This window comes from Sarcophilus harrisii, chromosome 2 (assembly GCF_902635505.1).
Source record: "Sarcophilus harrisii chromosome 2, mSarHar1.11, whole genome shotgun sequence".
In the NCBI taxonomy this organism is placed as follows: Eukaryota; Metazoa; Chordata; class Mammalia; order Dasyuromorphia; family Dasyuridae; genus Sarcophilus; species Sarcophilus harrisii.
This window is the reverse complement of record NC_045427.1, coordinates 490118778-490407135: the sequence shown is the minus strand read 5'-3', so window position 1 is coordinate 490407135 and position 288358 is coordinate 490118778. Positions and strand designations below refer to the sequence as shown.

The window sequence follows — 288358 nt, the reverse complement described above, 5'->3', positions numbered from 1 at the left end:
GAAGAAGAAGGAGAAGAAGGAGAAGAAAAGAAGAAGAAGAAGGAGGAGGAGGAGGAAGAGGAGGAGGAGGAGGAGGAGGAGGAGGAGGAGGAGGAGGAGGAGGAGGAGGAGGAGAAGGAGAAGGAGAAGGAGAAGGAGAAGGAGAAGGAGAAGAAGGAGGAGGAGGAGAAGAGAAAAAAGAAAAGAAGAAGGAAGAGGAAGAGGAAGAAGAAGGAGGAGGAGGACGAGGAGGAGGAAGAGGAAAAGGAGGAGGAGGAGGAGGAAGAAGAGGAGGCGGTGGCAGCTTTTGGAATAAATCTTTAGTCCAGGGGTTGTGGTTAGGGTGAAAATAGCCCGTGAATTCGCTTTGTGCCACATGCTTTACTATATATCTTTATTTAGAAGGTCTATTTAAATGGATCTATGATAATATCAGTTTCAGAATTCCTTTAGTGACGCAGACAGAGCACAAGCCATATCCATCTTGGATGACTTTTGTCTATGTTATCCCAAAAGTTGATAATAGGGGGCTCACTCATTATGCTAGAGTTGTCTCACCTATGTGAGACATAGTGATGTTGTTCACATAGTGAAGTTTTTGTTGTTCATCTATCCAGTCATGACTGACACTGTGACCTCATGGAGTTTTCTTGGCAAAGATACTGAAATGCTTTGCTATTTTCTTATTCAATGTGCTCCCATTTTGCAAGTGAGGAACTGGCAAATTGGGATTAAGTGATTTGCCCAGGATTATACCGTTAGTTAAGTATCTAAGACCAGTTTTGAATATAGACCTTCTTGACTTCCCAGCCTGGCATCCACTGTACCACCTATTTGCCCCAGGTCAATCAGGGAGTAAGTGGTCCAAATTAGCTAATTATATAGAATTGATGATATAGAAGTGATGATAATGATGGGCATTTCAGGCCAGGCAGGATGGGAGTGGAAAGGGGATGTGTGTTTAAAAGGAAAGATTAAAAGGAATAAAAGGAACTCGGCAAACAAGAGCCCCGCCTGTTTACCAAAAACATCACCTCTAGCATTTACCAGTATTAAAGGCACTGCCTGCTCTGTGAGTTGTGACTTTAAGGGCTGCGGTATCCTGACTGTGCAAAGGTAGCATAATCACTTGTCTCTTAATTTTGTCTGTTCCAATACAAAGGTGTGGTCATGAACTAAATATAAGTCGACCTGAAGGCAAATACATGACAGCAGACTAGCTACTAACTGGCTTCCATTTATCTTAAGATCAGAGCTAGAATTCAAAGCTATAAGATCTTGGGCTTTAGGGTCAAAGTCCTTCACCCCCACATGCAGAACACAGCATCAAATACTGAGAATTTAGACCAAGTTGTTGCCTCCATGACAAATGGTTCCTAACACTTCTAATAAGTGTTATTAATGTAATAAGCAATTTGACACAGTTGTTGCAAAACCTCAATATTTTCTTTAAAAAAAAATAATCAATTGGTACTTAATTTCCATACAATAACTGTCTTATTAAATCTAAATTTAATGTGTATTTGGAAATCTTAATTTAAAGTGTTACTGCATTCACCATCTGCTCTCCTCTTTCAGTACAAATGTGGTAAGAGCATAATTCAGAGTTGTATCATAAAACTAAAATATAAGGGATTAAAATGCAGAACTCTGCTATTCTGTCAGTGTTTGCTGTCTAGGCTGCTCTGCTCCATTCCCAGGTCATTATAACTCTGGGATCTATCTATCTCTTGGGTTTTGCAATGGGGAAGGCTAGCCGGGCTTTTGAAGTTTTGGTTAATGTCAGACAGAAGTACCAACAAGATAAAATAGAAATGTCTCGATTCTGGCCTTATTGTTCCTCTCCTGAAATTTCTTTGGTGCATCTCTATTGCTTACTGATTAATGTTGAAACCCCTTTGTCTAACATTCAAGACCCTCAAAAATCTGGGCCCTTCCAACCTTTCTAGCCTATTTCATATTACCCCACTCTAAAAAATTCTATATAATTAGCTAATTTGGACCACTTACTCCCTGATTGACCTGGGGCAAATAGGTGGTACAGTGGATGCCAGGCTGGGAAGTCAAGAAGGTCTATATTCAAAACTGGTCTTAGATACTTAACTAACGGTATAATCCTGGGCAAATCACTTAATCCCAATTTGCCAGTTCCTCACTTGCAAAATGGGAGCACATTGAATAAGAAAATAGCAAAGCATTTCAGTATCTTTGCCAAGAAAACTCCATGAGGTCACAGTGTCAGTCATGACTGGATAGATGAACAACAAAAACTTCCTTCTCCTGCACACACGCTATCCTCTTCTACTTCCATGCCTTTGGTCAGATTATTCTGCCTAGAATGTCCTAACTCTCCTCTTTCATCTTTAAAATTCATAACCATCATTCAAAACCTATGATACCTTCTATAATTCTCTCCATAATATAGATTTAGAAATTTAAGGGTCATCTAATCTTAGCCCCTCATTTTACAGACAAAAAACAAAACAAAAACAAAAACAAAAAAAAACCTGAGAATCAGAGAAGGATAAGGGATTCATTCAATATTAGATGCATACCTAATTACAGATCAAATTGAAATTAAAACTCAATTCTCTTGATTCCTATCCCAAAGCACATTCCTGTGGATATGTAAGGGAGTTTAGAGATGTGAACTAAGGAACATGGGGGAGCTCAAGATGGATAATATTGATTTTCCCAGTAACATAGGTTTTTTTTCCTCCTTTAATAAATTCCAAACTTAACCAACATCAAACAAAATTAACATTTCTATATACATAGAACAGGCATGAATTATACATGGAAATGTGAATTTATTATTGCTTTTCTTTTTTTAAAAAAAAAAAAGGATTTAATAAATTCACCATGTAACTTTCAAAACTATCTTGTTTATCTGTGATTTCTTTTGACCTTCTTTCTGTTCTCTTTGCATTCCATTTTATTGGGGAAAATCCTATTCTAACTCATCCTCTTTCTCATATTTCCTTGTACCAATTGAAAGAAAAAATAAGACCACTGTAACAAATAGGCTTAGTCAAGTAAACCAAACTCCTACATTTGCCACATCCAAAAATCTGTCTCTCATTGTTTATCCTGAGTCTATCACCTTCCTATTAGGAGATGGATAATGTGCTTCATACTGTAGAAGAGTTTGTTAACAACAGATTAAGAACTGGGAAAACATTTTTACATCCAAAGGTTCTGATAAAGTCCTCATTTCTAAAATAAAATATATAGAGTTTATTCAAATTTATAAAAATTCAAGTCATTTTCCAGTTGATAAATGGTCAAAGGATATGAATAGACAATTTTCAGATGAAGAAATTGAAACTATTTCTAGTCATATGAAAAGATGCTCCAAATCACTATTGATCAGAAAAATGCAAATTAAGACAACTCTGAAATACCATACACACCTCTCAGATTGGCTAAGATGACAGGAAAAGATAATGACAAATGTTGGAGGGGATGTAGGAAAACTGGGACACTGATAACAGATCCAACAGTTCCGGAGAGCAATTTGGAATTATGCCCAAAGAGTTATCAAACCTTGCACACCCTTTGACCCAGCAGTGTCACTACTGGGCTTATATCACAAAGAGATCTTAAAGAAGGGAAAGAGACCCACATGTGCAAAAATGTTTGTGGCAGCTTTTTTTGTATTGGCAAAGAACCGGAAACTGAGTGGATGGCCATCAGCTGGAGAATGGCTGAATAAATTGTGGTATATGAATGTTATGGAATATTATTGTTCTGTAAGAAATGACCAGCAGGATGATTTCAGAAAGGCCTGGAGAGACTTACACAAACTAATGCTGAGTGAAATGAGCAGGGCCAGGAGATCATTATATACTTCAACAACAAGACTATAAGATGATCAATTCTGATGGATGTGGCCCTGTTCAACAATGAGAGGATCCAAACCACTTCCAATTGTTCAGTGAGAGCCATTTATACCCAGGGAGAGGACCATGGAAACTGAATGTGATGCACAATATAGCATTTTCACTCTTTCTGTTGTTGTTTTCTTGCATTTTGTTTTCTTTCCCAGTTTTTTTTCTTCATTCTTGATCCAATTATTCTTGTGCAATAACTGTATACATATATTAGACTTAACATATATTTTAACATATTTAACATGTATTAGACTACTTGCCCTCTAGGGGAGGTGGTGGTGAAGAAAGGGGATAATTTGGAACAGAAGGGTTTGTAAGGGTCAATGTTGAAAAATTACCCATGAATATGTTTTGTAAGTAAAAAGCTTTAATTTTAAAAAATAGTCTTTCCTTCAATAGAGCAAAAAGCTGATTTAAAGACTCTTCTCCAGCAAGGAGTATCCCATCCATGTCAAAACTATTTCAATTACCAAGATTATTTAAAAGATATAGCAACACAAATAGACATTTATATCAACAAGGGTTCAGAAGTAGGTGACATTTGAACCTCATTCTCATCTGAACTGATTAAAAGAAGGAAGAATACAAACACACACACACACACACACATACACACACACACGAATTGGGTACAGAAATACATTTCACTCAATATGGAAATAGGAGGAAAAGAATAAAGAGGCAAAGTAAAGTATTAGCGAGAAGGTAGATTAAAGTAGAGAATTAGTCGTAAGCAAAATGAACTCTAAGAATATACAAAAATAATTATAGCTCTTTTTGAGGTGGCAAATAATTGAAATCTGAGGGATGCTCATAAATTGGAGGATGGATAAACAAGCTATTGGAGACAAATGTGATACAATACTGTTGTGTTGAACTCTTATCATTGTAATGACTAACCAGGATTCCAGAGGTCTAATGAGGAAATACACCACTCATTTTCTGATAAAGAAGTGAAAGACTCAGAATGCAAAATGAGATAAATTTATCTGGACATTACCAATGCCAAAATTTTCATGTTCTTAATTGAGGGTTGGATGGGGTACGAGGGTAAAATATAGCAACAGAGAGTATCTTCATGAATGAATGATCATAAATACCAACTGATACATAAATAGGGAGATAAATGTTTACCAAAGTTATTTACTACCATCATGGAAGGAATCCAGTTCAAAATGCAAAAAAGAATTTCCTATAGATGATGAGATCCTGCAAATGCATGTTTATGGATGGCACTGTATGATGCTTATGTCAACTGTGGGAAATAATAAGGCATTCAAAATAAGAACCATAATCGCTCAAAAGAACTGGGATTTTCTATCCACACAGGGGAAAAAAAAGTGGATCAATAAATCAATTATTTATTAAGTGCTTATAATGCTCCAGCCTTTTGGGAAGAAAAAAGAAAAGCAAAATCAGTCCCTGACCTCAAAGAACTTATATTCTAATGGAGGAAATTTGTACATATGTGTGTGCGTGTGTGTGTGTGTGTGAAATAGCTACAAGCTACCTTTAGAGGGGAAAACACTAGCAACTAGAGGAAAAAATAAAAAGAAGACCAGGAAAAGTCTCCTAAAGAAGGTTTCTGAGACTTGAAGGAAGCCAGAAATTCTAAGAAGTCGTATTGAAGAGGGAAAGCATTCCAGACATTGTGAATCATGCAAAAACATGGAGACAGGAAATGGAACATCTTATGTGAGAAATGACAAGTAGACAGTATATTGTGACCATAGAGTGTGAGATGGGGAATAATGGGTAAGAAGACTGAGAAGACAGGAGATGGGCAGATTGTGAAGAGATTTAAATGCCAAACCGAAAAGTTTATACTTGATCCTGAAAGAATGATCAGAGAATGTATAGAGAATGGATTAGATAAGAGAGAGACCTGAGTCAAAGAGACCCATTAGAAGACTATAATATCCATATTCAGAGAAAGAACTGATGGAGTCTGGATGCAGATTGAAGCATACCATTTTCACTTTTTTTGTTTTTTTTTTTCCTTTTGTTCTATTTCTTCTTTTATAACATGACTAATATGGAAATATGTTTTACATGAATAAATATATATAACATATCAAATTGCTTTACTGTCTTAGGGAGGAAAGAGGAAGATAAATTTGAAATTCAAAATTTTATTTAAAAAATGTCAAAAATTGTCTTTAGATGTAATTAGGAAAAAATAAAATACTATTTTAAAAAGACCATTAAAATAGTTTAGATGAAAACTGATGATGACATGAATCTCAATGGTAGCTGTGAGAGTGGAAAGAAAGGCGAAGGAAAATTCAAGCAAGAGGAGTTTAGAAAGAAATGACAAGACTTAGTGTGTATCTAATTTATATTTTAATATATTTAACATTTACTGGTCATCCTGCCATTTGGGGGAGGGGGTGAGGGGTAAGAGGTGAAAAATTGGAACAAGAGGTTTGGCAATTGTTAATGCTGTTAATAATTACCCATACATATAACCTGTAAATAAAAGGCTATTAAATAAAAATTAAAAAAAGAAATGACAAGACTTGCCAATTGATTGGATATGTGAGGTGATTAAGTAGAGTGAGTGAGAATAAGATCTTTAAAAAAAAAAAACACCCAGATTGTAAAACTGGGTGATGAGAAAATGGTGGTATCCTCAAAAATAATAGGATGGTAGGCTCTGGGGGGAGTGCAACATGAAGTTGTATCCCCAGCTTACAAAATTCATTCATTATTATATATGTATATACATATGCATACACAAACACACATTTTTCAACAGATTCTTTAAATGACAATGAATTTGTCTCATAGTTGAGTAGAAAGAAAGTAGGTAGGATTGCCTTTGGGAAATGATCCCAATTTTCTCCCTAAAACAAATGCCATCTCTTTAAAGTCAATTAAAATGCAACTAGGTAATATAGAAATCTGGGCAAGTCACTTTATCTGTTTGCCTGAGTTTCTACATCTGAAAAATGGGCATAATAACGGTATCTACCTCTGAAGGTTTTTGTGAGAATAAAATGAAAACATATAAAGTACTTTGCAACAGCTAAAAAAATTATACAAATGCTAGCTATAGAGTAGGAATAACAACTCACATTTCTATAGCACTTAAAGGATTACAAAGTGCTTTCCTTGAAACAACTCTGACATAAATAGTGCAGATATTATCATTTTACTGATGAGGAAAATGAGGCTCAAAGAGTTTAAATGACCTTCCAGAAATCACACAGAAAGGGATGAAAATCTCCTTTCCATTGTAAAAAATTAGCTTTTTTTCTTTTTAAAACAATTTATTTTATTTTTAATTTGTAGAATAAAACAAGCATTTTCATAACATAGTATAATTTAAAAAGATGATTATGCATAAAACTGCAAATTTACAACATATAACTTGCTATTCCTTTTAAATATACAACCAAGTTATTATGTAAATTTCTTTTTTCCCCTTCCTTGTTGCTCTAGAAATGGCTACCATTAAGCCCAAATATAGATTAAAATAGATATAGGCACATATATAGGAATATATATGTATATGAAAATGATTCTTTACATCTATTTATCAATTCTTTCTCCAGATGCAGATGCCATCTTTCTTCATATGTCATTTATAGTTAATTTGACTATTTATAATAGTCAAAATGACTTATTCATTCAAAATCATTCCTAAAACAATATTGTTGTTACCATATATAATGTTCTTTTGGTTCCACTCATTTCGTTCTTCATTATTCCATGCAAGTCTTTCCATGTTTTTGTAAGATCATTGAGCTCATCATTTCTTATAGTACAGTAGTATTCTATCACAATCATATGCCACAACTTGCTCAGCCATTCAGAAAATTAGCTTTTAAAGTAATCTCACCTGATTTAATCATCAAGCAATGAGTTCATTTTCTGTCTCTATGATGTGGTGCACAGACATTTCCCTCCTGTTTTTCTGGCTCTTCACTGGATGATACATAGACAAAAGTTAATGAACATAGCAATTTCAGTAATACTCTCTCATTCTGGTTTCTCCTTTAAAAAAGGAGTATGGGTTCTGCCAGAAGCCTTATTATACAAAAGAAAAACTTTCCAAAAATCTTCATCAAGAAAACATTACTGTGTCTTCTTTTTCTTTATTTGCTTTGCTTTTCTGCTCTGTCTAGTAATTGGTGGGTAAACTTTTGCTAAAACTTGAAACTAACAAATGTCGTTTTTATGACTCTAGATTTATGTGTGTGATCTAGTCATACATTACTATTTCATGCCGAGGGCTTGATGAAAAATTGGAGTCACCTTCAGTACATTTATTACAACATTAAAACTCTTGACATAAGACGACTTTTACATCTCAGATATCTTCATCAAAGAGACAGAGTCAATTAGTCCATACCCCAAATCTTATTTTTCTGCCTGATAATCCAATTGTTCCACTATTGGTTAAGGTAAAAATAATCTTTGGTTAGTAATGCTTAGCCACCAATCACTGTTTACTCAAAGCACCTCAAATAGTCGGTAGTTTTCTGGGACCTGCCATAACTCAATACTGTATATAGTATTGTGTACAGTTATAGCCAATATATGTATATTATATACTGTATACAGAAAAAAAAAGTCTAAAAAACTGTTTTGCCATGAATAGCAGGAGATATAGAGTAATTAGTCAATAATCAATAACAAGGGGATACTATATGTAAAATCATAGGACTGATTATTTAACTATCATAACTCCCATTAGACATCTGAATGAGTTTAGTCCTTTTTAAAATTCCATCCTTGTGGGGCAGTTAGGTGATATAAATGGATAGAGTCCCAGCCCGGGAATCAGGAGGACATGAGTTCAAATCCAGCCTCAGACATTTGACACTAGCTGCAGCACTCTGGGTAAGTCACTTAACCCCAATTATCTTGCAAAAATAATATAGCCCCCTTGGAAGGTTGTATATTCAACTCCAAAGAAATTGTTATTACTAAGAATGTGCCTAAGATTCCATCTTAGGGGATGGAACATGAAGATGTTTTCTAGGATATCCACAATGGAGATACTTCTTTATCCCCTGAAAATGAATTCATTTTCTGGGGAAAAAATCAAAGTATTTAGTCAGATTTGGTGAATAAGGTGAGGAGATCACATCATTCGGATCAAAATGGATATATAATAATGAAATCATGAGACAATTCTTTGACTAATCCATAACCTGGCTCTGAAAACTGTTCTCTAAGAAGCCTCAAGCATCACCTGGCCACTATGAGTCCAACTGAAATAAGCAAATGGTCTTCCTGAGGGGACAACTTTGAAAGAGAGAGCAAGGGTGATATAAGTGGGAGCAAAACAACTGGATTTGGAATCAGAAGACTTGGGTGAAAATCCCAATTCTTACATTTAATGCTTTGGTTAATGCTTGCTCAAGTCACATTCTCTTTAGATTCTCTCAAGTCACATTATTGAATAAGGGGAATCAAAGTTATTATAAAGCCCTTTTCAACTCAAAAATCCTATGGGCCAATTAGAGTAATAGTTATTTAAATAAATATAGTATTCAACAATTTATAGTAGGGAATAGGGAAAGAGCAATGAATTTAAAAGTCAGAGGTCTTCACTTTGAGTTCTGGCTACCTGTGTGATGTTATGCAAGTCCTTTCCCCTTTCTGAACCTTAATTTCCCTCATCTATAAAATGAGGGGGATAGAACTGGTTGATTTCTAATGTTTCTTTTAGTTCTAAATTCTATGTCTATAAAGAAATATATATATATATATATACATATATAATATTTTATTATCTCATAGTCACACTTGTTATTTATTAAACATATATTCTATGAAAGGTCCTGAGAATGGGAAAGATGCATAAAAATGCAAGATATAGTCTCAGGCTTGAAGAATTTCCTACTCTAGCTGAGGAAGTGATCTGTTTACATGAGAATAATAATAGTACAATCATTATGCCTTGTCCAAGGCAGCTTGGAGGGAAGGGAAATCGGGGTACTCAAGGAAAGTCAGGAAAGATTTTATGTTTAATGGACAATCAAACCTTGAATGTAGGCTTTGAGAAAGAAAGAGTTAGGAAGCCTTGGCTTCCTAGGAGGGAAGCTGCCATAGGAGGGAGCTGATATAACACAGAAAAACTCAAGGGAAAGATGGCAGCTCCCAGGCACCATGTGGCCATTATTGAGACTTGGATCATAAGCAAACTTAGGAGAACTGATAAAGGTGAAAAAAAAAATTAAGAAAAATAGATGAAGGGGAATTTACTAAAATATAGATGCAGCTTTAACAACTAATTAGGGAGTATGTTTCAGGTAAACAGAACTAGGCATAGTAATGGGTTGGGTAGAGAAATTCCAGAGATTAGAGTCTTCAAAAACTCCCAGAAAGATGAAGGAAGCATCTGAAATATATAGCTCACCATATTAGCTCTTGATTTTTTTACTCCAGTGATGGTCTCTCTTAATTACTTCCCATAAATGGTTGAGGTCACAAAGAAACTAAATTCTTTAACTGTAAACTTAATTGTTCATACTGGATCAGGGACAAGAACCTATCATTTCCTTGGTATAGTGAACACCCAAGCGAGGAAGTTTCTTTTACCCAATTCAGTTTGACACCTCTACACTTAAGAGTTCCTTGGCCTAGAACACCAAGAGGACCAGGGCCACAGAGCCAGTAGGTACCAGAGGTAGGCTTTGAATGGTTCCAGGCTATGTCTGGAGGCTTTCTACTATGTCACAAAGGCTCATTAAACAAGCTGGACTGTGCTCTATGCAATCTATTTTCCTAAACACAGATCTGCTCAGCTACTTTGTATCCCCCATCCTTAAAACCATGATATAATCCCTCCAAATCCCCTCCTTGGCATCCTTCTACCACTCCCTCACAGCAGCCATCCCATAAATTGCCCTTAATTTTTGTCCTTGTTCTTTATGCATGCAGACTGTTCTACAATTTTGCCTGGGTCAGGCTAAGATAGCTTGATGAAGGTTGTGCAGCTTGTGGCCACTTCAAGGTAGTGTGGGGCAAATGAAAAAAAGCCCTCCCTAGATTTGATCTCAGAAATTGTTCAGTTGTGTCTGACCCTAGTTGTGGTTTTCCAAAGATACTGGACGGTTTGTCATTTCTTCTCCTGGCTCATTTTTACAGATGAGGAAACTGAGGCAAAGAGGATTAAGTGACATATCTGAGGCTATATTTGAACTCAGGTCTTTCTAACTCCAGGACCAGTATTCTATCTACTGGGCTACCTAACTGCCCAATATGTCAGAAGACTGGGATTCAAATCCAGGTTCTACTATTTATTATTTGTACAACTTTCCACAAGTCATTTAACTGCTCTGGGACTGAATTTCTTTATATGTAAAAGTAGAAGGTTGAACTAGACACTCTCTAAAACTCCTTCCAGCACTAAATATATTACCCTTGTACAAAGGCCATGACTTAATTGGGCTAGTTTACTTTTCATTACTCTTGACTGGCACTGATCCTTTCCACAAGAACAGATGTATCCTGCTCACCTAAACATTCCCACAATTTCCTACACTAAACATATGTTGTATTTAGTACAATGCAACATAAACATTAATGAGCCACAATGGAGAAGAGACATTGGCTTGACATGAAATATAGAGTAAAAGTTTAAGGTGCAGCAATATCACATGTTAGCTAAAAACACATTCCTTATAACCAGTGGTTTGATGCATAATTGAGTTCCCTTAAGCAAATCCCACAAGTCTTATATTAATAATTACACAGAAACTAAGTCTCCTTGCATCCTTTCCCATCAAGCATTATAGCACAAATATTAGCTCAATGCACAACACAACCTTTAGAATAAGTACTATCCCCTCCAAAGGGACTAAACTTTTGCAATAGTCTTCTGATTGGTTTCTCTGCCTTGGTTATCAAAGTGATTTTCCTAAGCTCATTGTGCCACCCTTATATTTAATAAACATTCAGCATCAGATCAGAAATCCTCTGTTCAGTGTTTAAAGCCATTCTTAACTGGGTTCCTTGTTATCTTTTCAGTCTTCTTGCATCTTATTCCTTCCATCTCCCCAAGGACTCTGTGATTTAGAAAGTCACTGCTTTCCTTGTGGTCATTACACAAGAAACTTCATCTCCTGAGTCCAGGAATTTTTACCATCTGTCCCCCATCCCTAGATCTGCTCATCTCCACTTCTTGACTTCCCTGACTTCTTTCTGTTATCAATTAAACCCCTATTTTCTACAATAAGCCTTTCCTTCCCTCCCCACCCCCAATACTAGTGCCTTCCCTCTGTTGCTTATCTTCAGTTTATCTTGTCTATATATTCTATTTGCCCCTAACTGTCTTCATGTTATCCCTCCCATTTGACTGTGAGCTTCTGGAGAACAGGGACTGTTTTCTGCTGTTGTATCTTCAGTACTTATTACAGTGTCTGCCACATAGTAGGTGATTAGCAAATGCTTGTTCGTTTAAGTCCAAAGTAGACTAGTTATATTCCACAAGGGGGAGGAATCTTAGGGGTCAGAGAGGAGAAGGCCTTCTTCCTCCGGGGGCTCATGGACAGACACAAATCTGAAATGGCCAGGACAGAGCCAAGAGTGACTACATGGGAGCCCTCACCCAAAGACTGAGATGTAAGTCTGGGAGAGTTTGAGGCTCCTCTTAGACCCAGCACTGCCAGTCTAAACTTACCTCAGACCAGAAGCCTAAGCATCTTTGTTTAGCCTTGAGACTGTCTATTTAGTAAAAACTTCCATTTACTCACAGGTCATTCTTTGCCTGATGGTATTCTGTATGTCAGAGATTCTTAGGCAAATTCCCTTCCTAAATCTTGAAACTTTTTGTGGGATTGACAGAGCCTTACTCAGGAAAAGGAGGAGGATCAAGGTACCACCAGAACCTGGGATCAAAAGATGGAATAAGGGGATTAAGGAGGTAGATAGTGCCAGCTGTAAACTCTGTTTCCCTGCCATCTTGGCTTCTTCCCACTCCCCTCCAGGAGGCCAAACGTACAGCAGCGATTTTCTAGCCTATTCCTCAGTCTTCATTTGCCTTTGAAATAGCTTGTTCATCAGGGCACCGTGCCTGACGCATGTTTATTTTGAGACTCCTTTCCCTCCAAAGTCGGTATTTCCTCTTAAAAGTTTAACATATTTTGCAGGAGTTGGTTTTAAATCTGAACCACAATTCGCTGCTCCTTCCACTCAAGGTAATTTACTTCTCTCTAATCAAATTGATTTCCATTCAAATGAATTCTCATGTCCGTCTCCATTCCAGGAATGGTATTTTAAGCATAGGCAGGGCTGGCTACAGATGTATAATCAAACACTGAGATGCACAGGGTATTGTGGGGGCTCTGTGGCCAATCGAATAGAAGTTAAATTACCCAAGCTTTTAGGCCTAATAATTTATGTATTCCCACTTCTATGTGGGTCTCCGGCAAAACTGATCACATCAGCCTCTGAATTTATCTGTCATTTAAATTTAAGACTCTTCTACTGCTTTAGTATCAGATCAGAGTGATCTAATTTCTTTCACAACCTGCAGTTACTATGAATCTGGCTTAGTTGCTGCTGGCCTGGACAAAGAGCAAATTCAGAGTAAATGCTATTATCTTTTCCAGTCTTCCCTTGGTTGTAAAAGCTTTTAAGCAGGAGAAGATAACCTCTTGGGATTATTGGATTTGGAACCTGAAGATACTTTAGAGATTGTTTGATTTACTCCTTCATTTTTGCAGTTGAGAAAACTGAGGTCTCCAAACATTAACGACTAGACCAACATCACACACCTAGGCAATGATAGAATGTAAACTCTGTCTCCAGCTACAGGGGTCTTTCTATTTTGCCTCTCCTTTTTGTAGAATATTTTAGATGTTTTCTTTTCTTCTATCACACTCTATTTGCATTATATTTATTTGTGTACCTTTGAATGGCCCTTTTAACAAACTAAATTCATTGAGATAAGGACTACATAATTTTTCATCTTTATATCTCTGACATTTAACATATTGACATATTTTGCACACATTTGGTACTTAATAAATATTAACTGAATTAGTGAAATTAAAATTAGTGAAATCCTCTCTTGGTCATTTCGACTAATTAGATGATTATCTTTGAATCTGGCTTAGATTTCCATACCCCAGCTTTGCACAATATCCTAAAGCAAGACTTCCCTTCAGAGAAGTAACTCATGTGCCATTCTTTGAGTATACCCAAGGTTCCTGCCTTAAGTTCATGGGATAGGAGTAGTGTAGATTGGCTGTACTGGGTTATCCATACTTTTACTCAGTTCTCCTTGTTACCAATAGCACTTCTAAGGTATTTGGTAAAGGTAGGGGGCTCAGTCTATGGCCAGGGTTGTTGGATTCATTTAACCTAGTCATTCCATGGATGTTCAGGCACTTCAGTCATATCCAACTTTCCATGACTCCATTTTGGGTTTTTTTCACTGAAATAGTGGTTTGCTCTTTTGTTCTCCATCTCTTTTTACAGATGCAGAAACTGAGGCAAACAGGTTAAAGTGACTTACCCAGGGTCAGTGAGTATCTGAGACCTACTTTGAACTCAGAAGCCCAATCTATAGAGAATAGCAGAGTGGGGAGGTGCTAAACTATGATGGTTTCATTATCATTGGAGCCTAATTATCAAACTAATTAGCCAATCAACATTTCAAGTCTCAGCTGAGAATTCTGTTTTGTTTCAGGAGGAGACCTAAAGAAAAAGGTCTAGACTACTGGATTATGAACCTAAGGACCTGGGTTCAAATCTCATCTCTGCCACTTACTGTGTGATCTCATAAGTCATGATGTCTCCAGGCCACAGTTTCCTCATATGTAAAACGAGAGGGGTGGATTAGATGTCTTTTGAGGTACCTTCCAGCTCTAAAACTATGTTCAATTATCTAGAAAGCCAAGGACTTTAGGCTATTATTGCATGGCCCTCTTGCTAATGGTTTCAGTCTGAATTATGAAGTTCAATGAAGGAGAAGGAACAAACAAAAGATCCCAACCTTAATATGAGAAAGCAGTTGGATGCCATATTCCATTCACAATATAAGGTGCACATGATGATCAAGAGCTCAGATTGTACTGGGTACCCCTCCAGCAAAGGGGTAGATATTCACTACAAAATAGAGTAGATCATATGCTTTTCCCATGTATCCTCCCTCCCTCACTAGGAGGCTTGAGTACAATACCTGTGGACTCCACTTCTGGAATTTCAGAGATACTTGTCATTATGGTAACAAAAGAAAACTACAGAAACAGTAGCATCTTTCTGTTACAGAGTTTCCTATGCCATTCTGCTAGACACTTTATCTGCTTTCTAGCTACCCAATGGGATATAACTAATATTCTGGTAATTGTTTTCAATTGTTTGGGGAAGGGGAGGATATGCATGGATGACAAAATTTTCAATTTAGCCTTTGTTGTTACATTTTCTTCGTCACTTCCTTAAGCCTGGGGTCTAAACTTGATTGTCTAGAATCTAGACTTTATTCTTTAGATTCTAGATAATCAGCAAAACAATAAATCAAATCTTAATTTATAGTATTTGCCAGTTCCTGGGGTATAAATACTCACAATGAAAATTTAACAATTGGTGTTTTAGCATATCCCTAGATATAAATAAGAATTATTATCCCAATTTTATAAATGGCATGATTGAGTGAATTGCTTGTAGGATCCTTTAGTGGATGGCGGAGTCAGGTCTTGAACCCAAGTCCATTAAGTCTTTTTTTTTTTTTTTTTTTTAATTTATTTATTTATTTATTTTTTTAATTTAATAGCCTTTTATTTACAGGATATATACATGGGTAACTTTACAGCATTAACAATTGCCAAACCTCTTGTTCCAATTTTTCACCTCTTACCCCCCCACCCCCTCCCCTAAATGGCAGGATGACCAGTAGATGTTAAATATATTAAAATATAACTTAGATACATAATAAGTATACATGACCAAAACAAGTCCATTAAGTCTTAAACTCATTGCTATTGTACTTCTTGACAAGCTGCCATTTCCTCACATAGCTCCTGAAATTCCTCTCTTCTGGGAAGACTTCTTGGATTGATGAAAGGAAAGAGAACAACTCTCATAGTCCCCAGTCTGAATAGTCTTAAAACATCTACAGCTTCTCCTACCAGCCTCTCTTCCTCTCTTACAAATGTTATGCTTGCTATCTTTAGCCCAGAACTGTGGAGAGACCTGTTAAAGATAGATGTGAAAAGATCTCTATCTATTGGAAATAAGAGATTTCTAATGTCCCTTCCAGATCAAAATCCTATTATCCTAAGCAAAGATAGGGGTAGAAATAGGAAAACAAAATAATGATAATACAAATATTACAAGACTAGTTTATTAGAGAAGTGCAAAACAAATTACTATATAAGGTCTGAAAAAGGTTGTTGCCAAAAGAGGAATCTAGGAAGGTTCATGGAAGAGGAAGGAGACATTTGAATGTGGCTCTAGGTGATAAGTAAGATTGCATCAGGTAAATGGGAAAGTCAAACCATTTGAGACAAAGGGGACATAATGTACATTTTGGATTGATTAGTGGAAGGAAAACAACTCTCCCTATAGTCTCAAAATTTCTACACCTCTCTTCTCAACTTTCCTTGCAAATTATACACTCATTCTCTCCCTTTTTCTTTCTCTCTCTGTCTCTTTCCATCTCTGCTTCTCTCTCTGTCTCTCTATTTCTATCTTTCTGTTTCTGTCTCTCTCTCTCTCCCTTTCTGTCTCTGTCTCTCTTCATCCTTCTTTCTGTCTTAGTCTCTTCTCTGTCTCTGGGTCTACGTTTTTCTCTGTCTCTCTCTATGTCTCTGTCTCTCTAACTTTGTCTCTCTCTCTATCACATAGAGATACACACACACACACACACACACACACACACACTACACACACACACACACACAATCCTTCTTCCACATAATTGCTGCCCACTGTGCTTTCACTTTACCTGTTGAATTTAAACCCTTTCTCTCTTTTCTCATTGAGACCACCTTACTAATTCTTCATAACTATCCACCCGAATTATTTCAATAGTTTCTCCATAGGCCTTTCTGTATCCTGTGACCCCTACTTCTACTCCATTTTTTATGCCATTGCAAGAATGATCTCTTTTCCATATAGACCTCCCTTTTGTCTGATAAATCTCACCTATTACAAGAACACCTCAGAAATATTGTAGATTTGGTTCCAGACTACTTCAATAAAGTGAATATCACAATGAAGTAAGTCACATAAATTTTTTGGTTTCCCAGTGCATATAAAAGTTATGTGTATACTATACTGCAATCTATTAAGTATACAATAATATTATGTCTAAAAAAAACCCAAGTTTGTAACAATGAAAAAATATGTTATTGGCAAAAAATGCTAACCATCATTGGAGCCTTCAGCAGCAAGTCATAATTATTTTGCTGGTAGAGAGTCTTGTCTTGATGTTGATGGCTGCTGACTGATCAGAGTAAAAATGGTTGTTGAAGGTTGGAATGGCTGTGACAATTTCTTAAAATAAGACAACAAAGAAGTTTGTCATGTCAATTGATTCTTCCTTTCACTTGAACAGAAGCCATTGTGGAGTTATTAATTGGCTTAATTTCAATATTGTTTTAACTTAAGGAATAGGAACACCCAAGGAAAATTTCACATGAAAGATCACTGATCGTAGATCATCATAACAGATTATAATAATAATGAAAAAGTTTGAAATATTATAAGAATTAACAAAATGTGACACAGAATTACAATGTGAGCACATGCTGTTGGAAAAATCGCAGTGACAGACTTGCTCAATGTAGCCTTGCCACAAACTTTCAATTTGTTAAAAAAAAATGGAATACCTGCAAAGTGCAATAAATGAAACACAATAAGATGAAGTATGCCTATTTTAAAGCCAAATTCAAATGCCCTCTCCTCTATGAAGTCTTCCATGATTCCCCTTTTGGTAACATCTTTCTTCAGATCTCAAATTGCATTTTGATTTATATATCTCTAATGTGCTTATCTTGCAATATTTATATTCTAGTTATTTTTTCTCTATCTCTATCCTTATCTTTGTTTAGGATAATAGAATTTTTGACATGGAAAGGACATTAGAAACCATCTAATCCAGCTCATTCATTTTTAAAATGAGTAAATTGAGGGTCAGAGAGGTAATGACTTCCCCAGAATCAAAAACCAAGTGGCAGAGCCAAGGCTCAAACCAAGGGCTTTTTGACTCCAAATTCAATGTTATTTCCACCAGGCTAAATGTCTAACATGCTAATCAGAGATGAAACTAGGGCAAGAAATTTGAGGCTTTAGTCAGGGCTCCAAAATTTAGAGCATACAGAAGTTATACATATATTTTGACAAAGTTATACTTCTATTTATATATTTATAACTGAATTTAATACATAATTAGCAATAATAGTTCATTAAAATAGAAAGTTCATAGGTGACTGCTTCCTCGTTTCTCTCCCCTACTCCCACCTGTCCTGTACAAGCAGATAATTTTCTTCCTGGCCCATCTTCTCCCTACCTTGCTTTTCTCTCCAACCCCAGACCAGCTTGACTAATAGCAACCTTTATTTGTCTTAAAGTCTCTCCATATGGGTCTTGTTTTTAGAATTCTACCCTCCCATGGATCTGAATTTGTCTCAATTATTTTCTCTATTATTTTTACATCATGAATTATAAAAATTTATTTGAAGGCTCTTTTTATTCTTCTTGCCCGAGGCACCAAAATCTCTAGTTATGTTTTTGCCATACTCCCCTTCTTTCCCTCTGCTTTCACTCAAGGGGGTATGGTTCCCTAGAAAGAGACTAGCATAGGAATTTACTCTGCTCCTAAATATCCCGTAAACTTCATGAGGGCAGATTATTTCTTAGTTCTATGTTGTATCTTCTCCAGGATCTGATATAGCATTTTATACACTTAAAAAATTATCTTTAAATAGCCAGCCAATTCATGTTTGTTGAATGAACAAGATTCTATAGTTTTATGAAGCTGCCATGGCCATATTCCCTAGAATTTGTGCCAGCCAAGCCTGGAGCATACACCCAGAAAGTCTCCAGAGAGCAGAGCCAATGGTCTGTTCATGCCACTCCTATTCAGGAGCACACAGGGTCAAGACATAAAAATCACCTATAGTCAGCAGTCTCTGTCTTCTTTGAGGGCAGGAATCAGGAATGGTGACACAGAGAAGCTAACGCTTGGGGGGCAGGTGATTTATCCTTAACACCAGCTGGCAACAGTAAGCATCATTGTAAAGACTAAGGGACCATGCATTTTCTCTGCAGGGGAGAGACCCAGGAGCAGAGAAGTTGTCCCTGAAAGCACTGGTAGGTGGAAGAGAGTTTGCTCTAAGGCCTCAATCCTCCATGCCAGAGGGAAGCCACTATTTAATTACCTTCGTTCTGACTGCAGACACACTTCATAAATTGGATAATTGTTGCTGGCCCCTATTCGTGCCAACATTCCTGGGCTCTGGATACGCCTCTGGACCCCAGCAGATGGTCACCCCACTCCTTGGCCCCCTACCTAAGAAAGCTTCCTCATCAATGTGTTTATCTTCCAGTAGGGGATCGATCTGTAAGATTGCAGCAACCCCCATGCTGACTTTTGATCGAGATCCCAGAAACTACTTCCCCCCCAGTGTTGGTTGAAGGCTTCATAATAACCCCAAAGTCCTATTAACCATTCCATACTGTTTCTCAGACTGCAAGCCTTACTCTATGCTCCGCTCCCTCCCTTTTCTCTACCCTCTCTTCCTCCCCTTCAGTGTCTCCTCTTTTACAGAGAGCATTCTATTAGATGAAGAAAATCTGAGCATCCGAGTGCTCACCCTCCAGTGCAGATTGTGGCTTCATCCTCCAGGGAGCCAGAGGTCTCAGACACTCAAGGATTTGTTAAGAGCATAAAACCCTATGAATCTTTTTTAGAACTAGAAGGAAACTTAGCAACTAATCCAAACTCTTCATTTTACAGATGAGGAGCCAGACAGGCTCAATAACTTGTCCAACGTCATGTAGCTGGTCAGTGAGAGAGACAGGCAGAACTCAGGAGTTCTGACTTCCAATTCTAGTCCTCTGCTATATTTCAGCCCGTGATCTCAGTTTGCTATCCTATTTCCTATCAAAAATCCATGTTCTTAAGAAGAGCACATTTATAGAAAACAGTGGCTATGAGTTACAGCTGACCCCTAGACTCCTAACCTAGCCATAAATCTTATTTCTTCCATGTGATCAGAAATCAGGTACAGAAAATTGACTATTCTCAGTCCCGAGACTACAGACCAGCATCTGCCTGCTATTTTTCCTAGGAGAATCTTAGACTGTTTCTATTTCCCTGAGCCCTTAGGTTACAAGCCAAGTCAACCCTATCTGCAATGAAGAAAGGAGTTGTGATTTGAAGAGAAATCAATGAGTCCCCATTGGTTTCCAAATCACACTCTCCACCCCCAATCTATTTCAGTATCTAAAATTCCATCCTTTTACCTGGTTTCATTAAAGCCCAATAAGAGAGAGGGCTAGCACATAAACTCTTGTCTCCTTTCCAACCTTATCTCCTTGTTCCCCTTCACATATTCTCTACTCTAGTCAAATTAATATCCAATCTCTCTTGCACATAGCTTGTACCTTCTTGAGTCTATTACTTCCTTGCCTCTTCATTTTCTCATCTCTGATATTTTTTCTCAATAATATTTCATTTTCCCAAATATATGTAAAGATAATTTTCAACATTCATTTTTGTAAGATTTTGAGTTCCAAATTTTTTCTCCCTCCTTCCCTTACCCCCAAAATGAAAAAAGCCATGAGAAAGAAAAACGAAACCAAACCAATAAACAAAAAGGTGAAAACAATGATTTGATCCACATTCAGTCTCCATAATTTTCTCTCTCGTTGCAGATGACATTTTCCAGACCAAGCCTAGTGGAATAGTCTTGGATCTGATTTTTTTTTCTGCCCGTCTGCTGCCACCCCAACCAAACTGGGAAGATTTCTAGATTCTGACCTGGCCCAATCTCCAACCCAATAACACATCCTCAAAACCCTTTGATAATTTTGCAGTTCTATCATTCTTACCAGTTTCTCTTGTTTAACTTAGATTATCAATCTCCCCAAAAAGGCTGGTACGATTTCAAAACTTTAACACTGAAGACAATTCTTTTCACCAGTACATCCTTTGAGTACTCTAACAGGCAGACTGACCAATTTGTTATCCACTGTTTTTCATCCCTTCTTTGTACACCGAATCCCCTTTTAACTAGCAAATCCATGAAGTCCCTATGACAGGTGAAGAAGGCATCAAATCATAGATTTAGAACTAGAAGGATGTTAAAGCATTGAGTCTAACCCTCTCATTTTATAAATGAAAACACTGAGACAAGTTAAATTACTTGCTCAGGGTCATATAATTAATAAGTCTAAATCAAGATTTGACCTCCTCTTCATGATTTCAAATCCAGAATTCTATCTACTGTACCACCTATTTCAAGGCAAGAAGGTTGAAAAGAATATTGTGGGCCATGTTTGGTGGTATGCACCTTTAATCTCTGCTATTGAGAAAGAAAAGAAAGAAGAAGAAGAAGAGGAGGAGGAGGAGGAGGAGAAAAAGGAGGAGGAGGAAGAGGAGAAAAGGAAGAGAAGGAGAGGAGGAGGTAGGAGGAGGAGGAGGAAAGGAAGAGAAGGAGGGGAGGAGGGAGGAGGAAGAGGAAGTGGAAGAGGAGGAGGAAGAGGAGAAGGAAAAGAATTAGATTTTCTGACCTGACCTCAGTTGATCTTCCTATCCAGTTAATAATAGTTCATTTTACAGCATTCTAAGATTTGCCAAGACATAGCTAGATGGTACAGTGGGTAGAGTACAGACCTGTCATCAGAAAGACCTAAGCTCAAATTTGACCTCAGACATGTATTAACTGTATGACCCTGGGTAAGTCACTTAACTCTATTTGCCTCATTTTCCTCATTTGTGAAATGAAAGGAAATGGCAAACTACTCTAGTATCTTTGCCAAAAAAAACAAACAAAAAAAACCTCACACCTAAATGGGATCACCAAGAGTTGTACACAACTGAAACAACTGAACAACAATAACAACAACAAAAGATTTATGAAACAGTTTTCACATAATACTGTGAGGTACAAAGGGCAAGAATTATTATCTTCAAGGGTCAAATGAGTATTCAAAAGCTCATGGTGGCCAAATATCTTGCCCTAGCCCAATGTGATAGAATGTTGGAGCTGGATTCTTGCCATGAAGGGCAGTGTGCTTTCCATTGAACTATTCTCCCTCTTTTGAAACATAGTTTTATCCTGTGCTGAATTCCTAGATGTCAGGCCAGGCCCATGGGTTTGCCGCTTCATCCCACATCAAAAAAGTGTTGCTATCCCCATCCTAAAATGTCATCCAGATTGTGAGGGAAAGGGAGTCACAGTTCCATGGACAACCTCTCTTAGGCAGAGTAAAACAAGAGAAGAATATGAGAGTAAGAAAGAAATAGCCTCAAATTCAGACCAGAGATTTCAAATTAATTTTCCAAAATGCCATCAGCCAACTGAGAAAAGATAGTACTGTGCAGCAAGTTTTCAGAAAGTGAAAATTGTTTCTCTTAATTTTTCTCTACTATTTTTCAAGCAAGTTATTCCCTGTCCCTTACAGGTAACAGCATTTTAAAGTTTCCTCTATGGGTTTTTTATTTTTTGCAGGAGACTGTGTTCTAATTTTTTACTATCTTGGATTTGGTGAATGTGGGACTAGACCAGGGAAATAAAAGAGCCATCATCCTGAAATAACATTCATAACCAATATGGAGCTAAAAACTTTTGCCGCAATTTAGACAGATTTTCCCACATGTTGGGAAAGTTGGGTTTTAATCTTTGGAGTTTTTATATATATATATATGTATGTGTGTATGTATACATATAATACATACATACATATTTCATTACTGTAAAGCTGTATTCATTTTTAACCCTTCCAATTCTAATCTTCTGAGCTATGGAACCAGACAGGGCTGGAATGTATCTGTGTTTAACCATTTCCCCATCAAAGGGTCAATTAAGAGTTGAAAATATCTTTAGAATACTTAGACCAAGTTCTTTCTGAAAGCAATTATGAAGCACTGGTTTGCATCCAAATAAAGGAAATGCCAATTACAGAACATTCTTATTAATTCATTAAAGGCTGATCTTCTAAGGAATTCCATTGAATAAAATTCTAAGTGGTTCTTGTTTGGACTTAAAAGTAACAGCTTAAAAAAAATTCCTGTTTTAATCTATATGATCCTTTTCCTGAAACAGTCTGCATTAATGAGGTATGTGACTGCATTTTATTCAAACATCATGTTTTCAAAAATTCATCAAAAAGTGTTTATTCAGAGCTTATTTTGTAGAAGACACTCCATTACTAAGGAGGATATAAAGATGAATGTGATGGTCCTTTACCTCAAGGAATTTATGGTCAGATAGATAAAGAGAAGACATAGACATTTACAAATATAATACAAATTGGAAAGTATCAAACGGTCAATAGAGAATTGGTTTTGGATTCAAGACCTAGGATTCAGATCCTCTCTCTGACACAAACTTGTTGTATAATCTTGGGTAAATCCCTTAACCTATTGGTGCCTGCAAGACAACTCTCTAAGATTATAACATCCAGATGAATTATGAATCTGCATGCGGTTAGGGAACCAAATGATGCGGTCAGTGGAAGTGCAGAGAGTTGTGGGAATCCCTCTTTGGTTGGGCCAGATCCAACGTGAAAGAATTCACGAACCGGAAATATAAGACTGGCAAAAATGAAGTTTAATGTGGGCTCTGTAGAAGTCAGCTTTTGCTAGGAAGACTGATTTCCAAGTGATAAAGTCCTGGCAGAGAGATAAACAGAGGGGTTAACACTGAGAAGAGAATGTCTTCACAGTGGGCAGGGGTCCTGACAGGCAGCTGTGCCAAGGAGACAGAGAGAGGTTCCTTGACAAGGTGTGGTCCTGCTTTTGGGCCTCTGCAAAGAAATGAGCCCAAAATTGCCCTTTAATAGGAAATCTGAGACTGAAGTTTCAATTGAATGAAATTATTTCAATGTTGTCATTGAAATAGATTTCCAGTTGAATGAGATCACTTAAGTTTGAGCTAAATAGGAGTGGTCCTGGACTAATTTTCAGCTCAATAGAGAATGCAGCTACTCAATAGAAACATCAGGTCCAGATCTCCAGCTAAATGAGACCACTTAAGTTTGAGCTAAGTAGGGAGTGATCCTGGGCCAATCTTAATGAAACCACTTAACTGCCCCAAGGGTGGGTCCCTGTCAGAGGAGAATTTCAGGGCTCACCCAAAAGTTAAGGACAGTTTCAGGGTTCACCCCTATCAGTGGGGAGGGGAAAAGAGGGAAAAGGGTCAAGCATTTCTTAAGTACCTATCATGTGCCCGAGACTGTGCTGAAGCATTCTAAAAATATTGTCTTGTTTGATCCTTAGAAGAATTCTGAGAGGTAAGTGCTATAATTATCCCCATGTTAAAGTTGAGGAAATTAAGGCAAGCAGTAATTAAGTGATTTGGCCAGGGTCACAGAGCCAATGAGTATCTGAAACTGGATTTGAATTCAGGTCCTCCTGATTTTAGATCTAGTCCTTTATCTAATGTGTAATCTGGCTCCCCTGAGAAAGGAGAGATGGAAAGAAGGTGAAAGAAGGAAGGAGAAATGAGGAAAGGAAGAAAGAAGGGGAAGAAAAGGAAGAGAGAGAGAGAGAGAGAGAAGGGAGAGAGGGGAGGAAGAAGGAGGAGAGAGACAGAAATAAAGAGAGACAGAGACAAAAACAGAGAGTCATAAGAAGCTAAAGTGCTATGAGATATATATTCAAAGTGTTCTCTGTCAATTATCTCTTACCACCTCCAAGTGGAGTGGCCTCAGTAACATTATTTTTAAAAGTGTGCTTAGAAATCTCTCTCAACATTTTCCTAGATCTCTCAAAAGTCTAGCACAGACCAGATAACATTCTGTACGATATATGTTAGAATTAGGATCACAAAAGTTCTTGAAAAGTTAGAATGACAAATTTAATTTTATAAAATGAACTTTTAGGGAGATACAATCCCAACACTTGGGATTAACTGAACAATGAAACAAGCATAGGATGACAGAGGAATGACTAGACAACAGCTCTGTGGAAAATGTCTAGGAATTTTAGTGGAATGCAAACTCAATATGAGTCAACAGTTTGACATTGCAATTAAGAAAATACTATTTACATCTTAGACTACATTAAAAAAAGGCATAGTGTTTAGAATGAGTATGGAAATATTCGTGCAAAATTATGGCCCTGGTCAGGACACATCTGGAGTATTTTATTTAGTTTGGGGTATCTTCTCTACAGTTTTCAGTGCCTACCATCTGCTGCCTTTGCGCAAACATTTGTGCTGCTGAACAAAGATGGAGAAACATTACCACCTTTCCAACTGGTTTGCTACAAATTCCTGTAGCATAACTTCAACTGGGCAAACACTGATTCAAGGTAGTCCTTCTATACCTCCCTAATCAATTCAGATCCTACTCTCCACAATAATTCTCCAAATCTTTTTATCCTTTTAAAAACTTCCCATGACTCCCCTTCCCCTCATTGAGATGATAACCTTGCTTCATAGTTTACTGAAAAAAATTGAGGCTATTCACTGAAAGCTCCCTCTTCTTCCCTTCTCATCTGATTTCATTCAGATCCCTTTTACCACTATCTCCTCCTTCACCCTATCTCACATGATGGTCTTGCTTTTTGCCAAGGAAAACAATCTTCTACTTGCACAAGTGATCCCATTCCATCCCTTCTCTGATGTGCACTCTGTCATCCCCAATCAACCAATAAACATTATTAATCATCTACTATGCTTTCATTTATTTTCTATATTTCCTTGCCTACTGACTCATTTTCTACTGACCCATGTCTTCCCCTTTTGAAAAAAAATTCTCACTTGATCCTTCCATTTCTGCCATTTATTGTCTTTTATCTTTCCTTTGGGACTAAACTCTTTGAGGTCTTTTATAATAGGTGCCTCCACTTTCTCTCCTCTCACTCTTTTCTTGACGTTTTTATAGTATGACTTCCAGATATAAAACTGACATGTGAATATAGGACTGAATGTTGATCACAATATAGAATTTTCACCTTTTTTTGCTATTGTTTGCTTGCTTTTTTTCTTTCTCATTTTTTTCTTTTTGATTTGATTTTTCTTATACAGCATGATAAATATGGAAATATGTATAGAAGAATTGCAGATGTTTAACCTGTATTGGACTACTTGCTGTTCAGGGTAGAGGGAAGGGAGGGAGCAAAATTTGGAACACAAGTTTTTGCAAGGGTGAATACTGAAAACCATCTTTGCATATATTTTGAAAATAAAAAGATTATTTTAAGAAGAAAATAAATATTCTATTTTTTAAAATGAATGTTGAAAATCATCTTTACATATAATTGGAAAGATAATATACTGTTAAAATAATTTTTTAATTAGTGTCCCAACTCTGAGATACCACTACACACCTCTCGGATTGGCTAAGATGACAGGAAAAAATAATGATGAATGTTGGAGGACATGTGGAAAAACTGGGACACTGATACATTGTTGGTGAAATTGTGAACAGATCCAACAATTCTAGAGAGCAATTTGGAACTATATCCAAAGAGTTATCAAACTGTGCATACCCTTTTATCCAGTAGTGTTTCTACAGAGCTTATATCCCAAATAGGATATAAGGAGGGAAAGGGACCCACATGTGCAAAAATGTTCGTGGCAGCCCTTTTTGTAGTGGCAAGAAACTGTCAACTGAGTAGATGCCCATCAGTTGGAGAATGGTTGAATAAATTATGGTACATGAATGTTATGGAATATTATTGTTCTGTAAGAAATGACCAACAGGATGATTTCAGAGAAGCCTGGAGAGACTTATATCAATTGATGCTCAGTGAAATGAGCAGGATCAGGAGATCATTGTGCATGGCAACAACAAGATTATACATATATATATATATAATATATATATTATAAATATATACATATATATATAATATATATATAAACATGTATAATATATATATTATAAATATATAATATAAATATATATAATATATATATAAATTCTGATGCACGTGGCTCTTCTGAACAGGGACATGATTTAGGTCAGTTCCAAAGATCTTGTGATGAAGAGAATCATCTACACCAGCGAGAGGACTGTGGGAACTGAGGATGGATCACAATAGAGCATTCGGATATACGGCAAATTAGATGACCCCTGTGGTCCCTTCCAACAGGGATTTTATGATCTACCTTGATTCAGCACAGAACGATCTTTGTTTAGAGAGGCAATGGGCCAGCTCAGTGAAGATAATGTTAATAATTAGAACCTCAGTGTGGGGGAAGGGAGGGGGGGAAGGATAGTTTGCTGGAGAGAGAAACTCCTCTAAGCTGAGGAACCAAGAGTTCACAGAAGGACAGGAAGGTACTTGCTGTCCCCACAATAGGAAGCTCTGATATTCCAATAGATATTGATAAACACCAAAATGGGATTATTTTAAACCCAGAGTAAACCCTCCAGATTTGCAAAGGGGAGAAAAAAGTGAGGTCCCCTCTGAAGTCATCAGCTTGCTGAGGGTTAATTCCTCAGTGAGCTGTGGCCTTCCCACAGAAGTAGCCAAGAGTGTTGGAAAGACAAGTCTGAGCCAAAAAGAAGGTCCCAGGCCAGCTGCTTTATCTCTTTCTCCCTCAGCTATGTTTCCACATCATCCATGTAATCCCCCTATTGGCCATAATTTGGAGAGTTGATTTTGCCATTAATCAATGAGGAGGTTGTACCATTTGGAGGCTACGGATATCTACTTATACACTATTTCTTTAAAGAAAAAATACCCAGGAGAAAATTCCAGGAAGAGGAATCTTCCAAACACTTTGAAAAGTAGTCACTTATATGATGAATGGGAAAGATATTTATATGAACAAGATTTCTATTTGCTGAGACATTCACAGGAATAAATGGCATAAAGGTTATCAATGCTTGTGCTTCTGGCCATCAAGTGATTGTTATCTGGGGTTGGGAAATATTCCACCATTATGCTATTATCTTAACCTGTAGGATGAATAATAGGAAGGAGTTTGATGAGGTTGCAGATGAAGCTTTAGTGCCATGAAGGTTGCAGATGAGGCTTTAGTGCCTATAGTGCTACTATTCTGTGATTCAGACATTCTCCTATTTAGGCCTGTAAAGTTCTGCAGAGGCAATCTGATCCAGCTCTGATTTTCTAAACAGAACTGTTGTTCAGCCATTTCAATTGTGTCCCACTTTTTTGGAATTTTTTTGCCAAAGATACTGAAGCAGTTAGCCATTTTCTTCTCCAGTTCATTTTACCGATGACAAAATTGAAGGAAACCGGGTTATGTGACTTGCCCCAAATCATACAACTAGTAAGTGTCTGGGACCATATTTGAACTCAGGTCTTCCTGACTAAAGCCTGGAGCTCTATGTAGCACCACCTAGCTGCTAGGTGGACTGCTCCCAAAGCATCAAAGGAAGGACTGCTTCCAAAACATCAAAGGAAGAAAGTTACTCTTCTCTCACTGATTATAAGATGGCCCGATCTAGGTAGGGATTCTTAACCTCTTTTACTCAAGGACTCCTTTGACAGTGTAGTAAACTATGGACTTTAAGTGGAAAGAGTTAAATGGTAAGTGAGAGAGATATAAAAATGAAAGATCTCAATAAGATTCATGTTAATTATATGGGATCACAAGGAAGTTAGGTTTAAATCCTGGCTCTGATACACATTAGCTCTGTGACATTGAGCAAGTTACTTAACTGCTCTAAATCTGTTTCCTAACCTATAAAATGGGAGTATTTATGCATAAATACAACCTAATAGGGATGACCTGAGGAAAGAGCTTTGCAAACCTGAAAGCACCCTAGAAATGTGAGTTTTTATTATTATTTAAGTCAGAAGCCAATTTTTAATGGAATGGTATTTGGAGATCCCATGCCCCTGAATGCCCGTATTCTCACTCTTCCCTCTGAGCCAGGCTGTAGGCCCGCAGCCAGAGTGCCGCGTGCTTGCCCAGACCATGGAGGGGACTTCTCCATCCATTAGACAGGCCACAATAACTTGCCCCCAATTCCGCAGAGTAGCTGATGTTTGCCCGAGGCAAGGCCATTACGGGAGATGTGCTGCTTGAAGGAAAAGACAGATTTGAAAACAAGGCATCACCAGCCAGCCAGGAAACACTGTTCTCTTGCTCCCTAATGGGGCTAACTAAATTATCAGGATTTGCACACGTTGCAATCTGAGCACAAATAGGGTCACAGCATTAAAGTGCACAGTTAACTTCTCTCAGGCTTTAATGTACTTTTTTGCACTGAGCTAGAGAAGAAGGTCTCTAAAAAGCATTGATATTTTCAGGGTGGTGAGAATCACACCTTCCAAAATGCTGGCAAACAGTTCAGCTGGGAACTGAAGAGGAGGGGGAAAGAGTTGCTTGAAAACTTTCCTCTCAGACACTTGGGGCTAGAGAAGGTCTCTGACATCAGCAGAAACCAGCTAATGTGATGGACATCTGACTTGGTTTTGCCCAGCCCTTTTCAGATTAGCATGTACATCTCTCTAAACTCACTAGGACAAAATGAGGTTTGTAGAAGAGGAGATTTCCCCTTTCTAGCCATCTATTCATTTGGTCATCTCTCAGAGGGTAATATATTTGGCAATAAAAGGGAGCTCAGAGACCATCATACAGAGGAGGAAACAAGCTCAAAGAGGCTGAGACATTCCTGCAGTCACACGGATATTCGACAGCAGTATGATTTGAATACAAGTCCTTCTGATTAGGGCAATGCCATTTCCACTATTTATCTATACCCTATATTATGTCAAACCTACCTAGAGCTACGCCCTCGTGGTCCTCTTTCCAACACTGTCACTGCTGCCTCTGACCAAAACTGATCAGGACATTCCAATATACGTCCCAAGAACTTTTATAGCAGCCTGTCAGAAGATGCAGAACACACCGGTCCAGTCATATGGAAAACATTGGTTTCGTGCTTTCTACAAATCTAATCCAGCAAATTTAGACTTTTAATGAATGTTTCTACCCAAGACCAAAAAAGTCTGTCTGCTCTTACAAAACACCTTCAGTTCTGAAGAGTTGAAAATGAATTTCACACAGAGGGCAAGGGAGAGGCACATGGTAGGTGTGAGCAGACTGCAACATACAACAAATGAGGAACTTCAGAGGATCACAGGAATAAACTATGATATAAAAAGAAGATGGGTTGGTCCTGTGGCAAACAACAAGTGGACAGCCAGGTTCTCCATTTTCATCCTCAAGAGAATGTGAAGAAGGCCTTCAGCACTTTGAGTAAAACCTCCGGTGGCAAACTAAAAGAGAGGACATGGACTAGAATGGCACTACTTGGTAGGGGGGAACATTCAATTCAATGAGATCCAGGTCCATTTGCGAATTTGGGAGTGAGCAAATATTAGAGAAAGAGTGATGGAGACATTCAGACAGAGACACAGAAAAACAGACAGAGATGGAAAAGAAAAACATACAAAGAGACTTACAGAGACAGAGAGAGAGACAAGGACAGATTCAGAGACAGAGACTGTATCTACCTATTCCTAGTCCAGCTGATTAATATTAGAGTTCATATAAGAATAGCTAGCATTTATATATTACCTACTGTGTACCAGGCACTGTGCTCAAGTCTTTATAAATATTATCTCATTTTTTTCGGCAATCCTAGTGTTAAATACTATTATTACTCCCATTTTACAGTTGAGGAAACTGAGGCAAACAGAGACTAAATTACCTACACACAGCTAGAAAGTAACTGGGGCTAGATTTGAACTCAGGTCTTCCTGAATCCAGACCTAGGGCTCCACCACTACACCTAGCTTCCTTAAACCTTAAAATTCTATTCCCCTAATGTAATAAACAAGGAAATGAAAATGAAGAAATAGTAAATGATTGGATGAAGGTTATATTGCTAATCAAGAGCAGACCTAAAACTAGACTACAGATCTCTTGACTCTCCATCCTGGACTCTTCCCACTACAATCTAGTTCTGAGAAATAGCATCACAGCCTCATAGTTATCAAAGTACTTTTTACCCTTCCAGGCAAATCCACATTGCTATCTTAACTCAATGGCTAATGTTTCCATCCATTAGGCAAGGTTTTATTAACTTTTTTTTACTTCACTTTCTTCTTGTTCATTCAATTTGTCCAAACAGTTGGTCTGGGATTCTGCTGTCTGAAAATGACAACTTTGAAATTTCTATTATTTTTTAACATGCTTCCTACTATTCAAAGTTCTTTCAGGTAAAAGTATATTAGCCTTGCAAGAACTCAAGAAAACAAGTGGGTGAGAATTATGATCCCCATTTTAGAGATGGAGAAATTAAGGAACAGAAAAGTAAAGTTATTTGCTTATGTCACACAGACCTCCTGGATTCCAAACCAGGGTTTGTTTGTTTGGGTTTTTTTTTTTCCATTCTTAGGGAAGTTTATGTTTATCAATCCTGCTGGAGACCAAGTAGGAAAAGGAACAAATGTTTAAATCAGTCACCAGTGTTGGTGTCTGAGCTCCTATCTTGAGTACAATCCAAAAAAATATATATGTATATAAAGAAAGAGAGACAGAGACAGAGACAAACAGAGAGAGAGAGACAGACTGACAGAGAGACAGACAGACAGACAGACAGACACAGAGACAGAGATAGACAGAGACAGAGAGACAGACAGAGACAGAGAGACAGACAGAGACAGAGAGAGAGAGAGACAGAGAGACAGAGACAGAGACAGAGAGACAGAGAGAGAGAGAGCGACCGACCGAGACCATTGCTGCGATAAGAAGCTTTGAGAAACTGAACTAGCCTCTCCGCTCCTGATCACAATTGCTACAACTTCAACAAATATTTCATTTCAGCAAACACTTATAAAGCACCTACTATATATCAGACTTTGTCCTGGACTCTGAGGATACAAACATAAATATGATAGTGTCTGCTCTAAAGGAGCATTCAGATATCTATGTCATAAGGAAAAAGTAAAATAAATGCAAACGGTCTCAGCAAAGTGGCATGAAAAAATCTGAGGGAGAGAGATCACCTTTGCCCAAGTGGAAAGAGGATTAAGAAAAGTTCCATGGAGGAGATGACATTTAAGTTAGGATATGAAGGGAAGAAAGGGACTTCAGCAAATAAAGATGTCAAAGGAGTGCTGGAATATAGTGAACATGGAAATATGTCTCATCATGAAAAATATTAAATGGATGTCCAATTGATATCCAAAGGATATGAGGAGACTGTATTTAGAGGAAGAAATTCAAGCTATCAGTAGTCTTATAAAAATGTATTAAATTAATAATCATTAGAGAAATGAAAAATTAAAACAATTCTGAGGTACCACCTCAAATTCATCACATTGGCATAATTGACCCCCCCCCAAAAGGAAAATAATAAGTGCTAGTGGAGATATAAGAAAATACACTGTTGGTATAGATGTGAACTAGTCCAACTGTTTTGGAAAGCAATTTGGTATTATGCCCAAAAAGCTATTAAACTAAACATACCCTTTGACCAGTTGATGCAGCTACTAGGTCTGTAACCCAAAGAAATCAAAGAAAGAGGAAATAGGCCTACATGTACACTAATATTTGTAGTAGCTTTTTGTGGTAGCAAAAAAAAAAATGGAAATTGAGGGGATACCCATAATTTGGGAAATGTTCAAATGAGGTATGTGAATATGATGGAATACTATTGTGCTATAAGAAATGATCAAAGGAATGATTTTGGAAAAACCTGGGAAGACTTGTATGCACTAATGCAAAATTAAGTGAGCAAAACCAAGAAAAAAATTCATATATTAAAAAGTTGAGTTTTTTATTTTTGTTATTTTCACAAACAGCTCTGAAAGACTTAGAAATTCTGATTAACACCATTGCAAAATATTCATGATGATTTCATTGTTTCCTATTGCCAGATAGTGAAGTGATACATCCTGAGTGAAAATTGAAGTATGTTCTTCCTTCCCTTCTTTCCATCTTTCTTCCTTCTTTTCTTTCCTTCCTTCCTTCCTTTTTCTTTCTTTCTTATTTTTGTTTTTGGCTAATGGGAGAACTTGTTTAAACATGTTAAACATGTTAAACTCCTGTGGTCAGCTAGATCCCAAGATCCTAACCTCTTAACAACACCTGGATCAGGAGTTTAACCTTTATTCATTAGTGAGCTACTTAAGATTTTGAGCTGTGGAGATACATGGTTAGGAATATTCATTAGGAATATGACTCAGGCAATGGTTTTGAGATGGACTAGAGAGGAAGTCAGACTGAAGGTGAGGAGATCAGATATGGGGCTTTACAGTAATCAAGGCAAAAGGTGATAAAGAGTCTGAATTGGATTAGTGACAGTGGGATTGGAAAAGGAGAGAATGAGAAGAATTATTGAGGAGGTACACCAGATGAGATGGAACAACTAATTGAATTGAAAAATAAGAAAAAGGAGAAAAAAAAATCAAAGATCATTAAGGTCATAAAGACAGGAAACTGGAAAGATGGTTGTGTTTTTATTAGAAATAAGGAAAATTAGCCAGAAGAGGAATTCCGAGTTCAAGACATATTCAGTTTTAGGTAATGGTAAGCCAGTAAGATATCTAAGAAGCAAATGGAATTGTAGAATTCATGTTCAGGAAAGAAATCAGGGCTTGAAAAATAGATATGGGGAATCATTAATACAGAAGGGATCATAAAAGTTATGGGATCATTAAAGAAAATAGGAACAATGCATTCCTCGACTCCTACCATAGTACTTGGTACATAGTAGGCATATAGTCTATATTTATTGGTTGATTATTAGAACCATGGGGGAACAGCTGTATTGTTTAAGGGTGTGGAGGACAAGATGGATCTGGAAAGCCAGAAACAAGAGTGGTCAGAGAGGGAGAAGAGTAGAGTATGTTGTTTAAGACTTAGTTCAATTGCCACAACTTCCTAACTTAGGGTCTTAGAATTTTCTAAGAGAATTAAGAATCAAGTTTAAGTCAGTTCAACAAAAATTTATTCAACTTAACAAACATTCGTTACATGTGGAAGTGCAAGCCACTGGAATGGTGAGAGTGAGGGTGCCAGGTGGGTGGGAGGGTTGGACAATTAATCCGAGACATGAAGATAAAGCCCAAAGCTTGCCCATATCAATGTAATTAACCCCCTAGAACCTCACTCTCTTGGTTTAAACCTTGAGGAATTATTTTCCTCTGGAAAGAAGTAGCTCTTCACACAAAACGCTTTTAGGACCACGGTCTCATTTGGTCACTGTGAGGTATTTAAGGTAGGGACCGCTATCCCTGTTTTACAGATGAGGAAATGGGAGTTGTCAGAGAGTAAACGTTACTTGCTCAAAGTCACACAGCGAGTAATTTGGCAGGCCTGGGCTAGGACTAGACTGTGCCAATTATTGTGATGGTTTCTCTCCTTTCCCTCCCCTCAGTCCACACAGATCACCAAAGAGCTTCCTCACACCATGAGGCGGGAGCCGCTCACTGCATTGCCCAACTCCTGACATGGACTCTGAGAAAGGGGGACAAGGGAAGCTGGAGCCAGATGCTGGGCCCTGGGCACGAAGGCGCTCTTCTCCTCCCCCAGCTGCTGCCAGCTCTAGAGAAATGGGATTCCTTTCCTGGAAATTCAAGAGGATTTTTCTTCCCCTCTCCCCACCCACCCCCAGCACCAGCGCAATCCATCTCTGGGTGTCAACTCTGCATCTTCTCATCTTCTGTCTTAAGTTGTTAGTCAATTACCCTATTCCCAGGGGAAGCTCGAGTATAATCATGACCTCAGAGGCTCTTCTACCGTCACTTCAAGATTTAATGTCCATAATAGGGGCCGCTGACTTCTCCTGGGAAGCTGCTTAGGGAGATGAAAATAGCCTGGACTGAGAGTCAGAAGATGCGCTTGGACCTCGTCTGCCACGGCTGGTGTGATTTTGGGTAAATCTGTTCTCTCCTCTGGAACTCAGTCACTCACACGTAAAATGAGGGGATTGAGTTAGATCCTCTCTAATGTTCTCTCCACTTCTAGAATTTTATAACTTCATATCCTAGAACACCTTTTCCACCTCTTCGAGCATTTCTGTTCTGCCAACTGAGTCTATTCCTGATCTTTTCCTATCTAGAGGCAGCTAGGTGATACCCTGGACCTGGACCTGAGTCGAGAAAACATGAGTTCAATTCTAATCTCAGAAACTTAAAGGTTGTGTGACCCTGAGCAAGATACTGCAATCTCTGCCTCAGTTTCCTTAATTGTAAATCAGGGGTATTAATCATATACTAAGGCACCTAGATGATTCAATAGAGCACAAGACCTGAAATCAAAATGATCTGAGTTCAAATCCAGCCTCAGACATTTATAGCTGTGTGACCCTGGGCAGCTCACTTAACTGCATTAGTTTCTTCATCTGCAAAAAGAGCTGGAGATGGAAATGGCAAATCTTAACTTTGCCAAGAAAACTCCATGGACAGTATTGGTACATTGTGGTTCACAGGGTCATGGAAAATAAAATGCAACTCAAAAACAAAACAACAGTAACAATAGCATCTCCCACCTCCCCAAAGTTGTTAGGAGGATCAAAGGAGATAACTTTTTTTAAAAGAAAGTACTTAGCACAGTGCCTGGCACACAGTAGGCTTTCTCCCTACTTTCCCTTCCCTTTGTGCATTTATATAGGCTGCCCATCCTCCATGTCTGGAAATGCATTCTCTTTTCCTCTCTTCTCCTCTCCTCTGAAATTCATTTCTTCCTTTATGATGCAACTCAGTTTGCGACAATGGTAAATAGTCTCTTGATTCTTTTAGATGAAAGTGATCTCTCCCTTCTCAGATTTTCCTGTCAATCAACAAGCATTTATTAAGCTCCTACCATGTGCCAGAAGAGGCAGGTCAATGGCACAATGGATAGAGTATCTGACATGGAATCAAGAACACCTAAGTTCAAATTTGCCTCAGACACTTACTAGCTAATCTTGGCCAAGTCACTTAACCTGGTTTGCCTCAGTTTTCTAATCTGTAAAATGAACTGGAGAAGGAAATGGCAAATCACTCTAATATCTGCCAAGAAAACTCCAAATGGGGTCATGAAGAGCTATGACTGAAATAACTGAACAACAGTGCTAGGTGCTGAGTGTGCAAATTAAAAAATGAAATAGTCCCTGCTCTCAGGAAGCTACTTTTATATAAAGAAGCCGATCAATACTTATGTATAGAAGTATATAACAAATATATAGATGCAAAATATTTAAAAAGATAGCTCATATTCTCAGCATTATCTAAAACAATTCCAAAAGACTCAAGTTGAAAAATGCTAACCATCTCCTTGAACCTGGGTCTTCCTCACTCTATGTCCTGAACTCAATCCACCATGTAATACTGCCTAGATTTAAATACACAGGGATGAAGGAGGGCCTTGCTACCTTTGGATTCTTAGGGCATTTTGTCCAGATCTTTCCTTTTCTCTTATTATAATCTGCCTTATGTTATATTTATTTTTCATATACATGTCCTACAACTATCCTTGCTGTTATCCTATCCCCAAGAATGTAAGCTCCTTGAATGAGGGACTGTATCATGTTCAACTTTTGCTGCCCATAGTGCAAGCTTAATTTGCAATATTGAACTCTCTTATTTCACAGAAGATGAAACAAACCCAGAAAACTTAAATGATTTTCCTAACATCACAGAGCAAGTGGCAGAATCAGGACTAAAACACAGTTTCAGATACTAAGACCACAAGAATTCTAATTCCAGGCTCCATCCAGTTAGGGTTCTCCCACTAAGTCTTCAAGCCTAGTAAAACAATAAGGAACTGAGTTAATGAATGGTAGAACTTTGCAGGAGATCTTTCTTACCTTGCCTCAAATGTAGTTGTTTTCCTAAATTGAGATCTTTCCTTTCCCTCCTATCCCCACTCCCAACCCACCCCCTCTCCATTAGTCACCAAAATTAATCACAAATAATGTTGCAGCTGAATTTAGCATTGCTGACAGCAAGAGCCTAAACTGGTGTAAAGCATGAGTCATCAGCTAGGGTTGGTCTGTCAGAGATTCTGCCCACCTACAATTTTCTCTTGTGTCTAAAGTACACCCACTCATTCCAGTTGATCTTCAATACTATTGCCCTGACCTCCATCTAGAGTATCCATGGCTGACAGTCATAATGAAGATTCTCGTTTTTTGAAAGAAATTTTTTTGGGAGTAGAAAAGCCAATGCAGGATGGACTATATCCAGGAAAGTATTAATTGAGGCAAAACATTTCTCAGAACAGATCATAAACTGGTAGAGTAGCACAAAGAATTTTTTGAAATGCTGAGAAATTCATAGATGAAGGAAACCATTCCATCCTTCTTTTTGACATTTCTGGTAGGAATAAGCATCCTTTGAAAGCAACAGGAATATAATCATTGTGACCTCAAGGGTGGTCCACAAAGATTGGGTATACAAATGTGTATCTCCCTCTCAAGATAGGAATCCCTTTGAATCCTCCTTCACAAAGCATTCCATAGGCTCTACTTTTAGAGTTACATTTAGAGTAACATAACTCTCTGAGGCAGTCAATTCCATTGCTGCTTAATTGTTAGGAAGGTCTTCCTTACATCAATCACAAATCCTTCGCCCTCTAACTTATACTCATTGTTCCAAGCTCCACCTCCAGGAGTCACATGTATCTGTTTTCTCTTGATGATCATTCAAATATGTCACAAACACAGTCATCATGTCCCTTGGGCTTTCTTCTCCAGACTAAACTTTTCCAGGTCCTTCAAGGATTGTTATATGGGGTTTGAGTTCTTACCTGCCTCCCAAGATTATTGTAGGGATCAAATGAAATAATAATTGTAAAGCCAAGGGCAACTAGGTGGCACAGTGGATAGAGCACCAGCCCTGAAGTCAGGAGGACCTGAGTTAAAATCTGGCCTCAGACACTTAAAACTTCTTAGCTGTGTGATCCTGGGCAAGTCACTTAACCCCAATTGCCTTAGCAAAAATAATAATAATAATAATAATAATAATTGCAAAGGCAATGCCTTTGTATTGCAAAAGTACTACTTTGTACTACAAAAAATTCATCATCATCATTATTAACATTATTATTATTATTTTAGTTGCCTAACAGCTTTCCAGTACTCCTTTCAAAATACAAATTCCCAAAGTAGACACAACAATGCAGTTGTCATCATCCCCTATTCTAGATACTAAACTTAATGTAGCTTGAGATTGTACCAATTTCCATCTTGGTGGTCAGCTAAAGAATCCCCTGTCTCTTCCCTACTTTTTTCATTTGTATCAATCAACATGGGGAAGATATGTACAAATGTACAACCTTGACTCTTCTCTATTTTGTGCTCCATCCATCCACCTCCAATCAAATGCCAAGTCTTAGTGAGCCAGCCTCCACAACATCTCTCCTATTTGTCCCCAAGTTCCCATCTACACAGAAATCACTCTAGTTTAGGCCTTAATCATTTCTTACTTGTACTATTTCAATAACCTTCAAATTGGTCACACTCCCTACTAGTCTCTCTTTTCTCTAATTCATCTTTCATATAGTGACCAAAATGCTATTCTTAAAATACAGGTATGATCAAGTCATCCCTTCTTCGGAAATCTTACTGGCGTCTAAATACTTTAAAGACAAAAATATTAATTCTTCAATTTGGCATTTAACTATCTTTCCATAACCTGGCTTGAACCTACCTTTCCATTCTTATTTCATTATAGTTATCTGTCCCTTCTATATCTCAGAGATTAGAGGAATGGTACCCTTGTGATCTGGAAAATGCACATAAAATTTGTAGCCCTCCTTTCACACCAGAGAATTCTGAATTATTATGATATTAAAAGATAAAATATGTTGCTATTGAATAATATTATACATATATTTTATTCATTTCTGAGTTTCTAAACTTTTTGTCACTAATGCATTGGTGGTAGAATTGTAAAATGATACAATCATTCTGGAAAGCAATTTGGAACTATGCCCAGAGGGCTATCAAATTGTGCATACCTTTTCATTCAGCACTGTTTCTATTACATACTGGTTCTGTATGCCAAAAAGATCATTAAAAATGAAAAAGGACGCACATGTACAAAAAATGTTTTTGGCAGCTCTTTTTGTAGTGGCGAGGAACTAGAAATTGAGTGGATGTCCATCAATTGGGAAATGGCTGGATAACTTATGTCATATGAATGTAATTGAATATTACTGTTGTTTAAGAAATATATGAGTGGTCTGGTTTCAGAAAAGTCTGGAAAGATTTATATGAACTGATGCTGAGTGAAGTGAGCAGAACCAAGAGAACATTGTAGAAAGCAACAAATTTATGTGATGATCAACTGTGAAGGATTTGGCTCTTTTAAACAATGAGATGATTCAAAACAATTCCAATAGACTTAGGATGGAAAATGCAATCCACATCCAGAGAAATTATGGAAACTGAATATGGATTGAAATGTATTGTCTTCATTTTTTAAAACATATTATTTGTTTTCTTGGGGGTTTTTCTTTCTTATGGTTTTTTCCCTTTTGATCTGATTTTTTTGTACATTATGACAAATATGGAAAGATGTTCAAAAGAATTGAGCATGTTCAAGCTATATCAGATTGCTTGCTTTCTTAAGAAGAGGGAAAGGAGAGGGAAGTAAGAAAAATTTAGAACACAAAGTTTTGCAAAAATGAAAGCTGAGGGGCAACTAGGTGGCACAGTGTTTCGAGCACCATCCCTGAAGTCAGAAGGACCTGAGTTCAAATTTGGCCTCAGACACTTAACACTTACCAGTTGTATGGCCTTGGGCAAGTCACTTAGCCCCAATTGCCTTAGGAAAAAAAAAAAAAAAAAAGAATGTTGAAAAACTGGCTTTACATGTATTTTTTTATTTTTTTATTATTATAGCTTTTTATTTACAAGATATATGCATGGGTAATTTTTCAGCACTAACAATTGCAAAACCTTTTGTTGTAATTTTTCCCCTCTTTCCCCCCACCCCCTCTCCCAGATGGCAGGTTGACTAATACATGTTAAATATGTTAAAGTATAAGTTAAATACAATATATATATATATATATATATATATATATGTGTGTGTGTGTGTGTGTGTGTGTGTGTGTATATATATATATATATACATGTCCATATAGTTATTTTGCTGTACAAAAAGAGTCGGACTTTGAAATGGTGTACAATTAGCCTGTGAAGGAAATCAAAAATGCAGGCGGACAAAAATAGAGGGATTGGGAATTCAATGTAGTGGTTCATAGTCATTTCCCAGAGTTCTTTCACTGGGTGAAGCTGGTTCAATTCATTACTGCTCTATTGGAGCTGATTTGTTTCAGCTCATTGCTGAAGAGAGCCACATCCATCAGAATTGATCATCATATAATATTGTTGTTGAAGTATATAATGATCTCCTGGTCCTTCTCACTTCACTCAACATCAGTTCAGCTTTACATGTATTTTTAAAAATACACTATTAAAAATAATAATTTTTATGTGATCTGCAGTTTTCACAAAACGCCCCCAAATTCACCTTTAATTTTTTATGTTGACCTGAAACCATAATGGGGAAAGCTGAGATATGGACAGGCTAACTGTACTTCCCTTCCTGCACTTTTTACTCCAGCTGTAGTGTTCTGCTAGCTGTACATTTCCTCTATGTGGAATTTGCCGTCCTACCTCCTTCCCTTTGCACAGGCTTTTTCCCATGTCTGAAAGGCATGCCTCCCTTATTCCTATCCTATCTCATAGGATTTCTGAGCTTCTGAAGCATGGCTCAGGCACCACCTCCTATACAGAACATATATTTTCCTTTCTTATTGAAATTACTTTGTGTTACTTTATCTATACTTGACTTTTACTTACTTGTGCAATATTTATGTATCCATGCACCCCTCCCCTTCTCTTCTCCCAGTAAAGGACTTTTATTTTTGTCGCAGTATCTCCAGTACCTTGCCTGTTATATAGCAGGTGCTTAAACAAATGTGCGTTGAATTGAATTGTTATTGAATAATGTGTGTAAGATTCATTTCCATCCCTTAAAGCTGCATCATCAAAACTCAAGTGACATTATAGATTTTAATCCCTGGCTTGGCTGCCTGGGGGGAGAAGAGGTGGAGAATGGGATATCTGAAGTACAGACTTTCCAGAATGTCATTTCCAGTTAGAGATCATATATACATACAAACATATTCAAAGAAACTCATTTTAATGGTTTAAAAGAAAAGAAAGAAATCTTCCTTGCTTAGGGAAAATGAAGACAAAGCATGATATAATGTAGCACCAGAAGATCTGAGTTTAAATATGGTATCTAACATTTCCTACCTATGTAACTTTGGGCAATAATAGCTATAATAATGATCATGACAATATTAGCATTTATATGGCACTTTAAGGTTTGCAAAGTGCTTTATAGATATTATCCCATTTGATCCCCACAACAACCCTAGGACATAGGTGTCATTATTATCCCTATTTTTTAGATGATAAAACTGAGGGCAATAGAGGGTAAATGCTTTGCCCAGAGTCCCATAGCTATTAAGTACTGAAGCTGAATTTGAATTCAAGACTTCCTGATTCCAGGCCCCAGTGCTTTATCCACTATGTCACCTAGTGACATAAGCTATGTCATTTGACCTGTCTTAGTCTTGGTTTCCTTGTCTGTAAAAGAACTTCAGACTAAGTGGGTTCTGAAATCCTTTCCAGCTGTAGATCTACAATACGTTGAGTGGGGAGCTGCCCACAATAAGCAGAAAGATCCTCTAATCTTGGTACTTCCCAGAATCTCCTCTCCTTATTTATTCTTCTTCACAGTGGAATCTGAATTAACAAAGATGGCCGGGGAAGGGAGAGACAGCAGGGAAGAATAGGGAACTGGAAGAAAGGAGAGATGGCCAAATTAGAGAATGACAACCAGGACCATACACAGAGGGACTTTGTTTCCTGAAGTCTCCATAGGAATTGTGAAGACCTAGCATTGATCAAGTTAATACTTTGACCAGTATGATGAACTGCTTCTATGAGGTTAAGACAGAAGGGAAAGTTGTCATTGTTGTTCAGTCCTTTGTGACTCCAATTTGGTGTTTTCTTGGCAAAGATATTGGAGTTGTTTGTCCTTTCCTTCTCCAGCCCATTTTACAGATAAAAAACAGAGGCAGGGTTAAGTGATTTGCCCAAAGTCACACTGCTAGTAAGTATCTAAGCTAAGATTATGGGGCAGCTAGGTAGCACATTGGGTAGAATGCCGGACTTGGAGTCAAGAAGACTCACCTTCCTGATTTCATATGACCCTACTTGAAACTATTGTGATGCTTAACTTGACGTAGAAAACAGTGGAACAAATGTTCTAGTACCACAAGAAAGCAAGATAACACCAGAATAAATCAAAAGTACCAGTTTCCACCTGATGGAAATGCTTCAGCACATATGGTGCTGGTCACCACAATTGTTCATTAAATGGACTGAAGAAATGAATGTTTCTATTGTGTGCTAGTACTACATAGTGACAAAATTGGAAACAGATCTTACTGCTTACAGGCAAGAGCTTTCGGCTGCTCTTTTTCAATACTATCTTCAGCTCCAAAATACACAACAGCGTATTGCAAATCAATCCAGGGTAATTGTAAGAAATGATTTCACTCCTACACTCAGATCTGAGGACATAAGAGTGCAAACTGAAGAGTTACTTGAGTCTGGAGAGGGAAATGCTGAAGAACCTGAAAGCACTAAAAATCTGCAATTAACACAAACTCTAGAAAGGCTAGTCAATGAGAAATGAATGGCAAAAATAATGCCTTTCTCTTGAATGATTTTTTTAAAAAGATAATCATATCTAAAATGAAATTTTGAAAACTTTTTTTTTAGTATGATGGCATGAATTCAACTAATAGACTAATTATATCAAAACAGAATAATTCAAAAAATTGATATTAGCTATTACATCATGCTCCAAGCATTTATATATTATTTTAGGGTTTGTAAAGTTCTTTACAAATATTGTCTCATTTGAGTTCTACAATAACCCTGGGAAGTAGACTTTATTATTATTTCCATTTTATAGATAAGAAAAGTTAAGTGACTTGCCCAGGATCACACAGCTAATAAATGTATGAGACAGAATTTGAATTTACTTCTAGACTCTGGGTCCAATGTTATTTGCTCTACTGGTCAACCTGCCATCTGGGGGAGGGAGTGGGAGGAAGGAGGGGAAAAATTGAAACAAAAGGTTTGGCAATTGTCAATGATGTAAAATTAGCCATGCATATAACTTGTAAATAAAAAGCTATGGAAAAAAAAAAAAAGAAAAAGAATGTTATTTGCTACACCATATAGCTGTTCAATAAACTCCTCTCCCAAAATCTTGGATAGAGAATATAAGAACATGTCAGAATTTGGATATAATAGTACATGATACAGTTGTTGACATTTCGTAAGGTCCATAGGAGAAAAGGTGAAATTAACTAGGAATACTGCTGAGGATGGGCACATAACAACATCACAGTAGAAACATATAATGAAAACCTCCTGAAGACTTGTGTAAAGACAGTAGAAGATCATCTCAATTTTTCAATGGCACAGTAGATAGAACACTAGTCTTAGAATCAGAAAGACTCACTCATCTTCCTAGAGTTCAAATCTGGCCTCAGACACTTACTGTGTGACACTTAGCAAGTCACCTCACCCTATTTGCCTCCATTCCTCATTTGTAAAATGAATTGGGGAAGAAAACGACAAATTACTCCAGTGTCATTGATAAGAAAACCCCAAATAGTGTCATTAAGAGTTGCACACAAATGAAAAACAATTGACCCAAACTGATACAAGAGAAACCTTTAATGCCATATTATCTAGTTCCCAGCTTCGTAAACTGAAGCCCATATGGGATCTCATAATTGAATGTGGGGTCATAAAATTATGATTTATTATCAGTAAATGTGTGATTTGTATATCTATTTTATATACATGTCATGAGGTTACATAAAAATTTCTCAGGCAAAAAAGGGTTGTGAGTGGAAAAAGTTTAAGAAGCTCTGATTTACTTAAGGTAACAGGAAAGAAACATGAGAAAAAATATCCAAAAACCAAAAGTATAATTTTAAAATGGATCAATAGAACTCATAAAAGAAAAAGTATATAATAAACCACCATGACAAGCTTCATGGCAATAAAACAAGTTTAAATTTAAAAAAAACTAAAACAAAAGTATATCAGAAGGTTTTGATGTCCTTAATTAGCAATTGAACATGAAAGCCAAAAAGCTAAGATAATTCAATGAGTCAAAGCAGCATAAAGAATAAAATAAACAATTTAATATCAACTCAGAATTTTACTAAAAAGGCTTGAGGAGCAAAGAAATCAGAGGAGAGAAAACTCCTGAAGAAGTAAGGTGTGGAAATTTTCTAGTTATTTATATGGTTATACAAGTCCAATACAATAAAAACACAGCTTACATCAAATTAAAAAGAGAACTTGAGTACCATTAACATAATAATAATAATATATATTATATGATAGTATAATATATAATAATTTGTTAAAGGCGATGGAAATTTGCTTCTCTGAAAAAAAGCAAAGTGGATGGTTAAGGTCCAGAATTATTGGCTCAAAAGCTTCATGGTGGTGCACAAATAGTTAGCAAAGCATCTGACTCCTTTCTTCTAACATGTAAGTCTGGTCCCCCCCTTTCTAAACAGAAGAAATTACACATCTATTATCCAAAATTGAAAAAACTATTGAACCCTCTAAATATAGGCCAATTGTATGTGTAAGTATCTTGTTTCACCAAAAACAAAAATAAGCAAATAAAATACTATAAACACATAGGAGAATATATTGGCTAGGAGTAAAAATGTGCCAAAAAGTCTCACAGTATAAAGAACATATTATCAATTCAGTGATTATTCAACAAGCCAGCTGAAAGTGATAACACACCCATATTGTCTTTAATGATTATTACAAAATCTTTGACTTGGTCCCATATTCATGATTTGTTCATGGCTTTAAAATATATAATAGATCCAAATATATTGAGAATAGTATAGTGGTATGTGAGGTACACATAGAAGGCATTCTTCAAATAGAACATACCATTAATGTAATAATGTCAAGGACAAGAAATATAAAACATGCGCATTTGTCATGGAGATAGTTTTTATCTAATCCTGTCTACAATATAATCTTTTCTAAGTAAATATGGTTTCCAAGTTAAAGAGCAAATGGGACCAAAACATTTCATTAAATACTTGATGTACATGTCTATGGTTCTCCTGAAAAAATATATCACACAGCTCTTTTATCTCATGAAATTTTTCTACATGAAATCAATATGTAATTTGGAATAAATAACTAATACAAATTGATTGAAGATTTTGAATTTAAATGTGGATGTCACATTAGACCAAAGTATTGGTAGATACTTTGGTCTCTTCCAGAGGACACAGAACATATTTTCCTTATACTTAGCACATAACACATTCAATTTTTGTTCTGATCATACTTTTGTCTGTGTTCTTTTGATTCATGCTCCTTCTCGTGATCTCCTTTACAATGGTTCAGGTATGCAATTTCAAATTGATGATGTGCTGCAGTTCTATTTCTGCCTTCCATGTATCTCTTGTTGTTGCCAATGGCGTGATTTAAAAACTTTGAATCTTTGTAGATTTAGGTGGTTCCATGATTTGTAGCTATATGGTATGTCTAGGAGAATGTGGTGTTAAAGTAAGTGTTTTTACTTTGAATGCAGATTGAAGCAAACTTTTTTAAACCTTTTTTCTATTTTCTTTTGTAACATGGCTAATATAGAAATGTGTTTTGTATGATGTTACATGTAAAAATGATAGAAGATTACTTTCTCAAGGAATAGGGAGGGGCAAGAGAGAAGGAGAGAATTTGGAACTCAAAAAATTTAAATGATTATTAAAAAATGTTTTATATTTAATTAGAAAATATTTAATGAAATTATATTATTTAATATTTAAAATTCAAAAGAGTGAAGATTAAACATCCCCAAAAAAGCATTTTTATTTTATCAAAAAGTTGGGAGGAATAGTTTGGGATCACTGAAGAAGCTATGTAGTTTGGGAAATGACCATAATCTACTTTTTGAAGAACTTTCACACCTCTTATTTTATTACCCCCAAGTCTCATAAATAGTGCTTTAGAAAAAAGCACTGGGCCAAGAGTGAGAAGACATGGTTTCTAATCTTTATTCTGTTTTTAGTAAGGTTCCCACTCTGAGCTTCAGTTTCCCCTTCTGTAAAATGAAACCATTAGAATAGATGATCTCAAAGTACCTTCCTTTCTCTAACCATCTAAATATATGATTCTATCCTCATTTAATAGCTTGTGAACAACTACCAAGGACACAAAGCTAGTTAATGTTAAGACCAGGTCTGGAACAGAGGTCTCTCATCTCCTAGTCTGCTTCTCTTTCCAACTGTTTTATGTGGGGAGAAAGGAATTTGGATGAAAAAGTGTGAAGGACATCTAGCCATTCTGGAGAGCAATTTGGAACTATGCCCCAAAAGTTATCAAACTGTGCATACCCTTTGATCCAGCAGTGTTACTACTGGGCTTATATCCCAAAGAGATCTTAAAGAAGGGAAAGAGACCTGTATGTGCCAAAATGTTTGTGGCAGCCCTGTTTGTAGTGGCCAGAAGCTTGAAAATGAATGGATGCCCATCAATTGGAGAATGGTTGGGTAAATTGTGGTATATGAATGTTATGGAATATTATTGTTCTGTAAGAAATGACCAGCAGGATGAATACAGAGAGGCTTGGAGAGACTTACATGAACTGATGCTGAGCGAAATGAGCAGAACCAGGAGATCATTATATACCTCAACAACAATACTGTATGAGGACGGATTCTGATGGAAGTGGATTTCTTCAACAAAGAGAAGATCTAACTTAGTTTCAATTGAACAAGGATGCACAGAAGCAGCTACACCCAAAGAAAGAATACTAGGAAATGAATTTAAACTGCTTGCATTTTTGTTCTTCTTCCCGGGTTATTTATACCTTCTAAATCCTATTCTCCCTGAGCAACAAAAGAACTGTTCAGTTCTGCACTCATATATTATATCTAAGATCTACTGTAACCTATTTAACATGTATAGGACTGCTTGCCATCTGGGGGAGAGGGTGGAGGGAGGGAAGGAAAAATCGGAACAGAAGTGAGTGCAAGGGATAATGTTGTAAAAAATTACCCTGGCATGGGTTCTGTCAATAAAAAGTTATTAACAAAAAAAAAAGAAAAAGAAAAAGTGTGAAGGACATTATATTTCTCTACTTACTCATCCAACTTAAGATAAAACATGACAATGAAAATGAAGACATTGTAAGCCACAGTGACATACTGAACACATTCTTTGTCAAATTTGCCTCTGCCTTGGTCTTTGAGCAGACATTAGGATTCCAGTTTACTGTGATAGTTGGAATCTCCCAATCACATTCAAGCAATTTTCAAAAGCCTTTTGCCTTCCCTCTTTCCATGTCATTTAGTTCCTTCATTTATATCCATGATAACTTTCCTATTTTTTAATATCCTTAGTAGTTTACAATATAGCTCTTTTCACAAAGCTGTACACCATAGCCCTAATCTTAGAAATCTTTATAAGTTGTTTGAAATATTGACACAACCTTCTGATAGTATTCCTGAAACACTGACTTTTGCAAGAAAGCTACCCACAAGGGCAACTCTGATTGAGATCACTCCTTCAGAGTGCAACAAATTAAAATATTGTCTAACACAGTGACCTAGGAGGCTTCAAGGAGAGGAGAGCTTGAGGTCTAGATTCTCTTTTGGCAATGAGCTAACCAGTCCCTCAGTGAGGTTATATAAGTCTTGTACTTCCAGGCCAGGACCCAAATACTCTTAGGGAATGCTCTCTAAGCATTCTTCCTCTACTTCTTCTCCTACTAACTAATTCTTCCTTTGTGTATTACCAGACCCAATAGACTAGGATAGCTATAGTAATGGAGTCAATAACATTAATGTGGCTCAGGCTCCAGTGGACATCACTAAATATCACAAGTCAATGGACCTGGATTTTATTTTTGTGCATATTTGTGTGCCCTTAAAATATCCTATAATGCTACATTTTAGCTCTTTCTGGACTCTAGTCCATTCTTCCTCCCCATCACTCCCTCCTTCCTAGATCTTCCTTCCCTTGCCCTTCCTTATCTTTCATCCCAGTTCTATTCTTTTCCTATCTGTCCTTCCTTTTGTCTTTTTTTTTTTGGGGGGGGGGGAATGGCGATAAGAGTTCCATTTATTCACTAAATCTAGAGCAAATAAATATTGTATTTGCTTATTTTAAACTTTAGGCATGTGGTATATTGTTGTCATTGTTAATTTCAGTAACTCCTTGTCCAGTGCCTCATTATTCTATGGAGGTGACCCTAGGTTCTGTAAGGTGTTGCCATCAAAGTAAAAACTCTGGCACATTCTACCAACCTGAAAAGATGAGAGATGATGGATGCCTATTACTTGAGGATTAGCCTAAATAAGAGAGTTCCATTGCTAGAACTCTGGCCAGTATTTGACCCATTTTATGGCCCCATCATCTCATGGAATTAATCTACAACAAGGTATAGAGGTGGGTCCACATTCATTGGAGAAAGAATGCCAACAAAACTAAAGACTTTTTGAAGAATTATTTTTTATTTAAATCTGGGCATTTAAGTTCTTTATTCTTATTTATGAAAAGGGAGAAGTTTAATTTTGGTCTCCAGGGAAAAGTTCACCCACTCTCAATTTTCTGTCCCCTAGTTAACTTAGGGAACTGTAGAGAATGGTCTAGGTGAAGAAAAGGTAAATACTAAAGATAAAAGCTGAAGGTGAAGTAGGAAGGTGAACAGAGAAAGAAGGTAAGTATGAAAGCAGGAAGCTAAAGAGAGAAGGTGAATAGGAAGCAATAGGACGTTGAAAAGGAAAAATGTGTAAAGAAGGGCAAAGAAGTGGAAGGGAATCTGGCGAAAGAAGATGAGTAAGGAAAGGTAGTAAGCTGGAGGTGAGGAGATGAGGAGGGAAGGAGGGTACTATAAACAACGAAGTATAATGATACTAAATGTATATTCACCAAGTAAAAGAGTATATAAATTCTTACAGGAAGAAATAGATAGCAAAACTATATTAGTGGGGGACTTCAACCCTACCTCTCAGAATTAGACAAACATAACCACTAAATAAGTAAGAAAGAAATTAAGGAAGTTAATAGAATCCTAGAAAAATTAGATATGATAGATCTCTCAAGAAAATTGAATAGGGACAGAAAGAAATAACCCTTTTTCTTAGCAGTACAGGGCACCTGTACTGCTGACCATGAATTAGGACATTAAAAACCTTACAATCAAATGCAGAAAGGCAGAAATAGTAAATGCCTTCTTTTCAGACCACAACATAATAAAAAACAATATTCAGTAAAAGGCCAGGGAAAGATAGACTAAAAACCAATTGGAAATTAAATGATCTAATTCAAAATAATGAGATCAAACAACAAATCACAGAAACAATTAATAATTTCATCCAAGAGAATGACAATAATGAGACAACATACCAAAACCTGTGGGATGTAGCCAAAGCAGTTCTTAGGGGAAATTTTATATCTCTAAACATAAATAAAATAGAGAAAAAGGAGATCAATGAATTAGGCATGAAATTTAAAAAGCTAGAAAAAAAAGAACAATTAAAAACCTCAATTAAATACCAAATTAGAAATTCTGAAAATCAAAGGAGAGATTAATAAAATTGAAACTAAGAAAACTATTGAACTAATTAATCAAAGAGTTGGTTTTATTGAAAAAAAAAGAAAACCTTTGGTTAATTTGATTAGAAAAAGAAAAGAAAAGAAAACAACAACAACAAATTACCAGCATCAAAAATGAAAAGGATAAAATTACCACCAATGAAAAAAAATTAAGGCAATAATTAGGAGCTATTTTGCCAACTGTATGTCAGCAAGTCTGACAATCTAATTGAAATGGATGAATATTTACAAAAATATAAATTACCCAGATTAACAGAAGAGGAAATGAATTATTTAAATAGTCCCATTTTAGAAAAAGAAAGTGAATAAGCCATTGATGAACTCCCTAAGAAAAAATATTCAGGCCCAGATGAATTCATAAGTGATTTAAAAAGCAATTAATTCCAACTATGTAAATTATTTGGAAAAGTGAGTGAAGGAAGGAGTCCCACCAAATCCCTTCCATGACACAAATATGATACTGATGCCTAAACCAGGAAGAACCAAAACAAAGAAAGAAAAGTACAGACCAATTTCCCTAATGAATATCAATGCAAAATTTTTAAATAAAACTATTAGCAAAGAGATTATAACAATTTATGATCAGGATCATATACTATAACTAAGTATTAGAATCTATAATACTAGGAATGTAAAGTTGGTTCAATATCAGGAAAACTACTGTCATAATCAACCATAAAAATAACAAAACCAACTGAAATCATATGATAATCTCGATAGATGTAGAAAAAAACTCTGAACAAAATATAGTACCTATTCTTATTAAAAAAAAAAATATTAGAAAACATAGAGATAAAGAGTTTTCCTTAAAATAATAAGCAGCATCTATCTAAAACCAACAGCAAGCATTATTTGTAATGGAGAGAAGCTGGACGTATTCCCAATAAGATCAGGGCTGAAACAAAAATGACCATTATCACCACTATTATTCAATATTGTACTAGAAATGTTGGCTTTAGCAATAAGAAAAGAAAAAGAAATCAAAGGAATTAGAATAGGCAATGAGGAGATAAAACTGCCACTCTTTTTAGATGATATGAGGTTATACTTAGAGAATACTAGAAAATCAGCCAAAAACCTATTTGAAACAATTAATAGCTTAAGCAAAGCTGCAGGATATAAAATAAACCCACACAAATCATCAGCATTTCTATAAATTACTGACAAAGCCAAGCAGCAAGAAATAGAAAGAGAAATATTTAAAATAACTGTAGATAAAATAAAATATTTGGGTTTCTATCTGCCAAGACAAACCCAGCAATATGAACACAATTTACAAAATACTTTTCACACAAATAAAGTCAGAACTAAACAACTGGAAAACTATCAATTGCTCATGGGTAGGCCGAGCTAATTTAATAAAAAGGATAATTCTACCTAAATGCTACTTATTCAGTGGCATACCAATCAACCTCCCCCAAAAAATTATTTTATAGAGCTAGAAAGAAATAATAACAAAATTCAGCTGGAAAAACAAAAAGTCAAGAATATTAAGGGAGTTAGTGAGGAGGGAAGTAAAGGAAGTGGGGTGGGAATAGGAAAGTACTAGGAGAAGGGGAGAGAAGGTAAATGAAGAGAAATGGGAAGATGTAAGTAGACCAGTCATATTAAAGAATAGCAGGATGTTGAGATGTCTATACAGTAATTAAAATTTGACTAAAGATGACAGGATGTTTCTTTTTCTCTCTCTGATATGAGAAAAGGAAATTTAACACCCTGATCATCATCTTCTCTGAGCATAAAAAACCATGAAAGAAAGAAAAATACAAATTGCCCCTCAATCTTGTATGATCTTTTCTGCTATAGTAACGATAGTAGCAAAGTGGCAGAAAATGGGGTAAATACATTAAGAATCACACAATTTTTAGACTATATGAACTTAAACTTAAGGATTTAAGGAAATCGGTCCTCCAAATGTGAGACATTTGTTCAATGACCAACAAGGGGACACATTACTAAAAGAATTGAATCATGTTGATCTTCATACTTCCACTGGAGGGGAAAAAAAGGCATGAAGAAAGAAGAGAGTTACAGCTACACAGAAGGATGGTTATGAGTTCTTCTTGATAGGTAAATAAAAGAATTGATGGAACTGGTTTTTATCATGCACCCCAAGGCAATAAGAAACAATTCCAGGGCATGTTATCTTCAACAAGTACTTAGCTGCCTGGCACTGGACATAATCATGAAATAAACCTCCTTTCAAAGACCCAATATCATGAGAAATAGATATACACACACATACACGCATATAAAGCAAATAAAGACTTGTATTATGATGCACATAAGTATATGCAAAAAAGTCTTCCATAAAAGTAATTACAATTCATGCACCAACATCTAATACAGAAAATGAAAAGATAAAGAAATTTTGCAAAGAATTCAATAAAACTTTTAAATTAAATCAATATATTCTTTTGAAATTGAATGACTTCAAGGTGAGAGATGAAGATGTTGGAAAATACAGATCAGAAATAAAGGAATAAATAAAGGACCAAAGAACTGCAGATCATACAGAAACATCATGCCCATCTATCATGAATTCTTTTGCTAAGTAAAAAAAAAAAAAAAAGCAATTAGTCTCTAGACATGGAAAACAGCAAACAACATTCCCAAAATGAAAGTAATTCTACTTAAACCAACAAGAAATTACTCATTACTGAAGTGGGAGTCAAGGTGGTTTAATAGAGAGCATTGGACTTGGAATCATATGCCCCACTGATATCCTTTTGAGTCCAAGAGAAAGTGAAGATGATCTTCCTGTCCTCTTGATTTGTTCCTTTCTTCTCTTGCCCAACTGTGGTGAACTTATGGGGAAAGATGAACAATTGCTGCAAAGGAGGAGAAAGTATAGATAGTAATATTGGAGGAAACATCTGACCAATGCAATTACAATTCCCATTTTTTATCATTATTGCTCCTGCTTGCTCCTGGGTGTGTCCTGTGTTAAGTACTATTAGAACAGGAAGAGAAAATTTAGTCTGCATTTAAGGAGTATTTCCTGGCTGGTGCTCTCTCCAGCAATACCTATTCCTCCTTTCTTTGGAATAGTCTGCTAACACTTTTTCATGGAAACCCAGAGGTTTCTAGCTCCAAATTGCCCTTTTATAATTACAGATACTTCAGAGTCTCTACAACTTAATTTTTTTAGGGCCACATTTGCTTAATCAAAGAAAACCATTGCTCTCAAATGTTAGGGTTTTTCAGACTTTGTCTATGACCCTCTTTTCTTCCTCTAAATTTTTCTTTGGAGATCAGCATTTTATAAAAACTTGAGATTTGGAGGTAGGAGAATGGGAAAGGGGTAGAGTGGGAGGGAAGGAACAGCCCATTAGCAATCCAGGTCAGGAAGTCTAACTGTTTCCCTTTATCCTAGGCCATGACTGGAGAAATTGGAAAGGATTTAATCTCTTTGAGAGCAGGCACTGTTTCATTTCAGGTTTTATCCCACTAGCTCTTAATACATAGTACTGCACTCCTCAAATACTTATTGAACTGAATTGTACTCTTATCTTCAACCAGATGTTCTGGGGGGGGGGGGGTTGTATCCAAGGAGAATAAGTATAATCCCTCTTTCTCAAGACACCACTTTCCCAGCTCAACTCTACTCCCCATCTTCTCTTCTCTAAGCTAAATGTCTCCAGTTGCTTCAATTGATATTTTTATGGCAGGGTGTCTCCTCGCCATCCTGGTTATCTAGATACACCATAGTTTGTCAACTTCCTCCCTAAAATGTGGTGCCCAGAGCTGGATCAATCACTTTTTCTAAGACTTTAGCTATTACATAGTAATATAGAATTTAGAGTTGAATGAGAACTTGATGACAAATTAGTACAACTCCTTCATTTACAAAAGAAGAAATTGAGGTCAAAAGAAGTAAAGTGGCTTGCCAAGTCACAAAGATATTATATGACACAGCAGGGCCAGGATTCAAATCCAGACCTTCTGACCCCAAATTCAGTGTTTTCCCCATGATAGCACATTCTGCTATTGACTCCCCAAGTCCACATCATCTTCAGTGCTATCTTTTTTACAAAGCTCCAGATTAATATTTCTGATTTCCTGCAGGATATCTTCCACTAGATATTCTAGAACTTTGAACTCAACATGCCCCATGCCAAACTGCGATGTCCTCCTCCCCTCTTCCATAATTCACGCCTACCCTGTACTTTCCAGTGATTATTTTCTGTGATATTGCTACTATTTCCATCCTCCAAGGCACTTTTGACTGTTCTCCCCTTTTCACCTACTACATCATCAGCAAAGCAGAACTGATTTAATGCAGAAGGCTAAATATGGGATGCCCAAAATTAGAGAACCCCCAAATGTTCATATGAACTATTTGTGTCCGATCTGTGGCAGAGCATTCCAAGCTCATATTGGTCTGATCAGCCAGTTGGACACTCTGTAACTCAACTCTAACATAGTGATGATACTTTGATACCCTTTGAAAACAAAGGACAACCAACCAGCCACATCATCAATTAACAAGTGCTGTTGTTTCTTGTTTTGAAATATCTTCCTTTCATCACCTTTCCATACTCTTTAATTCTCAACATCACCGCCATCTTGTCCAGGTTTCATCATCTCATTACTGAACTATTGCCATAGTCCTAGCTGATTTCTCTCCACCCAACTGCATCATTTATAAACTATTGGACTCACTTCTGCTACACCCAATTATGTGACCTTGATTAACTGCCTTAACTTTTCAAACTGAAATGGAAAATGAGGGAATTGGATCAGACCCTTAAGGACCCTTCTAGTTCACAGCTCCATTTTCACCATGCTGTTTCCCCTCAAGATCTTTCAGTGGATTCTTTTCTGGCTTAAGACTTCTTATTGTTGTTGTTCATTCTTCATTTAGTGACAGACATCACAAGGTAATGTCTTAACTTGTCCATTAATCGAAGAGAGGCAGAGCTGCTTGGTCATCAGCCTCACTTTCTCCTCCAGTCACAGGAATCCTGTGTGCTGAGACAAAGTTAAGACCAAGCTGATGGTTGCATCCTCATCCTTACACAAATCACCCTGAAAGCCTAGGCCATTCTCCTCTAAGTCTTTTCTTAGCTCCAGCACCATTCCTCTACAGTCTTGTGTATAGCAGCTATTACCGTACTTGGGAGACGGAAAGATCTGAGTTAGAGTTCCACCTCAGAGTAATCGGGGACAAGTCATTTCTCCCAGCCTTAATTTCTTTATCGACAAATTGGAGATTAAAAAACAGCATCTTCTTGGCAAGATTATTTTGAGGATCAAATTAAATGTGTACATTTTTAAAATGTCTATGTTTACTGTTACTTTCCCCTGCTAAGAATGATCTCATCCACATTCTTCATCTTTCAAGATTTTGTCCATGACCCACCCCCTTTATGAAGCCCTCTCTAATCCAGCCCACATTGATTTAGCTCAATGGTATCATTGACCTTCAATGCTACAATATGTGATGGCATCATGGATACAAACACTAACAGATTCAGGAAAATATAATTTTAACTTTGATACAGACCGACCAATTGTCCCCAAACAAGTCATTTAACCCACATTGGGAGATGCTTCTATTAGAAAAATCATGATCCTAGACCCACAACTCCCAAAATGCCATACCTAGTTTTTTGGCATTTTAATTTAATTGCTTCTTCCAGCTACTGTAAATTTGGGGAGGCTGGTAATCTATTTTCATGTCTTTAAAATGCAATTTCCCAACAGCATAGGGAACATAATAGCCAAATATTTCTGTAAATTAAAAGAGCACCCAACCTGGCCTACCCCCAGCAAAACTCATATTGCTATCCCCAAATCCCAAGAGCCCTCCACATATTGGCAACTGGATTGACTCTCATCTTACAGCTAAGAAAATGGAAATGGAGTAAATGCAGTAAATGGCAGGGCAAGAGCTTAAAGAGGAGCTTTTCCCATTCAAATCCAATGCACTTTCTATGGTCCTATTAATGTTTCCTGGATTATCTCATTGAGCATTATCTGTGTTCTTCTTTTCCCCTTCCATTCGTACAAGTGATTTTTTTTTTCCAACCTCAGGGTAGATTTGCTAGAAAGGGACTTATTTTAAGATTTAAATATATCTGTGCCCTCCTTTATATTCAGATTCCATCTATTCCTATGCAAATATATGTCCTTCTACACATCACTTAACATTTTGTAGAAACCAATGCAGCACTGGGGGGTCTTATATCCTTCCTTCATTATCAATACTTGGGAGGCCCACCGTTTTCTCCTGGTACATTTTGTGGATGATATGTATCACTTCTTGAGAGGATAAATCATCACTGCCCAACAAACTACAATGTACTGAACCTTCTAGGTATTAAAAAGCATCTGATCAAACAAAAAACAAACACTCCCTCTTCCCCCACCATCACCCCTCACCCCCTTCCCTAGGACACAGCTCACTTTTGTATGTATATGTGTGGGGCCCACTGCAAAGCTTAGGTCTCCCTTCACTCTGAGGTGTTAGAAACTGCATCACTGGGAAGAATTGATTAAAGAGATCCAAGGCATTTCTTCAAGAGGTTCTGAAGGTCCAACCTTCATCCTGTGTGGAAAAGATGAAGAACTAAGCACATATTGATCAGAGACTGTTAGCTAAAGCCTTAAAAGGCCTCAGTTGATTTTAGGTAAGGCCTGGACTATATTCCATTGTTCAAAGGAGGATGCGTGTTGAGAAGGCTATACATCACCTTGTCTACTACATTCCATTGACTAAATAGGGTAATAGAGACTTATGTGACCAATCACACAATACAGAGGGTGGGATTTTGGGGGTTCTTTGTCTGAAATGTATAAAAACTATGAACATTTTCAAGGGAGTGGCTCTGTCCTACTGTGAAAATTTGGCTTACAGACTAGGATGGGTCCACTTCTCGAAATTCTAATAAATAAATCTGCTTTTTATGAGTGATCTTTGAGTAGCCAATTTGGATATGTCTCTTTGTCCCAAATAATCCTAAAGCTAATATAAATTTTAACCTCAAAGAGGTGAGGGAAGAATTAAGAGTACATTTCTTTTTGTGAATGGACATTAAGTAGTCTGGGAAGGACAAATTAGGTCTTAGTCAGCATTAGCTCTGACCTCTGAGGTTGAAAGGGACCAGAAGACTTTTGTGCACTTAATTTCAGTGGTGCAATTATTGCCCAGGTCAAGACCTAACAAGAGGAATCAGCGAGATTACTTATCTTTAAACAAAAAGGGACAGTACAAAATTTGGTATTAATCTAACTGGAAACAATTTCCTCTACAAGACCTCTTGGTGAGGGAAAAAAAAAAAAAAACAACTAGTGGCCTATCTAGCTTATGCCAACTTCAACCAAGATCACAAATCTTACCAGGACAAAGACCCACAATCAGACTCTACCGGATCTATTACTACCTAATTGTGTGATTTCTGAGACCTCAAGTGGCTTCATTGTCATTGGATTAATAATGCCTATTGTTCATTAACACACATGATTAATATGAAGATCAAATGAGATGTTCATAACAGTATTTTAAAAATTCTAATCACTGGGATATTGCTGAAGAAACTTGTGATCTATGAATATCATTTTGCCATAAATGACAAATAATTCCACCCCCCCCCCCCAAAAAAAAAATCATCATCAGGGGAAAGGGAAAGAAGAAAAGTATTCACCTTTTTCCTGGACCAAATACACAGGAGAGGTAAAAAAGTTGAACAGAGTATTAAAACAAAATGGAGCTCTGTGTTTGTAAAATGCTATTATATGGTCTTTCTCTTATTAGCTAACCTGTCAGTTAACAGCATATCTAGGATTCATGGCATATTCCTTTCTTTTCCTTGTAATCCTATTGCTTACCTAAATCTACTTCATATTTCCCACTCCTGGTGCCTTATGTAAAGTTACTTCTTCATTTTGTTAATAACGTCTTCTACATACATTTTTTGGTAGAAAACTTCTTAAAAATCCCATGAGAACTTTTAACAAGTCGCTGAGTGGATTTTCACGTCATGTACATTAAAGACTGCAATTCATAAATGTTATTTTCTATTTTTTTGAATGTTTGTTCACAGTGGTCATTAGCACACACAATTAAATGAGTAGAAAAAAATAGCATAGGATAGAATAGGTGGCCCATAATTCCAAAGTCCGCAGCTACAGGGTAACCAGGATAGCTGCTCAATGGGTAGCTATGCTATTGACATTTCCAGTGGGTGTCCAGTGTTACAAAACAATGGTCCCATAGGCTGCTATGCAGCAAAGGGTAGTGACAGCAATTAACAACTTGGCTTTTCTGGGCATCTTTTATTTGACAAGATCAACACTTTTCAACAGGCTAAAAGCCTTCTCCTGTCCAAGAAAAGGTTTCATTTGATCTGACAAATATCCTGGATAAACTGGTAGAACAGGATTATTTTCATCATGAGGATAAGGTATGGTGAGACAAGACTGACTTCCCCAAGATCACACAGGAAATCACTGACAAAGTCCACTCTGCAATATAGCTAAAAATGAAGCATTTCTAAGATTTTGGGGGAGGGGAAGAATAATTTTGGGTGGAAAAAAATTGATCTTTATTTTCACTATCTTCTAAAACTGAAATTTTATCATCAATTAGAGGGTGGATGGGGGTGGAAAGGAGAGAGAAAAAACTTCCTTCTTCAATGGGGGGGAGGAGGGGGGAGCAGAAGCTTCACCAAAAGCTAAAAGGGTCCATATAAAAATAATGAAGGACTTCAGTTGTAGGATGAATTTCAGCCTTCTAAGCAAAACTCAGTTTTCCTGGGCTGAAGATATCAAGATTATGTTAATTCTTTTCCCCAATTCTCAACTTCTCCAAATGGTATATGCTCTGGGGATGCCTAGAAATGGTTAAAATGAACAGACCAAAATGAGGTAGTTTACCAAATTCTGAAGAAAAACATTAGTTAAAAGTGTGTGTGTCCCAACTCCTCCAAGCCCTACCCCAGATTTTGGTTAATGGAGTGATGGCAGCATCCCATTTGTCCCCTACAAGTCACTCCTTTGCTGTCTGCATTTCTCTATCTGGTTCTTTTGCTAGCAGCAGCATCCTTTCTGTCCTGAACCAGAACTTGTGATAATATTCAAGAAGCAGTATTTCCCACTTTTTCCCCTTTTTTCTTTACCCCATGTTAACACTCCACCCACTCTGCCCAATTGTTGCAAAAGCCCAATTACAGACATAGGAGAAGTTTTAGGGACTGAAAACCAATTCTCCAACAATGGATATCCTTCAAGGTTCCCAATTTCTCTCCACCAGTCCCCCAGGAACAAAATAAAAACCAGCACAGGGGCCAGTAGCCCTAGAAGGAAGTTTGAATTGGAATCGACTTTATTATTTTGTAAATGTGAATTTTACAAAGCGTTTTACAATTAATGATCATATCCTCCTTCATGGATTTTGCATCTGATGGAGACAGCTATGAGCACACTTCAAACTCTCAGGGTTTCCTTGGTCGGCTGTTCAATGTCATTTTAGTTACTGGTATAATATGTCAGCCATGGCTAAAAAGTAACAGTCTTAAGTATACAGAGTAACAACACATAAATACTTGTGAAGAAACAACAAAACCTTTTTTTTTCTGTTCTTAAAAAACAAAAACAAAAAACTAGCATTTTTTTGTGGCTGAAATGTGACTCTGTGGCATTGTGAAATTGCCCATCCAGAGTAATTTATTATACTCAACTTTTTTTTAACAGTCATGAATTACAGTACTACTTTACTACCCTAAACAGACTCCATTTTTTTTTTTAAATTTTAAAAACAACCACCTACTTTTTAAAGTCTCTTTTTCCCAAACATTCTGTCCAAAGGATTAATGTTCTATTTGAGTCAAGTGCCATCCAAATCTTCAAGTCAAAAATATTTATACATTTATACTTTAGGTTTTTTTTTTTTTTTTTTGTCTGCTAAAAATAGTATTGCAAGTTTTGGTCTTTTTTGACATAAAAATCACAATAATGTGCAAAATGCTGACAATGGAAGCAACTGATCAGAACATGAGAAGGTTTTCCAATTTGAGTGCTTTAGATTTCTGCATAATATTTTTTCCTTTTTTATTAAAAAAAGGAAAAAAAACCTTTTCAATTTTAGAAACATCTTGTACCCAGCCCTGAATATCTCTGGTATGGTAATACACACATTTGGGGCTTGCTCACTGACATAATGACAAATTTATACAGCAGGGACATTTTGAAACAGTAGTTAAAGCCCAAGACAGCTATGAACTCTCAATTCTGTGTTTACGATTTACTGCCAGTGGAAGCAAACAGAGGTTGTCTCTGCGTTTTCAGTTGGTTAATGGACCATAGGCCCTTCCCCACTTGCAGCAAGCGATTTCCATAAAAATAATCCATCTGAACAGAACCCGAACGATAAAATGACTGGGGAGAGGCAGCAGGGCCTCACAGAGTAACCTATCTAGAAAGCTATGGTCCTTTAAACATGGGTTAAATAGGGAAGCAATTCCAAATATAATGGGCTGTCAAAAAGCCTGAGCACCATCACAGTTCACCTTTATCACTCCCCTGGATGGACTGACAAGCCCAGGACTAAGAGCCTTCCTTAAGCAACCCAAAGGATTAGAAATACTTGGTCTCAATGGGTCAGTGGAATCAACTATTAAGGCTACCCATATAAGGTTCTCTAAACCCTTAAAGGGACGGGGAAAGAAAGGTTCTGTTACTATTGTCTAACCTTTCCCCACCCTCCTCGATCTCAGAATTTTTATTCAGCACCTTCATCATAGCACTAAATATGAATACTGAAAAAGAATTTAGGAAAGAAAAATAAACACATACTCAATAAGTTATGACCCCAAAACCCAGATTATTATTATTTTAGGGGAGAATCCCAATCCAAGCCTTTGACACTATTAACACAGGGAATCACAAAAAAGGGAGGGGATTAGGTATAGATGGAAATTTTTTTCATAATACGACAAAGAGAACAGACAGGGGAGGTCCAGAACACTATCCTGCTTCTGTTATCACAAGAGACACAGAAGCACACACATGCACCCACACATACATATAAACATACACACAAAATCTTACATACAATTAAGTAGGTCTCCAAAGCTTAGAGTTTCCACTCCCATTTGCCCTCCACTCCCCCCCCCCATTTTTTCTCACAGAACCTACACCAAAGTTAAGAGGGAGAAAACACACATACACCCCCCAAAAAAACAAAGAACAAACACAAACAGACCTCTCAGGCAACACCAGAGACAGGGCAGAAAACAATAGAGAGAATTCAAGTTCCGAGAGAACCTCAACACAAAGCCAGCAGTATCTGCTATCTTTAATGGACAATTGTGATTTAGTGTTTGCTCACCACTGGTCCAGCTGTTCCCTCTGTGCCCTTTTACAACCTTGTGTTCAAACAAGAATTGCAAAGGGGTCCAGCACATGGTGGGCCTAAGTAAGCAATGTCCTGATATCAATGCCCTAGTGATTTTGGGACTAATTTTTGAGTCCTTAAGTTACATCAATTAGGACAGGAGCAGATGTCTGGCCTATTGTGGCAACTGCACGTAACTTTAGCTCAAACTCTGTTCAGTCTACCTTTTTTAAAATTTTATTCCTCAAAAAGGTGCTTGATATAATTTAGGTATATAATAGAATATAGATATATTATATGCATATTGCTAATAGTCAAATGTAAGAATAAAGGTGCAGACATATCATAAATACTGAGGGGTTTTTTTTTTCCTCTTTTGTTCTAGCAGATCTAAATAAATGCAGTTTCATATTCACATGACAAAGCAGCCCCCGATTCTGGAATTGATAGTGTTGTAAACAAAGGAGAGGGAAAGATGGTCTGATTTTGAAAATATGTTTTCCTTGGGAAAAAATGATCCAAAAAATTCTAAGGCACTCTGGAAAGCCCCATGAAAGCCAAGGACTGCTTCGGTTTCACTTTACATTCAGTATCTTCAGGGATTGGTTTTCCTCAAAGGATACAATCATCATCCCATATACATTTTCAAACATATCATTAATCCTCTACACACAGGAAACATTAGTGCAAAACACTCACCCTGACCCAGAGAAAAAGGGAGAGCTCAAAACCCATTCACATTTTAAAAGTTGTAACAAATTCTGTCTTAACCCAGAACACCCCCCCCAAAAAAAAAACCACACACACAAAAAGAAAAAGAAAAATGAAAAAAGAAAAACTAGGAAGTTGTGCTAGATATAAAAAAATAGATCAATTTTATCTGTGCAACCTACAATCTTCTCTGATATAACCACTAATCTTTCACCTATTCTGCTCAAATCAGCCACTATTTATAACTCCATAGCTTTATCCATTCTTGGCTCTCTTGGGTGTGACCACCATCTTGGATTTTTCTTATGATGGTTTCTTGATGGATAAAATTCTTTTCATTCACCTAAATATCACATCTCTCAGTTCTGAATGTTTCTCAAGCAAAACTCAAAATTAAAAGTGCCATTGTGGCAGGAATGAAGTGGGAAAGCTTTAACTTACTTTTAAAAATGAAAGAACACTGGGTAGTTTTAGGACATTGTAGACTGGAAATTATCCTTAGACTCTCACCCTAAAGGCAGAAAGGAAAAATATAGTAACCCATTTTCTCTGTTCTTAAAATACATGCCAGTCCAACCCAGAGGGAAAGGGACTCCTATCTCATCTCTAAGCCAATATTTACACACTTCACATGACCTAAGACTCTTTCCCCCCCTTCAAGTCTCAGATCCCTTTCAGTAGCCTCAAAAATATTTGGCAAAAATAACCATGTATTCCCTACACATGTACAAGAATGGGGATTTTGATTTCCCAACCTAGTCAAGACTTAACCATAACTGAGTCACACTTTTTCCCATGCCTGGAGAGTCTTCTAGAACTCTTTCAAATGATTCCTATTCCCAATGCCTGGGGCCCTGAAAGGAAAAGGATAGCCTGAGCTCCTAAAAGGGCCGGAGTGGCTAATGATGAGAAGAAGATGAACATAGAGCATTGAGCATAGAGTTACTCATGAGTAAGCTGAGAAGCTCAGAAGCCTGCATGTACTCACCACACTGACTGGGGCACTGACACTGAATGGCAATGTCTGATGATGGCTTATATAGTACCCCATACGATTTCCTACCCCACATAGCTCCACCGATGATAGAAAAGAATAAAGATTCAGACTTTCTGAGCATTCAAGGGAAGGCAGGGCATAAGAGACTTCATACAGAGGGTAGGGGCAAAGCAAGGAAGCCAGCTTTGTTGAGATCGATTTAAACTGTTTTTATGATCTCAGCCATGCAAGTAGGGAGTGGAAATAATGTTCAAGAATCAAAGGATAATGTGAATCCTGCTTAAAAGCTATCATATGTTAATAAATAAGATAAAGTGACATCTTGAGCTGAAAAGGCCCTCTCTTCTTCTAAGTTTGGTTCATTTTTAGAGGGGTGTTGGAATCTGAAAAAAAAAAAAAAAAAAAAGACGGGAATATGAAAGCCTGTCCTTCCCTTCTTCCCATTAAGAAGCCTGTCAGAATCCACTGGAAAGACTCTGGAAATGCATAACTGCCCAGGATGGGAGATGAAGTAAAAACCCAAGTATGTGGGTTGTTTTTATTTAAATATGAAGGGATATGAAGTAGGGAAGAGATTTGGGGGGCAAGCAGGAAGAAAGCAAGTGAGCATTTTCTATGAAAGATAAAGTGTCAAATATCTGGCTAAATAAACAATGACCCAAGATGGGAAAGCTGCACCCTGAACCCTCTTTTTCATTGGGACAAGGAAGAAGGGAATATTCTGCATCCTCCAAAAAAAAGAAAAACTGAAGTGCTGTGAACCACAAACACAAAGGAGGTCACAGACCAGTGACTATTTGTGTGGATCTTGCACTAGTTATTTTTCCCTTGCTTTAAAAAACTGAATTGCTAAGAGAGCATATTTCAATCTCAGAAAATTAAAGTAAAACAACAGTCTCTTGTATTGACTTTTCACAACATTCTACCTATTACCACCTTCATCTCAAAAGCATCAACAACGCTAGTATTAAGCACCACTTTCACACCAGGGAAACAGTCTGGTATTTCTTCTTTATAAACACCATAGGATCCCCATTGGCTATAACACAAGTAACACAGTGTATGATCATTCACCAATCCAGTTTCTGCTTAATATTCCTATCTCCATTTCTGAATCCCACATAATTGGACATACACTTACACCTAACCACCAATGTAACCTCAAGGCAGTAATTATGATGGAGAGAAAATATTGGCACATATTGAGCATTGGATTCAGTCAAAACCATGCTATGGCTTTAGGATCCATAGTAGTGGTGGGAGGGAGTAAGGGAGGGGGAAAAAAAAAAGGGGGAGGGGGAGAGAAGAGAGGAGAAAGTGCACCAAGAAGTGGTGGGGGGCGGGGAGGGGGGAGAAGAGAAAAAAAGAGAGAAGAGATTGGGGGACTCTGTTCTCCCCTACCCACGAGGACTCATGGATCTCTCCACAGAGCACTAGCCCCATCTCACTGTCACTACTTCCACAAGCACCTACACACATTCCAGATCCCCTGAGCTGGGAATCTACACAGGCAAAGGATTATCTTGTTTCCTGGCCAAACAGTCCCAGTAGAGGGCAAGGCAACTGCCCTCTAGTGAGAGTACTAGCAATGGAAGCCCTCTTCAAAAAGATATGGGAGACAAGGATTTACCATTGGATAAGAAAAATGTCAGACACACATTTTTCCTCTCCCTAATTCTGGCCCTTTCCCTGACTTTCCCAACCCAGTCCCTGCCTCTCTCAACTTCTTCCTGCTGCAGAGGTCATAGGAAGCCATGTGGTCTGGCTATCAGCAACAACTGATACACTGGAAAAAGCTTTCTGCCTCTCAAAGCCAATGGTCAACAATGGACAACAAACAAGGCTAAGTAAGCTTCATTCCCAAAAATTTGGTCTATTTAAGGGTGGGAGAATGGAAGACAAAGAAATTGGGAAGTGAAGTTTTCCTTTTTATCACAGAGCATGAGTTCTTACATAATTCAAACACTTCCAGGACAGTCACAAAACAATTCCACATGAAAAAGAAAAGTAAGAGATGGACTATTCCCTTTTGATGCCTGTTCTTTCTTACTTCCTCCTATTGGAGGAAGCAGATTCTCTGGAGTCCATCTCTTCAAATTAAACTCACTCTTACTTAAAGAGATCATGGGAGCTCAAAGTGGAATGTAAGAAGGGCCATGCCATTGACCATTTCTACCACTCAGGTAGCTCCTATACTCATCATGGCTCCCCCAAGTCCTCTGGGGTGACCACCACCAAGCAAATGGTCCCTCAGATTCATGAAAATGGGGCTTCATGTTGAGGGATGAGAAGAGAAAGAATGCACAGGTTTTTTGTTTTGTTTTTTGTTTTCAGGGGGAAGGGGAGGAGATGAGGGAGGGAGAAGGGGGAAGGAGTTGTAAGAACCAACTCAGAAGACTAACTCACTGAGGGCTCTATTGAGTGGTACCTCATTCAGTAGGAAGAGAAATAGGGATCCAATAGGGAGGGGACCAATAAGAAGTCTCCACATATTCACATACACCAAATCAGTACCAACCAACATGTCCAAATAAGCGAATACCAATAATACCCACCACCACCCCCTATACCCTGCTGTTGCGCCCCCCCCCCCCCCCCAAAAGCACATGCATGAGAAACACAAATATGGAACCATGGCTAATGCTGACACTGAAAGAGAATCTCATTTGGGGGATGGGGGACGGGAATGGGGGCAGGGAGGGGACTTAGGAAGACTTCCTGGGGAAAGTTCTCTGCCTGCCCCCCAGCCTTCCCAACCCCAACATCCATCCCCAGCTAAAGCACTCAAAGACCCTCAAGATGAGGGCCACTATTAGTTAGGAATGGAGTGTTAAATGAAGCGCCTCCAGTCAACCACCTGCCAAGTCCTGTGGGTCTTTGAACTGCCAGACATTCTCTGACCACCCAAAACGTATGCCTCCTCAGTTGTGTCACAACCTTCTATAGAGCAAGGAGGAATTAACAATGGCTTTAGTTCTATGCTGGGAAGAAAGGGATGGAAAGGACCTGGGTGCAGGAACCATGGGAGGGGATGTCTCAGTCCTCCTTCACCCCATCCCCTTGTAAGGAAGGGGGGGGAGAAAATCTGCAAGTTTAGAGTCTAACCTCAGGAGTATCAAAAAAAAAAAAAAAAAAATATAGAGCCCGGGAACTCTCTTTTAAATAGGCCATCACTGACCTAATCATTTACAGTATAACGAATGCGATTATTTCCTTCATAAATTTTAAATACAAGCAGAATAAAAATCACATTTTTTTCAGGCAACAGTAGCAGTTCAGTAGGTAAGTGGCTTGATCACATTTTTTTTTTTGTATTAGTATGCATGCAAGCAGCTTTAGTATTTAGATCCCTTATAAGTCACAGATTTTTTTTTTTCCTTTTCTTTAGGTATCTTTACAAAGTCCCTCCATAAGTACCATCTTGTCTTCTCACTGGTGTCTCCGGCCTGCTGGTGCTGGCAGGACCTTGTTCAAAAGACTGGGGAGTGCTTTGGCTATCTGAGGGCAGGGGCTCTGGCCCAGCCACCTCCTGGATGACCGAGCCAGCACCATCGGCCTCTTCGCTTGGCTCGAACGGTGGGTTGGAAGCACTGCTCAGGTCTACGTTGACTGTGTTAGTTCTCAGAGCCACAATGGTGGCGGCATCATTCCTCCGCTCTGCGTAGATTCTCTGCTCAAATACTTGGGCTGTTGTGGCCTGGAACTCGGGCTCAAGGGGCACACTTGCAGTCGTGGAGCCCATGACGGTTCGATACATCTCCATCCCCTCGGGCAGCATGGACTTGATCTTGGGTAGCCAGCGTTTGCGAACTCGACGAGCATTGGTGCACATGTCTGCAGCTATAACATTCATTTCACTCTCCTTAAAGCTTGGGGCAAAATTCTGACAATATACTGTAACGACAGGAAAGAAAAGATAGCCAGCAGAGGTCAATAGGGCTAGGTGGAGACTTAAGAAAAGGAAGCCAAAGATACTCAGCCCCTTCATATGCCTCCACAAGGCACATGTGCTCTTTAGGGCAACAAAACGTTCCATCATCCCCATGGCAAAATCCATTCTATTCTTAGTTATAGATGGAGATATATAGAAAGGATGCCAAGGAAATCACAATCTATCTCCGAAGTAGGGTTAAATCAATTCCATTCACAAGTACAATATGTGAAATTTATTTCAACATTATATTAAGGGTCATCAGTTTAGTTTGGGGGTTATCTCATTCCTCTCGGCTCTTAAGGATGTTAGAAACTCATTGTTTCAGAAAGGCATGATAATCTCTTTAAGGATCCTCCATTTCTAAAATTGACATTCAGTCCTTTAAGTTGTGTCTGACCTCTTTCAGGGTTTTCTAGGCAAAGGTGCTAGAGTGCTTTGCAATTCCTATTCCAGCTCATTTTACAGATGAGGAAACTGAGGTAAACAAGGTGAAATGATTGTTAGACATAATAGCCTATAAAATCATACCAATTCTACAAACTGCATTCCTGATCCACACTGAATGCCTCCACAAGTGAAAATTTCCTTTTACTGGAAAATATATGACTTACTTTTTAGGGAGAATTTTCTGGCTACAATTAATTGACAAAGGAAGGAGGTAGTCAAAACAAGGGCAGAAAAGGAAAAAAGAAAAGTTCTCTGAAATTTTGTTTGGACACCAGCATGTGGTCTCAATGAGAAAAGGCCAATGGAAGTCTAATCAAGATTTCTAAATCTGACCACAGACTTACTGTAACCTTGAGTTAAAATCACTGTTAATCCCTTGAGGGTAGAGAACAGCTTTTATCATTCATTCATACACATACACACACACATACACACACACACACACACACACACACACACACACACTCACACTCCCTAAGAAAAAGCATTACCTTGAAGTCTCTGGGTCTCCTATCCTCATCTATCTAAAGGGAAAAAATATCAACTGGCTATCTCTCATAGATTACTTAAGAGGGTCAAAAGAGAAAAAAATATGAAAATGATTTAAAGATTACAAAATGTTTAATATATGGAAATACAGTATGAATTAGATTAGATTGAAAATAAGATTTTCCTACTCCTATGCCTGAAGAACAAACTACAAGCTACAAAGAGGAAGCATTCTGAACCTATCCATAACAAGTTAATCATCTGGCAGAAAATCATTTTCCAACTAAAATCATTCTTAGCTTAATATAAATCTCTTAAGATCCATTCTCTGTACCATAATTTATTTACTCTCCAAAATTTTTGGAGTGACATCAGTTTTAGATTAATTACTACCAGGTATCCATTAAAAAAAATTTTAAAGATTAAAAAGTGTATATTAGCTATTCTGACTGAAAAATTGGAATGTAGAATGTGGGGGGAGGGGAGGAAAGAGAAGGGAATGGCTGATCCAAACGCCTTCTCATCTTCAAATAAGCAGGGGAGGAGGATAGGCAGAGAAGAAAGCAGTCTACCACCCCGCAAGGCCGCATTCACTGTCTCTGGATTATCCCAGTCCAGGAATGAGAGAAGATGGCCGAGCAGATGGCAAAGACTTAAAATAACCACAAAATGTAAATAGGGGGTTTTGTTCAAAAAGGAAATTAAATCTATTTCACATATTAAAATAGTTTTGCAGCTGAAATCATCAAGCTTGGAAACCCACCAAAAAAGTTAACACCTTGAGACCTCATTCTGGAGACTGCTCCTTTATCCTGTTCCACCCACTTGCTGAAAATGAATACTTCACACATTCCCCGGAAAAGCCTCATTCCAGGGAAGTGGATCAGCAGCTCAAATTATCAGTCACTAGGAGGCCAGGCTAAGGAATGCATATAGCACTACTTTGGGCAGAAGAACCTATATAAGCCCCCAAATCACTATAACGATCTACATAGGCAAAATCCCTCCTATCTCCTTATCAGAAGTGAAAGCAGATTTTAGAAAAAGGTCCTAAAAGTTGTTGTTACAAGAGGGCTAAGAGGGAGCTTCTTGTGGAAATTCAGAGTAGAAGGAATCTTCAAGAAACCAGATCAAACAGAAATTATGCATTGATAGCACAATCGAAAACTTAGAAGTCTAAGATATCACTTTGGTTTCATTCCCCTTTCCTCCTATGAGTTTTGGACCTTACATTTCACGGCATTAAGGACCCTGCTGTCCAAAGGTTTCCGGCTAGGATCACTAGTGGAAGACCGGATTCCAGTCCCACAACTGTTGGCTAGAGTATTCCTGATGGAGAAAAAAGGAAAAAGAAAAGATGAAGATAGCAAATATTCTTAAGACTGTTAAAAATCCAAATCAACTAAGTGCATTATAATCAACTCATTATTTGTTATCCTCGATAACATAAAAGAAAGTACACAGAAAGGTGGAATAAAGTCAAGCAAATATTAACTGCTGGAATGCTTCCTATAGGGATTATGTCTCTGCAGATTTACCTTCTTAATCAGAATCTGCTTTGGCTAATATGAAAGTTAGTTGGCATTTCTTGAAGTTAAACATGAATATGCTCAGTCACTAAGTAAGAGAAGAGGCTGGCCTGGGATTAGCCAGGCTCTTGGGCAAGGAATAAAGATATCTGGATTCCAGTCCCAGTTTTGCTACTTAGTAATCTCTGTTCTAGAGCAAAGTTTCTTAAACTATGGGTGATGATCCCATAACAGAATGTGAGGGTTCCCATATGATTATCAGCAAATGTTCAATTTGTATACCTATTTTATATACCTAAATAATTGGGGTCTCATAAGAAAATGGGTTACATGTGTAAAAAGTTTAACAAGTCCTACTCTTGGGCAAGGGTAATACTCAGCCATTCAGAACCAGATCAAAACCTACTTGGAAAATGTTTAACAAAATAAAACTTTTAAAGAAAACATTAATTTGTGATTTTTAAGTCAATGTCTCCAGTAGGGATTAGATTCTATTTGAGGTTCATACCACTGCTATAAGGGAAATCATTCTTTTTCCGTGGGTATCATTATCCTCACCTACAAAAATGCCTAATGGTGAGCTCCAGCATGTTGACATGATAAACTTTTAGAAAGCAATAGCTGACACATAAAACAAAACACACACCTAACTTCACTAAATAAGAATATGGAAGGAAGGAAGTGTTCCAAAACACTGAAAAGTGTTACAGAAAACAAGTGGAGAAAAAATAAAATGTTAAAAGGTCCAATCTGAACCTTATCCACATTCTCAAAGACATACCGATCAAAGAAAGTAGCAAGGAGTCTTCTCAGTAAGACTTTGTGTTTCACACCGGCACAGAGGTGACAGTTCATCAACTGGCCCCGTGTAATGTAGACTCCAGAGCCTGCAGCCAATTAGAACATAAAGAAAAGCCCTCAGAATTAGTTCTTCAAAGTCAGGTCCTCCAGATTGCCAACCAATGAAACAACACTATAATCCAGACAAGAGTCAACTGAAATAAAGATTTTTTTGGAGTGAGTGAAATGTAGCATGGAGATTGCTCTCTTTTGTATTTTTGGTGGGAAAGAACTAGGAGTGTCCATCAAATAGAGAACAACTGTACAAACTGTGCTATGTGAATGACCAGGATACAATTGTGGTAGGAAGGAAGGGAGGAATTGGAATAGGAGAGGAAAGCGGGAAAGGAGGAAGGGAGAAAAGATATTTCAAAGAAATTTTATGAACTCATGCAGAGTATAAGTAGGCAATAGCAGAAGAACAAGATGTACATTAAGAGGAAAAATTTTTTTAAAGAATTAGGAACTCTGATCAAAAGAATTACTAATTGTCACTCCAGAATTAATAATGAAATACATTACCTACCCATTCCTAATAGGGATTAGGTTAAAATTGAGACAAATCTTGGCCATAGACAACATGGGAATGTGTTTTGCTTAACAACACAGATTTATTACCAATGTAAAAGACGTATAGAAGGAAAAATAAATTTAAATAAAATTTTAATTAAGATTTTAACTTTTTAAAAGGTTTATCTTTTTAAGTAACATCTACTTGATGTTCCTTTAATTCTGAAACCTCCCCATTAAATAATGCAAGCTTTGGTGGTGATTTTAATAGAAGATGATCCTCCCTCCTTTACTCTTACAAAGATGAGATTATATTAACTTGAGGCAAGGAAAAGAAAATCTAGAATTCATCATGTGGATCTTCACACCACTAGCATCAAAGCATGGATGATGGGTGAACATGGATGAAAACAATAGAACAACTCATAAGTGTCTGGTCGGGATAACTCAAATCACATGGTTCCTTCCTATGATGAGGTTCGTAACAATGATCATCTTCCACGACAATAACCCAACTTCTCAGCTCCTCTTACTCTTGGGGATTGTTATTCAGTAAACTATAATAAACCCATCTTCAACCCATTGGTGATATATCAACCACTGGGGCAACTAAGTCATATAGATCTACTCAGTACTTTGCCACTATCTAACCACAAGCCAATCTTCCTTTTTCTGAAAAATCTCATCTATGATTGTATATTCTTCATCATTTCTTGGTCTCTTTGACAGCTTTAGTTCCCTCTCCCACATGATGCATATGGCCATTTCCACATTTCCACATTCCTACCAAAGCCTAGATTTGTGGGTCTGTTCCTCTCTTTTTTTTTCATATTGTCTTTCCTAAAGAACAACCATTCCCATGTTTGCATTTTTTTTTTGCACATGCTCAAAATGAGATATCCAGCCTTGATCTTTTTTCTGAACCTCATGTCTGAGATGTTCCATCTTAACATCAATGAAGAAATCTACCTAGGCACTATAAACTAAGTGCACATATCAATATAGCAACATGATCAAGAAAATAAATTGCACTTTCTTTTATTCTCTGCTTTCTAAAGCTAGTGTTAATAAGGGCTATAGTAAGACCACTATAAGCTTCTTTCCATATACTCCCTTTAAAAGTTAGAAGAATAATCATGCCTTAAATTATTAGATAAATTACAAAAGGAAATTCCTACTTCAAAGATGTTAGCTTTAAAACAACTAATAGCAGGCTCATCAGCCTAAACATTCCATTTACCAAGTATTTAACAATCTGTAATTCTTTTATTACATTATATATGAAACTCCTTCAGTCAATCTTTTAATTTCACTCAAATAATCTGATCATCTGTTGAATCATAATAGATTATGTCCTCAAACATAGGGAGTAAACCCTATGGAAGATAAGCACCTGATATCCTATTGGTATGACCATCTTAAAGAATGCTGCTAAAAGAACATCAACAAAAAAGAAAAGAAAAAGAAAAACAAAAACAAAAACAAAACCTACTTACTCAGTATGTACATTTCACCCCCCTCTCCTTTCCACCCCAAACAGGCAGATATACTTGTCACTTTCTTCAAATTTAAGAAAGTAATTAGCTTTTGCTATGGTTTCTTTGGTAACCAAGATCTTCTCAGCTTATACCAGCTGAACCAATCAGGCACAGTAGAAAGTAATTTTTGTTTAAACACACAAATACAATACACATAATAACAATGCAACAAATCAAAAAACCTATTAATTGAATAGATATTAATCACCTCACAACAGGAAGAGAAGTTTAAAAAACAAAACATGACACAAAATGGTGCTGGCCAGTTAAAGGCTCTTGCTGTGGGGAAAAAAAAAAAAAATCAGTATATTTTCTATTTATAGGAAAATATATACTGGTCCAGATTGGATACTGCAACAGGGAAACCAATACCTTTAATCTCTGGGCAACAATCAAGAAAGTGGTTGCATTGAGATAAGATGAGAATGGGCCCAAAGCTAAAAAAGCAGAACTTTCAAGGCCCACTATTTGGGGGTCACTAAGCAAATTACCTGTTCCCTTCAACCTGGATCAAAAGAGGATTATTTCCAAACCAGATAAAATGATAAGCCTTCCTCCACCACTCTGGGGAAGGATTTTTTGAGGGAATTCGGGGAGCAAGAGGATCATCATTGGTTGACACAGTTGACAAAATACATGGAAAAGTTCATGTAAAATGGGCTTAGCACAGACAAGATTTCAAATGTGAATGGTTTAGATGGATAATCTATTTATTAAAAGGCCTTAAAAATACTCCAACCCCATCAGAACTTAAGAGAAAACATGTTGAAAATAGAACACATGACCCTTGTGGGCAAAGTGCTAATATACATTTAGATCAAATTATTGCTGGCTTCCTTAAAAGAAATCAAATTTCTCAATCTGCCTTTGCTATTACAAAACCTAAAACCATTACCCTGAGAATGCAGTAATTTGACACTTAGAAGTTGGGGTGGGGAGTAGGGGGAAAAGAATCATAAAAATACACAACATGTTTTTGTCTGCAACCTAAATTAAAATACAATTGTGATGCAGCCTGTACCAATCAGGAAGAATACAAGCCGGGGGAATTCAATTAAAATGCTAAATTAATTCAATTGAATAACTTCTCTTAATGACACATTCTTCTAAAAGGAAATTAAGGGAAATTTAAGATGTTCTATCCTTTCTTTTTTTTTTTGACTGATTGGTGATGAGTACATTGTTCACTGCTCTGAAGAGAAAAGAAAATAAAAGAAAGGACATTTGCTTGCAATCTAAAATTACAGGGAGGATTCAGTTTTCCTCCTCTGCTTAGCATTTTGAGGGTATGAGAGGTTGAATTGGGGGTGGGTGTATACATGAAGAAGGAGGATCTATGGGCATCATGGATGGGTGGGAAAGGTAGAAACCTGCTGTGGCATTACCTGCAACAAGCTCCAGTTTCTCACCAGGGTCACCCTCTGAATAGAGCTTAGGGTGGCAGCGATAACCGATTTGGCTAATGAGGCTTGCAGGAAGGGCTACCAGGTCTCTTCGGATCAGGACACAAGAGCGGCTCTCCAGAGGAATCTGCTCTGGTTTCTCTTGCACTAGGGATGAAAAGAAGTTATAAATTTGTCTTAGGTTAGCCTGGTTTGCTTTCAGAACCTAATATATCCCTAAAAAAGTCATCCCGAAAATATCTTTCTTATTATGGTCATCTCTCTCATGCTACACTAGGCAAAGTGAGGATTTGCCTTATCCCACTTATTTTTTTTCTAAAGATTGGGACTGTATGGTACATAGACCTCTCCCATAAGGTGATATTTTGAATTGATGTCTGAGCTAGACCTAGAACCCAATTGAGAGACCTTTACATTTAAGAACCACTCTGGGGCTCTGAAACACTAGTCCACCCACAAAGAGTGCAGTCACAAATAAACAAAGTGTTACTAAGTAAAAAAAGATCCAAGTGGACCTTAATGCTGTCAATCTTCAGGCAGTGGCTTAAATGGAGGACACACTGGGTTTTTAAGTTCTATCATGTTGATGTAATTTTGCTCTTATTCCAACATGAAAGACAACTATCACTCCAATAAAAACATAATGTTTTCACACATCTTTTGAAAAGGAAGAATAACAACAATAATTCCTTTGCCCTTTGTTCTTGATTGTATTTTCCTATATACTTAAAAATTGTTGGTTTTTTGAAAATATAGATTACGTGTTTTAAAAAAAACTGCTAAAAGGAAGAAAAACCAGTTAAGAAATTATGACAAATAATACAGATAGTCTTTCCTAGAAGAGTAATGCCTTATCAGAAGCAAAGGTTGTAGGATCTTGAGTCAGAAAATCCAGGATTTAAACTATTCTACAACTTAGTACCTATGGATCTTGGGCGAGAAATCTTGTCCTCAGTTTCCTCATCTGAATTATGAGCAGACCAGACTAGAGGACATGCAGATCTCTTTTAGCTTTAGGTCTATGAAGGCTGGAGCAGGAGGAAGGGGGTAATTTCACTGTCCAATGGCTTCCTTTCACTAAACTGTCTTTGTTTCTATAGAAAGCTCAAGGGGGTTAAGGGACAGAATATTGCAACGAAGAGGCACAATGGTAAGAAGAGGCAAGGAAATGACCCGTGACACATAGAGATGGCCTCGGCAATGATCATTTTCTCATCTGCTACCTTTACTTTGTATCATCTCAGAGAGAACAGGTGAATTTTAAAAAGCCACAATGACTTCCCCCCTTTCCCCCAAGAAATTTTTTTGAAATCAGAGACTCTACCCCTAAAACTCAAGTCTACAACAATCCAGTTTTAAGCTTCCAAGGAAGATTTTGGGTTATCTCTTCTGACCCTGCTGGGGCAGCCTTGCTCCTTCCACCTACTCCACCTTTTAGTTTCCCTCTTTTCCAGATCTACATCCTGACTAGCAACGGTCCTTACCTCCTGACTAGCGGCTCCAGTTGTGGCCTGAACACACTGTGCCCCAGAGACCTCCATGACCCAGGGTCCATAATTTGGGCTTCAATGTCACCTCCTCACCCGCTACACTGGGATTCTCTAGGGTTCCCCTCTACCAAAAGCTGTCCTCTTATTTAACTACTGAACTCTTGACCAGTGTCAGAGAACCTACACTCCTGGTTTTGTGACTCAACGTATGAGGTGGCCTTCATCAGACCAGTTTTGAGGCTCTCAGTTTTCTCATGTGTAAAAGGGGAAGGAAGACCATGCTAGATGATGATCTGCACCACTCACCTTCCTAAGGCTACTGTAAGAGGTTTGTATAATACCTATCATTGCCTATCTCTCAAGGGCCAGGGAAGCCTCCTCAGTCTCCAAAAGCACAACCAAAACTCCCTTCCCCAAAAGTGCCCTGACCATTTCCCAGCCCGCAGCCGCCACTCCAGTTTCTAACTGCCTCTGGAATGTGGTCTATAGGGCACAGGTGGGAGGGAGGGAGGGGCGGCAGACAGCTGGCCTCAATGCCAACATCACTCTACCTGCTTCTGAAGGTGTCATCCTGTGCTACATTCAAAATAAATTTTCACATTTTTAAAGCCAAGAAATTATAGGCCCAATTTCTATCCCTGTGTGGCACAGGTGGGGAATGAATTATGATATAAATGGTTCATATATTTAAATCTTTCCATCTCCTACCAAGTTACATCCTTTCTTAAAAGGAAACAACCCATCCCCTGCTTTCTCTTCCTCTCTGCCCTCCCACCATCACATCTTCCCTTCCTTCCCCCCTACAATTGTCTGACTCTTTCATTTCTTCATTTGGAATTTTCCTGACAAAGACATTTCCTTCTCCAGCTCAATTCACAGATGAAGAAACTGAGGAAAACATGAGTTAAGTGACTTACCTGGGATCATACAACTATTAAGTATGTAAATCTGGGTTTGACCTCAAAAGGTTGTGTCTTCCTGACTCCGGGTCCACTTGGCCACCAATCTTCCCCCTCATTCTCATGCCTCCACCATAATCAACCAGAAGGATGGGCACTAACAACCACTTGTTTAACTGTCTTCTGAATTAAACGAATCTAAGTCAAATTAACTGTCTACCTTGTTTTTTTTAATCATTGTTTTTCAACTCTGGCACTGGCTGAATTTATTCTAGGATGGACTCACACAATAGATTTTACCACTTGATGCTTCAGTTCCCAGGAAAGACTAAGCTTTAATGTTGACAAACTTCTTGTTAAGGTCTGCCATTGGGTCATGAGGAGATAAGGATGAGAATGTCTAATGGATTTCTCAATTCAAGGTCGTGTATCAAGTGGCCACTTTTATAGACTAAAAAGCAGGAAGATGAGAGATGTTGGTGAAAAGTTGCTTATGATGACAACCAGTGGTTGTCCTTCACTAAAGTCTTCAGGCAAAGGCTAGCCGATTATAACTCATATTATACAGAGGGTTTGAATCAGGAATCAAGTAGACTGGATTCCCTTACAATTTAAAGATTCATGAATTCAATGATTCTACAAGTCCAGGAAGTCTGGAGGAAGTAGTGATAATTAATCTGATAATTCCTAAAGTCCAAATTCATAAATTTGTCACTAATCGAATCCAACAAGCATTCATTGAGTGTTTTTTATTTTTAAGTAAGAAACTGAAGCAAGAAGACCAAGTTTCAAATTTCTGTTTTGAGAATTGTAACACAGGACTAACATTCAATGCCTTTCCAAAATAATCCAAAAAACACTTATAAAGTACCTATTATATACAAAACAACTTTTAAGATTAAGTGATAAAGTGAAGCAAGTCAGTCTAAGAAAACAATATACTCAATGACTAGGCAAATGCAGGGGAGGGGAGAAGAGGGAGGAGAGAAAGCAAGAGATGAGAGCCTGCAAAATCCTAACAGACCATTCTGAATCTCAAATAAGGGATAGGAAATGTCAGTACCTTTTTTTTATAATGTCAGGCTTTTAGATATGTCAGTTCATTTTGCAGATCATTCTTAATTCTTTATAATAAGTAATCTATTCTTTGGAAGAAGCAGTAAGAATGGCATATATATAAAATGGAAGGGGAGAAGGAAATATATTAAGTAGTACAGGTCATTAGAAAAACAAAAGAAAACAATTCATTTAAAAATAATCATGCATTGAGGGGGGAAAAATAAAAACTGAAATTACTATATTTTGGTGACCAAATTAGATCTCAAAGACGTGATAAGAGAAGGTACTTCCCTGTTCAGAAGTAGGGGATTGCAGCTATGGAATATTGCATATCACATGTAAATTGTTTTGAAATACAAGGCGTGTAACACTCCCAAGACATGAATCAGATTAAAATGTAATTTGGAAATAAAACAAAACATTGATAGTGTTAATATGTAGTTTTCTAAGTCAATATGTTGCCTGCAAGGATTCTTATGTACATATACTTTAATGGCTCCTTATAAACACCACCTGTTTTACATCAGAAAATCAGAGTAACAAGGCACTGAACCAGAAAGGCTCTTCCAAGACCTTATCTTTGTGAAGAGCTGATTTGTATAAATAAAATAGAAAATAAATCCTGCCCTTTTGATGCTTAGATTTCACTGGGCTACTGGTGGTGATGAGGAATTGAAATGTTTCCATATACTGGAAGAGGGCGGAGAAAAAAAGAGGACAATATCAACAACTGGGGATGGGAGACAGAAGTAGAGATCAGGATGAGACTTCGTAGAAGAAAGGGCAAGAAAAACCAATTAGCAGCAGTGGGTAATGCTAGACCTAGAAAAAGAAAAACGTGGGTAGTCAGTGGGTAGAATCAAAAAAAGCTGGCCTCAGAAACCTAGCAAGTTGACTCTGAGCAACTTATTTAACCCTATATGCCTCAGTTTCCTCAGATGGAAATATCAAACAATTCTAGGATCTTTGACAAGGAAACCCCAAATGGGATTACAGTTATGAAAAGTCAAGCAAAACCATAAAGACTAAACAACAAATATATAAAATACTATTGTTAGTATCATTTTCGGCTTTCATATAGAATCCAAATTTCCTCTGGTTATATGCAAATCAAACCACTAAGAGCAACCAGAAAAAAGCCCATTGCCTTTGGCAGAGAACTTGTTGTCACCACTTCCAGAGTTTGCATGGTTAAGGAAACAGAACACCTTGCACCTTGAGCCTTCTAAGACTCTTAATAGAATTGTCACTACAAGAATACTAAGAACCTCCTCCTAAAGGTCTCCTTGCCTCTAGTTCTCCAATCCTCCGGATTATTATTCAGATAGCTAGCAAAATCTTCTTCTTTTTTTTAAAATAACTTTTTATTGACAGAAGCAGGGTAATTTTTTACATTATCCCTTACACTCACTTCTGTTCCAATTTTTCCCTTCCCTCCCTCCATCCCCTTCCCCAGATGGCAAGCAATCCTGACAATATATGTGTGCAGAACCAAACAGTTCTCTTGTTGCTCAAGGAGAATTGGATTCAGAAGGTATAAATAACCCGGGGAAAAAAAAAAAAAGGAAAATCTTAAGAAATAGGTCTGACTAATAAAATTGTTGGTGGAGTTGTGGACTGATCCAACCATTCTGGAGAGCAATTTGGAACTGTGTCTAAAGGGCTATAAAATTGTGCTTACCCTTTGATCCATCTGGGATTATATCCCAAAGAAATCATAAAAAAGGGAAAAGGACTCACATGTGCAAAAATGTTTGTGGCAGCCCTCTTTGTAGTGACAGGAAACTAGAAACTGAGTAGATGCCCTTCAGTTAGAGAATGGCTAAATAAGTTATGGTATATGAATGTTATGGGACATTATTGTTCTATAAGAAATGATCAGCAAGATGATTTCAGAAAATCCTGGAGAGATTTACATGAACTGATGCTAAGTGAAATGAGCAGAACCAAGAGAACATTGTACACAGCAACAACAAAATTATGTGACGATGAATCCTGATAGATGAGGCTCTTTTCAATAATGAGGTGGTTCAGGCCAATTCCAATAGACTTGTGATGGGAGAGAGCCATCTGCATCCCAAAAGAGGATTATGGGGAGTGAATGTGGATCACAACATAGTATTTTCACTTTTTTGTTGTTGTTTGCTTGTTTTTTGTTTTCTCTCATTTTTTTCCCCTTCTGATCTGATTTTTCTTGTGCAGCATGAAAAGTGTGGAAATACATATAGAAGAACTACACACATTTAACATATATTGAATTACTTACTGTCTACGGGAGGGGGAAAGGAAAAGGAAAGGAGAAAAATTTGCAACACAAGGTTTTACAAGTGAAAATGTTGAAAATGATCGTTACATGTATTTTGAAAATAGATTATTAAATATTAAAATAAATAAAATGGAAATAATTTTGACCACATCATTTCACTAAAACTTTAATGGACTTCCTTTTGCTTCTACAAATGAATACAAATTCATAAGCATGGCACATTTAAGGCCCTCCTGTCTGGCTTATTTTTTTTTTTCCTACCTCATTTCACATTACTCCTTGGTATGAATTCTACATTACAGGAAAAACTAGATTACTAACTGTTCTGGACATGCCATCCTTCACTACTTTTCCACAATCACATAGGTCGGTCATCATCCCCTATATATCCCCTATATCTAAACATACTGCCTCCTTATTCTCCTTTCCCCTTATCACACTGCTAGCCCCCCCACCCCTTACTACAATGCACACACATACTCGCACCGGTGCATATTTGTCTGCTGAATGTAAGCATTCCTTGGCAGTGGGGATTATTTTTTAACTGCCCCACCTAACACAATGTTTTAATACATGTATGTTGAATTAAACAGAAATTCCAGGACAAAAATTGGCCTTTAATTTGAGTTTCAATTCAAGACATGCCTTGAAGATAATTAAGGTATAGAAAAATAGATTCCAAATTGTTAACGATGTTGTTCTAGTGTCAAAAATGAGAAAGAAAACAAAAAACAAGCAACAGAGGCTTTCACACAGAAAGAGTATAATAAATATCTGCTTAAATTATACAGCTCTTAGGGTCTATACAGGAAGCTCTTTAGGAAGTAAATCCAGTTTCCTTGTTCTTAGTCTCTCTTTCATAAACTAGAGTGCAGAACAATGGCCTATGCCTAGTCCAGACAGCAGATTTCCTGAATGTCAGAGAAGTCAGTGTTTTTGGTGAATCTTTCATGAGGGCATCACTCTATTAATTCTCCCATTTCATAGCCCAGTGCAAGATGAAGAATAATTTCTGAAGAGAGTGGTTTATACATTCTTTCCTTCTCCCGTTCCCCCCTCCCCCCCCCCAAATTAGAATGTCTTTTATGAGGTCAGGGGCTGCTTTTGCCTTTCTGTGTAGCTTCTCACTTTGTATCTGGCGCACAATAAGTGCTTAATAAATGCTTGTTACCTTAGATGTTACAAGACCAAAACCTTTCTGTTCAATATTAGTGTACCTTTGTTTTGGATTCTCTTTGCCACGTAAAAGCAATAATAGGTTTCATTTGTAAAGATCCAAACAAAGTCTTTTATGAAGTATATTCCTAAACTAAAGATATGATTATTAACATAAGGTAGCAATCTACACTCCAATCTGTTGAGCTAACTAGCTAGCTAAGTGACCATTTTGAGTCTAGGCTTCTGGAATATACCTTCGAAAACACACTCTTATTCACATTTATGTTCAAGGAACAAACTCCTGCTGTTGATCACACTCATTCAAACAGAAGAGACTCAACTGGGACATTTCCAGACTTCTGTGGCATTTATTAATTGTGTCTACTCGAGCAAAGGAACAGGGACTAACTAGCAATTGAAAGAGGAGACGAGAAACAGAATCTTTAAAACCTTAGAGTTACCAGGCCTGCACAGAGAATGAGAAAAACAATCAAGATGATATTTTAAAACATAATTACCCCTCCCCCCTTTTTGCTCCCCCTGTACAGCATGACATGATTATATATGCAAACGAGGAGAAGTACTTTGTAATGCTGATATGCAGTGACATTTACATAAAGAATTTTCACCAACAGAAATAATTCCCAATTTACAATGATGTACATTGGGATGATTTTTTTAAACAGCCCAAGTTGTTTGCTTCCCAAATGTTTCTCTCCCCACCCCCCTCCCCAATCCAATACCCTGATTTTTTTTTCTTTTTTCTTTTTTAGCAAAACTAGAGACTGTCAGATACAGAAGAGAAACAACAACAACAAAAAAATCTACATTCTATTTCTGCTTTTAGCATGTGCTGGATACAGCCAGTGGCTAAAAATACTCTAAAATTGAGTTGTAGCTCATCTGGAAAGGTGCTCCATATTTCTTTTCTTCCCCTTTCCCTTCTTCCTTCTTGTCTTCTCTGGCTTCAGAAACAAAAATAGGTTTCAAAATGCCTACATTTTGAAAGGAAAATAGCTCTGTATATTCTAGGCAACTGTCCTGGATGATCATGTCTATGGGAGTAAGGAAAAATTCAAATGATTTGATTTAGGGGTTGGGGGTCAAACTGGAGAAAAGATTACTCTAATCCAAAAATGGATCTAAACAAATGCTTCTGGGACCCTGCCAAATTTCAGATCATCAAATAAGGTATTTCTACATCTGAAGTAAATTCTAAGCATTAATTCTGAGCAAAAGATGCCAAAGTTCAAATCCAACTCACGTAGGGTCAGAAGGAATCCTAACTATCATTTCACTGCTGGCGAATTAGCTGTATAATAGGATTTTTTTTTTTTTTGAGTGGTTAAATGAATTCCCAGGATCACATGGCTTGTGTCAGGACTCCCCTTTTGTCCCAAACCTCCCCCCCCCAAAAAAAAAGGAGGGGAAAAAACCCCACTAACATTCTGGTTATGTTGAACTTGTTCAGCATTATCTGCTCTGCTCCACTAACAGCAAGGATGAGACTGTCTCAGGCAAAATGGTAGTACTTCAGTGATTTTCATCTTCATTTTTTTCAATCCTGAAGCTATCTCTTAGGTAATTTATCCTGTTCTAGACACTATAGGAGATGCAAAGAATGTGCCCACTGAGCTTGTCAAATGTGAGTTCCTTCACTCTACTTCCCTCTTTTCCATCTTTTCCCGCCCTTAATCACTGTCTTTTTCTCTTTCAACAATCATTTTTAAAAAACCAAATTGTGCCATGTACTAGAAAGAAAAACACAAGAATGCAACGGTACTTGTCCTCAAGAAGCTTACATTTGATTGAGGGAAAAACAACATGTACATCTACAAATAAAGACAAAGCTGAGGTTGTGAAGTGATGGGAATATTAGCAACTGAGGAATTCAGATTACGTTTCTCCCTCCCTTCCTTCCTCCAATGCCTCCCCCAAGTGATCTCAATTCCCTTTTCCCTATTCTCATTCTTTTATATTTATTTATACTAAGATTACTTCTTCCTTTCTGGAAATTCTAACTATGCTTTTCTTATCTTGGCTCTCCTCTAATTTCTACAACTCTTCCTCCTTCTCCTTTATTGCTTCACCTTCAAACCAAACCTAAAAATAGGTGCTCCTCACCTCAAGATTTTGTTCTAAACATTTTCCAACATGATCCTTCAGTGACTTCACTTATTCCTAATTGCAATCTCTTTTGTAAGCTATATTCCATTTAAAACTACATGTTGAAATTTTCTAATGGGGTAAATACCTCAATATATACACACACACACACACATATACATATATAAACTATAACTCAAACTCATCATATTAAAAGTTATTTGAAGGTATAGGATGTGCGGAGAGCCAAAGCAAAAGAAAAGAAAACTGTTTACGATGGTTTAAGGAGACTGTCAGGAAATGTACACTGAAATACAAATCTCAACACTAACCAGTTTATAGGTAGTAGAAGAATACCATCTTTTCAGAACAGCTGGATCCCATTATGTCCCATAACATGCTTTTAAAAAAATAACCAATAAGCTGAACCCACATACATGACACATGACACTTAGAAAATGTACTCCCTTCTAGCAATGAGAATCTCAAATTGTCTGTAACTGGGCTTTAAAGGACTGCTGCAAACAAAAATTCATCACTTCACAACCAACTCAGTGGTGGTGATCTCTTAAATAAATGCAGTCTACTGCAAAATCTGTACTCTGAAGTCTTTCCAGATAAATAAGACCTGTCAGAACTGTTGTCCAGGAATCCAAAGTCACCTCTGTGATGCAACTTGTTAAAGATAATGCCATATATACACCAGAATCTGTTCCTTTGCCTAGCTAGGAGGAAAACTAGAAAGACAAGGGAAAAAGAGAGAAGGGAGAGGAGAGGAATAATAATAAAAAAAAAAAAAAAAAAGGGGGGGGGGGGAGAGGGAGAAGGGGGTCATGGAGAGAGAAGAGGAGACAAAAGATTTCCTCCCATTCTCATGTTCCTAGTGGCTATCCTTAGTTTCTTTTCTTCCCCTCCCTCACCACTCCCACTTATCAACTTGCCAATTTACAAATCAAATCCACCAAGCAGAGATTCAGGAGGTCTGGACCTATATTTAAAATTTGTGCATGTCCCCTGCACCATTTACCAATGATGCAAGGTGTGGCTATACATCGCCAGGTCTCTGTATATATGTACATGCCTGTGACATATTATAACTTCCCTAGGAATAAAACAAACTCTCAAATAAGAGATCCCTCCTTTTCCTTTAGTTAATGAAGATAATTCAGGGCATCCCAAGAGACAAATAATCTCTTCTCTCTTCTTGGCAGTAGTTTGGTGTGGGTTTGAAACCATCATGGACCCAAAGCACTATTTAGGATTAGAACAAGAAGGAAATGTAGAGATAACCTAGAGCAAGGGTTTTTAATCTGGAGGACAAGAGCTTTTAAAAAAAAATTTTTTTTTTTAATTAACTTGTACTAATAATTGGTTTCCTGTGTGTTCTATGTATTTTATTCATTTCAATTAAAAATCCAGGAAGAGGGTCATAGACTTCATCAGATTATACCCAAAGGCATGGCAAAAAAGGTTAAGAATCCCTGACCTAAACTAATACTCAATTTTATATTATAAAATAGGCATTTTTAAACTGCAGTACTCTACAGAAGTGGTCAAAAGATAGTCAACACTTTAGAAGAAGAACTTATAAACTATAAATCGGCATAAGAAATTGTTATTGAGTAAGAGAAATATTAATTAAAATTGGAGGATTTTAAAGATATCCAATTAATGGGACTAGTCAGTATTGGAGGAAAGCTGCTGTAAATAGGTAAATTTGATACAACCACTCTGGATATCAATTTGGAATTATGCAAGAAATCACCAAATTGTTGTTTGACCCAATGCGCCATGGAATATACAACACAAGGAGAACAAAGAAAGAAATAAAAGTTTTATATACACCAAAAGAGTTCATGTAGACTATTTTGTGGTAGACAAGAACTAGAAACAAAATGGGTGCCTATCAAAAGAAAAAATAACCAAGTGAAATGAAAACTAATGAAGGTTCCAGGGAAGAAATAATAAAATATTCCAATCTCTTCACATCAGAGTAGAGATAAAAGCACAGTGGGCAGATTGTTCCATTATGGTCAGATACGACCATTTTATAAGGGGTATTTGGCAGAGTTGTTTTTCTTTATATATAAGGGGTGAGGGGTTGGGGAAACTTGCTTAATGTTGAGATCATCAAATTGTGATACTGTGCAATGAACAAAACCAAACCAAAAAAGAATAAGAATAAAATAAAAACCTAAAAGATTATAGACAGGCAAGCTATTTTTTTTGTATCATCCTTAAAAGAATACTTTTAGAGAGAGAGAAAAGCATCTGTTGTGAAACTTAATTGGTGTCAATGACCAAAAAGAAAGAAATCTCTAAAGTTCATGGAGCAATCCTTTCCTCACTAGATCATCAAGAGATATAGATCACAAATGGGACAAAAGTATATTGTGGAAATCCAATAAAAAGCTTGCAGACATACAGACCCTTAGGAGGGACAACTACAAGTTAAACTATTGTCCTACTACAGAGGGTGGTCTTGACAGGAGGGAAAAAAAGGAACAAACCTTTTGTTTAACAAAGTCTGTTTAATGCGTGGGGATGAGTGCTCATGTTCCTGAGTCACCCAACATAAATTCCAATACATGGATGGATATATATATATATATATATATATATATATATATATATATATATATTTTCCCCCCTTCTTCTTCTTCTTCTTTTTTTTTTTTTTTTTTGGGGAGGGGGGAGGAGGAGAAAGGGCTGAGGCAATTGGGGTTAAGTGACCTGCCCAGGGTCACACAGCTAGGAAGTGTCTGAGGTCAAAATTTGAACTCAGGGTCTCCTGACTTCAGGGCTGGTGCTCTATGCACTGCACCACCTAGCTGCCCCCTATATTCTACCTTTTTAAAAGAAAGGGGCCAGAACAGACTATATATAGTCTTGAGGAATAGAGAAACCTTTACTGTTTCTGCTGATCTTGTACTTTTGCAATAAAACTTACTCACCTGTGATGAATTCTCAAAGTCCATCTTTCTTGTCTAAGGCAAACACTTGGGAATAGTATTCAGAGGCTCAAGAGTTAAGGACAAAGCAGCAATGACAGCTGGGTGACAAGGGAGGGAAGGAATAGATTTATTCTTCTCCATGAAGTGTATGCTAAGCAAGACATACACAGAAGAATAGACATAGAGGAAAACTAATCCTCTGCAGGAACACAGAAAACAAAGCCAGAAACTGGAGAATAAACATGGCTGCCACTGTGACCAAGCATTCGCTACAGCGCAAGAAACTTACAAAGTCACTAACTTTGTCCATATAAGCTACTCACTTACAAAGTATGGGAAAATTCTTCTATATGCTTCACCCTTAATAACTGAATCTAACCTTTATTAAGGGGCAGCTAGGTGATCCAGTGGATAGAGCACCAGCCCTGAAGTCAGGAGGACCAGAGTTCAAATCTGGCCTCAGACACTTAACACTTCCTAGCTGTGTGACTCTGGACAAGTATAACCTCAATTGCCTCCGGGGTGGGGTGGGTGGGAAACCATTTATTAAGTGCTTCCTGTGTGGCACAAACATAGTTAAGTCTCAAACACTCCAAGTTGCAAAATAAGTATTAGTTTGCATTGGTTTGAATATATATATAGGAGTTTCCACATTAGAGGTCACAAGTCCACAATGAGATCTCAAGTCCAACTTTTTTTTTTTTTTTAAATGTACAAGAAACTCTGTTAAGCATTGAACAATACAAAGACATAGACAAAACATCCGATTTCCTCAAGAATCTTATATGCTAGTGGGACAGGTATGACACAAATATCCTTTATGTATAACTGAAGAGGGAAAAAACACTAACAAACTGGGGGACAGACAGGAAGCTTCATAAAAGTTGAGTTGCCGAGGTGAGATAGATCAATCGAGATGTGACTCCGTTTAAGGTTTTCTTGGCAAAGCTACTGGAGTGGTTTGCCATTTCTTTCTCTAGCAAATTTTACAGATGGGGAAATTGAAACAAATAGGCTGAAGTGACATGACCAGGTCACACAGTTATAAGTGTCTGAGGCCACATTTGAACTTGGTTCTTCCTGACTATAGGCCCAGCATTTTATCCTCTGTACCACCTAGATGCAGTTCAATTTTTAATGAGCAGTTCTATTTCCTTGGAGCACAGCATTCATGAGAAAGACCCTGAAAGAAAGCTGGAAAGTTCATCAGGAAACAGATCATGAAGGGTCTTAAATGCCAGGTTTAGGAGTTTCCATTTCATCCTATAGAGCCAATGGAGATACAATGAAGATAAGACATGCCTTAAGAAGTTTCTTATAGCAGCTGTATGATGGATAGATTGGAGAAGAACAAGACAAGAAAATTACTAAGAATTTTAGCTAGAAATACAAGACTAAGGCAAACAAAACAAATTTCCCATTTTCAGACCACATGAAGCCTTTTGTGACTTTAACACTTGCTATATTTAGGATTATATTTATTTGCATAATGTGTTTTATTTTTCCTATGAAACAGTAAGCTCCAAGAGGAAGGACTTATGTCTTATTCATCTTTGTATGCATGGAATGCTCAATAAATGTTTGCTAAACAGAATAGATCTGTAGAGAACAGGATCCAAAATATACAATTACATGTTAGATTGAACAAGAATAAAGATCCAAAGTTTGGGGATAAAGCTAGTTAATTTTAGGACCGTTAGTAAAGGAAGATTCACAGTAAAAGTTCTATGAAAAGGAGGAGAGGAAAGTATACTTCAGAGCAGGGAAAATAAACTCAACGCTATATTAAAGTGAAAGCAATAGTCTTTCTTCTCCAGTATGGAAGGGGTTAGTGGCTAAATAATATTTAATCAGTAAAAAAAACCATCCCTGACAAACACAGAACAAATGCACTGGGAAGAAATTTAATGATACCCACTGGCCAACCAGTGATAAACACCTAACTACAAGCAAAGAAAATAAAATCATGGAATGAACAGCCACACCCTAAAACCTACATCAATCAAGATCTTCCAGGTGTGGCCTAGTACAGGGCTGGAGTTTTTTAAGACTGATATTCAACTGGTTGGTCCAAGTACTCAACCAATATTATTTGCACCATCTCACTTCTACCTCCTACCCACCTCTCTGTCTTGCATATGTATATATTACAGATTGTTCTTAGCCAGCCTCATTTCCTGCCTACCTTATACACATACTGTGTGCATCACCCTACCTCAGAAGTCTTTGTTTATATTGTACTTTAACTAGTAAAGTTAAAGTTATTTAAGTAGAAATCCTTCTTTTGTCCCTATCCCAATTCCACTCACCTGTAAGGACCCAGATCAATTTCTCCCCCACCTCCATGAAGTCTTTCCATTTTTTGCTCTCCTTCAATGAATTGTGATTGCATTACTAAGCAGTTTAGTTTTTTAACCCCTTTAAGGATTTTGTGAATATTATCTTAATTAGACTGTGGGATCCAGTGAGTTGAAACTATTATCATCTTCATTCTGTATTTCATAGGATAAAGCTGGGAAGGATTTATACTGGTAAGACTTGTATATGTAGCTCCTGCTTCTGACAGCTCTATGACCCGAGGCAAATAATTCTTCAACTGTACTATAAATGAGTTGTTGAGGAAAAAAAAAAAAAAGACCCTAAGATTCACTAATGAAAAGAGACTGGGAATGGGGGAGCTAAGAGAAGGTATTCTGTAAGCTTATCTACTATACACTTTTAGCAGCAGAGTCCAGGACAACCATACACCTAGCTGGATATCAATCTTAATAGCTGGATAACAACCAACTGTTCCAATCAACTTGGTCAGGAAGATTATAAAAGCTGGTGTCCCAAATGTGCATCTGCCACCTGGTCTTTGCTGCTGTACTCTGGCTGTCAAGGCTCAGTGAGTGGCTGTCTAGGCATTAGGAAACCATAGTGGTTTATCTTCTTTCTCGATCTAATATAACTATTCACCCCACTCTCTGTAAGGAAGCCCAGGATGAATTAAATAACATGAAAATTAATTCTAGCCAACAAGAATGAGATTTAAAAGAAATTAATGAGACAGAATAATAAAAGGGATAAAGTGATTCAAATTCATTCAGTCACTGAATACCTTGAGGAGTCCTATAGTATAAAGACATGGTCTCTGCTCTCAAGGATTTCACATTCTTCTTGAAGAAACAGGAAATATTTACAATGAAGATAATCAATTTAAGATATTACTTTTATTGAAGCAAAAAAAAAAGATTTTATTGGATAATGAATGAATTATGGAAGCAATGGATATTAATGTAAACAATATGAAGAACTCTTTAAAAACTTGGGAAAATGTAAATGAATGCATATAAAGTAAGCAGAATTAAGAATGATTTAAGCAAGAACCACAATAAATGGAAACAACATTGAAAGACAACAAAACTGTGACTGACACAATGGTTATTAAGTTTGAATAGAAAGGACTAAGGGTGAAATATAGCTTTCCCTCAACAGAAAGATTATATACTAGAATAGGAATATACTAATACTTCATTAGATTTAAACAAGACCTTGGTGGGTTTTTTTTCCTTGTATGTGCATTTTAGTTATAAGAATAGGTTCTAGTTTTTTAGGAATACTGAATCTATGGAAAGTGCCAATAATTTTTAAAGATTTATATGTAACTAAGGTGATGGAACCAAATATACTATACACATACACACACTCAACACACTCTCTCTCAAACACTTGTCTGAACTAAATTATAATGACCAGTCCTGGATCCAGAGAAGAAATGATAACAAAACATTTTACTCCTTTGGATAGGGAGGACTCAAGTTCACCCTATCTGAACATAGCTGGTCAACTATGCTCAGACAGGGTGAAAATAATGAAATGCCATGAAAGCAAAACAAAACAAAAAGGCAAAAACAAACAAGCAAAAAACAAAACAAAACAAAAAACAACAACAACAACAAAAAACAAAAACAAAACAAACAACAACAAAAAAAACACCAAAAACAACAACAACAACAAAAAAAAAAAAAAAAACCCAAAACACTCCAGTAAAATCTAAATGGGGAGGGGGGAGGAGAGAGGATTAGTAGTTTGATAATGGAGCCAAATGTGCAAAGTAATAAATTTTGTAAATGTTCAGGGATTATTGTAAGGTGGATCAAGAAGGCTTCCAGGAGAAAGTGTGAGCTATGACTTTGAAGGTTGAATTGGATTTGCATAGGCTAAGGGGCTATTAGTTTGGGACTTGCATGGTTTTCTCAAATGTTAACAGTCTCGCATTACCCTCACTTGCAAGTACTCTCATCAACTAGCCTATAAGCTTCAATTTCTCTGTCCCTAGAGGAACCCTCTCTCTCCCATTCTAAGAGATCTTCCTTCTCTAGCTTGTCAGCTCCTGGCAGGTGCAGCAGCCGCTGCTTCAATGCAAGGGAAGCAAACTCCCAGTGATCTCTTGCCTGCCTGTCTGCCTGCCTCTTTTCCACACCCCCTAGATTGCCACAGTGCTTAGCTGGCAAATCTATTGCCATGTCACTGAAAGCACCCAAGATTTGATTTGTGCATTCCATAGAAAGAGTTAATTCCAAGTGAGTTCAGGCGCAGAGCTGCTGGTTTATAAATACCCATATCTTGCCTTTGTTTCGGATCTCAGCAAAGAGCAAAACATCTGCCAGTCTAAAATTAAACATCTGCGCCTTCATGGGGAAGGAAATGGGGGCCTGCAGTTTTATGTGCAAAGAGGTCTAGCCCCAGGGTGAGGACAGGGGCATCTGATGTTGGCCACAGGGTTTACTATGAAGACGAGAAAAGTTGATCTTGGTGGACTAATGCTCAACAGGAGACTTTGGTCAAATTGAGGGAGTAGGTGACAGACAGCTAGATCAGGAAACTTGCAGGCCATTTGAGAACTGTCTGGCTTTGGGAGAACCGGCATGACTCACCCACCTGTAACATATCTAATCCCATTCTCAACCATCTGCAAAGCCTAGAAAATCCATAACAAGCGACAACTGCCTGACCAACTCCCTTATGGTTGATTGATGACCAAGTTTAGAGCATCCAAAAGTAGCTAGACTGAACTATTAGTCTTAAGCCTATTCCTGGACAGGCTAAACTAAAGGAAGACCAGCAAAGACCTCATTCCCCTACATATGACATCATCTCCCTGCAATGGCACTAGGCAGGCTGGCCAGGGAGAAAATCGTTTAGGCCAATTTTCACTACAGGTACTATGGATTTAAATGCAGCTGCCTTTTAAATGGGGCACAATTTAAGAAATGCACACAGCTGCTCATTCTCCAAGTACAGCACAAATGGGCTGGAGGCAGTCTTCTTACAACCTCAGTCCTACTTCCAGCCTCACCCTTGTGCTTTTCTTAAAATTTGTTTCACCAGCAGGTTCAAAGGGGAAATGCTTTCAGAGCCTTTTTACTTCTAAGTCATTCCCCCTGAACCCCCAAAACCACTTAAAAACTGTATTCTTCTCCTTTCCTACATTTCTTCTGTAATTTTCAAACTTGACATGTTCCTTTTGTCTTCAAGTCAATGACCATTTATTAAAGGGCTACTATGTACAAGGCAACATGTGCCATTACTCTTGGCGACAAAAAGCCCCAGAAATCCTTGCCCATTCTCCCCCTGGTATAGATTAGGCTATCCACAAAACTCACATATTAGTAGGGAGTAAACATTGCCATCAAATAAAGGGCCACTAACAGAGAGAAAGAATTCAAGGCCCAGAAAGAAAAGGGCCTCCACCCTCCCTCCCCCCAAAATAATAAAGAGCTTTGCTACTTGTTATCAGTGTGATCTTGGACTAACTACAGTACAGTTTTCTTTCTTTCTTTGTACCCCCCCCCAAAAAAAACGAGTGCTTATGAAGGTGAATTGTTTTTAATCTCTCTAAGTTTTTCATTTGTAAAAGGAAGTGATGGACTCCCTAGCTTCTAAGGTCCCTCTCCTGCTGTGTTAGAGGGTGGGGGAAAATGTATTTAGGTTCACAGAATTTAAGGCAAGGATCCTTATATGTTTTATGGGAACTAGACTCTTTCCCAGTCAAATGGGAGTCTGTGGACTTCAAGATGTCTTTAAATACACTTTTGGGGGTGACACATGAATACAAGAAATTCTAATTATATTGAAAATTTTTTTGAATAATCATGAAAACCTAGAATTATCTTTCTGGTCCAAACCTGAATTTTAGAGATTAAAAAAAAAAACAAAAAAAAAAAAAAACCCACAACCTGAAGTTCAGAGAGGTGTCAATGAAAATATGAGTCTCATGAAATAAGCAGGAGCTAAGGAGGAAATGAGAAAGGGACTAGAAGATAGTTTGCCCCCCCCCCCAAAAAAATTTTTTTTTAAGCACATTTTGCAGCTATATTTTCACAAAGTGAACTCAAAATTGGTAATTCCAACTAACTGGGCTCACTGAACAATGTAGTATAGAAGCAGAGAGCCCTTTGTTTTTCTATACAGCAGTTCAATCCCAACCACAGTGGGCATCTTAAATATGAAAATATGTATAGAATTATAAACTGATTAAGGCTTGAAAGGAAAGCCAAAGACAATCTAATCTAGCCCTTTCTTATACATGAGTAAACTGAGGCCCACAGGATTAATGGAACAGCCCAAAGACAAACAGGGGTTCTTTTATGTGCAAAGGTTGTTTCTGGGAATAAAAAAAAAAGCCAGTAGCAAGCACCCATCCACCTCGTACACACTCAAAATATATTAGGAAAGGCTGAGGTCTACTTAGCTCAGTGTTTGATTTTCCTAAATAGTGAGGTGGCAGATAAAAACACATACAATTCCAAAGAGTCCATTTATGCCAAAAGCCCATATGATTGTTCCCAAGTAGGCTTTGTGTTTGATTCCCAGCAGCCGGGAGGTCAAGAGAAGGAATTAGACTAAAAAGAAACTTCATTTCATGTTAACTCTTGAGAGAAGGAAATAAATTAATAACCTCCTCATCCCCAGAATACTAGCTAAAGTAGGAATCAGGACAAAAATCCCAACATGTTATCTATCCCAAAAGGGCATTTAAAACACAAGTATCAACTTTTTTAGAAAGATGTAATATCATGTGTGAAGTATACCAGGGTTAGAATCAAAAAGGCCAAGTTTGAGTCTCAATTCCAATTCTTATTAAACTGAATGATCATGAGTAAATCATTTAATTTCTGTATGTCAGGTATCTTTGCCAGGGAAGACTAGGTTTCTTCACAGGATTATTCTGAAGCGCGAATTAGATCATGTATGTAAAAATGCAAATATTGGCAATTGATTTTATTATTAAGCTGAATTTCTTTTTGCAGTAACCATAAATTAAAAACTAGTGCCTTATTGGAGAATGGCTAATATAGGTAGAAAATGGAGAAGTATTTTGCCATGATGAAGTGGACAGTTTCAGAGAAAACTGAGAAGAAATCTACAAATCGATGCAGACTTAGGAAAACAATGTACACAATGGCAACATTTTAGATAAAAACTTCAATTTAGATTTTAGAACTCTAATCATTGCAATGATAAACCATGAGTCCAAAAGAATAAAGATGAAACATGTCACTTACCTCCTGAGAGACAATGAACTTTAAAATATAGAGACACAATTTTCAAATATAGCCAATATAGATTGAATATCGTTTATCAGACTTTTATACAACTGAGACTTTTTTGTTTGTTCAATGTGGAGGGCAGTGGGAAGGGGCACTTAAATGGATGACTATTTGATTGTAATCCTACTGTGCTACAAAACACTGTGCAAACCACTAAGACGAAAACACTTATGCCATTCCCATCTCCAGAAAATCTTTTCCTGACTTAACATCATCAGTGGCTTCCAACAGAGACACTTCTGGAAGGTCAGACTTGACTTTCCAAAAAGAGACATCAATAATAATAACCAAGATCATAACCAAGAAAAGCATACATACAACCACATTTCCTTGACCCAGTTAAGGGCTTGTGAACCACTGTAAACCTCAACCACTGCCTTAGAGAAGTGGCATTTTACTATTAACTTGAAAACAATGGTGTGAAAAGGATGCAATAATGAAGGGAGTAAGCTTCTCTCTCAAGGGGAGATGAGGAGATTCAAGTAAGAGTATGAATAATAACCACTTCAGTTAAAATAACCCTATGGACCATAATGATTTAACATTCTTTTCATCAATTCATATTTTACAAAGTGAATTCGCCATCTCCCTCCCTGGATCCTTATAAAACACCCTGCTCATGGGTTGAGAGTATTCCCTCTATCTTATAGAAAAAGGAAACTGAGGTGCAGAGAAAACAGTAAATATACATCATGGTGGCAAGCTATGAACTAGGAACTATGACCAAACCTCTAGTCTTAGCTCAACACCAACCATTCACATTTCTTTTAACATTTTAAGGATCACCACTATCCTTTCCTCACATCAATCCCAAGAGACCAGGAATACAAGTGTAGCAGCTCCACATCTATGAGAAGCAGTTTCCTCATTATCACGACACTGAACAACCATCACAAAGTAAGCTTAAGGCAACAGAACAAGCTAATGGTTGAGTAGAGAATTCAGTTCTCTTGATTTCTATCTTGGGTTGGTTTATTTGAATCCAGCAAGTATCTGAATTAGGAGTTCGATCTTCATAAAAAGAGAAACAGGCATACCAATTTCATTAAAACTAGATGTCTGGGCAGTAAGCCATTTGATTTCGGCCTGCTGCAGAAGAGATCTTGCAGCTTCAGGCTAGTTGGTCCCATCCTGTCCATCCTCCCCTCCCCCCTTTCAAAGCCCACTACCAACTTATGCTACTGGATGCCAATCCTGGCCTGGCACTACTCATAGTGGTCTCCCATATTCTATAAGAAGTCTGCATCTTTATGGTACAACTACCCTCCTCCGACACTGGCAGATCCTCCCCCACCCCAAAGTTGTATAACATGAGCTTCCTGTTAAAATGGTAGGCAGATAAAACTGCACTGATGGACAGATTTCTCTCCTCCCGCAGGCCAAATCGGCCTTGTTGTCAGAAGGTATTTGCACGCGCAAGCACACATACATAAATGCACACACAGTTTGTTTTCAGGGAGGGCAAAGTGAGAAATTCTCTGAATTATTGAGGCCAAATTACAAAAAATGCCATTTGCTGACCCAAAACTCCTGCTATCCCCAACATGCTGAACCTGTACTTAAAATATAGGGTATCCTTCAAAACAGATTTTTACACCCAATCCTTCTAAATTTCAAGTGGAAACATAAAGGCAATTGACCCTGGGTTTGCACAGATGGTGTACCTAAAACAGATCATTATTGTCTTGACAGTCTTCCCAGCTTACCTGTCCACCATTATTAATAGAGTCAAAAAAGGAAAATATCTCAACAATTATTCTTTCTAAAAATAATATAGCACAGCCTTATGTTGCGGAGGGGGGGGGGGGGGGGGGGGGGGGGGGGGGGGGAAGAGAATCAGAAAATAAAATAGAGCAAAAGGAAACTGGTTGCTGAAACTTGTTGCTAACTCGTTCATTCACAGGAGCTGCAAGGGGATTTAAGGAAGAGGGGCAGACCAGGAGGAATGACAAGCATGTCTTCTCAGGATGTTCATCCTCCTCCATATCCCCCATCCAAAGCATTACTTTCAGATTAAAGAGTACAAACATCAAGACTATAGACAGAGAAGCAAGTTATTCCCCCATCCAATCTGATCATTGTGAGAACGCAAAATGCTGGGTGTCCCATCTTGAGGCCCTGTATACTAATTAGGTAGGTACCTCCGAATTGCTTGGTTGGACTAAATATGCCTTTTTTTCTTATCCTGAGAACTGAACTTCACCAAAAAGAAAAAAAAGCAAAAAGAGCCTATGTCATGCACCTCTCCGGGAACAAGTAGATATGATAAGAGGCAGACCCATCAAGCCGGAGCTATTTTGTGAGTAAATTTCAATGTTAGCTTTCCCTTTGGCAGAGAAGGAACATAAATGAATTAAAAATCCTGGGAACAAGGAAAAGCAGATAAGATAGCAGAGAAAGCCCTGACCCTTCAAGGATCACATCCCAAACATTATTTTATACCATCAAATCTAAACAGTCTTGGTCTCTTTCACTATAACACCAGCAACTACCTTCTTTTTCTAGTCACCATGATGGATGACCTTAGTCCCCATGATGGATGACCTTAGTCCCCAGCATCTTGAACCTACAAGTCACTGAAGCAAAAGAAGACTAAGGGAGCAAAGATGACAAGAGAAAAGGCCATCACGTTTCCAAAAGGAGCAAGCTTTGTTCCCCCATTTAGCTTCTTGAAAAGTGCTGGAAAAATGATGGGAATGTAGATAGCAGAATATGGAAAGGGGATGGATGTATAATTTCCTGCTAAGTCTTACCTGTCTTCTCTCAAAACCCAGTAAATTTGAAGCCCAATAAGAATATAGCTACAGGAAGGGAAAGAACTTGGCAACTTAAAAGCAACAACAAAAAATAAAGCTCTGGGACCTAGATTTCTAATTCAGCTTTAAGTCACGTTGTAAGCTCCATTGAGCTATGGAACCTTGGGGATCTTAACCTCTGCTGCCCCCCCAGAACAAAACAGAACAGGAAGCCAAATTCCTGGCCCAAATTAGCCCAAGGCTGATCTGCCAAAGCACAGGGAGGCCCTAGGAAGACTTCCGGAAGGCACAATGCCCGACAGCAATACAAACGAGCGCCAGGTGGTTCTGGGACGTTACCTGAGTAGCTGCCTGTGGACTTGATGTACATCTGGCCGTACTGCTCCTCCACCATGGTGTCGTACGCCTCGTCGTCCTCCTCGTCTTCTTCATTATGGTAGGAGGTGGGGCTGTCTGTGGTGGGGAGGCTGCTGGCCCCGGGGCTGGTCCTCTCACCCTGCGAGTACTGTACCTGCTGGATGTTGGGGATGAGAGTGGCCAGGCTGGGCATCCCATAGTACGAGACTCGAGACAGCTTCAGAGGAGCCGCCCCGCCCACTGCCGCCCCGCCGCCCCCCGAGCCATCCCGGGCCCCAGCTTCCAGGGGCCGCTTGGCAGACAGGCCTGGGCCCGCTGCCGGCTGGAGCTCCAGGTTCTCATGCTTCACACGGGTGAGAAGCGGGATGGGCACAGAGGGGGACATGACATAGGGTGCAGGGCCGGGCTGCAGCTGGTTGCAGGGGCTCTGGGGCTCCGAGCTGGTGTCCTCGATCATGGCGGTCTGTGAGTCACAGTGGGGCGAGCTCACCTTGAACATCAAGTCTGTGCCCCGCTCCACAATGTGCTGGATCTGCAGGAAGCCGGCCGTGTACATCACCACGAGCTGCTCGCTGGCTGCCATCCTGAGCTTCCCGGTGTAGCAGAAGGAGAGGATCTGCTGGAAGCAGGCAGGGGGCACTGTGCCGGGCAGCTCAAAGGCGCTCTTGCTGTTTCCACTGAACAAGTCCCGGAAATAAAGGCTGCTGGCCGCCAGGACCGCACGGTGAGCCTTGAAGGCTTGCCCTTTGACGACAATGGAGACATCACAGTAGAGCCCCAGCAGGCGCTGTTCATTCAGGCAACCCAGGACAGTGTTCCCAAAATTGGGGATCTCTATGTGCAACATCTGGGACATGACTGGGCAAGGAGCCAGGACACCTTAGACATTCAACACAGCTGGTTCCAAAGAAGGGCACATCTGTAAAGAAGGACAGGGGAGGTTCAAGATGGTGGGGAGAGATGGAGGAGAGGAGACAAATTGGGGTCAGTTTCTTATCTGGGGAAATGAAAATTTGTGAAAATAACATAAAAATTCACAGTTCAAGAACTTCTGGAGTGGTGGAAGGAATACCAGCTGCCCAACCATAAAGGGTTAAATGGAGATTCTGCTTTAAAAGAGAGAAGAGGAAAGGTATCTATAAGCCCAAATTTCCCCTATAACCAGTTAGTTACCTCCCTGCTTCCATAGTCCTTTCCACACTGTGATTCCAAACCATATAGCTTTCCAGAGGTTCTTAGGCAGCAACTTTGTTACCCTGAAACCCAACTTCTGAAGCAGGACCAGGAAAACCAAAAAAGTAGGAGGAAAAAACTAAAGACCCAAGACCTAACTATATGCTTGCTCCCTGAATTCTTCTTCTTCTTCTTCTGAACCATCTCCAAGCCTACAATGCTAATATTTACTCAAAGAAGAAACAAAAAAGATCTCAGCAGCAAAGGAATGAAGCTTTTGAAGGGAGAATAAAATACCTCCTACTGCCACCCTTCCTTCTCCACTTCCCCCACCAGACACCTAAGGCAGACAAGAGACTGCAGATCAGCAATTTGATGTGGCCCAGACAAGAAACCTTTGGTTTCAGAAAGGGCCCAGGGAATGCTGCCAACACTGATGGTATTCTTTTCTCCTTCAACATTTCTGGAAATTAGCACTCTTCCTGAGTAGCAACACAATCCTCACCTATCTATAGATAGGAGACATATATGTACCTATCTGAAAGAAAGGGAGGAGGGAGGAAGGAAAGAAAGAAGGGAAGGAAGGAGGGAGGGGAGAGACAGAGAGAGAAACATTCACTAATATAGTACAGTATATAATCATGGCAAAAGATTTTAAGGTATTTTTTTTCTTTCCCTTTAAGAGCATCCAGGCCCTTTATGCTAAAAGGAAAATACCTAATAGTTTTATTTTTCCCCCTTGTTCTTTTTTGACTTTCATGAAAAGAGAAAAGATAGAATGAGGAGGGAAAAAAAAGAAGTATGGGAAAAAGTTAAGAGAGAACTTGGAAGCACAAATCAACTCCTTGGTGACAACTTCTTTCAGCCATCCCTTGCTTCCCAACAACAATCCAAGATGTGGCCTTTTAAAGCTTTGGCCTCCAATCAGCTATTTTAAGGCCCTGAAAAGCATTCTACTTTGCTCCCCAACCATCAAGCATCCAAACAGTTAAAACTCTAATCCCAAACTCTTTGGTCTGAACTATACCAGGAAATGAGTTACAAACTAACTAAAAGAGACACATGCTGTCCAGACTTACGTACTTTACATACCCCTGGCCCCTAGTACCCTAAGTAGGCTTGATGCTACTGGGGAAATCCCAACCTGAGCCTGCCAGGAAGGAAAAGGTACTGAAAGGGGGGGAAAGAAAGCTTTGAGAGCTGGACCAGGACCAGACACATCCTGGTTGGTCAGGAAACCCCGGCAGAGGGACTCAAGAAATGTTTACCTGATGATAAATTCTAAAAGGGGATGAGGGTGGGGGTGGGGAAGCAGGAGAAAGAAATGAGAGAGAATTAGGAGGGGGAAAAAACAGCTGACTTAGAAAAGGCCAGAAGTCCTGCACAAAGGGCTGCTCTGTTCTGAAAAAATCTTAAGTCCGGTTCTATCTGCAGAGCTGAGGAACAGAAAGGAAAGAAAGAGAAGGAGCGAGGGAGAGAGACGAGCCGCCAGACAGGCAATCTCACTGTGCTGCTAGGTCCAAGAGAAGGCAAGAACACTCTCTAGAGAAAATTACTTTACTGGCTCCCAATCTCCTGGCTGGCAAACCTACCTTAGGATAGCGCGGGACTGTAGGTTGTCACCGCCAAAGGCTGGCTAAGTGACTTGTGCCTCTACGGGAACTGCAGCAAACGGAGGAAAGCGTGCACTCAGGGTGGAGGGGCAGCAGGGGGAGAGGGGGGGAAGTCTCCAGCCCTCCGTTTGTATCTACTGGAGCTGAGGCTATATTAGCCAGTCCAATCTCCCAGGCAGCGAACGGCATCTAAATGAACAGGCCGGATGCAGATGAACATTCAGGCTGCTCTGGGGAATGAATAGCCGTCTTTGATTAGGGACCCGGAGTAAATGCCAACTTCAAACTGAAGCTTTAAAAACAGCGAAATCTCAGAGCCAGAGGAATGCACGGCTCCGAGTGTTGGTACAAGACAGACTTTTGATGACTCACTGCAATGCAAACAAAGATGGCAGAAATACTGTACTGTACGCTGATGAAATGCTTAGTGGTGCCACGGCAACTGAGACAGGCTTTAAATTTATAGTGCAGTTTTGCATATGAATTACCCAGTAAACTGCCTCCCCTGCCATCTAGTACATCCAGAGTGTCAAAGCATTTAAACTATTCCAAACAGTCTGCAGGGTTGGCATCGCCCCTGCTTAACTCCTCCAGGGAGAGGAGGAAATGAGTTGGGAGTAGAGCAAAAGGAGGCAAAAAGAGGCAGAAAGGAATGGGGTGGGGAAAGGAGGAAAAGGAGCACCACACAGGGACAAGGGAGGCCATCAAAGAGAATGGGAGAGACAGCATCCGGGACAGAAGGGAACGAAAAACACAAGAACATACCGAGTAAAGAAAAAATAGATGTCTATTCACACCCCACAAAAACACCTTGAAAATATAAAACTTAGTATACCCCAATACCAAGCTGGTGCATTTCTCTTCAGCTGAGCTCTGTGCCTTCCAATCAAGTTTGAAAAATATCCCTAACCCCTACCTATCTCTCCCTCCTTTCAACAGGCAACTTTCTGAAATGTGATGGAGCAACTGCTGTGGGCCAAAATGTTTCCATACCCCAATACCAAGCTGGTGGGGGGGGGGGAGAGAGGAGAAGGGGGAAGTCTCCCCCCCCCCTTTTCCCAAACCAAGAACTCCTCACCACCTTTTCTTAACACACTAGAAAAACATTTTCAGCTGCAGGAATCGCGATGACTGCCCCATGGGAACAGCTCTCAGGCTGCAGCTCCATCCACTAAAAGCAAATCCATTTGCGTAAGTAATGAAATCCTAGTCACATTGTCTCCTCACTTCAGATTCAAAAAGTATTTAACATGTATTGAGCTGAGTTTGGGCCTTTTTCTGGGAAAGAGTCTGTCCCTTGCTTGTCTTTTCTGCTCTTAGGGAGGCTGATTCTATAACTCCTCCTAGGGCTACAGATAACATTCTTGATCCCCCCCCCCCCCCCCCCCCTCCAGTTTCCATTGCCTGAAATGTCTCAAGTCACAGTACCTGAATTCCAGAGCAGCTCAAAAACCATGCATGCAGATAGATACCCTGGACCCCTGCCCAACCACTTCCTAGTTACGAGAAATGTACGTGCACTGGGTATTTTCCTGTTCAATGGACCTCCAACACATTAACTTCAGGACTGCAGATGTAATGGAGGAAAAGGAAGGACCTGCAGGAGTGGGGAAGTGAGTAGGAGCTGCACTTAGGAAGCAGAGAGTTCTAACTAAGGCTTTTCCTATTCAAATCCAACATACCAGTATCCTCTTGGCATCTGAACCAATGTTGGCCACAGTAAATCGAGTAATCTCAATGCCCCTCTCATTCCCTTTCCCACTCCCTGACTAGGCTCTATTGACTGTCAATTTCCTGGTCAATTTGCATCCCCCTTTTCTCCCAGTATCCAAATGATTGGGTTTCCTTAGAGTCAGAAGTCCAAGCCAGCCTCTCTAGATGACCTACTATGTGACCTTGGGAAAGTCCTTCATTGCTTCAGGCCTCAGTTTCATTCTCTAGCTAGATAAGACAGTGGTAGTGGAATATTAAAAGCATCATATGATTAGGTAATAGAATTGTTGTGAAGATAAAGTAAAATTATTTTTAAAAAAAGCCATGAAATTGCTTTGAAAAGTATAAAGACCTAAAGAATAGTAAAGGTTTAGTGAATAGGTTACTGCCTAAGGAAAACCCTCAGAAACCCTAACATTTAAAACTCTGGTTTGCTGTGGGAGAAAGGGAAGAAAGAGAAGGCAAAGAAAGGTTGCTTCTTGAGAGAAAGCCCCTTTAGAATACAATGTGTATCTCAGAAAGCCATCTTGGGACAGGAATATCCTCATTGCTTTATCTCCATCTCCATCTCCTCTCCCCTTCCCCCCATCCCATTCTGCCTAACAACTCCTTTCAGCAAGAGGAGTATGGGAGACTAAAGAATGAGCCAGCTGGTGCCTCCCTATTCACTCACAGGCCCTGGCTTCCGAAAACTAGATAAAAACATGATGAATAGAGAGCTTGAAGAAATCCAGGTGTGTGGAAGGAGCTCTGAGCAGGGAGCTGTCCAAGTGAAGGTACTTTGGAGGCGAAATTATGCGTGGTCTTTCTTCACCACCAATATTAAGTTGATGACAACCATCGGGGGGAGTATAGAAACAAGTAGTATGATTGGGAGAAAAAAATAGCTGAGCTCAGCAGCATGAAAGCATGAATCTCTCCAAGGCATGGGAAGCATGGTCAGCATGGTCCTTCCTACTCCCTCTGTCTGAAACATTTGCCAAAATTTCTGGGGTACAGAGTGGAAAGAGGAAATAACACCCTTTATTGGCCACGTCATCAATCCTATATTGTGTTAAAGATGCTGACAAAGAAAATTCAATCATCCTTCTTTCTACCCACCTCCAAGTGGTCTCTGAAAGGAAACTAAACCTTTCATTGTAAAACAGGTTAAGGATCAAATTCTTCAAATTGGCATCCAAGGCCCATGCTTGGTATTAAGCTCCCAACTTAAGCTATCTACTTTCCAGGTGGGACTGTTTGTTGTGACTCTTCCTGGATCTTAGCCCTGATCCCATCCACAAATTTGTTCATTGTAGTCCCCCATACAGCATCCTCCCCCACCTTAACTACAATTAGATCAATCTTTAAAGGCCAACTTCAAAATCTCACAAACCACCTTGCCTTTATAATTAGCCTATACAATGGAATCTTCCCTTTTTCTGAGAGCTCACAGAAGTTTTGAGTCTGCACTAAGTACTTATCATCTGTACATGAGAGCAAATAATATAAGACTTTAGCAAAGTCTTCTCTGCCCAACTAGACTATGGCTTTTTTGAGGATGAGTATTAAGATTTCCTATTCTACTGGTTTCACAGTGCACCTCATCCAAGGTTGGGAACAGAGAAAGCATCACTGTAGGCTGAATTAGACAACAGAATCCACAGCTTTCCAGCATTTTCTTTCTTTAGGTCAGCTCAGGAAAAAAAAAAAAAAATTCACATAACCCCACAACAGAGCTCTTCACCCAGCTACCAAAGCATTTCCCATGAATAATGTTCATTCCTATAAAGTAATTTACAGATCATCACAATGTTTAAGAATGAACTACTGAAAATAGGAAAGATCAAAAAGTAGAAGTCAGTGTAAGCAGGAATGTGGAAATATAGGCACACTAATCTATTCCTAGTGGAACTATGAATGGTCTGAAAGCAATATGGATGGAAAGAAAGTAGCTAAAATGTCCATATTCTTTGATTCAGAGATTGCAGTGACAGTTGCATAGTCTATGAAATTCAAGGATTTAAAAAAATATGTTAAAATATTTCCCTACTTTGGAGGGAAGGGTGCTGGAAGCAGTAAAGATCTAGAAGCAAAGTTGATAACCAAAAATTGGAGAAGAGCTTAAAAAAAAAATTAGATTACATAAATATATTGGAACAACAATAACCAAGCTTGACCAGAAAGAATGGATGTGAGATGGAACTCCCTCTTTCTTCTTTGAAAAAGTAAGCAATGATAGGTGTGGAACACTGCATATATCAAGATGATGTGGTCTATTTTAGCTGAACTAATTTGTTTTCTTTTTTATTCTTGTTATAAAGTAGAGCTCTCTGAAAGTGGGAAGGGAGGATTCTTTGAGAAATGTAGGTGACATAAACAAAAGATGCTATTCTCTTTTAAAGAAATGAACAGCAACAACAAGATCTGCTATGAAGCAAATTTTGGAACAGAGAAGGCTTCCTGAAGAAATCTGATATGCAACAAAGCACAGAGCACATACTTCAACAGATCTATAATCATTCATGTCCTTTTAGTGGTTTAGACTGCAACCCGCCCACACCCTGTCATCTTTTGGGACAGGCCTCAAACCTATGGCCTCCAGGAAATACTCCACCAAAAAAAAATATATATATAATCCATCTACTATGTAAGGGTGCTTTCTTCTGGCTCTCCTAACATTTCCTGGATCCTACTGAAGCACTTATGTTCTTCTTCACTATGTGACCTCGGCCTGCCTCCTTTTCTAATCATACATCTCTCTGATATTCTTTTTACCCACAGATAAAATGAAGGTTAGTGTGACAGTGGGCAGAGGGCTGGCCTCGTTGTCAGGAAAATTTTAGTTCAAGGTATTCCTTTGACACATCCTTGCTGTGTGACCAGGAGCAAATTATTTAATCTTTCAATGGGCTTGGCAACTTTCTAAAATCAAATTATAAGCATGCATTGGTGGACAGAGCCTCCACACAAGGTGAGATTCGTATTCCAAACCAAAGCCAAAATATAGGGTAAACTCAACAAAATACAATAAAATTAACGTTTTAATCAAGTGATGCTTTTCCATATGAGGTGGTTCTCATTCTGACTCTAATCTATCCTAAAGAAATGTTATATATTCCATAATATCACTTCCAATTCTAAGCACCTACAATTATCTTTGGAACCAACCTGAGAATCACAGACAAATTACTAACCTATTTTAGAAGTTCTTATTTTAAAACACACAAGCCTAATGTCCATCATCAGTGTGGAAAGCAAGTAGGTATAGCAGCTCATAGCACAGTAGCTTGCTCTCCAAAGAGAAAAACCAGAGATCTTCTCATTGCAGACTCAGGTAAGCCAGCCAAAATCTTACCATTCCAGGTTTCCCCTCCCCCTGTGTCCTCCATGGTTTCTGCTTAAATACCCTAGTGTTTGGGGCCAGACAAACTTCCCCTGAGAAGTAAAGATTATTCACCTAGAAAACGATGTGACTTTCACATCCCCCAGGGGACCACAAGACAATTAGGCAGTTTTGCTGCCTTGTCCTTAAGCAACCTGTGAAGCATGGAGGCTTAACTACAACCCACCAATGTTCAACAGCAATTTATTTACAGAGAAGGAGAGGAAAGAAAGGCGCTGGTTTTAAATTGCATTCTTAGAAGCCTTGGCAGGGGCTGAAACAAAGCTGAACTTTAGTAGAAGGGGGAAAAAAAGAAAAAGGTTTTGCTTATCCTTTGAGAACTGTAAATAAAATCAGGACACAGAAATGACAGCTCTCTCTGACCCAAACATTCAGGGAAAAAGAAAAACTAGGAGAAAGTGAGGAGCAGAGAAGGGATTTAATGAGAAAGCACCTTCCTGCCTTCTTTGAAGAGGTGGGGGACAATAGCTATGGAATACTGCATGTCAGACTTTCACAATACCTTGGTTACTATTGATAAACTGCTTTCTTTCCCTTTTATTCTTTAAAGAAGGTTCTCCAGGAGGCTAAGGAAGCATATTAGGAAGAACAAGATAATAAAAATTATTTTTATAAAATCAAAATAGAAAAAGAGAAAAGGGGCTTGAGAGTAAGAACCTCTTACCTCATATACCCAGATACAGACTAAACATCCCTGATCTCTTCGGTGCATATGAAAGAATGAGGGAAATTGATCATTACACCTGGAGTTTTGGCATAATGAGGGAAAGAGGCAAGACATTCTTTATTCAAAGGAAAAGCTAAAAAGAGATTCTTGAACTTGAAAAGAGAGGCTGTATTAGATTATCCTACGGTCATTTCCAGATCTGAGATTCAAAGTAATGGAGCTGGGTGGGGTAAATGCCAGAAGAGTAGTATTAAGTAGAGTTAGTCTTAAAGATATTCTCCCCACTTTTGAGTCCTCAGTTTTCTCTCATTTTTAGATTCATTCTCTGAAAGGGTGAGATTTCATCTTTCTGAGCATCAGACTCCTCATTTGTGAACAGGGAGATAAGTTACTGGCCCACCTCCATCACTGAGCTCCTGTGAGAAAAGGCAGGCTGATGTTACAGAAAGAATGTCAAATGTGAGATTCAGGACAAACCAGCTACGTGACCATGGTCAAATGAATTCTTTCAATTCCAGTTTTCCTATCTGTAAAATGGGAACAATCCCTGTTATATCAACCTTGTTGACTCATTGTGAATATATGTGTAAAAAGCTCTGAAGACTATGAAACACTGTATTTGTTATTCTAACCACATTAAATAAAGGCTAACATATAATTCTTATTGTGGGCCAAACAGCACTTTATAATTATCTTTTTGGTCCTCACAACAACCTTGAGCGAGATAGACACTATTATCCCAATTTTACAAATAAGAAAACTGCACTGTTTGGATTTAAGTGACTTGCCCAAAGTCACACAGTAAGTGTCTGAGGTCAAATTTGTGTTTCTGTTTCCAAATCTATCTGAGTATCCTATATTCTATTAAGCCTAGCTCTCAGAGCACTTGGAAACTTTTTTTTTTTTTTTGGTAAACCACAGCCTAGAAGAAAGAGTATAGGCCAAAGCAGATCCCAGCTATTAGACCCGTTTCCTTTGATTAGGAGGTAAAGTACTCATCTTCATCAGAAATGGAGTCTATGAAATCAAAGTTTCCACCAAACCAAGGTAGGAAGATAAATGTCAGCCTCTTTATCATGACCTAGAGCTTGAAATTCTCATGAAGTCCCTTCCTCCGTATAACCATTAGGTTCCCAAAAGGCTCACATGGAACACATCAAAAGTGTGATTTGCAAGAGATATTATCTGATCAATAGCTAGGATGACCTTAACATTGACATAGACCCCTCCCTAATGGAATGGAATCTAGCATAAGGAAGTTTTGAGGAAGAAATGGAGGTAGGGAAACTGATGCTTAATGACCGTTTGTTGAAATGGATTTTGACTGCATTTTAATGCTCCCTAAGAGCAACATTTGAGTGAGAGAGAGAAATGAAGTATATCAACAAAGGTTCCTCTAATGCTCCATTTCTGTTTTTTAATTGTATCCTCTTCCCCTCCCAAAAAAGAGTTCACCTTCTCCCATTCTTTAAAAGTATGGAATAGTATTTCCATCCAATGGACTTTAAACAAAGTTTGAAGGTAGAAGCAAAGGAACCCCAAATATGGCTTTGCTGTTATTATCTGTGTGACTCTGGACACAGTATTCAATCCTCTTGGTCCTCAGTTGCCTCATCTGTAAAATGAGAATACTTGTCTACATGGCCTCTGGCGTATCCCTTTTAGCTCCAAATCTATACTCCTATATACTTTCTCACTCTACCATTTTCATTCATCTCCTTTTACCTTTTCCCCTCAGATGAAAGAGAGTGGATATGTAGTACAGTGACAGCTTCTGTTCTGGGGAAGCCAGAGATCAAATTCTGGACAACACAAAGGTCTATGTTAGCCTTCCTTCCCCTAGGGGAGGACTCAGTTAATTCCTAGCCAAAATACCCACCTGACCAGATTCAAAAAACAAAAAGTTCTTTTTGGAGGGAAGAGGTGTCTAGTGGGCAGAATATTCAAGGTTATAGGTGAGCTCCAAGGAAAGCCAATTAAGAAAGGCAAAGTTTGGGCTCAGTTCCATCTATGACCTTGTGCTACTGCAATTTATACTTCTAGCCCAATCTAGCTATTTCGGCTGAAATATTCAGCTCTTAGGAAAAGAAGCAATGTGGAGTATGCAGAAAACCACTTGGAATTCCAAGGACTTGGGTTCAAATGTTGCTTCATACACTAACTGCAAGACTGGGCAAATCACTTTAACCCTCTGAATGCTTGAGAAAATGGGAGTCATAAGAACACCTCTTTAAGTTGTTACTGATGATTCCTGCAAAATATCTCCAAATCTTAAAGCTAATATAAATGCACATCATGATGATGATGATGATGATGATGATGATGATAAAGATGAATAACTAATTTGCAATTCTCCAAAGAGTGGTTAATAGGGCTAGGAATGTGGGAAGAAAGTGAATAATAGAAAATATTTACTCCTCTCCTAACTAGCCCAAGCTAAGAAAAGACACTTAAGTCACTACTAGTAAATACAAAGAACTCTACAGTTGAAAATGAACTATTAGTAAACTCATCCAGGAAGCAGAGGTCCAAGCAAAGTTGACTCAGGTTCTCATAGTCTTTACAGAATACTTAAAACACTTTCACTGAGAGGTCATAAACATAGATAAGAGTTCCATCACCAAAAGTACAGTAATTCAATCAGGGAAGCTCACGTGAGCCCCATTATTTTTTAATTAAATTCTACCCCGCCCCTGCCCCACACACATTACCCTCCTGCTTTCTTTTCCTTCATCCACCCCAGATTCTAAAGAAGCTTGCAAAGCACACTGGAAGAATGCAACATTTAATCTTTGCAGATTACTACCAGGGAAGGAGCAAGAGGGAAGATAAATTAAATTATTTTGCAGGATTTAATTTTAAGAATCTAATAAGAGCTTTCAGGACCCAGGCAAACTCACAATCATTAAGACACACAAGCACCTTTTGGGGTAGGAAGTGAAGGGGGAAGGAATCTTACAAATTAATTAGCTCAAACAAAAACGGGAGGAAATTCTTTTTTCTGACTTCTAAAAATTCGAGAACCACATTCCCTAATTACTCCCACCCACCCAACCCAACACACAATTGCCAGATGATACATTTCATAGTCTTTGGTTTTTCCTATTGCTTTGCATAGATATACCCCTCTCCCCAATTTTGAGGCAGCATGCCCCACCCAAATGACCCTCTTCTAGCCTAAGCAGTATCACAGGGCCCCAGCCACACAAAAATAAGGAAGCATCTTAAAAGGTCAATTAGAAGAGCTTACGGAACTTCAGCCTCTGCTCCCTGCTCCGGTTCATTACCTAGTATGGTGGAGATGCCTGGTTTTTTTTTTTTTTTTTTCCCCTCCTTGTGCAAGTTAGTCTATGAGTCAGCATTAACACATATGAGAACATCAGGGCATCAGGAAAACTGCCTAGTTCTGATGCAATGGAGGTTGTAAAAAAAAAATAAAAAAAAAAAATGCATTCAGTTTGGACAGCAGCCTGTAATTCAATTGCCTTCACTTTTCAATTACTGCCTGAGAGGTCTACAGTTACCCAGGCTGCATAAAAGAAGGGAACTTTGCTTACATCTCAGGCTTAAATTAATGACTTCTTACTTTTGGCTACTGCCTGTTCCCCCTGTGAAGAGACAGCCTGACTGTAGTGCAGTTAACCCTTCAAGGGTGGCTCACTTGTTCTGATGCTCTTTGGATGAGACTCAGCTTGGTACCACTTCCTGGGGAGCAGCAGATGCTGCCACGAAAAGTTTTTGGCCAGAGGACCTAGTTAGGCATTAAACTTTGAAGCTTCTCTCAAGTGAGGCCACAGCTGCAATGGAGCTTTATTGTTAATGGAAACACTAGCTTCCCCATAGGGACCCAGGTGAGCAAAAAGCCTTTTGAAGGAGTTCTCCCTGGGCCAAGTAAAACAATAATCTCTTATATTTTTTGAATCTGTTCTATAATCTACTTCATTGATTATACATATCTTGCATGATGCCAAAAACAAGTCTGTGGCACTGAAAAGGCAGGAGTGATCAACCCTATCAGAGACCTGGAGAAACTGAGGCCATGAGAGAAAAAAAGGCCTTCTCCAAGGTCATAAAGCAAATTGTTGACATTAGAGCTGGGACTGGGCGCTAGGGCACACTACTTTGCAATTGCCACTCACTAGATGATAAATAGTTACTTAGAAAAACCTCTAACAGCAGACTAACATCAGACTAAAAAAACCTAAGGGTTTTTCCTAAGAGTACCAATTATAACATCATATTACATGTGTCCCAACACTTCCCTTGAAGGATGGCACTTTTTAATGGAAAGGGTCAACATGCCAGAAAAGCCTCAAAAGTTCATTGTCCCTCATCTCTTTCCTCTTACAACCCCTAGAATAGATAATAAAAGCCCTTTCATCCATGGAAAATCATTACAGTGACAGGAAATCTTAGATTTTTCTGAATTTTCCCCACTAAGGCTCCCTTGCTTCAACAGATGAGGGATCACAGAAATACATAACTAAGTTTTGAAGATTAAGTATAAGCAGTATAGGATGGGAATCCCAGCAAACTCTTTTCACAGCATGAATTCTCAATTTCCTGAACAGCTCCACTCCACATTACAGGCCTCTCATGACCCCCAACATCTAATATTATTTATGTGCCTGAAATATAAGGGATGACTGGCTTTTCACCTGAATCTAATAAACATGTCCTTCTTTGTTTTGGAGAGCTGGCTTAGCAGACAAACAGTATAATGCTGACACACCCAATGAGAAAGAGACACAAAGGGGACAGAAAGGGAGGAAGAGAGAGAAAGATGTCCTCAGTCCAAGATCTGCTACCAACTTAACTAACTAGCTCAGCTGTTTGACCTTCCACAAGTCAAAGGGACTTGTCTGGAGAGTTCTGGTGAGCTACTAATAATGAGATGTTCCCTCATCTAAATTCTACCTGTAAGGGGTTAAGTTTTATTAATGAACTTGGGGCTTTTGCCCAATTCTGTTCAGTTTTAAAATGGATTACATGATGAGGGATCCAATGGATCGATGACAATTTAAGATCCTGTATTTGTTTGGGGGAAGAGAATGGTGGAAGAGGAGCCACTTAACCCTGAAAGGGGGAGGAGCAGGGTTTTTTTGAGTGAAAGTTTTATCATAAATATGCCCGTAGCTGCATATTTTAAATCTCAATATTTTGACTTTCACATTGGGGGAAGGAAGACAACAAAACAACAAACAAACAAACAAATAAACCAAAAAACCCACACCACACACCAGCATCAAATTAAACCATCATGAAGAGGGAAAAGAATTGGGTGGATTTCCCAGCCCTTTGATGTCAGGGGCATTTGGCCTCTCTTAACAAAGGAAGAGGAAAAGGAGTTGTCCCTAACCCCCAATCCTCTTCAGTCATCCCCACAGTATGACTTTCCTTCTAAGGAGTGACCTAATTCCTGCTTGTCCCCCACAAACAGCAAACCCAGCCCCCAATTTGGCTGCTCAGAGAGGCTCTGAAAGCTATTTGAACAAACCAAGGGCCAAGTCCTTTGGAGTGTGTGAATCTCTTCACTGCTACAAAATGGTTCTAGAATGTTTCAAAAGAATTTAAACAGTGTTTTGAATAGAGCTGACAATCTCTCTCACCCATATTTGTAATTTAAATAACTTAAGCTTAAAGACTGCCTCCCTTGGGCACAGGTTTAATAACTTAAAAAAAAAAAAAAATCCTTTTCCTTGCTCTGTATGAAAACCTGGTTTGTCTCTTCCCTTCTTCTGCCCCAACCCCAGTCCTCACCAAATCATCCCAGACATTTCCCAGATCTTCCCAAAGTAGGGTTCCCATGGTGCTCTGGGGGATTGAAAATTGCTAAGTAGAGGTAAATAAAAAATTCGGTGTAACCATCTGCCTTTTCCTGGTTTGGATTGGTCTTAGATTGCAGTGAGAAGCCATTCCTGTGTTTCTCAACTCTATCACTGAATTTCCTTTCCTATATCCCTAGCAGGCTTCATGTAAGATTGTTGAATCTCTCCGGTCCTCAACCACTGCCGATTAAGAAATGGACTAATGTATAGGAAGGTTGTGTGGGGATGGGGTTTTAGTCTCAGAAAAACAACCCAGATTGATTCAGGAGGTTCTAGGTATGATGGCTCAAATGTTGGAAAGAGAGAAGATATGGCCTAACCACCTCTTCCCTCCCCATCTAACTTCACAGTAAAATGCCTACACAGCCCTGCACCTATTACTGAACTCATTAAAGACAGCGATACTTTGTAACATACTCCAATCTTTAATATTCATAGTTCTCCTCATTTGCATTGCCTGCCATAAATAGTTGAAGCAGAGAGGTAAGACACAAAGCCTTCCTTGCATTTCTAATTATGCTTAAAAATCAAATGTAAATCACAACACATCCAAGATACAGACAATATTAAATCGACTGCCAGCACAGTGAAAATCGCTTTGTGGGAAAAGAAAGCCAGTTAACAGTAAGAGGAAGAATCAAAGCATGTTCCCTAGAGCCACATGCATGTGGTTTCAAAGAGGCTGTGCAGCAGAGGAGGAGAAAAAAGCAGCTTGGGGCCATAGAACCAGACTACCCGGCACCCGGCTGGGCTGGGGCAAAGAAACTGCTGGCTTCAGCAGTGGGCCCTGCTAATATCACTCACTGGCCGCTAACCTTTGGCCTTCAGTTTGCTCTGCTGTTAGGAACAGGACTAAGAGGAACAGAGCAAAGGGGGTTGCTGGCCACACTGAGGTGTCAACAAGCAACCCAAGCCCATGCCAGCTCTGTGGTCAACAGCCAAGCTGCAGAGGGTGAGCTCCAGGCTGCAAACCCTGGTCTGCAATGCTGTTGCCTCCGATGATGGGATCTCCACTCAACCCATCCCCTTTCTCCTGTACCTTTCAACCCCCCCAGGGCTCTCGGGCTGCCACTGACACCTGCTGACTGAGGCAAGAAGTGACAGGACACAACTGCAGGAAGGGAATAGGAAAGGGTTTCACTGGCTGTGTATATTCCTTCCAAGAGTTTTTTTTTTTCCTCATAAGTGAGTGGGGAGAGGTGGGAAGGAATGACCTCAAATTTTACATAATTGAGAAAAACTATTGGGGAGAAAAAAGGAGGGAGAATTTAAGGGGTGTGTGAATAAGAGGTCTATTCTCTTTCCTTCCCAATGCCCCACAGAGCTGAATCCCCATAGGCAGTCCCCCACAGCATCTATATAAAACTAATCTTCTAGCATTAGGCTTGGAGAGCAAGGGGGCAGGCAGAGTGTGAGCAAATGTTGGTCCTAATTCTTATACACTTGCAGAACCTAAGAAATAGAAGAGCTGCAAATGTGGAAAATATATAGTATATGAGAGGGGAGAGGGAGAGAGATAAAAGCCTTGGGACCAAGCAAGGCAAATTAATCCTGGAGAAGTTTCTAGGATGCCATTGAGGGTAATGCCAATCGAGAGAGACTCCCTCCCACTCCATGATCTGAGTCAAGGAAACAACTTCTGGAAAGACCAACTGTACTATAGAGGGTAGGGTGGAGCAAGTTTGAAGAAGCACATCCTTTTGCAGCTTCCTACGTGGAGTTTAAGTTCAATAGATTTCAACATAGCAGACATACAAGTTCATTCTTTTAATATTTCAGTGCCCTGGGGGCAAAAATATTCTAATAAGCAGGATTCTAGAAACACCTTTAGAAAAACCTTCCAGATTTATTGCTGCCTCTCCTCCACAAATCACTTTGTATTATGTGTGCATTTATCTATACATAAGCTGACCCGCGGATATTAGCACATAAGCTTCTTGAGGGAAGGACTGATCTTTTTTGTTTGGGGAGGGAGGAGAGAGTGCATGCATGCAAACATGTGAACACACACCTACACCCCTACCTAAGAAACACTAATCATTGTAGGAATTCAACTGAATTGAAAAATCTGTCAATTCACCCTAATTAAAGCTCAAATTAAAGCCCATTATAGTAATATAATGGGCCAAGGTACATGCGTATTTACACTATGGGGTAAGTGCTTTAGAATTGTTATTTCATTCCATTTTCACAACAACCCTGGGAAGTAGGTGCTATTATCACCTCCATTTTACAGATTAAGAAACTGAGTAAATTAGTTTGAATTCATATTGACTCCAGGCCTGGCACTTCTATCCACTGAGCAACCTTGCTTGCTCAAGGTAAACAAGAATAGCCAAAAACAAGTAGGACAAAATGAGGAATTGAAACTAGTCCTCCACAACCCTGGCAGAACCCCAGAAGAGGTTCTACTTCCCTTCTGGACTTTCAAGACTATTCTCCAGGAATCAGATAGCTGATCCCCATCCAGACCTGCAAAGGTCTTATCCTTTCAACTAGATCTGTTATACCCTACACCCTAGTTTGTAGGAGAGCACTCCACATTTTTATCATGATTGATTCTATTTTAGAAATGAAAAAACTGAGATTATATGTTTCCACTTTCTATAAAAAACACTTCTCCCCTTTAATACTAGGGTCTACTCTCTATTTATTACCAATGACTTATCGGTATAGAATTTGTTTACAAGTAATAGCTCACAGTATCTCTAAGAGATTTGAGAGTAGAACTGTCTTTTGTCTTTTTTTTGTACTCCCAGTACATAATACTCATTAAATGCTAGTGAAGCAGGAGTGTGGAGAGCCGGACCTCTGGAGAAGTATACTTGAAACAAGGATACTTACACCAAGGTATTAACTCAATAGAATTGATGAGATGATGGTTCTTTAGTATACATATACTTAGTACTTAGCATGATGATGTAAAGGTTCTCTAGGTCACACATATTCAGTATTCTGTAATGATGTAATTGTAATTGAGGACTGGAAATGAAACATTCTATCTTTGACCATCCTCCTGGTGGCTCCCCTGCTTCCTGCACTCCTCCACTAAGATCAAGACTGGTTCACAGACTGTGAAGGGGATAATAAAGACTTTAGACTCCATTTCTGTCTATCCTCGTGGTGACTATCCTGGTGAGACTAAGGCCCATCCGGAAGACATCCAGAAAACTAGCCCGGACATTACACCGGAGTCAAATATCTGAGTTCAAATGTGACTTGGAGGAGTTGAGAGGACCCTTTGTTTGAATCTGATCTCAAACATTTCCTAAGCTGTGTGACCACAGACAAATCCCTTAATCCTACTTTGCCTCAGTTTACTTATGTGTAAAAATGAACTAGAGAAGGAAATGACAAACCATTTCAGTACCTTTGCCAAGAAAACCCCAAATAGCTGGACATGACTGAAATGATTGAAGCACAAAAGATCGATAGTTAGAATAATAAAACCAGAAAACAGTCAAAAACTGTTGACAAAAACAACACATTCCATTAAGCTAAAGTGTCAACTACATAACCTTCATGAGGCCCTCAAATATTTTCAGGTACTACACCTGAATCAGATTTAAATGTAACTAGGAAAAGATTTAACTAAATGATATACAATAAAACAGATGATATTACATTTTAAAACTAAGTTAATATGCATTTGGCAGAAATTTTTTGTCTAATTTATTGTCCCATTTCCATCCAAGGTATACTACACCGTCTTACCTACCCAGAAGAAAAATTGAATGTATGTGAAGTCATTGCTGAAAATGGGTTGGTTACTTTCCCATGAAGACCTTGATTTCTCCATCAAGAAAATGAATAGTCTTCAAGTAAGACTTTCAGCTCAGATATTTTATTCCGTATGAAAATAAACAAAGGACTTTAGGAATCCATATTTGTAGATCACAGAGACCACACTAGACCAGAGATTCTTAGCCTGGACTATATATATAGTAACTGCATTTTGACAAAATTGGTTTCTTTATAATATCATGTTTTACTTTATGCGTTTAAAAACATTGTCAAAGGACAAAAACAAACCTCATTTTACAGGAGAGAAAACTGATGAGGAGGAGTGACTTTTTGAAGTTACATAGTTAATTAAGCAAAACACTGAAATTCAAACCCAGGTCTTCTGACATGAAATCCAGCACTTCTTCCGCTACAAATGTTGACTTCATGTGCTACCAAAAAAAAAAAAAAAAAGATTTTTAAAAACAAATACAGAATTTTATCTTTAAGAGGCCCTTAGTATAGAAGGCAAGCCTTCAATATTCGTATCGACATGAAAAGGTGGTGGTGGAAATTTTAATAACCACTTGTTATTTGGTGCACTACTCAGAGGCACTTAAGAGATTGTTGTTTATTTGTGTTTTCTTAAGCCTCTTGGATTTTAAATAAATAATAAGCCTCATCTCCAGCTTGAAAGTTTCAGGTTACACATCAGAAAACACCCACATCATCAAAACTAAATTCATTTAACCACTGGACAATGCCTTTCCTAACCAGCTTTCCAGCTTTTTGCAATCCTTTTAATGATTTTTCTGGGAAGTATTTTGAGGAATCAATCCTTATGCCCTCCCAATGTAGCTCAATAGATAGAATGACAGGAAGACCCAAGTTCAAATACTGTGTTGACCCAAGGCAAGTCACAACCTGTTTGTTAGACAAATTAATTCTGGAGAAGATTCCAGAATCCTTCTGAGTTTTCTCAGTTGTAAAGATGGAGATGAACAATACCTACCCTTCTTTGATAATTGTGAGGATTAAATAAAATTTACAAAGCACTTAGCACTGTACCTTGTTGGTATCGTTCCACTGTACCACCTTTTTGGTGCTATATAAATGCTTATTCCATTTCCCTCAAGTTGGCAAGGGATCCTGAAACTCAAGGATGTCTTGAATTTTAAATGTTTATCCCACAATGAAAAACCTTAGCACTAATGAGGAAGTCTTGTGAATATAGGTGTGAGGCTTGTACCAGAAGACATGGATTTCATGGGTGAACTACAAAGAATACTGGACTGGAATAAAGTTCAAAATCCATTTGTAAAGATTAAACCATCAAACTTCAGGTTTTTCTACAAATCAAGGTAATAATATACAGGCAGTAGCTATCCCTACAGCACTCTTGGAAGGATCAAATGAAGCAATGTTCTTCTAGCTGTCAACGTACAATATCAGCAACTCGGGGAAACGAGTTGTGTGGAAAGCACAAGACATAGGGATAGATAGGATCGTTCCTTCAAAATGAAGATACAAATGACCTATTTCTACAAAAAATATTTATAAGCAGCTCTTTTTGGTAGTGGCCATGAATTAGAAATTGAGGAGATGCCCATCAATTGAGGAATAGCTGAACAAATTATGGTATATGATTGAATATTATTGTGCTATAAGAAATGCCAAATAGATGATTTCAGAAAAACCTGACAAGACTTATATTAATTTATGTGAAATGAAATGAAGAGAACCAGGAAAACGTTTTACACAGTAACAACAATGCTATAGGATCAAATTGTGAATGACTTAGCTATTATCAGCAACACAATGATCAATGACAAACCAAAGGATTCATGATGAAAAATGTATCCATGTCCAAAAAAAGAACTGATGAAGTTTAAAAGCAGATTGAAGTATGCTTATTCTTTGTTTTTCATGTATGTGAGATCTTGTCTTCTTTCACAATGTGATTAAGAAGAAAATGTGTTATACAATATTACGCATGTATAACTTCTATCAAACTGCTTACCAACTTGGGGGGGGGGGGGAAGGGAAGGAGAGAAGGGCAGAGGGAGAAAGGAAGGAAAATTTCAAACTCAAAATTTTAAAAAATGAAAAGTGAGAAAAAATAAAATATATTTTTAAAAAATTACCCAGACAAAAGTAGAGACAGTTTAAGAGGATAAAATAAATAGTAGTAGTAGACAAAGTAGTATTCTGGACTTGTAGTCAGAAAACCTGAGTTCAAATCTCATCACAGAAATTTAATAGATGGGTACGCCCTGATTACAATTTACTTAACCTGAGTTAACTGAGATGCCCCAGTTTCTTCCTCTATAAAATGAGAATAATAGCACTCATTTCTCAGGATGATACAGACAAAATGAGACACTATTTCTAAAGTGCTTTACAAACTTAAAAGCATTAAAAAAATGCAGCTCATACTGCTGTACTTGTTTCTATATGGTTTGAGAGGGCAAACTAGAACACTGGGTGGTTTTTTTGCTGAGGCAATTGGGATTAAGTGACTTGCCCAGGGTCACACAGCTAGGAAGAGTTATGTGTCTGAGGTCAAATTTGAACTTAGATCGTCCTGACTTTCAGGGTTGGTGCTTTATCCACCACATAACTTAGCTGCCCCTCGAATGTAACTTTCTAACAAAGCTTAGGAGTCTATCAATAGAACAGGGGCTCTCTCATAAAACAGCAAATTTTCATCATTGTAATTGTTCAGTTGGAGTCTAGAGTCAAACAAAATGCCTGCTCCATTCTTCTTCCCCATATTTGGCCTTCATACAGGTTGTCTCATCGGCTTAGGATTCTTTCCTTCGATACCTCCATCTCGGAATGCCTAAATTCCTTCAAACCTCAGTTCAGAAGCCTTTTCTAAAAGGCTACCTAGTTATCGGTGCTATCCTTTTACACAAAGTACTTTTAAATTACTTACCAACGTACCAGCACTTGGCTTCCCGAGGGAATCCACCCCCCACCCCCCCTTTTTGTCTCTGTAAACCTACCTTCTACTATACTGGTGGGGAAGGGAGAGAGGAGGGGAAAGAAAATAAGCATTTATTCATTGACAACTATGCACCAAATGATACACACAGGAAACACTCAATGTCTGCTAAAAAAAAAAATGATCTAGGTCTTCTTGAACCATTTGGTCTAATTCCAGAATCATAAAATCAGTCTATGTACTCCGAGACTATTTGCTTCACTGGAAGACCTCCTAGAACCTGAACATTTTCATAAAATCCTAAAGGCTCACAACTTTCAAGTTAGAAAGAAGCACTATCAATATCCTACCCAAATAAGAGACCTCTACTACACCAATTTCTATTTCTAGCACACTAATTTTTAAAAATATTTTCTTGTTCTCCAATTATATATATATAAAGACAATTTAGGAATTTAAATTTTTTTTTGAGTTCCAGATTTCTACCCTCCCATCCTCATCTCTCTGCTTCATAAGACAGTAAAGTAAGCAATCTGATACAGGTTATACATGAAGCACATTAAATTTTTTTTTTTGAGGGGGAGAATAAAATGGAGGCTCCTCCCACATTACAATCTGCTACATTAATCCATTCACCAATGAAACATCTACCATGAACTTTCTGCCCTCATTCCACTGCCCTGCTCTGTAGGCTGGTAAGAGGTTGACCTCAACATGAATAACATTTTTCCCTTCTGAAACAAAGTTGGTGGTGGCAACGGCTGCAGCAGCCACCACCACCATCGTAACCAGCACCACCAGCATCCTTTTTCAAGAGCATCAGAAAAGATTGGGATGGGGATTTGGTTCCCCAACAATCATGGCCATCCTGCCAACTGGGGTGAAAAGTAGGCCATTCGGGAAATAGGAAAAGCGAACAGATCTATTGTCAAGCTTAGATTTGCTGAGCTTCTTAGTTTTGGGGCAACCTCAAAATGGGATCCAGTGGAAGCAGTATATTCTCTCTGGCTTGGTAAACATAATAATAATAATAATAATAATAATAATAATAATAATAATAATAATAATAATGACAAATAAATAATCAAGCTTAGCACTGAGACCCACTTTTGCCTACTTTCTTCTGATAATCACTAATTCTCCTATTCAGGACCACCTTTTACCATGTGTTTACTACATCCTTTTCAGGCTTCCTCAACTTTGCCAGGGTTCCACAGAATAAAACGAGGAACAAGTAAACCTAAGTTTTCACTAGAAGAAAAGCTATGGTGATACCTTCTGGCCAAATTACGAGGAGAGCTCATGCAGTGGACAAAGGCAGCTTGCAGCTTTGTCCATAGAGACAGAAAAATAATTGTCTGCATTCCTCTCCTTTGGCATTCCTTCTGAAGTAGCATTTCAGACTCCCAGACCTCATCAGCCAGGTGGCCAGAAGGACTAACTGCACATTGTTCCATCCATAAACACCTCTTATTTGCTTTCCTCCTTTTCCCACCGTTCTCACAATGCTCCACACCCCCACCACCTTCTCATTGCAGCAAAGATTCAAAAATCGGTTCCATTTTTTCCAAAACAGAAGCAAGTTCCTAGCAGCTGCTTGTCCTTTCTCTAACTTTAGGAGTTGTCAGAGAGAAGTGACTTGGAATCACACTTCCCTCCTGCGGGTTGCAGAGACCAGGTGGACTAGCTCCCTGAACCCCAACTCCAGTTAATACAATTTGCATTTAAGGCCAAGTAAAAGCAAACTGCTCCGGGGAAATGCAGGGCTTTTTCTGCTGTCCGTATGTACCCTGGCATCTCGCCCAGACCTATTTTTAAGCCCATTTACTAGAAATCCCACAAATTAAAGGAAATACGGATAATGTAGTAAGAATCCTTTGGGCCAAATAAAAGCTACACATAATTTTCCTTGTGCTTCAGTGTAAGATTCTTAACCACAAAACCCAGATTTCCCCAAAGCTCTTTTGCAACATGGAGAGAATCTTGTTTTGTAAAAGAATTTTTTTTCTTTCTTTCTTTTAAAGAAAAAAAGTTGCTTTGATTCACTTCTGGATTACAAGGACTGACTGCAGACAGGCTGGGAATCAGGGCCTGCCTTTGAGCCAAAGACCATAAAAGGTAATTACCAATATGAAAAATAAAGACATAAATACAAATACAAAAATTTTATGACTCTTGAATGCATATTATTAACTGCATCAGGAGACGGGCAAAATGTGTTTGTATGAAGCAGGCCTTTAACTTGGTATAGGGAACATCATTCTTCCCCATAGCAGTCAGTAATCTATTCTTATTTCCTTTGCTCTTTGTAAAAGGTGTGATAATTCTGGGCTCTTAAAAGGATGAACAGGACTTTTAGCCTCAAGACACAGTAAACTATTCTCTAACTCACCCTTTTGGGAACTTGGATATATACACAAACACACTGAATAAATCACATCCATAGACAGTTCTGAGGAATCATCTAAAGCAACTACTTGTTTCTTTGGTCATATCGTACTCCAGTACCAGAAAGATGCGCAGATGACCTGTAATAAGCTTTGTAAAGAGGGAGATGAATCAACCAACTAACTTGTACAATAAGGAATGAACAGTAAGTATTACTGGGAGATACAGATAAATAAAACATGAGTTCTGAATAGAAAAGCTGGGAATGCTCAATACCAAAGGAGTGGTAGAAATACTGTTATTACTTTTCAAAATCTCAGTTAAGGAAAGGTTAAGTAGCTAAGTTCATTCATATGAACTTATGAATCTCACCTAGGATCCCTGGCAAGTGGTCATCAATCAGGTCTTGGGGAGATCCAATGATTTATTTAAAAAGAGAAATTCATCCCTCACCCGAGCTCTAAGCATCCCAATTCTTTTGGGATAGTTCCAATAACCTTCTAATAACCTTTTTCCTTCTATAAGGTGTGAATCTAGTTCTCAAACTTTAACTCACTGCTGCTAATTCTGCCTTCTGAAGGCAAGGGGAATACATCTAATCTCTCTTCCACAGGAAAGTCAGTCACCCCCATTCTGTCCAAGTGACCCTCATAAAGCAGTTTCTCTGAGAGAGAAAAAAGAATCACTACAAATAGAGGTGATCAGGAAGATAGGCTTTGGGGAGGAGATAGGCCCCCTAGCAAGAATGAGCAAGGCAGGGTGATGACAGGTGGGGTCTTGAGGAACAAAAGAGAACTGAGAAGGGGGATGGCTCTGCTCTTGTAGTTTCTAAGGACAGAATCTTTCTTAGCAACAGAGATCCTTCTAGGTAAGACAAGTTGGGGATAAGAAAGAAAACAGAAAGGGGAGAAAAGTACAAAGAAAAAAAAATTCCCTTTAGCTGGACAATTTTAAAGCTTTCTACTTAATAACATCAAAGGATTTCTCATAGAGGTTGAACTCTTCTGAGGTTTTGAAAGAAAGGCAACTTAATTCCTATATCAGCAAAATTACCCAAAATACAAAATGAACAACATCAGAATCTACGTGGAGGTTGTTACAGCATTCAATTGTGATGTATACAGCACTTATTTTAACCTTTATGAAATTCTAAATGTTTGCTAAAGCAAGGCCAGAAAACCTTAAATGCCACAAACTTTATAAAATTTGGTTTTAATTAAGGGCAAACCAGTTTGGATTTAAAACTCTCATCTCCAATCACACAAAGATGGAATTTCAACACTTTCTAGATGGAAGGGCCCCAGAGCTTGTCCATTGAAACACCTTCATATTAATTTAAAAAGTCAAAAAGTAAGGCTGTCTATATAGAAGATAAATATGAGTATAGTAAAAAGAATGCTGGACTTGAAATCCAAAGACCTGGATTCAAAAATCACAATTCCACTACTTATAATTCTCATGTAACCTTGAGTAAAGTCTGTCACAGCTTGGTGCCTGTTTTTTCATCCGTAAATTGGAGATAAAATTATTTTATTGCCTATATCACAGGGTTGTTATAAGGGAAATGCCTTGTAAAAAAAGCAAAAGAAATTAGTCATCTCCATTTTCATTATTTGTCATTTGTGCCTCCCCAGTTTTACACTGAGTAAGTGATCCAATCAAACAAAAACCAGGATTTAATGAATTTCAAGTCAGTGTTCATTAACAAAATGTCCAATTCAATTCAACTTATGACTATGGTGTAGGGAAGAAATCTCAACCATCTGGAACCCATCAGATGTGGGTTCAAATTCTAGTTCTGCAATTTAATATCATAATGAATAATTTAAGACTTACAGTGACTTTGGACAATGCATTTAAACTTTCTGAGCTTCAGTTTCTTCATGTATAAAAATGAAATTATTTCTGTATGCCCCTGGGCAAGTCATTTAACCCCACTTGCCTCTTAAAAAACAAACAAATGAAATTACTGGCCTCAATGACTTTTGAGGTTCTTCTCAGCTCTAAATTGGTGGCATTGGGACAAGTTACATTAATATATTACAGGAAACTCAACTTGATGGCTTGTGGGGTTCCTTTGAATATTCTATGTTCAATTTTGTGCTGGAGTTTCTTCCAACTCTCAAGTTCTATGATTCTAAGACTTTTTTGAGAGTCTCCTCTTCTCTATCAAGAATCCTACACAGCTTCTCTTGGGGTACGTACGAGAGAATCATAGGATCTTAGATATTACATTTCTCTAATCAAAACCCTTTATTTTATACATGAGGAAATGAAAGCCAGAATGCTTAGGGATTCAGCCAAGGTCACACCCATAAGAAGTTTTTGAAGTCATCCATGCACAGTATAGACAGACTCTGGTCAGATTCCTAGCTAGTGTTCTTTCCACTGCTTCGCAGAACATAGAGAAGGGAGTAAAGAGAAGAGCAGTTGGATCTAGCTGGAACAGAGGATATTTATTGGTAATCTATAGCCTGGGAAAACATAAGATAGGTTAGGCATTTCCAGAGAGGAGGGTATGGTAAAGCCATAGACAAAAAAAAAAACCTGGGAGTTTCCAACAAATATCTATTTGCTGACTTTTTTTTTCAAGGAGTGGGAGGTCAGGAGGAAGAAAGGGAAGAAGGAAGGAAGAGAAGGAAAGAAGGAAAAAAGGCAGAAAGGGAGGGAGAGAAGACCCGATTTGGATGATATGTAAATGCTACTCTAGGAAAATCATTTAAATAGCCAAGTATTCAAATCTCATTAGCAATTTAAAAAGCACAGCTCAATCAATCCTCAGCAAGATAAGGGGAGAGGAGGAGAGTTAAGACCCCAGCATGGGTTCTAGCAAATATACCCACAAAACTTCAGAATTATGCAGGACGCCAAGACCCTAAGAGTAGAACCAGCTTGATGGCCAAATCCTAGTATTGCTTCAATAATCACAGCCTGCTTGGAAGGGATCCAAGGTAGAGGCACTTTCCACTGAATTCTCCTAGAGTAAAAGTAGGGATAGAAAACTTAAAAATGTCTTTTCTGACTTTTCGCTCTCACACACACACACACTATCTCTCTCTCTCTCTCTCTCTCTCTCTCTCTCTCTCTCACACACACACACACACACACACACACGGCTATAAGAACAGTAACAAACTGGGGTGAACTTGGCTCTCCAGGTCCATCTCTCACTAGCTACATGATGTCTCCCTTTCTAGTCCTCAGTCTCCCCCTCTCAATGAGAGGATATTAAACTGACCCAACCAACAAGATTTCTAGCAAATGAAATCAGAGAACATGACAAATTAAAAGGCACAGTCATACAAAGACTCTCTGGGTTCCTCTTCCTCCTAGGGAGAACCATTTCTTTCTTATAAGTTATAGACTACTGGAATATTACAAATGAAAAACTTTTGTCTGTCACTGTACCATAGGTACCAGCAATCAACTTGACTGGAAAAAGTATGGGTTCCTAATGGGGAGAAGATTTTGAATAAAGAAGTTATTATTAACAAGAGAAGCAATCTTAAAAGAGTTGGTCTAAGCTCTTAATTTTAAAAAGAAGGAAACTAATATTAGGGAAAATATATATTGGTACATACAGGGTATCATATCTAGTAAGTAAAGGGGGGAGGGTGCGCCTCTTTTAGACTCTCAAATCATTTCTCTTTCTACTGAAACATAGTTTCTGGTAGGGAATGCATTCTGAGTGGAACAAATGCAGTTTATATTTGTATGTATTGGGGATGTGGGATGTGGGGTAGGAGAATGAACACAGAGGGAAAGTCAGGAGATAGGCCCAGCTCCACGAAGGAAGGTGTATTAGAAATTAAAGCATGTGGGGAAATAAAATAGGCTAGCTGGTTCCAGAGTAGAGGGCAGCTTGTACAGAGCTTTTCCCAGAGATGCTACAAAGAACCAAATGTGCCGAGATAGCCCGCCACAGAGTACACCTACACATAGTCCATAAGACTTAAAGCCCTTTTAAAAGATAGCTTTTCCCTATACTGTAAGAAAAAATGGAAGGATAAAAGAAGAATTTATTCAGTGTCTTACTATTTGTCAGATACTATACCAAGCACTTTATAATTATAATTTTATTCAATACTAACAAAGAAGCTATCAAGCAGCTATTATTATCCCAATTTTACATCTAAGCAAACTTGAGTCATGGAGCAGTTAAGTGACATGCCTAGGGTGATTCAGCTAGTTTGTAATAAGTCTGTCATTGGACTCAAATCTTTGGATCAACCAATGCAAACTCCTTAGTTACTACCTAAACATTGTCCAATAGGCAAATAAGAAGCTTTTTAAATTTCTTTTTCATTACAATTTAAACCAAGGAATTGTAATCTCAGAATTCTACAGGTGGGCAGGATTGTAGTCTAGCAGGCTACACCTGAATGCAAATAAATGGCACAGCTATTCAGGATAGATCACCAGACCAGAAATGGCACATATCCCTCCTTTGCTTGACTACCCTAAACCTTCTCCACACCACCACCAATAAATAGCCTTCTTGTCTGAAAATTTTCTCATTTTCTTTTGTCAGGTTCTTTCAATCTCTAATGGACAGAGAACTAACTTCTAAATACTCCCTATAAAATACATATTTACAAACAATTACAAACTGATTATTTTTTTCAATGTTAAAGCATATAGGAATTCTTTTTGTTCTCTCACAAAAAAAGACATTCTCTAAGAATCTGATAATCCTTGTGGACCACACCACTTTGAAACAAAAAAATAAATGCTGCAATATGAGAGACACCTCAGTTCGATCATGATTATGCTATTGACTACCTGCTTTTATAGGTGTTGGCTTCTTCAAGAAAATGGGGTGGTTGCTCTAATGACCTCTAAGCTACCTTACAACTCTACCTGGAAGAGCATGTGGATCCTTAAGGGAAGAACAATAGCAACCAGGAAGAAGTCTAAAGCTTGTTCAGACTGTTCAAAAAAGATATGACAGGGGGAGCATTTCATGAATGCCAGTCTTTTTCTGAGGTCCACATGAATGAACAGTTGGGGATGCTAACAGTTTGCTTCTGGAGAGGTTTGTGTGGGAGGTGGGGTTTCTAAAATTTGTAATCTTCTAGTTCTTCAAAAACCAAAAGAGAATTTTTAAAAAGATTTTTCTGTCCCTCCAAAGGCCCTAAAACTATAGAAAGAAAAAAACAGACAAAAGACAACGCAAAGTATGGTTTTACTGACCAGTTAGCCAAAAACCACTGTTATTGTGAAATTCAGGAAATTTTGCATCAGCTTAGTACCTTCTGAAATACTAGTGAGGCATAGTACCAATAGTGCTCAATTCCTGTGTACACACAAAGTAATCTTTCTCCACTCATCAACTCCAACATTCCCCCTCTTTTTTAAGGAACAACAGCTCCCTTTATTAGAGGGCTTACAAAAGGTTGTAAATCACCTTATGATTTGAATGGGTTAAGTAGGGATAGATCAATTTTTGCCAGTGAGAAAGCTGGGGGATTAGAGAGAAGAAATAACTTATTATATAAGCTTAGATTTAGTGCTGAAATTCTGACTGCAGCCCAGGTCTCCTATTTCTACCTTTAGAATTCTTTCTATAGAAACAGAATCATTGTTGGAGCCTACTCCCAAAAATTGGGGAAAATAAGCAAGCTAGTACTTGGAAGAAAGGTGGATCACTTCTTAGTTGCTCCTTTGGTCCATTCTAGTTTCCATCTAAGGCCTCAACCTATTGGTGATCTTTTTGTCCAAATATTTTATTATTTAAGGAAGGAGTGAGGGCAAAAGAGAAGAAATTTAACAGTTTTCTTGGAATGTTGTTGTGCTGGTCCAAAGCACATATCTTCATACCTATAGAGCAGCTTGAGTGTGTGTGGTCCACAAAGTAATCTTGGGATCAAATTCTGCCTTACACACTAGCTCTCTGTGGCCCTGAACAAGTCATTTAAACAGTACAAGCCTGTTTTCTTTTCTATAAAATGGATATATCTGCTTCCCAGTGTAGTTGGAAGGATCAAATGAAAAAGCATATTCAAAGTGCTGTGCAAACCTTAAAATACCACATTAAAAATGTTAGTGATTGTATCAAGAACTGACCTACATTACTGAATCTGTATCCCAAGGAAATCTAAAAGGAGGGTATAGGACCTATACAACTATGTATGTAGCAGCTCTTTTTGTGGTAGCAAAGATTTGGAAAATGAGTAGATGCCCATCAACTGAGGAATGGTTGAATAAGTTGCAGCATAGGAAGACAGTGGAATATTATTGTTCTATTAAAAATGAACAAGCTAATTTCAGAAAGGCCTGGAAAGATTTACACAAACTGATGCTGAGCAAAACAAGCAGAACCAGGAATACAATGTACACAATAATATCAAGAATGTGTGCTGATCAACTATAAAAGACTTGGTTCTTCTCAATGGTTCAGAGAGACAAAGCAATCTCATTAGACTTTGGACAGAAAATGCCATCTGCATCCAGAAAAAGAACTAAGGAGACTAAATGTAAATCAACATATGAGATGTTCACTTCTTTTTCTGGGTCCCCCTCTCCCCCATGGTTTTTCCCTTTTGCTTCAATTTTTCCCTCCCAAAATGATTCACAAAGTAATGTGTTTTTAAAATCAATTTCGTAAGAGAAAAAAAAATTTTTTTAAAAAGTGAACTGGCATACACTTTACCAACTTTCAGAGTAGGGATCTCGGCTTTTATAGAGAACAAAAGAAGAATCTTAAATCACTACAGAAATAGGGGACCCCCTTATCAGAGTCATCACAAATAAAAAGTTACAGTCCAAGACTCAGAAAGAAGGAAATATCAGAAACGTGGCTTTGACAAATCTCCCACATCTTCCTGGGTTCAACCATCCCATAAGATCTACATACCTTTTTTCCTCTTCCACAATTTTCTAATAGTTTTTCCAAGTTCCAGCCTATATATATCCCGTTGAAAAGTAAAAGTGCTTCTTAGAAGATAGGCTTTTGTAACAAAATTCTTGAAGTCCAGTGTATTCCACACACCACCCCAATATATAGAATTCCTTATTCTGCCCTGCTTGAGACTAAGAGTGTAGCAAAATCTTCAGTTCTATAACATTATCAAGATCATTGAAATTTTTAAAAATTTATTAATTATCTACTTTATTGTCTTAGAGCACTGTGACTTGGGACATGTCACTTAATTTGCCTTCCTCAGTTTCTGTAAATTGGAGATAATTAATAATAATGCCTACTTTTTATGGTTGCTGTGAAAATAAGACAAAATTTGTAAAATACTTTGCAAAACTTAAAGCCTTATATAAATGCTAGCAAGTAAATGACAATAATTATGATCCTCCATGCCTCAGAAATATAAAACCTGAACCAGCATAACTAGAGTTCTGACCCCTAAGAAACATTTCAAATGCTCTACTGTCCCATGAAACCCTCATTTTAAAGCAGCATGCACTTCTATGTGACTACTGAAGTTTTAATACAGAAGATGTATCCACCATGAGAACAAAAGCTGATATTCTATTACCCTATAAGAGTTGTCTTGAGAAGCAATGCTCTTTTAAAGATCATTTCCCTGCATTTGGTTAAAACAGCACTGAGAAATTCCCTAGGAGTTCAATCCTGCCAGCAGCAATGGGAACCTGGGGACCAAGACAGCACCACCATCTGTTGAGGAGCATCTAAAGATTTCCCTGGGAAGGAAAATGGATCCTTAAATCAAAAGGGAGTCGAGTGTTTGCTTAGTTACTTATTGAGAAATGAAATCCTGCCTCAGCTCTGGTGAACCTAAGTACCAACTTTGATTCACCTCTTGAATTCTCTAATGCTCCCCAAGGGAGCACTGAAGGTAAATATGTTAATTTGACTTCAATCACGGTTTTTCAAAAAGGAGAAAAAAAAAAGAAGAGGGGGAAAAAAGGCTTATACTATATTAGTTTTAAGGTACTGAGCCTTAAGATTATTCATGAATTTCTGCATATTTTATACTCAGCAAATAAACTTCCAAAGTTCTGTAAAGGAGTGAAGAAATTATTCAGAGTAAGCAATAATGAGCTACGTGGTATATAGGAGACTGATGCTAATGATAATTTTTTTCCTTCAATAATTTGACTTATACCAAGCTCTGTCAAATTTATCTAGTAGGTATTTGCTTTGCTAGGAGGCAGAGCTTTAAATAGATGCATAATTAGGAATTTTGGTACCTGGTGTAAATTGTGTGTTTAAAAAAAAAATTCACTTTCAGCACTAACATCTTAAAGATGCTGGAAGTGGGGAGCAGATCAGAGTTTGATTAGAAAGGAGCTAGGGTACCTGGGGGGAGAGGGAAAGGAGAGAGAGAGAGAGGTAGGGGAAAAGGGAGGAAATAGGCCATCTGGTGGCTTTTTAGTTTAACTAGTTCTTCTTGCTAAGTAGGTGCTAACACCTACTATAGTTGTGAGTCCTCTCAGTGCCCCATTAAATTAATTTCCTGAAAGAAATCTGTTGATTGCCCTGGTTATAGTACTAGCTTTTTAAGTCTTCATTCTTGCTATCCTTCCCATAGCTTCACAACTCCCGTTCCAAGGCAAAGACAATGTCAACCAAGACACAATGAAGCTTTAGGGCAAAGGACACAATGTACTGCACTATGATCACTTCCAGGAAAATATTTGCAACATACAAAGAACTTGGGGTAAAAAAAAACAACAAAAAACAAAACAAAAAACTAGTACTTAAACTGTAAATTTTAAATCCCTCTTGTAAACCTTAGGGAATCATAGTGTGGTTCACCTCCCCCTCTCCCCCTCCCCCCCCAAAATAATTTCAACTTGCCTTGGTTTGCATTATGATTTTTAATTTTTTCTCTAGCAGCAGCAGCAGCCAATTTACCTTGCTAATTACGTCTGGCTCAGTCTAATATTAAAATGAGTCTGCATTCCTGGAGCACACACCCACTGAGAGTGGGGGGAGGGGTCCGGAAACTGCTTAGTAGAGAGAAGCCAGACCGGACTAAGATATTTCCTAAGGATGAGTCAGATGTGAATTAAACAGTAGATTTTAGTTTAGTATTAAATGTTGAGGGTTGATACTCCTTCAGCTTAGCCTCATGGCTCACACAGCCAAGCTACTTTTTGTAGGGCAGTGTGGTACAGTGAAAACAGAGAACTGGAAGACTTGAGCAAAATGGTGGGTGGCCTGGTAAATTAATGGAACATTGAACTGTACTAAAACAGGCATAGTTCATAAGGAAGGAAGTGATGATCTATAATCTTCAGGTTAGTCAGACCACGTCTGAATGCCCTTTAGAAAGAACTGTGACAATCTAAAATTTATTCGAGTGAGGACAACTACCACAGCAAGAGGAGAGGGAACAGCAACTGGAAACCATTTCATTAAGATTACTTAGAGAAGAAAATTTGGCTCTACTTGACTTGAAAATTATACTTAAAGGGAATTAAATAAAAACCTTTTTGCGTATTTTGATAGGCTATTTTTGTCATGTGAAAGAGGCGTTATAACGGATAAACAATATTTGAGAACTTTTATAGGGCTAGATTTTAGTTCAAGGTAAAGGAAAAAATTTCCTAGGGACTAAAAACTTACCCCAAAGTAGAACTGTTCTGTATTCTGCCTCACTGCGGGTTTTCAGACTGGAGGACTACTTGTTGGCAGTGCTGCAGGAAATATTCTTAGTTAAGTCTTAGATTTGACTAAAAGGTCTCTGAGATTCTGTATTTTAGACTGGACTCTTGCCATATGCAACATGATCTTAGGCCAGTCACTCTCTATTGAAACAGATGGTTTTGAATGTCATCTCCACGTCCTATTATTCTATCTTCAATGCTCTAGCATGCTGGGTCCCAATGGTCTTCAAATTCTAACATTTATAGATTATTCTGCTACCTTTTCTTTACCATTAACTGTCCTACAATCTTCTCTACATCTTCAAATTCCTATGTAATTCAATTCAGGGACTATTTGGGGCTTGGCTGGGACAAGTTCACACTAGTCTAAGGCAGCAAAGAATCTGCTACACAAGAAACCTAAGCACGCTGGCCATCTCAACACTGCCAAAAATAATTGCCTATACTTTTAGCAAATTTTCCTACTTTCAGCATGTTCAAGAACCTTGAATAGCATTCACAGCCCAACACCCAATAAGCATCCTGACAACCACTTCTACATGCACCTTCTCCAGACACGCATGTTTCACTTTACCTAGCAAACAACACAGGGCGAAACATTAGATCTTCAATGTCATATCAGTGGTTCTGTCTTGGATGCTTGGGTTTCAAGTCAAGTTTTTACCCTTACAGAATCTCCCTAAAACATTCCAATCTTTTACTTGAGTTATTCTAAAACTCTTCATACATTATGACATTGTTATCTAACTTAAAACTCTTTACTGAATCTATTATATATTTTTCACATGGATACAGCTTGTTCCTTTCCATACTTCCATCTTTAAGTTCCTTGAGGATAGAGACCCTGTGTTACATTTCTATCTCCTTAATTATAAGAATTACTAGAAAAAGTACATCAGTGTTCTGTATACACTTGATATACTGAATCAAAGGGTGACAAATTAAGATGAGAGGAGATTCATAAACATTGAGGGTACAAATAAGGGTCTTTTTTGGCCTACCTCTTTGGTCTCTCTAACATTGTAAGTCAACATATGATATCACTTCCTGACATTGACTGGATTTTGAGGAGGATTAACTCAATGAAGGGTGAAAAAAGAAATTTAATCAAAATTATCAAAACCATCTATATCCCCAGTGACTTAGAAGAATTCATGTGCAATTTGTCATACCAATTGAAAAAGATGGCATTCATACAAAATCTGTACCTCACCAGTGAAAAGATATTTGGGCCATCTGTAGCTATGGACTCATTAATAAAATAAATAGCAATAAAGCTTTTTAATACCTCTTAGTGATGCCTTGTACTCAAGGTTTTTGCATTTGTCTTCCCCAATCACAGACTGAGCACCTAAACCTAACATCAGTCAAATTGTCTGATTATGTTGTCAAGCTTGATCTTCCTAAAAGCACAAGTCTTGACTATATCAACTTCTCTACTCAGTAAACTCCATTGACTTCCTACTGGCTCCAGGATCAAATATAAAATCCTGTTTATCTTCATTCACATGGTCCTATCCCATCTTTCTAGAATTCTTAGTTCACACACCCCCATCCCCACCAACCTTTTGTGATCCATTGACACCAATCTCCTTGCTATTCCTTGTACACTCTCGAGTATTTTCATTAACTGTAACCTATATCTAACACTCTCTCCTCCCTCCTCATCTTTACCTCTTGGTCCTATTGTCTACAAAAATTCTCTCAGTCCTTCTTAGAAATCTTAGTATCTCCCTTTAGTGCCTTAGTACTCCTTTATCTTGTTTATACATAACCATATTCCTATGGGTTCATTATAAGCAAGGTTTGTTTTTTTTAATTTTCTTTGTTTCTCTAGTGCATAACAACACAGAGCCTGGTATGCAATCAATGCTTAATACTTCAAGGAGAAACAGGTAAAGAGAATGTATAGTTCAATGAAGCCCATTCCCTCTGATGGAGACAGCTTAGAGCCCACATCCTTTTTCTAATGATGGGTGAAGACTGGTTCAAAATGACCTAGAACCATCCGTAATATAATTGGTATAATGCTATACATCTACGTTGCTACTTTGAAATTCACGTAAAAGGCATGATCTCATGACCAGGGATATGTTTACTTTGAAGCAAATAAAATATTTCTAAACAACTTTGCTTATGCATCAATAGAGAAAGTGGAAAGAATCTAATCAGTGGTACATGAATGTTTTCATTTCTTTTCCCATCTCTTTATCTTCTTAATAATAAATACTGTTTTGTTTTGTTTTTTAAGGAAGACCATTAGAAACCTTTAGAATATTAAAAGTCTGAAAAATCACTTGTCAGTTTAAGACGTAAACCAATAACCAGCATGGCTGCATCTGATAGCATTTCTTGTTCTCCAGGAAAGAGCAGTGGGTTTCTCCTGCCTGCCTGTAACCCCACTTTGCTATGCATTAATTGATGGGGGATGAGGAGATGGAGAATGCTTTTAACATTGTGAAAGCTCCAGAGCCCAGGGGATCAAGGATCACAAATTGTGACACCAAGAAAATGTACATTCACAATCATGCAAAGAAACCCAGCACAGGATTCCCAAAGAAAGAAATCCAAGGTGAATACCAGAAAGAGAAAATATGCATCTGTAAGTCCATAATTGTAAATAACCAACACCCAAGATAAAACACTGGATCTTGGGCAGAATGACAAGGTAAATACACCCCCAAGTCATGTTTATTTAGGGTTCCATTAATAACCTAGAAGAAGAAAAAAATGTTTTAAAAGTCACTAGCTTCTATAGAGATTAATAAAGATCATGGCAGGGGAAGATGGTGGAGAAATACAGCAGAGGAAGGAACTGCAACAAAATGACAGGGCTGACAGTTCAGCCAATATGGAAGTTATACTACTTTATTTCTTATAAACACTTTGGGGGAGAATGAGCACTTAAAGAGCTTTTAAAAAAATTATAAAGAGGAAAAAAATCTCCCTGCAGTAAATGGGAACCGACATTTTGGAATAAATGGGTTCTTTGGAACTGTTACAGTCAAGTAGAGCTACATATTTAGACATCTTTAAAATGTCCTGCTAACTTTATGGACCAAAATAGCTTTGAAGGCCATTTGTATTTTGATTCTGCATACCTCCTGAATGAGAAACTATGTTTACAGGTTTCAGTACCTTTAATAAAGTGTGCAGGGAATGATTAAGAGGACATTGGTACTGCAAATGCTGAGGAAATTGCCTCCTGAAATTTCGTAGAAATTAGTATCTGTAATCAAAGTTGCTAGTACTCGAAGCCGACCACTCTATACAATTCCCCTTTCAGTGACAATTATTTCAAAAGCTCCCTTTTAAAAAATTTAACCAGAAGAAGATACAAGGAGGAGCTATCAGGAACTTCTGAGACCAGAAAGTGCCTTTTATCACAAACAAGGAAGCTTTAAAATAGACATATTTAATTACCACCTCAATGCTGTCGACTCTCGTCCACTAATCTTGCTCTAAAGCTCTCTGCTGACCTCAGGTCTTAAATCTCCAACCACCTTTCATATGATGTAAAAAAAATGCCCTGTAGACAGCTTGAATGCCATGTCTAAGAGAACTTATCTTAAACCTTCACAAAACAACACCATCCTCTCAGTCCCTCAGGTTCCCACCCCTAAAGTTTTCACTATCTCTCACTGCTCTGTGCCAACTCCTTCCCTTCCCTCGCCCCCCCCCCCCCCAAATCCAATCTGTTTCTAAGCCTGGTCATTCACCTTTGCAAAATCTCTCAGACACACAACCTTCTTACCTGCAGTACTGCCACCACTCTGGTGGGAATCCTTATACTGTTAAAACAGCCTACAACAATGGGCCTGCCAACTAACTATAAGTCTCTCTAGAATTAACATTGTCCTCTATTCAGTTACCAAAGTAATTTTCCTAAAATGCAGCTCTGATAATCACATGACTCCTCTCCACTGACTTCCTACTGCCTCCAGGAGCAAATACAAAATGGTTTGCTTGGTTTTCAAAGCCCTTCACAATCTAGCATCCTGCTACTCTTCTTATCTTCCTACATCTGCTATTCCTAGCCATGTATTCTTCAATCTGGTGGTACTGGCTTCCAGAATCCTCCAAGAATCTGTTCCTCATTACTTTCCCTCAGCCTCCTGGAGTCAGAAATAAGGTCCTATCTTTTATTGTAAGCCTTCCCTTATCCCTCCTCAATTCTAGTGTCTTCCTTCTCTGCCGTTTCCTAGTTATTCTGTATTTAGCTTGTTATGTGTGTATCCATACATATATATGCACAAATATACAAAATTGGTTTGCATGTTGTTTCCCTCATTAGATTGAAAGCACTCCAAGGGCAAGAATTGAATTTTACTTTTTTTTGTATTCCAAGCTTAGTATAGAATCTGGTACACAGAAGAAGCTTAATAATGTTTATTAATTGTTATGTATATGAGAATAAGTCAAGGTGTTATTTGCCAAAGGTGTAGAAGCAATTAGAGGGAAGATTCAGGGAGAGTTCTGGGTCATCCTCTGTCATAATGAAACAGGTTTGACCTGAGGTCAAAATAGCTTTCTGATGACAAGATGGTATCCCAGATTTGTTGTCACTCCCAACACGAATTTTCATTGTAGGGATGGTGGGAATGGGTTCCAAGATGAAAACCTGGGCTTTACTTCTGACTATATTACTGACTTGCTATGACTTTGAGCAAGTCATTGCCCTCTGTGTTCTTATTTGTAAAATCAAAGAATAGGCCTAGATTATAATTAGAATCACTTCTAGCTATTTATGAAATCCTATGTTTTATTGACTCTAACACCTTATAAATTGTTCCCATGTACTCCAGGGGTAACTAAACAAGGTCAATAGTTTACAGCTATAGAAGATTCTCTTGAAAAAATAAGAAGGTATTCAGAATTATGAATGTAAATAAACCCCTTAGTATCTATTCTTGAACCACATTCTAGAGCCACTAAGTGAGATCTTCCATTAATGAGATCAGATTTGATAATATGGTGATGAAATTTTGCCTGAAGGAAGAGATCAGAATAGACACCTTTTCCCAGCTAAATTCATAAAATTATAAACTCTTTTAAAAAAAAGACTTCGAACCAAGAGATCATTATATACTTCAACAACAATACTATATGATGAACAGTTCTGATGGACCTGGCCATCCTCAGCAATGTGATCAACCAAATCATTTCCAATGGAGCAGTAATGAACTGAACCAGCTATACCCAGAGAAAGAACTCTGGGAGATGACTAAAAACCATTACATTGAATTCCCAATCCCTGTATCTTTGCCCGCCTGCATTTTGGCTAATTGTACAATATTTCAGAGTCTGATTCTTTTTGTACAGCAAAATAACGGTTTGGTCATGTATACTTATTGTGTATCTAATTTATATTTTAATGTACTTAACATCTACTGGTCATCTGCCATCTGGGGGAGCAGGTGGGGGGAAAGAGGGGAAAAATTGGAACAAGAGGTTTGGCAGTTGTCAATGGTGTAAAGTTACCCATACATATAATCTGTAAATAAAAAGCTATTAAAAAAAAAAAAAAAGACTTCGAATAAACCTTAAAGTGACCAATCTAACTGCTCACTCCCTGTTGGTTACATATGAAAATCCCAATTATTTCCCCACACAAAACTATTTCTGTTATCAACCAGCTTGAAAGACACATCTTAAAAAACCACCTACATTGTAAGAAACACATCTTATTGATGTTATTTACTAGGAGTAGTGAGGAAGAGAGGAGGGAAACAAAGAGAATCCATAGAGTAAAAAGTATCCAAGAGCAAAGGGGATCAATGTATCACCACACACGTGTAATACACACACACACACACACACACAGCTTAAGCTTTACAGCTAAATTTACAAGTTGTGTCCAACGAATGCAAGGGCACCAGGTCAGACATCCCATCTGCTTCACTTTGATAGTCAAACAAACATGTTCCCATGTCAGTTAAGTGTAAAACTGGAGCAGCATTCTTTTTCAAAGAGTTCTGGCTTTTCCTTTGCAAACTACAGGGTTGAGAAAGACAGTTGCTTTCTTAATTTGTGCCCTGGAAGGAATGAATTGATTTCCAAATACCCGGGGTTCTTTACAGGCTTCCATCCCCTTAATAGGTTATCAGTGTTTTCCATACCAGCCAGTGTCCTCCCAGATCAGGGGCATCACCATTACCACCTTCAAATTATGTGATCTCACAAAATTTGAGGGTTAGACTTGGATGTCAATTTGCTCCTTGGTAGGGCTGACAAGAAAGTCTTAAGTTTTGCTGACAAGCTGAATCATTCCTCCTCCAACTCTAATACATCATCTAGACATCCACCATTGAACAAGCTGTGAGAAGGAGCTGCCCCTGAGGACCCTTCCTCCTTTCCTTCTCTTCTCTCTTTCCTTTCTTTTCCTACGGGTGCTCTGCCCAAAGGAATGCAAATTTATCAGTAAAACTTGCCAAGAAATCTAGGGGCTTACTGGCTAGATTTCTTAACTCAAATGAGTGGTCATCGATTGGCCAAAATAGATCGTAGGCCAAACCTCACCTAGTCATTGTTTTGGGTCCCCACCGAGTCAGAGTGCATGTAAATAGCAAGTTTCTATTTTGAATAGAAACCCAGAAGGTCTCCCTCTCCCAAATTGATTTCTTAAGTAGGTAAAAGATTGCCATTCTCAGCCTCATTTCTTATTGTCTCATTAATCACAGATGGGATGTTGTGTCTGTCATTATGTTTTCATCTGATAAAGATCTAAGGTCTCCCATGGCACCCAAGGCCATCTCCTGTAGTCCTGATCTGTCCCTGGTCACTGGATCCAGATGGTTCTGGAGGGGAACCTGAGGCTACCTCAGTTAAATTCAACTCACTTGCATGCAGCACCTCCCTGATGTCATGGCTTTCTTTAAGAATAAAGGACAAAGAGCAATTGAACAAGCATTTATTTAATGCCTATAGTATACATGTATTTGTGGAAAATGATGAGAAATAAAGTTTAGAACACAAAACATTTAAGTGTTGGAAAGGACTTATGGAATTCACTAAAGCAGAGACGTGAGACAAGAAAATTCATTATTAAATGCAAAATAATATGTAAGTACTGTACTAAAATAAAAACCTTTACTATTAAAGTGGGCAATTAAGGAAGGCTTTATGAAATAGATGGCCAAAAAAATAAATAAGTTATGTCAAGAAAAGGACAGAAGGCATCCTGGTTATATGTAACAGCATGAATTTCGGTAGAAGTCCATATGGAAAACCAATTTTCAAAAGTGCTTTCAGATCAATTATTTTCTTGCCTTTTCCTTCTTAAAAAAACACACAACCTGGTGAAGGTACGTGAAGTTAAGTATCACTGATCTAATCTTATACATCAGCACTGATAATATTTGGGATCCATTACAAGTTTCTTTTCCTAATTTACTGTGCAGCCATGGGAAATGTCAACCATTTCATAGATAAGATGCAGCCATGGGGTATAGACTGAATAGTTTCTAAAATGAATGAACTGAGGCCCAAAGACTTGAAGTGACACAATAACATTCATATAGTGCTTAATATGTGCCAAGCACTGTATTATGTACTTTACAATTGTTCTTTAATTCTTACAAGCCTGAGATAGATGCTCTCTTATCCCCATTTTACAGATGAGTAAACTAAGGCAAAAAATCATTCGTTTAATAATTATCTGAGGCCATGTTTGAGCTTATGACTTTCTAGCTCCAGGTTTAGTGCTCTATCCATCTGGACACTGAAAATCACACTACACTTACAGTAGATTAGAAACCACAATGTAGATGTCCTATGTCGGTTTTTCATGCACTGTATGATGCAGCCAGATGAACTACAATGAGAAAGAAGAGGGAAGGGCTGGCACATTTACAAGAAATTGTGACGTGGCAAAACCATGGGATAAACTGAGGTTAGAAAACTAGAATCACCGGGAGTGGGGGAAGGTAGGAGAAAACTCAGCATGGAAACCAGTTGGAAAATAGCTGAACTAAGAATGAGTGTGATCCTTTCTCTAGCTTCACAACATCAGGTAGAATGGTATAGAAAACTTACCACTTAGACTGACTTTTTTTTTTGTTTCCCTCTCTCCTCTTCTGCCCCCAATCCTTTCTATTGAACTAAAAAAAAAAGAAAAGAAAAAAACAAAGAAAAAAAGAGGGATATTAGACTAAGTGAAGCTATTTAGATAGGGAGCACAGTGCAGTGCAGAAAAAACTTTCGTCTACCAATGTAGGTGAGCATCTTTTCTTCAAATTACAATCTTAAAGACAACTTATTGAGTTTTCTATAGCAGAGGTGGTCAAATTAATGACCACAAAATTCCCCAATGGCTAAACCAGATTAAAATATAATTGGGAAATATTTAACAAAATAAATGAAAATGCAACATAAAATTAACTTGTGATTTTCAGATTTATTTCTATTTCAATCACATTTTTGGTCTAAGCAGGAAGGAAGCGATAATGATTTGTCAACCATTTCATAAATAAGATGTGTCAGAAAAAGAACTTAAAAGGTATCTTTAGTTTGTCAATCATGGTTGCCCCTACACTGAATTAGCAAATACAAGGAACAATTGCTCTAAGGGCAATGCAGGATTAGATTTTGAGAGGCTCTGGTGTAAACATTTACTTTTACTTTTAGCCCTTTTCAAAGTGTCTCACTCATGCACATATCTACAAAATTCCTCTTCTTTCTTCTGGGTATATTTTAAATGTTGTTATTTCATTACTCCTGAACAAAATGGTCTGCAACAGTCCAACTCATCCCTGAGAGAAATTTATCTAACACTTGTTTTTTCAGTGAAAACCCATCATGTCCTTCTTGGGCTTAATTAAGAACACCAGATCACACTCAATCACTAAGGTGTGCATTATTTTAGTGAAATCATCAACAAAAAAGCACTAAAACATGAGAATTGAGAAACTCTTTTCTTGTCTTGATCTGAAAGGATAGCGAATATTGATTTTAGAATTTCAAACACATTTTATGAGTCCATGAATTTATAAATACAGATTATTCAATCTACATCAGATTGCTTACCACTTCTAATGTTTAAAAAAAAAAAAAAAAAAAAAGGAAAAAATATAGTGTTTCAAGTAATGAGGGCTGAAGTTCTTCCACTTCACTGAAAGTGACTCTTCCCTTTAATTATTGAGGTGAAATGAGAAACACTGTTGACTATGGCAAATTTATTAGTCAACCAACCCATAGTTAGAGTAAGTGTCTGAAGTATTCGGATTCATAGTGTCTTCTTTGAGGAATTTTCCAAATCCTTTCTACAACATATACTTGAAAGTGAGAAGAAATGACACAGGAAATATCAGACAATAACTAAATATTAGATTACTTTATAACAATATAAGTATTAATAAGTGTGTAAAAGAAAATCTGATCAGTGCAAATGCAAGTAAAAAGAGGATAGGAGTTAGGACTTTAAAACAGAATATGAAGCAGGGATATTGAGGTGAAAGGGCATTTCACAAAGCAGTAAATAATCAAGAATTTGGAGGTAGGAATTTAACATGGCATATGCAGGAGATAGAAAGGAGCAAAACCTGGCTTAAGTAGCAGGTGGAAAAGAGAACACTGGAACAAAGAAGGCCAAATTATAGAAGGTCATGGGCACTGGAATAGAAGAATGTATATTTTAAACTGGAACATCACTTAACAAAATTATTCAAAATGGTATATACATCTTCACTTAATCCTCAACTCTCAACCCAACACTCTGCACCTTACAGAATATCAATTCTGGACTAAGCCTCTCTGGGATGTCAAGTGGAACAATGCTCATTCCCAGGAAGCATTTCCCTGAATAGTATAGTTCTCCTTTGGAACTCCACATGCATCAAGAGAACCTGCCCTATTCCCAGGTATTACAGGCAATTAGAAGCTGTTAGGGAGAGGAAGAGGGCAAGAAGGAGGTCAAGAGAAGAGGGAAAAGAACAAGAGAGAGGCATAAAAGCTTTTTAAGTATCAGAACCTATAGTACCAGCTAAACCTCTTGGGGGGGGGGGGGGGGCGGAGAGCAACCGGAGAGTCCAATAAAAGGTCCAAATTAGAAATACCACCCTTTAACTGAGAATGAATTTAGCCTGAACTCATATGCTGTTGCTGCTGCCTTGTTTTACTGAACAATTTACACAGTTCACCCTGCTACAGAAATCCAGTGTCCTTTAGGCTGTTCAATACATCAGTGTTTAAAAACACCTAATACCTTTCTCTCCCTTTCACTTCCCCTTCTCCCTCTCTCTTTGGGAGGATGCTGGGACAGGCACATTGGAAGGAGAACTTATCATCATTTCACTGGGCATTTTCAGACACAGTGTTTTCTTCCTTCTTCTCAGAAGGAAAAACAGAAGATGTTTTCCATAAGCAGCCGATTTCATTAGCTAATTTTACCATCACTTATGGTCGACTTTATGACTAAGATTTCATGCTGACTATATTAATCCTGTCAAATTTCAGAGAGAGAGGAATGATACTGTGTGTTTTATAGCTGCAATAACTTCTAGTCCATTAGACATGCATGCTGACATGGAAGTAATCAAATTGATTTTTTTGCCTATTACAATGGAGAACTTTGTATGAGCAAATAGCCCTTCTGGCAATGGTCTGTAAACCTCAAGAACTCTGCACTCCACTAAGCAAGTGAAGAAATCCACTAAGATCCAGCTAAAAAAATCTGGGTATTCCCTCCTCCCTCAGAGCTTTACATGCTATTTTCCCCTGAGAGAGGGAACACATTAGTCGACCAGAACAACAAAAAACAATGAAAGGAATAATTTGAGGTTTTCAAAGCCACTCTAGACATCACAGAAGATGCAATTAGCTGTTTTTTCCCAGGATCAAGGGTCCTATTATTTCCTTCCCAAAGATAAGACAGTCCTGTTGTGTAATACTGGGCTCCAGCTCAGTCTCATATTCCCACACAAATGGATCCCAGGAAATCCTGGAGGGCTTTGAAGGAAGAAGGGGAGAAAGCATTGGAGGCATTTTAGTATAGCATACAGATCCCTGAAATTATAGTTAAGAGAGAACTAGATTTTTGTTCTGGCTGACACTTGTGAGTTGAGGAAGTCATTAAACTTCTGGAAAATTCAGTTTCCTAATAAGTAACATGGGAACACTAATACTCCTACTAGCTACTTCAGAGAGTAGTTGTAAAGAAAATATTCTACAAACCTTAAGACTTTGGAAACAACAGCAATAATAATAATGACTGAAAATTTATTTTTAAAATGTGTAAAGAACTATAAAACTCTTTATACTCCTTTACAAACCTATAGGTATTATCTTATCTGCACCTGACACTAAGCATAAGCTTTGGACCACAGGTTGCATTTATGCCCATTTTACAGATGGTTTTATTAATTTCTCCCTCTGAAACATCATTTCTGATTGGCAAGTTCCTCCAAAACTACCATCTTGAAGAAGAGCCACACACAGGCCAGTCCTATCTCAGCTTCTGAATTGCTGGAAGCCATCATTCAACACCAGTCCTTGCCTAGCTACCTTCATCATTCCCCCTTCAAATTGTATTACTTCCCCATCCAAAAACATAATTTAACTAAATTCATGCCAGTCAACTCTATGGAACTAGGGAAATAATATGTATCTATCAAATCTGACTTGCAGAGTCTTCTTATTATAATTAAGCAGGATGGTTGACAAAAATCACTTTCCTGACACAATTTACTATTTCTTGCTTACTTTTATTCCATCTGGCAGTCTACTGCCCAGCAGGAATCCTCTTAAACCAAAACATTTAATTACCTTCTCTAACCCAACAAAGGTGTGAAAATGAAATAAATATAAAGAGAACATGAAGCTTAGTTTAGGCTGATGCTCTCCATCAGTCTGACTGCTGATGCCTGCTTTCTCTACAGTATGAAACAGAAAGGAGAAAAGATTTGAACAGTAAAAGTCAGAATGGAAAAGCTGGACAGTTTTCCCAACTCCCCCAAAATCTCATCTAGCTGCATATCTTATTTACAAACATTAGGAGTTTCCAGATTATTAGACATACATGTTCAAAGAGAATGAGATTTTCCAAAGTCAAACTAAAATGAGTTCTTTATTATTCAAGCATGAAACCGTTGCCCTCCTTTGATTAGAGAAACTAAAGGTAAGTTTTCACATTTATCTGTTCGATTTCTGAAAGCAGGAAAGGTCTCATCAATAATGCTTGGCATCAAGATAACCAAGATTACCTTTGGGTTTTAACAATGTATCTGGGTCATTACAGACAAATTGGGTACTTCCACTGTCTCAGTTTCTTGTCTTGCAAAATGAGGATAATTATACTTGTACTAGAGACTACAAAGTTTCTTGTGAGGAAAAACATATAAATGTAACGTATTATTATCATTAATAGCTGAATAGGCTATCAAACAATTCATAGAAATTTAAAGGGTACAATAATAGATCTTGGATGGGAGGAAAAATTTTAATCTGCACCCCCCTCTCCCTTTACAATAATGGCTAAAGATTTTATTTAACAATTTGAATTTGAATAGTAATTCTCTGAAGAGGGTAAGACTCCAAGATGGTGATATCAGTATTTATGGTATTTTTGTATGCAAAGCACTGCCAAACCTAAGAGGGTGACTCCTGTTTCACAGATGAGAAACTCAGAGCAAGAGACTGTTTCCTGTGTGACTCATGAAATAGGACTAGAATGCAGAATTCAAACCCAGCTCTATTTAGTCATATGGTTGAGTCAAGATCATTTTTTTTCCCCACACAGAATCTAATCTATCTTAATTAGCTTGGTTTCTTACCTGATCATTTACTGGGGCATATATATATATATAAAGGGCATACCCTTTAATTCAAGCCATGAGATCCATTACTCTAAACCAAATATCACACTTTACGTCCTAAAACCTAGATCATACTCACTAATCCCAGACTTAACATATCCCAAATGTCAATCCAAAGTGTTAATACCTAGCTACAGGCCAAAACTTTCGATGCAGAGTGTCCATAGCTTTAATCTGGCTTCCCTACAATACTTTTTATGCAAACTTGAACCTTTATTTGCTCAATCAAGTGGGAATAGTCTCTGTCCCTTATCTCAAAAGGTGATTGTGGGGGGAAAAAAATCAATAAAGTAGTGTATTTTGAAAAAGAAAATGCATTATTGCCTAATACATAAGAAGTCATTATTAGGAAATTGTGCCTAATGTGCAGTCCTTACTCTTGGACCTTAGAATTACTTTAAATGGAGGCTTCCCTAGCCAGTTGGTTTCAAGATTTTGCCAGCACATATATTTGAAAGTAATGAAGAATGAAAATCTTCCCAGCACAACTGGGTGAGGGTCAGAACAGTACATGCCATCTTTGTGAGCCATCTTAAAACTTTGCCTGCAGGGAGATGGGATATAGGAGGAGAGAGAAATAGAGAGAAAGAGCCAGACCAAAAATGTCTGAGTGAGAGTGAGTCGAGTCAAAAATGTTTGAAATTTGGAGGGTACACTTACATCCCTACTTTTCAAACTTTTGAAAGCAAAATGTCTTTTATCTACTCAAGAAGGAATTCTTCTATGTTTCTATGTTCTATGTTTCAGAACATAGCCAAGAGTGCTTTCAAGCTCAACTGAGGATATAAGCATCAAAAGTATCTTTGTTGGGCCAATTAAAGGGGAGGGGAAGGGGGAGGGAGTGGTAAAAGGAGCTTTTCGTGTTTTTCCCCAGTCATTGGAAATCTGACTAAAAGGGGCAGGATACAACATCAAGGAGCTTTCTCATGACCTCGAGATATTGCCATGACAACTCTGGTTCAGTCTTCTAAACATCAGCATCTTCATTTGCATGGGTGTGAAATAGAATAATTTAAATAAGTTCTTGTCTTGGAAGTTAGAGATGAGGAAGGGGAGAGAGAAGGGAAAGTTGGATAGAAAAGGGTAGACGGCTTAAAGAGAAGTTGACACAAATAACAGCCTTTACAATACTTAGGAAAGAGAAAAAAGTGAACTAACTTGAAACACTAGAATATCCAGATCTATCCCATAACATTCAAAATAATTCTGTGAATTAAAGAAATTCAAAACTATTGCCAGTATAATAAATATTTCACTTAATAATCCAATTGTTTAATATTCAAATGAATAAATATTGCTACTTTTTGGAGGGTAGTAGATAAAAGTTAGCCTCAGAGACTGGAAGAGATGGGTTTAAGTCTTACCTAACTTAACCTAACACATACTTAGAAGCTGACTTTGACCAAGGTATTCCATTGATCAGTGCCCCAACACAAATGGTTCCCCCACACTTTTTCAACAAAAAGTGTTGTGAACAATAATCAAAATGGTACTGTTAGGCTCGAAAAGGCTTCACACTTAACTGTGGTATATAACTAATTACAAAAAATATCATTTTCTACCAATAATCATTAAAATCTTAAATATAATTATAGAACTCCAATTATTTTGTGTGGGACATATATGTTGATTACTAACTGAAATTCTCCATGAATTTTGTTTTATGCATATTTTAATGAATTTACAACTTGGGGAATGTTTAACATCATATAATAATCATGTAAACAATTTCTATATTTGACTTTTAAAATCTGAGCAAGTTTTCAACATTTGGCTTAACACCAAACATAAATCTTGAATCTGGTTTATTCCTCTTAAGGATAAAGCGAAAAATGATTGCTCATACAATGTGCCAGAAATGGTAACATTTTCAGTTTTCTTACTGAGATCCAAGTTCCTTTAAAAAGTTTTAGCCACTTTTTCAACAATGCCATGATCCAGGCCAATTCCAATAATTTTATGATGAAGAGAGCCATCTACACCCAGAGAGAGGACTGTGGGAACTGAGGGTGAATCACTTTTTGTTGTTTGCTTGCATTTGATTTTCTCATTTTTTTTCCTTTTTGATTTGATTTTTCTTGTGCAGCAAGAATATACATTCATATATTGAATTTAACATATTTTTACCAAGTTTAACCTATATTGCATTATTTGCCATCTAGGGGAGTGGTTGGTGAGGGGAAGGCAGTGAAAAATTGGAACACAAGGTTTTGCAAGGGCTAATATTGAAAAATTACCCAAGCATTAAAAAAAGGAAAAGTTTTAGGCACTTGACCAAGAGAAAAATAACTAGTTTTATAGAAACATACTGCTAATGACAAAAACTCATTAAATGAACAATGTATTTAAAGTACAATTGCCCATGTCGCTTTATTTTTATTATGTATATATAACCTATCCATTGTGAGGAAAGAATCTCTGTAAGACTTTCTTTTTTGCCACTGGAACACCAGCTATACTCTCATGAAAACTGAATGATCAATGTTGCCAACTAGTTCATTTGGGGGGAATCAACACAGCTCAAAGAGAATATTAGACATGTATGGTTTCACGGAGAAATTTCTCTCTCCTTATAGGAAAGTGGGAGGGGAAAAGGGAAAGGGAAAGGATAGGCCAATAAAAGAGAAAACAGAAAAAATAGGGGAGGGGCTTTAAAGGAAAGGTATGCTTGAGGCTGGGGAGGAGGGAAAGGGAAAAGGTAAGAGAAAAGTATAATTTGGGGTAAATAAGATGGCCGGAGATACAGAAATAGTAGTTTTAACTGTAAATGTGAATGGGGTAAACTCTCGCATAAAGCGGAAGAGATTAGGTGACTGGATTAAAAGCCAGAATCCTGCAATATTGTTTACAAGAAAACATTTAAAGCAGAGTGATACATACAGAGTAAAGGTAAAAGGCTGACACAAAATCTATTATGCTTAAGATGAACTTAAAGAGCAAAAATTGATCTAATTAAAAGAGATAAGGATGGATGCCCATCAATTAAAGAATGGCTGAATAAACTGTGGTATATGAATATTATGGAATATTATTGTTCAGTAAGAAATGACTAGCAGGATGATTTCAGAAAGGCCTGGAGAGACTTACATGAACTGATGCTGAGTGAAATGAGCAGGACCAGGGGATCATTATATACTTCAACAACAATACTATATAAAGATCAATTCTGATGGACCTGGCATTCTTCAACAATGAGATGAACCAAATCAGTTCCAATAGAGCAGTAATGAATTGAACCAGCTACACCCAGCAAAAGAATTCTGGGAGATGACTATAAACCATTACACAGACTTCCCAATCCCTATATTTTTTGGCCACCTGCATTTATTTCCTTCACAGACTAATAGTACACTATTTCAAAGTCCGATTCTTTTTGTATAGCAAAATAATTGTTTGGACATGTATACTTATATTGTATTTAATTTATACTTTAACATATTTAACATGTATTGGTCAACCTGCCATCTGGGGGAGGGGATGGGAGGAAGGAGGGGAAAAATTAAAACAAAAGGTTTGGCAATTGTCAATGTTGTAAAATTACCTATGCATATTAACTTATAAATAAAAAGCTATAATAAAAAAAAATAAGAGCTAAGGAAGGAAACTATAGCTTGCTAAAGGGTACCACAGATAATGAAGCAATAGCAATACTAAACATACATACACCAAGTGGTATAGCATCTAAATTCCTAAAAGATTAGTTGAGAGCTGCCAGGAGAAATAGACAGCAAAAATATAATAGTGGGAGATCTCAACCTTTCTCTCTTGCAGAACTAGATAAAACGAATCACAAAATAAATAAGAAAGTTAAGGAGGTAAGTAGAATACTATAAAAGTTAGGAATGATAGATCTTTGGAGAAAAGTGAGTGGAGGCAGAAAGGAGTACACTTCCTTCTTGGCAACTCATGGAACCTATAAAAAAAAATTGACCATATTTTAGGACATAAAGACCTCAAAATCAAATGCAGAAAAGGCAGAAATATAGTAAATGCATTTTTTTCTGATCACAAGGCAATAAAAATTATTCAATAAAAGGCCAGTAGATGGGAACTGACATTTTGGAATAATCTCATCCTAAAAAATGAATAGGTGAAACAGCAAATTATAGACACAATTAACAATTTCATCCAAGAGAATGACAATAATGAAACATACCAAAATTTGTGGGATGCAAACAAAGTGGTAATAAGGAGAAATTTTATCTCTCTAGATGCTTACTTGCATAAAAATATAGAAAGAGAAATTAATGATCTGGGCTTGCAACTAAAAAAGCTAGAAAAAGAACAAATTAAAAACCCTCCAACAAATACTAAATTTGAAATTCTAAAAATAAAAGGAGAGATTAATAAAATTTTTAAAATGATTTAATAAAACAAATATACACTCTTAATACTACTGCTCTGGGAGGCAATTGAGAGTTTCTACAGAACACCTGTAATGGTCTCTGATGGTTTTAAGAAGTATTGTAATGTATACGCCTAGAAATCATAGTTTTCAAACAGCCCAACATATGTATTTATTTGTACTTGAACATTTGGGGTAGTTTGGAAGCAAGCTGATGATAGCCAAGAGAACCCTGCACTTAGAAGATTCAAAAGTTTGATGTGATCATTGTACCAAAATCATCATGCTCATAATCATGGTGGTTTCAAATTGCTGCAGAAACTTAAAATGCTTCAAACATGTACATGCTTGTGATCACAGAGGAAAACTATCAATAACATGCACTATGTAAAACACCATTAAAGATTTTTAATACAAATCTTTGGCTCATCAAGAATCCCTCTTCCCCAACTCAGAGGCTCACAAACTGCTAAATGGATAGTGATAGAGATAGATTCCTCATTATCAATGAAACACTACAAACAGACCTAAGTTAATTTAAATTTTCTCCATGTGACAATTTCTGCCTCATTGATGCCAGGTATTCTTCAGTTGCTATCTAATCTACTATCTGCCCTCCACTGTATTAGATGGGAGACAGCTGTGGTTTTTACCCTGCATTACCATGATCTATAAATTATTTTATTAAAAGCTTTGTAGTAATTTTTTAAAAAGCTATGTAGCTAAAAGAACTGTATGTATTTGCTTTGATAGAAGATTGAGGTATTGTAAACATTGTAAATTGTTTTTTCTGAACAGTAGATACCCAATAAAATTAAATGAGCAAAAAAAATTCAAAAAATGGCAACCTGTCTTATGTGCCTGGAATAAAAAAGACAAAAATCAGTCTCTGTCAAAGAAATTACATATTAATGTGGGGTTGGGTGGAGTTGACATATGTTGTATATATATCAGTTAAATAGAAGGTAAGAAGTATAACTAGGGACAAAGGAAAAACAGGCAAAATGCCGTAAGAAAGTCTGAGGAAGGGGATACTTTTTAGATGGACTGGGGTAAGACAAGGAGCAGGAATCAAAAATTTCATGGAATTGGTGGAGCCTCAACTAAGGCTAAGCAAGAGAAAGACTGAAAGGCAGGGATTAGCAGAAAGTGTATCCTGATCATAAGTGCTAGCCAATGTGAACAAGAGAAGACACTGATAACAGTAGTCAAATTAAACTGAAACACATACCATGTAAAGGTGAAATAAGGTTAGAAATAAATGTAGATTGAAAACTAACAGTATGGAGGGAATCAAACACCAGGGTAAGGAATTTGAATTTTATCCTAGAGGAAATAAGGAATCATTGAAGAATTTCAGGTAAAGGAGTGATGTGCTAAGATATGCTGTTGTACCTTAAGTTATTACTTAGGTAAAATGATCTGCAGAACTATCTTTTTAAATTGTCATCGCTTATAGTGTAAAACATGTACTGCATATTTTTCCATGGGTGTGAGTAGGCAGTCCGCCATAAACCTTGACCAGTTCAGTCTTGGAACAAATTTTAACTTAAATACTTCTAGCATTCCAGGGTGTCCTGTTCTTTTCAACATCTATCCTTCTTCAGTGTCTTAGGCATGCTAGGTACTTAAGTGTTTGTTGAATTAATTTATTAAAGAATCTGGAATTCAATCAAAAGTGATTTAAGTGATTTATAACAACCTAATGTGTGGCACTCCATAAATACAACCACACCCACCAAAAGCATCTGAATTTTAAACAAGAAAAACAAGCCTTAAATTAAAGGAATAAAACTATGGTTGTACTATTTAGGGATTGGTTATGATAGGGGAATAATATTTTTGGATAATAAGGCGAATTGAATACTCCAGAAGCCAGTTTATTCACTGTTACTCTTCATGTAAATCAGTTTTTGATCTCCTTAATATGACCATCCAGATTCTTACCTGGTGTCAAAATGTTTTGACATATCACATACAACTTTGAAGTTTTTTCAAAGGGGTTGGGTTAGATAATTTCTGAGGCTCCATCCAAATCAACAGTTCGTCATGAAAAGTTACTTGGAATTACATACATCAAGAATTCTAATTGTTCTTTGGGCCTTCTAAATTCAAGTCACCATTTCACCAATTTAAAAAGTCACCAATTCAAAAGTGAAAAAAGGTAGAAGAGGAAAGAGGTGAAATGAAGAGGAAGGGCTTGGCTGCTCAAGCAAGATCATTTTTCCATAGCTTTTACCTTTTCATTAAAATAACTTAAGCTCCAATCTTAATAGCATTCATTTCTAGGATACCTTTTATTATGACCTCTTGCCACATAAATTGGACAATAATAAACAAAAATTATATTGTTTTCCAAAACTGACATCCAACTGAGACTTCAACTTGACCTAGTAAGGAAAAATTTCTCAGTTTTTCACCTCAGATGTCTTTGCATGCTACTCTTAATCCATTTCCGAATCCATCTGATCATATTGATTCACTTAAAATCAAGTTACCAGAGGGAGTCGTACCAGCACTTGAAGTTATTTAGCATTCAAAAACCCTTTATACTCTCTTTCTCTCCCTTTCTCCCTTTTATCAGACACCTTAGAAGGCATTCCTCACTTCCTGTATTATTACTACCTCCAATAACAAAAGTTTCTCATGAAGAAATGTCACTGGAAACCCTTTCCCCCTCCTTCTGAGATAGGAACAGATCTGAGACACTACAATTCTTCCAAGAAGCATGGGGATGGGATAAGCACTGATTCCTAGCTAAGGAGAAAAAGACCTTGAACGGAGAAGTGTTATTTAAAATGAACTATTAAACTTAAGGCTGAGAGAAAGCTGGGCTACCCACAAGGCAAGTTAGTCACTGTTACAGAGAATCGCCTCACCCACAGAAAGTAACACATAATTTGGAGTAAGCACCAGAAAAGACAGAGACAAACTAGCTTATTGATAGAGGTCTCCTTATCTAAAACCCCGGGGAAAATTCTGTGCTGCTCTTAGTCATCTCATTCATACAAAGGAAAGATTACTCAGTAGAGATCAACATTAATTCATTTTCATGAACATGATAAGGCAACTTCAAGATTCTAGATAAGAAAGGCAGTCACAGCTGGGTCATCTCTAACTATCCTTAGGGCTGTCTGACTGGGCACAAAGTTCTGGCACTGTGGGAGAACATGAGGCAATACCAATTAGTTAAGCCACTGTGTCCAAATCTGGGTCCCATCATGTTAGTGTTTAGCCAATTAACACAGAGGAAATAAGCATGCCCAAAGCAATTATCTGTTTTTAGATAATTTGTTGGGTGGTAGGGATAGGGGTAGATGGAAGGAAAGAGAAATGACTTTTGAAAAACTCCAGAAAACTCTGAAACAAAACACTTATCCCAGGAGGACTGCAATTAAATTGGCCAAAAATCTTTCCCTATATGGAAAGTTTTCCAAGCTTCATATAAGAATGAGAAAACCTTTTGATATGAAGGATTTTATGACTAACAATTGAGTAATTCTGACAAAATATAAGCTCCTCTTTGAGGAACTTGACTATTTCATGTTTGTTTTGTTGTACATGTACGACCATTCAGTGCTTTCTGCAGTACCTGGCACATAGAAGGTACTTAAATAAATGCTTGCTGATTGACCAAATTAAATATATATATCAATTCCAATGTGTGTCCTGAAATCAGTTTCATTTTAACTCAATCTCTTATACCTTCCTCAACTCTACTATTAGGCCTGGAAAATAAAAATGTAAAACTCTCAAAAAGAAAATTTAGGTATGATCACTAAACTGCGCTTACTAAAACAGGACATTCGTCATTTTAGAGTTATTTTCAACAAGAATTTTGAACTTAATCCTGGTTATCTAGAAATTCAATTTACCGGAACAGCATTATTTGTCCCTCAAGCACTATTTCCTCCCCACACTTTAAATGGAAAAAAGTTTTCGTATTACCTCTGCTTGATTCTTAATGACACACTGACAACTAAGATGCTGAAGGACCAGAACAGAAGATAATATAGAATCAGACTCCTATCAGCAAAGGATTCAGTGAGATCACTAAACCTTGGACTAGAATAGAAGCAGGAATACTCTCCTCTTGACCAAAGAGAAAGTAGATTTTTTTTTTTAATTTAAATTTGCTTGCTTGTGGCATGGAGTTTCTCAGAAACCCAGTCCAGATCATAATGTTCACCAAAAGCTCTACATAATCACATTCCTTTCTTGTTTATAAACCTTTCACACTTTTTTTTGGTCCCATCTCCTGAAAACCCTTCTGAAAGAAACTGGTGAAGCCCAGAAAAGAATGAAAAATTATCTGAGGGGTGAAGAGCAGGTTTCATGTGAAAGAGTCAAAGAACTAGGGTCTCTTCATTTAGAATAGACAAAGCTACTGGTTGACTTGGTTACAGTCTTCAAATACATGACAGTTTTTTATAGATGAAATACAGAACATTTCATTCCCTCTGCCCACCAAAGACTCAAAAAAAAAAAAAAAAAAAAGAAGGAAATGACAAAGGCAAGTAAGACTGACTAAATTTGGGCACACAATCAATCATGAGTGAAGGACAATAAAAATTTGAACTGGACAGCCAATGAAGGGGTATTGAGCTATATTGGCGTAGCAATGCTATGCACATGTAAAATGAAGGCACTGGCTGGAACACATCAATTATCAAGATCCTGATCAGTTTTAAGAGATTCCCTCCTCTATCCCTTGCTTTAGATTTTACCAAAAACAAAACAAAACAAAAAAAGGTTTTTGTTGTCAATAAGTCCAATGGCAAATGGTATCTGAAATGTCTTTTGTGATTTCCCTTTCTATGGCTTCTTTGCCCCTCTCTTGTCTTCTGGGCAGCATAGATTTATGACACTTTTAATAGGCAGTTAATTTATTTAATATGGAATATTAATAATGAAATGACAGGGCTGGCAGTTTAATGGTGCTGGAGATTTTGGGGGTATTTTGGGATACTATTAAATTTTTACAGTTAACAGATGGATACTATTTCTTAGAACATATAAACTGATCCTTCTACCGTATGTGGCCAAGAATATTTATATTCCCAGCTTGCTCAGCTCCCTCCTCTTTGTTAAAAAGACACAGGAGATTTATTCCTGCATTAAGAAAAAGTCATTCTCATGACAAAGACTAGACCAAAACACCAAAGTTTACTTAACTCAAAGTACATCCATCTAAACAAAAGTTTCTTTTATTTTTCTCTACTCAAGGAGTTTCCACATTACTTTTCAATCTAGATGGGTCCTAACATTCTCTATAAGGTAGTCAGGCCTTATCTTCATGGTAATGATCTGAGAAAATGGAAAAATTCCAGAAATAGAATTCAGGTTTCCTAATTCCCACCTAAATAATTGTGTTTTTAGGTAATGGAAGCAACAGTTGAACAACAATACTCAAACAAAAGGAAGTAACAGTTTCAAGCAGTGACCAACTCTAGGCTCCAAGCTCAGTTGAGGAAGGGGGTAGGACATAAATTGACCAAATTACATTAAAACAGGATGGGTTTAGTTACATTACATTAACCAGGTGGAGAGAAGCCATCTAATCCAAGGTTGTGGCCAACAGTGGAATCTCTATTGTGATGAACCTGACAGGTGGTCATCAAACTCTCCAGTAATGAAGAGGTCAGTGCAAGTCTATTGTGGTACAGCTCTGATATTTGGAATTTTGTTTCTCAGATTAAACTAAAATCTGCTTCCTACTTCTTTTGTTCATTTGGTCCTGATTCTACTCTCTAGAGCTACACAGAATATTTACTTCTTCCACAAGACAGCTCTTGAAATATTTGAAGTAACCATATCCCCAAGTCATCATTTTTCCTGATTAAACAATTCTTCAATCTAAATATTGCATTTTCTCCAACCTTTCATTTCTGGATTGTACTCCAAGGAATTTGCTGCATAATCAATGACTTTCCTAAAATCTGGCATACTACATTAACCGTTCAGATATTATCTAATGTGAGTAGAAAGCAGAACTGTCATCTTCTTCATTTTGGATGCTATGCCAATATTAACATGACTAATGGTTGCATTTCCTTTTGGTGAAGGGTGCCATACTACCAAGCTTGGTGAAAACTCAAAATTCTGAAAAAGAATTGAAGTAAAGCATCTTGAATCGATTCTAGCTATCACTCAATCTTACCCATGGGGAGAAGAAGATGCCATTTTTACCCACACTGTATGACTACTAAGCTTCCTAATCTTTCCCTACCCTTTCTGCTTAAGTTTTCCAATTGGGTTGAAAATACTGAATGTCCCGGGAATGAGAGACTCTTAAGCAATTACCAGTACCTGTGAAAGAGGGATCCAAAACAGGTTTTAATGAAAAAAGAAAAGAGAAAAGAATAGTGCTACCAAATAGAGAGGCTTGGAATGGTCGAGGGCATGAAGCATTTGAAGCTATTCTATGTCTAGAAAAAAGCCCATTTTTGGTTTCTATCTTCTACAGAGGGCTGATCCAATTAAATAATAAGGGATACAAAGCTGTTCATCACTAGGTCAGTAATCTAGGGATGTTAAGACTAGGACTATACTCTAAGGATATTATTGACAAGGAAAAAAAGACCTATGCTGCCTATAAAGGAATTCCTAGGGGCAATGTTTGTAATAATAAAATATGTAGGGAGATATATAGAGGGTTTGTTTATAGAGGGAACCTATGAGAGGAAGAAAATGTGGAGAGAATATGTACTCAAATTTCTCTGTCTACATGCTTTCATCATCTCTTCTACCCCCCCGTTCTTCCCCCCCAAAATATTTCTGTCCAAGCCTTCTGCACTGTTCTTGGTCACGCTCTGCCTTAGAGAGAAAAAAAAAAAATTTCCTTTTGGAGCGAGAAAATGATTTGCATAATATTCTTTGCAAGTTCATATCAGCCTCTGATAATGATCTCAGCATAATGCAGAGACGTTTGAGAAGGCTGTTACAACACTAAGTAATCATATTTTAAATTATGTTTCCCTTTATAGAAAGGTGTTGCAAAAACACACAGACATGAAATCTGTCTGTTGGAGCCCCAGTACAAACCACCTGACCATCTTCCCACTATTCTACTGTTACAGATTGCAACACTGACTTCCAGATCTTACCAAACAAAAGCAACTAACTGTATCAGACTGCCTTTGCAAAATGCCCAGCTCCTATTCTACTTCAAGTAGAAGCTGGAATGCATATGACTGCATGAGAATTACCTGATGTCACACATGGGAAGGAGAAAACAGAATAAGTATTTATATAGCACCTTCTATGTGCCTGGCACAAGTGCATTTATTAATTTCACTTGATCCTGCACAATAGGTTATTTTATGCATGTCCAACTCTTCATGACACCATTTGGAGTTTTTGGCAATCACTGGAGTGATTTACCATTTCCTTCTCCAAGTCATTTTATACATGAGGAAAGTTAAGTAAAGATTAGTCACACAACTAGTAACTAATGTCAGACTATCTATCTCCTGCACATTACATCTAGCTGTTTCACCATGGTTCCCTTTTTCACCTGACATGCTTTTTAGCAATGGCATGAACTCTATAGTCTACAGACAAGTAGAAGTTTTTAAGCCAGAAAGGTGGGATCGAGTCATCCCAAAGCCACATAGATGGGAGTCCAGTTTGAAGATTTCTCTCCTGAGCTCTCCAGTAACCAGGTAAACTTGTAGTAGAAATCTTACCCTTTTGAATCAGTAGGACTGAAAGTGGTCTGGGTAAATTTAACACATTTAATTTAATTCAGGGAAGACGGCTGTTCACAATTGATGGAAATTGATGGCCATTTGAGAGAAATCAACTGTATTTCTAGGCATGCTGCTGGCTGGTAAGATAACATCACTCTCCCAAAACAGTCTCCAGAATGCTGTCAGAGGGGGATTTCTGATGTTCATATTTCTGTTTTCTCAAACAAAATCCTATGTTCCTTCTCCTCAAAGGGTAAAGAATATTCTTCTAAACATAATGGGATTGAATCCACTATCTAAAAGGGAGTAACAGGAAGGAGTCGATAGAGTAGAAGCCACAAAGAATTTCATGGACAGCTCAAGCTACCTAAATACATGCAGTACTATACCACTGGCCATACATATCTAGGTTTCAGAGTCTGGAGAGCAGCAGTAGAAAAAGCATTTGATTTGGAGTCAGAACACACTGGGTTGGAATCTTTTTGCTCTGTTCCTTATTATTTTGCAGAAGCTAGATAGTATAGTAGATATAGCAACATTATAAGATGATACAATGGATAGAACACCAGCCATAGAGTCAGGAGGACCCGAGTTCAAATCCAGATATATTGTGTGATTCTGGGCAAGTTTCTTGCCTCACTTTTCTCATCTGTAAAATGAGCTTGAGAAAAAAAAATTGGAAAGTCATTCCAGCATCTTTGCCAAGAAAAGCCCAAATTTGGTCATAAAAGGTTAGACACATTTGTCACTCTTTTTGTTATTGTTTGCTTGCATTTTATTTTCTTTCTAATTTTTTTTCCTTTTCGGTCTGGTTTTTCTTGTGCAGCAATTGTGGAAATATATATATATATATTGGATTACTTGCCATCTAGAGGGAAAGAGGAAAGGAGGGGGGACATTGAAACACAAGATTTTGCAAGGGTAAATGTTTAAAACTTGATGCATGTTTGAAATTAAAAAGCTTTAATAAAAAAAAGTTAGACACAACTGACAACATAATGGACTGAAAAACCTCTGAACTATTTGTTATTTCTGACCCTGAGCTAATCAGCTAATCATCAGTTTCTCATTTTTCAAGGGTCTCTTAAAAAATACTTATTCACTTATAAAATAAGGAAGTTGGACTACATGATCTCTAAAATCTCTTTTAGTTTAATAAGTTATTTAAAACTTGCTGAAAAAAGAGCTCATCAATTCCTCCATCCCCTGAAAGTAGGATCAGGAAGGTTCCAACCAAGTTAGACTAAGGAAACTGTAGTGAGAGAAAATTGTCTAGGGAGAGTTAATCCTACACCAGGTCTTCAGGAGCAATGGAAAGAGCATTGTTCCCATTTTTTACTTTCCTTTTTCTTCATTTGGGAGTTTGCTACATAAAGCAAGAGTAGACCACTCAACCTCTATTTTCCTAAAAGCTTGCTTTCTTTCTTATTTAAAAAAAAAAATCCAATTATAGCACCAATCTCTCAGCAGGGGTCAGTGTTCGAATAAGAACGGGCAAAGTAAGGGACACAACACCAGCAAGATTAATGCCTAAAGGGTTTTCAAAAGTTGTATGATGCAGATTTCATTAACATCTTAATTGTAATGTATCTTTTTAATCTTCTCTCACACTAATGGCTTTATATGCTTCAAAAAAAAAAAGGAAAGAAAAAACTGCTGACAACAACAAAAATATCAATATACAAAATTTAACAAAGGCACTTAGCTGTACAATGAAAACAAAATTAGATGCAGGAAACTGTGTTAACACTCTGATTTTAACTGCACAACAGTACCAGAATGAAGCTAATACTGTTACAGCCACTTCTATTCTTTCCTGTGATATAGAGGTAATAAGTGAGCTCAGCAAAACCTTGCTGCAATCATTCTAGAGGAGATGAAACAATGCACAGAGACCTGTGTGCACTCCCCTAAATGTAAGAAGAGACATTTCAAATGGTTGGGATGACCACCTTCATCATGTTAATTGAATAGATTCTAAAAAAGTCATAAGTGAGGAAACTGAGGCTAGCTACTGAAAGGCCCAAGATCACATAGATATAACAGTCAGGATTTAAATCCAAGTTTTCTTGACTGTATATTGGGCTGACTGCCACTGAACCAAGGGCCCCCCCCGGTGTCCTCTGTGAAATTATCCTAAAAGACCACTCTAGACAAGCAATGAAATTTCTGAGCAAATTTACACTATAACAAGTGATGAATATGAAGAATCCAAAGGCATAGATAATGGAAGACCATTATATGAACTGAAATGGAGTGTGAAGTAAGCAGAATCAGGAAATCAATACACACAATGTAAATAAAAAAGAAAAACTAAATATATGCTTGCTGTATGACCCACACTGGCCCTTTTCTGTAAGGGGGTAGGGCAGGGAAGGGGGAATATAAAAAAGAAAAGGGAATAAGCACTGGATGGATACTATATACCACTTTCAAAAATGATCTCATTTGATCTTTATCATAATGCTGGAATATGAGGTTCTCTACTACATGTTTTTCACGTTAACAGGAGTTGCTTTTGGACATCCACATTTTAGAAAAATTTATTTAATTCTTATGTATACCTACCCTAACCATACAGAACAGGATTTCATCATTCTTTGATGATTCAGAAATTTTTTTTTAAGATTTTTGCACTACCTGATTGTTCAAATCTGGGGTATACAAGAGCTTAATTTATACTTTAAGAAGGCAAACTCCTTAGGGGATTTTTTTCACTTTGTCTTTGTATCCCCGTAGCCTAGCTTGGTGCTTTGAACATGTAGGAATATGATAAATGCCTACTTTGGTTTAAAGGCAAATTATACCCATGAACCCTTCCTATAGGAAATCTCTTTCCAAATGGCATAGGCCATGAAGATCTTTCCTGATATAGTAACAATTGTAATCTCCTGGAATGCTGTGGAATTATGTGCTTTTGGAAGGGAGGAGAGGAAAAAAGGAGTTAGGATAAAGAAACGAGAAAGTCCTGAATGTCTAGAAAGTACTCCCCTTCCTTCCTCACAGGGTGCTAGAAGTCACATTCCCTGCCTGTTTCCTAGACTGTAAAATGAGAGTGGGTTGGACTAGATAAACTTCAGATAAATTTTCCTAACTTGTTTGTAGTACCCATTCTTTTACATTACAATATATTTTGTTACTATAATTATTATTTCACCCACCACCCCCAATAGAACATAAACTTCTTTAGAACAGGTACTTTTTCCAATTCAATAAGCATTCATTCAGCTAGTATGCAGAAAGCAATAAACTGGAACCCAAAGGCAAGAAGAAGGACCTACCTCAAGGAGCTTATATTCTAATTGACCTGGGGGGGAGGGGGAGAGGGGAGGAAGGGAGGGAGTGATAGTGGAGATACCCGTGGTAAAAAGAATGAGATCAAAAAAGAAATTACAAATAACTAATAATTATATGATAAAGTAATTCTCATAAAAAATGGCATGAGTTAAGTCTTGAATCAAAATAAGGATGCTAAGAGGCAAAGATATAAGGAAGGAGTATCTTCTCAGTATTCACAGCATCTTGGGGAAAATTTTACATGGAGACAGAAAACAGATGGAATGATGAGAGTATGTCATTTTGTCTGTGACAGGGTATATGAAGGGCAGTCATGTACAATAACCCCAGAAAGGTAGGTTATAACCAGAATGGGAAGTATTTTAAATACCAAACTGAGGCAATAAGGGGACAGCGAATGTGCTTAAGAACAAGGTGATAACTTAGGGGCTGTTTGGAAGATTAATAGGAAAGTTAACAATCTGAAAGCTAGAAAGCTATTATAAAAGTTTATTCAAGAAGGGAAGAGGGCCTAGATTAGAGATCTGGTCATCTACATGGAAAAAGGAGAGATTTTGATCCACTGATCTAATGGGGGAGGGGGAGAAAGAGTTTGAAGCTAGGAATCTCTAACCCCCACTGCCTGGAAAAAAAACTCTTGGCTCAATACAATTAAAGTAACACTTGTCAAGGATTGAGGAACCCAAAGTGAGAATTTTAACCTTTCCTTTCCCAGTAAGTAGCCAAATCTTGGACAAATTATTTACTATCTCCTTGGGCTTTTCATTTCCCTCTGTAAAATGAGGGACTTCACATGGCTCTAAAGAGTTGGAGCTAGAAGGGACCTCCAATAGGGGAAGGATAACTAGATGGCATTGTGAGGACAGTCCCAGGACCTGAATGGAGTCAAGAACTCATCTTCCTGAGTTCAGATCTGGTTTTAGACACTGAGCTGTGTGACCCTTTCACTGTTTGCCTCAGTTTTTTTCATTTGTAAAATGGGATGAAGGAAATGGCAAACCACTCTACTACCTTTGCCAAAAACAAACAAAAACAAAAACAAAACAAACAAACAAACAAAAAAAAAACAAATGGAGTCACAAAGAGTTGGAGACATCAAGAATAGTATCTTAGATCTGCTATTTGACTCCAAATCTGCATTCTTTCCACTCCACCATACTGTACCTGCCTCTGCACTGCTTTTACTCGATTTCCTTCTTCCCCTACTTGACAAAAAACCTAGCACCAGTCCCTCTTATTCCCACAAGCTTCCCCTGATCTCTCTCTCTCTCTCCCCCCCCCTCCACTGAGCTTCTACCTACAATCTGTCTTCCAATCTCCTCAATTCAACTAAAGCCACCCCCTCCCAAAGGGGTTACTAAGAAGTAACCTTTAAATAGTCATATATGATTACCCTTTTCCACTTTTAATCTTACTGCATTCCCTGACACTGTAAATCACTTTCTTAGAATATCTTAGATATCATTTTCTTTCTAGGTTTTTATTAAGCAGCTCCCTCCTGGTCCTCTCCTACCTTTTGAACCTCTCTTCAGCCTTCTTGTTTGTCCCTCAACTACATCTTATGATGTCCAGCTGTGGTTATCCCCTCAAGGCTCTACTTTTAGTTTTTTTATTTTATGCTGGCTTACTTAGTGATCTCACATATGAGCACTTGAGGTAGGTGCTATCATCTTCTAGAGGAGGAAACTGAGGACCAAAGAGATTTAATTGGCTTGCTCAGGGTCTTATAGCTAAAAAGTATTAAGTCTGAATCAGGATTCAAACGCAAGTCTTTCTGACAAGTTCTGCAATCTACCCAATATACTCCGTAGCTGCCCTAAAGTTGTGCTTGGGAAATACCAGGAAATAACCTGCCAAGATATACCTATACATTTAGCCATGTAGCTTGAAGAGTCTTCCACTTCTTTGCAAGTAACTTATCCAGCAAGTTCCAAAGCATATGATGATCACAAAGTGAGAAGAATCTTTCAGTGCTTTCCTTTGGGAAAGCTCGGATCTAGACACAATCCTACCACTATATTTACAAGCCACGTTCATGCCTCAAGTCCCAAGCAAGTTTCCCACTGTGCTTTCTATCCACTGCAACAAGAGGAAAACTATAGACAATGGTGGAGGATCTCTAAGGACGAGTCAGTGATAATACTCTAGAAGGGTCAGGAAATCACCTTGATCTGCTTTTCTGTCTGCCTCTAACTTCAATCCCCAGTCTTTCCTTCCACAAGCACTAAGTACATCTTGATCTAAACCTTTCCTTTTCTCTCATTAAAATACGCCTCTCTCCTACGTCTAACAAAAGTAATACTTCATATAGCATATCCTCATACCTAGCACTTTACAATTTATTAAGCAGCAGGACAAGTATTACACTCATTTTAAAGATGAAGAAGCTGAGACTTGGAGATGAAGTGACTGGCTCAGGCTACATATGTAACAGAACCCAAACTCAACTACTCTATCCATCCTGGCAAAGCTTGTTTGTACCTTTCATCTTTTTATCTACTCCTCATTTTACCTTGGATTTCATGCCAAACAGCTACTAACCAACCACTTCAGTCAGCTGAGGGACCATGATATTGTACAAAAGCAATACTAACAACATTTTCTGTGTGGCCCAGATTTTAAAGACAGGTAATCCTCCTACCCAAAGATGGCAGACTACCTTTCCCAGACAAAAAATGTGGGATAATAGATTAATAGAGAGATGTCTCTAGTTTTTTCTGGTAAACTTTCTTCAATTCTCCCAATATGGAAAAGGTAGGACAGCCAGCTTTTGCCTCCCGCTTGCAAATCTTTGCACACGGACTCTTTTTTTTTTTTTAAATCTCCTCTAGCTTGCTGCTCAAAATCATGCAGGCTCCAGATTTCCAAGGAGGCAAACATCTGGTGCCCCCTTCCTAAATCAATATACTCCTCAAAGAGCCCTGATTGATACAAATTGCAGGCTTCAAAGAAAAACTAAGATCCCCCAGCTTTAACTTTGCCAAACAATAAACTGATCTGGACACTGGAGCCCAGATTACTGGAGAGATGTCACCAGGAGGCAGGCACTCTCTCCTCACCCTAGTGACCATATATAGTCACTTTTATGCAGTTCCTCTGCCTGCCCAACCACCCATCCACCCACCCTTCTTCTCCCCTGGCATTTGCTTCCCAAGCACACTGGCAGTATTGGGCAGGTTGCCACCAACCAATAGTAGCACTCTGTCCATTTTAATGCATGCTGCTCCCCTTTTTCCAGGGCCTGACTACAGATTTTAAAGTATTTCTTGGGGGGTGGGGGAAGAAAAGAGAGAAAAGAGGGAATTATTCATTTAAAGAGACAGACCTAGGTTCTTCATCCGATCTCACCCATTTGAAAATGTCTTAAATAAAGAAAAAATACCAGCCTAGTACTCTCAGGACTTAGAAACAAATTCTTAAAAGAAATGTCCATTCACTGAATTTGAAAACGGTCTCATTATTTTAGGGCCATTTTGTGGGAAGAACAGTGAACTCAGATCCAGAAAATCCCACTTTTGTGGTCCTAATATATCTATCAGGGAAGAGATAAGGGGAAATTAATGTTGAAGACAGAAAAAGGAATTATATTGGTTAAGGTTTCCATTCAAGTATTAACTCAAATTGAATATATTTATACACGAGATATATAGATTTCATCTATCTGAGAACACATTTTCAGTTTTAAACGTTCTTTTACCTCAGTCTGATTATCATAATATTGGCTCCACTAATCAACCCAGAATCCATCCCTTTTTCAGAAGCAATTTCCACAGATTTGTTCTCATCTATGGAAATCCAGGAGGCCATCTCCATTTCAGGATTCCTCCAACAACAGCCAATGCAATTCAAACCACTTGTCATCTCCCCTCCTCCCCCCATTCCCTCCACAGGGTACCAAATTACTTTACTCCTAAAGTTCATGTCCCTGAACAACAAGAGTTGTCTACTTTCAAACAGTATCTGTGGAGAAATACAGCCTGGGTAATGACATCCACATAGTACCTCTACCCTTCACAGGCTTGTTTAAATAACATTAGTTGGGGTTTTTTTTGTTTTTTTTTTTTAATAACTGAACTTTAAAAAAAGAGAAGGGGGAAAAAAAAGGAACTTGCTAATGAATCTCAGTTCCTAACAAATGAGCAATTGCAGTTGACACGATGAATTATGCCCGAAGCAAGCTGGGAAACATATTTTGCAAATGATCTCATCTAGAGGCAAGCCTGGTACAACACTTGATTTGCTAAAAAAGACACAAAGGTTGTCACAATTTCTGTCACTTTGGAATAAGGTCAAATAAAGATGCCTGCAAACCTCACCCTCCAGTGCATAGTTAACCTATATTTTTTCCTTTAGTCATCCTGAGAGCCAGATCCCAAAAAGTTTTGATCCGTGAGTCAAACCTGGTTAATGGCTCTTTGTAACCCCAAAAGAGAAAAGGAAACTGAATGTAGCAGCTAAAGACAGAAAAGGAAGGAAGGGCCTTGAATGGATCACTGATGCTCATTTATATTTATAAAGTACTGGGGGTTGATTCTTTGGTTATAAACCAGTCAACCTCAGGGGGCAACAGACTGGGAAACAAAAGAATTGCCTCAAACCTAAAGGAAGGAAATGAGCATTTATAACAAGTGGCACACAGTAGGCAAATTAGGGAGAATGATGCCTATTATAGAGGAAACTATGTGTGCCAGGCACTGGCGCTAGGTGCTTTACAAATATCTCCTTTGATCCTCACCAACAATCCTGGGAAGTACTGCTATTATCATTTACATTTTACAGCTGAGGAAAATGAGGCAGACAAAGGTTAACTGATTTGTCCAGAGTCATCCCAGCTACTAAGTAGATAAGGTATGGCTTAAATTCTGATCTTCCTGACCCCAGGCCAGCTGCTGCCTTTAATAACACATCAAAGGCAATACCAATGCCAAAAAGCTGTCCCAACACCTTAGAATTTGATCCATATATGAACCAATTGTTAGCCTTAGTTCTAACCTATGTTCTCTTGTCCTCATCTTGCAAATGTGTACTGATGCTCACTAAGGAATAAGGTCAAGTTTAGACAGCTTTGTGCAGCCCTTGCCCATGACAGAGCTACATTCAAGAGTACACTCATTTCCCCCATATAATTCATCAGGTGTTGTCATCTTCTTTTTTAAGAATGGCATCACATACATCAAGAAAGAGCTGAGAAATAACAACAAACCATTTTCCCAAAGGGCATGATTTAAACATAACCCACAAGCTAAATATCTGCAGAGAAACCATAGTCAAACAGATACTGCTCCAAGAATCTCAGTAAAACAAGCCTGAGACCACCTTCAGTTAGTTCTTTAACTGAATTACCAGCAAAGGTATGCTAGGGCACTTAGTGGCTGAGTTCATGATACTCCATTTGCTCAACCCAATTGGAACCTGCAGGTACCAATCCCAACTCTATCATCTCACCTTAAACTGGTCAGCAATCAGTACTATTCTCACACAGAACTGTGGATCAATTATGGATACATAAGACAAGGAATATTTTAATTGAGAAATCCATAAATTAACTGAAAATTCTATCTTCTTCAATTATTTCATTATGTCCAATTGACCTCTGTTAGTTACTAGAAATGTATGTGTCCTTGGAAAGGTAAACTGGACTTAAATTTATAATAAGATGACTGTATCAAATAAACACTCCAAGATCAAAATTATTTAGCAAAAAGAGGCTAAAACGTTATACCAATTCTGCATAATAATGACTAACATTTATAGAGCTTTATGGTTTGAAGAAAGTACTTTACAAATATTATCCTATTTTATCCTCCCAACTCTCTCATAGGTAAATGCCATTATCCTCATTTTACAGGAAGGGAAAGTGAAGCAAAGAATTTAAGTGGTCTTGCTCAGGATCACTCAGCTGTCTGAAAATAAGGTCTTTTTTTTACAGCAGATTCGGTCCTTTATTCACTCTCACCTAATTGCCCAGTGGCAATGATATAGTTAATTAACCACCCTCAATAGTTAATTGTCACCCATACCTAGAGAAAAAGTGATACAAGATATAATTATATAAAACATCAATAGAATGGGTTTGAAGGTGGGACAAAGATTTGCTACATAGCATCAGGATTGGGATTGGAGGTTAATTAGATTCTCTTTCAAGAGCAAGAATTCAGATTGTGTTCTTCAGTCCCAAAAAATTATTTCATTACTACAAACATCTTTAGAGATGATCAACTTAGTACTGCACTTTTTATTTTCCCATTTTGATGTATGAAGGAGCAAAACATGCCATAGCTAATATGCAACACCTTTGACTCCTTACTCTTAGAGATATCATTCACACTCCATTAGGATCCTAACTGAGGGGACAAGTTGTCCAATTCCACTCCAGTTTCTTCTGTAGCCTTGAGAAGCCCTTTGCTTCCAAAAATAGGATCACAGTTATCAAAATGGGAGGGGGAGGGGGGAGAGAAACACAATTTTTGTGAAGTAGGATGGCCTTTCTTAAGTGACAGCTTACATTTCTGGTGTAGGTTGATATAGTGAGTCCTCTCTACCAATCCTGGACAATTTTAAATCAAAACAGGAAAAGAGAAAGTGGTATTGACCATGATAGAGGAGGAAACATAATCGAGGAATATTTTGAGGACCTTTGTGAGTTTAGGTGGATGGACAGACAGAATGATGGAAGGGAAAAAGGTTCAAAGCGTCATGGAAAGTTCCCAGATTCATCACAGATCCTCAAAGTTTGAGTAATACTATCTTAGACCTCTTAACATTGATTGAATAAGTCTCCAGGATCCTCCTACATCTGCTGATTGGGTGAGTGGAAAGACAGAATGTGACTTGTCTTTTGAGAACATAGTATACAGTCCAGTAGAAATTAAAATTCACCTCTTGTGGGTTAGATATTGCCTAAAGAAGGCTTTTTGCTCAAGATTTTTTTTTATCCTCCACTTTTTTCCAGTTCACATGGATTGTTTGCTTTACCTTCTCTAAATTACTACAGAACCAAGAGCCTATAAACTATATATCACTTTTAATACTGTAAAATATTCTTTTCAAATAGTTCTAGGTACAGATATGGATGTCTTCATGTCTGATGACCTTAAAGGGTGGTGTCTTTCCCTGTTTTCCCCAGGGCATTTATTACAGGATGGGATATACATCAATATTTGACAAACTTAACAACTCTCAATTTCTTGAACAGCTATTTGGAACTGCTAGAAGCAAGGGAAGGGGGTAAGTTGATCTCCTCTGCTGAGAGTTTTTTCTCAGTCATATACAGGACACTACAAGAGTATGGTTTTCCCATACTTGGGTCTCAGAGAAAAGTTGGAAAAATACATTATTCTCCCATAGACATTAGAAAGACCAAAACACTAATTTTCCTGGAGTAGGAAGCCCCTTTTCAGATAATTGCTTCCTTTCTGTGGTGCTAGGAAGATGGCCTGTATTTCACAATCATTCATTTTCAATTTCAACCAGTATAGCAAAGAGGGATGGGGGAAGAAGAAGATTATTAATAGCTAGTCAAAGGGATTTAGGTACATCCACAGTTTATAGGCTTGCTCTGAAGGAAATGTGTTTTCAGATGGTGGGTTGCTGATCTCTCATGAGGTGAGGATACAGGTATTCTTAAAGGTTATGATCTGCTAGAGGGAACAAATAGTATATGTCAACTATATGGTTGTATTTGTTGAAATGGTTCATTTGTTCTGGGCTGGGCCTAACAAACCAATCCCCGAATAGTTTAGGTTTGATGATGGAAGATAGTAAGACTCATAGGTCATTCTTAAGAGTTAACAAAAAATATTTAGTAATTCATGATGATCCATTTAGCAAAGAAATAATAGGGCCTCTAGATGCTTAGTACTCAAGTAATGAAAGGATGTCAATAGTCTAAGCCAGGGGTCCTCAAACTTTTTAAATAGGGGGCCAGTTCACTGTCCCTCAGACTGCTGGAGGGCCGGACTATAGTAAAAACAAAAACTTTGTTTTGTGGGTCTTTAAATAAACTTCATAGCCCTGGGTGAAGGGGATAATAGTCCTCAGCTGCCACATCTGGCCAGCGGGCTTAGACTCTAAGCCTTTATTCTTCTAAACCAACCAAGTCTTGAGGAAGGTTTCAATGCTTTTTAAGGGGGTTAAAAAAAAAATCAACCTAACATACATGGGAGGGAGGGGGGAACTAAGATATTGCTATTTTCCCCTCCTACTTTTTACATCTTTGTATCTTTCTGAAAATGTAAAGAGAAATGGAGGCTAATGTAAAAACAAAAAGGTCCATAAAATTAGGTGTGTATATATGGATGTGTGTATATTTACATATGTATATGTACATACATATATAAAAATACAGACTTTTCAAAGATCTTTTGGGCTTTCACTAATCTTGATAGGTGGTGAGAGAAGAATAGTTTTGTTTTGGCAGAAGGGGCAATGAGGTAGACTACTATTTAGGTTCAATGAATCTAACAGCTTCTGATTCACAGTGGAAGAACAAGTGGGAACATTTTCCTCAGGTTCCTTCAGCAAAGAAAACATTCAGACAGATACCCAAAAAGACAATGCCCTCTATATGGTACCTAGTAGCTAGGATTCAAGGGAGAGAAAAGGGAAAGGATGGGAGGGAGAGAAAGAGAGTGACAGGTATAGATAGACACATCATCAGCTCAGGAACAGAAATCTAGCCTCAGAGTAACTCCATGTCATCAGCTAATTAAGCAACAATTGAGGAGTATAGGAGTGTTTAAAGTGCTCAAGTTCTGATCACTATGAATTCATCACTATGAAAGAAAAAATTATATATTCACACTTAAAAAAAAAGTTTTCAATCTAATTGGAGGGCTCAGAACATTAGCTAGAAAACAGAACAAGATACCATATAATCCAATTAACTAAGTATTTGCTAATCTATTATGTTAGTGGAAAACACTACTGCAGGCACGGGGGACACAAAACTAGATGGCATACAGAACCTATACTCCAGTTCTCAAGCAATTTACAATCTAAAGGGAAAGGGAAGAAGGGGAAGGACAAATAACCAAATTAACATACAAGAAAGCATGAGATGAGTACACAGTAGCATCACAGGCAAATTGTGAATTTGAGCAGGCCCTAGATAATGGTCAGCTGTGGAAAATGGCAGACATGGATAGTAAAAAGGAGGCAGAACGCGAGTTGAACCCTGAAGGAAACCTTTTTGCATGAGCAAAAGATGATGTTTGCAGAAAAAATGCTAAGGGGAAAAGGAGAAAAGTCATTCTTCTAGGCATGGGAAATAGCTTTCACAAACACAGGAAGAGTGGGAGATGCTAAGTAGCTCAGGCTCATCAAAAAGTTTATTAAATGCTTATTATGTGCCAGAAACTGTGTACTGGGAACACAAATACAACAAGTAAGAAATGCAGTAAGAAGGCCTGTCTTGAAGGCCTGTACTTATATTCTAATAAGGAAAGACAATACATAAAAGAAAACTGAAAAGTAGAAATGTGAGGAAGTATCCATGATGGAAGAAAAAAATCTAGAGAGTGATGAAGATATGGCTGGCTTTGGTACTTTCCTAAAAATGGAAGTTCTAGGAGGAAGCAACCAATTAGTTGAAGGAGCCCAGAGAATCAGAATATACTTCCAATGTGGGAAAGTCAAGAATAAGAAAGAGAAGAGTATGAACTAAGACTAGTTAAATTGCAGCCAGATTACAGAGGACCTATCAAAATTTTTTATTAGAGTGAAATTATCACATGTTGGGTAGCAGTTTAAAAGCTACAGGAAGGAGAAAACCCAGTTTGAAAACTTTTGCAATAGTCTCCAGAAAAAGAGATGGTTGTCTGAGCCTTGGCAGCCAAGATGGCTAAAAGAGCTAAGTAGAAATAGGACTTGTTAACTGATTTATAAGTACAGGCTGTGAAAAAAGGGAAAAGAATACAACACTGCTGCATGCCTGGCATCCATAGAAATAATGATGCTAGAAAAGGAGGAAAGGGGTAAAATGATACAAGAGAAAATTGGCTAATAGGAGAATCTCAAGTGCAATGGGTATATCCAGGAGGAAGATATAGCCAAAGACATAGAAATCAAGGACTGAGGTTGAATATAAAATATTCTAGGGAGAGATTGAAATATAAAAAAGATTTGGGAGTCATTTGCACAAGAGAACAAGCTATAGAAGTAGATAAGACAAGAAAAAAAAATGTGAAGAGAACACAAAGTAGAACCTTGGGAAAGATGAGGAGCTGGCAGAGGCAGGGAAGGAACAAGAAGCCAAGACCAAAAAAAAAAAAAAAAAAAAAGGTAAGAGAAGATATCGGAAGTTCTTAGTCCACAGTGTCAAATGCAGACAGGTCAAGAAGGAGAAGGAATGAATGAAGAACATTAGATTTGGCAAAAGGGTTATCATCAGTGATCTGCTCATTACACATAGTAGTCACTTAAGTGGTTTTTTCAAAAGAAAGGATGATTGAGAATGAGTTTGGGTGGTAGAGGTCAGAGGGATAGATACTGGGGGTGATGAAAGGGAAGGCATGCCAATGAGTCTTGTACCTTTCCTCATCTCTTAATTGAAATTCATTAAACTATATGCCTTTCACAGGTATGGCATCATTCTAAGTACTGGGTAAAGTACAATGATGAAATGGTGGTTCCAAGGAAAAAACACATATAATATACAAAAGTTACTCTATTAGAAGAGGAAAAAATATTTAGACATAATACTTTAACAAAAGAATAATTTTTGAGCTGGGAGGAGACATGGCAGCTATTTTAGTCCAATCTCTTTTTATAGAGAGTGAAAAAGGAAGTGTCTTGCTAAAGTTTACAAAATTGGTTAGTGGCAAAACGAGGACTAAAAACCAAACAATTTGACTTACATGATTTTTCCCATTAGTAAACTGGAGCAAAGAAACCCTCCAAATAAGGCAATTTTACATAAATCAGTGAAATACATTATTCACCAACATCATCCACCCAACAGAACATAGATTTGAAATCTGGCTTAATGATTTGATGAACTTGTGCTTTTTTGTTCTAGTTTCAACTCAGGGTGGATTCCCAAAAGACACTGAAGGGAATACACTGCTCATGTATGAATCTAGGATACAGAGCAAAGATTGGAGGTGCCACTTGCACTGAAGGTATGCCTCACAGTACCATCCCATGCTTTAATAAAATGTCATCTTTCAACAGCAGTCCAAAATCTTCTGAAGAGTCAAGATTACTTGATATTCACTTTAAGAAATAACTTAGAATATGTAAAGTTTGTTATATTGGGTTTTTGAGAGGGTAGGGAGATTAAAGATAGGTTTTATGTTATCTTACCAACTACTGATGGGGAGCTAAGCCCAACAATGCCAGAATTATTAGAGCATTGAAAAAGGAAGACTTCTTCCTTCCTCTATGGTTCCCATCCCAGAACAATCCCCTCCATACTGAAAAAAAGTTATGAACATCAGAAATGAATGTGGTTTTTAATTATTGGACATTAGAACAATTACTATTTATATAAAGCATCTACAGTTTGCAAAAGACACCATGTGATTATCTCAAGATGATGCAGCTGTATAACCTACATCAGATTACTTGCTATCTTGGGGAGGGGGGAGATCAGGAGAAAAAATTTGAAATTCAAAATCTTACAAAAAGGAATGCTGAAAATTATCTTTACATGTATTTGGGGAGGGGAGGAAATTAAGCATATTTTAAAAAGAAAACAAAATATGCAATACTGTATGTTCTGCCACTGCCTCTTTGAGACTACAGGACCTTCCCATCTTACAGCCAAAAATGTACCGTATGTGTAATCTTGGCCTATTAGAATATGAGCTCTTTCAGAGCAGGAACAGTCTTGCTTTTTTCTATTTGTATCCCCAATGCTTATAGCATAGTACTTTGAACACAGTAAGAGATTAATAAATGTTTTTTAAAATCTATCCATAAATATTATTGTTCTGTAAGAAATGACCAACAGGATGATTTCAGAAAGGCCTGGAGAGACTTACACGAACTGATGCTGAGTGAAATGAGCAGGACCAGGAGATCATTATACACATACAATACACATACATATACAATATTATATGATGATCAATTCTAATGGACCCGGCCATCTTCAGCAATGAGATGAACCAAATCAGTTCCAACAGAGCAGTAATAAATTGAACCAGCTACACCCAGTGAAAGAACTCTGGGAGATGACTATAAATGTAATCATTGAATTCCCAATCCCTATATTTTTGCCCACCTACATTTTTGATTACCTTCACAGGCTAATTGTACAATATTTCAGAGTCCTATTCTTTTTGTACAGCAAAATAACGGTTTGGACATGTATCCTTATTTTGTATTTAATTTATACTTTAACATATTTAACATGTATTGGTCATCCTGCCATCTAGGGGACGGAGGGGAGAAGTTGGAACAAAGGGTTCAGCAATTGTCAATGCTGTAAAATTACCCATGCATATAACTTGTAAATAAAAAACTATTAAAAAATTTTGTTAAATCTATCCATAGATTCATTCTGTGTAGGTTAAACAAAATCTTCCTCTCGAAATATAAATAACTATTGTAATCAGTTTGTAGTTCCTAGCACAGCCTAATTCAATCCATATTTATTAAACACCTATTGTGCTTTGCCTACTGGGAAGCTTAAGTCTGGTGGAGGTAGAGAGAGGGAGATTAGGCATATACATAGACTGATTATAATACAAAATAACACATGAAAAACCAAAGTCATAAAACAAAGTGCCATAAAAAGTAAGGCTATTGCTATTATCATTGCCTAGAAGTGGGAAGTCTTCATGGACGAGTCTTCCAAGTTACATTTTCAAAGATGGGAAGGGAGGCAGAAAAAGAGTGATGAAAGGCATGGAAGCATGAAAATGTTAACATATACAGAGATAGTCATTTTGGTTATAACAAGTCATGTACAAATATGCTGTAGTAATTCAGTCACTTCCCTAATGTCTGAATTCTTGATGACAGCAATTGGGATTTTGTTGGCAAAGATACTGGAGTAGTTTGTTATTGCCTTTCTCTGGCTTATTTTTCAGATATGGAAACTGAGGCAAACAAGGTTAAATGACTTGCCTTGGGTCACAAAGCTAGGAAGTTTATCGGAAGTCATATTTGAATTCAGGAAGATAAGTCTTTCTGACTTCAAACCTGTGGCATCTGTGCTGCCCAAAAAGTTATAATTGGGAAAAGAGAGAACCTTAGAGTTTCTCTACTCCAAAAGTGCAAATTAGTGGCCCACAAAACTCCTGACTGTGACCCAAATCAGGTTAAAATGCAATTGGGGGGAGGAGGGGAATGCTACTGAGAAATATTTAACAAAGCAAAACAATACATAAATAATGTATTTTCTATTTAAATTTCATACCACTACTCTAGCCCAAAATTTCCCTTTCCTTTTAGAGATTAGGAAATTGAGGAAATAAAGTGGTAGTGGCTTGCTCAAAGTCACCCAGGTAGCAGATGAGATCAGAACCAAGTACAATCAGTCAACCAAATGTATTAAGCACCTATTGTGTGTGCCAGTATATCGTGTTAAGCACTGGGAAGACAAAAGATAAAGTAAAAAACTGTTCTTGGTCAGGCAGCTAGGTGGCGCAGTGTAGAGCAGAGGCCTGGAGTCAGGAGTACCAGAGTTTAAATTTACCCTCAGCCATGTAATACTTAACTAGCAATGTGAGCCTGGGCAAGTCACTTAATCTCAATTGCCTTGGGAAAAAAAAAATTAACACAAACAAAACACTTGTCCTTCCTCTAGAGTTCAATCAAAAGGGGGAAACATTCAATTTACATAAACAGAATGCACACTGTAAATTGGAGAATCATTGGATTGGACCACTATTATGGAATGACTGGTTAATACTTCTTATAGAAGATAACATCCATAGTACTTAACATCAGTTTACATATGGGGGGCTTAAAGGGGTGGGGGAAATGAAGATTACAGAAAGATACTTTAACCAAACTAAGCACACATCTTATGGCAAGGTAGAATGGTACCAAATTCTTATGCTTTGAAGTTAAAAGAGGATAGTACAAAGGAAAGCATTAGTTTTAGGGGCATCTAGGTAAGTCAGAAGGCTGCCTAAGATACTGTGTAACTCTGGCCAAGTCACTTGTCTGCCTCAGTTTCCTTGTTTGCAATGAGGATAATAACATCTACCTCTCAAGGCAAGTGAATAAGATAAGGTAAATGAGAATAAAATAAGGTAATATTTGTAAAGTGCTTTGTTCTTAATACAGCACTATGTAAAATGCTAGCTGAGTAGTGGTAAATCTAGACCTAGCTTTGAATCTTTGTTGAGATCAAAATTTTGTGTATGACTCAAGTTAATTCACTTTGTAAAAAAGCAATATTAATGTCTCATGGGATTATGAGAATTAAATAAAGCCTGACATATAAAATACTTTTTAAGACCTGAGAGTGCTGTATAAATTCCAGCTTTTATTAGAGTGGGGGGAAAGAAATGAAATTTTAATAGAAGACATTGAAAATTCATGGCCACCACATTCCCCACATCTCCACCTCTCTTTCACCAAAGAAATAGGGCAAGTATGGTTGTCCACTCCATTAGCCTTACTAAAAATCATTTGGTCTGATCCTGCTAAAGCAACAACAGGCAATGCTGAGCTGAAAGCTAAGTATAACGTCCCCTACACCAGAGTTCTAGAAGTTTGATAATTTTGTATGGCCTTTGGCAGAAAAAACATTTCCCATCACTGCCATGGGGGGAAAAACCCACTGGGGAAAGAGAGGAAAAGTGAATCTGAAATAGAAGAGTTCTGGACTCTCCACAGCTTGAATGGTTTAAATTAACTCAGTAAAGAAAGGAGGGATACGACACGCTTCACCATCATCACCCTCTTCATTCGGTCACCAGATTCTTGTATGTTAGACAAAAAGTTTTACTTAAGTGATTTGGGATGTTTCGAGCCCATATGATTGGTAGAAAGGGTTCTTGGCTGAAGTAATTACCCATTATTTGAGTCAGGAAGATCAGCTTTCACATTCAGCTTAAGACACTTAGTAGCTGAGTAACCCTGGACAAGTCCAGTCCTTAAATCTATCTGTAATGATAATCATAATAATTCACAGTACAGATCTGTAAAGCAATTTGCAAACTGTAAGGAATTAACTAAATAAATGCTATTATGTAACCTTTCCCTTTTTATAATTCAGGTTCTTTTAGATATAAGGAACAATATTATATGGGATCATAGAAAAAGCACTGCCAGAACCCCCCTATTTTAGAACTAAAAGAGGCCTTAAAAATGATTTAATCCAATACCCTTGATTTATACTCTGAAAAGTGGAGCCTAGAAAACGTAAGAATCTCAATTAGTGAGCAAGTTTGGACTTGAACTTTGGTCTTTAGATTCCACAGCCAGGCTCAAACTAGTCCCAAGGAGGGACAAAGGGGGAAATGATGAACAAATGTGAAGTCCTATTCCTTTATTGAATTCTTTGTATTATACAGAATTCCTCAGGGTCAAGAGGATTTAATTCAATTCAACCAATTCAAACATTAATGCTTGCTAAGTATGCAAGCATTAACCTCGGGTCTTTGGAATACAAACACACAAAAGAAACAGGTACTGCCCTCAAGGAGGTTATATTCAACAGGGGAGTGTTTTTTTTTTTTTTTAACAGCAAAAAAAGGTGGGGGAGGGAAGGGAGCTGGAGTGAATAGGAGGTCCAGAACAAAAGCCTTTTTTAAAGTACAGAGTTTGGGCTGGAGGTAGGTAATTAAGATAAGATCCATTCCCATACAGAATTTAAGGAGATACTCGACTAAACACCAAATTGACATAAATACATTAAGGGGTTACAAAAAACAAGTGTTTGAAAGGATTGAAAAGGAAGTTCTTTTTGATTAGAATACTTAAGGCATTAGAAGATGTACTTGAGTGGGGTTTCAAAAAATAAAATAAAGGGGGGGGGGACACCTGACCTTGGGAATTTCATGAGCAAAGAACTGAAGAATGTAGAACCGTTTAGGTAGTCAAGGGAAATAGTAGAAAATAAAAGATGACAAGGTAATATTTCTCATAGGTGATACTAGGAGGGCCTTGAATGCCAGGCAAGAGTTTGAACTTACTTGATAGGAATTGGGGAGACACAGATTTTTTAAGAAAAATGACAAACCAGGTACAGATTTAATAAGTCACACCATCTTTTATAAGTTTAAATTGAGAAAAAAGGAATTGAGTTTAGCCCCCTCATTTTACACATGATGAAACTGAGACTCAGATGGATTTGAGTCCATCTCCCCAGAAGGCTGCCTGATGACTATCTGAATTGGAGGATGCAAAGGATACCTGTACAGATGGATGGCAGTGAGAGACCATGCTAGAATGGTGAAAAAGTAAGAACAGATGCCATTTTCCCTGTAGAATATGGGTGCATAAGAGACTGTAAGATATGAAATCAAGAGGAGCTAGTATCTGAGGGATGTAAAAGCTGAGCAGATAGTCATAAGTGGCATCAGAGACAAAAATGGCAAAGTGATTAGTCTATGATAGACAATAACAAACTACAAAAATTATGGAGATGTTGGTACTGATGTAATTCCCATCACCATATAAGCGGTCCTCCTTTTCCAACTGTGGGGATGTGATGCATTATGACAATCACACTTTTTGACCAATCCCCTTTGTAACCAAAACCCAAGCTAACAGGCCAGAACAAAGTCAGGATTCTCTGTGATCAGGGAATAAAGCAAAGTTGATTGGTCCAAACTGGTGCCCTTGGCATCAAAGACCACCACTAATTCCTATATAAACTGAGGCTTGAGGGAGCAGATGTATTGGAAGGCAAGGCAATATATTGGTTGGGGGGAGTGCAGCGTTAATTTGTAGAGTAGCTGAATTATGAGACTTTTATTTTTAGGTAAGACAATCTTGGTAGAGATTTTGATCAACTAGTTCTTACCAGTCTGTCTCCCTTTTTTGGGGGGAAGCAATATTTTATTAGGGGTAAAAAGGCACAATATGTATGTGCAGTAACATTTCATGTACTTTAATGTATAAAATATTAGAAAGATTTCATATAAAGAACTTAACGACAAATACTTCCCCACAGTTACCTAATGCCTGAAATGTTCCCTCATTTCCACCTGTTGAATTCCTAGTCATCCTCTCCAAGACCTGTCTGTACCACACTCCTTCAAGTCAGCAATTCCACACCCTCTATTGGCATTTTACTTATTTCTAATACACTTTCCAGGCATGCTGCCTGTCAATCAAGTACACAAGTACCTAGGTGCTAGACACTAATGTTAAGTTCTAGGAATATAAATAAGAAAAAAGATAACCAATCCCTGACCTAAATTAAAGGGGCTTACAATTTAATGGAAGACAACACAGAAAAGGCAAGAGGCTGAAAGGTCTAGAAAAGATAATCTCCTCAAGGAATGGTGGAAAGACAGAGAAGTCCCAAAGTACAGTAGCAGTCAGGTGAGAAATGAGATGTTCTGACCCAAGCCTCCTTCCTTAAAGGAAGGTTTTATATCCTAAGGTTCCACTCACTAATCCAGAAGGACTGGTGGTGATATGGAGCAACCAAATCAGGTTGATGGGACCTTGCAAGATACACACATATTATACTGGGGTACAGGGGAGTTTCTTTGTTCTGTATGCTCAGTAGTGGGTTATTCCCCCTAAGAGATTCTTGCTCATAACAGCAAGAATGAAATCTTTTAAATGTGGGACATTAAGGTGCTTTTACTAATAAAAACAGCTCCATATTTATTTCCATGACAGAAAAAAAGCCATCGATAAAAAGCTTAAGAAAATGTATGGAGAAGAGTTTAAGAAAACAATCAAAGAAAATAAAGCAAATATTCCTTGTTCTGAGAAAAAAAAATGAAATCTTATCTACACTACTCTGCCCTACCCCCCAAACAGTCTACACACAGCAAGCACCAAATAAATGCTTGTTGAATTTTATTTTGGGCAAGCAATGATCCCAGTTGTGTTATCTTAAGTAGGTTTGGATATATATGCCTCTCAGCTTTTGCAACTTATAAAAACCCTCTATATCCAGTGGTACAAGTAGAACAACAAATGGATTTAGAATGTACTTCTAGTGGTAAGGAGAGGGAAGGAAACAAGCTGCCTCTGGGAAGGAAACAAGGCACCTGGGTTCTTTAGTCAGTTTCCTCCAAGAAGCCAATGACCTTGAGCCTATCAGGAGGCATCCATATCACTGGAGTTCTCCAGGCTCCCAGAAGAAATGCCTTTGGTGTTCAGACTTCAGATAAAAGCGGTCTAAGAACACACTTTGTTACAAGGGTAACAAAGTTCCATTGTTACTATGTATTTAAAACCCCTCTGCAACATTGTATAGTATTTAAACACCACAACAAGGCTGCCACTTCCTCTAATGTTTTCTTTCTGGTTGGCTTTAAGCAAATCACACCACAAAAGCCATCCCCTTTCCCCATTGGGCAATACATAACCCCATCCCCTCTCTCTCCCCAACCCCGAGTCCCAAAAGTCTATTCTTTGAATCTAAAATGATTTTGTATTCCCTTTTCGGTGAACTTACGTGGGAGGGAAAGGACTAGAAAGGGATCACAGGAATATTAAATTTAAAAATTGAATGGACTTAAAAAAATAGAATCATAAGATTGATTTAAAGACCTTTGAATCCATATAGAAGAACTCTTCTCATTTTCATTTTATCTATGAGGAAACTAAGGTTCAGAAGTAAAAATGACTTGTCCAAAATCACACAGGGGGAAAACTCTAGAACAAGTATTAGAAGTCAGGTCTTGCAGTTCCATATCCAGTGCGCTCTCCATAGAAATTAACCAGAGGACACTGAAAGAATGAATAGATGCTGAGGACTAGAGTATAGAGTCTGGGGGCAAATTAACATTCCCATAGAAAGGTAAACTATCCCCACATTCGATCTTCTAGATTAGTGGTATCATACATAAATAGAAACTGTGGGCCTCTATAAACCATATATAAAAATGCCTGTGACGTATATATGGATTTAGTTTTAAAATATATTAAGTATTTTATTATATTTATTCTGTTAAATATTTCCCAATTACATTTTAATCTGGTTCAGGCAAGGCAGCCCTTGAGATTTTGGGTTGCATGTTCACCACCTCTGCATTTCAGCACAGAGTCTTAAGTCACCAAGATCAATGGTTTAACTTCTACCCCTGGTATATAGTAATGGACTGCCTAATTTGTGTGGCCCTGACGTTGCTGGCAAGTCAGTTATTAATTTCCTGAGACTTTCCTTACACCCTCCTTTTAAATCTTTGGATAAATTTTAATCTTTTGGTTCAGCCTGATTAGGTCTCACGCCTTTCCATCACTGTGGAATGGACTGGAAAGGTGGAGTATTCATTTAAGGAATAAGCCACTGATGTTTTCATTTCTGTTGGATCCTTGATAATTTTCCTCATCTATGCAAATGCCTGTGAGGATCAAATGAAATGATAGAAGTAACAGAATAAGAACTAGACCTAATTTAATTAGGTGCTGGGAGCTTTTAGGGCAAGAACTTGCTCAGCCATTGTAGGTTGGCACATTCTCTATAACTTAGTCTTAAGAGAATTGCCTAAAGTAGCAGTTAAATGACTTGCTTAGGATCACGCAGTCAGTCAGCACGTCCCAAAAGCATTGTACTGGTTCCAAAGTCAGCTCCATTCACTGTGGAAAAGTTGCTTTTCTTGATGATGTTAAAAGCTGATAATTATATATAGGTTTTTTTCCAGTTTTGCAAAGCACTCTATATACCTTCCCCAAAAAAGTATAAAGTACTATGTATATGTTGCCTTTATTTTATTATTATGAGTCATCAGCAAAACACCTTAGCACAGTCCAGCACTAAAGGAGACCCAGTAAAGCATTTTGATCAACTCTTAGACTACCCACAAAGGAAGGGGTCCGATTTATTGGATTATCTAAAATAATAGATAATTAAAGATAATGATTTAGGAATGTATTCAATTACTATTCCCGCTATTCATTGCAACATCCATATAGATCATCTACATTTTATTTAATTTTTAAGTTTTACATTTTTAAATACAAAATTGGAATCAGTAATAGAAAATCCATCTTACAGATCAAGAAAAGTTGGTTACTATCTTTTTAAAAAATGAAAAAAAAATTTTTTTAAGGAAGACCCGTCATTTACATAGACTATTTAAACTACAGCTCTACAATTAAGGAATAAAATTCTAACCCATTTTTTGGCCAATGGGAAGTGAGTCTAAACACAACCCCCCCTCCCCCCATCAAACATGACCTTGGTCTCATATAGCTCATCATCTAAGCTAGCTGCCCACCTATGCTAATGCACAACAGAGAGCTCAGCTGCAGGGATATGCAGCTACAAGCTGGGCTCGATATGGCTTTCAAAGAATACTGAAAGAGGTATATAACTCTGGCAAGAGAGGGAGGGTGCTCTGGATCTTATGTACAAGGCCCCAGAGTGAAGGTTTCCATTCTATTATCATTTCTATACATTCCACTGGGAAGGTGCTCAACACAGGGTTACAACTTTTAGGACTCCCTGCCCTGAAGACAAAAGACATTTATGGGCTCATAATGGTGAGTGAAGAAGGGGAGGGATTCTCTCTGATCTTTAGACTCAAATCCCCAATGCTTGCAAGCTTCTTTGGTCCCAATGCCTCCTTTGCTGGAAAACACGCCAGCCGTCCTGGGCCTAGTCAATGTAACATCCCACAAGCATCAGGGCTTCCAAGGTTTATTCCATACAGTTTATTTGCCGATTACTGTTCCCCACAGTCCAACTAGTAAAAGAAAATCCTAGGGCAGAGAACACAGAATCAATAAGGACAGTCCCGGATCCTGCAGCAGAAAAGGCAATAGCCTGCATCTGACAGAATTTGGTCTTCTCGGCTGCCGGAATGCATCTGGCTTAAGTCCGGCCCTCACTGCGGGAATTGATGACTTTTTAAGAAGCACACCCCTAGACTAGTCATGCTCTCTCGCTCTTTCTTTCTCCCTCCTTTCCTCCCTTCCATAAACAAAAGAGAATATCGGACTTTAAACAAGTCCAGGAAACATTTAACAAGAGGACACCCTTTATACCTTTCTCTGTCACTCTCTTATCCCCATCCCAGAGCAACATTTCAATGAAAAACAAGCCAACAATTGAGTCTTAGGTATTCAGCCAACATTGTCCTCAAGGGCATTTACTCTTTCCATCCTTAGTAAATGCACGAACTACAGGTATTATTTAAACTTTCTCAAGAAATCCAACAAAAATCAAAATACAGAGAGACTAGGGAGGGTCTGATCTGAAGGTAGAGATGGTGATTCTATAACTAGTTAGAGCAACAGTTTCCCCAACTGATTAAATCACCCCTCCCCCAGCCCATCTCACAGTGATAAAGGGACTAGAAAGGCAATAAGGTCCAATCAGACTTGACTAGAATATTCAATGTCTGAGTAGTCAGAAAAAAAAAAAATTTAAGGGGGAAGGGGTAGGGGGGAAGAAATGATTCCAAGGAGCTGCAAGGAACAGCAAACCCAGCAGGCTGTTTAATCCCCTGCAATAATGAGTGCAGAGAGGAACTAAACCTGGATCATCCCCCACAGCCCCTTCCCCTACTCTAGATAAGTTGTGCACAAACGGTGTAGTTTTCCACGATTTGGGGATAAAATTGAGAACAGAGCTAGAAGGGTTTGTGGGGAGAGTGCCCAGAGCACACTATCATTTCCTGGGCATAGTAACCAAGAGGCTAGAAAGGAGAAAGAAGAAACCCATAGAGAAAAGGAGTCTAAAAACTAGAAAAACCTCTACTTTCTGAGGTAACAGTTAAAAGAGCACAAGTGGAGTGAGGAATGCGTGAGCGTGTGTGTGGTGTATGTGTGGAGTGTCATGCACAGCTGGAAGAGAAAAAGAACTCCCTTCTCAGGGCACATCTGGAGGGCATTCAGCCTCCCCCCTCCTCACATACACCTTTACCACAACACAGCTGTTGAAGGGGACAGACACCTCGTTCTCCCACTGCGGGAACACAGCTGGAAAGGGCCTGCGGGCACTCACTCTTCCCGGTCTACACCGAGGTTCCAAGAGGGTCTAAGCGCCTCTGGGAGCGGGGGATGGGGAAGGTGGGACAGCTGAGGTTGGAAAGGAATGTAAAGGAAGTGTCGGGACCCACACTATGTCCCATACACCCCAACGTCCCTTCGCGGGGCACAGCAGAAACAGAAAAGGGGGTGGGGGTACCCTCCAGATGTAAACAAGTTGATCTGTTCCCCCCTCCGCCCTTCCCCCACAGCTGGCCGCACAGCCGCGAACGCACAGAAGTTGGTGGCCCCAGGTCTTACCTGCAGGCAGCTTTACGCACCACGGACGCCAGCTCGGGGACTCCGGGGCCAGGGGCTTCACCGTGGCCTGCAGTGGCAGACGCGTCCCCCCACCCCTAGCCTGGTCCTTTCCTTCCTCCGTCTCCCCTTCACTCCCCGGCGAGTCGGTCCCGGCCGCTGCGGCGGCGGCGGCGGCAGCAGGAAGTGATTTCCGCTGGCTCCCTCCTCACATGGACTTTCTCCGACCTCGCCCAGCACCGGCGGCTGCACCGCGGCGGGAGGAGGAGAGAAGAGGAGGGAGGTGGCCCGGGAGGAGGGTGATTTAAAGAGACAGTCCCGCGCCCGGCCCGCACCGCACCGCCTCCCAAATACACGCACGCACGCACGCACACTCACACAAACACACACACGCTACAACTAATATTACATACACTCGGACACCGCAGCTTAGCATTCCCCCCTCACCTCCAAGAGAGATAAGAAGATTGGGGTGGGGGAGAGAAGAAGGGGAAAAGGGATGAGGGAAGGGAGAGAAAAGAAAGGGGATGCAGGAAATTATTAAGGGGGGGAAGGAAGGATAAGGAGAAAAGAACAGGTGACACTTGGGATGGAGGAGAAATCTGAAAACGAGAAAGGAGTAAAGAATTCCCCGTCCCTTTGCTGGCCGATCCTAGGCCTTGTACCCCATGGGAATTCTGCGGACCTTCTACATTGGTACTTCTTCAGCTGAGGGAAGAAAGTGCTTTCCTACCTTAAAAAGTGGATAATGGGGTGTATGGTTCTGGAAGGGTTTGCTCTTCCCCAAAGGCAGCCCACAATGCATTATTAGTTAATGTTTGCAAAGTGCTCAGTAGATGGAAAGAGCTGAGTGTTATTACCAAATGCACCTGTACTGCTCCAAATGTGTATATCCCAAATTAAATGGCAAACATGTAAGGCTTTTGGCTGGGAACAGTCACTACCCATTGACATTTATGGCTGACCATAAAAAACATCTATGTGGAAATGTACTTTTGCTAATCATAGTGGATCCTTGGGTCGAGTCAATCTCTTCCTTGAAATATGTATCCAAAGCAACCACACAATATAGGAGGGCTGGCCTCTTCTCTGACACATTCCCTTCTCTAATTCCAAAATATTCCTTAAAGCGTTAAACTGTTTTAAACCCTCATATTTCCCCTGCTCCTCTCCCAGGCTGCTTCTAGGATGGTACAGTGTTATAATGCTGCGCTTAAGTGCTGGCTAGGCAAGATGGAAAATATATTATCATATGCATATTTGGCAAGGACTTGTGGAGATAACTAAAGAAGTACTCTTTTTTCCAGTGTTGCAGTTTATTATTTTTCAGGGGAAGGAACTGAGAAAATGAAATCTGTTTGGATGCAGCTCCTTGTCTGCATTCAAATCCTGTGTGAGCAGAATATGCACACGGTGTGACTCACACTGCATTCCACACGCTACTATTTAGTCATATATAGCTAAACAAATCAGCCCATATGGCACCACATTTATCTAAATTCTCATTCATTTGGACTAAGGTCTCATTTTAAATAAGTGGATGTAAATAAAACCCATCAATAAAGTCAATTAACATAGGAGAACATCAGCAATACCCTTTGTCCTTCCAGCTCCTCAGTGGGGGCACAAAGGGACAGGATTTCAAAGGCCTTGGGTACCCTTCCAGATGGCACTGCCAATATTTCCTCCCATCCTTTATGGATTATTACAGTATCAACAGCATCACAGAAAGAAAAACCTCAACTCTGACTGTGACTTACCTACCCAGTCTGAAAATTAGATGATCTCTGAGATCTGTACTTAACATAGCTCTAAGGTACATAATAGATACTTAATAAATGTCTGTAGATTGATTAAAGTTTTTTTAATTTCAAGTGATTTTATGATCCTAAAATTTACACATTATTCCCATATGATTCTCCTCTTCCAAGAGAAGCTCAAAAATTACTGGGTGAAAGTAAATGGTCAAAACAGATCCAGCCCAGTCAAAACATTTCCTTTCCCCAAAATTCAAGTTTGGAATCCAGGAGTCATAGGATTGTCATAGTTCTAAAGCCATATAGGGACCTCAAATGCCATTTAATTCAGTCTCTTCATTTTGCAGAAGAGGAAACTGAGACCTGGAGAAGTTACATGTCTTGCCCAAGATCTCAGAGATCTATGAATGCAAGTTCTCTGACATTATGTTTCACTCTTTCACTATGTATGTAACCTTGTCTCAATAAGGTGAAAGTCACAAGATTAATATCTTCAAGTGAGTTCTGTCCTCAAGCATTTACTTTTTTTTTTTTTTTAATTTAATAGCCTTTTATTTACAGGATATATACATGGGTAACTTTACAGCATTAACAATTGCCAAACCTCTTGTTCCAATTTTTCACCTCTTACCCCCCACCCAACCCCTCCCCTAGATGGCAGGATGACCAGCAGATGTTAAATATATTAAGATATAAATTAGATACACAATAAGTATATCTGACCAAAACGTTATTTAAGCATTTACTTTTAATCTCAGTCATAGATTGAGCCCTAATCCAAACCATAGTTTGTACCCCTAACCATGCCTTGTGATTTTTCTAATATTTCTTATTTCCTGACTTCATGAAAGATATGCTTATGCCCTCTATGTCCACATGTTACAATCCTAATCAGCTAAGTCCCAGATCAAATACCACCTCTTCTACCAAATCCACCCTATTTTCCTAAGACAAAAGTGATCTCTTATCCTGAAGAATTGTACATTATACATGTTTGTACAACTCTCACGTAGTTGCCTTATTCTACTTTGTAATATATTTGTATAGATATCATATCTCTTCTATTTGTGAGTTGCCTGAGGATGGGCAATCACATTTTCTTTATCTTTGAACCCTCCTTAGCACTTAACATAATTTCTTTATAACATCTCAGTGATAATCTCTTCTTCACTCACAGAGCCACCACTGTAATCCAGGCCCTCATCACCCCCTTATAAAATAGCACAATAGCCTTCTGAATGGTTTCCCTGCCCCAAGTCTCTCCCTGCTCCAATACAAACCTCATAATGCATCAAAAAGTAATTTTCCTAAAAAATCACACCTTCCAATTAAATAAATTCCAATGGTTACCTATTACCTGTAGTATCAAATACAAATGCCTATTTGAGAAATTTAAATATACTCAGAACCTGACATTTTCCTATTCTTTTTAGTCTTTTTAAACAGTATGTCACTCACCACATTCTATGGTCCCATCTCTGTGCCTTCACGATGATAGTTCCCATATCTGAAAGACTTTTCTCTTGCTCACCTCTGACTCTCACCATCCCTGGTTTCCTTCAAGAAGATACAAATAGAGAAAGAACTCTGGGTGATGACTAAAAACCATTACATTGAATTCCCAATCCCTATATTTATGCCCACCTGCATTTTTTATTTCCTTCACAAGCTAATTGTACAATATCTCAGAGTCTGATTCTTTTTGTACAGCAAAATAACGTTTTGGTCATGTATACTTATTGTGTATCTAATTTATATTTTAATGTACTTAACATCTACTGGTCATCCTGCCATCTGGGGGAGAGGGTGGGAGGGGTAAGAGGTGAAAAATTGGAACAAGAGATTTGGCAATTGTTAATGCTGTAAAGTTACCCATGCATATATCCTGTAAATAAAAGGCTATTAAATAAAAAAATTAAATTAAATTAAAAAAAAAAAAAAAAAAGAAGATACAAATAAATGCAAGCGGCCTTTCTAGGTATCCTCGCTCTCCAGCTGTTAATGCCTATCGTCCCAAAGTTACCTTCTATTTACTCTATAGATATCTTATATACACACTTGCTTATTTACACATTGTTGCTTCCTCTCTTAGAATGAAAGTTCCTTGAAGACAGGGTCTGTTATTCCTTTATATCTCCTTCCTTTCTCACAGTGCCTGGCATAGAGTAGGAACTTAAATACTTGTTGATTTATTGATTACTGGAGTAAAGAAGAACAATAAATATTTTTTACTTAAATTAACCAATTCTCATTGTTATATAAGTGTGTCCTTGATCAAAGCAGAGACTAGTTCAGTATAGCTCATTTAAATTACTAAAAAAAAAATTCAGAGAATACGTTTTCTGAAAGATGGAATATTCAGTAGCTGCCCTCAATAAACCTTTTTTTTTTCCCTTCAGGATTTCCTCTTGGTTCAAGGAAAGTACATTTTGAAATTTGATTTTGTAAAGTGAGCTAACACAAAGAGATGTCTTGCTTCTGGTTTTTTTTTTTTTTTCCTTTCCTTAAGATCTAAGAGTTTAAATGAGTTAAAACTCAATATGAGACAATAGTAGGACATGGCAGCCAAAAAACCCTAACATGCTTTTAGGCTACATTAAAAGAATAAGTGTATGTGGAATCAGAAGATAGTCCTGCTGTACTTTGGCCTGAACAGTCTATTTTAGGAAGAACACTGACAAATTAGAACAAGTTCAAAGAGAGGCAACCAGGATAGTGAAAGGCCTGGAGACCCTTCCATACAATGATTGTTAAGAGAACTAGAGAATTTAGCTTGAGGAAAGAGGATTTAGCAGGGGGATGCCATTGAAGTTTTCTACTATTTGAAAAGTTCTCACATGGAGGAGAAAGCATGATATAAAAGAAAAAGTACTGAAATTGGAGTAGGGTTTGAATATGGTGGTAGTTTTCTCACTTAGAGTCCCCTATATCCCATCCTCTTAATTTATGAGTGATGACCTTATATGGGGGTCTCAAAACTGAATGTAGAGGTTGCAAAATTATGATTATTAATAAATGTTTGATCTGTACCTTTTTAGAATTAGCCAATCTGTAAATAGTGTAATCTCTCACTTGCCATGCCCTTAATGGCCTCTTTCTCCTTGTTTTTGGCCTCCTGTTAATTGCTAAAGCCCTTTTTCCTTGCAAAAGTCCCTTATGGATTTAGCCTCCTCTTGGCAACCTAATAGAATCTTTGTCCTTTAATTTGGATTAAAAAAAAAGTTTGATTTGTATATCTATTTTATATACTGATATTCCCAGGTTGCATAAAAATTTCTAAGGGGAAAAGAAGCTCTCCCCTATTCCAATGACATTATAGGTCCAGTTATATATACATAAGAAAAGAGTCAGGGCAGTATAATGGAAAGAAAGTCATGCATAGTATTTTTACCTTTGTTTTTCTTTCTCATGGTTTTTTTCCCTTTTGGTCTGAAAGTTATGGACAGTTATGGAAACATGTTTTGTATAATCTATATCAGATTGCTTGCTGTAAAGGTGAGAAGGAGAAAAAAAATTGGACCACAAAATCTTACAAAGGTGAATGCTGCAAACTACATTTACATGTATTTGGAAAAATAAAATGCTACTGAGAACATTTTTTAAAAAAATAAATAAATTTGCAGTAAGAGCATATATAACTTGGAAATCAGCTAATACTATATAAATCAAGACTCAATTAATTGTGAGGTTTTTAAAAATTATCTAGACTTTTTAAAAGTGATGGAGAAGATGTTAATAATGAAGAGTTTTAAAAAGTGATGGATTTATAATCAGAAAAGACTCAGTTGTATGAGTATAGACACGTTGAACCAAGAGAGTCAGTGGAAGCTCTCTGAGCTTCAGTTACCCCAGTTTGAAAAATTCATTTTTAAGGTCATTGTCAGGATTAAATGAAATAATGTAAAGTACCTTTTAAAATCTAAACATGCTTTATATATACCAGTTACTATTAACTAGTGATAGTTTTGTTTGTCCCCAGAAAGCAGAATCTAGGAGCCATTCATTAAAGTTGTGGAAAGGCAGCTAGTGGTTTCATATGAGGAAACATTTCTTGACAATTAAATTTGTCATAAGATTATAAACCTAAAGCAGGAAGGGATCTCAGAAGTTATCTAGTTCAAACCTCTTATTTTACAGATGAGGAAACTGAGGTTCTGGCAGGTTAGATGACACATCCAAGGTCACACCTAGAGTAGAATTGGTTATCTCAAGAAGTAATATGTTTCCCATCATTGGAAGCCCTCCAGTGGAGACTGGATGTCCCGAAAGTTAATAAAAGGATTTCTTTGTAAGTACTGATTCATATAAATGGCCTCTTGAATCTATTAATCAATCACAAAGTTGTATTAAGCAATTACAAAGTGCAAGGTCCATCAATGAGCTCTAGGAATAAGAAGAAACAAGCATGATCCCAGTACTTCAAGAGTTTAAATTCCAAGGGAGAAGAAATATTTGCATAAATAGGTATACCAGGCAAATCCACAGTAGATGGAAGATAGCCTTAGAGAGGAAGGTACTAGTGACTGGGAAATCTGGAAAGGGGCCCCTGCAGAAGGTGGAATTTGAGAAGAGTCTTGAAGGAAAAGAGGTATGGTAAGAGTTAGAGATGAATAGGGAGAACATTTCTGTAATGAGGGACCGCTAATGCACAATCTAGGTGATACAGTGGATAGAGGGCCTGGCCTGGACTCTTCCTGAATACAAATCTGGCCTTGGACACTGACAAACTGTGTAACGCTAGGAAAGACACTTGACCCTGCTTGCCTCAGTTTCCACATCTGTAAAATGAGCTGGAAAAGAAATGATGGAACCACTCCAGTGTCTCTGCCAAGAAAACCCCAAATGGAGTGACCCAAATGGAGTCAAAGAGTCAGACATAATTGAAAGAACTGAACAACAATGCAAAAGCTCAGAGTTGAGGGATGGATATCATATATAAGGAACAATAAGTACAACATGTGTAAATTAACTCAGACAAATTAATATCTTGAGTATCTTAACAGTATAATAGAAAGATAGAGGAAGAACAATACCCTGAGAAGAGGAAGAGGAAGGGTAAGATTAGAGAAAATTATCTGAGAATATGTAGGTAAACAACTATACAAAACAGAAAGAGGTGGTACAAACAAGAGGATCACCAGCTGTGGTGAACCTCATTCTCATCTGAACTAGTCAAAAGAAGGAAGAAGGCACACAATTAGGTGAAGAAATACATTTTAATAAACAGGGAAACTGGAGAGAAAAAGAAAAAGAAGAGAGAAGAAATTAGGGAAGGAGGCAGAGCAGATTAAAGGAGAACAGAAGGCCTACAGTTAGGAAGATCTGAGTTCAAATACAGCCTTGACACTGAAAAGCTATTTGACTCTGACCAAATCACTTAACCCTGCTTGCCCCAGTTTCCTCACCTGTAAAATGAGTTAGAGAAGGAATTGGCAAAACTACTCCAATATCTCTGCCAAGAATACCACAAAGGTGATCACAAAGAGTTTAAAACAACTGAAAAAAATGACTAAAGAATAAAAAAGATTAAAGGAAGGATTAGTCTTAACAACAAAAAAGCCTTTTAAGAATGCACAAAAATATTTATAGTTCTTTTTGAGGTAGCAAATTAGGGGAATCTGAATAGATGCCAACAAATTGGGAAATGGATTTTATATATAATACAAATGGGATGATATATATTTTGATAAAAAAAATTATGAAGGAGAAAGTTTCAGAGAAATCTGAAATTTACATGGATGCATAGTGAACAGAACTATGATAATTTACACAATAACAAAAATAAGATAAAGACAAACAATTTTGAAAGACTTAAAAACTCTTATCAATATAGTGACCAATCAAGATTCCAGAGGTCCAATAATGAAACAAGCTACTTATCTCCTGATAGACAAGAACCAGAATGCAGAATGACACAAATTTTTTAAAACATTGTCAATGTAGAAATATGCTTTAATTGCTATATATGTGTAACCTGAGCACCAGAGTTCATTGATGTGGGACTCAAATAGTGAAAAGCAATACCCAGTGCCTATATTAAGAGCAGGTTACAAGTTGGCAAGAGCAAGAGAGGAAAGAGAACTGATTTTTTCTGGCTTCTGGCTCATAGAGATAAAGAAAATGAGCTCTCTAATAGATTTAGGGACCAAGAGGTAGTTCTAGATCTCAACAAAAGGGAAAATTCCCTCTAATTTAGTATGCTTGAGTGTAGGATTATGCTAGAAAACTTCCCACTCCTTAATATTGACTCCTTTCCAGAATCTTTCTTCCTTCAAGGGCCTTTCTTCAATCGGTATTGTTTGATATGTATTCTATGTGTGTTCATTGTGAACCTAATATTTGGAGGGAAGAAGGTCAAACCTAGGATATATAACTTCGAACCTACTTTCCCCATTAATAAATAGTGGTAAAGATTTAGTTTGAACTTTAGTTATTTCTCTTGACTAAGAGTATTTAAGGGAGCAGATAGATATAATTCTTGCCTGGTAGTCACCCCCTCCCTCTCTGAGAACAGACTGACCAAACTCTGGCCCACACCTTCTCTTTTGGCAGGAATTAAATAATCTCCCTTGAGAAAGATTTAATATGGGAGATTCTATATAATTATTCTTGTCACCCTTCAAATCAAATTGAGATAGCCACATTACAAATATTTGTAATAGGTTTTGTTTTTCTTTTGTTCTAAATGGGGAAGAGAGTTTGGAAGGATAATAAAGCAGATTTTTGATGATTTAAATAAAATATTTTAAAAAACAAATTAACTGGCACAAAGTGAAATAATTAAATTTATTGGCTTATATAATAAATCTTATAACTTAAAAAAAACCTTTCAATGTTCATTCAATATGCCCTCATCTTGTGGCAAATCTCTTGTTTCACTTGATTTGATACTGAATTCACAATATTTTCACACAATTTTAATTAATCATGAAAGCACATCATATTGAATATTAAGACCATTTTCTACATCTACCCCTGATTATAAAACAAAGATTTTCAATGAGATTTACATAATATGAGTTTTCAAACCATTAAGGCATGCTTATCTCCCTCTTGTGGATAAATTTCTCCACTTTTCCTCATGTATGGCATTGTATAAGCTTATATAGCCATGTTCCATCCCCATTTCCGAATTTCTATAATTCCAAAAAAACATTACTTCTACATATGTGAATATATTTATCAATGTTCACCACTCCCTCAATGGAGACAAATTTCAGGCCTATTAGAAGTTAAGCAAACATAAAACTGTTCCCCTCAGTTTTTTAATAGATATTATACAGTTTGATAAAGATGTCAAGATTTCATCAATTCAACTGAACTTCCATAGACCATGTTTTTTAATTCATTGAAAAATTGAGTTTCATCATCAAAAATTACCTTCTTCCAAATTTATTACTCCATTCTTTATGTTGTCTTGCATTTAAGTGATTTCCTTTCTTCAAAGCATTGGTCCACAGCATCTTAAAAATCGGTCTTCTCCCTGTTCTTGTATCTTCAAGAATAATGGACTACACAGTAGAAGAATCAATAACAATTCCCTTCTCTCTATTGCTAGGTCCTTCTAAAGATTTATTTGCTTTCTGATGATTAAGATTGTTTATAGCAATAGTTTGAAACTTTTTGGCATTTTTTCTTATTTTCTTTATTTTTCCTTTAAAAAAAATTTTTTTTTTTACTATTCCCTTTATTTTTCAGTATGATAGATCTTATTTCATTGAGGGCCTGAAGGATCCTTGAAACCCTTGACCTCTCCACACCAACATCTCTAATAGTCATTGTGGTGTGCTCTTTAAAGGCACAATTTTGCTCATTTTCTTTGAATAATTATATATTCTATATTTAACATGTATTGGTCATCTTGCTATCTAGGGAAGGGGGTGGGGGGAAGGAGGGGAAAAATTGGAACAAAAGGTTTGGCAATTGTCAATACTGAAAAATCACCCATGCATATAACTTGTAAATAAAAAGCTATTTAAAAAAAAAAAGAGTTGGCATTATGTGTACCAGCATGAAAATGGTCAATAAAATGTTTTGCACTTCAAAAAAAAATTATATATTCTTAAAATCCACATAATTAAAAATATAATAAAAAAATCAAAGAAACATATCTACAACATGAAATCTAACACTTAATTGACACAGAACTAAGCCAAGGGAAATCAGCTCAATTCAGTTTGATCTGGTCCAGGCCAGACATTTTCAATCAGCCTAATGTCAAGATAAGCATATTCAGATAACTCTGTCTCAAAATTAAATTATCTCAAAATGATTGCCTATCACAAGTAATTCACATACCACTTTTGGTCACTATGACTTGACCATAAACTATAGGGAGTAAGAAGACTGGAAAGGGGCCAGATTGTGAAGAACTTTAAATGCCCAAGAGAGAAGTTTATATTTGATCCTAGAGGGTAATATATAGCCACTGAAGTGACATGATAACACCTTCCCTTTAAGAAAATAACTGACAATTGTGTGAAAGATCAGTTGGAGTAGGGAGAGACTTGATGTAGGGATATCATTTCTATTATAATTGTCTAGGTGAGAAATCAGAGACCTAGCTAGAAGGGTAGCTGTGTGAACAGAAAGAAGGGGACATGTATGAAAGTTGGTATTCAAAAAGAAACAACAATAATTGGCAAATGATCTGATATAGTTAAAGTGAGGAATTGAGGATAATGCTAAATTTTCAAAGAATGGTGATATTATCAACAGTAATTGGGAAGTTTGAAAGAGTGTTCTTACCCACTCTGAGATTCTGGGATTCTGAAATTAACAGCTCTACTCCCTACCAATCAAAAGTGGAGTGGAAGTAGGGAGAGGGATGAGAAATCATGCTTTCTAGTTCCTAAGTGTTGTTTTAAGACAATAGCAATTGAGAAATTCCCTTAGCTGATAGATAACATGAATTACAGGCACTCGCCTATTCATGAGAAGTACATGCTATCTTTTAAGAGGATGCTCTTGATCCACTATTATTAGGAATTGCCTTTTGAGATATGTCTCCATTAGAGGGGATAGATTGCAGTAAGTCATCCATATTCTTATACCTATTCTCTCTTGTCACCAATGATCAGGAACTTACAACACAGTCTGCCAAAGGACTCTGAATCTGTGTGTGACTTCATATGCACTATGCTCTAACTAGTAGGACATTTCCCCACAAGGCAAGATATAATAATAGTCTATGTAGACTTCATGAGAATTAGTCAAAAAGTTGATTTGATAGATAAACTTCCTCTACTCAGGGACAAAGTTACATTCATTTTTATTATTTGGAAAACAAGCAAAACACTCATTACCTATTTCTTAAACATAATGAAATTCTTCTTAAGCAATTTCTCTTTACATTTAAACTGTATTGTTCCAAGTAAAACAGAGTATGAGAGCAATGAAACAAACGCCTATTCAGTGAGGGAAAAGCACCCACCCACATGTGCAAATTATTTGTAGCAGTTCTTTAAGTGGCAAGGAATTAGTAATTGAGTAGATGCCCATCAATTGGAAGATAACTGAATAAGTTATATTATATGAATGTAGTGGAATATAATTATTTCAAAAGAAATGATGAGCAGGCTGATTTCATAAAAAACCTGGAAAGACTTACATGAACTAATGCGGAGAGAAGTGAGCAGAACCAAGAGAACATTGTACATAGTAACAAGATAATGTGATGCTCAACTGTGATGGACTTGGCTCTTCTCAACAATTCAGTGATTCAAAGCATGTCCAATAGACTTAATACTCTTTTTTTTTTTTTTAAAATAAAGCTTTTTTTATTTTCAAAGCCTATACATGGATAATTTTACAGCATTGACCCTTGTTGTGATAAATGTGACAACATTGACACATAGTCTTGTGTTTCAGATTTTCTCCTCCTTCCCCCCACCTCCTCCCCTAGATGGCAAGCAATCCAATATAGCTTAAACATGTTAAAATATTATGTTAAATCTTCTAATAGACTTGTAATGGAGAGAGCCATCTGCGTCTAGAGAGAGAACTAGACTAAATGTGAATCAAGTCTTTCCCTCTCCAATCCATCTGACACATAGCTGCCAAGTGACTTTTCTAAAGCATAGGAATCATTTATATTCAATATTCCAGTAATCTCCAATCGCTCCCTATTATCTTTAAGATTAAGTACAAACTCTCTGTTGGGTATTTAAAGCCCTTTGTAAATTGGCTCCTTCCTAAATTTCCAGCCTTATTCTAGATAACTCCTCTTTATATTCTCTAGTCCAGAGCAAATAGCTTTCTTGCTGTTCCTCAAACATGACATTCCATCTCGAATATCTATCCAAGTCTTTGTACTTGCTATATGTTCAAAATGTTCTTCCTCTTCAACGCTTCCTCTTGGAATTTCTAGTTTCCTTCAAAAGTTTCCCACTTGGCATCTAAAGCTGTTTCTGATTCTCTCAGATATTAGTGCTTTTCACTCCCAAAGTATACTGTATTTCTATTTTATGCATTTTATGTACATTTATATGTGTATAACTGGAACAGCTAGGTGACACAGCAGATAGAGCACTGAGCCTGGAATTGGGAAGATCTGACAGATGTGTTGATCCTGGGCAAGTCACTTAACCCCTATTTGCTTCAGTTCCTCATTTGCCTGTTTTTTTTTTTTTTTTAATTAAAGCTATTTTCAAAATATATACATGGATAATTTTCAACATTCACTCTTACAAAACCTTGTGTTCTAAAATTTTTCCCTCCCTTCCCCTCACCTCCTCCCCTAGACAGCAAGTAATTTAGTATATGTTAAACAAGTGCAATTCTATACATATTTCCACAAACATCATGTTGCACAAGAAAAATCAGATCAAAAAGAAAAAATGAGAAGGAAAACAAAAAAGCAAGCAAACAACAATAAAAAAGGTGAAAATACTATGTTGCAAACCATACTCAATCCCCACAGTCCTCTCTCTGAATGCTGTTGGCTCTCTTTATCACAAGACCATTGGAACTGGCCTGAATCATCTCATTGTTGAAAAAAGCTACATCCATCAGAATTGATCATCACATAATCTTGTTGTTGCTGTGTACGTGTTCTCTTGGTTCTACTCACTTTATTTACCATCAGTTCATGTAAGTCTCTCCAGGCTTTTCTGAAACCATCCTGATGATAACTTCTTATAGAACAATAATATTCCATTACATTCATCTACACAGTTTATTCAGCTAATCCCCAACTCATGGGCATCCACTCAGTTTCCAGTTCCTTACAACTACAAAAAGGGCTGCCACAAACAGTTTTGCACATATGGGTCCCTTTCCCTCCTTTAAGATCTCTTTGGGATACAGGCCCAGTAGAAATACTGCTGGATCAAAGGGTATATATAGTTGGATAGCTTTTTAGGCATAGTTCCAAACTGCTCTTCAGAATAGTTGAATCAGTTCACAACTCCATCAACAATGTGTTAGTATCCCAGTTTTCCCACATCACCTCCAACATTCATCATTATTTTTTCCTGTCATCTTAGACAGTCTGAGAGGTATCAGTTCCTCATTTGTAAAATGGGGATACAATGGAGAAAGAAATGTCAAACTACTCCGGCAAACCACTTTGTCAAAAAAAATAATCCATAGACAAATAGATGAGGTGAAAGAATCAGACACTACTGATCATCTAGACAACAACACAGATGTACAAAATGTGTATTTATATACACGGAGGTACCATGAAGTAATGCATAAAGGAGCTTGCCTCAAAGTTGAAAAAATCTGAGTTAAAAAAAATTATGCTTTTGATGATATCAATCTACTGCCTGGCCTTGAACAAATTATTTATTTCTCAGGGCCCTGGAAAATAATCTTAAAACTTTCAGTTAAAGAACAAGAACTTTCAGTGGTAGAATTTCTTCATCCAGGAATTTCTTTTATCCATGGCATCACATATTTAGTCACTATCACTGGCCCATTTACATATGTGCATGTCATTTCCCCTAACAAAATATAAATTCTTTTTTTTTTTAAATTTAATAGCCTTTTATTTATAGGATATATGCATGGGTAACTTTACAGCATTAACAATTGCCAAACCTCTTGTTCCAATTTTTTACCTCTTACCCCCCCACCCCCTCCCCTAGATGGCAGGATGACCAGTAGATGTTAAATATATTAAAATATAAATTAGATACACAATAAGTATACATGACCAAAACGTTATTTTGCTGTACAAAAAGAATCAGACTCTGAAATATTGTACAATTAGCTTGTGAAGGAAATCAAAAATGCAGGTGTGCATAAATATAGGGATTGGGAATTCAATGTAATGGTTTTTAGTCATCTCCCAGAGTTCTTTTTCTGGGCATAGCTAGTTCAGTTCATTACTGCTCCATTAGAAATGATTTGGTTGATCTCGTTGCTGAGGATGGCCTGGTCCATCAGAACTGGTCATCATATAGTATTGTTGTTGAAGTATATAATGATCTCCTGGTCCTGCTCATTTCACTCAGCATCAGTTCGTGTAAGTCTCTCCAGGCCTTTCTGAAATCATCCTGTTGGTCATTTCTTACAGAACAGTAATATTCCATAATTTTCATATACCACAATTTATTCAGCCATTCTCCAACTGATGGACATCCATTCAGTTTCCAGTTTCTAGCCACTACAAAAAGGGCTGCCACAAACATTCGTGCACATACAGGTCCCTTTCCCTTCTTTATAATCTCTTTGGGATATAATCCCAGTAGTAACACTGCTGGATCAAAGGGTATGCACAGTTTGATAACTTTTTGAGCATAGTTCCAAACTACTCTCCAAAATGGTTGGATTCGTTCACAACTCCACCAACAATGCATCAATGTCCCAGTTTTCCCGCATCCCCTCCAACAATCATCATTATTTTTTCCTGTCATCTTAGCCAATCTGACAGGTGTGTAGTGGTATCTTAGAGTTGTCTTAATTTGCATTTCTCTGATTAATAATGACTTGGAGCATCTTTTCATATGACTAGAAATAGTTTCAATTTCTTCATCTGAGAATTGTCTGTTCATATCCTTTGACCATTTTTCAATTGGAGAATGGCTTGATTTTTTATAAATTAGAGTTAATTCTCTATATATTTTGGAAATGAGGCCTTTATCAGAACCTTTGACTGTAAAAATATTTTCCCAGTTTATTGCTTCCCTTCTAATCTTGTCTGCATTAGTTTTGTTTGTACAAAAACTTTTCAGTTTGGTATAATCAAAATTTTCTATTTTGTGATCAGTAATGATCTCTAGTTCTTCTTTGGTCATAAAGACCTTCCCCTTCCACAGGTCTGAGAGGTAAACTATCCTGTGTTCCTCTAATTTATTAATAATTTCATTCTTTATGCCTAGGTCCATGAACCCATTTTGACCTTATCTTGGTGTACGGTGTTAAGTATGGATCAATGCCTAGTTTCTGCCATATTAGTTTCCAATTTTCCCAGCAATTTTTATCAAACAGTAAGTTCTTATCAAAATATAAATTTTATGAGCATATAATATAAATCTTTATGAGCAGAAACTATCTGGATTTTGTCTCTGTATACCTAGCATTCAGGACACACAATAGGTGCTTTATAAATAACTGTTGCTTGATTATCTCTTTAGTTAAAACTATCACATTAAATACTCTCTGGTAACTTTGAGCAAATCACTTGACCTCTCTGGACATTAATTTCTTGACCTTAAAATAGGGATTATAATCTTTCCTGTTATAGTGCTGTTAGGATGTTGAAATAACTGGGGCTTTTCCCTAGGGTGTTAACATCTGTTATGATTCTTCCTCAGCACAATGCAGAGACTGTCTTCTTTATGCTATCCAGTCCTCTGCAGGCCAGCTCTGGGCAACCTGCCCACACACATCATAACACTGACATGTTACCTATCTCAGGGAACCTTTCTTTCTCCATAACCTCTATGGTATTCAGGCAGGAGTCTCTTGAGGAAAAGCTCCTCCCTATCCCAACAGATTGCACCTGTGATCAGATTGTCATTCCCAAGATCCACCTGTTTTTGCCCGAGCTGAAAAAATTGCTAGTTAACAATTTTCTCTATCTTCTTTCCAGATGTGTTATAAAAGTGAGATAGCTAAAAGTGTTTGGGGAAAGTTTTTTTTTTTTTTAAGTCTTAAAAAATACTAAATTTAAAAGTTCATTAGAAATTCCCCATGGTTAATAGTTATCCTAGGACAGTTAGGTGGCACAGTGGATATAATGCTGAGCCCAGAGTCAGGAAGATACATCTTCCTAGGTTCAAATCTGGCTTCAGACATTGACTAGTTGTGTGACAAGTCACTTAACCCTGTTTGTCTCAGTTTCCTCATCTGTAAAATGAAGTGGAGAAGGAAATGACAAACCCCTCCAGAATTTTTGCCAAGAAAATACCATATAGGGTCACAGAATATGACTGAAACAATTCTACAACAACAAATGAACATCATATTAATTACCTTCTAAATTGGTAGGTTTGGGGCTGAAAGAAGGGACAGAATTTGGAATACAAAAATTTTTTTAAAGTATGCTTAAAATAATAATTTTAAAACTCTCTAGATCTGACTGCACAACTTTCCCCAATTCATCTTTTTAGTCTCATACATCACTTTTCTTCCAGTACTCTGTGATCCAGCCTAATTGGCCTTCTCTCTGTTCCTCACTGTATTCCATGGAATCTTATATATCTGTACTCCTATACTGTAACTCCAATCTCCATTATGTAAAGCAGTCCTTCACCTCTATTTCAGAGAAGTCACTTTTCCTTCAAGTTGCAGGCTAAGCGCGCGCATTCTAGATGAACCCGCTACAGAACCCCTCAACTATAAGTGCCATCCCTTTCAAAGTTTAAAAAAACAAAACAAAAACAAAACCATTTGTTAAGAAACTACCACATGTGCCAGACACTATACTAAACAATTTACAAAGTAAAGTACTTTTATTTCTCTAAACTACTTTTAATTGACTTTGGCACATACTTTGCTTTTAGTTACTTTATATTTATTTTTATTTATTCTCTTTATATTTATTTTATATTAGAATGTAAGGGAACCAGGGATAGGAAATTAGAAATATATGCAAAAACAATAACAATAATCAGGAGCAGAATTTATTAGAAAAAAATAGTAGGGCTAGTAATCATTGATCTCAAAGTCAAACTTAAAGATTCAATCAAGAAAGAAATCTATATTATATGTCAGCCATATTAATATTATTTTAGATGTATGTCTATATGTGAGTATATATATATGTTTTTGTGTGTGTATGTATAGAGATATGCATATGTGTGAGGGGTATGTGTGTATGTATATATATCTATCTGCATGCAAGTGTATGTGTATGTGTATATGTATAGATAAATATATCTATGTTTACCTATAGCTTGCTTGGGAAAGATAGAGGGGAAGAAAGGAGAAAAATAAGAATAAAGTAAAAAACATACAGCAGAGAACAAAAGAAAACCTACAAGAAAACAAAGAAAAGATGGACAATCATGAATATAATATCTTCTATTATTATATATGCTTTTTTGAAATGGAAATTTATTTTTACATATTTTGAAACCCTCCCTCACGTTCTGTTGAGCACATGACTATGTTTTTTTTTTCCCTTTTCAATTTTTTCTTATTTTGCATTTAAGTTTTAAATAAATAAATACAATAACAAAAAGGGGGAAAGAATGTAAGAGGACATTGTGACTAGAAACTGTTTCATTTATTGTATTTTCTATCCACTCATCTGGGACAATCCCTGGCATAAAACAGAAGCAATAAGGACTATCTTGGACAAACTGAGTTCAATTTTTCCTGTCTTTAAGTGTTGGATACCACAGGATTTTGAGATTGGAATCCCAATTATAGCCACCAATAACATCAAAGTCCCTTGGCCAGGAGTATCTTGTCCTTGCATAGCAAAATGGAGAATTACTGGAATAACATCCAGATGTTGTATCCAGACCTTGGATTTTTCTAGCTTAGTTTTTCTCTGCATAGAAGGCTGTTTTATTTATTTATTTTTTAAAACAAGGTTCTCTCTTCCTGCCTGGTTCCCTTTGTTGCTCCCTTGTCTGGAAGCTTTTAGGATAAAAACTTCCAATTTATACCCATTTGGTGCTTCTCTCTGCCTTTTAAATTAAGAGGTAGGAAAACCATAAGCTTTACCAGAATGGACCCTTTCTCTCTCTGTAAAACTACTTCATTTCTAGAGCTGACATGAACCCTCTTCCTCCAAGTAAACAAGTTGCCATGTAAACCTGTTTAAGTAAGTTATGAATTATGGCCCAGCAAATCCCACCAAGAGCTTACTGAGGTCATATACCAAGTCTTGGGTACAGACTCTTTCTTCCCTCAATAGTCTGAAGAATATCCTGTCAAATGCTTGCTTGTAACATCCCAGCTTATATCCTTTCTCTGCCTCTTCTCAATTCCTTTTGGAGGTTGGGGTGTTTGTCCTAGTCCCAGTATGAGGGGGTTGGTGGGCTATTCTACATTGAAGATGTCAGTGTGAAAAGGCTCATTTAGCTGCCCTAGTATCCTTTTCCTGTTGCCCCTGCTTCTTACTCTATTCAGTTTCACCAGTTAAACCATGTGGACTTTTCTTTTGGGTCATCTCAAATAAGCAACCTAAACAAAAAGAACTATTGCTTTCAGCATTGACTAGCTTCTTTGATCCTCCTCTGAAGCCCTTTAGTCCCTGCAACAGATCCCAACATCAGCTAATCATACAAGTTAGGTCTTTTATTTGTCCATCTTTTCTAAACATTTCCCCTGCTGAGTCTTTGAGATGTTAGATTTTGTTCGTAAACAGAATACTCCTGCCATTGGCCTGCTTAGAAGAAAATAGCTTTCTTTGTTCTTCTAGACCTCATAGAGGCTAATATCAATACCCATGCCAGAGATGTCAAGGATGGGATCCCTGCTAGGTATGGGTGGGAATGAATGACCTCTTAGGTCAATTCAATTTCTGGGATTTTATCAGTTTGTGAGAGTTCTTCTGAAAGGGAAAAGACATTCTGCTTTATTACTTCATGGACAGAAAGCCAATTTTTTTTAAGGATCTCTATCTTTTCAACTAAATATGAGGCATTGGATTTCTGGATTCTCATTTTAAATTTTTGTTCAATTTTAGTTTTTTGTTTAATTTTAATTTTTGAAATGATTTTGGATTCATCTTCCAGACTTGCCAAGAGCTCAATTCCTTAAGCATCTGAATATATTTCAGGAGAAACCGTACAAATGAAATTGTCAACCAAGAAATTTCATGTTCTTTCCTCTTTTCTGTAAGTACTCCCTCACTATTCAATTTATCCTTCAAAACTTAGTTCTAGGTTCTCCTCCATGAAGTCCTCCTGAATACATCAACTCTTCTCTAAACTTTCCTTTTTAAAAATTTGACACTTTAGTAAAATCTAGCTTTAATTGTCATATTGAAAAAAATTCATGTTAATGAGGACAATTAAAAGGAATGTTGCATTGAAATACAAACTGTGCAATTACAAACGAACACTTTAACCTCAGATTCAATTTCATCATCTGTGAAATGGGAAAGATAATATTAGTTTTGCCTATGCTGCAGTATATTCATTTCATTCTTTAGTTGTTTGGGTTCCCTTTATTTCCATTAACTCTATAAAAGATTATGCCTTTTGTTTCTTTTTTATTCCTAGGGCCTAGAATGGGCCAACACACAAGGAAGGTACAATGCTTGGAAATATAAACATGAAAGGGGCCAAATTAATTCAACAAACAGCTAGATGATGTAGTGAATAGACCATGGACCTGCAATCAGGAAGATTTGAGTTTAAATTCAATCTAAGATATTTACTAACTGAGTGACCTTGGGCAAATCATACAACCTGTATTTGCCTCAGTTTCTCATCTATAAAATGGTTTCTTTGCCAAGAAAGCCCCATGGATAAGACAATGGGATTACCAAAAGTCAGAAAGGACTGAGCAACAAGATAAAAGGATAAAAAGATAAAATCATGCTCTCAAAAAGCTAACAGACCAATGGCAGGAAGGACAAATATACAATAACTGTGTTACTGGAGAGAAGAAGGTAAGTACAAAGGAAAGTTTCCTCTAAGAAAGGTCCTGAATTTGAGGAGGGAAGAGGCCATTTTCTCCTTGGGGCAGGGCAGGGAAGGCTTCCTAGAATGGATATTATCTAATCTATGTCTGGAAGGACAGGGTATGGAAATGGACTAGCAAATCTATTCCTGAGGTGGTGGAGGGTGTGGGCAAAATTACAGAGATAACAGAAGGAAAGCATAAAAAAGAAGACTGAAAGTCATATAATTAAGCTGAAATTTAAGACTTTGGGCTGGAGAATACTATGAAATAAGGCTACAAGTAGATTGGGGCTAAATGGTGAAGAGTCTTGAAAATCAGTCTGGATGTTGAACAATTAAGGGCAGCTACAATTATCTGGATATAAATTTTATGAATAATAGATATGCTAGCACATGGCTCCTTGGTACCTCATTTTCACCTGTTAAATCAGGACATTGAATGATTTTGGGAGTCACTTCCAGCTCTAACTTTGTAATTTCTATTTTAGAATTCAATTCAACATATTAAATGCTTGCTGTATATAGAGTATTTGTATTCTATTTTAAAAGTCATGGTGCATTTTTTTTTTCATAAAACAGCTCCAAGTTAGGTATTCTAAGTATTACTATGTCCATTTGATCTATGAGAAAACAGAGAATAAGATAAACTGACTGAGTCAGGGTAGCACAACCAGTAAATGCTAGGACTGGGATCTAGGGGCTTTAGTCTTGATTGTCCAACTCCAGCCCTCCTTCCATTATTCCATGCTATCTTGGAACATCATGGTCTTTCATTTCATTTCTGAGCTTTTCTATACTTGAATTTTATTTTGTTTTTTGGAACTGTTTAGGGTTGATAATAATACAACAGATGTGTTCAGTGATGTGCTTCCCAATAGTTTTAATACATTTTAACATATTATTTCATTTGTCCTCATAACATCCCTGTGCAGGGTAGAGTAGGGCTGAAGGGATGGAACAATGTTTTTGAAATCACTATTTAATGTTTCCTAACAGCTCAGGATGAAGGGATTTCATTAATGCTCAACACTTTTCAAACTGAGCAAGAGGAAGCTAGGTAAATACATTCTCTATCGAGTCTTTGGTCAAGCAGATCAAACTTTTAAATGGTCTGGCACGGGGGTAATTCACTTCCCAAATCTTAGGGAGGGAGTCAGGAAGGTAAGAATATCTTTCTGCCCATAGTTTTAAAAATGCATCCCTTGTCATTTTTAAATTGTTTATGATGGAAGGGAACATTTCTTACTTACCATGTGATATTTGAAAAGTGCTCTGGGCCTGAAGGAAACATGCTTATTTACTGTTGGACAGTGTTAGATAGATGGGGGAAAAAAAACAAGGAAAACCGCTAATGCTCAGTTTCCCAATAATGTTGATAAACTGAAGATCAAAAAAGGTTTTACTTTTTTTTTTCTCTTAAAAAAAATCTATCCTTTCCAGTAGAAAAACTACTGGAGGACTGAGAGACATACTTGATCAAATACCTTGCATTTACATTCTCTCCAGGGAAGCAAACTTTTATTGTCTGAAGAGTAAGTAATTTACTGAAGCAAAGGAAATAATTCCACAATGTTTTACAACCCCTAACTAACATATTTTTCTGGTGGAGAATCTTCACTGGATTCACTAAAATGGTGCTTGGGACTTGGTCTATTGCCAAAATTAGGAAAATCAATATTCCTTGCACAAGTTCTGATAATATTCATTCCCTTCAATGGCAGTCTTTGGAAAAATGATGGATATTGTCTTTTGCTTTCTAGTTTTATGCCCAGTGGAAGCATAAAATGCCATTTTGGAAAAACTTCTGAATGTAAGGAAGCTTGGAAGAGATGCTCTTGTTTTTAAAATGTTTCAGAAGGAGGTAAGTAAGGCAAAGAGCTAGGTAGGACTACCATTACTTATTATAGATTGTTGGCTTATGTTAGAGGAGGAAAGACTTCTGCTTCTGTTGTTGGACTGGCAAAATGAATGAAACTGAAAGTAAATAATTATTCAGATGATTCAAGCTGCTGTCAGCCAAACAAAGCCATCTAGAATCTAAAGTATTTTTTTGTTTAGTCCTAAATTAGTTGCCTGGTCCTTGTAGAGATTTAGCCAACTTCTTTCAGACTTGTGTTAGGAAATTCTTGTCCATCACTAAATAAATAGTGAGAATTTTGATACCATCATCTATCCTGTGAAAGGAATGTGGGGAATTCAAGAGAAAGAGGATGCATGATCTCAATCCAGTCAGGAAAACTAGACTCATATAAGCAAAATGGAGAACCATATAGTATGGAATAGAATGAAGTATAAAATGATGTGAACATCCACAATACCCTATTAAGATGCCTTGTGTAATGGTGGTCCTGGATTCTAGGAGGTTATACCAGTTAGAGAATATGCTCCCGTTGGTTCTACAATGACAGAAAGTTTGAAGATGGTTATATAGTTGTAGCCTGCTTTCTGAAGATTGGACTGAAAGCCTGGGGAGACTTTTTACCATCAGGGTGACCCCTTAAATGAGAAATTGACTGGCTCTGGCAACCCATGAAATAAAGGGGAAAATTTATATAGTTAAGTGTAAGTATTGTAGGAATTTAGAAGAGAGGGAAATCAGTAAGAAGTACAGAAGTCTGGGAAAGCTGAATCGAGGGATAGGACTTGATTTAGGACTTGATTCTTGAATATGTGGCAGGAATATATGCTTTCTGTGAAAAATATGGTTATACATTACATTGAATTCCCAATCCCTATATTTATGCCTACCTGCATTTTTGATTTCCTTCACAAGCTAATTGTACAATATTTCAGAGTCTGATTCTTTTTGTACAGCAAAATAACCGTTTGGTCATGTATACTTATTGTGTATCTAATTTATATTTTAATGTATTTAACATCTACTGGTCATCCTGCCATCTAGGGGAGGGAGTGAGGGGTAAGAGGTGAAAAATTGGAACAAGAGGTTTGGCAATTGTTAATGCTGTAAAGTTACCCATGCATATAACCTGTAAATAAAAGGCTATTAAATAAAAAAAGAAAAAAAAAAAAAGAAAAATATGGTTATAGACAATAATAGGGTAAACTTCTGAGAATGTAAAGAATTATAACTGGTATAGTTATAATCAATATGACATAGTAGGAGAAATGAAATGCCTCTAGTTTGATATCCAGGGCCCCAAATGGCAGCATTCCACTTCAAGGCTAAAACAAAATGGGATTGATTTGAACTCATGTTAATCTTAATCTTCAATGCCTTGGAATTTTAACCTTTTTGATTTCTAACTGAGCAAAACAATTTAGCTTTAATGAACACTACATTCATTAGATTACAAACACAAGTCAAGGAATTTGGTTAAATTCCAGGCAACAAGAGGCACTAAATGAGCATTTTATCCAATGGAATCAAATTAGAAATTATCCTGTTTTGATACAAACTTACCTACATGACATATGTACAGGAAGTGGCCTTAATACATGTTTGTAAAATAGAATGAATACAAATATAGCATTACTTCAAGTAGCTTCTGTGGAAATCTGGGGTTCTCTGAAGTGGTCCAATTGATTATGTCAAGAAAAAAGTTATAATACAGAGGAAAATACTCTGTAAATCTATCTGCTTTGTTGTCTGTATTGATCATTCATAGTATTGAGTACTAGCAGATGTGAAGAACATTGGTCAAAACAAGTCACATGACTTAAAATGTTGGCTGCTTAGAACCAATCATTAATTGTGTCCAATATGATGCACAATCATTGTCTGCCAGTCTGCCTTAGGAGAAAATGTGTGTGAGTATAAAAATAATCATTGTCCATTTATAGTCTTAGCTGTTTTTATTATACCTCATTTTGTGTTAATGCCCATTATAGCTATTTGGAGACAATTAGAAAGTCTAAAGAGCAAAAAAACAAAAATGCTCATGACTAAGACTAGGATGATGAAATCAATATCCATGAACCTGGTTCAAGTACTCAAGCTGTACACAAAAGAAGCACAATTCTAATTAATAGCTATCTACAATAGGGGTTGTTTCTAGTGATGCTGATATGCAGTATGCATGTTGTTATCAATTTTTAAGAAATAGTTCTATGTTTCTGGCAAAGATGCAAAAACATTTACAAACTAAATTGAGTGAGTTTCACATGTCTTTCTCCATGAGGGGAGATGGAGAGGGAGGAAGAGAGAGAATCTGGAATGCAAAGATTAAACACAAATGTTAAAAACTGTTTTACGTGTAACTGGAGAAAAACTTTAAAAACTAAATAAATAAAAATTGGATGAGTTAAAAATTTCAATTTTTAAAAGCAAAAAATGTGAACTGAAGCAGTCTTCGAAAATAATAGTTCATATAACTAAAAAACAAATATGAAAATATTGGAGCATTTTACAAAATGGTTATCACAACTTCTATTGTTCCCAATAATAAAATACTTATTCCTACCAAACAAGCATATCGCTGTCACCAGATTGCTTGAAATACTGCTGAATTTGGAATAAAATTGATGTGAACATATGATTTATTTTAAATCAGTCTTATGCTGATTTGGTAAGAAGCATTAGAATTTTTTTTTTCCTGCTGGGCTCAGCTTAAGTTTTGTTTATAATCAAGAATTCTGCCAATAAGTACAAAATGTTCAAGAACCAATGAATGAGCAAATGAATCAATAACAGCCAGGGGATTCCTCTCCCTTTTCACTCAGATACATCTTTCTAAAAGACATGTGGCCTAGCAGTCCCTTCTGAATTATAGTTTCCAGCTCAGCTCTCCCTACCAAGGACAGAAGATTACCCACTAAGAAAACCTTTATTTTGATGGTACATTTAACTAATGCTGAGTTATAATTGGTATTCTTATGGAACTGGGAAGGACATTTCATCTACATTATTGCCACATAAAATTCATTAAATAGAACCTGCCACTGTAGTGAATGGCCAACTACAAAATGGAACATTGACTATACATTTCAAAGTATCCTGAGTTCTGTCTCCCTATCATCTGCCTTTAACCTTCCCCTTTCCCTAAATTCCCCAAAATTTGTAATATCAAAAAACACCTCATGGACTCTTGAGGCCTTTAGATCATGTAGTGAAGAGACCTTTAGATTTGGAATCAGGAAGACTTGAATTTGAATCTTGCCACATACACTTATTTATTTATTTTTATAATAATAGTTTTTTTTTTTTTTTTTTCAAAATAAATGCAAAGATAGTTTCCAATTTTCACCCTTAAAAAAATGTGGGTTTTGTGTTCCAGATTTTTCTCTTTTCCTCTCCTGTAGACAACAAGTAATCCAGTATAGGTTAAACATGTGCAATTCTTCTAAAAATGTTTCCACATTTTTCATGCTGCTCAAGAAAAATCACCTCAAAAAGGAAAAAAAATGATTAAAAAACAACAAGAAGAAGCAAATAACGGTGAAAATACTATGTTGTATTTCACATTCAATCCCCATAATCCTCTTTCTGTATGCAGATTTGCCACATACATTTCCCCAGATAAATCCTAATCCTAAACTCAGTTTCTTCATTTAGGAAATAAGAATGATGATAAAGTGCTTACAATGCCTTGCTGTAAAATCTGGGTTGATATTAGATAATACTATATATATATTGTTACATATTTCTATGTTTTCTGCTGTTCTTCATATGTCATCTCTGTCTTCCACAAAACTCAGAACTTGAATCCTTACGCCAAGACAACCTCTTCTAGACACTACTTTGGAGTGCTTTTTTTTTTTTTTTTTTTTTTTTTTTTTTTTTTGGTGGAAGGAAGGTGGGAATGGGAGGAGAATTTTCCAATCAACTCCCCACAGAGATAAATTCAGAACTATTGTTGTTGTTTGTCTTTCATTTTTGAAGAGGACTACAACATCACTGGATTTAAGTGGGGGTGGGGGTGGGGGTGGGGGGTGGGGAGAAGGGAGCTAAGCAAGGACCTGCCTTACATTCTCTTCCAGAGCCATCTGGATCCAGTGGCCAGTGGCCATTTATAGATCAGGACTACTGGAGTTGATCCTGGATGCAATGGGAGACCTTGGCCTTTTTAAGCTAAATTCTTCCACTGGATTGAGGCCCCAGCCATTCAGTGATTAAGGCTAGGTAGCTCCATGCATATGTTGTGAAAATAAAAAGCTTAAAATTAACTGTTTGGACATGTATACATATATTGTATTTAACTTATACTTTAAGGATATTTAACATGTATTGGTCAACCTGCCATCTGGGGGAGGGAATGGAGGGAAGGAGGGGAAAAATTGGAACAAAAGGATTTGCAACTGTCAATGCTGACATTTCATTTACCTACATTTCAGCATTTTTCAATGCTGAAAAATTACCTATGCATATATCTTATAAATAAAAAGGTATAATTAAAAAAATTTTTAAAAAGAAAATAAAAAGCTTAAAAAAAACCCAATAACATGGTAAAATAGACTTAAAATGTCAAACACTATAAAGAAAAAAGTGACTGCAGATTTTAAAAAAGCTACATGGAGGCTGAGAATCTCCATCTTCACCTAGTCAAAAAGAAAAAAAATCTAAATAAACAATCAAAATACATCTAAAAAACAAAACTATAAATAAACAAAAAGAAAAACAATCTAAGTAAACAAATAAATAAATCTGGGAGTAAAGACCTTCCAGGTTTCTGGCCAAAACAGAGATGATTTCTATTGGCATTCACTCTGAGTCCTTCCAAGAAATACAGAACCAAGCCCCATTTTAAAGGAACAGGAAGTCTGGTCAGTTGAAATATACAGGTGATATCTTATGTACTTTTAAAAATGCAACTTTCTTTAGAAGTTGTTTTTAAAATGCAGATTTGTATTGTGTAATCATAAAAGTAAGGTTTTAGAACTAAGGTAGATCCCAGTCTGTAGTTTGGAGGTGACATCCCAAGGGCAAAATGGTGCATCTCTTTTGCAAACTTCCGGATCAAGATGCCTTGAGCAATTCCAGGGAACCCAAAAGGCAGAGGTACTTTAATAGATTGACATAAATCTTATTGATTTACAAGTAAGTGATGAGAAGTGGGAGAATAGGTTTTTTCCTATTTGGGGGACCAGAGAATAAGAGATTCTTAGGTTACTTAACTATATTTTGGGATTCTAACCATTTGTACAGAATTACCTGGAATGAAAATGAAAAGAAATAGCACACTTCTTAGAAGGCCAGGAAAGGGCAGGGAATTCTAGTTGAAATTTGAAAATGAAATGATCAGGGCATTTGCTGTGTTTTCTGATCTGAACTAAAGTGGAAAGGGAACTGGGGACTGCTGCTGTCCTTATTAAACCAAGTCATTTGTTTAATAAAATCCTTTTCTCCCGGAGCATTCTGGGCTAAGAGGGGCATTTATTTTACTTTCAGATTAAACTCAAAGCCTGTTAATGGCTGGAGGTTCTGATATTTAACCAGGTTGAGTCCTATTTATGGCTATGATTGTCAAGAGGGCAAAATACCAACATTCTCTTAAAATGCTACAATGAAGGGGAAGCAGTAAAGTAGAAGGTTCTTGTAGGACAGGAGGAAGAAGACAAGTCTATAGGAAAGTACTTGGAACCAGGTTACTAAGGGATGAACTAAAGAGTGTGAACTTTATTTGAGAGGCAACGGGGTGTTATCAAGGATAGGGTAGAATGGTGAAATGAACAGGATAAAAAGTAATATTTTTGTTACTAATAATACTAAGATTAATATATGGCTCTTAAATGTTTATAACCCTTTTTCCTTAGAATCACCCAGTCAAGTAGTGTAAATATAATTCACCTTCATTTTATATATGAAAAAATGGGCCCAGTAAGATAAAAAGACTTTTCCCAGGAGTCTTAGGTACATAGATTAAGAGTGGAAGAGACCAGAGAGAGCATCTGGCCTAAATCTTTTGTTTTTATAATTGAGGAAATGGACAGCTAGAAAATTTAAGTGATTTACATGTTGAAGGTCATGCACATAGGAGGGAGCCAAATGTTGGAGCTGCTTTTCAAATCCAGGCATGTTAGCTCCGAGTCAAACATTCATTCCTCTCTGTCTGTGCACTATGTGAATATAGCCAAAGTAGACAGCCCCTAGATAGTAGAAAGTCTCTCTCACAAGTACCACCCTGTCACCGGTCTGTAATCCCTACCAGTAAAATCATATTCTGTTTCCAGAAGGCCCTTGTGAAAACACATTTGAATGCTTGAAGCTCCAAGACTACTTGGAGGTAAACAGATTGATTTATTAGATTATTTACCCAAAACTTTGGGTCTACCAGGGTGATATACAGGAAGCAGTTTTAATAATAATAATAATAACAATCATTTGCATTTCTTTAATATTTCTATTTAACTAAAATTGTATTCGGGTGTCTCAATCATGATGCTGAAGTGACTATTTTTCAACGCCTAAATCAATAGCATGTAAGCTCTGGCAGAAAACTCCTTTACTTTGTACTTGGTAAATATCTCTCAGAGAGCAGAGTGGCCTCTAGCATCAACCTCCCACTTCCCTTCCTAGCAGGAATAAAAATCTCCCTTAAAGAAAGGTGGGGAGGAGAGAGGCTAGAGATGTTTATTTAGCTTCCCTTTGAGCTGCAGGAAGACAACCCCAAGCTACAAGTGAGAAGATATTCCCTCTAAACATATACAGGGCCTTTCTACCCTTTTAATGTCTTTGCATATAATAGGTGCTTAATATATGTCAATTGAATTATATTAAATGTTTTTTTTTTTATAGTAGCTTTTTATTTTCAAAATACATGCAAAGATAGTTTTCAACATTTTTTTTTTTTTTTAAATTTAATAGCCTTTAATTTACAGGATATATACATGGGTAACTTTACAGCATTAACAATTGCCAAACCTCTTGTTCCAATTTTTCACCTCTTACCCCCCCACCCCCTCCCCTAAATGGCAGGATGACCAGTAGATGTTAAATATATTAAAATATAACTTAGATACACAATAAGTATACATGACCAAAACATTATTTTGCTGTACAAAAAGAATCAGACTCTGAATTATTGTACAATTAGCTTGTGAAGGAAATCAAAGATGCAGGTGTGCATAAATATAGGGACTGGGAATTCAATGTAATGGTTTTTAGTCATCTCCCAGAGTTCTTTTTCTGGGTATAGCTAGTTCAGTTCATTACTGCTCCATTAGAAATGATTCAGTTGATCTCGTTGCTGAGGATGGCCTGATCCATCAGGACTGGTCATCATCTAGTATTGTTGTTGAAGTATATAATGATCTCCTGGTCCTGCTCATTTCACTTAGCATCAGTTCGTGTAAGTCTCTCCAGGCCTTTCTGAAATCATCCTGTTGGTCATTTCTTACAGAACAGTAATATTCCATGAATTATATTAAATGTTATTTACAAAGTTGTCAATCAGCATCAATCTGTCCAACAAAAGTTTTAATTGTCATAATATCTTTGGCTAGCCAGTTCTGACTGACAGCTTGCATGCAGAATCACCTGTTCCCTACTTTTACTGAGTCAACTCAAGAAGGTCTCAGACAGCAATTTTAGGGTTATGGGTATATGCTGCTCTGGAAATGCTAAAGCTACAGAGAATACTACTGGGTCCTCAGATGACTGTTTAGTATCTCTCTCTCTTACTTCTTCATAAGGCATTTAGGAGGATGGATTTTCCAGCTGAGATCTGGGAATCTCCAAATAGACAATTCCCCTATTGCCCTGGCATAATCATTATCTGATAGTTGTAGCTCTGTTCTACCTAGCTACATGGAGAAGTCATTTCTCTTTCTAGGATCCCAGTCTACTTTAAAACAAGGGAGACCTGGTTAGGAGATCTCTGAGATACCTCCCAACTAGGATACCCTATAATTCTAAAAGTTTCTCTGGTGTGAAAAGACTTACATTCTAGTCTAGAGAGGTTGTTTTATGTATGTGTGCATATGTACTTCTGGGTATGGCATTTCTGCCAACCCAGAGTAGGTGTAAGATAGAGTTGCTGCATGATGACAGCATCTCAAGTCCTCTGAACCAGACAGTGACCTCTGTAGATAACTGCCATTTCAACAGACGGTGACACTAATAATTGCCATTGTCAGATGCAATCTGCCATGACAGGACATTAGATGGCATGCGCCTTACTGTACTTTTCTTTTCACAAAGAAAAGCCTTGTTCCTGTGGAAAGACTTGGTCAGAGATATTTAAAATCTCCCTGCATATTCTGTATGAAAAGGGGCTATTTTTCTAATCCACTAATCAGAGGAACTGAGTCAGGAAGATATGTAGGAAGTTTGGGTAGCATCTCTATTCCTATGGGCCATTATAAAATGCCATTTGATTTTCTATAAGCTTTTATATAATATGGGGGATTTTCATACATATTGTTTTATTCTCTGCAAACCACAGGATCTCACAGATGAAAGGGACCTCAGAGGTCATTTCCAGAAGTATCAAATACATGAGGCCTTTAAGGGTATGGCATATGGCCTATAACACTCTCAAGTTGGCTGACCCAGATTAAAATGTAATTGGAAAACATTTAATAAAATAAATAAGAATATAATAAAATACAGATAATGTTAATATTTGGTTTTTCTAAGTCAATATATGTGGCCAATACATGTTTGGTGGCCCAATTTCCATTTCAGTTTGACACTACTGATTTAAACAAACCCAGACAAAAATACCTTTTATAACACCTCAGACAAGTAGTCATTCATCATTTATTTCATGAACCCTATAGATATGAAACTTAAGTCACCACATCCCATTGATGGACATCTTTAACTACTTTGAAATTTGTCTCTACATCTTCCACTAGTCATTTAGTTTCTCACAAAAGTCTTTTGAGGTAATTTGTTGACAAGAATTTATTAAACATCTATTCTGTGCCAGGCACTGTATTAAGTGTTGGAGATACAAAGAAAGGCAAAAGGCAGTCTCTGCTCTCAAGAAGCTCATAACCTAATGGAGGAGATGCAAACAATTGTGTACAAACAAGCTAAATATAGGATAAACAGAAAATAATCAACAGAGGGCATGAAATCCTTATTGTAGAAGGTAGTATTTTAGAAATGAGGAGGGAGAGCATTCTAAACAAATAAGACAGTGAAAATGCTTAGAGTCAGGAAATGGAGTGTTTGAGGAACAAGATGTCAGTGGAATTAGATCTTAGAATTCATAAAGGGAAATAAGATGTGAGAAGACTGGAAAGTTAGAAATGGGATAGATTATGAAGGTTCTGAAAAGCCAAAGAGAGGATTTTATATTTGATCTTGGAGGCAATCCCCCCGTCACTGAATGGGGGAAGGGAGGTGACATGGTCAGACTTGAGCTTTAGGAAGATGAACTTGACTGCTGATTAGACTAGAGAGTAGAGTAGGGAGAGACTTGACTTACTAGCAAACTGTTGTAATAGTACATTTACTGTGTACTATTATACTATAGGCAATAAGAATCTGTACTAGGATGATGGCATCATCACAGGGGAAAATGGGTGGCAATAGTGATAGTGGTCATGAGAGATGTTGTGGAAATAGAAATGATAGGAATCTGGGTGATTCAATAGACGATGGTACCCTTGACAATAAGAGGGATGTTCAGAAGAAGAGAAGGTTTTGAGGAAAAGACGAGTACAGTTTTAAGACATAATGAATGGGGCTTGTAGGATGGAAAGTTTGTCTGTGAGGAGGGAGTACTGGTTGGGAACAAAGAGGACAGTGCTACAAAGAATTCAATTTATTGAGTTTTTAAAATAGGTTCTGTCAACTTGAAGAACTGAGAGGCACAACTTTGGAGGGGACTATCCATCCTTCTGTTAAGCTAAGTCTGTGTCTAACGCAGTGCCAAAGGCTGACCCCAAGCCTAGCCACAGATAGTGCCCTAACCTCAGTCAAGGTCTAAATCACGAGATTAACCTGACAATATGCCTATTCCCAGACGTCTATAGGAAATCTACTTCCAGATGTTCAATAGGTAGTTAGAGATGTGAATCTGAACTTGAGGAAAAAAGTTAAGGCTGACACTCTCCAATTGATAAATGGTCAAAGGATATGAACAATTTTCAGATGAAGAAATTGAAATTACTTGTTGTCGCATGAAAAGGTGCTCAAATCACTATTGATCAGAGAAATGCAAATTAAAACAACTCTGAGATATTACTATACACCTGTCAGATTAGCTAAGATGACAGGAAAAGGTAATGACGAATGTTGGAGGGGAAAACTGGGACACTGATGCATTGTTGGTGAAACTGTGAATGGATCCAACTATTCTGGAAAGCAATCTGGACTTATGCTTAAAAAGCTATCAAACTGTGCATACCCTCTGATTATATCCCAAAGAGATCCTAAAGGAGGGAAAGGGACCTGTATGTGCAAAAATGTTTGTGGCAGCTCTCTATGTAGTGGCAAAGAACTGGAAACTGAGTGGATGCCCATCAATTGGAGAATGGCTGAATAAGTTATGGTGTATGAATGTTATGGAATATTATTGTTCTGTAAGAAATGACCAGCAGGATGTTTTCAGAGAGGCTTGGAGAGACCTACATGAACTGATGCTGAGTGAAATGAGCAGAGCCCAGAGATGGGCAACAATAATACATGGCAACAATAATATTATACAACAATCAATTCTTTTTTTTTTTTTAATTTAATAGCCTTTTATTTACAGGTTATATGCATGGATAACTTTACAGCGGTAACAATTGCCAAACCTCTTGTTCCAATTTTTCACCTCTTACCCCCCACTCCCTCCCCTAGATGGCAGGATGATCAGTAAATACAACAATCAATTCTGATGGAAGTGGCTCTCTTTAATATTGAGATGATTCAAACCAGTTTCACTTGTGTAGTGATGAAGAGAGCCATCTACACCCAGAGAGAGAACCATAGGAACAGAGTGTAGAATACAACATGGCATTCTCACTCTCTCTGTTGTTATTTGCTTGCATTGTGTTTTCTTTCTCAGTTTTTCTTTTTCTTCCTTCTTGATCCGATTTTTCTTGTGCAACAAGATAATTATATAAATATGTATACATATATTAGATCTAACATGTATTTCAACATATTTAACATGTATTGGACTACCTACCAGCTAGTGGAGGGAAGGAGGGGAAAATTTGCAACAAAAGGTTATGCAAGGGTCGGTGCTAGAAAAATTACCCATGCATATACTTTGTAAATAAAAAGCTTCAATTAAAAAAAAAGGCTGAAAAAAAGACAATTGAATCTAGGTGAGATCACTAAGTGAGAAAAGAAGAGGGCCTAGAAGAGAGCCACGGTTGGCAGGTACTACCATGTAGGTAAGATAGATGTTATTATTCTTATATTATAAATAAGAGATAGAAAGGTGAAGGGTCTTGCCCTGTCACTAGAGAAAGGGATCTAATGAGTCCGAAATAGTCCTACCACTCAGGTCTCTTCCTAAGATCAGAGCTATTGGGACTAAATCACTTTCTTTAGAAGGGAGTTAAATAGCTCTATGTCTGGAAAGGGCTAGATTTGGCCACTGTCAGAACTAGCAATTACTGCTTAAGAAGTGATTGCCAAAACAAGCATTGCGCTCAGGCAACATTTCCAACATATATCCTAGCCACAGATAAAGAAGACAGAAGTAGCACTTAAGCTCTCCTCTTCCCAGTCCTTCAGAGAGATAGCTGTGTATTCATTTACTTCTCATTCCATCCTTGAGACATCCCTCCATCTATCCTTTCCCTACTGCTGCAGTTATACCATATAGCCCACTTTAGTCATGCTAATATACATGTTAAGTAAGACAGGGGATTTGTAGATTAGAAGGAATATGTATGTGTATGTATGTTTGCATGTGTGGTAGAAGTGTTGATTAGAAGCACAGAATATAAAACTAACAATAAATTCAATCAGATGACTGTTTAAAATAGGTTTTGTCACACTGAAGAACTGAGAGGCACCATTGGGTAAAGGATCCAGTTTTCTGTTAAGTTTGTGTCTAGCTCAGTGCCTTAGTCCAAACCCTAATCTTAGTCATAGTAGAACCTTAACCTTGGCTATGGGCTAGGCCATGAGTTCAGCCAGACTATGCTTATTTTCAGCTATAAACCAAAACCCTAACTTCTGCCACAGACTAAATTCCAGTCCTGGCCAGATTGAGCCCCAAGTCCTTACTATTATCTATTTTACTATTATCTCTAACTCATCACAAATAATCTCCCTAATTTCAGCCATAGATTACCCTAACTTTCACCACAGACATATTGCTAACTTATCAAGTCATTTTATAAATGTGTGCCTTAAGTTTGAGAAGAACTAGGTAATAAAACCTTGTTGGCTCAGTATACCCTACTATTCTATTGGAGACATGGATCAGAGCATACACACACACACACACACATCCTACAAGTAAACTCTGAGGCATCCTCATTGCAATTCCTATTCCCAAAGACAATTGGGTTTCTAGGTTGGTTACATCTTCTCAGGATTTTAGGATTACCCTTGAGGTGTCATGGATGACTCTAATATCACTAGCTGGAGCCTTTACCTGTATTCTTCCCTCCCCTAACATTATCAGTTGAGAATCAATTTAGTCAACTAGTTTTAAGTTGTTTTTAAAGAAGGGTATTTACAAAAGTGATACTTTAAAGAGGAGAGTTGGTATAAAACATTCCCCTAAAAATCTGTGACAAACTCTCCCTCATGTACACAGAGAATCCTGAAAAGTAGGGAAAGTAGGTTCAAGCTCAAAAAGTACATGTCCCAAAGGGGTAACTCATCTCCTAAATTGGTCAACATTGCCGTATTTGCAAACACAGCTGTTCACCTTTGCTCTATTTTCCCATTGATATACAAACCTATATGTCCTTTTTTTGGAAAATGGAAGATTATTTGGCATAGGGGTCAAGGGATTGGAAGGATGGAAATAAGGAGGAAGAAACATCATGATATTTTCTTTTTTCTGTTAATTTTATATGAATCTCTCATAAAAACCATCTCCCTAATTCCATCCTCCACAACCTTGCACCCTTTATCAGTTGGGGATAGTGCCATTTAAACCTCAGCTGAAAGAATATAGCATAGGCAGTTAGTTTTAATGCTGTTTATCACATAAACCCGCTCACTTTCAAGAACCCTGGGGAGAGCACGTTCATTTTTATTATGTTAATTCACCTTACAACGACCAGGGCAGAAATTTCCATTTATTTCAATTCCTACTAATCTGCTCCAGCATCGGTCTATAATTGAGGTCATAAATTTGCTCCAAAGAGTTGGAGATTTCTAAACTCCGACATGTAAAGTCACTTACTGTTTAATAGGTAAAGCATTCAGCTGTATATAAGTCTGTATCTTCTTACTAGTTTGAAAGCTATTCATCTTTTTTCTCAGCACAGACTTTGAGGTCAGGATATAGTCTACATTCACTCCAGACACAAGTTCCCATGTAACACATGGTTATTGGGCTAATTCCTACTTCTTGGAAAACCTCCATAAGAAATTCCCTAATAACTAGTAGTACAAGCTCCAAGAGAAACCAGCTGATTGATAAACAATGTTCTCCTCAATTGATAAACAATATTTATTTGGTCTAATTTCTTCCCACCCTTCTCTTCTAAGAATCTAGCTTGTTCTACATAGAAGATAAATGTAAATTAAAGTGGGAGGGAGATAAGTCAAGTCAACAAGCATTTACTGTTTATAATATTCCAAACATTGTGCTAAGTGCTGGGAATATAAAAACAAGTAGATAATTCCTATCCTCATAGAGGTTACTTTCTAATTGTGGAAAACAATACAGAAAAGGGACCCGAAAAGAGGGTGGCAAAGAAGTAATAAGTAGAGGCATAAATGTGACAACTATACAGATCAGTGCAAGAGCAGGATTATAGACTAGGGACTCCTCCTTAAATTAGAAGATCTAGGAGATACCAGTCAATCGAAAGGAAATACTACAAGGTCAGTTGTAATATTTCAGTTATTTTCAGTCAGAGTGACCCCATTTGGCACAGTGATAGCATTGAAATTTTGGAGTGGTTTGACATTTTTTCCTCTGGTTTATTTTACAGATGAGGAAACTGAGGCAAACAGGGCTAAGTGACTTGCTCAGGGTCACATATCTAGTAGGTGTCAGAGTTCAAATTTGAACTCTGGAAGATTAGTCTCCCTGGACTCTGGCCATCTAGCTGCTCACAGGGTCAGAGGGTATTGCCAATGTGAATAGTTCAGTGGAGTGAACTTTCAGGGTAAAGAGGTTTCTATGGCATGGTAGAGAAAATCACATGGAAATTAGTTTGAAGTACTAATGGGGTTTAGGAGAGCAATTTCTAGTTCCAAATAATGTGTCTGGTACAGTAGCAAATGATGAGATCGTAGAAACCAAATGTTGGGATTCAGTCATATAAAGAATTCACAATGGTCATTGTTTTTGGCCAAAGATACATTTATTTATTTGTTGCTGAGACATTTGGGGTTAAATGACTTGCCCAGGGTCACACAGCCAGGAAGTGTTAAGTGTCTGATATCAAATTAGAACTCAGGTCCTTCCCACTTCAGGGCTGGTGCTCTATCCACTGCGCCACCTAGCTGCCCCCTAGATACATTTATTTATGAGAAGAGGTTGTAGACAAAAGGAAGAGGTACAATAGCTACCAGGAGTGGTAAATATGAAATATAGTTGGGAGAGCACATAGTTAGCAAGGAAAAGGTTTTTAACAATTAATGATGAAAAATATAAATTCCCTCTTGGAACTCATAATTAAACAGGAGAAAGGAAACACCCCATGAGGTTGGAATATATGCACTTAGCTGGCAGCATCCTAAGAGAGTTAGTTATAAAAAAGAGAATGAATAGATGCATGGGGGGGGGGGGGGGGGGGGGGGGGGGGGGGGGGGATAAGAGGAGATCAGAATTTTACAACTTCAACTGCTACTGATATGGAACTGGACTGGGAGTTGGAGGACTAAATTTCAAATTTTAATTCCCCTTATTTGACCCTGGACAAGTCCCCTTAACCTTTCTGAGACTGTTGTCTTACCTAGACCATGAGTAAGGTGGATTCGATAATCTCTAGAGGTTCTTCCAATTATAAATCCTGTGATTCTGTAACTTTATAAATATGAAAAGTTTAAAAAGTCTACATTTCCTTTCCCCTCATCTTTAATGGGAGGTGGTAAGAAAATGTTTCCATCCAAAACCTCTTTGCATTAGCCTCATACAATAAATCAACATCTCTTACTTCCTGTCCAAGATAAAAGCTAAATTCAATACCTCAGTAAATAGGACTTGAAAAGGGAGGAGAAGTGGGGTTAGAAAAGATTACTGCTACAGTTAATAAAGCAGTTAAAGGATCAACACCCTTATGACTGAACACTAGGTGAAGCCTATTAAGGGGGAAGGGAGCAAAGAGTATACAGATAGCTAAAGATTATCTATGCTTACTTATTAAAGAAGATTCAGAAACACTGGTAATGGGGTCAGTGACATTACTTGCCTATATGATGATGAACCATGGCTCTATTAAAATTATACTTCAGTGCCTACTCAGAGCATGAAGGTGCCAGTCCTCCTCCAGACTATGTCTGCAAGGCTCTAACAGGTCCTAGCAAGCTAAAAAGGCTTTGACTTCAAACCTAATGATGTTGACATCTGCCATTTGAGGACCAACCCTAGCTAACTGCAGTGGGGCTCCTCAAATGCAGACTGGCCATTAAGAAAGGAAATTTTTGGTTTGGCAACTGGGTATCAGGGGAAAGGAAGGACATATTAGTATATGTCTAATAAAATTGATGATCTTTTAAAACATAATGGACAGTAGAAAAATAACAATAGTGGAGTAAAATTAACTGACTGTATTATGTTTTCTAGGTGATAATGACTGTTCTCATATACATAATAAGACATTATACATGTATATGTATATACGCATATATATATGTGTGTCTATATTTATGTGTATATATATATATATATATATATCTGTGGGGATAGGATTATTTGTGAAGGACTGCATGAATATTTTGTGATTTTTGTAGAGCTTCTTATTCAGACCAAGGGTGATTTGTGTTTCTTTCACAGAAGGAAACTGGGTGAGTATTTTGGTTTCTCTTCAGCCACTGCAGAACTCGTGGTTCTCTCTGCTAGTAAATTAGGGCAATACCGTTTCAATTTCTGTATTCCTCCCCTTGGTTTAAATTGGATGCGCTAATCTTCCTTTTTTTGTCCTAAATTTTTCTATAACATTGCTGTGCAGCTGTTTAGCAGCTGCTGCCTCCTGCTCTTGAGAAGACTCTGTGTGTGTGTGTGTGTGTGTGTGTGTGTGTGTGTGTGTTGGGGTTATTGAAGTCACTCTCTTGGATTTGGTAAGAATTCAGAAAGGCAATTGGATTGGAGCTGGGATGTGTAGAAAAAAGCTTAGCTTGCAGCAAGGGAAACTAAGAAAAGAAGAAAAAAAGGACTTCTAGAGATTTGGTTTCTGGATTATGGAAAGTAGAAAGTTGGCCTGTTATAAAGTGATTTCATTACCTGATCCTGGACAGAAAACCTGGGGGAAGGAGGGGACTTTTGAACACAGGTCTAAAGGGATATTTTGTTCTCTTTCCTTACTTAGAGGCTGAATGTCCATGACATCTTACAGAGTTTTGTTGTTATTGTTTTTAAGAAGATAAGATCTGGCCTTTTCTAATGTCCCAGGATCCCACTTCTAATGGGAATGGAGTCTGGATGAAGACTGAGAACCCATTTCCTTTAATGATCTGCTCTGCGTTGATCATATGAAAACTTACCTAAGTTCATCCCGAATGGGTTTGTTTTCAAACTGCATCACTTCTTAGAGCAGTGATTTCTTTTAAATGTATCATCTACTTGTGAAGCCTAGCTTCACACGACTATCAGGAACCTTGACAGAGAATAAAGAAGGGAGAGGGTCTGGTCCCAGTTCCATTCTGGCACATATGCTTCCTCTTTTTAGGTCAGGTCAAAGACCGAATGACTGAAACAAATGTCGCATTGGCCTAGGTGGAGAAGCTACATCAGCCTTTGTTATATTCTCCTCCCCATTCCAAACAAACTGGAAAGAGAATCCAACATGAGCCAGGTTGGGGGCAGGGTATTTATTCTGCCCAGGCTAAGATCCTCTTTTAAGAAAAGCAATCATCCCTTCTCCTGCCACCCACTCCTCATAACTTCTGGTTTAATCCTTTCACTTACCCTATCTTTCCTTTATTTCCTTTCCCTTATCTCACAGGAAGCTTCTCTTGGAGCAACATAAACAACGGTAATGCAACACAATGGAGACATTCAAAGAACAACACATTTCTTTCCGGTTAATCAGCTCAGACAGTGACTATCTGACCCAAATCATCTACAAATGGAAATGGAGCAAATGCTGGTTTCTTTCATTTTATTTTATAGCGTGTGTGGTTTTTTCTTTTTTTTTTAAAGTAAATTCTGTGTCCTTTCCTCAGTGACTTTTGGGGTTTTATTTTTGTTTTTCTTAAAGAGGAATAAGAATAATGATGCTATTGATGAGCTGCAATCAGCTTTTTCAACCTTAATAACATACACTATACTTTCCTACAGATGCTCTCATGTCTTAAAAGGCAGCTAAACTATGAGAAACACGAAGGTAAATGAGTGACTCTAGTATATTAGAGGAGTAAGACCTCTTGGTCCTTAGCTAGTGTTCTAACCATTCTCTGTTAAGCTAGGTATCTCTGGGTGAATAAAAAACAAATAAAGAGAAAAATGCACACAAATCCATGTCCATCCTAATATACTGAAGGGAAAGAATCAGTTAAAGAATCAGTTTGAATTGTGAAGTGTGTTTCTACAATGTATTTGCATAATGACATAGGTAGATGCCTGCTTTTCAGGGGCTGATTCAGCCTTATGGTTGTGGCATCAGGGAAGATAATAGTATTCATTAAGGAAGCTTTTATGCATTGTGATAGCTGAGGAAACTGACAGGGTTACAGGGTACACTTTGAAAAACATACAAATAATTCATGTTACCATTATGTCACAGTGTTATTATAAATAATGTTATTCAAACTTAAAAAAAGGAATTTAAATAATCTTTGGGGTAGGACACACCCATGGAAGTGAGGCAATGCAGCCAAGGGATTGCTTATATGTCAGAATTTCCCTCTAGAAAACACACACACACACACACACACACACGCACACAGAGTGTGGACTTTGAGTTAGTTCTGTCCTAAAGGATTAGACTGAAACTGAGTGATTACTCTCTAAACTGGATATTTCTTGGGAGGGGTTTGTTTCTTTTGTTATTGGAATATAGATTTGTCACACAGCCTAGTGAAAGTAGCATTGCCCAAAAGTCAAGAGGATAAATCCCAGCTCTGCTACTAATGATCCTGTAACGTCTCTTCTACGGGAAGAAAAACATCTATGCACCCCACTGCCATTCCCACTATCACATAGGACAGTGAAGCGTCAAATGGAAGAATATATAGGAAAGCATTTTACCCGGATAAATGTAATATAACATAAGGAATCATAATTTAGAACTCTTTTTCTTGTGTTGACAAAGAGTAAGTGTGCAGAAAAAATGTGCCCTCTACTAGGAAGAAAAGGGGAAAATTATTATCTCTTTTTCATTAATAAACTTCTAATGTTAATTAGGAACATGATGATTATTTGGCCCAGACCTATGATTTCATTACGATAGTCAACATCAGGTATGGAAATTCCCTCTGTTGATACAGATGAGTAATTCCTTGGCAACTTATATTTAAGAGAGAGCTGCCTGAGGTTCTGAGAGTTTAATTAAAACCAATTCAATTCTAAGTCAAAGCAAAAACTTACTATATGAAAGGAGCTGTTCTAGGCACTATCAAGTACCTAGCACAAGTATCAATTACTAGGACATAGACAAAAAGTAAAAACATTCCATATCTTGTGAAAATGGAATAGTTAATTACCTTACTAATCAATTTGATCTGCTCAAGCTCCCTAACTGTCCAGTAAAGACCCAACTGACCTGGGCATTCCTTCCTGGGCATATCAGAAGTTTCTTGCAGTATTTGTGCATCAGAAGTTCCTTGCAATATAGACACATTAAACCCAGAACTTGCCCTGCTATGCCAAATAACTAACTCAGACTGATTCATATCAACTCCCATTTCTGAAAAACAACCCAATGCACTGATGAGCTGATAAAGACCATTATGTGATTATACCCCCTCATCCTGTGATTTTTGTCTTTATAATTCCTGCTTCCCATGTCTACCTTGAATTCAGCTCTAATTGCGCTACTATGTATACATTTACTTAGGAGGAATAAAGCTATGACCACAATCTTAACTGTTTTGTCTTTTTTAGACTGAACTGAGGGAAAGGGTTGACAGTTCCCAGTGAGGTTACACACTAGTTGGGGATATAACATATGGATGTGTACAAAGGCTGGGGGAAGAGGATAATCCCCATGAGAAAGAGGCAGAACAACTTGCTTCTGGAAAGATATAATATGTAATAAAAGTGTTCTCTCCTCCCTAATTTGAAGCATGTACAGACATTTTAAAACTGGTTTTGATGTTTTAACCTTATGATGACAAGATCAGCCATTGAGTTGATTGGTTGCAATAGCCTAATCTGGGGTACATTCAGAAAGTCAGTAATTAGTCCAAGCTAAGGAAATCCTAATTTCTGCTTGGTTATGTTCAAATGAGAAGGTAAGGGCTGAGTTCTCAGATAAAAGGCCTCAGCCCTTTCTGGGTCCAATGACTGTTTCTTTTATGATGTCTATTTTTTTTTCAGCTTTTAAATAAAGTAGATTAGAGATCGGTATGGATAAGATTTGAAAGATCAAGAAAGTGAGCCACCAGAAATCTAGAAACTGAGAATCATGCCAGTATTTTCAGAAGCCAGAGATTGAAGCAAAATTTTAAGCAACTTGCCTTATCCAACCCAGTCTAGCAGTAGCAGGGAGGCAGACTCATTCTCCTATCAGCCATGCTACATTTGGAAGTGAATTTGGTTAATGTCATGTAGGAACTACATTAAGTCTGAGCCTACTCTCTCCAAGGACCTAGAGAAAGGAAAGTGTACCCTCAGGTTTTTGGGGGCAAATGTTTGGACTAATGTTCTTGTTATATGATCACAGTAAATAATCCTTTTGTAAAAATTAATATATTAATTAGTTACTTGGAGCTGATTCACTGGTAGGTAACATTAGGGAGAATTCAGTGAAATGGGAGTGTAAGGTGATAGCATCAAAGAAAAATCATTCCAACCCATTAGGGATATTTTTAAAAAACAAAGGGAAAGATGTATCTGATCTCTCTGGAAGGAAGATAAGAGTCTTTCTAGATAGATATAAAATATATACAACATAATATAACCTCAGAAGTGCTAATAACTATGGGAATCAGAAAAGGACTTTTGTGGGAGTGATCCCCTGACCTGTGCTAGGAAATTAGGCATCCTGCAAGGCAGAACTGAAGAGACTGTGCATTCCAGTCACAGGGAATCCTTGTACACATCTGGAAGAAGATAAAGGTGCTATGTTGTCTACAGGGTAATGGCTAACAGGTCAATTTGGAATATAAAGTGAGGAAGGGGACTATTGTGTATATGACTGGAAAGGTAAAATGGGAACCAAATTCTGTAGAGCTTTAAATGCTAACCTGAGAAGTTTACATTTTACCCTAGAGACATCTGGGAACTAGAAGATTCTTGAGTAGGAAAGTAATAGTCAGATTTTAGGAATATGTATTTGGCAGCTAATTTGTAGGTGCTGATTGGAAAGGGTAAGACCAATTAAGAAGCTATTGCTATCATTCCCAGGAGAGGGGGAATAAAAGCCTAACTTACACTATTAGGCATGTGAATGGGAAAAAAAAGATTGAGAAATGTTATGGAGTGAGGATCAGCCAGACTTAGAAATTGATTGGATGTGAGGGTTGAAGGAGGGAGAAGATTCAAGAATGATCAAAGTAAGAAACTTGATAACTGGAAGGATTGTAGTCCATCAACAGAAATGGGGAACACTGTCAGATAGATGGGTTTGGTGAGAGTCCAATTTTGAATCTGTCCTTCTCGAGATGCCTATAAGACATCTAGGTGGAGGTACCCAGCAGAAATCAATACAGGCCTGAAATTCAAGAGATAGATTACAACTGGATCAGGAGTCATTTCCATAGGGATAATAATTGAATCCATGGAAGCCAATAGAAAAGGATCCAGGGTAGAGCAAATGAGAAGAAACTGTGCTGCGAAAGAGACAGAGAAGTAGTCAAATATCTACAACCAAAAGGACAATGCCTATGGAATTTGAGGAGAGAAAGAATTTCTAGAAAAAAGTTAACATTTGACAGTATCAAAAGCAATAGTGAGGTCAAGAAGAATAATGTCTACTTTCACTAAATTTAGCTGTTAAGAGATCAACTGATAACCTTAAGGCAATTTCCCTCAACTGGAAGAATGGGAAGGCAGAGTAGAAGAGACCCAGACATAAGCAGAGTTAGAGAAATATAAGCAACAAGTGATAATAACTTTTTTTTTTAAATATGAATTTCACAGTGAAAGAAAAAAAAGATAAACTCTGGTGGTTGAAGAGAATAGCAAGGTTAAATATGTGTGTGTGTATTTTTTTGGTGGGTCAATTGAGGTTAAGTAACTTGTACAGAGCTACACAGCTAGTAAGTGTTAAGTGTCTGAGGCTGAATTTGAACTGAGGTCCTCTTGACTCCAGAGCAGCTACTCTTATTCACAATGGCATCTAGCTGCCCAGGGTGTGTTTTTAATAAGGATAGGAAGATAGGGGCATATTTGTTGTTGGAAAAGAACTGGTAAATAATGGGAGATTGAATATAAGACAAAGGTTGATTGAGAGGCTGTGCTGCTGGAAAAGATGGTCAAATTAGGGTTAGGATCAAGAACAGAAATGGAAAGGATCAGCCTTCCTCATTACAAAATGAATAAAAGGATTACCTCCTAGTAATGTGAGCCCAGAAAAGATTTGATAGAATGAATTTGAACTGGATAGTACAATTAAGTAATTTGTCGATGATCACATAGCTAAAATATGTCAAAGGCAGAACTTAAACCTGGTCTTTTTGGTCCAACACTGGCCTTACATATACTATATCACAGTGATTCTCAGAAAAGCATTATAATGAATATTAACTTCAGCAAAAAAAACAATTAGAGTAGTAAAAGGTTCAAAATGGAGTATTCCTTTTTCAGCTGATTTTTTTTATTTTTTTTACACTAGTTTTAAAAAAATTTTGAGTTTCAAATTCTCTCCCTATTTTCCTGTCCTCCCCCCTCACTGAGAAGGCAACAATTTGTTATGAATTATATATGTGAAGTCATACAAAACATATTTTCCTATTAGTTATACTGTGAAAGAAAATGCAGATTTGGTCTACTCTCACAAAACTTATGGTCTTAAGAATAGATCCTTAACACAGAGAAACTCATATTATAAAATTACTCTTTAGTAATACCATCCCAGGGAAGAGAAAATTAGGATACAGAAAGGTTATGTGATTTGCCCAGTGTTAGCCAGCAAACCAATGTGCTTAGCTGAAATTAGAATTCAGACACATTCATCTCTTTGTCTTGGCCTTAGACTGTTGAATCCTGTTGCACCCGCCTCCATTATCATAAAATTATGAACAGCTGAGTTTAATAACAAAGTATATTACCTATTCATTATCTAATTTCTAATGTAACAGAGTTTGCCATAAAGAAATATGGATTTAAAATTTTTTTTTGAGGGAAAAAATGCTGTTTTCCTTTAACTGTTACTGATAATCTTCAGGAGAGGGCCAATTCCCCCCACTGGATGTTCTCCTGGTTCAAGTCTGTGGTCTTCACTCTCATATTCTCTGAGGATGCAAAAGGGATGATTTCACATAAATTCCCTGGATAAACTCATTGTAGCCACGTGAATGTTAACACAGGCAAGCTTCATAGCAGTGCATGCTCATAATCAGGCTGGAATGTGCACACAGAAGCTGTAAATAGTTGGGAATTAAAGCAGCGTTTGCTCATGCCCAAAGAAGCACACACAAAACCCCACTGTGATTTACCCACAGTGAGTTCAATAAACATTAGATTTGATGGCATTCATCGTTTTTTTCACAATGTTCTCTATTGCTGCTCCAGTTATTGCTCAAGTGACATCATCGCAGACACAGGATTTGATTGATTTTTTAATGAATATTCATATGGCATTTCAGCCAGGAGTAGTCATTAATATTCTAAGAAAGAAGAATGAAACACACATCCTAATTTAATGAATGACTGTAAATATGTAACTGACAGAGAATGTGACTGCGGACATTTAAAAAGACATTCATATTAGCTTCTGACTTTTTTTATCAGAAACATACACACACACACGTTTGGGGAAAGAATAAGGAGACATATGTCCCATATAGGGAAAAGTTGGAACAGATAACTGCAGTGACCTGATAACTTCCTTATATCTGCTCAGATAACCATTTCTGTTTCTGCCTGCAGTCCTGATGTTCCCCATCTTTGCTTTATTAAATCCACCAGGAAAGATTAGCTATATAAAAGCTTACCAGAGCTGTTCTTTCCCCTTTGTGCTATTTTGAGGCCTGAGGAAAGGTTGATGGATCATCTCAGAGATAGAAATAATCTCTATCTATAAAAAGTATAGTATGAGTAGGACAACATCCTACCTTCACAATCCCACTCCCAACACAGATATATAATGCATACATACATACTCTTTGTCTGCTGCTGACCCCAAACCAATGTCAGAAAAAAGTAGAAAAAGGTTGGTTTCTTGGCTTGGCTTTATTTTCTAAGTGGAGACTAAAAGAGGAAAAGAAATGAATTTTCTGTGACTAGGAGTGCAGAAAAAAAAGAGATCAAATTTTGTAAATTTGAAGAATCCATCTTTACTTAACCAATCTATGGTCACTGATTTCCTCTAGTTGTGGTTCAGAATTAACCTACAAGGAATCCTCCCTCCTAAACCTCATATCACTGTTTAATTCTTTGCTTTGCAGTCTTTAGCATTTCTTTATCACTTGTCTTGTGTTTGCTGTATCTTGCTTATAGTGTCTGTTTTGTTCTAGGACTCAGTAGTAGTGGATAGAGCATTGGGCTTGGAGACAGACCTGGATTCCAACTCTAAGAGTTACTAGCAAGCTGTGGGACTACAGACAAGTCAATAATAGTGACCTAACAGGGTAGTTATGAAGAAAGTACTTGGTAAACTTTAAAATATAAGTTGGTTTTGTGTCAAAAGGGGCCAAAAATAAGTATTTGTCAAATGAATAAATAGATCATAGGAGCCAGAACTGGAAGGGAGGGTATCTAATCTAATATATTCATTTTACAAATTGGAGCTGTTAGATTAAGCAATTTGTCCAAGGTCACACATAACCAAAGGCTGAGTTGCAGGCCTTAAATCTGAACCTTAACAATCTTTTTTTTTTTTTTTTTTGCTGAGGCAATTGGGGTTAAGTGACTTGCCCAAGGTCACACAGCTAGGAAGTGTTGTGTGTCTGAGGTCAAATTTGAACTCAAGTCCTCCTGACTTCAGGGTTGGTGCTCTATCCACTGCGCCATCTAGCTACTCCTTATATTTGAACCTTGATTCTGTAACTTCAATTTCAGTTAGCTTTGTACTGTCTTTAGGTTCCAGATCTTAAAAATTTGGGAGTACAGAGTCCAACCTGTTTGGACCCCTCATTTTTTATAACTAAGGAAACTGAGGCAGAGGGTTACCACTCCAAGATCACTTAGGCAGTAGAAAGCAGAGCTTTGATATTAAAACCAGGTTCCTTTGATGTCCCAAATCCCATTCTCTTTGATCATACTAAGATAATAGTTGAATGAAGCTAATAAAATCTTGTGACTTTTGTTTTGAGGGGGCAGGGTGGAGGTAGCACTCTCAGTTGTTTACTCATAAGAATGTGGCAATTATGAATGTTTGTGGCAGCCTTTTTTGTAGTGGCTAGAAACTGGAAACTGAATGGATGTCCATCAGTTGGAGAATGGCTGAATAAATTGTGGTATATGAATATTATGGAATATTATTGTTCTGTAAGAAATGACCAACAGGATGATTTCAGAAAGGCCTGGAGAAGCAGTGTTACTACTGGGATTATATCCCAAAGAGATTATAAAGAAGGGAAAGGGACCTGTATGTGCACAAATGTTTGTGGCAGCCTTTTTTGTAGTGGCTAGAAACTGGAAACTGAATGGATGTCCATCAGTTGGAGAATGGCTGAATAAATTGTGGTATATGAATATTATGGAATATTATTGTTCTGTAAAATGACCAACAGGATGATTTCAGAAAGGCCTGGAGAGACTTACACGAACTGATGCTGAGTGAAATGAGCAGGACCAGGAGATCATTATATACTTCAACAACAATACTAGATGATGACCAGTTCTGATGGATCAGGCCATCCTCAGCAACGAGATCAACCAAATCATTTCTAATGGAGCAGTAATGAACTGAACTAGCTATGCCCAGAAAAAGAACTCTGGGAGATGACTAAAAACCATTACATTGAATTCCCAATCCCTATATTTATGCACACCTGCATTTTTGATTTCCTTCACAAGCTAATTGTACAATAATTCAGAGTCTGATTCTTTTTGTACAGCAAAATAACGGTTTGGTCATGTATACTTATTGTGTATCTAATTTATATTTTAATGTATTTAACATCTACTGGTCATCCTGCCATCTCGGGGAGGGGGTGGGGGGTAAGAGGTGAAAAATTGGAACAAGAGGTTTGGCAATTGTTAATGCTGTAAAGTTACCCATGCATATAACCTGTAAATAAAAGGCTATTAAATTAAAAAAAAAAAAAAAAAGAATGTGGCAATTGAGGAAAGAAGGTGGGTATCTATGAAAGTCTTTCTGGACAAACAAGACTGCTGAAAGGCTAAAGAGGCAGTTCCACAAAGAATAGTTTATCAGACCAGGAGAAAAGCCCCAGTTTGCTTAACTCTGTTTTCTGTTCCAAGGCAGACCTGTAGGCATGAGAGAATAAGCAATAACCCCAAGATTGAGGAAAGGGAGAAAGAAGAACCTTAGAAAGGCTAAAGAAAAAAAAAAGAGTTGGTGAGGGATAATATGTGTCAATAACATTAACATCCAAATCTGTCTGCCTATACGATGTAATTGAGATGTATAAGCCTTGGTCTCAAATTCTGCTTCTCTACCAGTGAGACCCCAGGTAAAACACAACCTCTCAGTGTAAATTGTACAATGAAGATAATTATAGCACCTACTTTATGGTTGTTTTGTAAGGATCCACTAAGTTAAGATAGTTAAAAAGCTTTGCAAACTTTAAAACTGTGATAAACTCGATAAACCAATGAAGGACTCTCAAGACAAAAGACCCCCAGGATGGGCTCTGGGAGCTAATTCAACTTCACTTCGCCCTCAGGCACTATCTGGTAGGCCAGCCCAGCAATCCCTAAATATTCTAATCTATCTCAGGCAAAAGCATTTAAGCACCTAATTGTTCCTAGCTCCAACAAAGAAAGAAGGTCTCAACTATGTTGGGAATGCAGCCAAAGATGGCCCTTTTCTGGTTGCAATAATTTTAGCTGCTAGTCTCTGAGAACTTGTTTAATGAGTCACCGAGTTTCAAAGATCAGGGAATCATAGATTTTAGCTGGAATGGACCCATCTAGTTCAACACTTTCATTTTACAGAAAAGGAAACTGATGTGAACGGATCCAACCATTCTGGAGAGCAATTTGGAACTATATTCAAAAAGTTATCAAACTGTGCAAACCCTTTGATCCAACAGTGTTACTACTGGGTATCCCAAAGAGATATTAAAGAAGGGAAAGGAACCCGTATGTACAAAAATGTTTGTGGCAGCCCTGTTTGTAGTGGCTAGAAACTGGAAGTTGAAGGGATGCCCACCAATTGGAGAATGGGTGAAAAAAATTATAGCATATGAATGGTATGGAATATTATTGTTTTATAAGAAATGACCAGCAGGATTAATACAGAGAGGCTTGGAGAGACATACATGAACTGATGCTGAGTGAAATGAGCAGAAGCAGGAGATCATTGTACACTTCAACAACAATATTACATAATGATCAATTCTGATGGAAGTGGCTCCCTTCAACAGTGAGGGGATCCAAATCAGTTCCAATTGATCTGTAATGAACAGAACTAGCAACACCCAGAGAAAGAACACTGGGAAATGAGTATGGACCACAACATAACATTTCCACTCTTTCTGTTATTGTTTGCTTGCAGTTTTGTTTTTTTCTTCTCAGGTTATTTTTGCCTTCTTCCTAAATCAGATCTTTCCTGTGCAACAAGATAACTGTATGAATATGTATACATATATTGTATTTAACATATACTTTAACATACTTAACATGTATGGGACTACCTGCCAAATAGGGAGGGGGTTGGAAGAAAGGGGAAAAGTTGGTACAGAAGGTTTTGCAAGGGTCAGTGTTGAAAAATTACTCATGCATGTTTTGTATATTAAAAGCTATAATAAAAAATAAAAAAAAAAAAAAAAAAGGAAACTGAATCTGAGACTCATTCAAGGTCACACAACTATTCCAAATTTGAACCCAAGGCTTCTGATTCCAAATCTAGCAGATCTTTTTTACTACTTTCTATGCTTCTTTGTGTGAATTATGTCAGTGTTCTGACTTGGGTCAAGTTCTGAATATGATCATCTAGTACTAGACTTGAATGTGAGTATAAGTACACTCTTGTTCCTGACCCTATATGAAGCAAATTTAACATACATTTTTGATCTGTGAGAATTTCTGAGTAGGAGTAAAAAGATGAACTTGCCACTGTGTTGGCTCTTCCAGGAGATTCATTTATTTAAAAAAAATATATTCTTAACATGTCTCTCTGCTTCTAATATCTCCATTCTTTACCAAACTTCACCCAGTCACCAAAGTGATTTTCCCCAAAGCACAGGTCTGTGTTCTATTTCTTTAAGGATCAAAAATAGTCATTTCACATTTAAAACTCTTTACTCCATCCTACTTTTCCCATAGGCCTTCTTACCTTTCTTCCCACAGGACATTCAATATCCAGTCAGGAGTCTTTGCCCTAGGTATCAACCATGTTGTTCATTCATGAGAAGGGTCACACAGCTGGTATTTGAAGTCAAGTCTTTCTGACTCTATCCAGAGCTCTATCCACTCTGCCACTCAGCTGTCTGGGAATCAGGTATGCCAGAAAGGTGCTCTCTTTTCAGTACCTCCAAGGATCCTGAGCTTTCTTCAACACTAAAATCCAAAGCTATCCTTTGAATGAAGACTTCCTTGTTCTCTCCCACTCCAACTCAATAGCTACCTGTACATTCCCATATATGTACATTTTGTCCTCTCCCTTCAGATGAAATGTAGACTTCTTGAGAGCCAGAACTGTTGTTCTGTCTTTGTATTTCTAACACTTGGCACATAGTAAATGCTTGTTAAGAAAGATATGTAATGTAAAGAAAGATAATGCAGTGATGTAAAAAGGACTAGAGGAATACAGAAGTGAAGTATTTCATATGGCTCATATTCTCATTTCAAATTAGTTTTCAGGATAGAAACAGTAGCATTGGAACTGGTAGTAAACTAGAACTAGCTTATAGTTGGCCCTCAGCACCAATCTACTATTATTGATTTTTTCCTTAAACTGCTTTTTCTATTACCCCCTCAAACCCATTTTCAGTTACCTTAATGATCCTCTAAACACCAAGACCTAAAGCCATAGTGCCAAATAAATATTATCAATTAATAGATCTGTCTATAACTAACAACCATGACCCTAGGCAAGTCATTTACTTCTGTTTGTGTCTCAGTTTCCTCCCCTGTAAAATGATCTGGAGAAGGAAATGGCAAACTACTCCAGCATCTCTGCCCCCCCCCCCCCAAACAAAACAAAACAAAAAAACCCAAATGGGGTGCCAGAGAGTGAGACATGAACTAGAAAAGCGATATAGTAATAATGACTTTAGAGGTGTAGGAGAATAGGCAAAGAAGGTCTGATTCCCCAAAACAAACTATCAATCTTTTTTAAAAAATGCACTCCCCAGATAAGAAAATTCAGGTATAGGAAGATAAATTCTTTCTGAGAACTGAGAAGACTTTTGGAGTTTCTGCTGTTTTACTGGCAAGATACTTTTGGGTAATTTTAGAACTAGAAGTAGTGAAAGACAGCAAAAACACATTCATAACATGCCCTTCCTGCTCGAAGAAATGCTCTAGTTTGGTGCAGAGAAAGGCCTGGGACAGAATCAGAAAAGAAAATTTCAGAAAGTGAAAGTGGTATTTGCTATGGAATGAAAAGGAAAGAGTTTCCTGAATGCATTTAGGCAGGCAGAGATTGGATTTGTTCCAAAATACCAAGTCAAAAAAGAAAAAAAAAAAATCCATGGCATCTCTGCAGATTGAAGCAAGTTTCCTCTCCCCTAGAAAATGCTGAATCAGCACTTAAATGCCTTACCAGCCCAGCTCCCTCCCTCCACCCTCCTTCTCCTCCTCCAATCACATGATAGAAGGGACAGGGAAGCTCTCTCAAGGTCATACAACATCAATATCAAGGTACTGGGATGCAGAATCTCACAGTTTACAATTCTTTCTCTCCCCGCCAAGTCAAAACTTAATGACAAGTCCAAAGTGGATCTATGATTGTTCTTTTCATTCTGGAGTTAAGAACTAAGAGGTGGGATGAAGGAGTGCTAGAAATCTATGCTAGTGTCAGTCTCCTCCCAGGATACAACTGCAGAGTTTCATTGCAAGCTCTAGTGCTGGCAACAGAGATATCACTAGCAATTCTGACATGCTGGTTGAGTACCACAAAACATACTTGGGTATAAGCAGTAAAGTCAACTTTAAATCAATTCCTAACAAATTCAGTTGGGGTAGGACAAGGCCCTCCCGTGGAGGAAACTGGAGAAACAAGTTGCTCAATCCCCAAGGCTAAAGAGGTGAAAGGGAGTGAAAAGGAAGAGATCAGAGGGGGACATACATACCCTGTAGAGTGTGGGTAGGGAGCAGCTGGGCTTCCAAGGATCACTTTCTCTGTGTTCAGTGTGGTGAAGAGCATATTTCTAGAGCATCCATTCCCGGTTCTCATAGCACAGTATATTTAAAATACCTCCATTAAAACTTTGTCTAGGCAGGCACTTCATTTTCCCTCCAGAGAAGCCTACCATCTGGTAATTTCCTATTTTAAATAATTATTGTTATTAACTAGGTGCTAAGCTCAGTTGTTTTTACCTGCCCAAATGATATCAGCACCCTCTAAATTTTGTTGTCATGGGGCCAAATCTCGGTCATCCTAATTATGATATTCTCTGGCAGTCATGAATCCTATAATCCTTTTAGGTTCAGTGCAATCATTATCCTACAACCTCTTCTGATCACAAATGGAAAGAAAATTGGTAAAACAGGGTAATGCTTAGCCACATTCCTTTGATACTTGGAAAAAACTTTGATTTCATATATGCCAGTGCTTCCTACAGATTGCATTTTCTACAGAATAGATTTTCATAAGATTCTGTAGCTGAAAAATTAGTCCTCTAGTGGTGAAACAACACCTTAAATGTTAAGCCTCTCTGCAAGACTACTCAAGTGACAATATTCCAGGGAGTAGGTCCAGATTTGAAACCAATCAAAAGTAGTCTCTCCTCTAAATTCTATCCCCTAAAGTGGGACATTTTAAGAGGAGATGGTGTCACATACAGGCAGGTAAATGGTGCAATGGATATTAGAATGCCAGACCCGTAATCTGGAATACTCATCATCCTGAGTTCAAATCCCACCTTGGACACTTACTAGCTGTCTGACCTTGGGCAAGTCACTTAATCCTGCTTACCTCAGTTTCCACATCAGTAAAATGAATTGGAGAAGGAAATGGCAAACTCTTCCAGTATTTTTGCTGAGAAAATTCCAAATGGGGTCACAAAATCAGTTATGATTAAAAACTGACTGAAAAAAAAATCCATCATACAGTGACCTCTCACACAAGACAATTTATCTAATGATTCATGGGTTTCATATACACAAGCAGGATACCCAGGATGATGCTTTGCAAAGGAATACATAGCAAAGAGCTAATTTTGAGAGGCTATCTAGCCCATCTCCTTATCTCTAGGCCAGATAACACTGAAATAATCACTAATAAATTAAAATCTAAACTTTTAAAAAAAGCTTAAGAATTCAATTAAATTTAAATGATTACATTTATTCTGATAGTCACATATATGACTATATTTACCTTAAATATGATTATAAATACAGTAATGCTTATCATGATATAATTTTTTTCTTTATGATCACCTATACTCTAGTTCTTTCCCTCCACTAGATAGGCAGAAAACATGAATGCTATGTAAATTCCCAATGGCTGGGTTTTAGTGTTCTGTCCACATATTCCTATTTAGTAAGTGGACCCTTTCCGGGCTAAGGAGAAACTAAAGACCTGTTACAAGAGAATTAATTACTCTTATGAGGGTTTCCACATGATAAAAGTCTTATATTGCTTGCTATTTCATGCATATAACTTTACTGGCCAACTAGAAAGACCCTGAGGAGCATAGACTATGGTTTAGGTTTATCTTTCTTTCTCTCTAGTCCCATACCACAAATGTTAGGGCAGAGGATAGGTAAAAAAAATAGGCACTCAAAGACTTGGATCAATTTATAGAACTTTACCTTTTACATGTGAAATTAACAATGGGTCCTTAAAAAAATAACTATACAAGTAGTCTATGGATTACCATTGAAGAGCTTCCTCATTGCCTACTTATAATAAATTTATTTCCTTGCTTTTTATACTATTTTTGTCTTAAAAGCAATCTCCCCAAAATGTCTGATGTATCATTCAGGATCTCCAGACATTGTTTTCAAGGATATTAGTCATTTTCACTGTTTCATGCATGATGTAGAGTCCACAACAAGCAAATAAATCAGTTATAAACAGGCTATTTCAAAGGAAAATCTTCCCCCAGGAAATTGGCATTCTTCAGTTTAAGAATGCCTTATTCACCTAGCAAAGAGATTCCTGACTTTTTTTCTAATTATTCAGGATTTGATTCTACTTTGCATCATGCTACAAGTAATAGACAAACAACTTTTTAAGTGTAGCATCAACTACCTTGCTGAGTCATCAGATGGATCCCAGATCTTCCTATGAACAGTGCCTTATCAGTCAATAAAATGTTTCCTCTGACAGTCTTCTGTTTATTTGCCACAGTAGATGCTCTAGTAAACAATAAATAGCACATTTGTTGGCAAAGCGGAGCGATCTGTCCAACTCATTAAAGAGATGTGGAAGACAGAGGCAGAAGAAGATGCATAACTTTGCCCTTTTAGCAACCATCCAACCTCTAACTTGTAAAAGCTCAGCATGTCTTTGAAATCCTCAAAAAATGTAAATCTTTGTAAAACTGAGAACCTGTCAAAGGAAGGGAGACCATAAGGTTCATTTACTTAGCAGGACAATGTGTCAGGCTGGCAAAATATAACTAAAACAAATACTACCCTGTCAAAATACCATGTTGTATGTGAGAACAGGGTCTAACTCTAATCCCCTGAAGTCGTGAAAAATTTAGGCTGCTCTCATTATCCCAACTTGGCCAGTTAAGCCTTTCCTGGAAGACTCTAAGCTTTTTTGTTTATGAACTATTCTCATGCCCTAACTCACTTGCCTTTAGATAATGGACTGGCTTTTTCTACTGACTACACTCGAATGTCATCCAGGGATAAACAGGAGAGAGGCATTCTGAAGCTCCTCATATTTTAGTGCATAAAGCTTAGTATATACTAAATCTTTATTCCACACCTTCAATCTTTCAAAAAACAAAAACCTCAAACCAACCACCTAAAATCTATTAAAATAAAAATGAACAAAGCATATAGTCATAAGATAGAAGCTCCTAATAGGAATTGTCAGTGCTGCTTTTAAGTGTTTGCATCCTACAGGGAATATTATCCTGGCTTTCTAAATATTTACACATATAAATAATAATTGATTTTCTATGGAAAGTAGTAAGATTAACTAGGTAAGAAACTTGGCATGCTTATAGCAATTTTAATCTAAAGATGGGCAAAGGAAAGTATTACACTAGAGAACGAGGTGTATAGGATTAGAGCAGATGGAAAAACCTATTGCTAACAGATTTCAAAAGTGGCCATTTTTAAATAATCCAATTTGTTCCTATATAATTAAGTAGATAGCTGACACAGCCACTTCTGACCATTCTAGTTTTAGTAAAACCATTTTAGTATTTCTTTTAAGCTTGTTATAATACTATTTTGTTTTAAAAAGTAAATTCAACAGCAAAAATTTTCAGACATCAAAAGCTGGATACTAAAGTAGCTTATTTTTTTCTGAAAAGTCCCTTGAAGTAATTTAAACAGACTAAATATGTAATTTAGAAATCTTTAGTGATTTACTACTAAACCAATTTTTCTTTTAAATGACATTTCTGGGTATTATGACTGCTTCAAGATAAGAAAAGAACTTACGAGTAGGCAAGTAAAAAAAAAAAATGCAAGAATTTTTCCCATGTCCAAAAGTGTCCAAAAGCCTAGAAAGATCTTTAAGTAACTTTTTAAATAATAAAAACTACAATTTTGATTTCGTTCTCTACTAACAATATAACTAAAATATATCTGAATATAAGCAATCACTCCATCAACACATTAAAAAAATAAGTTTAATGCAGGTGGTACTTCTCATAAAGAATTTTAACAGGCACTCAAGACATTGAGCTGTTTGTTTTTTTGTGTGTTCCAAAGTCAATTCAAGGTACAATTCAAACACTTGCATTGCTGTTTATACATTCATAGACTAAATAGCAAGATACCTCCTGCTATCAGGACTTTGTTAAAAAGCACACCCATACTAGACCCCTCAATCAGTGCATCCGATAGGGAGCTCCACTTCAAAGACATAAATGTTTTAGTGGATTTAGGCTGAATGAATTAAAAAAGAAAAAAAATAATCTGCAAGACTAGTGCAATAGGATTTTAACAGGCAGTAAAAATGAAGTCAATGCATTTAAAGCTATCATTTCTGCCCACCACATAATCAATTTTTAAAACTAGCTTTGCTTCACCAATTTAACCACCTTAAAAATATTTTTTTTTTTTGCAGAGAAGCAAACTTAAAAAAAAATAATCAAAGAACAAGTTTTTTTTTTTTTTTTAAATAACCATCATTTTCCCTGATTCTAACTTTCTTAAGTTTGTGAAACAACATGCATTTTTTCCCTTACAGCCTAACCTCATAAACTAGGCTTAGGAAAGGGTTTCTCTGCCCCACTCAGTCAAAAAAAATTTTTTTTTTTGCCCTGGTCCTAGAAATAGCTATATGTGCTGAGACTTGAGTCAGATAAGAATGCACACTTTGACCATCACATATACATAAAAATCAGAAAATGATTTTAGGTGGACAAGGAATTAATGACCAACATTAGCTTACCTAATTAGTTTTTCAATAACTAGTAAAATTTCTTTCCTAAGTAGTTATCACAACCGGAATAAAAAATACCAATTAGAGAATGGTGACCGAAAACCTTCAAGATATATTCTCTTGCATATTTTACTTCTCTTCCTTCTTCTTTAAAGGTATTCCAATGAAAATAGGATCTTTGTTTCTTTGTAGTCCATCTGTTCCTGCATCTCTTTATATACCTGAATTCATCTTATGTCTTAAATGCTTTCATAGAAACCAAGGCAGGAAATACAGAACAGACAAGCCTTTAATAAACAAAGATTCAATGTTCATTCAAATGCCTTAAAGTTTAGAAGAAATGCTTTTAAAAACTAGCCATTTTAAAAAACATTTTCCATAATAACTGGCTTTAGCATCATCTGTCCAAAGATTTCAGATAACTATAGTGTTTCACAAAGAAGTCAAATTCTGGGAGATTTCTGCAAAAGAAATGAATTCAAATGCCTTCCAAAGCAAGTAAAACATTTATCAGTTTTCCCAGAAATGTAAGTTTAGACAGATTAAAATATATTATAATGTAATATTACATTCTCTACAGACCTGGCTACTGATGCACAAAGAGCTCTATATTTGCTTTGCTTCTGAATTTGGCACCACTGAAACTTACCGGGCTCCAGAGAACACAGCTCTCTTATGAGCTGCGGCATTAGAACCAGACTCTCTGAATGAGGATCTTGGCGCTGTTTGCTTTCAGAATGGGCCTTAGGTCTGTGAAACACCAAATCTGGTTGTAACCAAACAAAATTATTCATTTCCCTCTAGATTTTGGACTAGCATTCAACCTTGTCATTTCATTTCTCAATTGTAGCTCTCTGTTTAATAAGAAAGATGAACTTGCACTGGACCTGTGCAAACATTCTAGAAACCCAGGGCCATGCAAGTGGTTTAATGGCAGTGCACTGCATTACTAATGTAGAGTCCAACTTTTTCCTAAGGCAGGGTAGGGGGTGAGAACACTAAGGGAGAGTGGACATTTGGCCCACAGGGAAAGTAACTGCTTCCAGGTTTGCTCCCTGGACAGTACACAGAGCAAAAATGTTGAGGCATGTCCCATTCCTTTTGGTAGGTAAAAGAAATACCCCTAAATGTGAGACTGGTGAGAAGATCACACCAAGATCTTGAAAGTACAGACTTGATAAAGAGGACCCTACTATACTACATTTATTAAATGTGAACATAAACTACATTAAAATAGAAGAAAGGAGAAGAATACAATGTAGCAGCAGGGGGAGAGGAAGTTGAGAGCCAAAAAGCAAACCGAGGGAGGAGACAGCCTTGATTTCCCCTTTACAAATATCACAGCCCTTTCCTTTCCCATGCCATAAACACAGTAAGATGGTCAGAGAGCAAACAAAAAATTGCCTCTGATCAGGGCACTACTTGCTTGGTTTGGTATGGTGAAAATCCCATCTTTGGGATGGGAGACAAATAGAAGGAAAAACGACCCAACATTTGCCCTGTGTCATTTCATTTCAGAGACAGGTCATTGTCTTTACCAAAGAAAATATCTATATACTGCATATACACATATCAGTCATAAATAAATAAATAAAACCAAAAGAGAAAGTGGATACATCAGATGTTGTCACAGCTGCCCAATCCTGCATGCACACCTCCTATTTACATGTCCACAAAGACCATGAAACACCAGCCCAGACCTCCCACCAGCAGCATAGTCACATGGATCCCATAAATGAGCAGCTCATTCATCAAGCTGAAATCAACCCGCCTTCGTCCCAGCAGTAGGAGAATGATGGACAGCTTGTACTGGAAACGCAGAAAGATGCGGATGCCAAGGTACTGAAGGCAAAACAGGATGGAGAGCGCCACCCAGAGGATGGAGGTAAACAGGCTGCAGCTGAAGTAGAGCAGGAAGCGGATAAATCCATACATCCATCGGGACTTCAAATAGATGTCGAAGTTGTTGTACTTGGTACGCACTAAATGAGTGGTTCTTACAGGCCCACAGGCGGAATGCAGGCATGTGGTATGGGGGCCGTGGAAAGACCGGACACGCCGGGGTATGGGAATTACAGGCATTGGTTACCCCACGGCTCACTGAGTTCTAGAGGAGGACAGACTGTGTGCATAATAAGCATCATCCATGGGCAAGGAACAGAAGTGAAGGGTCTAGGCCTGTGAACTCTCTGCTGTACTTCCAGGGAGGCACATGCCTAGAGGAAGAAAAAAAGCAACAAAAAGAAAAAGCAATTGAGCTGTAAGGAACCAAATAAGATGGGTCTTAACCCTGAGGAAGTCTACCATCTAACAGAAGAAATAGCACAGATAAATCCTAAAAATATTTGTACCTCCTTATAATGAAAAACACAAACAAGTTTATAAGGCAGAAAGAACAGTAGCCTGAGAGTCACAACATCTGCATTCTAGACTTTAGAGATCATAAAATTTAAAGTTAGAAGGCATCTTAGAATCATCTGATTTAGTTGCCTTATTATACTTTTGAAGAAAATGAGGCTCAGTGCTTAGGGCCAAATAAGTACTGATTTGAATCCAGGTGCCCTAATTACTAATTCACTCTTTTCAGGATCTCATCATCTACTAGTCTCTTTTACTATGGACAAGTATTCTACTTGAAAAATAAAGGGGCTAGATTAGATTATATCTAAAGAGTTTACTAATTCAATTGAGTTAGCATTTATTAGGCACTAGTCATGTACATGTATTTATCTTAAGCATTAGTAGATACTAAAATAGACAGGACTAAGGACCTATTCAGAATTTAGAATCTAATGGGAAAGGTGGGGTGAGAGTGAGGACAAGAATCAGGATCTTACTAATGTAGACAATCTGGATCCCCTCAGAAGCCCTAAGAATTCAGGGTTATCTTAAAAGTGCTATTCAGAGTAAGGAGCTCCTGAAGACTGAAGTTGAATGAAGCCTGGCACTACATAATGCTTCAGCCCTCCATTCTAAAATATAAACTAATGGAAAGCAAACTATAGAAGGGCAGCCATGGTCTAGTGAATTGAGAGCAGACCTCAGTGAAGAAAACTTAGATTTAAACTTTGACACACATATAATAGCTGTGTGACCAAGAGCAAACAAATTGCTTCTCAGTACCTTAGGCAACTCACTAAGACTGGAAACTGAAGAACTGTGGATAAACCGATAAACCATTGATAGAAAATGAAACCACTGATCTGGATGAAAACAGGCAAAACATCACTATCCTCAACAACACTGAGCATTTAATAGAGTTTGGCAAAGTGCTTTAAAAAAAATTGTCACATTTTATCCTCACAACAACTCTGGAAAGGCATGTCCTATTTTTACTCCTATTTTACTGAAAGTCAGAAAAGTTAAGTGACATGCCTAGGGTCACATAGCAAATGTCGGACATGCCCCCAGACACCTAGTCTAAGCTGTGTTAGGCAAAAAATATGCCTCACACAGGATTCCAAAATGACTGACTCTCAGTTACCATACAAAAGAAAAATTTGGGGGGTGGAAGGAAAAAAAAAAATTTATGTTCTTTAATATCTTCCTACTATTTCTATGCATTCAGTGAGGAAACATTAATCTCTAGTCCATCACTAATAGCTGCATTTTTTACAGATCTCAATGCATTTAAAGGATACTCGGCAAATAAAGCAATCATCTATAATTGATATTTAGGATCTATCATACTAATAGGAATAGATTATGGATTCACTAAACACTAATCAATTTTATGTTTTGCCAATTAAGATACAGATTTAACCATTTGACCAATTTCACAAAATCAGCCATAGTCATGGCTTCTTTTGTTCAAAGTTACTCGTTCAGTAGGAACTTATGAGAAAACAACTGCAAATTCTGTATAGTTTTTTCTTTTTAATGGTGAATTTAGACATATAAACTATTCCTCTAATAAATATTATAGTTTGCGCTTTTTAATTTCTTATGGAAAAGCTGAAAGTACATTTTAAAAATCCCAATAAGAATAAAAGATGAGGTTCTGTTACAAATGAAACAAAGCTTACCAAGTAGAAAGATGCAACTGTCAGCGATTTAAGCTTATTTATTGACTATTATGTTCATAGATTAGAAATAACCTCCCAGCTTCCAAGATGCAGAAGGTAGTGGCTGAAGATTCCCATGCAGTTTCTAGCCAAACACAGTAGGGATTCAATGATTCAATGTATCATTCTGTTTGCTTCAAAATATCTTTATTTGCATCCCTTCTCCTCATCTCCCATCTCCTAGAGAATAAATATCCCTATAATTTCAATGAAGACATTTCACTTAGTTGACAGTAAACAATTAGGTGCTCTTTTTTTTTTTATCATGTCTTAGATATGTCAATTTCCAAGAATTATGAAATGACAATACCCTCATTTGATAATATATTAATTTGTGCCTTCTGCCCATAAATTAGTACTTTACAATCTATTTCAAGGTTAATAAAAACATAGGCATACAAAGTCCACACAAAGTGGACTTTCCATTATTAAATTGGGAGAGTTTATCATTGAATTTGCTTACAGTCACTTCTATTCTTTTTCCTATCAATTTGTGAGGCACCATGGAATCTCCAACTAAAAATCATTCTGATACCAAAGTTAATTGTTGCTTTTGAATTTAATTATATCACAAAATAAAAGTTATTTTACTAAAGTTTTCAAAAAATAAAGGTTAGCTTTAGTCCACATAATTTATATGCCATCTGGCCCTAACAGAGGAATGCATAGGCTGTTCTTTATTTGTTCTTTTCCATATGCTAAGTAAAGAAAGTCATTCTCTGAGACAACTACCTAATCTATAAAAGGGATAATTTCTTTGGAAAACAAAGATATAAGACTTAATTGTCAGTATTTTGAATCAGTTGAGTTACTTTGATAAACACATTTTAATCATTTTCTAGCACTTAGCACAATGCTTGGCACATAGTAGGTACTTATGAAATATATACTGATTGAAGACAGATCTTAAAACTTCTCAGTATGAATCATGAGTTTTCATTTATTCTTAACAAATGTGCTGTTAATCTTTAGCTACTTACATGGGAATTTGTTTTTATTATCTTATGCACTTACTCAAAGTGTGGTGCTAATTTAGGAAGCCCCCTATGTAACACAAACTTACATGTTATTATCTTTATATATATGGAACACAACACATTCCATCTCAGTCCCTTCAGCTCTATGAGGGCCTTGAAGCAGAAATATCCACGTGTAACCTGACACATACAACACTTGATTCAGTCTGCTCTGAAATTCTCTGCTTCCCCATGGCATTATATTTGGGATGTATTCACCTTAAAAGGAAAAATGTTGCAAATTGTTCTCATCAAGAAATTGGGATTATGAAGCAGAGACAAGAAATAGCCTTATGACCAGGTCTTTCATGTGAAATACTGTCCCCAATAGTATTGGTATTTCACATCTAAATGAAAAATAATAGTGTGCATTTCAATTAATTTTATTCGGGACCCTCAAACAAATGTGGAGGCAAAGAGAAACACAAATAAAAACCAAAAGTCGGGATTCAGGAGCATAACCACCAACTATTTCTCTCCCCCCAAATAACCACTCCGATCTAACTTTTGCATCCCACTCTCCAATCTGAGCACGTTTTTGTGCCCAAGAGAAATTCAGAAAGATCAAAGAAATTGAAAAAAACGTTTTTCCCCAAATGACTATCCATGGGACTAATACATGACTTCTCTTTCCATCCATTGAGTTTCCCTTTGCACCTGCGGAGTTCCCCCGCAAAGCTGGCAAGAAAGGAACAGGCAGAGTATGGGGGAAGTCAAGTTCAAAGACTGCGTCCTAGCCAAGGGAGGCCAAGACCATCCCGTCCGCGCCCCGCCCCCCACTCCCAGGAGGAAGCAGAGAAGGCCTCGGTGGAATCAATGGGGATCCTCCTCTTCACTCAGGACACCGGGCGATTGGCCTTACGAACCCTTCTTCGAACGCCCACTCCCAGACCATCCCCTGACCTCCGACCCCGCGTACGCCCCTCTCCTCTCTCCGGTAGTTCCCTGGCTAGCTCCCGCTCCCGCCTTTGTCAGGCCCGGGGCGATTCGCTCACCGTGCGCGGCCTCCGCGGAGGGGTGGCAATTCCAGGGCCCGGGGCCGGGGGCCGTCGGGGCGGAGGCCAGGGCTGGGGGTCCGCGCTTCTGGGGCCCCTGCTGTCCCTCGAGGCCGGAGCGGCGGAACGAGGGTGGAGGAGGCCGCATGGTGCCAGGCCCTCGGAGGGAGGAAGGTCACCGTGAGGGTCAGGCCCAGAGCCCGGGGGAGGCCGTTGGGGGCCTCCGCCCGCATATGCCCCTCATGGGTCCCAATCTGGTACGGCCCAGGCGGGGAAGGGGAGTCCTAGGCCGTCTGTGGGAAGCGTTTGTCCCAGTGGGGGAACCGTAGCAGTCGTCCCTCCGCGGCCACCGTAGGACATTCCTTCTTGCCCTGCTTCTCTTCTTTTTCCCCCCTTCACTTCCCACACTTAAAAAAACAAACCCACCTCCCCCTCCCTCCCCCGTTCCCAACCTACTCCAAAGGCGAGAACTTAACACTTCTCAAGCGTAAGGATGCGCACAGCAGCCGCACGTCATGCGTCACGCGCCGTCTCCCAACACGAGGGTGGGAGGGGGAGGTGACTGCGCAGGCGTGCGCAAGGCTGACTCCTTTCTCGTCTTTCCTGCCACCCCACCCACTTTCCCCTTTTGAGGTCTCCGTCTCACCTGCGCGTGTGGCTGGCAGCAGGCATGCGCGGAATGACCGGCTTCGCGCCTCCCTGTTGAGGCACAGCTGCGTTCTGGTTTACTACTCCCCTAAATCTGGGATTTTCCACTTTAGAGGGCAACACCGCAGAGGAAGGACCAGCGCCTCGCAGATCACGGTTTTTTAACGACTCTGAACTTAAAAAAAAAAAAAAAAAAAACACTTTGATAACTTTCACTACAATTGATTTTCTTCCCAATTCCATGTTTTATATGTCTAAGAACATTACTCCCAGAAAGTATCCATAGGCTCCACCAGACTGCCAAAGGGACTCCATGACACAAAATACTTAAGGCCTCTCTGTAGTGGCAAGGAACTGGAAACCGTTAGTTGGGCAATGGCTGAACAAGCTGTGATATATGAATGTTATGTAATGTTACTGTTGTATAAGAAATGATGCATCAGATGATTTCAGAAAAGCCTGGAGAGACTTACATGAACTGATGCTAGATGAAGTGAGTAGAACCAAGGGAACATTGTCACAGCAACATGATTATGTGATGATCAACTCTGATGGACTTTTATTTATTTATTTTTTAAATAACCTTTTATTGACAGAACCCACGCCAGGGTAATTTTTTTACAACATTATTCCTTGCACTCACTTCTGTTCCGATTTTTCCCCCTCCCACAGATGGCAAGCAGTCCCGTACATGTTAAATAGATTACAGTATATCCTAGATACAATATATGTGTGCAGAACCGAACAGTTCTCTTGTTGCTTAGGGAGAATTGGATTCAGAAGGTAAAAATAACCTGGAAAGAAGAACAAAAATGCAAGCAGTTTACATTCAGTTCCTAGTGTTTTTCTTTGGGTGTAGCTGCTTCTGTCCGTCCTTGATCAATTGAAACTGAGCTAGATCTTCTCTCTGATGGACTTTTCAAACAAGAAGTAATTCAGGCCAATTCTAATAGACTTGGGATGGAGAGAGCCATCTGCATCCAGATAGAGAACTATGGATAGTGAATGTTGGATTAAACATAGCATTTTCACCTTTTTGTTTTGTTTTCTTTTTTTTGGTGGGTTTTTCCCCTTTTGGTATGAATTTTCTTACACAACATGACAAATATGGAAATACGTTTAAAAGAATTGCACATATTTAAGCTAAGATGACTTATTATCCTGAGGAGGGGAGAGGTAAAGGAAGGAGGGAGAACAATTTGGAACACAAAGTCTTATAAAAATTAGTGTTGAAAACTATCTTTACATGTATTTGGGAAAATAAAATACTATTGAAAAATTAAAAAAAAAAAAAAAAAAACAAGAAACTTCAAAGACAGACAAATCCTTGGCCCCCGCTTGTCAGTGGTGCTCAGTATCACCGTGGCTTCCATTTTTGGTGTAATCTTGGTGGAAGCTACAAAAATGTTTCTTTTCCCCCAGACAGTAGATTTCTCATTTTATTAACCAGGGTGTCTTCTGAAGAAGAAAAAAGTCTGAGGCACTGCATAACATCACCTTATAGTTTCCTGGGCCTTCTGGGTTAGGTATCACCAGATTAGCATCCCAAATGGAAAGAGATTGCTTGAGAGAAAGAGCTATTGAATTCCAGGGTTTCTTTCTGCCACCAATCAGAAGACCATAAAGATTAAAACTTCCAGTCCAGTTCTCTCATTTTACAGAAAGGTAAACTGAGGAATTTAGTTTAGTAGTTTAGTAGGAGAAGTGACTTGCCTTAGGTCATACAGCTGGTCATTAGCAGAATTGGGACTCAAATCCAGATTAACTAAATGGGAAAGTGATTCTTTTTCATGTATGGATTTTAGTAGATTCTCTCTCAACTTTGAGACACTATGAGTAGCAGAAAGAACATTCTATTTAATCATAACGACACTTTTAAAATACAATCTATTTGAACTTTGGTAAATTACTTAATTTCTTTAAATCTTAGATTCCTCATGTGGTATTTCTTTTTCTCTTTTATTACCCTGTTTTCCTTTTTTCTTTCCCCTTTCTTTTTCCTTTTCTACTTTCTCTTTCTAGTATCATTTTCACTCTTAATGTAACATCTTTAAATGAGTGTTATAAATTTAATGCTATGACCTTTCTGTAAAAATAATTAGCCCATGTATTTTAATAACATGTCAAGTATATTTGACATTTATAGTTTAGAACTTAATAATGGAGCTGATTCTAACTAAGCATTGTTCTTCATTCTTTTTCATCTATATCTTAATTTTCCTTATCCATTATTTGAGTTTTCTTGGCAAAGATACTGGAACATTTATTTCCTTCTCCATTTCATTTTACAGATGAGAAAACTGAAGTAAACAAACTTAAATGACTTGTCCAGAGTCACACAACTAATACTTATTAGTAGTCTGAGGCCAGATTTGAATTCATGAAGGGGATTCTTTCTGACTCCAAGGCTGACACTGTTTCACCTAGCTGCTTCCTAACCAAGCTTAATACCTGGTAATTTTTATGAACCCCAAAACAGAAAGGATGAAGATCTGAAAAACAATTTCTTTCCTGATCTGTAAATTTATTTATTTGTTTTTTGCTAAGGCAATTGGGGTTAAGTGACTTGCTCAGGGTCACACAGCTAGGAAGTATTAAGTGTCTGAGACCAGATTTGAACTTAGATCCTTCTGACTTTAGAGCTGGTGTTCTATCCATTGTGCTACTTAGCTGCCTCTGTAAATTTATTTATGTAACAAATCTTATGAAAGAGGACTGTAATCTATCAAAGAAATATTAGATTTGTTTGGTTTGGTTCTAGCAGGTGGAACTAAAAGCAAAAGTTAAAAAGTAAAAAGAAGCAAATATCAGTTGCCTTTATAAGTGGAACAGACTGTTTAGGATGGAATGAGATCGCCTTCAATGGAAGTTCTCAGGTAAAGGCTGGAACACTACTTATCCCATGTGTTATAGCAGGAATTAAAAAAAAAACAAACAAACCATATTTCTACATTACTCAGGCTGTGAAAGAAGAATCAGAACAAAAGGAGAAAACCACGAGAAAGAAAAAAAAATAACAAAAAGATAAGAATAGTGTGCTTCAATGTTCATTCAGATTTCATAGTTCTTTTTCTGGATTTGGATAGCATTTTTCATCGTGAGTCTTTTGGAATTCTCTTAGATCATTGTATTACTGAGAAGATCATTTATCAAAGATGACCATCAAAGAATGTTACTGTTACTGTGTATAATATTTTCTTGGTTCTGTTCATTTCCATCAGCATCAGTTCATGTAATTTCCTACTTTTTCTAAAATCCTCATATTCATCATTTCTTGTGGAATGATAGTATTCCTTTACATTCATATACCATAATTTGTTTACCCATTCCCCAATTGATGGACATCCCCTTGATTTCCAATTCTTTACTACCATAAAGAGAGCTGCTGTAAACATTTTTGTATATGTGACTCTTTTTCTCTTTTTTGACATACAGACTTGATGATATTAGCAGGGATATCTTTTTGAACTAGGTTGGAATAGATCCTGCTGAGGTCCCTTGCAATTCCGAAATTCTGTGATTTTACAAAATGAATGGGTTTTATGTAATGATTTTTAAGACCCTTTTAAATTTTTGAGTTTTATTCCCATAATTTAAAATTCACTACTTTACCTCCAAAAATACAGACTTCCCAGACTAACAGAGGAAGAAGTAAATTGCTTGAATAGTCCCATTTCAGAAAAAGAAATAGAACAGGCAATTAAACAACTCCCTAAGAAAAAATCCCCAGGACCAGATGGATTTACATGTGAATTTTACCAAACATTTAAAGAACAATTGGCCCCAATGCTATATAAATTATTTGATAAAATAGGGAATGAAGGAGTCCTACCAAATTCCTTCTATGACACAGACATGGTACTGATACCTAAACCAGGTAGGCTGAAAACAGAGAAAGAAAATTATAGACCAATCTCCCTAATGAATATTGATGCTAAAATCTTAAATAAGATATTAGCAAAAAGACTACAGAAAATCATCTCCAAGATAATACACTATGATCAAGTAGGATTTATACCAGGAATGCAGGGCTGGTTCAATATTAGGAAAACTATCAATATAATTGGCCATGTTAATAACCAAATTAACAAAAACCATATGATCATCTCAATAGATGCAGAAAAAGCATTTGATAAAATCCAACATCCATTCCTATTAAAAACACTTGAGAGTATAGGAATAAATGGACTTTTCCTTAAAATAATCAGCAGCATCTATTTAAAACCATCAGTAAACATCATATGTCATGGAGAGAAACTGCAACCATTCCCAATAAGATCTGGCGTGAAACAAGGTTGCCCACTATCACCGTTACTATTTAATATTGGATTAGAAATGCTAGCTTTAGCAATAAGAGCTTAGAAAGAGATTAAAGGAATAAGAATAGGCAATGAGGAAGCCAAATTATCACTCTTTGCCGATGACATGATGGTATACTTAGAGAACCCCAGAGATTCTGCTAAAAAGTTATTAGAAATAATCCACAACTTTAGCAAAGTTGCTGGTTATAAAATAAACCCACATAAGTCATCAGCATTCTTATATATCACTAACAAAATCCAACAGTCAGAGTTACAAAGAGAAATTCCATTTAAAGTAACTACTGATAATATAAAATATTTAGGAATCTATCTGCCAAGGGAAAATCAGAAACTTTATGAGCAAAATTACAGACCACTTTTCACACAAATTAAGTCTGATCTAACCAATTGGAAAAATATTAAATGCTCTTGGATAGGGCGAGCAAATATAATAAAGATGACAATATTACCTAAACTAATCTATTTATTTAGCGCTATACCAATCAGACTCCCAAAAAACTATTTTAATGACCTAGAAAAAATAACAACAAAGTTCATATGGAAAAACAAAAGGTCAAGAATTTCAAGGGAATTAATGAAAAAAAAATCAAATGATGGTGGCTTAGCTGTACCAGATCTAAAATTATATTATAGAGCAGCAGTTACCAAAACTATTTGGTATTGGCTAAGGAATAGATTAGTTGATCAGTGGAATAGATTAGGTTCAAGGGATAAAACAGTCAACAAATATAGCAACCTAGTCTTTGACAAACCCAAAGATCCCAGCTTTTGGGATAAGAACTTACTGTTTGATAAAAATTGCTGGGAAAATTGGAAACTAATATGGCAGAAACTAGGCATTGATCCATACTTAACGCCGTACACCAAGATAAGGTCAAAATGGGTTCATGACCTAGGCATAAAGAATGAAATTATTAATAAATTAGAGGAACATAGGATAGTTTACCTCTCAGACCTGTGGAAGGGGAAGGTCTTTATGACCAAAGCAGAACTAGAGATCATTACTGATCACAAAATAGAAAATTTCGATTATACCAAACTGAAAAGTTTTTGTACAAACAAAACTAATGCAGACAAGATTAGAAGGGAAGCAATAAACTGGGAAAATATTTTTACAGTCAAAGGTTCTGATAAAGGCCTCATTTCCAAAATATATAGAGAATTAACTCTAATTTATAAAAAATCAAGCCATTCTCCAATTGAAAAATGGTCAAAGGATATGAACAGACAATTCTCAGATGAAGAAATTGAAACTATTTCTAGTCATATGAAAAGATGCTCCAAGTCATTATTAATCAGAGAAATGCAAATTAAGACAACTCTAAGATACCACTACACACCTGTCAGATTGGCTAAGATGACAGGAAAAAATAATGATGATTGTTGGAGGGGATGTGGGAAAACTGGGACATTGATTCATTGTTGGTGGAGTTGTGAACGAATCCAACCATTTTGGAGAGTAGTTTGGAACTATGCTCAAAAAGTTATCAAACTGTGCATACCCTTTGATCCAGCAGTGTTACTACTGGGATTATATCCCAAAGAGATTATAAAGAAGGGAAAGGGACCTGTATGTGCACGAATGTTTGTGGCAGCCCTTTTTGTAGTGGCTAGAAACTGGAAACTGAATGGATGTCCATCAGTTGGAGAATGGCTGAATAAATTGTGGTATATGAAAATTATGGAATATTACTGTTCTGTAAGAAATGACCAACAGGATGATTTCAGAAAGGCCTGGAGAGACTTACACGAACTGATGCTGAGTGAAATGAGCAGGACCAGGAGATCATTATATACTTCAACAACAATACTAGATGATGACCAGTTCTGATGGATCAGGCCATCCTCAGCAACGAGATCAACCAAATCATTTCTAATGGAGCAGTAATGAACTGAACTAGCTATACCCAGAAAAAGAACTCTGGGAGATGACTAAAAACCATTACATTGAATTCCCAGTCCCTATATTTATGCACACCTGCATCTTTGATTTCCTTCACAAGCTAATTGTACAATAATTCAGAGTCTGATTCTTTTTGTACAGCAAAAATAATGTTTTGGTCATGTATACTTATTGTGTATCTAAGTTATATTTTAATATATTTAACATCTACTGGTCATCCTGCCATTTAGGGGAGGGGGTGGGGGGGGTAAGAGGTGAAAAATTGGAACAAGAGGTTTGGCAATTGTTAATGCTGTAAAGTTACCCATGTATATATCCTGTAAATTAAAGGCTATTAAATAAAAAAATAAAAAATAAAAAAAAAAAACTATAAAAAAAAAAAAAAAAAAAAAATTCACTACTTTCTTCTACCTAACAGGGTAGCTCAGGAAACTAGCAATGTATTCTCCTCCTTCTTTGGGCCTTTCAGAGAATCTGGAAAATTCCTCTCGTAGGATAGGTGCTTCAGTGTTGGTTGGAATGTAACATTTTGTTTAATGAATTTGTGATAGTGGAAAGAATGATGGAATACAGGTAAAAAAACTGGTTTCTAGTCCTATTTTGGTTCCTCAAAAACTTTGTCACCTTGAACAAATTACTTAACCTCTCTGAGTCTCAGATGGCTCACCTGTAAAATGAAGGAATTAAGTTTATTCATCAACAAGCATTTGTTAAACACTGTGTATAAGGTTCTGTGTTAGATCCTGAGTATACAAAGACAGTTATGAAGCATTTACTGCTGTCAAGGAGTTTACATTTGATTGCAGAGGGTAGAGCCTGTGTAAAATGTATGTATATAAAGTAAGGACAGAGTACATTACAAAGTAATTTCCCTGGAGCAAAGCAGAAATCATCAGGGAAATGTGGCACTTGAACTGAGATTTGAAGGAAACAAGAAATTACATGAGGGAGTTCATCCCAGGCATGTGGGACTATACAAAATTAAAGAGAAGGGAAATGACATGGCTTGTTTTGTTATTGCTGCTCAGTTGTTTTTCAGTCATGCCAGATTCTTTGTAACCCTTTTGGGGGTTTTCTTGGCAAAGATATTGGAGTGGTTTGTCATTTTCTTATCTATCTCATTTTAAAGGTGAGGAAAACTGAGGCAAACAGGGTCAACTGACTTAGCCCAGGATCACACAGCTAATGAGTGAGTATGAACTCAGAAAGAAGAGTCTTTTTGACTCTAAACCCAGCTGTGTGCCAAGCTACTCATGACTTGTTTAGAAAGCAGGAACCAGAGAATTTTGACTGTTAAGAGAATGTGTGTGTGTTTGTGTGTGTGTGTGCATGTGTGTGTGTGTGTGTCTGTGTGTGTCTGTGTCTCGGAAAGTGACTTACCATAAGTCTGGAAAGATAAGGTAGAGTTAGGTTTTTATCTAATTCTAGAGGCAATAGCTATTGGAACTCAAGAAGCAGGTAGTAACATAGTCAGCTGTGTGGAATATGAGTTAGAGAGTTGCAGGTAGACTGTTGAGAGATTATTTTAATAGTTGAAGTGAGAGATTTTAGGAGCCAGTCTAGGGTGGCTATATAAATGGAAAGAAGGGAATGTGGTAGAACCGAAAAGAAATGACAACTGATTGGATACAGGAGTGAGAGTGATGAGTAAAGGATGACACTGCAGTTACTAACTAGTTGATACCTCCTAGATGCCATCAGTAAGCAATTAACACCAACAAGCTTTTATAAAGGGATATTTATTGAGAAGGCATGGTACAAACAGAAGTTTAAATACATTTCCCTTAAATCTCTCTGAACTAGTGACATACTCCTCTCTACCACCTTAATTCTTGGTAAGAGTGGGCTCAAATTTGTTATATTCATGGCTGTATATATGGAGGAACTCATCTGACACTTCATAGTTGTTAGGAAGAAAAAAACTTCCTACTCAACAGCCAGCTAAAAGGTCTTCTTCATAGCAAGTGGATAGGAAAGAGTCACTGACTATTTGCACAGGCTATTACACATTACTGTGTACTTCCAAAAGCAGGCTCCCCAAAGCACTTATGTGGGTTGATATTCGGCAGAGAAGACTATGCCCAAAAGACTGGGGCATCACTGGATAGTTCCTATTATATATATAGCAGAGAGAAGATGGATACAGAATTAAGTGCTGTTCAGCCATGCTAGAGAAAGTTGGTAGTCATGGCATTGACACTTTCTGCATAGTTATCATATGAGCCCTTGTAAGTACTTCCTTCTGTTATAGTTGAGAACTAATCCAGAAATGAAATACATAGAACTATGGAGGTAAGTGCTTCTGGGACAGTGGATCTAGAGCAGAAATAGATTTCAGAATACCTGAACTAGCAGGTTTTGAGATCTGTCTTTGGATGAGAGATAAAGGGAAAACAAATTCCTCTTATCCAGTATTGCTTTGACCATGTTGATTGGAAATCTGACCTTTGAAAAGAGGTGCCAATTGTTAATGCTGTAAAGTTACCCATGTATATATCCTGTAAATAAAAGGCTATTAAATAAAAAAAATTAAAAAAAAAAAAAAGAGGTGCCAGAAGCATCTCATACTATATGCCAAGATAAATTTTAATTTGGTGTATGATTTAGACATAAAAAGTGACATAATAAGCAAATTAGGGGAATTTAGAAAAAATATAGTTAGATTATAGATAGGGGAAGGATTCATGATCAAATGATAGATTCATAAGATGTTAGACAATTTTGATTGCATAAAATTTAAAAGATTTTAAACAAAAACAATCTAGTTAAAATTAGGAGAGAAGCAGGAAGTTGGTGGTAAAAAAAAAATCTTTGCAGCAAGTTTTTCTTATAACACTTTCTTTTTTTTTTTTTTTGGCTGAGGTAATTGGGGTTAAGTGACTTGCCCAGGGTCACACAGCTAAGTAGTGTTAGGTATCTTAAGCTAGATTTGAATTCAGGTCCTCCTGACTTAAGGGCTGGTGCTCTATCCACTGCACACCTAGCTGTGCTAAGCTGTTTTATTTTTAAAATATAGGGGAGAAGGGAAGGAAGAAAAAATTTGGAACACAAGGTTTTGCAAGGGTGAATGTTAGAAACTCTCAGTGCATATATTTTGAAAATAAACTAAAAACTAATAAAAAGATTAAATGATATGATGGATATAAAGTACTATAAAAACAAAAAAAAAGATATATAGGCAACTGTATCAAATTTATTAAGAGCCATTCCCCAGCTGATCAAAGAATGGGCAGTTTCAGAGGAAGAAATCCAAACTATAACTAAATGAAAACATGTTCTCAAACACCATAATAATTAGAGAAATGGCAAAGCAAAATAACTCATCAGATTGGCAAAGTTGCAAAAAAAAAAAAAAAAAAAAAAAAAAAGGTGGGGTTGGAGGGAAAATAGCAAACGCTGGAGAGACTATGGGAAAGTAGATACTTTATTGTTAGTGGAGCTATAAATTGGTCCAATAATTCTGAAAAACAATTTGGAATTATGCCCCAAAAGCTATTAAACTAATACTCTGACTCAATGATACTGTTATGAAGTCTATACCCCAAAAAGATTAAAAAGAAAGAAGAAAAAGCCCTATTTGTATAAGCATATTTATAGCAGCTCTTTTTGTGGTGACAAAGACTTAGAAAATGAGGAAGTGCTAATATATTGGAGAAGTGCTGAACAAGAAATAATGAAGGGAATGGTTTCAGAAAAACCTTGGAAGGCTGTATGAACTGATAAAATGATCAGAACCAGGAAAACAGTGTATACAATAGTGTGTGTGTATGTATATGTGTGTGTGTGTATGTATATATATATTATTATTATTATTATTATTATTTTTTTTTTTTTTGCTTAGGCAATTGGGGTTAAATGACTTTCCCAGGGTTACACAACTAAAAAGTGTTAAATGTCTGAGGTCAAATTTGAACTCAGGTCCTTCTGACTTCATACTGGTGCTCTATCCACTGGGCCATCTAGCTGCCTCCCCTCCCCCCATGCAATAATATTTTAAAAAGCAAATAACTTTGAAAGACTTAGGAACTCTGATCACAATAATCAACCACAAATCCAAAGGACCCATGATGAAGCATTCTGTTCACCCCTAGATAGAGAGCTGATGGACTCAGAATACATTTAAAGGAACTTTTCTTTTCCTTTCTTTTCCTTTCCCTTTCTTTCTGACATGGGTAATGCAGGAATTTGTTTTGCTTAAGTAGACTTATTTGTTTTGACTTTATATATTTATTTATTTTTCCCTTCTCTGTGTAGGAGAGAGAGATTTGGAAAGGAGAAAATTTGGAATGGAAAAATAAAATTGTGTTTAAAAAATTAAAATTATTTTCTAACCAGAAACATATTGTCTGTCCTTAATTTTTATTCATCTGCAAAAAATGGGAGGAAGTTTTTCATTTTGGGAAATGTGTTGAGCAAATTGGAGAGATAATCAGCTAATGATATTTCTTTACAGTTTTACTACACATCAATTTCACTGAGTTATTTATTGCATTTTAATTAATTATATAGCCACTTTAAAAAGTCAGTCAGTCACTAAAAGTCTTCTTATGAATGAGATTGGTCATTAAGAAGAGCTGACATGGTGGGTACAGGATGGGAAGTGGAGTACAGATAAGAGACTTCCTGTTTTGTTAATTTTGAAGTGCATTCTAGATCTCATTTCTGTATTGATCCCTAGACCAGCACTGCTATCTCAGGATCCCTGGAGAAATCATCATATTGGGAGAAGAGTAGTCTTAAGTGTGTAGACTGAGCTTTGGGGATATTGCTACCTTTGGGAATACCAGTACTTACATACTTAATACTCTCTAAAGTAGCCACTGGGCTGGTAACAATGGTAGCTACACCTGGTGACAATATTTATAGCATACTTCCTATCTGATTAATGAATTAACTATCTGAAAGCCGGAGAATGAGCAAAATATGTATCATTATAGGTCTTGTAGCACCATCTATCCCCACCACCTGTCACTTTTTTTTTTCTTTTCTGTTTTTTTTTTTTTTTTTAGAAATCTGGCCATTTTTTAGTGCTTAGAATGAAGAAGCTTTTCATTCTGTTCATGATCCATATGGAGGTGAAAGAAAGATCTCACTCTTTTTGATGAAAGCAGTCAGGCCTGTTCGAGTCCCTTATACACACACACACACACACACACACACACACACATACACACACACACATATACACACGCGCGCGCTTAAAACATTGAAATAATAGAAAAAAGTGTTTTAAGAGAACATGGTGATTACAATATTTTACAGTCTACTAAAATAAATAAAAGAACATATTTAACATGTATTGAACTACCTGCCACAAGGGTCAGTATTGAAAAATTACCCATGCATATGTTTTATAATTAAAAAGCTATATTAAAAAAACAACAACAAAACCCAAAGCAATTTAGTCTTAAAAAAACATAAAATAAAGACTGTTAAATAGTCCACAAAATGTTAACTTGGTTCTGGGTTTTTTTTATAGTCAACATCTGTCTAGCACTGGCCTATCAACACTCACTGAAGTTTCTAGTCTAGAGTGAAAGAAGAAGCTTGTTGGGTGGATTACTACAGGTCATTCAAATGAAGCCAGATACATTGCCCTATTCTCTTTTGGAAAATAAAAACTACTGGAAGTTTAAATGAGACATCACTTCATATGCAGAACAGATGTTCTCACTAAGTAGAGAATTTTATATTTCAGGTTCAGTCTGTTGCATGCTTACTAGTACAAATCTCTGTATCCCTCTTATTTTCCCTTTTTTTTTCTTTTAAAAAAAGTCCCTTTCATTATTCCTTGTCTTTCCTCAATGAGTAAACTTTTTAAAAGTACCGTCAATAAATTGCATAGAGCAGCAAAACAAATTCCCACATTAGATACATCAGAATATTTCTCTCTCTAAACTTCATCACCTCTCTTTCAGAAGTGAAGGGTGACATATTTCATCTTCATTCTTTTGGACTCTTTGTGAGTGTTTCAATGTAATGTTTACCATATTCCTAAAATCTTCCAAAAAAATTTTTCTCTGTAGTTATAAAATTATAAATTTTCTTAGCTTTGCTTACTTTGCTTTATATAATCAGCACATAGAAAATAACCTATACTTTCCTTCCCCCCCTTTTTTTTAACACGATAACTTTATTAAATATTTAAAAGGAATAGTAACCTGTACATAATAGATTTACAGTTTCATGTGCAATTTTTTTTGGTAGCAATTGGGGTTAAATGACTTGCCCAGGATCACACAGCTAGGAAGTGTTAAGTATCTGAGGTTAGAGTCGAACTCAGGACTGGTGCTCTATCCACTGTGCCACCTAGCTGCCCCACAAGTACAATCATTTTTAAAAAATTATTATTATGGCAATGCTTGTTTTTTCCCCACAAATTAAAAAAATTTTTTTTTTTAAAAATTCAGAGCACTAATGGGACAGGAATGATAGCTACCAATGTTTTCCCAGTGTGGATTAGATTCATCATTTCTCCTTTCCACTTATAACAGGGATAAATTTTCACTTAAAAAAAAAAGTCATTCTAGGACCTGATTGGCCCTTGTTGAAGACCTTTCATTTCTAGAATTTTTACTAGTATCCTAGGACAGGCAGCAAGTCCAATGGCTGCCAATATTTTTTTTTATTTTTTTAAGTAAGTGTTCATGATATAGAGGTATAAGTTTTCTGTATAATTTATAAGTCTTTGTCCTTATTTTTTTCTTTTTTAATCACATTTACATGCATATTTCTTGTTATTTTTCCTTTTTAGGGTTTCCAAACTGGTTTGATTTTTTGACTTCTTGGTTAAAATTCTGCAAATTCCTGACCTTGGCTTGAGTCTGAGAAACATCTATGGACTTGTCTCTAGTTGGAGTTCCAGTAGACTGTTGCTGGACTTGGTAAGCTGGAAACTTCTGCTGGTCTAGAATAATAGAACAGAAGGAAAATAACTTTCCTTGGTCTGAGATACCTGCCCTGGTTATTCCTTTGAAGGCTTAAGATTAAGATACGGTCTCTACTTCTTTTCACTTTCAGGATCAGAGCCAAACAAATAGTGCTTGCTTCTGAACTTGCTCCTTACTCAATATTAAGACTCAGATCTGCATTTTTACCCTGGATGTGTGACCCAGAATTTAGTATTCAGTGATAGAGCTGTCAGTTTGTATCCATTCCTGCATTCTGCAGAAAATGGGTCTTCCCCTCATCCCCTCCAACATTTGTCACTATCTTTTCCTGTCATCTTAGCCAATTTGAGAGGTGTGTGGTAATATCTCAGAGTTGTCTTAATTTGCATTTGTCTGATAAATAATGATTTGGAACACCTTTTCATGTGGGTAGAAATAGTTTCAATTTCATCATCTGAAAACTGTCTGTTCATATCCTTTGACCATTTATCAATTGGAGAATGGCTTAGTTTCTTATATGAGTCAATTCTCTATATATTTTGGAAATGAGGCCTTTATTAGAACCTTTAACTGTAAAGATGTTTTCCCAATTTATTGCTTCCCTTCTAATCTTATTTGCATTAGTTTTGTTTGTATAAAAGCTTTTTAACTTGATATAATCAAAATTTTCTATTTTGTGATCAATAATGATTTCTAGTTCGTTTTTGGTCACAAATTCCTTCCTCCTCCACAGGTCTGAGAGGTAAACTATCTCATGTTCTTCTAATTTATTTATAATCTCATTCTTTATGCCTAGATCATGAATCCATTTTGATCTTATTGTGGTGTGCAGTGTTAAGTGTGGGTTAATGCCTAGTTTTTGCCATAAGAATTTCCAATTTTCCCAGCAATTTTTGTCAAATAGTGCATTCTTATCCTAAAAGTTGGGGTCTTTGGGTTTGTCAAACACTAGAGTGCTATAGTTATTGATTATTTTGTCCTGTGAACCTAACCTGTTCCACTGATCAACTAGTCTATTTCTTAGCCAATATCAAATGGTTTTGGTGACTGCTGCTTTATAATATAGTTTTAGATCAGGTACAGCTAGGCCAGTTTCATTTGAATTTTTTTCATTAGTTCCCTTAGTAAATTTGATTAGAAAAAGGAAAGAGGAAAATCAAATTGTTAGTCTTAAAAATGAAAAGGGAGAACTTTCCACTAATGAAGAGGAAATTAGAGCACTGAGTAGTAGTTACTTTGCCCAACTTTATGCCAATAAATTTGATAACTTAAATGAAATGGATGAATATCTTCAAAAATATAGATTGCCCAGATTAACAGAGGAAGAAGTAAATTGGTTAAGTAGTTCCAGTTTAGAAAAAGAAATAGAATAAGCTATTAATCAACTCCCTAAGAAAAAATCCCCAGGACCAGATGGATTTACATGTGAATTCTACCAAACATTTAAATAGCAATTAACTCCAATGGTATATAAACTATTTGAAAAAATAGGGAATGAAGAAGTCCTTCCAAATTCCTTTTATGACACAGACATGGTACTGATACCTAAACCAGGTAAGATGAAAACAGAAAAAGAAAATTATTGACCAATCTCCCTAATTTATACCGGAATGTAGAGCTGGTTCAATATTAGGAAAACTATTAACATAATTGACTATATCAATAATCAAATTAACAAAAACCATATGATCATCTCAATAGATGCAGAAAAAGTATTTGATAAAATCCAATATCCATTCCTATTAAAAACACTAAAGAATAAATGGACTTTTTCTTAAAATAGTCAGTAGCATCTATTAAAACCATCAGTAAGCATCATATGTAATGGTGATAAACTGGAACCATTCCCAATAAAATCAGGAGTGAAACAAGTTTGCCCACTATCATCATTACTATTCAACATTGTGTTAGAAATACTAGCTTTGGCAATAATAGAGGAAAGAGAGATTAAAGGAATTAGAATAGGTAATGAGGAAACCAAACTATCACTCTTTGTAGATGATATGATGGTATACTTAGAGAACCCCAGAGATTCTACTAAAAAGCTATTAGAAATAATCCACAAGTTTAGCAGGGTTGCAGGATACAAAGTAAATCCACATAAATCATCAGCATTTTTATACATCACTAAAAAACTCAACAGCAAGAGATACAAAGAGAAATACTATTTAAAATAACTGTCAATAGTATAAAATATTTGGGAATCTATCTGCCAAGGTAAAGTCAAGAATTATATGAGCAAAACTACAAAACACTTTCTACAAAAATAAAATCAGATCTAAACAACTGGAAAAATATTAAGTGCTCTTGGATAGATCGAGTGAATATAATAAAGATGACAATACTACCTAAACTAATCTTTATTTAGTGCTATACCAGTCAGACTCTCAAGAAACTATTTTAATGACCTAGAAAAAATAACAACCAATTAAGACTTGGTTTGGTGTATATTCTGGATTATTGTGGGAGAGTTCTAGGGGAGAGTTCAGCTATATTTCTTCCTGTTAGCCATCTTGGCTTCTCCCAAAGTAGTTTTTCTTCTAATTTTGAGACATAAAATAAAACCCACTCTGCTAAGTTGTTTTCAAGTCATCAAGAAGCTTTAGTAAGTATGTGACTAAGTATTTGACTATGTATCAAGCACTATGCTAAATGTTGACTTATTTCTCCCAATAGTACCCATGAGCCATCCTTTAACCATAACTTCTTTTTTCTGGTTTGTTTTTAGTAAGAACTAGAAAATTAATATACATTAGTTCCTATGGCAGTGTGTCCACTCACTGGTGAATAAAAATATCTCATTTAGAGTTTCAGTAGTCAACCCTTGTTGACACTCTAAAAATTGTGTGATTCTTCAGCACCTCTTGTCTCCTTCCTTGACAGTGACATTATCTCTGCAGAAGTAGAAGGGAACATGGAGAACTGAATATTATTTTCTAGTTTTATGGATTTTTATCTCATATATGGGATTCCCCTGGCCAAAAAATTTTATCACCAAATTGTTAATTTACTTACTGGCTATGTGGCTATACTCAAAGCTTATTCAATATACTGAAACCTGTCAGAGTTTGTGTTTCACTGGCATAGCTTTTAAGAACCCAAGATTATCTTCATGATCATGAGGAGTTATTAGAATAAGATTTCAATATTTATCTCTAATAAGAATAAAATCAACAGGGATAAGATTAAAATCCTACATTTGGATTAAAAAATTTAAATATATTAGTGCAGAATAGGAGAGATGTGGCTAGAAAGTTATTCATGTTAAAAAAAAAAAAACAATCTAGATTATAATAGTGGACATTGTTAATCAACTGTGATATGGCAACCAAAAAGGCTAATTTACTTTAGGCTGCATTATCAGAAATATAAATATCTAGAAGAAAGGGGGTGATAATACAACTGTACTTTTGATTCATTTATTCAACCAGTATTACCTGCTACATGTCTAATATGCTAAGAAAAATATAAAACATTCCTTGTTTTCAAGGAATTTCCCCACTTCTCAGTGCATAAAAATTTTATAGTAAAATGCAGAAGAGCAGAAATATTGAATGTATCCTTTTCAAATCATATATATTATTAAAATTAAAATAAAAAAGATAAAAAATAATATATATAAAATTATAGTCAGTAATATAATTATAACTATGCTATATTGTGATCCATATTCAGTTCCCACAGTCTTCTCTCTGGATATAGATGGGATCTCTTCATCACAAGATCATTGGAACTGGTCTGAATCATCTCATTGTTGAGAAGTGCCACGTCCATATGATGATATATTTGGAAAATCCTAAACAGTCTACTAAAAACTTAGTTAAAACAATAAATAATTTTAAAACAAAGTAGCAGTATATAAAATAAAACAACAGAAATCATTAGCATTGTTATATATATTGCCAGTAAAACCTTGCAAGAAGAGATAGTAAAAGAAGAGACCCATTTAAAATAATAGACATTGTAAAACACCTGGGAGCATACTTGCTAAAACAAACCCAGGAACTATATGAACATATAAGACACACTTTAAATAAATAAAGTCAGATTTAAATAACTAAAGAAATATTGTTTGGGATAGGCAGCTAATACAATAATGACAATTTTATAAGTTAAACTAATCTATTTATTCAATGCCATTCCAATTAAATTTCCAATTTTTTTTACTTAATTAAAAAATTCATTTGAAAGAACAAAAGGTCAAAAATAGTAAAGGAACTAATGAAAAAATGTAAATGAAATACCTTTAGCAAAACTAGATCTTTATATTATAAGGCAATAATTATTGGGTGAAGCAAGGAAGATGGGCAGGCTTCTTTTTAATTTGGGCAGGAAGAAATGGTATAAAGTCACATAGTCAGTGACCTAAGTGGTCATAAGATGGTCATCTGCTCCTGTTGGACGAGTGATTGATCCAGGTGTACAAAAATATCTGGGGGACTTTCCATGTAGTTGTAATCTCTGCTATGCTGGGCTTGATCCCCATCACAAGGCAAAGCAAGGGTAGAGGGCTGTCAGTTAATTTCTTATAATTAAGGAGTCACTTTAGAACTGATAGCTCATAGCTGTGGGACCTTTATACAGAACTTTGATATGGTTCTTTCAAATTGATTAATACTGTTTGGAATAGAGTAGGGGTCCAAATGAATTATTCCTCTCAAAGACTATTTATGGGCCAAAAACTTTTAATATATCTCAATGACAGCACCGATGGAGCCACACATTAATAATAAGGACACCATTTTGGAGAGATGGACTGAACTCTTCTATAATGTTCTCAACAGACTGTCATCGGCCAATGCTGAAACCATTAACCATATGCCTCAGGTTGAAGTCAATCCTTCTATATCTGAATTTCCAAATGAAAAGTTTTTAATGCTCTTGTGTGGCAAAGCACCTGTGCTATTTCCATTTCAGCAGAGAGTTCTATTGCTCATAGAAAAGCTGGTCAAAATCTTCCAGGATATATGCCAAAAGAAAGTCATCTCCCAGGAGATAAAGTATGCCTTTATGGTCCATCTATATAAAGGAAAAGGAAACAAGTTGTTCTGTCTCAACCATGGAGGTGTAAAGAGGGATTGCTTTCACTCATTGCCAGCACTTGCCAGTGTCCTCCTTGATTGATCCTTCACCTGGAAGATGGTCATCGGCGAGCCAGTGTGGCTTTAGAAAGGGCTGAGGAACAGAAGAGATGTTTGCTGCCTGACAGCTCCCAGAGAAATGCTAGAGGCAGAACAGAGGTCTGTACACTATGTTTGTTGATTTAACCAAGGCTTTTGATACTGTCAGTTACAAGGAATCGTGGAAGGCCATGGCAAAATTTGGTTGCTTGGTGAAGTTCATCAATTGTATGATAGTTTCAGAGTGGCATATATGCATGGGTTCTGGATAACGGACAATGCTTTCATTCTTTCCCAATCATTAGTGGAGTGAAGCAGGAGGAATGTGCGCATTCTCCCATGCTTTTTTGCATGATGTTTTCAGCAATGTTTTTAGACTCCTTCGACAAGGATGAAAATAGCATCAAGGTCAATTACTATACTAATAGTAAATTATCTAACTTCAGAGGCTACAAGCCAAGATGAAAGTGGAGGGAGAGTTGGTGCACAATTTCTTGTTTGCAGGTAATTGTGCACTGAAGTCTCTGAGGCTAAGATACAACAAAGTATGGATTGATTCTCTGCTGCTTATACTACAGCTAAACAATTAACACCAAAACAAACAAACACAAAACCCAAAGGTTCTCTATCAGACAGCACCACACCCATTCATATATGGAAATGTCAGTTACAGAAAATGGAAAAAATTATGGATGAGTTTGTTTGTCTTGGCAGTATACTTTCCAGAGAGGTACACATAGATGACGGGGTTGATGTGTGCATTGCCAGAGCTAAGTATTTGTGAGGCTTTAAAAGAATGTGTGGGACCAAGAGATCCTTATACACAGCAACAAGAAGATTATACGAAGATCAACTCTGACTGGCTCTCTTCAAAATGAGATGATTCAAACCAATTCTAATTGTTCAGTGAAGAGAATCAGCTACACCCAAAGAGAGAACTATGGGAAATAAGTGTGGAACACAACATAGCTTCTCCATTCTTTCTATTATTGTCTGCTTGCATTTTTGGTTTCCTTCTTAGGTTTTTTTTTTTTTTTTTTACCTTCTTTATAGATCCAATTTTTTTGTATAGCAAGATAACTGTATAAATATGTATACATATATTGGATTTAACATATACTTTAACATGTATTGGACTATCTGCCATCTAGGGGAGGGGGTGAGGGTAAGGAGGAGAAAAGTTGGAACTGAAGGTTTTGCAAGGATCAGTGTTGAAAAATTACCATGCATATGTTTTGTAAATAAAAAGCTATAATAAAAAAAAGAAAAAGAAAAAAATGTATGGGAGAGAAGAGGTATTAAGTTACCTAAGAAACTGAAGTTCTACCTAGCCATTGTGTTAACTACATTGCTGCATGCTTTTGAAACTTGGACAATCTAGTAGTATTATGCCAGAAAATTGAATCATTCTACATGTATAACCTATATCAGATTGCTTGCTGTCTTGGAGAGGAGAGAGGAAAAGGAGAGAAGAAGAAAAAAGTTGGCACTCAAAATCTCACAAAAATGAATGTTGACGTTCTGGAGAGCAATTTGGAACTATGCTCAAAAAATGATCAAACAAAGCATATTCTTTGATCCAACAATGTTTCTACTGGGTTTGTATCCCAAAGAGATAAAGAAGAGAAAGGGACCCACATGTGCAAAAAGGTTCATGGCAGCCCCTTTCGTAGTAGCTAGAAACTGGAAATTGAGTGGATATTTATCTGTTGAGGAATGGCTGAATAAATTATGGCATATGACTGTTATGGAATATTATTGTTCTATAAGAAACGACCATCAGGATGATTTCAGAGAGGCTTAAAGAGATTACATAAACTGATGCTAAGTGAAATGAGTAGAACCAGGAGATTATTATACACGGCAACAACAAGATTATACGATGATCAATTCTGATGGACATGGTTCTCTTCAACAATGAGTTGATTCAAACCAGTTCCAATTTTCCAGTAATGAAGAGAGTCAGCTACACCCAGAGAGAGGACTGTGGGAACTGAGTGTGGACCACAGCATAGTATTTTCACTTTTTCTGTTATTGTTTACTTCCTTCTCAGGCGTTTTTTTTTCTCTTTCTAGATGTAATTTTTCTTGTGCAGCAATATAACTGTACAAATATGTATATATAATATATATAAATATATATATATTGGATTTAACATATAATTTAGCATATTTAACATGTGTTGGACTACCTTCCATCTAGGGGAGGAGGGTGGAGGTAAGGAGGGGAAAATTTGGAACAGAAGGTTTTGCAAGGGTCAATGTTGAAAAAATTACCCATTTTTTATAAATGGGTTTATAAATAAAAAGACATAATAACAAAAATGAATATTGAAAACTATCATATTTAATTGGAAAGATAAAATACTATTGAGAAGGAAAAAAAGAAAATCGAATCACATCTATTTCAATTGCTTTAGAAAGATTCTGAAAATCATCTGACATGATAAAGTATAAACAAAAGTCATTTCTTGAAGTGAACTATTAAGCCAAACTATCACAGAGAATACAAACCTGATAGGCTGGCCATTTTGTTTGAATGCCAAACATCCATTTGCCTAAAAGACTATTTTATGAAGAATTCACACAAGGCAGCTAATCACACAGTCAGAAGAAGTAATATAAGAACTGATTATGAAACATGGGAGATACTGGCATAGGATTGTCCAGCGTGGCATGCCCACATCAAAGAAGGCACTGTGTTCTTTGGGTAAAGCAGAATTGGAAGAGCTCAAGAGAAACATGAGATGTGAAAATTTAGAAACTTTTCCCCCTTCCAAATGGTCACTTTGTGTTTGACCTGTTGCAGAGCCATTAGACTGGTTTGATCAGCTCCTGCCTGACATATGTTGACCCCAACATTATGATGTCATTTTGGTCCCCTTCAAGCATGAAGGACAAATGACAACAATAAACAATAGCTCTATTTATTCTCTGTAGCTCAATTTCAACTATACTGACCTTTAAAGGGCTTCAGGCCTTTGATTTCCTACAGGTCTCAAGGCAGACTCACAGCTTTGCTTGGGCACTCACTGATATATCAACAACTCTAGGTAATAGATCAGTTGGCCCCTGGAGCTAAGGAAAACTGTTGCAGCAATACCTGTTGTGAGGCTCATATGATGTATAAGGCATTTGTAAGCTTTGTAAGCCTTAAAATTTGCTATAAATATTTTTTGTTGCTCTTTTGTTTGCATGATTTGCTGATGAATTGGAGTACAGGCTACTGAAAGGATTAAAGACTATGTACAATGATCTAAAAGAATTGTGGACATTTAATTTAAAGAAGAAAATGCAAATGAATTTGAAAAGCTATCATCTGGAAGAAGGATCAGAATTATGCTGATTGGCCCTAGAGATCAGAACAAAGGGAGATTTAAGCTGAAGTCTGGACAAACTTCTTTCTCTTGTAACTGTCCCAAAATAGAATGGGCTACCTCAGAAAGTACAGCTAATCCCTTCTATACTTCAATTTGCCCCATCATGGTTTCAATATATTGCAGATTGGTATAAGAGGTTAAATGTGAATTTTGGGGAAGTTTTGTGGAAACTGCAGCTGACATGCAAAGGCCAGCAGATGACACAGACAAAAAGTTAGAAATATATGAATAAAATGATATAATGCCAATATATTTTATCTTTTAATACCATAATAATTCAAGCTTCTCTGATATGAAGGGTCAAAAAATTATATGGAGATTTTTCAGAATGCTGGAACACCATGTCCCCAATCTCCATGATATGGAAGGGATGATTATATGAGTTACCCTTCTTTGGGGATGTTCAAGCAGGAGCAAGACCTCTCAGGATCTTGTTTGAGTAAGGGTTGGACTAAATAGACTTTCAGGACTCTGTACTCAGGTTTACAACCTTGAAGTCATCCTTGACTCTTCCCTCTCTCAACCCCACATCTAAACCACTTGCCAAGAGTTATTGATACTACTTTGACAGTAATTCTTAACTTCTTATACCCATACCACACGGCCTTTTTCCTAGTTCATGCCCTCTCACTACTAGACTATAGTAGTAGCCTCCTAATTGGTCTCTCTGTCTCTATTCTCTTCCCTCTACAATTCATGTTCTATATAGCTGTTAATTGTATTTATTTAAGATTTAATTTTTTCCCTAAACAGAGGGATATTTTTAAACCCCTCTGGACATCTTTAAATAATACCCCTAAATGAATTCTGGAGTAGCAGAACCCACAAAAAATAAGTAATGAAAAAATTTTCCAGCCCAAAACAACTTAGAAGTTCTGCAGAAAAGGTCTGTCACACCAGGGTAAGAGTGGAGGGCAGTCCAGTGTGAGCTGCATTATCACAGTCCAATTCTAGCACATCAGTAAAAGGCCTTGGGAGCAACTGAATTGTCATCATCAATGGTTGTTTCTGGATCTCTCAACCCAAGATGGCAAGGGGTAAAACAACTGGTCAGAAAGAGATTACAAGGATTTCTTTGCTGGTACCAGGGCCAGGACTCTGTTGCATTGTCCATACTTGGATCCAGGTCCCAATCTTGGGTAGTAGTCTCAGGGTGAGGAGGAACAGTAGCACACCAGAGCTTGCAACTACAGTGGACAGAAGACCCTCATCACAGAAAAAGAGTAATGTAGAAAAGGGTGCTTGTGCTTGTTCAATGAACATAGCACAGACCATGAGAATAATAGATACACTTTTCCTTAGATTATACCCACTTTCAAAGAAATGAAAACTTAAAATTCCCTAGCAGTATCTCTGAAAACAGCTATATAAAATCTTTGAAATTTGGGACAATGTGCTATTCACGTTGGAAGTAGAATTTCACTTTAGCAAAGAGTTAAAAGTCAATAAATAGTCTGGAAATGAATAAACAACAGAAAAATTCCAGTTGTTTAAAATTACTATGGTGTCAAAGAAGATCAAAACATACACTCAGAATAAGACAACAAAGTCAAAGCATCTACATCCAAAGCCTAAAAGAAAAATATGAATTGTTCGTGGGCTATGGAACAGCCCCAAAAAGATTTAAAAATCAGGTTAGAGAGGTAGAGAAAAAATTGGGAAAAGAGAGAAATGAGACTGATGTAAGAAAATGTTGGAAAAAGAGTGAAGTTTGGTAAAGGAGACACAAAAAATATTGAAGAAAATTTTTTTATTATTAAAGCTTTTTATTTTCAAAATGCATAGATAATTTTCAACATTCACCCTTGTAAAATCTTATGTTCCAATTTTTTTTCTTTCTTTTCTCTCCCATCTCCTCCTATAGATGGCAAGTAATCTGATATATGTTAAACATATGCAATTCTTCTATATACATTTCCACAATTATTATGCTGCATAAGAAAAATCAGATCAAAAAGGAAAAAAAATGAGAAAGAAAACAAAATCCCAGCAAAGAACAACAAAAAAGTGAAAATACTATATTGTGATCCACACTCAGTTCCCATAGTCCTCTCTCTGGGTCTAGATGGCTTTCTTCATTACTGGACAATTGGAACTGGTTTGAATCAACTCATTGTTGAAGAGAGCCATATCCATCAGAATTGATCATCTATAGTCTTGCTGTTGCTGTATATAATGATGTCCTAGTTCTACTTATTTCACTTAGCATCAGTTCATGTAAGTCTCTCCAAGCCTCTCTGAAATCATTCTGTTGGTTATTTCTTACAGAACAGTAATATTCCATAATGTCATATACCATAACTTTTTAGCCATTCTCCAACTGATGAGCATCCAGTTGGTTTACAATTTCTGGCCACTACAAAAAGGGCTGCCATAAACATTTTTGCACATATTGGTCCCTTTACCTCCTTTATGATCTCTTAGGGATACAGGGCCAATAGAGTCAAAGTGTATGCACAGGTTGATAACCCTTTGGGTATAGTTCCAAATTGGTCTCCAGAATGGTTGGATCAATTCACAACTCTACCAGTAATGGATTAGTATCCCAATTTTCCCCATATCCTCTCTAACATTCATCATTATCTCTTCCTGTCATCTCAGTCCAACATTCATCATTATCTTTTCCTGTCATCTTAGTCAATCTGATAGGTGTTTTAATTTGCATTTCTCTGATCAATAATGATTTAGCTGCTCATCATTTCTTAAACAGCAATAATATTCTATTGCATTCATATACTATACCTTATTCGGATATTCTCTAACTGGTGGGCATCCACTTAATTTCCAGTTCCTTGCTAGTACAAAAAGAGCTGCTAGAACATTTTTGAACATGTAGATCCTTTTCTGTCTTTTATGATCTCTTTGGGATATAGACCCACTTTTGAAGAAATGAAAACTTAAAATTCCCTAGCAGTATCTCTGAAAACAGCTATATATTCCTTTGAAATTTGGGTATGGACAATTTTATAGCCCTTTGGATATAGAGAACTGAATCTTTTATTAGGATAGTTAGAAGGGATATACATTTACAGAAGGTGTGGGTATAAGTGGACTTTGATGTGATGACATTTTTTTATTATAGCTTTTTATTGACAGAACATATGCATGGGTAATTTTTCAACATTGACCCTTGCAAACACTTCTGTTCCAACTTTTCCCTCCTTCCCTCCACTCCCTCCCCTAGATGGCAGGCAGTCTCATACATGTTAAACATATTAAAGTATATCTTAAATGCAATATATGTATACATATTTATACAGTTCTCTTGTTGCACAAGAAAAATCAGATTTAAAAAGATAAAAATAACCTGGGAAGAAAAACAAAAATGCAAGCAAACAAGAACAGAAAGAGTATAAGTGCTATGTTGTGGTCCATATTCATTTCTCAGTGTTCTTTTGCTGGGTGTAGCTGGTTCTGTTCATCACTGATCAATTGGAATTGAATTGGATCCTCTTACTGCCGAATATAGCCACTTTGAACAGAATTGATCCTCATGTAATATTGTTGAAGTTTATAATGATCTCCTGGTTCTGCTCATTTCACTCAGCATCAGTTCATGTAAGTCTCTCCAGGCCTTTCTGAAGTCATCCTGCTGGTTGTTTTTCACAGAACAATAATATTCCATAACATTCAAATACCATAATTTACTTAGATGGGCATCCATTCAATTTCCAGTTTCTAGCCACTACAAAAAGGGCTACCACAGACATTTGTGTCCCTTTCCCTTCTTTAATATCTCTTTGGGATATAAGCCCAATAATACTTCTGGATACTAAGGATATGTACAGTTTGGATAGTACTAAGGATATGTACAGTTTGATAACTTTTTGAGCATAATTCCAGATTGCTCTCCAGAATGGCTGGATCCATTCATAGTTCCACCAACAATGCATCAGTGTCCCAGTTGTCCCACATCCCCTCCAACATTCGTCATTATCTTTTCCTGTCATCTTAGCCAATCTGACAGGTGTGTAGTGATATCTCAGAGTTTTCTGAATTTGCATTTCTCTGATCAATAATGATTTGGAACACCTTTTCATATGAGTAGAAATAGTTTCAATTTCATCAGATGTGATGATATTTTAAAAAAGGCACAAAAGGATGGAAAAAGGATTGTCTTGGGAGAAGAGAAAAGGGAAGCTAAAGGGGGCAAATTAGGTCACATGAAGAGGTACAAAAAACCTATTATAGTAGAGGGAAAGAAGAGAGAGGCATAGGCGTTATCTGAAGTTTAATATCATCAGATTTGGCATCAGATTTGGCTCAAAGAGAGAATGATATATACACTCAGTTGGGTATAGAAATTTATATTCCTTATTACTGTTCTGTAAGAAATGACCAACAGGATGATTTCAGAAAGGCCTGGAGAGACTTACACGAACTGATGCTGGGTGAAATGAGCAGGACCAGAAGATCATTATATACTTCAACAACAATACTAGATGATGACCAGTTCTGATGGATCAGGCCATCCTCAGCAATGAGATCAACCAAATCATTTCTAATGGAGCAGTAATGAACTGAACTAGCTATGCCCAGAAAAAGAACTCTGGGAGATGACTAAAAACCATTACATTGAATTCCCAATCCCTATATTTATGCACACATGCATTTTTGATTTCCTTCACAAGCTAATTGTACAATAATTCAGAGTCTGATTCTTTTTGTACAGCAAAATAATGTTTTGGTCATGTATACTTATTGTGTATCTAAGTTATATTTTAATATATTTAACATCTACTGGTCATCCTGCCATCTAGGGGAGGGGGTGTGGGGGGGTAAGAGGTGAAAAATTGGAACAAGAGGTTTGGCAATTGTTAATCCTGTAAAGTTACCCATGTATATATCCTGTAAATAAAAGGCTATTAAATAAAAAAAAAAGAAATTTATATTCCTATTGGGAATTAGGAGGAGAAAGGAAAAAGAAAAGAGAGGGTTTGAATAGAAGAAAGGGAAGAAATAGTAGGAGAAAAGAAAATAAGGATGATAGAAGGGAGGGCAGGTTGAGAGTGGAGATGTTCAGAAACAAAATACTGGTGAGGAGGAACAGAGTGGAAAGAGAGAAAAATATATAAACAGGAAAGAAAATAGGGTGGAGGGAAATGACTTTCAAATACAAGATTCAAGAGAAACATTATAAAGGTAAACAGGAAAGGAAACTTATAAGGTACTTAATAAGGTTAAATCATTTAAATTCCTGTATGGGAGGATGATACTTGTAATTCATAACAACTTTTTTCATTATCAGGACAGTTAGGAATATAGTTAGACATATCAAAAAAATAAAATAAAATAAAGGGGTGAGAAAAAGACATGCACTGGGGGAAAGACAAAGGGAGAGGTAGAATGGGACAAGTTATCTGACATAAAAGAGGCATCAAAGAGCTTTTATAGTGGGGGATGATGGAGGAGGTGTCAAGAAATGCTTGAACCTTACTTTCATTGTCTCAAAGAGGGAATAACGTACACTCTCAATTGGGTGTAGAAATCTGTCTTACCCTACAGGAAAGTAGGAGGTATAGGGGATAAGGGAAGGGGGGACAATGCTCATAGAAGGAAGGGCAGATGGGGAAGGCAGTATAATAAGAAAAATTCTTTTGAGAAGAGACAGGGTGAAAGGAGAGGGACAATAAAATAAAGTTGGGGAAATAGGATGGAGGGAAATAGAGTTAGCAATTATAACTGCAAAAATATTTTGAAGCAAGTTTCTCTGTTAAAGGCCTAATCTCTCAAATAAACAGAGAAATGAGTCAAATTTATGGGACTAAAAGTTCTTCCCCAATTGATAAATGATTAAAAAATGAAGTCAGTTTTCAGATTAAATAATTAAAGTTGTCTAAAGCCATATGAGAAAATGCTCTAAATTATTATTGATTAGAGAAATGCAAGTTAAACCATCTACTAGACTGGTTAATAGAATAGAAAAGAAAAATGACAAATATTGGAGGGGTTGTAGGCATATTGGGACATTAATGCAATGTTGCTGGAGTTGTGATCTGATTCAACCATTATGTAGAGCAATTGGGAACTATGCCCCAAAGCCTATAAAACTGTGCATATCCTTTGAGCTAATAATACCATTACTAGCTCATTTCAAAAAAAAAAAGGAAAAGAACCTATATGTACAAATATATATATAGCTGCTCTTTTCTTGGGATAAACAACTGGAAATTGAGAGAATGTCCATCAATTGGGGAAGGGCTGATTGTGATATATGATTGTGATGGAATATTCTGTGCTATTAGAAATGATGAATAGGATGCTCTCAGAAAAATCTGGAAAGACTTCCATTTGATGGAATACTATTGTGCTCTAAGAAATGATGAACTAGATACTCTCAGAAAAGCCTGGAAAGACCTACATGAACTGATGAAAAGTAAAATGAGTAGAACCAGGAGAAAACTGTACACAATAATAACAATATTGTAAGATGATCAACTGTGAATGACAACTATTATCTGCAGTACAGTGATTCAAAACAACTCTGAAGAACTTACAATGAAAAATGCTATCCATCTCCAGAGAAAGAACTAATGGAGTCTGAATATAGATCAAAGTATACTTTTAAATAAACTTTCTTTTTTCTTTTTTAAAATTTGCTGTTTTCTTTTCTAACATGGCTATTATGGAAATATCTTTTGTATGACTACACATGTATAATCTATATCAAATTGCTTGTCTTCTCAGTGAGGGAATGGGGAGAGAAGGAGAGAATTCAGAACTCAACTTTCAAAATAAATATTGAAATTTGTTTTTACATGTAACTGAGGAAAAAGAAAATACAAAGAAATTGGTAGAAAAAATAAAATAAATGATTAAAAATTTTTTTGAACTTCAAATTCTCCCCCTCCCACCTGAACCCTGCATTGGGAAGGCAAGTAATTTGATATGTTATATATGTATGTGCAGTCATGCAAACATATTTCCATATTAGTCAAATTGTGAAAGAAAACACAAGATCAAACAAATGAACAAGAAAAAGTTTTCAAAAAGTATGGTTCAATTTATATTCAGATTTATCAATCTTTTCTCTGGACACGGACAGCATTTTTCATCATAAGTCCCTTGGAATTGTCTTGGGTCATTATATTGCTGGGAATAACTGTTTCACAGCTGATCATCGTATAATATTGTTGTCACTGTGTACAGTGTTCTTTTGATTCTGCTCATTTCACTTGCATCAGTTCATGTAAGTCTTTTCATGTCTTTTTCAGAATGTTCTGTTTGTCATTTCTTATGACACAGTTGTATTTCATTAACTTGTATACCACAACCTTTTCAGTTGTATTTCATTAACTTGTATACCACAACCTTTTCAGTCATTCTATAATTTATGAGCATCTTTTCTTCCAACTTTATATACTTATTTTTTTTTTGAAGATCAGTTTAGTTCTGTTCATGTCATTAGAAATTATTGAAAGTCCCCTATTTCATCTGAATTTCTATCTTTTCCCCTGAAAGATTATGTTCAGTTTTGCTGGGAAGTTGATTCTTGGTTATACTCCAAACTCTTTTGCCTTGCAGAATATCATATTCTAGGCATTCTGATCCTTTAATGTAGAGGCAACTAAGTCCTGGGTAATTCTGGCTATGGCTCCATATGTTTAAATTGTTTCTTTCTGTCTGTATGCAATATTTTCTCCTTGATATGATAGTTTTGGAATTTAGCTATGATATTTCTTGGAGTTTTCATTTGAGGTTCCCTTTCAACTAGTAAGTGTCAAGTGTTTGAGGTCAGATTTGAATTCAGGTCTCCCTGACTCCAGAGCCGGTGCCCTATCCACTGGACTGTCTAGCTGCCACTGAATTCTTTCAATGACTATTTTACCTTCTTGTTATCAGATATCAGGACAGTTTTCCTTGATGATTTCTTGAAAGATGTTCAGAAACTAGGCAGAGACCAACATCTCATATTCTATACTAAGATACTAAATGGGTTCATGATTTGACATAAAGGGTGATACCATAAGCAAATTAGGAAATCAAAGGATAGTTTGTCAGATCTTTGGAGAAGGGAGAAATTTATGGATAAAGAATTAGAGCACACTATGAAATGCAAAATAGATAATTTGTATTACATTAAATTAAAAAGTTTTTACACAAACAAAAACAATGCACCCAAGATTAGAAGGGAAGCAGGAAGCTAGGAAACAATTTTTACAGTCAGTTTTTCTGATAAAGGCCTAATTTCTTTCTTTCTTTTTCTTTCTGTCTTTCGCAATTGGGGTTAAGTGACTTGTCCAGGATCACACAGCTAGGAAGTAATTAAGTGTCTGAGCTCAAATTTGAACTCGGGTCCTCCTGACTTCAGGGCTAGTACTCTATCCACTGTGCCACCTAGTTGCCCTTAAAGGCCTAATTTCTAAGATAGAGAGAAAATGGAGTCAATTTTTAAAAATTTTTATCTATTATTTTATTTTCTTTAAATTTATTTATTTAATATTTTCCCTAGTTACATTCAAAACATTTTTATATTTATTTTTAAGATTTTTGAGTTCTACATTCTCTCATTTATCTCCACCCCCAATCAAGAAACCACATATGAACTTATACAAAATATTTCCACAAAAGTCAAGTTGTGAAAGAAAACATAGATCTCCTATTCTAATGAAAATAAAACCCCTCAAGAAAAATTAAGTTAATATGCTCAAAAAATTATCAAACTGTACATACCCTTTTATCCAGCAGTGTTTCTACTGGATCTGTATCCCAAAGAGATCTTAAAGGAGGGAAAGGGACCCAAATGTGCAAAAATGTTTGTGGCAGCCCTTTTTGTAGTTGGAAAATGACTGAATAAGTTATGGTATATGAATGTTTATGGAATATTTTTGTTCTATAAGAAACGATCAATAGGATGATTTCAGAGAGGGCCTGGAGAGACTTACATGAACTAATGCTAAGTGAAATGAGCAGAATCAGGCTCATTGTACCCAGCAACAACAATATTATAAGATAATCAATTCTGATGGACATGACTCTTTCCTACAACGAGATGATTGAGGTTACTTTCAATGATTATGTGATGAAGAATGCCATCTATACCCAGAGAGAGGACTATGGGAACTAAGTATGGATCACAACATAACATTCTCACTATTTTTGTTGTTATTCACTTGTATTTTGTTTTCTTACTCATTTTCTTTCCTTTTTGATCTGATTTTTCTTGTGCAGCAAGATAATTATATAAATATGTTTACAGATATTGGATTTAACATATATTTTAAGTTATATAGCATATATTGGATTGCTTGCCATTTTGGGGAGGAGATGAGGGGAAGGAGGGGAAAATTTTGAACACAAGCCTATTGCAAGGGTCAATGTTGAAAAATTATACATGCATATTTTGAAAATAAAAAACACTTTAACAAAAAAAGAGAAAAATTAAATTAAAAAGAGAGAGCTAGAAAGAGAAATAGAGAATACTTCAATCTGTATTTAGATCAAATCAGTTCCTTCTCTGGATATGAATAGGATTTTTTATCATAAGTTTTTCAGAATAGTTGTGAATGATTATACTACTGAGAATGATAAAGTCATTAGCTGGTCATCCTAGAATATTGTAATTACTTTGTATACAGTATATTTTTTACTTTGTTCATGGAGGACTTTCTAGGTTTTTTTCCCTGACAGCATCCTTTTCGTCATTTCCCAGAGAACAATTATATTTCATCACAAACACATACCATAGTTTATCGGACCATTCCCCAAATGATGGGCATCCCCTCAATTTCTATTTTTTTTGTCCTGAGAAGAAAGTTGCTATGAATATTTTTTGTAATATAATTCTTTTTTCTGTCCCACCCCCAATCTCTTTTGGTATTCATGTCTAGTAATGGTGTTGTTAGGTCAAAGGATATGCATGAATTTGTAGCCCTTTGGGCACAGATGATATCTTTTGATCATTTATCATTGGGGGCTATTATTTTTTGTAAATTTGCTGAGTCAAAAAGAATACAAGTCATTCCCTAACTGATAAATGGTCAAAGGATATGAAGAAATTAAAGTCATATATTATTATTAAAAAAATACTCTAAATCTCTATTGATTAGAGGAATGCAAATTAAAACAATTTTGAGGTACCACCCTACACCTATCAGATTAGCTAAGATAACAAGAAAAAATAATGATGAATGTTGAAGAGAATATAGGAAAACAAATACTAATTCAGCCATTCTGAAAAGCAATTTGGGACTATGCCCAAAGGAGTATGTAACTGTGCCTATCTTTTGATGTAGCATCACTACTGGCTTTGTATCCCAAAAAGATCATAAAAGTGAGGAAAGGACCCACATGTTAGTAGCAGCTCTTTTTATGGTGTCAAGGAATTGGAAAATGAGTGAGTACCCATCAATTGGGGAGTGACTGAATAAGTTATGGTATATGAATGTAATGGAATATTATTGTTGTTTAAGAAATGAGCAGGCTGATTTCAGAAAAGGCAAGAAAGACTTACATAAGCTGACGCTGAGTGAAGTGAGCAGAGCCTTGTATGCAGTAACATCAAGATTATGTGGTGATCAACTATGATAGACTTAGCTCTTCTCAGCAATGTGGTGATCCAAGACAATTTTAATAGACTTGGGATGGAAAATACTATCTACATCTAGAGAGAGAACTATGGAGACTGAATGCAGATAGAAGCATACTATTTTTACTTTCTTATTTTTTTCTTTCTTGTGTTTTTTCCCTTTTCTTCTGATTTTTCTTTCACAACATGACAAATATGGAAATATGTTTTAAAGTATACATGCATAACTTATATCAGATTGCTTGCTCTTTTGGGAACAGGGGAGAGAAGGGATGGAAGGAAAAAATTTGGAATTCAAGATCTTATAAAAATGAATATTGAGAATTATCTTTAAATGTAATTGGAAAAATAAAATACTATTAAGTAAAAACAAAATGTTAGTCAAGGGAATAAGGCAGAAACAGAACTAGTCTAAAATACTATCCAAGTGTGAGTTGCTATTATTACTCCTTTGCTGCTGTGCTATGCACATCAAAGGAAAGATCTTGGGGAAAGATATAATTATAGAGTGGCAAAAGATCTTAAAGATCTTGGAATTTTAAACTCCCAAAGTATTCAGTTATGCCAAAGGAAGCTTAGAATGGTTAAATGATTTTTTAGTCACATAGCTAATAAGAAAGCATGATGATTTAGGAAAAAATAATATATTGAACTACAAGTAACATGGATTCAAATCTGTGTTCTGTGACTAAGTAGTTATTATGCGACTGTGGGCAAAACACTCTTCCTGAACTTTAGTTTCCTTGTCTGTTGAACTAAATGAGCTCCACAATTACATCCAATTGACAACCTAGGATTTCTCCCCTAATTATATATAAAGACAGTTTTCAATATTTACTTTTATAAGATTTTGATTTCCATTTTTTCCCCTCCCTTCCTTCCCCCTTCCCCATTTTGGCAAGCCATCTAATATAGGTTATACATGTACAGTAATATTAAACATATTTCTACATTTGCTATGTTATAAAAGAAAAATCAGAGCAAAAGGGAAAAGTCATGAGGAAGAAAAAACAGCACAAAAGTGAAAATTGTATGCTTTGAACTGAATTCAGACTCCACAGTTCTTTCTCTGGATGTGGATGGCATTTTCCATCATGAGTTTTTTGGAATTGTCTTGAATCATTGTATTTCTGTGAAGAACTAAATCAATTATAATTTTTAAATTTATTTTTTTAACACATATTGCTTTCTGAATCATGATAGGAGAGAAAAATCAGAGCAAAAGGGAAAAACCATGAGAGAGATAAAAAAACTGAACATAGTATGTGTTGATTTACATTCAGTCTCCTTAGTTCTTTTATAGAAAGACCTGGAAAGATTTTGCTCAGCATCAGTTCATGTAAATCTTTCCTGGCCTTTCTAAAATCACCTTGTTCATAAGTTTTTATAGAACAATAATATTCCATTACCTTCATATACCACAACTTTTTCAGCCATTCCCCAATTTTTTCCTATCACAAAAAGAGCTGCTATGAACATTTTTGCACACGTGAGTCTTTTTCCTTCCTTTATGATTTCCTTGGGATATAGATCCAGTAATGGTACTGCTGGGTCAAAAGGTATGCACAGTTTTATAGCCCTTTGGGCATAGTTCCAAATTGCTCTCTAGAATGGTTGGATCAGTTCACAACTCCACCAACAATGTATTAATGTCCCAGTTTTCCCACATCCCCTTCAGCATTATTTCATATAACTATGAAATATAATTTTTCAGGATGCAGGTATCACTTTCTGTCCAAAGTCTATTGGGACTACTTTAGATCACTAAACCACTGAGAAGAACTAACATTTCATAACTTGTTCAATTGTTTCATAATTGTTTCATAAATTGTTTCATAAATTGTTCATAACTAAGTTCTAATTTCATAATTGATCATCATACATTCTTGCTGTTATTGTGTACAATGTATTCCTGGTTCTGCTTGTTTCATCATTTGAAAATTTTCTGTTCATATCCTTTGACCATTATCAATGGGAGAATGTAAGGGGGGGGTAATTGATCATTACCAATGTTCCTTTTATTATGAACATTGTTCTCACTTCACTCTATCAGTTCATGTGTCTTTCCAGACTTTTCTGAAGTCCACTTGCTCATCATTCTTTCCCTCATCGTTTCTTATAGCACAATAGTGTTCCATTACATTCATATATCACAATTTGTTCAGTCATTCCCCAATTGATGGGCATCTTCTCAATTTCCAATTTTTTGCCTCCACAAAGAGAGCTGCTACAAACATTTTTGCACATGTAGGTACTTTCACCTTTTTTATGATCTCTTTGGGATACACACCTAATAGTGACACTGTTGGATCAAAGGGAAAGCAGTTTTATAACTCTGGGCAAAGTTCCAAATTACTCTCCAAAATGGTTGGATCAGTTCAAAACTCCACCAACAATGTGTTTCAGTTTCCCACATCCTTGCCAACACTGATCATTTTTCTTTTCTGTCAAATTTAGGTTAGGGTATTAAGTGGTTGAAATGGAACTGTAGAATCTAAACCCAGTGTTCTTTTCACTATCCCATGTTACCTACCAATGGACATATGAATCTAGAAATGAAGAAGGAAACTGGAGGCCTATATTATTTATTGAAATAAAGAAAAGCACCTGATGTCATCGAATTAAGTGATGTTATTAAACAAATATTTAAACATTATTCAACGTAATTCAACAAATATTTAATATGTTCCTACTAAATATAAAGTCCACTGAGTTTTCAAGGATTTAGAATGACATAGTCCTCCTCAAAAACTTTATATTGTATTATAATGTATTTATCTGTACATAGATAAATATAGTGCAAGGTAAGGAGTGATGAGGCAAAAGAGAGATCCTGACAAAATGTTTTAGGAAAGCTTGAGTTAGAAAACAAATCCCACTTTTTGTTGAGGAGTGAAGCCCATTAAGAAGGTAGAATCTAAACTAAAATTTGAAGGAAAAGAATTGTGAGAAGCAAGGAACAAGAGAAAGTGTTTTCTTAGCCCAAGGGTAATCTATATGTACAAGCACAGAATGAAATGGATTATGAAGTATTAGGATATTATTAGAAATTCTCTTTGCTGGAATATAGTATGCATGAAAGAAGAAAGTAAAATGAAATAAGATTTGAAAAGTAGATTGAAGACAAATTGAGAATGGTCTTAAATACTGGGCCATAATGCCATGTTGTATCATAGCATTAAAAGCAAAGCCAGTGAAAGTTTGTGAGTGTAAGAATAACATGTCAGACCTGAAATATTACAATTATTTTAAAACTTTATAAGGAAACATTGAAGAAGAAAGAGGGACCACTTAGGAGGTTGTTGCAGTGTAGTCCAGGTGAAAAAATAGATGAAGACCTTGAATTATAGGGTAAATAAAAAGAAAATAGTGGATGTGAGATATGGTGTGAAGTTGGAATTGGCAGGACCAGGTAACCAGTTAGATATAGGGGATAAACTAGAAGGAGGGATCTCAGATGTGACTGAATTTTTTGAGTTTAGGTGGCTAAGAAGGTGGTAGTACCATCAATAGAGAGGAAAGTTAGAGGGAAGATTTGGCTTGGCAGGGGGGAATTATGAGTGAATTTTTTTAATTGTTTGGGTTGCAAATATTAGTAGTTTGTCTACCCAAAAGACAAGGACTCTTTTTTTCCCCATCTGGTGGGAAAGAGGATGTCAACCTCTGATCTATAGTATAGCCAAAGGAAGCTAATGGGCACCACCTGCTGGGACACTTTTTAAAGTGCAATATAATGGAGTATTAGTCCTATGGTTTTCATTATGTTGCATAGATTCATGTATTGGATACCATATTAAAACACAGAAAATTTAAATTGGAAGGAATTTAAAATCTTTTTTTTTTTTAAAAATAAAACATATTGTGGATAATTTAACAACACTGACACTTGCATAGCCTTGTGTTTCAGATTTTCTCCTCTTTCCCCCCCACCCCCTCCCCTAAATGGCAAGCAATCCAATATATGTTAAATCCAATATGTACGAACATATTTATACAATTCTCTTGCTGCACAAGAGAAATCAGATCAAAAAAAGAAAGTAAATGAGTAGAAAACAAAATGCAAGTGAACAACAACAAAAAGAGTGAGAATGCTATATTGTGGTCTACACTCAGTTCCCTTAGCTCTCTCTCTGGGTGTGGATGGCTCTCTTCATCACAAGATCATTGGAACTGGCATCAGTCATTGTTGGAAAGAGTCACATTCATCAGAATTGATCAATGTGTAATCTTCTTGTTGTTGTGTACAGTGATCTGGTTCTGCTTATTTCACTTAACACCAGTTCATGTAAGTCTCTCCAGGCCTCTCTGAAATCATCCTGCTGGTTGTTTCTTATACAACTATGATATTCTATAACATTCATATATCGTAACTTATTCAGCCATTCCCCAACTGATGGGTATCCACTTAGCTTCCAATTTCTTGCCATAAATATTTTTGCACATGTGGGTCCTTTTCCCTCCTTTAAGATCTCTTTGGGAGTAAGCCCAATAGAAACACTGTTGGAACAAAGGGTATGCACAGTTTGATAACAACTTTGGGCATAGTTCCAAATTGTTCTTCAGAATGGTTGGATTCATTCACAATTCTACCAACATTGTATTAGTGAGGGACTTAATATCTAGAACACAGGAAGTCAGAAGCATCTTGTCCAATTTCTTTTCTTAGGAGAAACCGATGTGCAGATGTGCTAAGTGACATCTCCTAGTCATATAGCTACTGTGTATCAAAGCCAGTGTTTTACTTCAATGTTTCTTATATGCACTGTACTACATTGAGAACTTCAAGACTATAATTTTTTTTTACATTTTTTGTGGGTTCATTTTACAAGATGAAATTTTAAATAGGTGACCACAAAATTTTTCTTTAGGCCCAAACCCAAAATTTGGCATTGTACAGAATCTCCTGCTATTACTGCAGATAAATTGGATTGTGACTTACAGTGTTGGCAAGTTGTTTGGAAGTCTGAAAGAAAGGTTAAGTAATTTACCCTGAGTTACAGAGCTTGATATTTCAGTGATGGTACCTGAACCCATTTCTCCTGGCCCTCTAACTACTATGTTATGCTGCCTTTTATAATATCTTGATAGTAGAAAATAATGTAGATAGTCCTGTTCTGCTATAAATGCATATTAAGTGGCTTATTTTTTTATTAAAACTTTTTATTTACAAAGCATATGCATGGATAATTTTTCCAATATTGACTCTTACAAAATCTTTTGTTCCAAATTCTTTTCCTCCTTCCCCCACCCCCTCCCCTAGCTGGCAAGTAGTCCAATACATGTTAAATATGTTAAAATACATGTTAAATCATATATATATACACACACACACATACATACATACATATTTATACAGTTATCTTGCTGCACAAGAAAAATCAGATCAAGAAGGAAGAAAAAGAAAAACAGAAAGAAAACAAAATGCAAGCAAATAACAACAGAAAGAGTAAGAATACTATCTTATGGTCCACACTCAGTTCCCACAGGCCTCTCTCTGGGTGTAGATGGCTCTCTGCATCACTGAACAAGTGAAACTGGTTTGAATCATCTCATTGTTGAAGAGAGCTTAAGTGCCTTATTTAAAAAAAAAAGACAATAAAACAAACTAATATCCTCATGTGATATCACCTGAATGTGGAATTCCTTGAATTCTAGGCAAATAAATTTATACTTTATTCTGTAGGAAGTCATTAAAAATTTTCAAGCAGTGATTAAAAAAAAAAAACTTATTTAGTATTATCTTTGGGAGCAGTGGATAGAGCACTGAGCCTGGACTTTGGAAAACTTGAGTCCATATCTGAGCTCAGATACTTATTGGCTTTATGATCCAGGGCAAGTCACTTAACCCTATTTGCCTCAGTCCCTCAGAAAAGGGAAATGACAAATCATTCCAGTATCTTTGCTAAGAAAACCCAAATGGCTTCACAAAGAATCATACATGAGTGAAATGATTGTACCACAAACAAAATGTTTTATCTTTTTGCTCTAGACAAATTAGGTTATCTTCTGTGCCATTGCCCCTTCCCTTCAGTCTTTTGCCTGTGAAACTGTTTTTTATACCTAAAATTCTCCCTTTCTTTTGACTTATTGAATTGCTGCTTGTGCTTTAAAGTCCCTCAAAATGTTGCTTCTATAAAGGCTTTTCTTGATCTTCTCTTTCCAACCACAACCTAGGTCTATCAGTACTTGGAACTCCTGCAAGTGTAGCTATCAATTCATCACCCCTCCCTTTTTTTTTTTTTTTTTTTTTTTTTTTTTAAGGCAGTTGGGGTTAAGTGACTTGCCCAGGGTCCCACAGCCAGGAAGTGTTAAGTGTCTGAGGGTAGATTTGAACTCAGGTCCTCTTGATCCCAGCTCTGGTGCTCTCTCCACTGCTCTATCTAGCTGCCCCTCTGTTTATCTCCAAGCACTCAGGCTCACAAAAAATCAAGCATAGACATTGTCTTACACAGCATGGGAAGTAGAAAATACTGGGCTATACCCTGGGTCACAGAGTTAAGCCCCTTTCCTTTTCTGTGGGACTGCTTTCCTAGAAACCTCTCCTTTCCTTGAGTCACAATATTTCTATGAATGGCCCCCTGACAAAGGCATAGAGAGGACTCTATTTCTGCGAGTTCCTGAAGGCCCCTTCACTTCATAAATGCGTTCTGGAAATTACTTCTGTTTTCCAGGAGATGGTGTCAAGCTTTTGAACTGTTGGATTAGAAGTCAGAAGGAGAAGCAGACAGGGTTGCAGCTCTTTCACACCTAGGATTGGAGACCTCTAGACTGGTTAATACTTTCTCTTGTTTTTCTGTGCTTTTTCCCCACTTTCCTGTGCTTTTTCTCTTCCCAGGCAGCTGTGAGTACTATTTTTATTCACTTTACTCAAAGACTTTTTTTCTCATAAAGTTGTTAGGATAAATCAGCCCCCTTTAGTTCCCTAGTTCCCCAGTGCCTAGGTGTACTTCTCACTTGGTCACCACCTCCTATTGAATCATTTTAGTGCTGGAAAATCACTTTATTTTTACCTTTCCATTTTTATCATTCTTCTGGGCAGTTGGGCTAGGTCATGCAAATTAGCATCGGCAGTTTCTGGGAAACTTCTCAAGAGATTTCTAAAAAGGAGAATGGTCAAAGACTCATGAACTTGCTGCACTTAAAACAATCCTGCAAAGGAAGTAATATATACATTGTAACCTGGTCTCCGATAAATGCTCTTTCTCTTAGACTATATTCCCTTTCATAAATAAATGCTTATTAATTGATTGATTGATTATAGAGGAAACACTTTGATCTGGGCACAAAGTACTGATATATCAACATACAGAGAATTATTTATGACATTTTAATCAAGAGAGCTTATAAACAATGACCTTCACTGAATTTCAAACTTTGGTTCCTAGAAACTGAGAAGAAGCCTATATCAGAACAACAAATATTTTCATTTGTGTATTGATTTTAACTTGTACAAAAACACTTTAGTGTATCTACTTTCAATTGTTTGATCAAATAACTCTAAAGGGAAGGGGAGGCTTAATTTTGGCAGATGAAGAAACTGAGGTATGTAGTAGCTAAAGAACTTATCCAAGATCATAAATGTTTGTTGACTTAAACTGAATTCCAAAGTTGACTAATAGAAGAGTTGGGTTTTAAAATCCAAAATATGACTCTTAGACCAGTAGTCTTTCAGTAAATCAGGAATAACTCTCTAGTTCCTATAAAGACAATGCAATATTACCCTTTTGTTTGATCTCAGACTTAAGTGGAGAAATAGGACCAATACAAAACAATGCTCATTCTTTCCTCTTGCACTGTGCCTGTGGCATATACTTCAAGTGTATGTCAGACTAGCTTTGTTGATATCAGTGATCAAATTATTGGGCTCCCCCAACAACCTATAATGATTTCAGTTGAATAGTGACAATTTTAGGTTATAGAAATCTACTTTGACCCAATCATGACACTGATGTACTAATCATAGAATACTTACTTTCAGATATACCCAAGGAGTATGATGCAGAGCTAAGGGAATGAAAAACATTCACCTAATTCTTTATTTTTAGCTTATTCTCTTTCCTAATCTCCAGACCTCTGCTTCCATAACTTGCTAACCATCTTGATCTGGATATTTCCCCAGTACCTTAAGCTCAATGAATTACAAACTGAATTATTATTTGAATTAAAAGAGGTAATTTATATGGGAAATGAGTGTGGACTACAACATAGCATTTCTATTCTTTCTGTTATTGTTTGCTTGCATTTTTGTTCTCATTCTCAGGTTTTTTTCTTTCTTTCTAAATCCGATTTTTCTTGTGCAGCAAGATTATTATATAAATATGTACACATATATTGGATTTAACATATACTTTTAACACATTTAACATATATTGGGCTACCTGCTATCTAGGGGAGAGAAAGAGGGGAAAATTTGGAACAGAAGGTTTGGCAAGGGTCAATGTTGAAAAATTACTGATGCATATGTTTTGTAAATGAAAAGCTATAATAATAATAAAAAAAGACAAGTCACCTAATCTTCTTTGACCTCAGTTTTCTTAACTATAAAAAAAGGGGATTAAAGTAAATACTCTCCAAGGTTTCTTCCTTCTCTAAATCTAGAATCTTGTAATTTTCTGAATTCATTTTCTTTATCCTCTTTTCCTCTTGACATCCCTACTTCTATTTAAAAAAATTTTTTTATTAGTGTCTTTTTTTTTTTTAAACATTATCGTAGTTTCCCCTGGTATCATTTTTCCTTTTCCCAAAAAGTCATCCCATATAAAAAGAATACTGGTTGTTTTTCTTCTTCTTACAAATGAAGAAGAAGAGGAGGAAGAGAAAGAAGAAGAAGAAAAGAAAAAAAGGAAGGAAGAAGAGGGGGAAAACAGCATATATGCTCAAAATATTGAAAAAGCCTGAAAAAATGTGAAATGTGAAACTTAGGGACTTTCCACCTATGATAAGAGGTGAGTTTGGGGAGCTTCCTTTTTGAGCATCCTCTCATAACTTTCCTATTTTCTATAACAGCATTGTCATTCTCCTGATTGAAGAGGCATCGAGCCATAGAATTCATTTGTTCAACAAATATTTATTAATGTTCAAAGTACTCATATGTGTTAGTTGTGAGAACAAGATCTAAAACCTGAAATCATTTTAGAAAGAAATGTATTTGTTCACTTGACTGAGGAGAGAGCAAGAAGATGTGGCTCCCTCCCAAGTATTTGGGATTTATGTTATGCAGGGTTCAGAGAAGAATACTAGTTTAGGAATCCACATGTGGCACTTAAACAATTTTGTAGAGAGAGCAGTTTTCAGGTAAGATCCATTGAGGTGTCTATCAGTAAGCATAAACATTGAAATTTGGGGAACCCAAAACACAAGCATTGCATAAGAATGAACCCAAAAGAAGACCAGGGTAGGATCTTAAGCATTTCTTACAATTCAGCTTTCCCCCCATTCTCCAGGTCTCTGAGGTCAAATTGACTTCTACAATAAAATTTTGAGTTAGATAATTTCTAGTCACAGGAAGGTAGGTTTAAACAGTATAACAAATTAGATTTTTCCAAAAATATGAAAGTATTTCTTCACAAAGGTCAGCACTGAAGTCATTATTCATACTTCATTGAAAGTTATACCAATGGACAAAAGTTCTGGCAGGTCCTACCAAATAAGCATTTGAATAGAGACTTGACTGTAGATCATATGTCTGCTTTTCACAGATCACAGCTTACCTAAATTCACAGGAAGGTTGGACACCAAGTGATGAATTTTTTTCATCTGCAGCTATTCATAAAACTGTAATCAATGTCCATTGGGAGTGTCCCCACTGAGGTAATCAACTTTTGAAATATATACAAGGCAGTATTGGAAGACGGGGTTTCAAAGATGAAATAATAAAATATTAGTGCCTTCAAAAAATTTATAATCTGATGGGAGAAAATAGATATCATTTTTGACTACTATTTCCTTATAGTGAGTTGCTAAGTGTTGGTTTTTCTGCCTCAAATCTGATCTAACTCAAATCCATTCTCCACTAATCTGCTAAAGCAATTTTCCTGATATGTGCTTTTGTCCATGTCACTCCACTGATCAACAGATTCCAGTGGCTCTCCTATTACCATCAGAATCAAATATAGTCCTCTTATTTTTTTTTAACATTTTAAAAACTTTACAATCACCTTTTTAGTCTTCTTGCACTTTAGTTCTCTCCATATCCTCAGTAACTCAGCTTGCCATTTCATATCTCATCTCCATGTCTTTGTTCTTGCAGACCTTCATGTCTAGAAGATTATCTCTCCTCACCTCAGCTTCTTAGTTTTCTTGGCTTCCTTTAACTTCCATCTTAAATCACAAATGTTTGAGAAAATGTGGGAAAATTGAGACACTAATGCATTTGTTGGTGGAGTTATGAAGTGACTCAACCATTCTGGAGAGCAATTTGGAACGATGTCCAAAAGGCTATAAAACTGTTAGTGCCCTTTTACCCAGCATTAACCCTACCAAGTTTGCATTTCAAAGAGATTTTTTAAAAAGAAAAAGGAAAAAGATCTATTTGCACAAGGGTATAGCAACTCTTTTTGTGGTGGCAAAGAATTGTAAATTGAGATGATACCCATCAATTGGGGAATGACTAAATGAGTTGTGTTATGGTTCTTATGAAATATTATTGTGCTATAAGAAATGATGAGTCAGATTAAATCTGAAAAAATCCTGGAAAGACTCATATGAACTGATGCAAAGTGAGGAAAGCATAAGTAAGAGAACACTGTATACAATAACAGCATTATTGTATGATAATGTGAATGACTTAACTATTTTCAGCAATATAGTGATCTAAGACAACTGTGAATGATGCTATCCACTTCCAGAAAAATAATGGAGTCTGAATGCAGATCAACGAATATATTTTTTAAAAATTTCTTTATTTTTCTTGTGGGTTTTTTTTTTGGTCTAGATTTTTTTTTCACCACATGACTAACATGGAAATATGTTTTGCATGATTGCAGATATGGAATTTATATCATATTGCTTGCCTTCTCATTGAGACAGGGTGGGAGATTAGTAGGGAGAGAAAACTTTTAGAACTCAAAATTTTAAAAAATAAATGCTGTAATTGTTTTTATATGTAATTAGGAAAAAACCCATTTAAAAAAAAGAACTTATCTTTTTTTTTTTAGGCAGTGTTAAGTGACTTACCCAGGATCACACAGCTAGGAAGTGTTAAGTGGTGAGGTCCTCCTGACACCAGGGCCTATACTCTATTCACTGTACTATATAGCTGCCCTACAAATGGACTTATCTTAAATCCATTTTGGGGGGGAAGGCTGTTCTTTGACTTTTAGTTGTTAATGCCTTCCTTCTGAGATTACTTTCTATATACTCTGTATATATCATGTAAGTATTTGGTTATTTATTTTGTTCCCTCATTAAAATGTAAGCTCCTTAAGGGCAGGAACTGTTTTTTGGTTTTTTTTGTTGTTGTTGTTATTGTTTTTTTTTTTTGCTGAAGCAATTGGGGTTAAGTGACTTGCTTAGGGTCACACAATCAGAAAGTGTTAAATATCTGAGACCAGACTTGAACTCAGGTCCTCCTGACTTCAGGGATTGTGCTCTACCCATTGTGCCACCTAGCTGCCAAGGACTGTTTTTTAATATTTCTTTTTAGTCTTGATGTTTAGCACAGGGCCTGGCTCATAGTCAGTACTTGGTAAATACTTGTTGAATTGCTAAAAATTATTTTGTCACTGTCATCAGTCTTCTTTTTTCTTTTTTTATGTTAAACATGTTAAAATATGTTAAGTCCAATATATGCATACATATTTATACAATTATCTTGCTGCATGAGAAAAATCAGATCAAAAAAAAAAAAGAAAAGAAAAAAGAAAACAAAATGCAAGCAAATAACAACAAAAAGAGTGAAAATGTCATGTGGTGGTCTATACTCAGTTCCTACAGTCCTCTCTCTGGGATGGATGGCTCTCTTCATCACAAGATCATTGGAACTGGTTTCAATCATCTCATTGTTGAAGAGGGTCACGTCCACCAGAACTGATCATCGTATAGTCTTATTGTTGCTGTGTATAATGCTCTCCTAGTTCTGCTCATTTCACTCAGCATCAGTTCATATAAGTCTCTCCAGACCTCTCTGAAATCATCCTGCTGGTCATTTCTTACAGAACAATAATATTCCATAACATTCATATACCATAATTTATTCAGCCATTCTCCAATTGATGGGCATCCATTCAGTTTCCAGTTTCTTGCCACTACAAACAGGGCTGCCACAAACATTTTTTCACATGTGGGTCCCTTTCCCTTCTTTAAGATCTCTTTGGGATATAAGCCCAGTAATAACACTGCTGGGTCAAAGGATATGCACAGTTTGATTGCCCTTTGAGCATAGTTCCAAATTGCTGTCCAGAATGGCTGGATCACAACTCCACCAACAATGTATCAGTGTCCCAGTTTTCCCACATTCCCTACAACATTCACCTTATCTTTTCCTGTCATATTAGCCAATCTAAGAGGTGTGTAGTAATATATCTAAGTTGTCTTAATTTGCATTTCTCTGATTAATAGTGATTTAGAACATCTTTTAATATGACTAGAAATGGTTTTAATTTCTTCATCTGGAAATTGTCTGCTCATATCCTTTGACCATTTATCAATTGGAGAATGGCTTGAATTCTTATAAATTTGAGTCAATTTTCTATATATTTTAGAAACGAGACCTTTATCAGAGCCTTTAAATATAAAAATATTTTCCCCATTTATTGCTTTCCTTCTAATCTTGTCTGCATTAGTTTTGTTTGTGCAAAAACTTTAAAAATTTTTTTTTATTTTATCATAGCTTTTTATTTACAAGTTATATGTATGGATAATATGTATGGATAATATGCCAAACCTTTTGTTCCAATTTTTACCCTCCTTCCCCCCATCTCCTCCCCTAGATGGCAGGATGACCAGTAGATGTTAAATATATTAAAGTATAAATTAGATACACAATATACGACCAAACCATTATTTTGCTTGTACAAAAACTTTTTAACTTAATATAATCAAAATTATCTATTTGATGTTCACTAATGAGTTACAGTTCTTTTTTGGTCACAAATTCCTTCCTTTTCCACAGATTTGAGAGATAAACTATATTAACATTCTTCTAATTTGCTTATATTATCACTATGTCTAAATCATGAACACATTTAGACTTTATCTTGGTTTACAGTGTTAGGTGTGGGTCAATGCCTAGTTTCTGCCATACTAGTTTCCAGTTTTCTGGCAGTTTTTGTCAAATAGTGAGTTCTTATCCCAAAAGCTAGGGGTCTTTGGATTTGTCAAAAACCAGATTACTATAGTCATTGACTAATTTTGTTCTATGAACCTAATCTATTCCACTGCTCGACTACTCTGTTTCTTAGCCAATACCAAATGGTTTTTATGACTGTTGCTTTATAGTCCCCTTCTTTCTAGACTCATGCAACAAACCTAATCTAGGCCCTCTTTACCTCTAAGCTGGAACATAGATTATTATAATAGTTTACATGGTAACACTGCTTCAATTACACCCCACTCTGCCTTTTATTCTATATATACTAGCACATTATTTTCCTCACAAAAAATCTGACCATATTTCTTCATTGTTCAAAAAACTTCAATGATAAGTGGCAGTACTTTTTATCTGCTATTTAGCTGGGTCTGGAGTCAGGAAGACCAGATTTCAAATCTGGCCCCAGATACTTACTAGCCATCTGACCCTGGGAAAATTATTTAACCTCTTCATCAGTTTCTTCATCTATAAAAAGGGGATAATAATAGCATTTATGTCACTAGGATGTTATGAGGATCAAATGAAATCATATTTGTCATGCAT

At 37.1% G+C, this 288358-nt stretch overlaps 2 protein-coding genes and 1 long non-coding RNA gene across 11 annotated transcripts; 1 reads left to right on the top strand and 2 right to left on the bottom strand.

Moving 5' to 3' along the window:
• Positions 1-57874: 57874 nt before the first annotated feature.
• On the top strand, positions 57875-66150 carry LOC116421798. The gene is made up of 2 exons (XR_004232337.1): positions 57875-58048; positions 66075-66150. It is a non-coding gene; the product is annotated as an uncharacterized LOC116421798 (long non-coding RNA).
• NACC2 (NACC family member 2) lies at positions 58947-179781 on the bottom strand. 7 transcript variants are annotated; one of them, XM_023494359.2, is made up of 7 exons: positions 179510-179781; positions 114428-114570; positions 95999-96935; positions 73359-73523; positions 69867-69972; positions 68788-68885; positions 58947-66580 (listed from the first exon to the last, which is right to left on the bottom strand). In XM_023494359.2, the coding sequence occupies exons 3-7, from the start codon at positions 96870-96872 to the stop codon at positions 66081-66083; spliced, it is 1743 nt and encodes a 580-aa protein (XP_023350127.2). In that variant the 5' UTR covers positions 96873-96935; positions 114428-114570; positions 179510-179781; the 3' UTR covers positions 58947-66080. The 7 variants fall into 7 exon arrangements, with proteins under 7 accessions (XP_023350127.2, XP_031810817.1, XP_003757533.2 ...); XM_031954957.1 differs by lacking the exons at positions 114428-114570; positions 179510-179781 and adding an exon at positions 98782-99394 and having other exon boundaries at positions 95999-96173; positions 96507-96935; XM_003757485.4 differs by lacking the exon at positions 114428-114570.
• Positions 179782-234862: 55081 nt separating this feature from the next.
• Positions 234863-242302, bottom strand: TMEM250 (transmembrane protein 250). Of its 3 annotated transcripts, XM_031954952.1 has the most exons (3): positions 241716-242288; positions 239666-239789; positions 234863-237856 (listed from the first exon to the last, which is right to left on the bottom strand). In XM_031954952.1, exon 3 carries the CDS (start codon positions 237720-237722, stop codon positions 237303-237305), a length of 420 nt encoding a protein of 139 aa, XP_031810812.1. In that variant the 5' UTR covers positions 237723-237856; positions 239666-239789; positions 241716-242288; the 3' UTR covers positions 234863-237302. The 3 variants fall into 3 exon arrangements, with proteins under 3 accessions (XP_031810812.1, XP_003757532.2, XP_031810813.1); XM_003757484.4 differs by lacking the exon at positions 239666-239789; XM_031954953.1 differs by lacking the exons at positions 234863-237856; positions 239666-239789 and adding an exon at positions 239796-239901 and having other exon boundaries at positions 241716-242302.
• Between the last annotated feature and the right edge of the window lie 46056 nt (positions 242303-288358).

What these genes read in the sequence shown, in the direction of transcription:
- NACC2 (XM_023494359.2), bottom strand. Translation starts at nt 96,872, where the DNA reads ATGTCCCAGATGTTGCACATAGAGATCCCCAATTTTGGGAACACTGTC. An exon ending in GTCCACAGGCAGCTACTCAG is followed by an intron (nt 73,524 to 95,998) that starts GTAACGTCCCAG and finishes TTTCATCCCTAG; the next exon opens with TGCAAGAGAAACCAGAGCAG. An exon ending in GGTCCTTAATGCCGTGAAAT is followed by an intron (nt 66,581 to 68,787) that starts GTAAGGTCCAAA and finishes CTGTCGTTACAG; the next exon opens with TATATTGTCAGAATTTTGCC.
- TMEM250 (XM_031954952.1), bottom strand. Translation starts at nt 237,722, where the DNA reads ATGCCTGTAATTCCCATACCCCGGCGTGTCCGGTCTTTCCACGGCCCC.